We start from the raw sequence: 288,358 nt of genomic DNA on the forward strand, positions 1-288,358 counted from the left end.
ACATTTTATCACGAAAAAGTACACGGAACAGGCCGGAACGCCATCCTAATATATAAAACGGCAGCGAAACTCACCTGAAAATGATGCAAGCACACATGAAGAACATGTTGAAATGAGAAAGCTCCACCAATATGCTGTCATTAACCCATTACTGCCCAAAATCTACATTTTATCACGAAAAAGTACCCGGAACGGGCCGTAACGCTACCCTAACATATAAAATATCAGTAAAACTCACATGAAAATAATGCAAACACACATGAAGAACCTTTTGAAATGAGAAAGGTGCCCCAATATGCTGTCATTAACCCATTACTGCCCAAAATCTACATTTTAACACGAAATAGTTCCCGGAACGGGCTGGAACGCTACCTTAATATATAAAACGGCAGCGAAACTCGCCTGAGAATGATGTAAACACACATGAAGAACATGGTGAAATGAGAAAGGTCCACCAATATGCTGTCATTAACCCGTTACTGCCCAAAATCTACATTTTCACACGAACAAGTACCCGGAACGAGCCGGAACGGTACCCTAACATATAAAATGGCAGCACAAATCATCTGAAAATGATGCAAACACACATGAAGAACATTTTGAAATGAGAAAGGTGCACCAATAGGCTGTCATTAACCCATTACTGCCCAAAATCTACATTTTAACACGAAAAAGTACCCGGAACGGGCCGGAACGGTACCCTAACATATAAAAAGGCAGCAAAAATCACCTGAAAATGATGCAAACACACATGCAGAACATTTTGAAATGAGAAAGGGGCACCAATATGTTGTCATTAACCCATTACTGCTCAAAATCTACATTTTATCACAAAAAAGTACCCGGAACGGGCCGGAACACTACCCTAATATATAAAACGGCAGCGAAACTCACCTGAAAATGATGCAAACACCCATGAAGAACATTTTGAAATGAGAAAGGTGCACCAATATGCTGTCATTAACCCATTACTGCCCAAAATCTACATTTTATCACGAAAAAGTACCCATAACAGGCTGGAACGCTACCCTAATAAATAAAACGGCAGTGAAACTCACCTGAAAATGATGCAAGCACACATGAAGAACATGTTCAAATGAGAAAGTTCCACCGATATGCTGTCATTAACCCATTACTGCCCAAAATCTACATTTTAACACGAAAAAGTACCCAGAACGGGCCGGAACGGTACTCTAATATATAAAACGGCAGAAAAATGCACATGGAAATGATGCAAGCACACATGAAGAACATTTTGAAATGATAAAGGTGCACCAATAGGCTGTCATTAACCCATTACTGCCCAAAATCTACATTTTAACACGAAAAAGTACCCGGAACGGGCCGGAACGGTACCCTAACATATAAAAAGGCAGCAAAAATCACCTGAAAATGATGCAAACACACATGAAGAACATGTTGAAATGAGAAAGCTCGACCAATATGCTGTCATTAACCCATTACTGCCCAAAATCTACATTTTATCACAAAAAAGTACACGGAACGGGCCAGAACCCTACCCTAATATATAAAACGGCAGAAAACTCCCCTGAAAATGATGCAAGCACACATGAAGAACATGTTGAAATGGGAAAGCTCCACCAATATGCTGTCATTAACCCATTACTGCCCAAAATCTACATTTTATCACTAAAAAGTATCCGGAACTGGCCGGAACGGTACCCTAACATATAAAATATCAGCAAAACTCACCTGAAAATAATGCAAACACACATGAAGAACCTTTTGAAATGAGAAAGCTACACCAATATGCTATCATTAACCCATTACTGCCCAAAATCTACATTTTCACACGAAAAAGTACCCGGAATGGGTCGGAACGGTACCCTAACATATAAAATGGCAGCAAAAATCACCTGAAAATGATGCAAACACACATGAAGAACATTTTGAAATGAGAAAGGTGCACCAATATGCTGTCATTAACCCATTACTGCCCAAAATCTACATTTTAACACGAAAAAGTTCCCAGAACGGGCCGGAACGCTACCTTGATATATCAAACGGCAGCGAAACTCGCCTGAAAATGATGCAAACACACATGAAGAACATTTTGAAATGAGAAAGGTGCACCAATATGCTGTCATTAACCCATTACTGCCCAAAATCTACATTTTAACACGAAAAAGTTCCCGAAACGGGCCGGAACGCTACCTTGATATATCAAACGGCAGCGAAACATGCCTGAAAATGATGTAAACACACATGAAGAACATGTTGAAATGAGAAAGCTCCACCAATATGCTGTCATTAACCCGTTACTGCCCAAAATCTACATTTTAACACGAAAAAGTACCCGGAACGGGCCGGAACGGTACCCTAACATATAAAAAGGCAGCAAAAATCACCTGAAAATGATGCAAACACACATGAAGAACATGTTGAAATGAGAAAGCTCCACCAATATGATGTCATTAACCCATTACTGCCCAAAATCTACATTTTAACACGAAAAAGTACCCGGAATGGGCCGGAACGGTACCCTAAAATATAAAATGGCAGCAAAAATTACCTGAAAATGATGCAAACACACATGAAGAACATTTTGAAATGGGAAAGGTGCACCAATATGTTGTCATTAACCCATTACTGCCCAAAATCTACATTTTCACACGAAAAAGTACCCGGAACGAGCCGGAACGGTACCCTAACATATAAAATGGCAGCACAAATCACCTGAAAATGATGCAAACACACATGCAGAACATTTTGAAATGAGAAAAGTGCACCAATATGTTGTCATTAACCCATTACTGCCCAAAATCTACATTTTATCACGAAAAAGTACCCGGAACAGGCCGGAACGCTACCCTAATAAATAAAACGACAGTGAAATTCACCTGAAAATGATGCAAGCACACATGAAGAACATGTTGAAATGAGAAAGTTCCACCAATATGCTGTCATTAACCCATTACTGCCCAAAATCTACATTTTATCACTAAAAAGTACCCAGAACGGGCCGGAACGGTACCCTAATATATAAAACGGCAGCAAAACTCACATGGAAATGATGCAAGCACACATGAAGAACATTTTGAAATGAGAAAGGTGCACCAATAGGCTGTCATTAACCCATTACTGCCCAAAATCTACATTTTAAAATGAATAAGTACACGGAACGTGCCGGAACGGTACCCTAACTTATAAAAAGGCAGCAAAAATCACCTGAAAATGATGCAAACACACATGAAGAACATGTTGAAATGAGAAGGCTCCACCAATATGCTGTCATTAACCCATTACTGCCCAAAATCTACATTTTATCACAAAAAAGTACCCGGAACGGTCTGGAACGCTACCCTAACATATAAAATATCAGCAAAACTCACCTGAAAATAATGCAAACACACATGAAGAACATTTTGAAATGAGAAAGGTGAACCAATATGCTGTCATTAACCCATTACTGCGCAAAATCTACATTTTATCACGAAAAAGTACCCGTAACGGGCCGGAACGGTACCCTAATATATAAAACGGCAGCAAAACTCACATGAAAATGATGCAAGCACACATGAAGAACATGTTGAAATGAGAAAGCTCCACCAATATGCTGTCATTAACTCATTACTGCCCAAAATCTACATTTTATCACGAAAAAGTACCCGGAACAGGCCGGAACGGTACCCTCATATATAAAACGGCAGCGAAACTCACATGAAAATGATGCAAGCACACATGAAGAACATGTTGAAATGAGAAAGCTCCACCAATATGCTGTCATTAACCCATTACTGCCCAAAATCTACATTTTATCACGAAAAAGTACACGGAACAGGCCGGAACGCCATCCTAATATATAAAACGGCAGCGAAACTCACCTGAAAATGATGCAAGCACACATGAAGAACATGTTGAAATGAGAAAGCTCCACCAATATGCTGTCATTAACCCATTACTGCCCAAAATCTACATTTTATCACGAAAAAGTACCCGGAACGGGCCGTAACGCTACCCTAACATATAAAATATCAGTAAAACTCACATGAAAATAATGCAAACACACATGAAGAACCTTTTGAAATGAGAAAGGTGCCCCAATATGCTGTCATTAACCCATTACTGCCCAAAATCTACATTTTAACACGAAATAGTTCCCGGAACGGGCTGGAACGCTACCTTAATATATAAAACGGCAGCGAAACTCGCCTGAGAATGATGTAAACACACATGAAGAACATGTTGAAATGAGAAAGGTCCACCAATATGCTGTCATTAACCCGTTACTGCCCAAAATCTACATTTTCACACGAACAAGTACCCGGAACGAGCCGGAACGGTACCCTAACATATAAAATGGCAGCACAAATCATCTGAAAATGATGCAAACACACATGAAGAACATTTTGAAATGAGAAAGGTGCACCAATAGGCTGTCATTAACCCATTACTGCCCAAAATCTACATTTTAACACGAAAAAGTACCCGGAACGGGCCGGAACGGTACCCTAACATATAAAAAGGCAGCAAAAATCACCTGAAAATGATGCAAACACACATGCAGAACATTTTGAAATGAGAAAGGGGCACCAATATGTTGTCATTAACCCATTACTGCCCAAAATCTACATTTTATCACAAAAAAGTACCCGGAACGGGCCAGAACACTACCCTAATATATAAAACGGCAGCGAAACTCACCTGAAAATGATGCAAACACCCATGAAGAACATTTTGAAATGAGAAAGGTGCACCAATATGCTGTCATTAACCCATTACTGCCCAAAATCTACATTTTATCACGAAAAAGTACCCATAACAGGCTGGAACGCTACCCTAATAAATAAAACGGCAGTGAAACTCACCTGAAAATGATGCAAGCACACATGAAGAACATGTTCAAATGAGAAAGTTCCACCGATATGCTGTCATTAACCCATTACTGCCCAAAATCTACATTTTAACACGAAAAAGTACCCGGAACGGGCCGGAACGGTACTCTAATATATAAAACGGCAGAAAAATGCACATGGAAATGATGCAAGCACACATGAAGAACATTTTGAAATGATAAAGGTGCACCAATAGGCTGTCATTAACCCATTACTGCCCAAAATCTACATTTTAACACGAAAAAGTACCCGGAACGGGCCGGAACGGTACCCTAACATATAAAAAGGCAGCAAAAATCACCTGAAAATGATGCAAACACACATGAAGAACATGTTGAAATGAGAAAGCTCGACCAATATGCTGTCATTAACCCATTACTGCCCAAAATCTACATTTTATCACAAAAAAGTACACGGAACGGGCCGGAACCCTACCCTAATATATAAAACGGCAGCGAAACTCCCCTGAAAATGATGCAAGCACACATGAAGAACATGTTGAAATGGGAAAGCTCCACCAATATGCTGTCATTAACCCATTACTGCCCAAAATCTACATTTTATCACTAAAAAGTATCCGGAACTGGCCGGAACGGTACCCTAACATATAAAATATCAGCAAAACTCACCTGAAAATAATGCAAACACACATGAAGAACCTTTTGAAATGAGAAAGCTACACCAATATGCTATCATTAACCCATTACTGCCCAAAATCTACATTTTCACACGAAAAAGTACCCGGAATGGGTCGGAACGGTACCCTAACATATAAAATGGCAGCAAAAATCACCTGAAAATGATGCAAACACACATGAAGAACATTTTGAAATGAGAAAGGTGCACCAATATGCTGTCATTAACCCATTACTGCCCAAAATCTACATTTTAACACGAAAAAGTTCCCAGAACGGGCCGGAACGCTACCTTGATATATCAAACGGCAGCGAAACTCGCCTGAAAATGATGCAAACACACATGAAGAACATTTTGAAATGAGAAAGGTGCACCAATATGCTGTCATTAACCCATTACTGCCCAAAATCTACATTTTAACACGAAAAAGTTCCCGAAACGGGCCGGAACGCTACCTTGATATATCAAACGGCAGCGAAACATGCCTGAAAATGATGTAAACACACATGAAGAACATGTTGAAATGAGAAAGCTCCACCAATATGCTGTCATTAACCCGTTACTGCCCAAAATCTACATTTTAACACGAAAAAGTACCCGGAACGGGCCGGAACGGTACCCTAACATATAAAAAGGCAGCAAAAATCACCTGAAAATGATGCAAACACACATGAAGAACATGTTGAAATGAGAAAGCTCCACCAATATGATGTCATTAACCCATTACTGCCCAAAATCTACATTTTAACACGAAAAAGTACCCGGAATGGTACCCTAACATATAAAATATCAGCAAAACTCACCTGAAAATAATGCAAACACACATGAAGAACCTTTTGAAATGAGAAAGGTGCACCAATATGCTGTCATTAACCCATTACTGCCCAAAATCTACATTTTAACACGAAAAAGTACCCGGAATGGGCCGGAACGGTACCCTAAAATATAAAATGGCAGCAAAAATAACCTGAAAATGATGCAAACACACATGAAGAACATTTTGAAATGGGAAAGGTGCACCAATATGTTGTCATTAACCCATTACTGCCCAAAATCTACATTTTCACACGAAAAAGTACCCGGAACGAGCCGGAACGGTACCCTAACATATAAAATGGCAGCACAAATCACCTGAAAATGATGCAAACACACATGCAGAACATTTTGAAATGAGAAAAGTGCACCAATATGTTGTCATTAACCCATTACTGCCCAAAATCTACATTTTATCACGAAAAAGTACCCGGAACAGGCCGGAACGCTACCCTAATAAATAAAACGACAGTGAAATTCACCTGAAAATGATGCAAGCACACATGAAGAACATGTTGAAATGAGAAAGTTCCACCAATATGCTGTCATTAACCCATTACTGCCCAAAATCTACATTTTATCACTAAAAAGTACCCAGAACGGGCCGGAACGGTACCCTAATATATAAAACGGCAGCAAAACTCACATGGAAATGATGCAAGCACACATGAAGAACATTTTGAAATGAGAAAGGTGCACCAATAGGCTGTCATTAACCCATTACTGCCCAAAATCTACATTTTAAAATGAATAAGTACACGGAACGTGCCGGAACGGTACCCTAACTTATAAAAAGGCAGCAAAAATCACCTGAAAATGATGCAAACACACATGAAGAACATGTTGAAATGAGAAGGCTCCACCAATATGCTGTCATTAACCCATTACTGCCCAAAATCTACATTTTATCACAAAAAAGTACCCGGAACGGTCCGGAACGCTACCCTAACATATAAAATATCAGCAAAACTCACCTGAAAATAATGCAAACACACATGAAGAACATTTTGAAATGAGAAAGGTGCACCAATAGGCTGTCATTAACCCATTACTGCGCAAAATCTACATTTTAACACGCAAAAGTACCCGGAACGGTACCCTAACATATAAAATGGCAGCACAAATCACCTGAAAATGATGCAAACACACATGAAGAACATTTTGAAATGAGAAAGGTGCACCAATAGGCTGTCATTAACCCATTACTGCCCAAAATCTACATTTTAACACGAAAAAGTACCCAGAACTGGCCGGAACGGTACCCTAACATATAAAAAGGCAGGAAAAATCACCTGAAAATGATGCAAACACAGATGCAGAACATTTTGAAATGAGAAAGTTGCACCAATATGTTGTCATTTACCCATTACTGCCCAAAATCTACATTTTATCACGAAAAAGTACCCGGAACGGGCCGGAACACTACTCTAATATATAAAACGGCAGCGAAACTCACCTGAAAATGATGCAAACACCCATGAAGAACATTTTGAAATGAGAAAGGTGCACCAATATGCTGTCATTAACCCATTACTGCCCAAAATCTACATTTTAACACGAAAAAGTTCCCGGAACGGGCCGGAACGCTACCTTAATATATCAAACGGCAGCGAAACTTGCCTGAAAATGATGTAAACACACATGAAGAACATGTTGAAGTGAGAAAGCTCCACCAATATGCTGTCATTAACCCGTTACTGCCCAAAATCTACATTTTCACACAAAAAAGTACCCAGAACGAGCTGGAACGGTACCCTAACATATAAAATGGCAGCACAAATCACCTGAAAATGATGCAAACACACATGAAGAACATTTTGAAATGAGAAAGCTCCACCAATATGCTGTCATTAACCCGTTACTGCCCGAAATCTACATTTTCACACGAAAAAGTACCCGGAACGAGCCGGAACGGTACCCTAACATATAAAATGGCAGCACAAATCACCTGAAAATGATGCAAACACACATGAAGAACATTTTGAAATGAGAAAGGTGCACCAATAGGCTGTCATTAACCCATTACTGCCCACAATCTACATTTTAACACAAAAAAGTACCCGGAACGGTCAGGAACGGTACCCTAACATATAAAAAGGCAGCAAAAATCACCTGAAAATGATGCAAACACACATGCAGAACATTTTGAAATGAGAAAGGTGCACCAATATGTTGTCATTAACCCATTACTGCCCAAAATCTACATTTTAAAACGAAAAAGTACACGGAACGTGCCAGAACGGTACCCTAACATATAAAAACGCAGCAAAAATCACCTGAAAATGATGCAAACACACATGAACCACATGTTGAAATGAGAAAGCTTCACCAATATGCTGTCATTAACCCATTACTGCCCAAAATCTACATTTTATCACAAAAAAGTACCCGGAAAGGGCCGGAACGCTACCTTAACATATAAAATATTAGCAAAACTCACCTGAAAATAATGCAAACACACATGAAGAACCTTTTGAAATGAGAAAGGTGCACCAATATGCTGTCATTAACCCATTACTGCCCAAAATCTACATTTTCACACGAAAAAGTACCCGGAATGGGCTGGAATGGTACCCTAACATATAAAATGGCAGCAAAAATCACCTGAAAATGATTTAAACACACATGAAGAACATGTTGAAATGAGAAAGCTCCACCAATATGCTGTCATTAACCCATTACTGCCCAAAATCTGCATTTTCACACGAAAAAGTACCCGGAACGAGTCGGAACGGTACCCTAACATATAAAATGGCAGCACAAATCACCTGAAAATAATGCAAAGACACATGAAGAACATTTTGAAATGAGAAAGGTGCACCAATAGGCTGTCATTAACCCATTACTGCCCAAAATCTACATTTTAACACGCAAAAGTACCCGGAACGGTACCCTAACATATAAAATGGCAGCACAAATCACCTGAAAATGATGCAAACACACATGAAGAACATTTTGAAATGAGAAAGGTGCACCAATAGGCTGTCATTAACCCATTACTGCCCAAAATCTACATTTTATCACGAAAAAGTACCCGGAACGGGCCGGAACACTACCCTAATATATAAAACGGCAGCGAAACTCACCTGAAAATGATGCAAACACCCAGGAAGAACATTTCGAAATGAGAAAGGTGCTCCAATATGCTGTCATTAACCCATTACTGCCCAAAATCTACATTTTAACACGAAAAAGTACCCGGAACGTGCCGGAACGGTACCCTAACATATAAAATGGCAGCAAAAATCACCTGAAAATGATTTAAACACACATGAAGAACATGTTGAAATGAGAAAGCTCCACCAATATGCTGTCATTAACCCATTACTGCCCAAAATCTACATTTTCACACGAAAAAGTACCCGGAACGAGTCGGAACGGTACCCTAACATATAAAATGGCAGCACAAATCACCTGAAAATGATGCAAACACACACGAAGAACATTTTGAAATGAGAAAGGTGCACCAATAGGCTGTCATTAACCCATTACTGCCCAAAATCTATATTTTATCACGAAAAAGTACCCGGAACGGGCCGGAACACTACCCTAATATATAAAACGGCAGCGAAACTCACCTGAAAATGATGCAAACACCCAGGAAGAACATTTCGAAATGAGAAAGGTGCTCCAATATGCTGTCATTAACCCATTACTGCCCAAAATCTACATTTTAACACGAAAAAGTACCCGGAACGTGCCGGAACGGTACCCTAACATATAAAATGGCAGCAAAAATCACCTGAAAATGATTTAAACACACATGAAGAACATGTTGAAATGAGAAAGCTCCACCAATATGCTGTCATTAACCCATTACTGCCCAAAATCTACATTTTCACACGAAAAAGTACCCGGAACGAGTCGGAACGGTACCCTAACATATAAAATGGCAGCACAAATCACCTGAAAATGATGCAATCACACATGAAGAACATTTTGAAATGAGAAAGGTGCACCAATAGGCTGTCATTAACCCATTACTGCCCAAAATCTACATTTTATCACGAAAAAGTACCCAGAACGGGCCGGAACACTACCCTAATATATAAAACGGCAGCGAAACTCACCTGAATATGATGCAAACACCCATGAAGAACATTTTGAAATGAGAAAGGTGCTCCAATATGCTGTCATTAACCCATTACTGCCCAAAATCTACATTTTAACACGAAAAAGTACCCGGAACGTGCCGGAACGGTACCCTAACATATAAAACGGCAGCGAAACTCACATGAAAATGATTTAAACACACATGAAGAACATGTTGAAATGAGAAAGCTCCACCAATATGCTGTCATTAACCCATTACTGCCCAAAATCTACATTTTCACACGAAAAAGTACCCGGAACGAGTCGGAACGGTACCCTAACATATAAAATGGCAGCAGAAATCACCTGAAAATAATGCAAAGACACATGAAGAACATTTTGAAATGAGAAAGGTGCACCAATAGGCTGTCATTAACCCATTACTGCCCAAAATCTACATTTTAACACGCAAAAGTACCCGGAACGGTACCCTAACATATAAAATGGCAGCACAAATCACCTGAAAATGATGCAAACACACATGAAGAACATTTTGAAATGAGAAAGGTGCACCAATAGGCTGTCATTAACCCATTACTGCCCAAAATCTATATTTTATCACGAAAAAGTACCCGGAACGGGCCGGAACACTACCCTAATATATAAAACGGCAGCGAAACTCACCTGAAAATGATGCAAACACCCAGGAAGAACATTTCGAAATGAGAAAGGTGCTCCAATATGCTGTCATTAACCCATTACTGCCCAAAATCTACATTTTAACACGAAAAAGTACCTGGAACGTGCCGGAACGGTACCCTAACATATAAAATGGCAGCAAAAATCACCTGAAAATGATTTAAACACACATGAAGAACATGTTGAAATGAGAAAGCTCCACCAATATGCTGTCATTAACCCATTACTGCCCAAAATCTACATTTTCACACGAAAAAGTACCCGGAACGAGTCGGAACGGTACCCTATCATATAAAATGGCAGCACAAATCACCTGAAAATAATGCAAAGACACATGAAGAACATTTTGAAATGAGAAAGGTGCTCCAATAGGCTGTCATTAACCCATTACTGCCCAAAATCTACATTTTAACACGCAAAAGTACCCGGAACGGTACCCTAACATATAAAATGGCAGCACAAATCACCTGAAAATGATGCAAACACACATGAAGAACATTTTGAAATGAGAAAGGTGCACCAATAGGCTGTCATTAACCCATTACTGCCCAAAATCTACATTTTATCACGAAAAAGTACCCAGAACGGGCCGGAACACTACCCTAATATATAAAACGGCAGCGAAACTCACCTGAATATGATGCAAACACCCATGAAGAACATTTTGAAATGAGAAAGGTGCTCCAATATGCTGTCATTAACCCATTACTGCCCAAAATCTACATTTTAACACGAAAAAGTACCAGGAACGTGCCGGAACGATACCCTAACATATAAAAAGGCAGCAAAAATCACCTGAAAATGATGCAAGCACACATGAAGAACATGTTGAAATGAGAAAGTTCCACCGATATGCTGTCATTAACCCATTACTGCCCAAAATCGACATTTTATCACTAAAAAGTACCCGGAACGGGCCGGAACGGTACCCTAGTATATAAAACGGCAGCAAAACTATCTTGGAAATGATGCAAGGACACATGAAGAACATTTTGAAATTAGAAAGGTGCACCAATAGGCTGTCATTAACCCATTACTGCCCAAAATCTACATTTTAACACGAATAAGTACACGGAACGGGCCGGAACGGTACCCTAACATATAAAAAGGCAGCACAAATCACCTGAAAATGATGCAAACACACATGAAGAACATGTTGAAATGAGAAAGCTCCACCAATATGCTGTCATTAACCCATTACTGCCCAAAATCTACATTTTATCACAAAAAAGTACCCGGAATGGGCCGGAACGCTACCCTAATATATAAAACGGCAGCGAAACTCACCTGAAAATGATGCAAGCACACATGAAGAACATGTTGAAATGGGAAAGCTCCACCAATATGCTATCATTTACCCATTACTGCCCAAAATCTACATTTTCACACGAAAAAGTACCCGGAACGGGCCGGAACGGTACCCTAACATATAAAATATCAGCAAAACTCACCTGGAAATAATGCAAACACGCATGAAGAACCTTTTGAAATGAGAAAGGTGCACCAATATGCTGTCATTAACCCATTACTGCCCAAAATCTACATTTTCACACGAAAAAGTACCCGGAATGGGCTGGAATGGTACCCTAACATATAAAATGGCAGCAAAAATCACCTGAAAATGATTTAAACACACATGAAGAACATGTTGAAATGAGAAAGCTCCACCAATATGCTGTCATTAACCCATTACTGCCCAAAATCTGCATTTTCACACGAAAAAGTACCCGGAACGAGTCGGAACGGTACCCTAACATATAAAATGGCAGCACAAATCACCTGAAAATAATGCAAAGACACATGAAGAACATTTTGAAATGAGAAAGGTGCACCAATAGGCTGTCATTAACCCATTACTGCCCAAAATCTACATTTTAACACGCAAAAGTACCCGGAACGGTACCCTAACATATAAAATGGCAGCACAAATCACCTGAAAATGATGCAAACACACATGAAGAACATTTTGAAATGAGAAAGGTGCACCAATAGGCTGTCATTAACCCATTACTGCCCAAAATCTACATTTTATCACGAAAAAGTACCCGGAACGGGCCGGAACACTACCCTAATATATAAAACGGCAGCGAAACTCACCTGAAAATGATGCAAACAGCCATGAAGAACATTTTGAAATGAGAAAGGTGCTCCAATATGCTGTCATTAACCCATTACTGCCCAAAATCTACATTTTAACACGAAAAGGTACCCGGAACGTGCCGGAACGGTACCCTAACATATAAAATGGCAGCAAAAATCACCTGAAAATGATTTAAACACACATGAAGAACATGTTGAAATTAGAAAGCTCCACCAATATGCTGTCATTAACCCATTACTGCCCAAAATCTACATTTTCACACGAAAAAGTACCCGGAACGAGTCGGAACGGTACCCTAACATATAAAATGGCAGCAGAAATCACCTGAAAATAATGCAAAGACACATGAAGAACATTTTGAAATGAGAAAGGTGCACCAATAGGCTGTCATTAACCCATTACTGCCCAAAATCTACATTTTAACACGCAAAAGTACCCGGAACGGTACCCTAACATATAAAATGGCAGCACAAATCACCTGAAAATGATGCAAACACACATGAAGAACATTTTGAAATGAGAAAGGTGCACCAATAGGCTGTCATTAACCCATTACTGCCCAAAATCTATATTTTATCACGAAAAAGTACCCGGAACGGGCCGGAACACTACCCTAATATATAAAACGGCAGCGAAACTCACCTGAAAATGATGCAAACACCCAGGAAGAACATTTCGAAATGAGAAAGGTGCTCCAATATGCTGTCATTAACCCATTACTGCCCAAAATCTACATTTTAACACGAAAAAGTACCCGGAACGTGCCGGAACGGTACCCTAACATATAAAATGGCAGCAAAAATCACCTGAAAATGATTTAAACACACATGAAGAACATGTTGAAATGAGAAAGCTCCACCAATATGCTGTCATTAACCCATTACTGCCCAAAATCTACATTTTCACACGAAAAAGTACCCGGAACGAGTCGGAACGGTACCCTAACATATAAAATGGCAGCACAAATCACCTGAAAATAATGCAAAGACACATGAAGAACATTTTGAAATGAGAAAGGTGCTCCAATAGGCTGTCATTAACCCATTACTGCCCAAAATCTACATTTTAACACGCAAAAGTACCCGGAACGGTACCCTAACATATAACATGGCAGCACAAATCACCTGAAAATGATGCAAACACACATGAAGAACATTTTGAAATGAGAAAGGTGCACCAATAGGCTGTCATTAACCCATTACTGCCCAAAATCTACATTTTATCACGAAAAAGTATCCAGAACGGGCCGGAACACTACCCTAATATATAAAACGGCAGCGAAACTCACCTGAATATGATGCAAACACCCATGAAGAACATTTTGAAATGAGAAAGGTGCTCCAATATGGTGTCATTAACCCATTACTGCCCAAAATCTACATTTTAACACGAAAAAGTACCCGGAACGTGCCGGAACGGTACCCTAACATATAAAACGGCAGCGAAACTCAAATGAAAATGATTTAAACACACATGAAGAACATGTTGAAATGAGAAAGCTCCACCAATATGCTGTCATTAACCCATTACTGCCCAAAATCTACATTTTCACACGAAAAAGTACCCGGAACGAGTCGGAACGGTACCCTAACATATAAAATGGCAGCAGAAATCACCTGAAAATAATGCAAAGACACATGAAGAACATTTTGAAATGAGAAAGGTGCACCAATAGGCTGTCATTAACCCATTACTGCCCAAAATCTACATTTTAACACACAAAAGTACCCGGAACGGTACCCTAACATATAAAATGGCAGCACAAATCACCTGAAAATGATGCAAACACACATGAAGAACATTTTGAAATGAGAAAGGTGCACCAATAGGCTGTCATTAACCCATTACTGCCCAAAATCTATATTTTATCACGAAAAAGTACCCGGAACGGGCCGGAACACTACCCTAATATATAAAACGGCAGCGAAACTCACCTGAAAATGATGCAAACACCCAGGAAGAACATTTCGAAATGAGAAAGGTGCTCCAATATGCTGTCATTAACCCATTACTGCCCAAAATCTACATTTTAAAACGAAAAAGTACCCGGAACGTGCCGGAACGGTACCCTAACATATAAAATGGCAGCAAAAATCACCTGAAAATGATTTAAACACACATGAAGAACATGTTGAAATGAGAAAGCTCCACCAATATGCTGTCATTAACCCATTACTGCCCAAAATCTACATTTTCACACAAAAAAGTACCCGGAACGAGTCGGAACGGTACCCTAACATATAAAATGGCAGCACAAATCACCTGAAAATAATGCAAAGACACATGAAGAACATTTTGAAAAGAGAAAGGTGCTCCAATAGGCTGTCATTAACCCATTACTGCCCAAAATCTACATTTTAACACGCAAAAGTACCCGGAACGGTACCCTAACATATAAAATGGCAGCACAAATCACCTGAAAATGATGAAAACACACATGAAGAACATTTTGAAATGAGAAAGGTGCACCAATAGGCTGTCATTAACCCATTACTGCCCAAAATCTACATTTTATCACGAAAAAGTACCCAGAACGGGCCGGAACACTACCCTAATATATAAAACGGCAGCGAAACTAACCTGAATATGATGCAAACACCCATGAAGAACATTTTGAAATGAGAAAGGTGCTCCAATATGCTGTCATTAACCCATTACTGCCCAAAATCTACATTTTAACACGAAAAAGTACCCGGAACGTGCCGGAACGGTACCCTAACATATAAAAAGGCAGCAAAAATCACCTGAAAATGATGCAAGCACACATGAAGAACATGTTGAAATGAGAAAGTTCCACCGATATGCTGTCATTAACCCATTACTGCCCAAAATCGACATTTTATCACTAAAAAGTACCCGGAACGGGCCGGAACGGTACCCTAGTATATAAAACGGCAGCAAAACTCACTTGGAAATGATGCAAGCACACATGAAGAACATTTTGAAATGAGAAAGGTGCACCAATAGGCTGTCATTAACCCATTACTGCCCAAAATCTACATTTTAACACGAATAAGTACACGGAACGGGCCGGAACGGTACCCTAACATATAAAAAGGCAGCACAAATCACCTGAAAATGATGCAAACACACATGAAGAACATGTTGAAATGAGAAAGCTCCACCAATATGCTGTCATTAACCCATTACTGCCCAAAATCTACATTTTATCACAAAAAAGTACCCGGAATGGGCCGGAACGCTACCCTAATATATAAAACGGCAGCGAAACTCACCTGAAAATGATGCAAGCACACATGAAGAACATGTTGAAATGGGAAAGCTCCACCAATATGCTGTCATTAACCCATTACTGCCCAAAATCTACATTTTATCACTAAAAAGTATCCGGAACTGGCCGGAACGGTACCCTAACATATAAAATGGCAGCAAAAATCACCTGAAAATTATGCAAACACACATGAAGAACGTGTTAAAATGAGAAAGCTCCACCAATATGCTATCATTTACCCATTACTGCCCAAAATCTACATTTTCACACGAAAAAGTACCCGGAACGGGCCAGAACGGTACCCTAACATATAAAATATCTGCAAAACTCACCTGGAAATAATGCAAACACGCATGAAGAAACTTTTGAAATGAGAAAGGTGCACCAATATGCTGTCATTAACCCATTACTGCCCAAAATCTACATTTTCACATGAAAAAGTACGCGGAATGGGCCGGAACGGTACCCTAACATACAAAATGGCAGCAAAAATCACCTGAAAATGATGCAAACACACATGAAGAACATTTTGAAATGAGAAAGGTGCACCAATAGGCTGTCATTAACCCATTACTGCCCAAAATCTACATTTTAACATGAATAAGTACCCGGAACGGGCCGGAACGGTACCCTAACATATAAAAAGGCAGCAAAAATCACCTGAAAATGATGCAAACACATATGAAGAACATGTTGAAATGAGAAAGCTCCACCAATATGCTGTCATTAACCCATTACTGCCCAAAATCTACATTTTATCACAAAAAAGTACCCGGAACGGGCCGGAACGTTACCCTAATATATAAAACGGCAGCGAAACTCACCTGAAAATGATGCAAGCACACATGAAGAACATGTTAAAATGGGAAAGCTCCACCAATATGCTGTCATTAACCCATTACTGCCCAAAATCTACATTTTATCACTAAAAAGTATCCAAAACTGGCCGGAACGGTACCCTAACATATAAAATGGCAGCAAAAATCACCTGAAAATTATGCAAACACACATGAAGAACGTGTTGAAATGAGAAAGCTCCATCAATATGCTATCATTTACCCATTACTGCCCAAAATCTACATTTTCACACGAAAAAGTACCCGGAACGGGCCGGAACGGTACCCTAACATATAAAATATCAGCAAAACTCACCTGAAAATAATGCAAACACGCATGAAGAACCTTTTGAAATGAGAAAGGTGCACCAATATACTGTCATTAACCCATTACTGCCCAAAATCTACATTTTCACATGAAAAAGTACCCGGAATGGGCCGGAACGGTACCCTAACATATAAAATGGCAGCCAAAATAACCTGAAAATGATGCAAACACACATGAAGAACATTTTTAAATGAGAAAGGTGCACCAATATGCTGTCATTAACCCATTACTGCCCAAAATCTACATTTTATCACGAAAAAGTACCCGGAACAGGCCGGAACGGTACCCTCATATATAAAACGGCAGCGAAACTCACATGAAAATGATGCAAGCACACATGAAGAACATGTTGAAATGAGAAAGCTCCACCAATATGCTGTCATTAACCCATTACTGCTCAAAATCTACATTTTATCACGAAAAAGTACCCGGAACAGGCCGGAACGCTATCCTAATATATAAAACGGCAGCGAAACTCACCTGAAAATGATGCAAGCACACATGAAGAACATGTTGAAATGAGAAAGCTCCACCAATATGCTGTCATTAACCCATTACTGCCCAAAATCTACATTTTATCACGAAAAAGTACCCAGAACGGGCCGTAACGCTACCCTCACATATAAAATATCAGTAAAACTCACATGAAAATAATGCAAACACACATGAAGAACCTTTTGAAATGAGAAAGGTGCACCAATATGCTGTCATTAACCCATTACTACCCAAAATCTACATTTTAACACGAAAAAGTTCCCGGAACGGGCCGGAACGCTACCTTAATATATCAAACGGCAGCGAAACTCGCCTGAAAATGATGTAATGAAATGAGAAAGATCCACCAATATGCTGTCATTAACTCGTTACTGCCCAGAATCTACATTTTCACACGAAAAAGTACCCTGAACGAGCCGGAACGGTAGCCTAACATATAAAATGGCAGCACAAATCACCTGAAAATGATGCAAACACACGTGAAAAACATTTTGAAATGAGAAAGGTGCACCAATAGGCTGTCATTAACCCATTACTGCCCACAATCTACATTTTAACACGAAAAAGTACCTGGAACGGGCCGGAACGGTACCCTAACATATAAAAAGGCAGCAAAAATCACCTGAAAATGATGCAAACACACATGCAGAACATTTTGAAATGAGAAAGGTGCACCAATATGTTGTCATTAACCCATTACTGCCCAAAATCTACATTTTATCACGAAAAAGTACCCGGAACAGGCCGGAACGCTACCCTAATAAATAAAACGGGAGTGAAACTCACCTGAAAATGATGCAAGCACACATGAAGAACATGTTGAAATGAGAAAGTTCCACCAATATGCTGTCATTAACCCATTACTGCCCAAAATCTACATTTTATTACTAAAAAGTACCCGGAATGGGCCGGAACGGTACCCTAATGTATAAAACGGCAGCAAATCTCACATGGAAATGATGCAAGCACACATGAAGAACATTTTGAAATGAGAAAGGTGCACCAATAGGCTGTCATTAACCCATTACTGCCCAAAATCTACATTTTATCACGAGAAAGTACCCGGAACGGGCCGGAACGGTACCCTAACATATAAAAAGGCAGCAAAAATCACCTGAAAATGATGCAAACACACATGAAGAACATGTTGAAATGAGAAAGCTCCACCAATATGCTTTCATTAACCCATTACTGCCCAAAATCTACATTTTCGATCGAAAAAGTACTCGAAACGAGTCGGAACGGTACGCTAACATATAAAATGGCAGCACAAATCACCTGAAAATGATGCAAAGACACATGAAGAACATTTTGAAATGAGAAAGGTGCACCAATATGTTGTCATTAACCCATTACTGCCCAAAATCTACATTTTAACACGAAAAAGTACCCGGAACGGTACCCTAACATATAAAATATCAGCAAAACTCACCTGAAAATAATGAAAACACACATGAAGAACCTTTTGAAATGAGAAAGGTGCACAAATATGCTGTCATTAACCCATTACTTCCCAAAATCTACATTTTAACATGAAAAAGTTCCCGGAACGGGCCGGAACGCTACCCTAATATATAAAACGGCAGCAAAACTCACCTGAAAATGATGTAAACACACATGAAGAACATTTTGAAATGGCAAAGGATGAACAATGTGCTGTCATTAACCCATTACTGCCCAAAATCTACATTTTCACACGAAAAAGTACCCGGCACAGGCCGGAACGGTACCCTAACATATAAAATGGCAGCAAAAATCACCTGAAAATGGTGCAAACACACATGAAAAACATTTTGAAATGAGAAAGGTGCACCAATATGCTGTCATTAATCCATTACTGCCCAAAATCTACATTTTATCATGAAAAAGTACCCGGAACGGGCCGGAACGGCACCCTAATATATAAAATGGCAGCAAAACTCACTTGAAAATGATGCAAACACACATGAAGAACATTTTGGAAATGGGAAAGGATGAACAATGTGCTGTCATTAACACATTTCTGCCCAAAATCTACATTTTCACGAAAAAGTACGCAGAACGGGCCGGAGCGGTACCCTAATATATAAAACGGCAGCAAAACTCACCTGAAAATGATGCAAACACACATGAAGAACATTTTGAAATGGCAAAGGATGAACAATGTGCTGTCATTAACCCATTACTGCCCAAAATCTACATTTCATCACGAAAAAGTACACGGAACGGCCCGGAACGGTACCCTAATATATAAAACGGCAGCGAAACTCACATGAAAATGATGCAAGCACACATGAAGAACATGTTGAAATGAGAAAGCTCCACCAATATGCTGTCATTAACCCATTACTGCCCCAAATCTACATTTTATCACGAAAAAGTACCCGGTACAGGCCGGAACGCTACCCTAATATATAAAAAGGCAGCAAAACTCACATGGAAATGATGGAAGCACACATAAAGAACATTTTGAAATGAGAAAGGTGCACCAATAGGCTGTCATTAACCCATTACTGCCCAAAATCTACATTTTCACACGAAAAAGTACCCGGAATGGGCCGGAACGGTACCCTAAAATATAAAATGGCAGCAAAAATCACCTGAAAATGATGCAAACACACATGAAGAACATTTTGAAATGAGAAAGGTGCACCAATATGCTGTCATTAACCCATTACTGCCCAAAATCTACATTTTCACACAAAAAAGTACCCGGCACAGGCCGGAACGGTACGCTAACATATAAAATGGCAGCAAAAATCACCTGAAAATGATGGAAACGCACATGAAGAACATTTTGGAAATGGGAAAGGTTGAACAATGTGCTGTCATTAACCCATTACTGCCCAAAATCTACATTTTATCATGAAAAAGTACCCGGAACGGGCCGGAACGGTACCCTAAAATATAAAATGGCAGCAAAACTCACCTGAAAATGATGCAAACGCACATGAAGAACATTTTGGAAATGGGAAAGGTTGAACAATGTGCTGTCATTAACCCATTACTGCCCAAAATCTACATTTTCAGACGAAAAAGTACCCGAACGGGCCGGAACGGTACCCTAATATATAAAACGGCAGCAAAACTCACCTGAAAATGATGGAAACACACATGAAGAACATTTTGGAAATGGCAAAGGATGAACAATGTGCTGTCATTAACCCATTACTGCCCAAAATCTACATTTTCACGAAAAAGTACGCAGAACGGGCCGGAGCGCTACCCTAATATATAAAACGGCAGCAAAACTCACCTGAAAATGATGCAAACACACATGAAGAACATTTTGAAATGGCAAAGGATGAACAATGTGCTGTCATTAACCCATTACTGCCCAAAATCTACATTTTCACGAAAAAGTACGCAGAACGGGCCGGAGCGGTACCCTAATATATAAAACGGCAGCAAAACTCACCTGAAAATGATGCAAACACACATGAAGAACATTTTGAAATGGCAAAGGATGAACAATGTGCTGTCATTAACCCATTACTGCCCAAAATCTACATTTCATCACGAAAAAGTACACGGAACGGCCCGGAACGGTACCCTAATATATAAAACGGCAGCGAAACTCACATGAAAATGATGCAAGCACACATGAAGAACATGTTGAAATGAGAAAGCTCCACCAATATGCTGTCATTAACCCATTACTGCCCCAAATCTACATGTTATCACGAAAAAGTACACGGTACAGGCCGGAACGCTACCCTAATATATAAAACGGCAGCAAAACTCACATGGAAATGATGCAAGCACACATAAAGAACATTTTGAAATGAGAAAGGTGCACCAATAGGCTGTCATTAACCCATTACAGCCCAAAATCTACATTTTCACACGAAAAAGTATCCGGAATGGGCCGAACGGTACCCTAAAATATAAAATGGCAGCAAAAATCACCTGAAAATGATGCAAACACACATGAAGAACATTTTGAAATGAGAAAGGTGCACCAATATGCTGTCATTAACCCATTACTGCCCAAAATCTACATTTTAACACGAAAAAGTACCCGGAACGGGCCTGAACGCTACCCTAAAACATAAAACGGCAGCGAAACTCACCTGAAAATGATGCAAGCACACATGCAGAACATTTTAAAATGAGAAAGGTGCACCAATATGTTGTCATTAACACATTACTGCCCAAAATCTATATTTTAACACGAAAAAGTTCCCGGAACGCTACCCTAATATATAAAACGGCAGCGAAACTCACCTGAAAATGATGCATACACACATGAAGTACATTTCGAAATGAGAAAGGTGCACCAATATGCTGTCATTAACCCATTATTGCCCAAAATCTACATTTTCACACGAAAAAGTACCCGGAACGAGCCGGAACGGTACCCTAACATATAAAAAAGCAGCAAAAATCACCTGAAAATAATGCAAACACACATGAAGAACATGTTGAAATGAGAAAGCTCCCCCAATATGCTGTCATTAACCCATTACTGCCCGAAATCTACTTTTTATCACGAAAAAGTACCAAGAACGGGCCGGAACGCTACCCTAATATATAAAACGGCAGCGAAACTCACCTGAAAATGATGCAAGCACACATGAAGAACATGTTGAAATGGGAAAGCTCCACCAATATGCTGTCATTAACCCATTACTGCCCAAAATCTACATTTTATCACTAAAAAGTATCCGGAACTGGCCGGAACGGTACCCTAACATATAAAATGGCAGCAAAAATCACCTGAAAATTATGCAAACACACATGAAGAACGTGTTGAAATGAGAAAGCTCCACCAATATGCTATCATTTACCCATTACTGCCCAAAATCTACATTTTCACACGAAAAAGTACCCGGAACGGGCCGGAACAGTACCCTAACATATATAAAATATCAGCAAAACTCACCTGAAAATAATGCAAACATGCATGAAGAACCTTTTGAAATGAGAAAGGTGCACCAATATGCTGTCATTAACCCATTACTGCCCAAAATATACATTTTCACATGAAAAAGTTCCCGGAATGGGCCGGAACGCTACCTTAATATATCAAACGGCAGCGAAACTCGCCTGAAAATGATGTAAACACACATGAAGAACATGTTGAAATGAGAAAGCTCCACCAATATGCTGTCATTAACCCGTTACTGCCCAGAATCTACATTTTCACACGAAAAAGTACCCTGAACGAGCCGGAACGGTATCCTAACATATAAAATGGCAGCACAAATCACCTGGAAATGATGCAAACACACGTGAAGAACATTTTGAAATGAGAAAGGTGCACCAAAAGGCTATCATTAACCCATTACTGCCCACAATCTACATTTTAACACGAAAAAGTACCTGGAACGGGCCGGAACGGTACCCTAACATATAAAAAGGCAGCAAAAATCACCTGAAAATGATGCAAACACACATGCAGAACATTTTGAAATGAGAAAGGTGCACCAATATGTTGTCAGTAACCCATTACTGCCCAAAATCTACATTTTATCACGAAAAAGTACCCGGAACAGGCCGGAACGCTACCCTAATAAATAAAACGGCAGTGAAACTCACCTGAAAATGATGCAAGCACACATGAAGAACATGTTGAAATGAGAAAGTTCCACCAATATGCTGTCATTAACCCATTACTGCCCAAAATCTACATTTTATCACGAGAAAGTACCCGGAACGGGCCGAAACGGTACCCTAACATATAAAAAGGCAGCAAAAATCACCTGAAAATGATGCAAACACACATGAAGAACATGTTGAAATGAGAAAGCTCCACCAATATGCTTTCATTAACCCATTACTGCCCAAAATCTACATTTTCGATCGAAAAAGTACTCGAAACGAGTCGGAACGGTACGCTAACATATAAAATGGCAACACAAATCACCTGAAAATGATGCAAAGACACATGAAGAACATTTTGAAATGAGAAAGGTGCACCAATAGGCTGTCATTAACCCATTACTGCCCAAAATCTACATTTTAACACGAAAAAGTACCCGGAACGGTACCCTAACATATAAAATGGCAGCACAAATCACCTGCAAATGATGCAAACACACATGCAGAACATTTTGAAATGTGAAAGGTGCACCAATATGTTGTCATTAACCCATTACTGCCCAAAATCTACATTTTAACACAAAAAAGCTCCCGGAATGGGCCGGAACGCTACCCTAATATATAAAATGGCAGCGAAACTCCATGAAAATGATGCAAACACACATGAAGTACATTTTGAAATGAGAAAGGTGCACCAATATGCTGTCATTAACCCATTACTGCCCAAAATCTACATTTTCACACGAAAAAGTACCCGGAACGGTACCCTAACATATAAAATATCAGCAAAACTCACCTGAAAATAATGAAAACACACATGAAGAACCTTTTGAAATGAGAAAGGTGCACAAATATGCTGTCATTAACCCATTACTTCCCAAAATCTACATTTTAACATGAAAAAGTTCCCGGAACGGGCCGGAACGCTACCCTAATATATAAAACGGCAGCAAAACTCACCTGAAAATGATGTAAACACACATGAAGAACATTTTGAAATGGCAAAGGATGAACAATGTGCTGTCATTAACCCATTACTGCCCAAAATCTACATTTTCACACGAAAAAGTACCCGGCACAGGCCGGAACGGTACCCTAACATATAAAATGGCAGCAAAAATCACCTGAAAATGATGCAAACACACATGAAAAACATTTTGAAATGAGAAAGGTGCACCAATATGCTGTCATTAATCCATTACTGCCCAAAATCTACATTTTATCATGAAAAAGTACCCGGAACGGGCCGGAACGGTACCCTAATATATAAAATGGCAGCAAAACTCACCTGAAAATGATGCAAACACACATGAAGAACATTTTGGAAATGGGAAAGGATGAACAATGTGCTGTCATTAACACATTACTGCCCAAAATCTACATTTTCACGAAAAAGTACGCAGAACGGGCCGGAGCGGTACCCTAATATATAAAACGGCAGCAAAACTCACCTGAAAATGATGCAAACACACATGAAGAACATTTTGAAATGGCAAAGGATGAACAATGTGCTGTCATTAACCCATTACTGCCCAAAATCTACATTTCATCACGAAAAAGTACACGGAACGGCCCGGAACGGTACCCTAATATATAAAACGGCAGCGAAACTCACATGAAAATGATGCAAGCACACATGAAGAACATGTTGAAATGAGAAAGCTCCACCAATATGCTATCATTTACCCATTACTGCCCAAAATCTACATTTTCACACGAAAAAGTACCCGGAACGGGCCGGAACAGTACCCTAACATATATAAAATATCAGCAAAACTCACCTGAAAATAATGCAAACATGCATGAAGAACCTTTTGAAATGAGAAAGGTGCACCAATATGCTGTCATTAACCCATTACTGCCCAAAATATACATTTTCACATGAAAAAGTTCCCGGAATGGGCCGGAACGCTACCTTAATATATCAAACGGCAGCGAAACTCGCCTGAAAATGATGTAAACACACATGAAGAACATGTTGAAATGAGAAAGCTCCACCAATATGCTGTCATTAACCCGTTACTGCCCAGAATCTACATTTTCACACGAAAAAGTACCCTGAACGAGCCGGAACGGTATCCTAACATATAAAATGGCAGCACAAATCACCTGGAAATGATGCAAACACACGTGAAGAACATTTTGAAATGAGAAAGGTGCACCAAAAGGCTATCATTAACCCATTACTGCCCACAATCTACATTTTAACACGAAAAAGTACCTGGAACGGGCCGGAACGGTACCCTAACATATAAAAAGGCAGCAAAAATCACCTGAAAATGATGCAAACACACATGCAGAACATTTTGAAATGAGAAAGGTGCACCAATATGTTGTCAGTAACCCATTACTGCCCAAAATCTACATTTTATCACGAAAAAGTACCCGGAACAGGCCGGAACGCTACCCTAATAAATAAAACGGCAGTGAAACTCACCTGAAAATGATGCAAGCACACATGAAGAACATGTTGAAATGAGAAAGTTCCACCAATATGCTGTCATTAACCCATTACTGCCCAAAATCTACATTTTATTACTAAAAAGTACCCGGAACGGGCCGGAACGGTACCCTAATATATAAAACGGCAGCAAATCTCACATGGAAATGATGCAAGCACACATGAAGAACATTTTGAAATGAGAAAGGTGCACCAATAGGCTGTCATTAACCCATTACTGCCCAAAATCTACATTTTATCACGAGAAAGTACCCGGAACGGGCCGAAACGGTACCCTAACATATAAAAAGGCAGCAAAAATCACCTGAAAATGATGCAAACACACATGAAGAACATGTTGAAATGAGAAAGCTCCACCAATATGCTTTCATTAACCCATTACTGCCCAAAATCTACATTTTCGATCGAAAAAGTACTCGAAACGAGTCGGAACGGTACGCTAACATATAAAATGGCAACACAAATCACCTGAAAATGATGCAAAGACACATGAAGAACATTTTGAAATGAGAAAGGTGCACCAATAGGCTGTCATTAACCGATTACTGCCCAAAATCTACATTTTAACACGAAAAAGTACCCGGAACGGTACCCTAACATATAAAATGGCAGCACAAATCACCTGCAAATGATGCAAACACACATGCAGAACATTTTGAAATGTGAAAGGTGCACCAATATGTTGTCATTAACCCATTACTGCCCAAAATCTACATTTTAACACAAAAAAGCTCCCGGAATGGGCCGGAACGCTACCCTAATGTATTAAATGGCAGCGAAACTCCATGAAAATGATGCAAACACACATGAAGTACATTTTGAAATGAGAAAGGTGCACCAATATGCTGTCATTAACCCATTACTGCCCAAAATCTACATTTTCACACGAAAAAGTACCCGGAACGGTACCCTAACATATAAAATATCAGCAAAACTCACCTGAAAATAATGAAAACACACATGAAGAACCTTTTGAAATGAGAAAGGTGCACAAATATGCTGTCATTAACCCATTACTTCCCAAAATCTACATTTTAACATGAAAAAGTTCCCGGAACGGGCCGGAACGCTACCCTAATATATAAAACGGCAGCAAAACTCACCTGAAAATGATGTAAACACACATGAAGAACATTTTGAAATGGCAAAGGATGAACAATGTGCTGTCATTAACCCATTACTGCCCAAAATCTACATTTTCACACGAAAAAGTACCCGGCACAGGCCGGAACGGTACCCTAACATATAAAATGGCAGCAAAAATCACCTGAAAATGATGCAAACACACATGAAAAACATTTTGAAATGAGAAAGGTGCACCAATATGCTGTCATTAATCCATTACTGCCCAAAATCTACATTTTATCATGAAAAAGTACCCGGAACGGGCCGGAACGGTACCCTAATATATAAAATGGCAGCAAAACTCACCTGAAAATGATGCAAACACACATGAAGAACATTTTGGAAATGGGAAAGGATGAACAATGTGCTGTCATTAACACATTACTGCCCAAAATCTACATTTTCACGAAAAAGTACGCAGAACGGGCCGGAGCGGTACCCTAATATATAAAACGGCAGCAAAACTCACCTGAAAATGATGCAAACACACATGAAGAACATTTTGAAATGGCAAAGGATGAACAATGTGCTGTCATTAACCCATTACTGCCCAAAATCTACATTTCATCACGAAAAAGTACACGGAACGGCCCGGAACGGTACCCTAACATATAAAATGGCAGCGAAACTCACATGAAAATGATGCAAGCACACATGAAGAACATGTTGAAATGAGAAAGCTCCACCAATATGCTGTCATTAACCCATTACTGCCCCAAATCTACATTTTATCACGAAAATGTACCCGGTACAGGCCGGAACGGTACCCTAATATATAAAACGGCAGCGAAACTCACATGAAAATGATGCAAGCACACATGAAGAACATGTTGAAATGAGAAAGCTCCACCAATATGCTGTCATTAACCCATTACTGCCCCAAATCTACATTTTATCACGAAAATGTACCCGGTACAGGCCGGAACGCTACCCTAATATATAAAACGGCAGCAAAACTCACATGGAAATGATGCAAGCACACATAAAGAACATTTTGAAATGAGAAAGGTGCCCCAATAGGCTGTCATTAACCCATTACTGCCCAAAATCTACATTTTCACACGAAAAAGTACCCGGAATGGGCCGGAACGGTACCCTAAAATATAAAATGGCAGCAAAAATCACCTGAAAATGATGCAAACACACATGAAGAACATTTTGAAATGAGAAAGGTGCACCAATATGCTGTCATTAACCCATTACTGCCCAAAATCTACATTTTAACATGAAAAAGTTCCCGGAACGGGCCGGAACGCTACCCTAATATATAAAACGGCAGCAAAACTCACCTGAAAATGATGTAAACACACATGAAGAACATTTTGAAATGGCAAAGGATGAACAATGTGCTGTCATTAACCCATTACTGCCCAAAATCTACATTTTCACACGAAAAAGTACCCGGCACAGGCCGGAACGGTACCCTAACATATAAAATGGCAGCAAAAATCACCTGAAAATGATGCAAACACACATGAAAAACATTTTGAAATGAGAAAGGTGCACCAATATGCTGTCATTAATCCATTACTGCCCAAAATCTACATTTTATCATGAAAAAGTACCCGGAACGGGCCGGAACGGTACCCTAATATATAAAATGGCAGCAAAACTCACCTGAAAATGATGCAAACACACATGAAGAACATTTTGGAAATGGGAAAGGATGAACAATGTGCTGTCATTAACACATTACTGCCCAAAATCTACATTTTCACGAAAAAGTACGCAGAACGGGCCGGAGCGGTACCCTAATATATAAAACGGCAGCAAAACTCACCTGAAAATGATGCAAACACACATGAAGAACATTTTGAAATGGCAAAGGATGAACAATGTGCTGTCATTAACCCATTACTGCCCAAAATCTACATTTCATCACGAAAAAGTACACGGAACGGCCCGGAACGGTACCCTAATATATAAAACGGCAGCGAAACTCACATGAAAATGATGCAAGCACACATGAAGAACATGTTGAAATGAGAAAGCTCCACCAATATGCTGTCATTAACCCATTACTGCCCCAAATCTACATTTTATCACGAAAATGTACCCGGTACAGGCCGGAACGCTACCCTAATATATAAAAAGGCAGCAAAAATCACATGGAAATGATGCAAGCACACATAAAGAACATTTTGAAATGAGAAAGGTGCACCAATAGGCTGTCATTAACCCATTACTGCCCAAAATCTACATTTTCACACGAAAAAGTACCCGGAATGGGCCGGAACGGTACCCTAAAAGATAAAATGGCAGCAAAAATCACCTGAAAATGATGCAAACACACATGAAGAACATTTTGAAATGAGAAAGGTGCACCAATATGCTGTCATTAACCCATTACTGCCCAAAATCTACATTTTAACATGAAAAAGTTCCCGGAACGGGCCGGAACGCTACCCTAATATATAAAACGGCAGCAAAACTCACCTGAAAATGATGTAAACACACATGAAGAACATTTTGAAATGGCAAAGGATGAACAATGTGCTGTCATTAACCCATTACTGCCCAAAATCTACATTTTCACACGAAAAAGTACCCGGCACAGGCCGGAACGGTACGCTAACATATAAAATGGCAGCAAAAATCACCTGAAAATGATGCAAACACACATGAAAAACATTTTGAAATGAGAAAGGTGCACCAATATGCTGTCATTAATCCATTACTGCCCAAAATCTACATTTTATCATGAAAAAGTACCCGGAACGGGCCGGAACGGTACCCTAAAATATAAAATGGCAGCAAAACTCACCTGAAAATGATGCAAACACACATGAAGAACATTTTGGAAATGGGAAAGGTTGAACAATGTGCTGTCATTAACCCATTACTGCCCAAAATCTACATTTCATCACGAAAAAGTACACAGAACGGCCCGGAACGGTACCCTAATATATAAAACGGCAGCGAAACTCACATGAAAATGATGCAAGCACACATGAAGAACATGTTGAAATGAGAAAGCTCCACCAATATGCTGTCATTAACCCATTACTGCCCCAAATCTACATGTTATCACGAAAAAGTACCCGGTACAGGCCGGAACGCTACCCTAATATATAAAACGGCAGCAAAACTCACATGGAAATGATGCAAGCACACATAAAGAACATTTTGAAATGAGAAAGGTGCACCAATAGGCTGTCATTAACCCATTACAGCCCAAAATCTACATTTTCACACGAAAAAGTACCCGGAATGGGCCGAACGGTACCCTAAAATATAAAATGGCAGCAAAAATCACCTGAAAATGATGCAAACACACATGAAGAACATTTTGAAATGAGAAAGGTGCACCAATATGCTGTCATTAACCCATTACTGCCCAAAATCTACATTTTAACACGAAAAAGTACCCGGAACGGGCCTGAACGCTACCCTAAAACATAAAACGGCAGCGAAACTCACCTGAAAATGATGCAAGCACACATGCAGAACATTTTAAAATGAGAAAGGTGCACCAATATGTTGTCATTAACACATTACTGCCCAAAATCTATATTTTAACACGAAAAAGTTCCCGGAACGCTACCCTAATATATAAAACGGCAGCGAAACTCACCTGAAAATGATGCATACACACATGAAGTACATTTCGAAATGAGAAAGGTGCACCAATATGCTGTCATTAACCCATTATTGCCCAAAATCTACATTTTCACACGAAAAAGTACCCGGAACGAGCCGGAACGGTACCCTAACATATAAAAAAGCAGCAAAAATCACCTGAAAATAATGCAAACACACATGAAGAACATGTTGAAATGAGAAAGCTCCCCCAATATGCTGTCATTAACCCATTACTGCCCGAAATCTACTTTTTATCACGAAAAAGTACCAAGAACGGGCCGGAACGCTACCCTAATATATAAAACGGCAGCGAAACTCACCTGAAAATGATGCAAGCACACATGAAGAACATGTTGAAATGGGAAAGCTCCACCAATATGCTGTCATTAACCCATTACTGCCCAAAATCTACATTTTATCACTAAAAAGTATCCGGAACTGGCCGGAACGGTACCCTAACATATAAAATGGCAGCAAAAATCACCTGAAAATTATGCAAACACACATGAAGAACGTGTTGAAATGAGAAAGCTCCACCAATATGCTATCATTTACCCATTACTGCCCAAAATCTACATTTTCACACGAAAAAGTACCCGGAACGGGCCGGAACAGTACCCTAACATATATAAAATATCAGCAAAACTCACCTGAAAATAATGCAAACATGCATGAAGAACCTTTTGAAATGAGAAAGGTGCACCAATATGCTGTCATTAACCCATTACTGCCCAAAATATACATTTTCACATGAAAAAGTTCCCGGAATGGGCCGGAACGCTACCTTAATATATCAAACGGCAGCGAAACTCGCCTGAAAATGATGTAAACACACATGAAGAACATGTTGAAATGAGAAAGCTCCACCAATATGCTGTCATTAACCCGTTACTGCCCAGAATCTACATTTTCACACGAAAAAGTACCCTGAACGAGCCGGAACGGTATCCTAACATATAAAATGGCAGCACAAATCACCTGGAAATGATGCAAACACACGTGAAGAACATTTTGAAATGAGAAAGGTGCACCAAAAGGCTATCATTAACCCATTACTGCCCACAATCTACATTTTAACACGAAAAAGTACCTGGAACGGGCCGGAACGGTACCCTAACATATAAAAAGGCAGCAAAAATCACCTGAAAATGATGCAAACACACATGCAGAACATTTTGAAATGAGAAAGGTGCACCAATATGTTGTCAGTAACCCATTACTGCCCAAAATCTACATTTTATCACGAAAAAGTACCCGGAACAGGCCGGAACGCTACCCTAATAAATAAAACGGCAGTGAAACTCACCTGAAAATGATGCAAGCACACATGAAGAACATGTTGAAATGAGAAAGTTCCACCAATATGCTGTCATTAACCCATTACTGCCCAAAATCTACATTTTATTACTAAAAAGTACCCGGAACGGGCCGGAACGGTACCCTAATATATAAAACGGCAGCAAATCTCACATGGAAATGATGCAAGCACACATGAAGAACATTTTGAAATGAGAAAGGTGCACCAATAGGCTGTCATTAACCCATTACTGCCCAAAATCTACATTTTATCACGAGAAAGTACACGGAACGGGCCGAAACGGTACCCTAACATATAAAAAGGCAGCAAAAATCACCTGAAAATGATGCAAACACACATGAAGAACATGTTGAAATGAGAAAGCTCCACCAATATGCTTTCATTAACCCATTACTGCCCAAAATCTACATTTTCGATCGAAAAAGTACTCGAAACGAGTCGGAACGGTACGCTAACATATAAAATGGCAACACAAATCACCTGAAAATGATGCAAAGACACATGAAGAACATTTTGAAATGAGAAAGGTGCACCAATAGGCTGTCATTAACCCATTACTGCCCAAAATCTACATTTTAACACGAAAAAGTACCCGGAACGGTACCCTAACATATAAAATGGCAGCACAAATCACCTGCAAATGATGCAAACACACATGCAGAACATTTTGAAATGTGAAAGGTGCACCAATATGTTGTCATTAACCCATTACTGCCCAAAATCTACATTTTAACACAAAAAAGCTCCCGAAATGGGCCGGAACGCTACCCTAATATATAAAATGGCAGCGAAACTCCATGAAAATGATGCAAACACACATGAAGTACATTTTGAAATGAGAAAGGTGCACCAATATGCTGTCATTAACCCATTACTGCCCAAAATCTACATTTTCACACGAAAAAGTACCCGGAACGGTACCCTAACATATAAAATATCAGCAAAACTCACCTGAAAATAATGAAAACACACATGAAGAACCTTTTGAAATGAGAAAGGTGCACAAATATGCTGTCATTAACCCATTACTTCCCAAAATCTACATTTTAACATGAAAAAGTTCCCGGAACGGGCCGGAACGCTACCCTAATATATAAAACGGCAGCAAAACTCACCTGAAAATGATGTAAACACACATGAAGAACATTTTGAAATGGCAAAGGATGAACAATGTGCTGTCATTAACCCATTACTGCCCAAAATCTACATTTTCACACGAAAAAGTACCCGGCACAGGCCGGAACGGTACCCTAACATATAAAATGGCAGCAAAAATCACCTGAAAATGATGCAAACACACATGAAAAACATTTTGAAATGAGAAAGGTGCACCAATATGCTGTCATTAATCCATTACTGCCCAAAATCTACATTTTATCATGAAAAAGTACCCGGAACGGGCCGGAACGGTACCCTAATATATAAAATGGCAGCAAAACTCACCTGAAAATGATGCAAACACACATGAAGAACATTTGGAAATGGGAAAGGATGAACAATGTGCTGTCATTAACACATTACTGCCCAAAATCTACATTTTCACGAAAAAGTACGCAGAACGGGCCGGAGCGGTACCCTAATATATAAAACGGCAGCAAAACTCACCTGAAAATGATGCAAACACACATGAAGAACATTTTGAAATGGCAAAGGATGAACAATGTGCTGTCATTAACCCATTACTGCCCAAAATCTACATTTCATCACGAAAAAGTACACGGAACGGCCCGGAACGGTACCCTAATATATAAAACGGCAGCGAAACTCACATGAAAATGATGCAAGCACACATGAAGAACATGTTGAAATGAGAAAGCTCCACCAATATGCTATCATTTACCCATTACTGCCCAAAATCTACATTTTCACACGAAAAAGTACCCGGAACGGGCCGGAACAGTACCCTAACATATATAAAATATCAGCAAAACTCACCTGAAAATAATGCAAACATGCATGAAGAACCTTTTGAAATGAGAAAGGTGCACCAATATGCTGTCATTAACCCATTACTGCCCAAAATATACATTTTCACATGAAAAAGTTCCCGGAATGGGCTGGAACGCTACCTTAATATATCAAACGGCAGCGAAACTCGCCTGAAAATGATGTAAACACACATGAAGAACATGTTGAAATGAGAAAGCTCCACCAATATGCTTTCATTAACCCATTACTGCGCAAAATCTACATTTTCGAGCGAAAAAGTACTCGAAACGAGTCGGAACGGTACCCTAACATATAAAATGGCAGCACAAATCACCTGAAAATGATGCAAAGACACATGAAGAACATTTTGAAATGAGAAAGGTGCACCAATAGGCTGTCATTAACCCATTACTGCCCAAAATCTACATTTTAACACGAAAAAGTACCCGGAACGGTAGCCTAACATATAAAATGGCAGCACAAATCACCTGCAAATGATGCAAACACACATGCAGAACATTTTGAAATGAGAAAGGTGCACCAATATGTTGTCATTAACCCATTACTGCCCAAAATCTACATTTTAACACAAAAAAGTTCCCGGAATGGGCCGGAACGCTACCCTAATATATAAAAAGGCAGCAAAACTCACATGGAAATGATGCAAGCACACATAAAGAACATTTTGAAATGAGAAAGGTGCCCCAATAGGCTGTCATTAACCCATTACTGCCCAAAATCTACATTTTCACACGAAAAAGTACCCGGAATGGGCCGGAACGGTACCCTAAAATATAAAATGGCAGCAAAAATCACCTGAAAATGATGCAAACACACATGAAGAACATTTTGAAATGAGAAAGGTGCACCAATATGCTGTCATTAACCCATTACTGCCCAAAATCTACATTTTAACATGAAAAAGTTCCCGGAACGGGCCGGAACGCTACCCTAATATATAAAACGGCAGCAAAACTCACCTGAAAATGATGTAAACACACATGAAGAACATTTTGAAATGGCAAAGGATGAACAATGTGCTGTCATTAACCCATTACTGCCCAAAATCTACATTTTCACACGAAAAAGTACCCGGCACAGGCCGGAACGGTACCCTAACATATAAAATGGCAGCAAAAATCACCTGAAAATGATGCAAACACACATGAAAAACATTTTGAAATGAGAAAGGTGCACCAATATGCTGTCATTAATCCATTACTGCCCAAAATCTACATTTTATCATGAAAAAGTACCCGGAACGGGCCGGAACGGTACCCTAATATATAAAATGGCAGCAAAACTCACCTGAAAATGATGCAAACACACATGAAGAACATTTTGGAAATGGGAAAGGATGAACAATGTGCTGTCATTAACACATTACTGCCCAAAATCTACATTTTCACGAAAAAGTACGCAGAACGGGCCGGAGCGGTACCCTAATATATAAAACGGCAGCAAAACTCACCTGAAAATGATGCAAACACACATGAAGAACATTTTGAAATGGCAAAGGATGAACAATGTGCTGTCATTAACCCATTACTGCCCAAAATCTACATTTCATCACGAAAAAGTACACGGAACGGCCCGGAACGGTACCCTAATATATAAAACGGCAGCGAAACTCACATGAAAATGATGCAAGCACACATGAAGAACATGTTGAAATGAGAAAGCTCCACCAATATGCTGTCATTAACCCATTACTGCCCCAAATCTACATTTTATCACGAAAATGTACCCGGTACAGGCCGGAACGCTACCCTAATATATAAAAAGGCAGCAAAACTCACATGGAAATGATGCAAGCACACATAAAGAACATTTTGAAATGAGAAAGGTGCACCAATATGCTGTCATTAACCCATTACTGCCCAAAATCTACATTTTAACATGAAAAAGTTCCCGGAACGGGCCGGAACGCTACCCTAATATATAAAACGGCAGCAAAACTCACCTGAAAATGATGTAAACACACATGAAGAACATTTTGAAATGGCAAAGGATGAACAATGTGCTGTCATTAACCCATTACTGCCCAAAATCTACATTTTCACACGAAAAAGTACCCGGCACAGGCCGGAACGGTACGCTAACATATAAAATGGCAGTAAAAATCACCTGAAAATGATGCAAACACACATGAAGAACATTTTGAAATGAGAAAGGTGCACCAATATGCTGTCATTAACCCATTACTGCCCAAAATCTACATTTTAACATGAAAAAGTTCCCGGAACGGGCCGGAACGCTACCCTAATATATAAAACGGCAGCAAAACTCACCTGAAAATGATGTAAACACACATGAATAACATTTTGAAATGGCAAAGGATGAACAATGTGCTGTCATTAACCCATTACTGCCCAAAATCTACATTTTCACACGAAAAAGTACCCGGCACAGGCCGGAACGGTACGCTAACATATAAAATGGCAGCAAAAATCACCTGAAAATGATGCAAACACACATGAAAAACATTTTGAAATGAGAAAGGTGCACCAATATGCTGTCATTAATCCATTACTGCCCAAAATCTACATTTTATCATGAAAAAGTACCCGGAACGGGCCGGAACGGTACCCTAAAATATAAAATGGCAGCAAAACTCACCTGAAAATGATGCAAACACACATGAAGAACATTTTGGAAATGGGAAAGGTTGAACAATGTGCTGTCATTAACCCATTACTGCCCAAAATCTACATTTTCAGACGAAAAAGTACCCGAACGGGCCGGAACGGTACCCTAATATATAAAACGGCAGCAAAACTCACCTGAAAATGATGGAAACACACATGAAGAACATTTTGGAAATGGCAAAGGATGAACAATGTGCTGTCATTAACCCATTACTGCCCAAAATCTACATTTTCACGAAAAAGTATGCAGAACGGGCCGGAGCGCTACCCTAATATATAAAACGGCAGCAAAACTCACCTGAAAATGATGCAAACACACATGAAGAACATTTTGAAATGGCAAAGGATGAACAATGTGCTGTCATTAACCCATTACTGCCCAAAATCTACATTTTCACGAAAAAGTACGCAGAACGGGCCGGAGCGGTACCCTAATATATAAAACGGCAGCAAAACTCACCTGAAAATGATGCAAACACACATGAAGAACATTTTGAAATGGCAAAGGGTGAACAATGTGCTGTCATTAACCCATTACTGCCCAAAATCTACATTTCATCACGAAAAAGTACACGGAACGGCCCGGAACGGTACCCTAATATATAAAACGGCAGCGAAACTCACATGAAAATGATGCAAGCACACATGAAGAACATGTTGAAATGAGAAAGCTCCACCAATATGCTGTCATTAACCCATTACTGCCCCAAATCTACATTTTATCACGAAAAAGTACCCGGTACAGGCCGGAACGCTACCCTAATATATAAAACGGCAGAAAAACTCACATGGAAATGATGCAAGCACACATAAAGAACATTTTGAAATGAGAAAGGTGCACCAATAGGCTGTCATTAACCCATTACAGCCCAAAATCTACATTTTCACACGAAAAAGTACCCGGAATGGGCCGAACGGTACCCTAAAATATAAAATGGCAGCAAAAATCACCTGAAAATGATGCAAACACACATGAAGAACATTTTGAAATGAGAAAGGTGCACCAATATGCTGTCATTAACCCATTACTGCCCAAAATCTACATTTTAACACGAAAAAGTACCCGGAACGGGCCTGAACGCTACCCTAAAACATAAAACGGCAGCGAAACTCACCTGAAAATGATGCAAGCACACATGCAGAACATTTTAAAATGAGAAAGGTGCACCAATATGTTGTCATTAACACATTACTGCCCAAAATCTATATTTTAACACGAAAAAGTTCCCGGAACGCTACCCTAATATATAAAACGGCAGTGAAACTCACCTGAAAATGATGCATACACACATGAAGTACATTTCGAAATGAGAAAGGTGCACCAATATGCTGTCATTAACCCATTATTGCCCAAAATCTACATTTTCACACGAAAAAGTACCCGGAACGAGCCGGAACGGTACCCTAACATATAAAAAGGCAGCAAAAATCACCTGAAAATAATGCAAACACACATGAAGAACATGTTGAAATGAGAAAGCTCCCCCAATATGCTGTCATTAACCCATTACTGCCCGAAATCTACTTTTTATCACGAAAAAGTACCAAGAACGGGCCGGAACGCTACCCTAATATATAAAACGGCAGCGAAACTCACCTGAAAATGATGCAAGCACACATGAAGAACATGTTGAAATGGGAAAGCTCCACCAATATGCTGTCATTAACCCATTACTGCCCAAAATCTACATTTTATCACTAAAAAGTATCCGGAACTGGCCGGAACGGTACCCTAACATATAAAATGGCAGCAAAAATCACCTGAAAATTATGCAAACACACATGAAGAACGTGTTGAAATGAGAAAGCTCCACCAATATGCTATCATTTACCCATTACTGCCCAAAATCTACATTTTCACACGAAAAAGTACCCGGAACGGGCCGGAACGGTACCCTAACATATAAAATATCAGCAAAACTCACCTGAAAATAATGCAAACATGCATGAAGAACCTTTTGAAATGAGAAAGGTGCACCAATATGCTGTCATTAACCCATTACTGCCCAAAATCTACATTTTCACATGAAAAAGTACCCGGAATGGGCCGGAACGGTACCCTAAAATATAAAATGGCAGCAAAAATAACCTGAAAATGATGCAAACACACATGAAAAACATTTTGAAATGAGAAAGGTGCACCAATATGCTGTCATTAACCCATTACTGCCCAAAATCTACATTTTAACATGAAAAAGTTCCCGGAACGGGCCGGAACGCTACCTTAATATATCAAACGGCAGCAAAACTCGCCTGAAAATGATGTAAACATACATGAAGAACATGTTGAAATGAGAAAGCTCCACCAATATGCTGTCATTAACCCGTTACTGCCCAGAATCTACATTTTCACACGAAAAAGTACCCTGAACGAGCCGGAACGGTATCCTAACATATAAAATGGCAGCACAAATCACCTGGAAATGATGCAAACACACGTGAAGAACATTTTGAAATGAGAAAGGTGCACCAAAAGGCTATCATTAACCCATTACTGCCCACAATCTACATTTTAACACGAAAAAGTACCTGGAACGGGCCGGAACGGTACCCTAACATATAAAAAGGCAGCAAAAATCACCTGAAAATGATGCAAACACACATGCAGAACATTTTGAAATGAGATAGGTGCACCAATATGTTGTCATTAACCCATTACTGCCCAAACTCTACATTTTATCACGAAAAAGTACCCGGAACAGGCCGGAACGCTACCCTAATAAATAAAACGGCAGTGAAACTCACCTGAAAATGATGCAAGCACACATGAAGAACATGTTGAAATGAGAAAGTTCCACCAATATGCTGTCATTAACCCATTACTGCCCAAAATCTACATTTTATTACTAAAAAGTACCCGGAACGGGCCGGAACGGTACCCTAATATATAAAACGGCAGCAAAACTCACATGGAAATGATGCAAGCACACATGAAGAACATTTTGAAATGAGAAAGGTGCACCAATAGGCTGTCATTAACCCATTACTGCCCAAAATCTACATTTTATCACGAGAAAGTACCCGGAACGGGCCGGAACGGTACCTTAACATATAAAAAGGCAGCAAAAATCACCTGAAAATGATGCAAACACACATGAAGAACATGTTGAAATGAGAAAGCTCCACCAATATGCTTTCATTAACCCATTACTGCCCAAAATCTACATTTTCGAGCGAAAAAGTACTCGAAACGAGTCGGAACGGTACCCTAACATATAAAATGGCAGCACAAATCACCTGAAAATGATGCAAAGACACATGAAGAACATTTTGAAATGAGAAAGGTGCACCAATAGGCTGTCATTAACCCATTACTGCCCAAAATCTACATTTTAACACGAAAAAGTACCCGGAACGGTAGCCTAACATATAAAATGGCAGCACAAATCACCTGCAAATGATGCAAACACACATGCAGAACATTTTGAAATGAGAAAGGTGCACCAATATGTTGTCATTAACCCATTACTGCCCAAAATCTACATTTTAACACAAAAAAGTTCCCGGAATGGGCCGGAACGCTACCCTAATATATAAAATGGCAGCGAAACTCCATGAAAATGATGCAAACACACATGAAGTACATTTTGAAATGAGAAAGGTGCACCAATATACTGTCATTAATCCATTACTGCCCAAAATCTACATTTTATCATGAAAAAGTACCCGGCACACGCTGAAACGGTACCCTAACATATAAAATGGCAGCAAAAATCACCTGAAAATGATGCAAACACACATGAAAAACATTTTGAAATGAGAAAGGTGCACCAATATGCTGTCATTAATCCATTACTGCCCAAAATCTACATTTTATCATGAAAAAGTACCCGAACGGGCCGGAACGGTACCCTAATATATAAAATATCAGCAAAACTCACCTGAAAATAATGCAAACACACATGAAGAACCTTTTGAAATGAGAAAGGTGCACAAATATGCTGTCATTAACCCATTACTTCCCAAAATCTACATTTTAACATGAAAAAGTTCCCGGAACGGGCCGGAACGCTACCCTAATTTATAAAACGGCAGCAAAACTCACCTGAAAATGATGTAAACACACATGAAGAACATTTTGAAATGGCAAAGGATGAACAATGTGCTGTCATTAACCCATTACTGCCCAACATCTACATTTTCACACGAAAAAGTACCGGGCACAGGCCGGAACGGTACCCTAACATATAAAATGGCAGCAAAAATCACCTGAAAATGATGCAAACACACATGAAAAACATTTTGAAATGAGAAAGGTGCACCAATATGCTGTCATTAGTCCATTACTGCCCAAAATCTACATTTTATCATGAAAAAGTACCCGGAACGGGCCGGAACGCTACCCTAATATATAAAACGGCAGCAAAACTCACCTGAAAATGATGTAAACACACATGAAGAACATTTTGAAATGGCAAAGGATGAACAATGTGCTGTCATTAACCCATTACTGCCCAAAATCTACATTTTCACACAAAAAAGTACCCGGCACAGGCCGGAACGGTACCCTAACATATAAAATGGCAGCAAAAATCACCTGAAAATGATGCAAACACACATGAAAAACATTTTGAAATGAGAAAGGTGCACCAATATGCTGTCATTAATCCATTACTGCCCAAAATCTACATTTTATCATGAAAAAGTACCCGGAACGGGCCGGAACGGTACCCTAATATATAAAATGGCAGCAAAACTCACCTGAAAATGATGCAAACACACATGAAGAACATTTTGGAAATGGGAAAGGATGAACAATGTGCTGTCATTAACACATTACTGCCCAAAATCTACATTTTCACGAAAAAGTACGCAGAACGGGCCGGAGCGGTACCCTAATATATAAAACGGCAGCAAAACTCACCTGAAAATGATGCAAACACACATGAAGAACATTTTGAAATGGCAAAGGATGAACAATGTGCTGTCATTAACCCATTACTGCCCAAAATCTACATTTCATCACGAAAAAGTACACGGAACGGCCCGGAACGGTACCCTAATATATAAAACGGCAGCGAAACTCACATGAAAATGATGCAAGCACACATGAAGAACATGTTGAAATGAGAAAGCTCCACCAATATGCTGTCATTAACCCATTACTGCCCCAAATCTACATTTTATCACGAAAATGTACCCGGTACAGGCCGGAACGCTACCCTAATATATAAAAAGGCAGCAAAACTCACATGGAAATGATGCAAGCACACATAAAGAACATTTTGAAATGAGAAAGGTGCACCAATAGGCTGTCATTAACCCATTACTGCCCAAAATCTACATTTTCACACGAAAAAGTACCCGGAATGGGCCGGAACGGTACCCTAAAAGATAAAATGGCAGCAAAAATCACCTGAAAATGATGCAAACACACATGAAGAACATTTTGAAATGAGAAAGGTGCACCAATATGCTGTCATTAACCCATTACTGCCCAAAATCTACATTTTAACATGAAAAAGTTCCCGGAACGGGCCGGAACGCTACCCTAATATATAAAACGGCAGCAAAACTCACCTGAAAATGATGTAAACACACATGAAGAACATTTTGAAATGGCAAAGGATGAACAATGTGCTGTCATTAACCCATTACTGCCCAAAATCTACATTTTCACACGAAAAAGTACCCGGCACAGGCCGGAACGGTACGCTAACATATAAAATGGCAGTAAAAATCACCTGAAAATGATGCAAACACACATGAAGAACATTTTGAAATGAGAAAGGTGCACCAATATGCTGTCATTAACCCATTACTGCCCAAAATCTACATTTTAACATGAAAAAGTTCCCGGAACGGGCCGGAACGCTACCCTAATATATAAAACGGCAGCAAAACTCACCTGAAAATGATGTAAACACACATGAATAACATTTTGAAATGGCAAAGGATGAACAATGTGCTGTCATTAACCCATTACTGCCCAAAATCTACATTTTCACACGAAAAAGTACCCGGCACAGGCCGGAACGGTACGCTAACATATAAAATGGCAGCAAAAATCACCTGAAAATGATGCAAACACACATGAAAAACATTTTGAAATGAGAAAGGTGCACCAATATGCTGTCATTAATCCATTACTGCCCAAAATCTACATTTTATCATGAAAAAGTACCCGGAACGGGCCGGAACGGTACCCTAAAATATAAAATGGCAGCAAAACTCACCTGAAAATGATGCAAACACACATGAAGAACATTTTGGAAATGGGAAAGGTTGAACAATGTGCTGTCATTAACCCATTACTGCCCAAAATCTACATTTTCAGACGAAAAAGTACCCGAACGGGCCGGAACGGTACCCTAATATATAAAACGGCAGCAAAACTCACCTGAAAATGATGGAAACACACATGAAGAACATTTTGGAAATGGCAAAGGATGAACAATGTGCTGTCATTAACCCATTACTGCCCAAAATCTACATTTTCACGAAAAAGTATGCAGAACGGGCCGGAGCGCTACCCTAATATATAAAACGGCAGCAAAACTCACCTGAAAATGATGCAAACACACATGAAGAACATTTTGAAATGGCAAAGGATGAACAATGTGCTGTCATTAACCCATTACTGCCCAAAATCTACATTTTCACGAAAAAGTACGCAGAACGGGCCGGAGCGGTACCCTAATATATAAAACGGCAGCAAAACTCACCTGAAAATGATGCAAACACACATGAAGAACATTTTGAAATGGCAAAGGGTGAACAATGTGCTGTCATTAACCCATTACTGCCCAAAATCTACATTTCATCACGAAAAAGTACACGGAACGGCCCGGAACGGTACCCTAATATATAAAACGGCAGCGAAACTCACATGAAAATGATGCAAGCACACATGAAGAACATGTTGAAATGAGAAAGCTCCACCAATATGCTGTCATTAACCCATTACTGCCCCAAATCTACATTTTATCACGAAAAAGTACCCGGTACAGGCCGGAACGCTACCCTAATATATAAAACGGCAGAAAAACTCACATGGAAATGATGCAAGCACACATAAAGAACATTTTGAAATGAGAAAGGTGCACCAATAGGCTGTCATTAACCCATTACAGCCCAAAATCTACATTTTCACACGAAAAAGTACCCGGAATGGGCCGAACGGTACCCTAAAATATAAAATGGCAGCAAAAATCACCTGAAAATGATGCAAACACACATGAAGAACATTTTGAAATGAGAAAGGTGCACCAATATGCTGTCATTAACCCATTACTGCCCAAAATCTACATTTTAACACGAAAAAGTACCCGGAACGGGCCTGAACGCTACCCTAAAACATAAAACGGCAGCGAAACTCACCTGAAAATGATGCAAGCACACATGCAGAACATTTTAAAATGAGAAAGGTGCACCAATATGTTGTCATTAACACATTACTGCCCAAAATCTATATTTTAACACGAAAAAGTTCCCGGAACGCTACCCTAATATATAAAACGGCAGTGAAACTCACCTGAAAATGATGCATACACACATGAAGTACATTTCGAAATGAGAAAGGTGCACCAATATGCTGTCATTAACCCATTATTGCCCAAAATCTACATTTTCACACGAAAAAGTACCCGGAACGAGCCGGAACGGTACCCTAACATATAAAAAGGCAGCAAAAATCACCTGAAAATAATGCAAACACACATGAAGAACATGTTGAAATGAGAAAGCTCCCCCAATATGCTGTCATTAACCCATTACTGCCCGAAATCTACTTTTTATCACGAAAAAGTACCAAGAACGGGCCGGAACGCTACCCTAATATATAAAACGGCAGCGAAACTCACCTGAAAATGATGCAAGCACACATGAAGAACATGTTGAAATGGGAAAGCTCCACCAATATGCTGTCATTAACCCATTACTGCCCAAAATCTACATTTTATCACTAAAAAGTATCCGGAACTGGCCGGAACGGTACCCTAACATATAAAATGGCAGCAAAAATCACCTGAAAATTATGCAAACACACATGAAGAACGTGTTGAAATGAGAAAGCTCCACCAATATGCTATCATTTACCCATTACTGCCCAAAATCTACATTTTCACACGAAAAAGTACCCGGAACGGGCCGGAACGGTACCCTAACATATAAAATATCAGCAAAACTCACCTGAAAATAATGCAAACATGCATGAAGAACCTTTTGAAATGAGAAAGGTGCACCAATATGCTGTCATTAACCCATTACTGCCCAAAATCTACATTTTCACATGAAAAAGTACCCGGAATGGGCCGGAACGGTACCCTAAAATATAAAATGGCAGCAAAAATAACCTGAAAATGATGCAAACACACATGAAAAACATTTTGAAATGAGAAAGGTGCACCAATATGCTGTCATTAACCCATTACTGCCCAAAATCTACATTTTAACATGAAAAAGTTCCCGGAACGGGCCGGAACGCTACCTTAATATATCAAACGGCAGCAAAACTCGCCTGAAAATGATGTAAACATACATGAAGAACATGTTGAAATGAGAAAGCTCCACCAATATGCTGTCATTAACCCGTTACTGCCCAGAATCTACATTTTCACACGAAAAAGTACCCTGAACGAGCCGGAACGGTATCCTAACATATAAAATGGCAGCACAAATCACCTGGAAATGATGCAAACACACGTGAAGAACATTTTGAAATGAGAAAGGTGCACCAAAAGGCTATCATTAACCCATTACTGCCCACAATCTACATTTTAACACGAAAAAGTACCTGGAACGGGCCGGAACGGTACCCTAACATATAAAAAGGCAGCAAAAATCACCTGAAAATGATGCAAACACACATGCAGAACATTTTGAAATGAGATAGGTGCACCAATATGTTGTCATTAACCCATTACTGCCCAAACTCTACATTTTATCACGAAAAAGTACCCGGAACAGGCCGGAACGCTACCCTAATAAATAAAACGGCAGTGAAACTCACCTGAAAATGATGCAAGCACACATGAAGAACATGTTGAAATGAGAAAGTTCCACCAATATGCTGTCATTAACCCATTACTGCCCAAAATCTACATTTTATTACTAAAAAGTACCCGGAACGGGCCGGAACGGTACCCTAATATATAAAACGGCAGCAAAACTCACATGGAAATGATGCAAGCACACATGAAGAACATTTTGAAATGAGAAAGGTGCACCAATAGGCTGTCATTAACCCATTACTGCCCAAAATCTACATTTTATCACGAGAAAGTACCCGGAACGGGCCGGAACGGTACCTTAACATATAAAAAGGCAGCAAAAATCACCTGAAAATGATGCAAACACACATGAAGAACATGTTGAAATGAGAAAGCTCCACCAATATGCTTTCATTAACCCATTACTGCCCAAAATCTACATTTTCGAGCGAAAAAGTACTCGAAACGAGTCGGAACGGTACCCTAACATATAAAATGGCAGCACAAATCACCTGAAAATGATGCAAAGACACATGAAGAACATTTTGAAATGAGAAAGGTGCACCAATAGGCTGTCATTAACCCATTACTGCCCAAAATCTACATTTTAACACGAAAAAGTACCCGGAACGGTAGCCTAACATATAAAATGGCAGCACAAATCACCTGCAAATGATGCAAACACACATGCAGAACATTTTGAAATGAGAAAGGTGCACCAATATGTTGTCATTAACCCATTACTGCCCAAAATCTACATTTTAACACAAAAAAGTTCCCGGAATGGGCCGGAACGCTACCCTAATATATAAAATGGCAGCGAAACTCCATGAAAATGATGCAAACACACATGAAGTACATTTTGAAATGAGAAAGGTGCACCAATATACTGTCATTAATCCATTACTGCCCAAAATCTACATTTTATCATGAAAAAGTACCCGGCACACGCTGAAACGGTACCCTAACATATAAAATGGCAGCAAAAATCACCTGAAAATGATGCAAACACACATGAAAAACATTTTGAAATGAGAAAGGTGCACCAATATGCTGTCATTAATCCATTACTGCCCAAAATCTACATTTTATCATGAAAAAGTACCCGAACGGGCCGGAACGGTACCCTAATATATAAAATATCAGCAAAACTCACCTGAAAATAATGCAAACACACATGAAGAACCTTTTGAAATGAGAAAGGTGCACAAATATGCTGTCATTAACCCATTACTTCCCAAAATCTACATTTTAACATGAAAAAGTTCCCGGAACGGGCCGGAACGCTACCCTAATTTATAAAACGGCAGCAAAACTCACCTGAAAATGATGTAAACACACATGAAGAACATTTTGAAATGGCAAAGGATGAACAATGTGCTGTCATTAACCCATTACTGCCCAACATCTACATTTTCACACGAAAAAGTACCGGGCACAGGCCGGAACGGTACCCTAACATATAAAATGGCAGCAAAAATCACCTGAAAATGATGCAAACACACATGAAAAACATTTTGAAATGAGAAAGGTGCACCAATATGCTGTCATTAGTCCATTACTGCCCAAAATCTACATTTTATCATGAAAAAGTACCCGGAACGGGCCGGAACGCTACCCTAATATATAAAACGGCAGCAAAACTCACCTGAAAATGATGTAAACACACATGAAGAACATTTTGAAATGGCAAAGGATGAACAATGTGCTGTCATTAACCCATTACTGCCCAAAATCTACATTTTCACACAAAAAAGTACCCGGCACAGGCCGGAACGGTACCCTAACATATAAAATGGCAGCAAAAATCACCTGAAAATGATGCAAACACACATGAAAAACATTTTGAAATGAGAAAGGTGCACCAATATGCTGTCATTAATCCATTACTGCCCAAAATCTACATTTTATCATGAAAAAGTACCCGGAACGGGCCGGAACGGTACCCTAATATATAAAATGGCAGCAAAACTCACCTGAAAATGATGCAAACACACATGAAGAACATTTTGGAAATGGGAAAGGATGAACAATGTGCTGTCATTAACACATTACTGCCCAAAATCTACATTTTCACGAAAAAGTACGCAGAACGGGCCGGAGCGGTACCCTAATATATAAAACGGCAGCAAAACTCACCTGAAAATGATGCAAACACACATGAAGAACATTTTGAAATGGCAAAGGATGAACAATGTGCTGTCATTAACCCATTACTGCCCAAAATCTACATTTCATCACGAAAAAGTACACGGAACGGCCCGGAACGGTACCCTAATATATAAAACGGCAGCGAAACTCACATGAAAATGATGCAAGCACACATGAAGAACATGTTGAAATGAGAAAGCTCCACCAATATGCTGTCATTAACCCATTACTGCCCCAAATCTACATTTTATCACGAAAATGTACCCGGTACAGGCCGGAACGCTACCCTAATATATAAAAAGGCAGCAAAACTCACATGGAAATGATGCAAGCACACATAAAGAACATTTTGAAATGAGAAAGGTGCACCAATAGGCTGTCATTAACCCATTACTGCCCAAAATCTACATTTTCACACGAAAAAGTACCCGGAATGGGCCGGAACGGTACCCTAAAAGATAAAATGGCAGCAAAAATCACCTGAAAATGATGCAAACACACATGAAGAACATTTTGAAATGAGAAAGGTGCACCAATATGCTGTCATTAACCCATTACTGCCCAAAATCTACATTTTAACATGAAAAAGTTCCCGGAGCGGGCCGGAACGCTACCCTAATATATAAAACGGCAGAAAAACTCACCTGAAAATGATGTAAACACACATGAAGAACATTTTGAAATGGCAAAGGATGAACAATGTGCTGTCATTAACCCATTACTGCCCAAAATCTACATTTTCACACGAAAAAGTACCCGGCACAGGCCGGAACGGTACGCTAACATATAAAATGGCAGCAAAAATCACCTGAAAATGATGCAAACACACATGAAAAACATTTTGAAATGAGAAAGGTGCACCAATATGCTGTCATTAATCCATTACTGCCCAAAATCTACATTTTATCATGAAAAAGTACCCGGAACGGGCCGGAACGGTACCCTAAAATATAAAATGGCAGCAAAACTCACCTGAAAATGATGCAAACACACATGAAGAACATTTTGGAAATGGGAAAGGTTGAACAATGTGCTGTCATTAACCCATTACTGCCCAAAATCTACATTTTCAGACGAAAAAGTACCCGAACGGGCCGGAACGGTACCCTAATATATAAAACGGCAGCAAAACTCACCTGAAAATGATGGAAACACACATGAAGAACATTTTGGAAATGGCAAAGGATGAACAATGTGCTGTCATTAACCCATTACTGCCCAAAATCTACATTTTCACGAAAAAGTATGCAGAACGGGCCGGAGCGCTACCCTAATATATAAAACGGCAGCAAAACTCACCTGAAAATGATGCAAACACACATGAAGAACATTTTGAAATGGCAAAGGATGAACAATGTGCTGTCATTAACCCATTACTGCCCAAAATCTACATTTTCACGAAAAAGTACGCAGAACGGGCCGGAGCGGTACCCTAATATATAAAACGGCAGCAAAACTCACCTGAAAATGATGCAAACACACATGAAGAACATTTTGAAATGGCAAAGGGTGAACAATGTGCTGTCATTAACCCATTACTGCCCAAAATCTACATTTCATCACGAAAAAGTACACGGAACGGCCCGGAACGGTACCCTAATATATAAAACGGCAGCGAAACTCACATGAAAATGATGCAAGCACACATGAAGAACATGTTGAAATGAGAAAGCTCCACCAATATGCTGTCATTAACCCATTACTGCCCCAAATCTACATTTTATCACGAAAAAGTACCCGGTACAGGCCGGAACGCTACCCTAATATATAAAACGGCAGCAAAACTCACATGGAAATGATGCAAGCACACATAAAGAACATTTTGAAATGAGAAAGGTGCACCAATAGGCTGTCATTAACCCATTACAGCCCAAAATCTACATTTTCACACGAAAAAGTACCCGGAATGGGCCGAACGGTACCCTAAAATATAAAATGGCAGCAAAAATCACCTGAAAATGATGCAAACACACATGAAGAACATTTTGAAATGAGAAAGGTGCACCAATATGCTGTCATTAACCCATTACTGCCCAAAATCTACATTTTAACACGAAAAAGTACCCGGAACGGGCCTGAACGCTACCCTAAAACATAAAACGGCAGCGAAACTCACCTGAAAATGATGCAAGCACACATGCAGAACATTTTAAAATGAGAAAGGTGCACCAATATGTTGTCATTAACACATTACTGCCCAAAATCTATATTTTAACACGAAAAAGTTCCCGGAACGCTACCCTAATATATAAAACGGCAGCGAAACTCACCTGAAAATGATGCATACACACATGAAGTACATTTCGAAATGAGAAAGGTGCACCAATATGCTGTCATTAACCCATTATTGCCCAAAATCTACATTTTCACACGAAAAAGTACCCGGAACGAGCCGGAACGGTACCCTAACATATAAAAAGGCAGCAAAAATCACCTGAAAATAATGCAAACACACATGAAGAACATGTTGAAATGAGAAAGCTCCCCCAATATGCTGTCATTAACCCATTACTGCCCGAAATCTACTTTTTATCACGAAAAAGTACCAAGAACGGGCCGGAACGCTACCCTAATATATAAAACGGCAGCGAAACTCACCTGAAAATGATGCAAGCACACATGAAGAACATGTTGAAATGGGAAAGCTCCACCAATATGCTGTCATTAACCCATTACTGCCCAAAATCTACATTTTATCACTAAAAAGTATCCGGAACTGGCCGGAACGGTACCCTAACATATAAAATGGCAGCAAAAATCACCTGAAAATTATGCAAACACACATGAAGAACGTGTTGAAATGAGAAAGCTCCACCAATATGCTATCATTTACCCATTACTGCCCAAAATCTACATTTTCACACGGAAAAGTACCCGGAACGGGCCGGAACGGTACCCTAACATATAAAATATCAGCAAAACTCACCTGAAAATAATGCAAACATGCATGAAGAACCTTTTGAAATGAGAAAGGTGCACCAATATGCTGTCATTAACCCATTACTGCCCAAAATCTACATTTTCACATGAAAAAGTACCCGGAATGGGCCGGAACGGTACCCTAACATATAAAATGGCAGCAAAAATAACCTGAAAATGATGCAAACACACATGAAAAACATTTTGAAATGAGAAAGGTGCACCAATATGCTGTCATTAACCCATTACTGCCCAAAATCTACATTTTAACACGAAAAAGTTCCCGGAACGGGCCGGAACGCTACCTTAATATATCAAACGGCAGCGAAACTCGCCTGAAAATGATGTAAACACACATGAAGAACATGTTGAAATGAGAAAGCTCCACCAATATGCTGTCATTAACCCGTTACTGCCCAGAATCTACATTTTCACACGAAAAAGTACCCTGAACGAGCCGGAACGGTATCCTAACATATAAAATGGCAGCACAAATCACCTGGAAATGATGCAAACACACGTGAAGAACATTTTGAAATGAGAAAGGTGCACCAAAAGGCTATCATTAACCCATTACTGCCCACAATCTACATTTTAACACGAAAAAGTACCTGGAACGGTCCGGAACGGTACCCTAACATATAAAAAGGCAGCAAAAATCACCTGAAAATGATGCAAACACACATGCAGAACATTTTGAAATGAGATAGGTGCACCAATATGTTGTCATTAACCCATTACTGCCCAAACTCTACATTTTATCACGAAAAAGTACCCGGAACAGGCCGGAACGCTACCCTAATAAATAAAACGGCAGTGAAACTCACCTGAAAATGATGCAAGCACACATGAAGAACATGTTGAAATGAGAAAGTTCCACCAATATGCTGTCATTAACCCATTACTGCCCAAAATCTACATTTTATTACTAAAAAGTACCCGGAACGGGCCGGAACGGTACCCTAATATATAAAACGGCAGCAAAACTCACATGGAAATGATGCAAGCACACATGAAGAACATTTTGAAATGAGAAAGGTGCACCAATAGGCTGTCATTAACCCATTACTGCCCAAAATCTACATTTTATCACGAGAAAGTACCCGGAACGGGCCGGAACGGTACCTTAACATATAAAAAGGCAGCAAAAATCACCTGAAAATGATGCAAACACACATGAAGAACATGTTGAAATGAGAAAGCTCCACCAATATGCTTTCATTAACCCATTACTGCCCAAAATCTACATTTTCGAGCGAAAAAGTACTCGAAACGAGTCGGAACGGTACCCTAACATATAAAATGGCAGCACAAATCACCTGAAAATGATGCAAAGACACATGAAGAACATTTTGAAATGAGAAAGGTGCACCAATAGGCTGTCATTAACCCATTACTGCCCAAAATCTACATTTTAACACGAAAAAGTACCCGGAACGGTAGCCTAACATATAAAATGGCAGCACAAATCACCTGCAAATGATGCAAACACACATGCAGAACATTTTGAAATGAGAAAGGTGCACCAATATGTTGTCATTAACCCATTACTGCCCAAAATCTACATTTTAACACAAAAAAGTTCCCGGAATGGGCCGGAACGCTACCCTAATATATAAAATGGCAGCGAAACTCCATGAAAATGATGCAAACACACATGAAGTACATTTTGAAATGAGAAAGGTGCACCAATATACTGTCATTAATCCATTACTGCCCAAAATCTACATTTTATCATGAAAAAGTACCCGGCACACGCTGAAACGGTACCCTAACATATAAAATGGCAGCAAAAATCACCTGAAAATGATGCAAACACACATGAAAAACATTTTGAAATGAGAAAGGTGCACCAATATGCTGTCATTAATCCATTACTGCCCAAAATCTACATTTTATCATGAAAAAGTACCCGAACGGGCCGGAACGGTACCCTAATATATAAAATATCAGCAAAACTCACCTGAAAATAATGCAAACACACATGAAGAACCTTTTGAAATGAGAAAGGTGCACAAATATGCTGTCATTAACCCATTACTTCCCAAAATCTACATTTTAACATGAAAAAGTTCCCGGAACGGGCCGGAACGCTACCCTAATTTATAAAACGGCAGCAAAACTCACCTGAAAATGATGTAAACACACATGAAGAACATTTTGAAATGGCAAAGGATGAACAATGTGCTGTCATTAACCCATTACTGCCCAACATCTACATTTTCACACGAAAAAGTACCGGGCACAGGCAGGAACGGTACCCTAACATATAAAATGGCAGCAAAAATCACCTGAAAATGATGCAAACACACATGAAAAACATTTTGAAATGAGAAAGGTGCACCAATATGCTGTCATTAGTCCATTACTGCCCAAAATCTACATTTTATCATGAAAAAGTACCCGGAACGGGCCGGAACGCTACCCTAATATATAAAACGGCAGCAAAACTCACCTGAAAATGATGTAAACACACATGAAGAACATTTTGAAATGGCAAAGGATGAACAATGTGCTGTCATTAACCCATTACTGCCCAAAATCTACATTTTCACACAAAAAAGTACCCGGCACAGGCCGGAACGGTACCCTAACATATAAAATGGCAGCAAAAATCACCTGAAAATGATGCAAACACACATGAAAAACATTTTGAAATGAGAAAGGTGCACCAATATGCTGTCATTAATCCATTACTGCCCAAAATCTACATTTTATCATGAAAAAGTACCCGGAACGGGCCGGAACGGTACCCTAATATATAAAATGGCAGCAAAACTCACCTGAAAATGATGCAAACACACATGAAGAACATTTTGGAAATGGGAAAGGATGAACAATGTGCTGTCATTAACACATTACTGCCCAAAATCTACATTTTCACGAAAAAGTACGCAGAACGGGCCGGAGCGGTACCCTAATATATAAAACGGCAGCAAAACTCACCTGAAAATGATGCAAACACACATGAAGAACATTTTGAAATGGCAAAGGATGAACAATGTGCTGTCATTAACCCATTACTGCCCAAAATCTACATTTCATCACGAAAAAGTACACGGAACGGCCCGGAACGGTACCCTAATATATAAAACGGCAGCGAAACTCACATGAAAATGATGCAAGCACACATGAAGAACATGTTGAAATGAGAAAGCTCCACCAATATGCTGTCATTAACCCATTACTGCCCCAAATCTACATTTTATCACGAAAATGTACCCGGTACAGGCCGGAACGCTACCCTAATATATAAAAAGGCAGCAAAACTCACATGGAAATGATGCAAGCACACATAAAGAACATTTTGAAATGAGAAAGGTGCACCAATAGGCTGTCATTAACCCATTACTGCCCAAAATCTACATTTTCACACGAAAAAGTACCCGGAATGGGCCGGAACGGTACCCTAAAAGATAAAATGGCAGCAAAAATCACCTGAAAATGATGCAAACACACATGAAGAACATTTTGAAATGAGAAAGGTGCACCAATATGCTGTCATTAACCCATTACTGCCCAAAATCTACATTTTAACATGAAAAAGTTCCCGGAACGGGCCGGAACGCTACCCTAATATATAAAACGGCAGAAAAACTCACCTGAAAATGATGTAAACACACATGAAGAACATTTTGAAATGGCAAAGGATGAACAATGTGCTGTCATTAACCCATTACTGCCCAAAATCTACATTTTCACACGAAAAAGTACCCGGCACAGGCCGGAACGGTACGCTAACATATAAAATGGCAGCAAAAATCACCTGAAAATGATGCAAACACACATGAAAAACATTTTGAAATGAGAAAGGTGCACCAATATGCTGTCATTAATCCATTACTGCCCAAAATCTACATTTTATCATGAAAAAGTACCCGGAACGGGCCGGAACGGTACCCTAAAATATAAAATGGCAGCAAAACTCACCTGAAAATGATGCAAACACACATGAAGAACATTTTGGAAATGGGAAAGGTTGAACAATGTGCTGTCATTAACCCATTACTGCCCAAAATCTACATTTTCAGACGAAAAAGTACCCGAACGGGGCGGAACGGTACCCTAATATATAAAACGGCAGCAAAACTCACCTGAAAATGATGGAAACACACATGAAGAACATTTTGGAAATGGCAAAGGATGAACAATGTGCTGTCATTAACCCATTACTGCCCAAAATCTACATTTTCACGAAAAAGTATGCAGAACGGGCCGGAGCGCTACCCTAATATATAAAACGGCAGCAAAACTCACCTGAAAATGATGCAAACACACATGAAGAACATTTTGAAATGGCAAAGGATGAACAATGTGCTGTCATTAACCCATTACTGCCCAAAATCTACATTTTCACGAAAAAGTACGCAGAACGGGCCGGAGCGGTACCCTAATATATAAAACGGCAGCAAAACTCACCTGAAAATGATGCAAACACACATGAAGAACATTTTGAAATGGCAAAGGGTGAACAATGTGCTGTCATTAACCCATTACTGCCCAAAATCTACATTTCATCACGAAAAAGTACACGGAACGGCCCGGAACGGTACCCTAATATATAAAACGGCAGCGAAACTCACATGAAAATGATGCAAGCACACATGAAGAACATGTTGAAATGAGAAAGCTCCACCAATATGCTGTCATTAACCCATTACTGCCCCAAATCTACATTTTATCACGAAAAAGTACCCGGTACAGGCCGGAACGCTACCCTAATATATAAAACGGCAGCAAAACTCACATGGAAATGATGCAAGCACACATAAAGAACATTTTGAAATGAGAAAGGTGCACCAATAGGCTGTCATTAACCCATTACAGCCCAAAATCTACATTTTCACACGAAAAAGTACCCGGAATGGGCCGAACGGTACCCTAAAATATAAAATGGCAGCAAAAATCACCTGAAAATGATGCAAACACACATGAAGAACATTTTGAAATGAGAAAGGTGCACCAATATGCTGTCATTAACCCATTACTGCCCAAAATCTACATTTTAACACGAAAAAGTACCCGGAACGGGCCTGAACGCTACCCTAAAACATAAAACGGCAGCGAAACTCACCTGAAAATGATGCAAGCACACATGCAGAACATTTTAAAATGAGAAAGGTGCACCAATATGTTGTCATTAACACATTACTGCCCAAAATCTATATTTTAACACGAAAAAGTTCCCGGAACGCTACCCTAATATATAAAACGGCAGCGAAACTCACCTGAAAATGATGCATACACACATGAAGTACATTTCGAAATGAGAAAGGTGCACCAATATGCTGTCATTAACCCATTATTGCCCAAAATCTACATTTTCACACGAAAAAGTACCCGGAACGAGCCGGAACGGTACCCTAACATATAAAAAGGCAGCAAAAATCACCTGAAAATAATGCAAACACACATGAAGAACATGTTGAAATGAGAAAGCTCCCCCAATATGCTGTCATTAACCCATTACTGCCCGAAATCTACTTTTTATCACGAAAAAGTACCAAGAACGGGCCGGAACGCTACCCTAATATATAAAACGGCAGCGAAACTCACCTGAAAATGATGCAAGCACACATGAAGAACATGTTGAAATGGGAAAGCTCCACCAATATGCTGTCATTAACCCATTACTGCCCAAAATCTACATTTTATCACTAAAAAGTATCCGGAACTGGCCGGAACGGTACCCTAACATATAAAATGGCAGCAAAAATCACCTGAAAATTATGCAAAAACACATGAAGAACGTGTTGAAATGAGAAAGCTCCACCAATATGCTATCATTTACCCATTACTGCCCAAAATCTACATTTTCACACGAAAAAGTACCCGGAACGGGCCGGAACGGTACCCTAACATATAAAATATCAGCAAAACTCACCTGAAAATAATGCAAACATGCATGAAGAACCTTTTGAAATGAGAAAGGTGCACCAATATGCTGTCATTAACCCATTACTGCCCAAAATCTACATTTTCACATGAAAAAGTACACGGAATGGGCCGGAACGGTACCCTAACATATAAAATGGCAGCAAAAATAACCTGAAAATGATGCAAACACACATGAAAAACATTTTGAAATGAGAAAGGTGCACCAATATGCTGTCATTAACCCATTACTGCCCAAAATCTACATTTTAACATGAAAAAGTTCCCGGAACGGGCCGGAACGCTACCTTAATATATCAAACGGCAGCGAAACTCACCTGAAAATGATGTAAACACACATGAAGAACATGTTGAAATGAGAAAGCTCCACCAATATGCTGTCATTAACCCGTTACTGCCCAGAATCTACATTTTCACACGAAAAAGTACCCTGAACGAGCCGGAACGGTATCCTAACATATAAAATGGCAGCACAAATCACCTGGAAATGATGCAAACACACGTGAAGAACATTTTGAAATGAGAAAGGTGCACCAAAAGGCTATCATTAACCCATTACTGCCCACAATCTACATTTTAACACGAAAAAGTACCTGGAACGGGCCGGAACGGTACCCTAACATATAAAAAGGCAGCAAAAATCACCTGAAAATGATGCAAACACACATGCAGAACATTTTGAAATGAGATAGGTGCACCAATATGTTGTCATTAACCCATTACTGCCCAAACTCTACATTTTATCACGAAAAAGTACCCGGAACAGGCCGGAACGCTACCCTAATAAATAAAACGGCAGTGAAACTCACCTGAAAATGATGCAAGCACACATGAAGAACATGTTGAAATGAGAAAGTTCCACCAATATGCTGTCATTAACCCATTACTGCCCAAAATCTACATTTTATTACTAAAAAGTACCCGGAACGGGCCGGAACGGTACCCTAATATATAAAACGGCAGCAAAACTCACATGGAAATGATGCAAGCACACATGAAGAACATTTTGAAATGAGAAAGGTGCACCAATAGGCTGTCATTAACCCATTACTGCCCAAAATCTACATTTTATCACGAGAAAGTACCCGGAACGGGCCGGAACGGTACCTTAACATATAAAAAGGCAGCAAAAATCACCTGAAAATGATGCAAACACACATGAAGAACATGTTGAAATGAGAAAGCTCCACCAATATGCTTTCATTAACCCATTACTGCCCAAAATCTACATTTTCGAGCGAAAAAGTACTCGAAACGAGTCGGAACGGTACCCTAACATATAAAATGGCAGCACAAATCACCTGAAAATGATGCAAAGACACATGAAGAACATTTTGAAATGAGAAAGGTGCACCAATAGGCTGTCATTAACCCATTACTGCCCAAAATCTACATTTTAACACGAAAAAGTACCCGGAACGGTAGCCTAACATATAAAATGGCAGCACAAATCACCTGCAAATGATGCAAACACACATGCAGAACATTTTGAAATGAGAAAGGTGCACCAATATGTTGTCATTAACCCATTACTGCCCAAAATCTACATTTTAACACAAAAAAGTTCCCGGAATGGGCCGGAACGCTACCCTAATATATAAAATGGCAGCGAAACTCCATGAAAATGATGCAAACACACATGAAGTACATTTTGAAATGAGAAAGGTGCACCAATATGCTGTCATTAATCCATTACTGCCCAAAATCTACATTTTATCATGAAAAAGTACCCGGCACACGCTGAAACGGTACCCTAACATATAAAATGGCAGCAAAAATCACCTGAAAATGATGCAAACACACATGAAAAACATTTTGAAATGAGAAAGGTGCACCAATATGCTGTCATTAATCCATTACTGCCCAAAATCTACATTTTATCATGAAAAAGTACCCGAACGGGCCGGAACGGTACCCTAATATATAAAATATCAGCAAAACTCACCTGAAAATAATGCAAACACACATGAAGAACCTTTTGAAATGAGAAAGGTGCACAAATATGCTGTCATTAACCCATTACTTCCCAAAATCTACATTTTAACATGAAAAAGTTCCCGGAACGGGCCGGAACGCTACCCTAATTTATAAAACGGCAGCAAAACTCACCTGAAAATGATGTAAACACACATGAAGAACATTTTGAAATGGTAAAGGATGAACAATGTGCTGTCATTAACCCATTACTGCCCAAAATCTACATTTTCACACGAAAAAGTACCGGGCACAGGCCGGAACGGTACCCTAACATATAAAATGGCAGCAAAAATCACCTGAAAATGATGCAAACACACATGAAAAACATTTTGAAATGAGAAAGGTGCACCAATATGCTGTCATTAGTCCATTACTGCCCAAAATCTACATTTTATCATGAAAAAGTACCCGGAACGGGCCGGAACGGTACCCTAATATATAAAATGGCAGCAAAACTCACCTGAAAATGATGCAAATACACATGAAGAACATTTTGGAAATGGCAAAGGTTGAACAATGTGCTGTCATTAACCCATTACAGCTCCAAAATCTACATTTTCAGACGAAAAAGTACCCGAACGGGCCGGAACGGTACCCTAATATATAAAACGGCAGCAAAACTCACCTGAAAATGATGGAAACACACATGAAGAACATTTTGGAAATGGCAAAGGATGAACAATGTGCTGTCATTAACCCATTACTGCCCAAAATCTACATTTTCACGAAAAAGTATGCAGAACGGGCCGGAGCGGTACCCTAATATATAAAACGGCAGCAAAACTCACCTGAAAATGATGCAAACACACATGAAGAACATTTTGAAATGGCAAAGGATGAACAATGTGCTGTCATTAACCCATTACTGCCCAAAATCTACATTTCATCACGAAAAAGTACACAGAACGGCCCGGAACGGTACCCTAATATATAAAACGGCAGCGAAACTCACATGAAAATGATGCAAGCACACATGAAGAACATGTTGAAATGAGAAAGCTCCACCAATATGCTGTCATTAACCCATTACTGCCCCAAATCTACATTTTATCACGAAAATGTACCCGGTACAGGCCGGAACGCTACCCTAATATATAAAAAGGCAGCAAAACTCACATGGAAATGATGCAAGCACACATAAAGAACATTTTGAAATGAGAAAGGTGCACCAATAGGCTGTCATTAACCCATTACTGCCCAAAATCTACATTTTAACACGAAAAAGTACCCGGAATGGGCCGGAACGGTACCCTAAAATATAAAATGGCAGCAAAAATCACCTGAAAATGATGCAAACACACATGAAGAACATTTTGAAATGAGAAAGGTGCACCAATATGCTGTCATTAACCCATTACTGCCCAAAATCTACATTTTAACATGAAAAAGTTCCCGGAACGGGCCGGAACGCTACCCTAATATATAAAACGGCAGCAAAACTCACCTGAAAATGATGTAAACACACATGAAGAACATTTTGAAATGGCAAAGGATGAACAATGTGCTGTCATTAACCCATTACTGCCCAAAATCTACATTTTCACACGAAAAAGTAGCCGGCACAGGCCGGAACGGTACGCTAACATATAAAATGGCAGCAAAAATCACCTGAAAATGATGCAAACACACATGAAAAACATTTTGAAATGAAAAAGGTGCACCAATATGCTGTCATTAATCCATTACTGCCCAAAATCTACATTTTATCATGAAAAAGTACCCGGAACGGGCCGGAACGGTACCCTAAAATATAAAATGGCAGCAAAACTCACCTGAAAATGATGCAAACACACATGAAGAACATTTTGGAAATGGGAAAGGTTGAACAATGTGCTGTCATTAACCCATTACTGCCCAAAATCTACATTTTCAGACGAAAAAGTACCCGAACGGGCCGGAACGGTACCCTAATATATAAAACGGCAGCAAAACTCACCTGAAAATGATGGAAACACACATGAAGAACATTTTGGAAATGGCAAAGGATGAACAATGTGCTGTCATTAACCCATTACTGCCCAAAATCTACATTTTCACGAAAAAGTATGCAGAACGGGCCGGAGCGCTACCCTAATATATAAAACGGCAGCAAAACTCACCTGAAAATGATGCAAACACACATGAAGAACATTTTGAAATGGCAAAGGATGAACAATGTGCTGTCATTAACCCATTACTGCCCAAAATCTACATTTTCACGAAAAAGTACGCAGAACGGGCCGGAGCGGTACCCTAATATATAAAACGGCAGAAAAACTCACCTGGAAATGATGCAAACACACATGAAGAACATTTTGAAATGGCAAAGGATGAACAATGTGCTGTCATTAACCTATTACTGCCCAAAATCTACATTTCATCACGAAAAAGTACACGGAACGGCCCGGAACGGTACCCTAATATATAAAACGGCAGCGAAACTCACATGAAAATGATGCAAGCACACATGAAGAACATGTTGAAATGAGAAAGCTCCACCAATATGCTGTCATTAACCCATTACTGCCCCAAATCTACATTTTATCACGAAAAAGTACCCGGTACAGGCCGGAACGCTACCCTAATATATAAAACGGCAGCAAAACTCACATGGAAATGATGCAAGCACAAATAAAGAACATTTTGAAATGAGAAAGGTGCACCAATAGGCTGTCATTAACCCATTACAGCCCAAAATCTACATTTTCACACGAAAAAGTACCCGGAATGGGCCGAACGGTACCCTAAAATATAAAATGGCAGCAAAAATCACCTGAAAATGATGCAAACACACATGAAGAACATTTTGAAATGAGAAAGGCGCACCAATATGCTGTCATTAACCCATTACTGCCCAAAATCTACATTTTAACACGAAAAAGTACCCGGAACGGGCCTGAACGCTACCCTAAAACATAAAACGGCAGCGAAACTCACCTGAAAATGATGCAAGCACACATGCAGAACATTTTAAAATGAGAAAGGTGCACCAATATGTTGTCATTAACACATTACTGCCCAAAATCTATATTTTAACACGAAAAAGTTCCCGGAACGCTACCCTAATATATAAAACGGCAGCGAAACTCACCTGAAAATGATGCATACACACATGAAGTACATTTCGAAATGAGAAAGGTGCACCAATATGCTGTCATTAACCCATTATTGCCCAAAATCTACATTTTCACACGAAAAAGTACCCAGAACGAGCCGGAACGGTACCCTAACATATAAAAAGGCAGCAAAAATCACCTGAAAATAATGCAAACACACATGAAGAACATGTTGAAATGAGAAAGCTCCCCCAATATGCTGTCATTAACCCATTACTGCCCGAAATCTACTTTTTATCACGAAAAAGTACCAAGAACGGGCCGGAACGCTACCCTAATATATAAAACGGCAGCGAAACTCACCTGAAAATGATGCAAGCACACATGAAGAACATGTTGAAATGGGAAAGCTCCACCAATATGCTATCATTAACCCATTACTGCCCAAAATCTACATTTTATCACTAAAAAGTATCCGGAACTGGCCGGAACGGTACCCTAACATATAAAATGGCAGCAAAAATCACCTGAAAATTATGCAAACACACATGAAGAACGTGTTGAAATGAGAAAGCTCCACCAATATGCTATCATTTACCCATTACTGCCCAAAATCTACATTTTCACACGGAAAAGTACCCGGAACGGGCCGGAACGGTACCCTAACATATAAAATATCAGCAAAACTCACCTGAAAATAATGCAAACATGCATGAAGAACCTTTTGAAATGAGAAAGGTGCACCAATATGCTGTCATTAACCCATTACTGCCCAAAATCTACATTTTCACATGAAAAAGTACCCGGAATGGGCCGGAACGGTACCCTAACATATAAAATGGCAGCAAAAATAACCTGAAAATGATGCAAACACACATGAAAAACATTTTGAAATGAGAAAGGTGCACCAATATGCTGTCATTAACCCATTACTGCCCAAAATCTACATTTTAACACGAAAAAGTTCCCGGAACGGGCCGGAACGCTACCTTAATATATCAAACGGCAGCGAAACTCGCCTGAAAATGATGTAAACACACATGAAGAACATGTTGAAATGAGAAAGCTCCACCAATATGCTGTCATTAACCCGTTACTGCCCAGAATCTACATTTTCACACGAAAAAGTACCCTGAACGAGCCGGAACGGTATCCTAACATATAAAATGGCAGCACAAATCACCTGGAAATGATGCAAACACACGTGAAGAACATTTTGAAATGAGAAAGGTGCACCAAAAGGCTATCATTAACCCATTACTGCCCACAATCTACATTTTAACACGAAAAAGTACCTGGAACGGGCCGGAACGGTACCCTAACATATAAAAAGGCAGCAAAAATCACCTGAAAATGATGCAAACACACATGCAGAACATTTTGAAATGAGATAGGTGCACCAATATGTTGTCATTAACCCATTACTGCCCAAACTCTACATTTTATCACGAAAAAGTACCCGGAACAGGCCGGAACGCTACCCTAATAAATAAAACGGCAGTGAAACTCACCTGAAAATGATGCAAGCACACATGAAGAACATGTTGAAATGAGAAAGTTCCACCAATATGCTGTCATTAACCCATTACTGCCCAAAATCTACATTTTATTACTAAAAAGTACCCGGAACGGGCCGGAACGGTACCCTAATATATAAAACGGCAGCAAAACTCACATGGAAATGATGCAAGCACACATGAAGAACATTTTGAAATGAGAAAGGTGCACCAATAGGCTGTCATTAACCGATTAATGCCCAAAATCTACATTTTATCACGAGAAAGTACCCGGAACGGGCCGGAACGGTACCTTAACATATAAAAAGGCAGCAAAAATCACCTGAAAATGATGCAAACACACATGAAGAACATGTTGAAATGAGAAAGCTCCACCAATATGCTTTCATTAACCCATTACTGCCCAAAATCTACATTTTCGAGCGAAAAAGTACTCGAAACGAGTCGGAACGGTACCCTAACATATAAAATGGCAGCACAAATCACCTGAAAATGATGCAAAGACACATGAAGAACATTTTGAAATGAGAAAGGTGCACCAATAGGCTGTCATTAACCCATTACTGCCCAAAATCTACATTTTAACACGAAAAAGTACCCGGAACGGTAGCCTAACATATAAAATGGTAGCACAAATCACCTGCAAATGATGCAAACACACATGCAGAACATTTTGAAATGAGAAAGGTGCACCAATATGTTGTCATTAACCCATTACTGCCCAAAATCTACATTTTAACACAAAAAAGTTCCCGGAATGGGCCGGAACGCTACCCTAATATATAAAATGGCAGCGAAACTCCATGAAAATGATGCAAACACACATGAAGTACATTTTGAAATGAGAAAGGTGCACCAATATGCTGTCATTAATCCATTACTGCCCAAAATCTACATTTTATCATGAAAAAGTACCCGGCACACGGTGAAACGGTACCCTAACATATAAAATGGCAGCAAAAATCACCTGAAAATGATGCAAACACACAGGAAAAACATTTTGAAATGAGAAAGGTGCACCAATATGCTGTCATTAATCCATTACTGCCCAAAATCTACATTTTATCATGAAAAAGTACCCGAACGGGCCGGAACGGTACCCTAATATATAAAATATCAGCAAAACTCACCTGAAAATAATGCAAACACACATGAAGAACCTTTTGAAATGAGAAAGGTGCACAAATATGCTGTCATTAACCCATTACTTCCCAAAATCTACATTTTAACATGAAAAAGTTCCCGGAACGGGCCGGAACGCTACCCTAATATATAAAACGGCAGCAAAACTCACCTGAAAATGATGTAAACACACATGAAGAACATTTTGAAATGGCAAAGGATGAACAATGTGCTGTCATTAACCCATTACTGCCCAAAATCTACATTTTCACACGAAAAAGTACCGGGCACAGGCCGGAACGGTACCCTAATATATAAAATGGCAGCAAAACTCACCTGAAAATGATGCAAATACACATGAAAAACATTTTGAAATGAGAAAGGTGCACCAATATGCTGTCATTAGTCCATTACTGCCCAAAATCTACATTTTATCATGAAAAAGTACCCGGAACGGGCCGGAACAGTACCCTAATATATAAAATGGCAGCAAAACTCACCTGAAAATGATGCAAATACACATGAAGAACATTTTGGAAATGGCAAAGGTTGAACAATGTGCTGTCATTAACCCATTACAGCTCCAAAATCTACATTTTCAGACGAAAAAGTACCCGAACGGGCCGGAACGGTACCCTAATATATAAAACGGCAGCAAAACTCACCTGAAAATGATGGAAACACACATGAAGAACATTTTGGAAATGGCAAAGGATGAACAATGTGCTGTCATTAACCCATTACTGCCCAAAATCTACATTTTCACGAAAAAGTATGGAGAACGGGCCGGAGCGGTACCCTAATATATAAAACGGCAGCAAAACTCACCTGAAAATGATGCAAACACACATGAAGAACATTTTGAAATGGCAAAGGATGAACAATGTGCTGTCATTAACCCATTACTGCCCAAAATCTACATTTCATCACGAAAAAGTACACGGAACGGCCCGGAACGGTACCCTAATATATAAAACGGCAGCGAAACTCACATGAAAATGATGCAAGCACACATGAAGAACATGTTGAAATGAGAAAGCTCCACCAATATGCTGTCATTAACCCACTACTGCCCCAAATCTACATTTTATCACGAAAAAGTACCCGGTACAGGCCGGAACGCTACCCTAATATATAAAACGGCAGCAAAACTCACATGGAAATGATGCAAGCACACATAAAGAACATTGTGAAATGAGAAAGGTGCACCAATAGGCTGTCATTAACCCATTACTTCCCAAAATCTACATTTTCACACGAAAAAGTACCCGGAATGGGCCGGAACGGTACCCTAAAATATAAAATGGCAGCAAAAATCACCTGCAAATGATGCAAACACACATGAAGAACATTTTGAAATGAGAAAGGTGCACCAATATGCTGTCATTAACCCATTACTGCCCAAAATCTACATTTTAACACGAAAAAGTACCCGGAACGGGCCTGAACGCTACCCTAAAACATAAAACGGCAGCGAAACTCACCTGAAAATGATGCAAGCACACATGCAGAACATTTTAAAATGAGAAAGGTGCACCAATATGTTGTCATTAACCCATTACTGCCCAAAATCTACATTTTAACACGAAAAAGTTCCCGGAACGCTACCCTAATATATAAAACGGCAGCGAAACTCACCTGAAAATGATGCATACACACATGAAGTACATTTCGAAATGAGAAAGGTGCACCAATATGCTGTCATTAACCCATTATTGCCCAAAATCTACATTTTCACACGAAAAAGTACCCGGAACGAGCCGGAACGGTACCCTAACATATAAAATGGCAGCACAAATCACCTGAAAATGATGCAAACACACATGAAGAACATTTTGAAATGAGAAAGGTGCACCAATAGGCTGTCATTAACCCATTACTGCCCAAAATCTACATTTTAACACGAAAAAGTACCCGGAACGGGCCAGAACGGTACCCTAACATATATAAAGGCAGCAAAAATCACCTGAAAATGATGCAAACACACATGAAGAACATGTTGAAATGAGAAAGCTCCACCAATATGCTGTCATTAACCCATTACTGCCCGAAATCTACTTTTTATCACGAAAAAGTACCAAGAACGGCCCGGAACGCTACCTCAAAATATAAAACGGCAGCGAAACTCACCTGAAAATGATGCAAGCACACATGAAGAATATGTTGAAATGGCAAAGCTCCACCAATATGCTGTCATTAACCCATTACTGCCCAAATTCTACATTTTATCACTAAAAAGTATCCGGAACTGGCCGGAACGGTACCCTAACATATAAAATATCAGCAAAACTCACCTGAAAATAATGCAAACACACATGAAGAACCTTTTGAAATGAGAAAGGTGCACAAATATGCTGTCATTAATCCATTACTGCCCAAAATCTACATTTTGACACGAAAAAGTACCTGGAATGGGCCGGAACGGTACCCTAACATATAAAATGGCAGAACAAATCACCTGAAAATGATGCAAACACACATGAAGAACATTTTGAAATGAGAAAGCTCCACCAATATGCTGTCATTAACCCATTACTGCCCAAAATCTACATTTTCACACGAAAAAGTACCCGGAACGAGCCGGAACGGTACCTTAACATATAAAATGGCAGCACAAATCACCTGAAATGATGCAAACACACATGAAGAACATTTTGAAATGAGAAAGCTCCACCAATATGCTGTCATTAACCCATTACTGCCCAAAATCTACTTTTTATCACGAAAAAGTACCCAGAACGAGCCGGAACACTACCCTAAAATATAAAACGGCAGCAAAACTCACCTGAAAATGATGCAAGCACACATGAAGAACATGTTGAAATGGGAAAGCTCCACCAATATGCTGTCATTAACCCATTACTGCCCAAAATCTACATTTTATCACTAAAAAGTATCCAGAACTGGCCGGAATGGTTCCCTAACATATGAAATATCAGCAAAACTCACCTGAAAATAATGCAAACACACATGAAGAACCTTTTGAAATGAGAAAGGTGCACCAATATGCTGTCATTAACCCATTACTGCCCAAAATCTACATTTTCACACGAAAAAGTACCCCGAACGGTACCCTAACATATAAAATATCAGCAAAACTCACCTGAAAATAATGCAAACACACATGAAGAACCTTTTGAAATGAGAAAGGTGCACAAATATGCTGTCATTAACCCATTACTTCCCAAAATCTACATTTTAACATGAAAAAGTTCCCGGAACGGGCCGGAACGCTACCCTAATATATAAAACGGCAGCAAAACTCACCTGAAAATGATGTAAACACACATGAAGAACATTTTGAAATGGCAAAGGATGAACAATGTGCTGTCATTAACCCATTACTGCCCAAAATCTACATTTTCACACGAAAAAGTACCCGGCCCAGGCCGGAACGGTACCGTAACATATAAAATGGCAGCAGAAATCACCTGAAAATGATGCAAACACACATGAAAAACATTTTGAAATGAGAAAGGTGCACCAGTATGCTGTCATTAATTCATTACTGCCCAAAATCTACATTTTATCATGAAAAAGTACCCGGAACGGGCGGGAACGGTACCCTAATATATAAAATGGCAGCAAAACTCACCTGAAAATGATGCAAACACATATGAAGAACATTTTGGAAATGGGAAAGGTTGAACAATGTGCTGTCATTAACCGATTACTGCCCAAAATCTACATTTTCAGACGAAAAAGTACCTGAACGGGCTGGAACGGTACCCTAATATATAAAACGGCAGCAAAACTCACCTGAAAATGATGGAAACACACATGAAGAACATTTTGGAAATGGCAAAGGATGAACAATGTGCTGTCATTAACCCATTACTGCCCAAAATCTACATTTTCACGAAAAAGTACGCAGAACGGGCCAGAGCGATACCCTAATATATAAAACGGCAGCAAAACTCACCTGAAAATGATGCAAACACACATGAAGAACATTTTGAAATGGCAAAGGATGAACAATGTGCTGTCATTAACCCATTACTGCCCAAAATCTACATTTCATCACGAAAAAGTACCCGGAACGGGCCGGAACGGTACCCTAATATATAAAACGGCAGCACAACTCACCTGAAAATGATGCAAACACCCATGAAGAACATTTTGAAATGAGAAAGTTGCACCAATATGCTTTCATTAACCAATTTCTGCCCAAAATCTACATTTTATCACGCAAACGTACCCAGAACAGGCCGGAACGCTACCCTAATAAATAAAACGGCAGTGAAACTCACCTGAAAATGATGCAAGCACACATGAAGAACATGTTGAAATGAGAAAGTTCCACCGATATGCTGCCATTAACCCATTACTGCCCAAAATCTACATTTTATCACTAAAAAGTACCCGGAACGGGCCGGAACGGTACCCTAATATATAAAACGGCAGCAAAACTCACGTGGAAATGATGCAAGCACACATGAAGAACATTTTGAAATGAGAAAGGTGCACCAATAGGCTGTCATTAACCCATTACTGCCCAAAAGCTACATTTTAACACGAAAAAGTACCCGGAACGGGCCAGAACGGTACCCTAACATCTACAAAGGCAGCAAAAATCACCTGAAAATGATGCAAACACACATGCAGAATAATTTGAAATGAGAAAGGTGCACCACTATGTTGTCATTAACCCATTACTGCCCAAAATCTACATTTTATCACGTAAAAGTACCCGGAACGGGCCAGAACGCTACCCTAATATATAAAACGGCAGCGAAACTCACCTGAAAATGATGCAAACACCCATGAAGAAGATTTTGAAATGAGAAAGCTCCACCAATATGCTGTCATTAACCCATTACTGCCCAAAATCTACATTTTATCACGAAAAAGTACCCGGAACAGGCCGGAACGCTACCCTAATATATAAAAAAGCAGCGAAACTCACCTGAAAATGATCCAAGCACACATGAAGAACATGTTGAAATGATAAAGCTCCACCAATATGCTGTCATTAACCCATCACCGCTCAAAATCTACATTTTATCACTAAAACGTACCCGGAACGGGCCGGAACGGTACCCTAATATATAAAACGGCAGCAAAACTCACATGAAAATGATGCAAGCACACATGAAGAACATGTTGAAATGAGAAAGCTCCACCAATATGCTGTCATTAAAAATCTGGGCATTACTGCCCAAAATCTACATTTCACACGAAAAAGTACCCGGAACGGGCCGGAACGCTACCTTAATATATAAAACGGCAGCGAAACTTGCCTTAAAATGATGTGAACACACATGAAGAACATGTTGAAATGAGAAAGCTCCACCAATATGCTATCATTAACCCATTACTGCCCAAAATCTATATTTTCACACGAAAAAGTACCCAGAACGGGCCGGAACCGTACCCTAACATATAAACTGGCTGCAAAAATCACCTGACAATGATGCAAACACACATGAAGAACATTTTGAAATGATAAAGGTGCACCAATATGCTGTCATTAACCCATTACTGCCCAAAATCTACATTTTTGCACAAAAAAGTACCAAGAACTGGCCGGAACGCTACCCTAATTGTTAAAACGGCAGCAAAACTCACATGAAAATGATGCAACCACACATGAAGAACATTTTGGAAATGGGGAAGGTTGAACAATGTGCTGCCATTAACCCATTACTGCCCAAAATCTTAATTTTAATGCGAAAAAGTAGGACCACCCTTCCTTTTCACTACTTAGTTGGAAAGAGGTCTTCAAGTGGGCAGAGCCCATCCTCATATGTGACACAGCAAGGATCATAAAATGTCTCCAAGGTGGCTCAGCAGCTTATAAACACATTTCATGCAAACAAGGAAGCATGAATACCTAAGAAGGGGCCCTTAAAAATCAGACATATCATCTCTTATTTGGAGAAACCTAGATGTGCATCATGAAGAAAGCTGTTTCATTGTTTTCTTTGTGTAATGTGTTATTTCTTGCTTCCCCCCCTGTTCCTGTGTTGTGACCCTTGGTGCTGTGGAATGCTTGTAGAAAGCTTGCCTGTGGAATGTTGAGAGAGTGTTTGTGTGTGTGTGTGTGTTCCTTGGGGGTCAGTTGGAAGTGGGCTGCTGGATTGAGTGGGTACTGGTGAATGTCTCCTATGTCTTTCTGTACTTGAAGATCCTTTTGTACTTACCTGCTACCGTATATCCTGGAAACTTGTATGTAAGTAAAGAAGATACCTACCCCTGCCTGGCCTCCCTGTGTCATCACTGAAGTACCCAATTAACATAATGCAAAAGAAGTGAAACATTTCACCTCTTATATCAAATACTACTGTAACAGTGCAGAGGTAGTCTATGCATGTTGTGCCAAATCCCAAGCTATTTCCCATGAGGCCAGGGAGGTGAGGCCGCTACCTGATTGTCCCCCTGGGGGTGGTACTCAGTGGGTGGATTGCATGGAGAGGGAAACCCCTCATGGGGCCAGTGACGATCCACTTGGGAGAATGTAGTGTTCCCCTCCTTCACTTCTGTCCTCTACTTCCCTTCACCCAAGTCAGTCCCCACTTTCCTTATCTTCTATTCAGACCATTTGTCATGATGCCTACCCTTGGGCATCAGGATGAAGCCCATCAGCCCTGGGAGCAGGCATCCAGACATTTACAAAAACCCCAGCAGCCCCAGCTAGGGGCTGTCTGGGTTCAGTCCTGGCGCCGTAGGCACCAGGCTCATAATAAAAATCAGTCCTGGCGCCACAGGCGCCAGGCTCATAGACATTACTTACCTCATGCAGACCATGCTGCAAATAAATCCAAGCCAACGTGAGGCCTGGATGGGACTATTTTTTACTCGGGTGTGGTCTTGGGGAACTTCTTTCCTGGGACTACTTTGGAGGCTATTTAAACCACGCTCGAACAGCAGCACATGCTTTGTGTTATTCTGCATCCAGCAGCGTGACTCTCACCGTGCCTGCTGCCAGCATCCAGTCTTCTGCCATGCCCGCGTGCCTGCAGCCAGCATCCAGTCTTCTGCCACGCCCGCCTCGAATCCAGAGCTCCTAGAATAAAGAGGAAGAAAAGGACAAGGTTAGAAAACAAACTTATTTCAAATTCCTCACCTGATTCCGGATCCATTTCATCTCCTGACCTGGAAAGTACATCAGTCCTGCACGCGTAGCTTCACCAGCTCTAGCACGGCGCCATACACACCAGTTCTCACAGCATCTTTCGATCCGGCACTGTCTCCATCATTTCTTCGCTGTACTCCGGCACCTAGGGGCACAAGAATAACAAGGTGAGCCAAGGGAATCAACAAATACCTCTTACCACCATAGATTTACCTGATTTACCACCGGCGGTATTATTCTCCATATCTTCATATGCCGCATCTGTAAAGAGGGAGAAAAACAACACGTTAACGCATGCAATAGTTATCGGACAGCGTTGGGTAACACAGACTCTTACCTGAACGCCAGCAGCAGCTACGAGACCTTCTTCTCACGAACTCAGTTGCAACTTAAGGAAGGGGACAAGAGTGAACATCGGGCACATTGAACTCTTTGAACTTGATACTTACCAATCCCGCCTGGGACTTCAGAGTCAATGCTTACCAGAACTCTCCCAACGCCTTCAAACCAGTGAAGTAACTGGTATCTACGCGCCCCTGCAAGACACGCAGGATGGAGAGCTCATCTTTTACAAACATAAGGTGAGGTTACTAAGGGGATATCGGAGGTGATTAGTGGGGGAGAGCGAGAACAGTTGGGAGGCCATCACTAAAACCCCCAGGTGGCTAATCCCTGTCTCCACTTGCAGGAAAATACTTCTTCGGGTCCAGCAGACAAGACTAGGCGGGCCAGTCCAGACAGTCATCTCTGCACTGCGCATCACGTTGACGGAGACCGCAGCTGTCCGGGTCCGATCGACACCCCTGTGGGGTCCAGGTGAGCGTAACACCATTCTGGTCCCTCATACTTTTGTATGTTACAGTGGAGTGGAATGTATAATTCACACGAATGGGATGAGGAAGAGGGAGACTCACCCTAGCTTAATGCAAAGGATTACTGAGATGAAGGAGGCAAAATCCCACCGCGGAACCAACACACACGGTACAGTTGTCAAGAAGCAATCCCAATTATAAAAAGGGAAGAAGGACTAAATGGTCTGTGGAATCTGCCCTGGAGGAGCAAGAACAAGATGCTTGTTCTATGCCAGAGAATACAAAGGCTAAGAGCTGAGACGCAGAGGCGTGTAGCAAGGAGAGAGGCCCAAGCAAGGCCGACCTGGCCAGAGGCAGGGAGAAAGGAAGCCAAACCGCCAAAAGCAGACCGAGAACGAAGACACAGGCAGCCAGAGACACAAGTAAGAATCCAGAGCTGTGGAACCGCGGGAAAGAGAATGCCAAATGCCGATGCAGCAGACAAACTCCGCTCCACCACCTGATGAGACCGGAGACCACCCAGACGCTTCCCAAAGGTATGGAAAGGGTTAGGCTGGTGGCAAGGGCATTAAGAGAGCTAGAGCAGCTGAAACCCCATGCAGGCATATCCCAAAGAGCACACAGGGATGCACGTGGTACTATATTTGATACAAACTTTGTAAATCATGCAAAGATATTCTGAAGAGCAGAAGGGGATACCAGTGGCATTATACGTGATACAGATTTGATAAATCACGCAAATACATCCTGGAGTGTACAAAGGGGTGAAAGAACAATGAGAATGTAGTAAAGCAGGGAAGTCATCCTAAAGATTTCAAACGGGTAAAAGAGAGGATACTCAGACAAATGCCAACCTCAAGAAAATGCCTATTTGTGATCGTACCTGGCAGGAGAGTATACCAGGTCTGTCTGAGTGGTTGGTATGGTTTTTGGGTTTTTGGGCTCAGCTATATGGGTATTTGAGAGGGGTATGACAGTGGCCATCTAATGAAAGGAACAGGATAATAAAAGGGATAGGGAGGTGCAGTTTAGCGAAGTCAGTCCTTTAACAGTCTGGGGTACGAAGGGGTCTGTGGGAGCACAGGAAGGAATGGCAGAGCAGAGGATGGGAAGTGTGGAAAAATCTGAGCTAAAGAGGGATGGGAATGTGGGATAGTGGAGAGAACGTACTGAGAGGTGGTAGGGAAAGGAGGCTAGTGAGATGAGGGATGCTTAAGCCTTTTGCAGTGAGAGACGAAAGAATGAAGAGTGGTTGGGGGGAGAAGGGTAAAAACTGATGGTCATGGATAGTTTGTGACAATAAAAATGGAGAGAAGAGATGGGGTTGGTGTAGCAGTGTGATGTGGCAGAGTTCAGGATGTAACAGAGTATGGGGAGTGATTCCTTGTAGGAGACTAGAAGAACCTGGGAAAGGATTTTACAGCAGCAGCAGCGATGGATTGCATATAGTATGATGACTAAGTAGTGATTCCCCCAGAATCTTGGCCTGGGACCCTTCTCATGTGGTTGGGGGAAGGCAGCGGCTTCCTGATCCCAACCCTGGGGGTGGTGTTCTGCGGGAGGATGACATGGGGTGGGAACAGGCCAGGAGGAAGGAGCAACTCCCTTGCCAATTTCCCCCGAAACCCCAATCTTGGAATGGCTTATTGTAAGGTAGAAGACGTTAGGAAAACTAATTTGGTTGACAGGGACTTCAAGTCCCATAATTCCTTCAGTGCTGGGACAAGGAAGAGGGATGCCGAGGAATACTGCTGTGGGAGTAGTCAGCTAATTAGTGTAAACGATCTACACCTGAGGGACACTGAGAGGCAGGCTTAAAAAGCCCCTTCAGGTGCAGGAAGAGGGAGAGCATGAGCAGCAGGAGAAGAGAATGCAGTGCGGGCCTCAGAGGAAAGCGAAACTGGTGTGAGAGAAGACGCTGGGACCATTGTGCAGCCTAGAGCAGTGTCAAGTCCGGAGAGTGTCTTTGCCTCGAGCTATTACTGTTGCAGAGATTGCAGAGCGGGGAGCGTAAGAACGGGACGCTTGCCCATTGAAGGCTTGTTGTGCAGAGATTGCGCAGCAGGAAGCGGAATTAGCGAGGGAAGTGTACACTCGTTAAAGGCTTTAGGTGGCTGGGTTCCACATGAGCCTCCAACGATCGGAGGAAGCTCCAAATTTGAGTGGCATGAGCAGAGGTGGACCAGACGAGGCTGTTTGCCTGACTGAGAGGAGCCACAATGTCAGAAGACCTGCGAACACCAAACGGAGCTAGATCGAGCAATTTAACTGGTAAGTTCACAGCTTGCAAGTGACTCCGGAGCGCTCTGATGTTATCCACAGCAGGCAGTTTCACTCGCGTGTGAGTTAGAGAAGCAGTGATTACAATTCTGAATACCGAACTGTACGAAACCAACAAATGTTTTACTTATTAAACCAAAGTGACTGTACAAGCAAGCATGTGAGTTGGTGGAAGGCCCAAAAACCCTGTGGGGAAGCTTTAGTCCAGACAAAATCATACAAACAATACCAAGCCAAGAGTATTAAAAAACCCAGCAATACCAATACAACAAACATTGCTCAAGGTCTTGGGATGATAGCTCGGGGGCAATGTGCTCGCCTCGCAAGCAAGACGACACAGAGCACCACAGGTTCGATCCCCGGGTCCGCTTTTAGAAACCTCTGGGTATTAAGCATGTTATAAATAACCTATCATATCAAATAACCTATCAAGGCAAGAGGGGAATATTGGTAACCCCAAGAGTTGTAAGACTTTCTGTTTATGTGTTAGGTTATGAAATACAGATCACTAGATGATATAAACACACATTGCCAAAGCCAAGACGGTCACTATATGGTTGTTGGCGTAGAGGGGAAATAAAGGTGGCAACCAGGTTGCTCTTCTAAAGAAGATCATCCAGAGGAAGAGAAGCATAGTTACAGAGGAATCGCAAAGAGCACTAATGTGATTCCTTCTTTCACCGAAAATGGTTTAGAGTTTGATGCTAACTAAACCTTGTGAATTTGTTGTTCTTAGTTGGAAGTTACCACTGAAGCACACTTTGTTCTCTTGTGAAGTATTAGACGGGCAGGTGCGTAAACCGTGTGGAAAGTTGCTGAAGTAGAAGGCCTGGCATGAGTGAAAACCAGGTAGTAGTTGATGAGAGTGCTAAACTGTGGCTCTAACAAATAACTCTTTAAATCCGTTCTTACTCTGGGAGGAGTAGGAACACACTATTTCTTTTAAAATCAAAGGTATGGAATGGAATGGAATAGATGGAATGGAATAGATTTTGTTAAGCGCAACATTTGCCTAAGGGCATCTTGGTGCTCCCTACAGAGTAGTGAAGGAGATAGCCTAGAAAAGAAACATTTTCAGAGCTTTGCGAAAAGCCAGAGGAATCGGAGTAGTTCTGAGAGAAAGAGGTAGAGAATTCCAGAGAACAGCAATAGCCACTAAGAAAGCGCGGACACCAATTCAGCTATACCTGACCAATGGAACAGTCAGCAAGCAAGCGAAAGCTGACCGCAGAGCTTGGCTCATGATGTAGGGCACAAAGTTCGCCATGAGGTATTCCACCCCCTGGCCATAGAAAGCTTGGTGGACCAGGCAAAGGGCCTTGAATTGAATATGTTTGGCCACCAGCAGCCAATGGAGTTTGCGGAGAACAGGGGAGATGTGACAGCCACGAGGAGAAGTCACCAATCGCGCAGCAGCATTCTGGAGGACTTGCAGGCGATGAAGTATATAAGCAGGTTGGCCAAAGTACAGAGATTTGCAATAGTCCAGTGAGGATGTAACCAGAGCAGAAATGACAAAGACACAGAGATGCTCTTGGATATAAGGGATGACCCAACACAAGAGCCTCAGCTGAAAATGCCCCGCTGGCACACAGAGCTGACTTGTGACTCCATGGACAAGGATGCAGCGAGTTTAACCCCAAGGTCCTTGACCATTGAGACAGGCTGAGGAAAGGGGCCCAGGGAGGCAGGCCAGAAAGCTGGCATCCAATGAGTAGCAGCTGCAGGGGGGGGGCACCACCAAATCCTCGGTTTTATCACCGTTCAGCTTAACCCAGTTGGAATGCATCCATTCTCCCATGGCCTCCAGACAGGCAAGAAATCTGGCAGCTGACTCAGGGCTGGAGAGATCCAGATGAACCAGTATCTGCGTGTCGTCGGTGTAAGAATAACGGAGAAAGTAGTGAGAGAATATCAGTTTGGTCAAAGGCTGGACGTAGATGTTAAATATGACCGGGGAGATGGTGGACCATAGCCGCAGAAGAAAAGGAGGGAGTGATAGAATTTGACAACGGGCAGAGAGGAAGGAAGATAACCAATCAAGGACGGTGCCCGAGGGGCCGGTACCTTCCAAGCGGCCTAGCAGGACTAAATTATCAATGGTGTCAAATGCGGCTGATGGGTCTAATAGAACCAGAGCACTGATGCTGTCCCCGTCATGAGTCTGCGCCAAGTCGTCCGTGACAGAGACCAGGACATGCTCGGTACCACGTCCTGGGCAAAACCCCGATTGTGAGCGGTGAAAGGAAGAGGATTCCTCAAGAAAAGTGGAGAGTAGTGGTCAGACCAGGGATTCAAGAAGTTTCTTCAGGAAAGTTAAAAGAGAGATAGGATGGGGGTTAGAAGGGATCAGTGGATCCAACAAGGGTTTCTTTAACAGTGGGATCACAGTGGCCATTTTAAGGGAGGCCAGGATCACTCCCGCAGAGAGGGATGTATTAACTGTTTCTGTCAACAAATAAGTAATGTGAGGAAGGATATCCTTAACAAGATGAAGAGGAGTAGGATCAAGAGGGGATGATGACCTGAGCTTAGTAACAGCAGTGGTCACCTCCAGAACAGAGAAAGTAGGAAACACTGACCAAGAAGCGGCCGGTAGAGGCTCAGAAGGCCCAATATCATTTGCTGCTATTTTAAAGTTAGCTGTTTGTACCATTTGCTGCTCTTTCAAAGTTAGCTGTTTGTACGCTGCTATTTCAAAGTTAGCTGTTTGTAGCATTTGCTGCTATTTCAAAGTTAGCTGTTTGTACCATTTGCTGATATTTTTAAGTTAGCTAACAGTACCATTTGCTGCTACTCTGAAGTTAGCTGTTAGTACCATGTGCTGCTATTCTGAAGTTAGCTGTTAGTACAATCTGTTGCTACTTCAAAGTTAGCAGTTAGTACCATTTCCTGCTATTTTAAAGTTAGCTATTAGTACCATTTGCTGCTTTTTGTGACCTTGGCTGCGCCCAGTGACTACCCTGTGCTACCCCATACTGCATTTTAACCATCCTGTCTCCCCCTAGCCCCTCTTCACTACTCTCCCAGTTCTTCCCCCTCCTCCATGACACCTATGGCACTCTCTGTCTCTCCTAGTTTTTTCTAACGGTTTCTCCATGACTATCCTACCCTTCTCACTAAGTCTGGCAGGAAGAAGTTTAAAAGGGATATCTTGGCCTCTAACCCTGGTCTCCCTATTGCTGACACCTACTCCAGCGCTTCCTCCAGGCAGACCGTCACCGACATCCTCTTTGTTGTTCCTTCGCCAGACTTTTGGACTCCTCTTATGGTCTCTGTGCTCTCTCCCTTCTCTTCCTCACCCATTAATAGTGGCACCCGGTGGGAGGCACTCCTGGACCTCTAAGGTAATCATTAATGTCTACTTTAATGGCACCGTCATGGTCCAAGGCCCTCAGGCCAACCTGCTCCTCTTTGATAGATGCTTCCCACGCCTCATCAATTTCCTTTCTTCTCCTGCTGTCCCGTCCCTTCATGGGCTTCCTTGCCCCCCCTCCCTCTGCGTCCTCCTTGGCTACCTTGCCCTCTCCTCCTTCCTCTTCTGCCCCCCTCGGGCTCCTTCTACACCTCTGCAGGGCGTATCTCGGATTTGTACCCCTCCCCGGAATTCATTAATGGATGGCAACCTTCTCCATATTGCCACTCTAAACTCTTGCTCTGCTGTCAAACACTCCTCTGACATCTGCCGCCTCCTGGAAGAACTTGACCTAGATATCCACCGTCTCACCGAGACATGGTTCACGGCCAGCTCGGTTACAAGCTTTGACACTCTCCTCCCCGATGGCTGTAAGATCCTCTCCACGCCCAGATTCAACCATTCTGTAGGGGGTGTAGCCTTGATCTTCCTGGAGTGGATTCCTGTCTCTGACATTCCTATGCAGGCCTACTCAAATGCCTTGTCTGAGGCTTTTTCTCTCTCTTCTGGCCTCTCTCTTACCATGGCTACTATCTATCAGCCACCTGGTCAAATCACCTTCTTCCTCTCTGAGTGGGCAGACCTCACCTGGCCTCAACCACTTCACTCCTCCTTCTTCGAGAATTCAACATCAATCTGGATGCTTCCTGTCCCTCCTCCGGACTCTTTCGTGACCTCTGTGACTCTCTCTTTCTTTCTATTCTCCCCTCTGGCCCATCTCACTCTGCTGGGCACACTGTGGATGCTCTGATCTATTCAGACCTACCCCTCTCTATCCCTCTGACCACTCCTCTCTTCTGGAGTGATCACTCTCTCCTTTCCTCCCATCTCTCCCTCTCTACCCATCAGGTCAAGCCAACTCCAACACTGCCACGTACCTTCTCGGTCATCCGACCCATGAAGCGTGTGCCAGTTGAGACTTTCAATTCCACTTCCCTCCCCCCTCCTCCTCTGGCTGACTCACATCCTGACACAGCCCTTTCCATGCTTGACTCTTCTATCTCTGATATTCTTGATGTTATTGCCCCTGTCATGAAGATCCGCTTGAAGCCCAAAGCCAAGTGCAACTCTTGGTAGTTACCCTTAAACGCGAGTGTAGGGTGGATGAGAGGAAATGGTGGGCTTCTTGTGCATCCTCTGACATACTGGCCTGCACCTGCTTCAAAGGCAATACCACCTCCTTGTCCGCATTAAGAAGGGAGCCCATATCCAAGCCTGCGTCTTTGTGGCATCTAACAACTTGGCCGTACTCTTTAAAATCAGCAAGGAGCTGGCCAACCCTGCTGCAGTCCCTACCTCTCCTGACTCCTCCCAGGTCATCTGCATGGCCCTGGCCTTTCATTTCATCTAAAAAACCCAGGACATCCTTTCCACACTCTCGTCCTCTCCTCCTCTCCTCCTCCTCCCGCTTCTCTCTCCGTTACCTTTGGCGCCCCTGCAGCTGCCTCTCCTCCCTCTTTCTCATTTTTTCCTCTGTTCTCCCTTGACGAGATTTCCAGAAAGTCAAATCTATGAAAGTATCATCAAAACAGGTTATTTCATGTTCATCCAAAACCATCAAGGACCACATCAACGCCCTTGCTCCCGCTCTGGGCGACTTCTGCAACTACTCTTTCACCTCTGGAGCCTTCACCTCCCCTCTGAAGCACTCTCTTGTGCACCCTCTTCTCAAGAAACTCATAGCCGATCCCTCTTGCCCAGGTAACTATCACCCGATCTCTATCACTCCATTCCTGGGCAAACTCCTGGAAAAGCTGGACATCTCCCAGCTTAATCTTCACTCCGATTCTGTTGGGGTTGTCTCCATGACCATCATGTCACGACCCACTTCCTGGAACCCCCCCGGCAGGCCCATGGGCCAGGAGGGGTCTCGGCTCGGGCCCCCAACAATCTTAGGCATCCTTTGCCTAGGCCCTCTTGGGGCCAGTCCTGGCGCCTTTGGCGCCAGGTTCATACTTAATGGAGACTTGTGCTTGGGGACTACTTTATTTCAATGCCAGTCAACATGGAGGCACCCACATAGCTTGGCTCTTTGGAACCAAGCTATGCGGTATAGTGTTTTGGGTGTGGTAGCCTAGGGATTATTTTACCTGGAGTACTTTCTTGATGCTATTTAAACCACACCTGACTTGGAGAACACGCTTTGCGTTACTTTGCAATCCTGCAACGTGAGGCTCATCGTGTTCAGCAGCATCTGTGAACCTCAGAAGAACAGCACCTGAAAAAAACAAAGGGACATTGTTATTAGCAGCAGCTTACCTGTGATTCCACCCCTAGCTGCCCTCTGCTCCTGCCAATAGCATCCAAGGAACAGCAAGCCTCCTAGACCGTCGGATCTGCAAAAGGAGAGAAACAAGACATTAGACATTTACAATCGTGCCGGCAGCTTACCTCTCAAGTCGCCCATCGACCAGCACCGCCTTGGGACTTCTTCTTGCTCCGGGTGAGCACCACAACCTATGGGAACAAAAGACAACAGGTTAGCGACGGCAAGGCATCATAGCGCTGCGCATAGCGCCTACTTACCGCATCAAGGCACTCTCGAAACACCATCCACTGCCGGTGAGTCCAAATTCAGCCAACGTTCCTCAGCGAACTTCCACGAACCTAAGGAGAGAGAAAAGACATTATTGAATCCAAGAAAGGCTTACAGTATAACAGTAATAAGACCTACCTGAAAGACTCTAAAGGGCAGCATCAGTCAGGTAACTAGATCGCACTCGCCCACAAAGGACAACGCGCCCCTGCCAAGAAGGCAGGACGGAGAGCACGCCAAAACCCATAACAAGGTGAGGAAAGGTCCGGGGAGGGGCTGCGGGCATACAGGGTGTTGGGAGGCTCTTACCCCAGTTGCCTAGTCTTGAACATTGCCCACCTGTTTTCCAGGCAGAACTTCCCCGCTGATTATACCAGGGAGCGGCTGAGAAGGGCACCAGAGTCCCTGCAGCTGGGTGGCGTCCCTGTGGATACCAGGTGAGCGTAACACATCAGTCTGAGCTGCCAGAACACGGAAAGTGCTCTCCTGAACATCCGTGAAGACCTGCTCTCCAACCTTCCTTCTAACATCCCATCTATCCTCATCCTACTCAATCTTTCTTTTGCCTTTGACACGGTCAACCATGTCATCCTGCTCAATCGCCTCCGTGATAAACTTGGTATCACTTATCAGGCCCTGGCTTGGCTGACCCCCTTTCTCTCCAACCAACCCTCTTAGGTCCAACTTGGGTTCTTCCTTTCCTCCTTCCTTTCCTCTATCTCACTTTGTACCTGTGGTGTTCCCTAGGGGTCTAACCTCTCTCCTTGGCTTTTCAACCAATACCTGGCACCGCTCGCCCACTGTATTGCTGCTCTTTGCTCAAACCTTCAGTGCTACGCGGATGACACCCAACTTGTTTTCAGGCTCCCCTCTGCCACCTCTTCTCTGTCTCTCATCTCTGACTGTGTGTCTGCAATCCAGGTGTGGTGCGCCGCCAACTACCTCTGTCTTAATGTCAGTAAGACAGAGATCCTCCTCATCGGCACACCTGCACCTTCCTTTCCTGTCACTCTCTGGCCGGCCTCCCTTGGCCCTCTCCCTGCTCCCACTTGCGAGGCTAAGAACCCCTGGGTCATCTTCAACTCCACGCTTTCCTTTTCTCCACACATCTCTGACTTCTCAAAAAAGTCTAACTACCAACTGCACCTCCTCAGAGGTATACTTCCTTGCCTGTCCTTCCCCCGAGAAGCTCACTGTCTCCAGAGCTCTGGTTCTCTCTAGGCTGAACTAATGCAACAGTCTCTTTCTAAATCCACCTGCAACCACTCTCTGCCCTCTGCAGCTCATCCAGAACAGGACTGTGAGACTTGTTCTTGGCCTCAAGCCCTGCGATCGTATCTCTCCAGCCCTGAAATCTCTTCATTGGCTCCCAGTGTCTGCAAGGATTAAATTCAAGACCATTTGCATTGTCCACAAGGCTTTCTGGGGCCTGGTTCCACAATACCTTGAACTCCCCCTTCGTAAATACCTTCCTACTTGAGCTCTTCGCTCCTTCACCTCCATCTCCCTCAGGGTCAGTTGCTTCTCCAAGCAACGAATTGGGGGTAGATCCCTTTCCTCTGCTGGGGCATCCACCTGGAACAGCCTCCCTGCCTCTCTGAAACTTGAGGAGAACCATCTTCGGTTCCGGAAGCACCTCAAGACCTTCCTCTTTGCTTCTGCCTTCGTTCTTCCTCTCCCCTAATAAACTGTCTGCTTTGGCACTGAACACCTGGTTACCCTCTGATATCGGGCCCAGACCGCAGCCCTCCAAGCCACACACCCGCACTGCCTCCTGGAAACCCTTGCACTTGGGTCTGTATCTGCTACCCTACAGTCCCCTTCCAGCACTTATCATTCACCAGTTGTCTACACCTTGTTTTCGCACTTACCACCTGCTGGCCGCACTACCTGTGGTTGTTCAATCACATGTTCAGCACTATCCACTCCTCCCCTGCCCCTCGCATTTCCCCCTTGCCTCTCCCCTGCACTTGCACGTTCTCAATATCACTGGGCCTAGTAAGATTCTTGTTTTGTCCTCCCTTGTTTCCCCTCTCTTGCCTCGTTGCGCTCTGAAACACTTGTGTATGGGCGCAATACAAATAAAATATCATATCATATAAATATCAGTCTCAGAAGGAAGGTGAGTAACAGCAATATTCGATTGAATAGAAATGATTTCATCCATAAAACATGTGGATAAGGAATCACAAAGGGCCTGAGAGGAGGAACCGGTAAGCTAGTAGAGAGATTACAAACCACTTTGAACAACTCCCTGGGGTGATTCACAGAAGTTTCAATAATAGATGCAACATAGACGTGTTTGGCACATGAAATGGCAAGGTGATACTGGGAGGTGACCAGAGACAAGGCGCCTCCACTTTCGCTCCATCTGTCGGCGTTGTAGGCGAAGGGCACGCAGCTCGTCCATGAACCACTGCTGAGAGGGGCGTGAAGATAGCCTAGATGTCTTGAGCAGAGCAAGGCTGTCTGCATCTGCGGTCAGAGTACTAGTTAAAGAATTCATGCCACAGGGGACAGCCCTGAAAGTCGGGCAAGTATAAAAGAGGTCATATCAGTTTTAAATACTGAGCGCCATCCACGCTGCTGGACCAATTTGGCTGGTGGAGCAAATGGTGGGCCCGTAATGCCCCAGGTGAAGGAGACAAAGAAATGACCAGACCACGAGATTTGAAAGGCTGCAAAAAGAGTGATCGCAGAATCTGCTGAGAAAATCAGGTCCAAGGTGTTACCTAAGGAATGGGTCTGTTCATGAACCTGCTGGGGGAGGGAGAGTTCTTTCATAGAGGACCGAAAGCTTTGAATCTTAATGTTCTCCACCTCATTGACCTTTAGATCAAATTCACCCACAATTGTAATTGGTCATTTATAACATGCTTAATACCCAGAGGTTTCTAAGCGCGGACCCGGGCATCGATCCTGTGTTGCTCCGCGTCGTCTTGCTACCAAGGCGAGCACTTTGCCCCAGAGCTATCCTCCCGACACAATGGCATATCATCCTGACAAAGACAGTTCTTGGTTACTTGAAGGAGACGAATGTAAAACCTGTTCTTACTCCAGGAGTAGTTGGAACATATCACTTCTTTTGGTTCATTGTTGATGCAACTGAACTTTTTATTATCAAGTTATGAATCCGCAAGAACTGTGATGGAACTTTGAGGCAAAACAGAATTTCCTGATTTCTTTTGAACTGTGGAGTAAAACCTTGCTCAAACCTGGGGAAGGGGAATTAACCCAGGTTATGAGAAGAGGCAGTGGCCATATTGTGAATGTGGTTTTATGTTATATATTTGTTGGATTAAATTGCCATACATTTCCTTATTGATTTAATGAGTATACAAGTGTGAGGGACAGATATCCTTTTGTAAGAGTATTTTCTTTAGTTTATTCTAGGCAGGAACATCCTTGTCAGGGTAGGGATAGAGTGGCGTTTATCCTACCTTTTTATTTAATAAAATGGCTAAAGTTGAAAATTCTTTACATAGTTGTCCGCCTCACATTTTTTACCCCTCACAATAGGTTCTGAGATGCTGCATGGTTGGGGAAATCCAAGGTTCAGGACACAGGCAAGAGGGATAATGGTGTTCAACGAGAGCACTAGTGCTAGGTTAAAATCTGGGAAGGCCTTTTCACTGGAGTTGGTAACAGTTGGAAAGAGCACCTAAAGGAAGGGCCTGACTTTATTCAGATGCAGAGTTATTTAGTCCAGTGAGTTTCAGAAAAAATTGGGTCGACTGATTATGGAAAGGGGACCAGAAAATTGTGAGAGTGTGAGGAGTCAAGGTGAAGACAGTGGCCGTAGTCATGTTCGGCAGGTTGAATTGCCAGGAGTTCAGTGGCATAGATTTGATTAAGAGGTACAAGTCATTGGAAAAGAGAGATTGAAGACTCAAGGAGGCCAATAGATGATAATTATGCAAGAGGAGGTGGGGCAAGGAGCTGAATACAAATGTACTCAAAAGAAAATGAGATTAAGTCATTGGGGAGAGAGGTGGATGGTGTGAGCTCCAGGGCAGCCTTGCCTGAACAGCCATCGGCTAAGGACGAGAGGCAAAGGGAAGCGCACTTCAGAGCAGCTCCACTCCCTGTTTGCCCTTGTTAGCCCATGGACACCAGACGTAGACAACCTACAGTGACTGACAAGGTAAGAGTTGTGCTGGCGGGGAGTACAGCCATTACTGTACTCCAGTAAAACACCACCACTTTTTTTACCTAATATCATATATCTACCTGCATTCCGTTTTGCATTTAGCCTAAATGTGTAAGTTAGACATGTGTTTCTTCTAACTAACGGTACTAAAAACAATCAAATTCTACATACTCAACTGCAAACTCTGAACTGGACACAACCATACCTCTACCGCACCACAACCCAGATGCACTTCACAACACCCAACTCAGCATAAAATCAAACCACGCACAATCATACCTCAACACCACATGCCGGCTATCAACTGAAAATGCACCAATGCCCAGTGACAGGTTTCTCCGAACTGAAGCTGTCAACAGTACCTCAAAGCACTCTTGCTCTTTTCTCTCTCAATCCCACTAACAACCCCCGCCCCAACACTCCTTACATTGCAGATCAGCCAGTGTGCCAAGAGACTACACCAGAGGCAACAGTGTGCGGTACAAGATCTCATAACATTAACATCATTTGCCAGTGTTGGCATCAAATGCCCAGCTTCTTCCATCATATGATCAGGCACTTCTGTGATAAGACTGTGCTCTTCTACCATACAGCATACCCTCATACCTTTAACTGACAAGTCCTACTCCATATATTCAGGTACTGGCAGAGACATTACTATAGACCATGTTTGTGAGTAATGGGTTAATGACAGGCATCGTTTAACCTTTCTCATTTCCAAATGTTCTTCATGTGTGTTTGTATCATTTTCAGGTGATTTTTCTTGCTTTTTGTATGTTAGGGTACCGTTCCGGCCCGTTCCGGGTACTTTTTCGTGTGAAAATGTAGATTTTGTGTAGTAATGGGTTAATGACAGCATATTGGTGCACCTTTCTCATTTCAAAATGTTCTTCATGTGTGTTTGCATCATTTTCAGGTGAGTTTTGCTGCCATTTTATATGTTAGGGTACCGTTCCTGCCCGTTCTGGGTGCTTTTTCGTGATAAAATGTAGATTTTGGGCAGTAAAGGGTTAATGACAGCATATTGGTGCACCTTTCTCATTTCAAAATGTTTTTCATGTGTGTTTGCATCATTTTCAGGTGATTTTTGCTGCCATTTTATATGTTAGGGTACCATTCCGGCCCGTTCTGGGTACTTTTTCGTGATAAAATGTAGATTTTGGGCAGTAACGGGTTAATGAAAGCATATTGGTGGAGCTTTCTCATTTCAACATGTTCTTCATGTGTGTTTGCATCATTTTCAGGTGAGTTTCGCTGCCGTTTTATATATTAGGGTAGCGTTCCGGCCCGTTCCGGGTACTTTTTCGTGATAAAATGTAGATTTTGGGCAGTAATGGGTTAATGACAACATATTGGTGCACCTTTCTCATTTCAAAATGTTCTTCATGTGTGTTTGCATCATTTTCAGGTGATTTCTGCTGCCTTTTTATATGTTAGGGTACTGTTCCGTATACTTTTTCGTGTGAAAATGTAGATTTTGGGCAGTAATGGGTTAATGACAGCATATTGGTGCACCTTTCTCATTTCAAAATGTTCTTCATGTGTGTTTGCATCATTTTCAGGCTAGTTTCGCTGGCATTTTATATATTAGGGTACCGTTCTGGCCCGTTCCGGGTACTTTTTCGTGATAAAATGTAGATTTTGGGCAGTAAAGGGTTAATGACAGCATATTGGTGCACCTTTCTCATTTCAAAATGTTTTTCATGTGTGTTTGCATCATTTTCAGGTGATTTTTGCTGCCATTTTATATGTTAGGGTACCATTCCGGCCCGTTCTGGGTACTTTTTCGTGATAAAATGTAGATTTTGGGCAGTAACGGGTTAATGAAAGCATATTGGTGGAGCTTTCTCATTTCAACATGTTCTTCATGTGTGTTTGCATCATTTTCAGGTGAGTTTCGCTGCCGTTTTATATATTAGGGTAGCGTTCCGGCCCGTTCCGGGTACTTTTTCGTGATAAAATGTAGATTTTGGGCAGTAATGGGTTAATGACAACATATTGGTGCACCTTTCTCATTTCAAAATGTTCTTCATGTGTGTTTGCATCATTTTCAGGTGATTTCTGCTGCCTTTTTATATGTTAAGGTACTGTTCCGTATACTTTTTCGTGTGAAAATGTAGATTTTGGGCAGTAATGGGTTAATGACAGCATATTGGTGCACCTTTCTCATTTCAAAATGTTCTTCATGTGTGTTTGCATCATTTTCAGGCTAGTTTCGCTGGCATTTTATATATTAGGGTACCGTTCTGGCCCGTTCCGGGTACTTTTTCGTGTGAAAATGTAGATTTTGTGCAGTAATGGGTTAATGGCAGCAAATTGGTGCACCTTTCTCATTTCAAAATGTTCTTCATGTGTGTTTGCATCATTTTCAGGTGATTTTCGCTGCCATTTTATATGTTAGGGTACCGTTCCGGGTACTTTTTCGTGTGAAAATGTAGATTTTGTGTAGTAATGGGTTAATGACAGCATATTGGTGCACCTTTCTCATTTCAAAATGTTCTTCATGTGTGTTTGCATCATTTTCAGGTGATTTTTGCTGCCATTTTATATGTTAGGGTACCATTCCGGCCCGTTCTGGGTACTTTTTAGTGATAAAATGTAGATTTTGGGCAGTAACGGGTTAATGAAAGCAAATTGGTGCACCTTTCTCATTTCAAAATGTTCTTCATGTGTGTTTGCATCATTTTCAGGTGATTTTCGCTGCCATTTTATATGTTAGGGTACCGTTCCGGACCGTTCCGGGTACTTTTTTGTGTGAAAATGTAGATTTTGGGCAGTAATGGGTTAATGACAACATATTGGTGCACCTTTCTCATTTCAAAATGTTCTTCATGTGTGTTTGCATCATTTTCAGGTGATTTTTGCTGCCTTTTTATATGTTAGGGTACCGTTCCGGCCCGTTCCGGGTACTTTTTCGTGTGAAAATGTAGATTTTGGGCAGTAATGGGTTAATGAGAGCATATTGGTGCACCGTTCTCATTTCAAAATGTTCTTCATGTGTGTTTGCATCATTTTCAGGTGAGTTTCGCTGCCGTTTTATATGTTAGGGCAGCGTTCCGCCCCGTTCTGGGTACTTTTTCGTGATAAAATGTAGATTTCGGGCAGTAATGGGTTAATGACAGCATATTGCTGCACCTTTCTCATTTCAACATGTTCTTCATGTGTGTTAGCAACATTTTCAGGTGAGTTTCGCCGCCGTTTTATATATTAGGGTAGCGTTCCGGGGACTTTTTCGTGATAACATGTAGATTTTGGGCAGTAATGGGTTAATGACAGCATATTGGTGGAGTTTTCTCATTTCAAAATGTTCTTCATGTGTGTTTGCATTATTTTCAGCTGAGTTTTGCTGCCATTTTATAAGTTAGCGTACCGTTCCGGCCCGTTCCGGCCCGTTCCGGGTACTTTTTCGTGTGAAAATGTAGATTTTGGGCAGTAATGGGTTAATGACAGCATATTGGTGCACCTTTCTCATTTCAGAATGTTCTTCATGTGTGCTTGCATCATTTTCAGGTGAGTTTTGCTGCCATTTTATATGTTAGGGTACTGTTCCGGCCCGTTCCGGCGCGTTCCGGGTTTTACACACACCCGGGCACCAGTCAGAGCACCATCCGACCTCCCAAAGGCTGCACGCAGTCTGGGTAGATTCTGGATGGCAGCCTGCCTCGCCTCATTCACTGCTCAGGTAGAGCATGCTGGGTGTGATCTGGCCGCTGCATAGTCCTCTCGGTGGGGAGCGGCGGCCACAGTGGTTGGGTTCGGTCGTCCGCCAGGCTGGGCTATGTCGTTTGACCTGCACAGTAATATGGGCAGGGTCCTCTCGCGCCGGCAGGGGTTGCTGGCGGAGCCCTGTCAGGAGTCTCTCTTTCAGGGCTGTCTCACGGGGCACTGATTCTGTCATTCAGCAGGCCCAGTACATGCGACCCGGGATCGTGCGGGCACCCGTCAAGAGTTTGCAGCTTGCGGTGGAGCAGGATGTGCTCACCATGCTCCACGCGCCTTCCCGTCTCTGCCAGAGCAGCCGATTAGGCCCCTTCTCTCTGTGTCAGCACGGCTCCCAGTGCAGGCTGCAGAACTTCGCTCAGAGGGCTCCCCAGTGTTCGTTTCTCTGCCACAGTCTTCTTAGGTACGCAATCAGTTCTGGCACATGTTATTATCTTATTTTGTCACCAAAAATCGCCACCTTTCTCACAGTCTCATGCCGTGTTACGGAGCTTGTGGGTTAAGCAGCCATACTAGTTGGCTGCTCAACAGCACCCCCTGGTTATGCTTTGTTTGATGTGCCGGCTCTGTATAGCGTATTTTGAGACAAATACAATTTCTGGACTTGCTAATTTCTGTGTTTTCAGTAAGAGCTCTTTGCGATGCTTGTTGTTTGGTTTAACTAGTGCTTTATATAGGTCTTCTTCTGGGTATCCTCTGTGTCGTAGTTTTTGTTGCACTATGGCTACTTCTACACATTCTTCAGGATCACTGACTATCCGCTGTATCCTGAGCATTTGTCCATATGGTGGATTCCTTAAGATGTTCGGTGGATGGAAACTTAATCTGTGAAGTAAGTTGTTCCTGTCTGTGGGATTGGTGAATAGAGTAGTTGTTATTTTGGATTCTCTTATTTTGATTTGAACATCTAGGTAGTGAACATCTGGATTGCCCGTCACCATAGTGAACTGTATCTGGGCATCAACACGGTTCAGATATGTTAAAAATTCTTTAAGTTCATCTGTCCCTCCACTTCACGCTCCAAGGATATCATTGATGTATCAAACTCATTTGTTGATATGTTTCCTCCACTTTTGGTGTTCAAGAATGTGTGTCAATTCAAACTTAAACATGAAGGCATTAGCATAAACTGGTGCCATAGTGGCCCCATTGCAGTTCCAGAGGTTTGGAGGTAGAATGTTTGATTTTATTCGATGCAAGATTTAAGAGAGATGAAATTTAGAAAAATCATGATAAATTATTTGGATGCTCCTATGAAATCTTCTTGCAGTAGTATCCATTCCACTGCCTCTTGTCCTAAATTGTGTGGGATGCTGGACTATTCACATCAATTGTAAATAGCATATTGTTCTCTGTCAATTTGATCTTGTTCAGAATCTGCAAAAAATGGGTAGTGTCTTTTACATAAGTGGACGTCTTTTGTATAACTGGCTGCAGGAAAAAGTCAATGTAGGTACCGAGAGGTTGTAAGATTTCTCCTGTTGCTGTGACAATGGGTCTTCCTGGGGATTCTGTAGCCTTTCATGAATTTTCGGTAATATGTATAGATGTGGCATTTTGGGATGTGATGTTAGAAGGAAAGATTTGGTTTTGGGTGTTATCCATCCCATCTCCTCTGCTGTAGTCAAACTTCCTTCAAGGTCTTTCTTTATTTTCATCTTGGGATCGTTGTCCAGCTTGGCGTATGTATTACTATCTTTCAATTGTCGTACACATTCATTGTTGTAATCCTCTGTGTCCAGGATCACAATAGCGCCTCCTTTGTCTGCGGGTCTGATGCTAATTGATGTGTCTGAAAACAGTGTTCTTATTTGTGAAAGTTCACCTCTGTTCAAATTGTAGACCCTTGGGCGTCCAAATTGGAATTTCTTGATGTCTGCTACTACCAGCTCGTGAAATATTTCGATTGCTGGTTGTGAGGCAGAAACCTGTGCAGTTCCCTTAGGGACCACTGCAAAAGGCTTAAGACTACAGGTGTTGGCAGTAAACCCAATTGGTAGCAGTCTGTACCACCCAGATTTATCTGGTAGCTGTGGCTGAGCAGCCAGACTTCTCTCAAGAAGAGTTAGACAGTATATAGAGTATACAAGATAGGTACCAAAATACAGTAGCACAAGCAAACACTGACCAGAGTTTTGGTAACAAGTATATAATTATTTATTTAAAAACACACTTAGAAACACTCCAGCACTATTATTATAAGCAAGTTCAAAAACACAGTCACTATTAATATATATACATCCCTTATTCCTTATTAGACAAGTCTTAGTTAACACCACTTATTTCCAGACAGAGGTGAGCGCTTAACTAAAGATGGCACTCCAATAAGTTTAAGAAAAAGGGAGGGAAAAAGCAGAAATTAGGAACAGCACACAACACATTTTTTTTTTGTTTTATTGGTTAAGTATAGTTAAACCTTAAACATTACATCCTTATTCCTTTAGTAAAAATATTGTTCCTTTGTTAAAACTTCCTTAGTTCCAATTTTCTTCAGACAGTAATTACCAAATCATTGTCATAGTCTCTCCGTTATCTTATGATCCACTGCTCCATTAATTCAAGGTTTGGGCAATCAAGGTAACTCAATCATTAATTACCTAGGACTACTCTTAACTTTCTCTTACAGATCAGATCCTTACTCCTCCTGATTCAAGTTCAACATTTCAACAAATTTTAATGCATCAAGAGTTTTGCCAATTTTTCCCACAGTGAGGATTCTTTCCCAATAGTTTTCTTCCGTCTCTTCGGTGATATTCATTATATAACTTCCCATATATATCTCTCTTTTCCATTTTAAAGCTGGGCAAATTAACATAACATGTCTTATCGTTTCCAGCTGGTCCTTCCGTTTACAGAACCGACAATATGCAGCTGTTCTGTCAATTTGTCTTCTTTTCCATTTCACTTCTCTGCTATTCCAGATGTTGAGTCTGCAGCGCAGCAGCAGGTCCCGGTAATGCTCAGTTGGAAATTTCAACAGATATGGAGGTAAGATGTTCAAGCCTTTTTTTCCCAGATGATGTTATAACATAGATTTCTTTTCAATCTTTGTTCCTGGGTTTCCTCCCAATCTTTTTCCCGAATCACTCTTTTTGCTTTATCCGGGTTATTCTTTAGGGTATCCTCCTCGAGATTTACTTGCTCCAACTGAGCTTTACATCTGCTTTTCCAATCATTAAGCATATTGTCTTCATTCAGGATGTTCGTCTGGGCTAGAATTTCAAATGGTTTTGATGGTATATCCAGAATGCACTTTCTATACAATGATAGGGTTTTCCAAAGTACGACAGAGTTTACTGATTGGAGTCTGAGCTCAGTTCTAATGAGCTCCACTGGTAATGAGGTTGGTAGGCGCAAGATTTTATGCCAAAAATACGCTTCACAGAGATTCCAAACCTCCCATCTAAGGGCTAAGAGTGCTTCAGTGCCATAAGTGATGACCGCCACCACTTTTTGCTTGTAGAAGGTTACAATTGGAGTTAAAGAAAACTTCCCATATCTGCGATGTAAGCAAATCCCTTGGTTTGTCAGAGCCACTAGTTTTTCCCGGATCAGAGAGTAGTGCGCCTGTTCGTTGCAGTTTTTGTTTATCATTATCCCCAGGTAGAGTGTCATTTCTACTTCTTCCAAATTCTGGTTTTCTAATCACCACCTTATAGTTTTTCCGGACTGTTTCCTGCCCCGACTAGATTTCATAGTTAAGATCATTGATTTTTTGATATTCATCTTCATGCTATTTTCCTTTAGGTAGTTGATAAAAGTCTCAATCCGTCTTTGTAGGCCTATTGGTGTTTGATCGATGAATACCGCATCATCAGCGTACAGCATCCAAAGTATTTCTTTTCCATTTATTTTCGGCAGGAATGCACGAATCTTCTCCTGAGCTGTGTTCATATCGGCCATATATAGGACAAAGAGGAATGGGGCTACTGCACAGCCCTGCTTGATTCCTGTAAAGGTTCTAATCCTCCTCGAGAGTCCCTCATTACTTGTGATTTGGACTTTAATTGAGGTATCAGTGTATAATGTTTTAATAGCTTCAAGTAGATCCTTAGGGAATCCCCAATTTCTCATCTTTGACCACAAGAGCTCTCTATTGATTCCATCGAAGGCTTGTTCGAGGTCAATAATGCTAGATAAAGTTTTTTTTCCCGGCTAGTGTCTTTGCCTTCAACAAGTTGATCAAAAATAGATTCAAGGCGGTGCCAACTCCACTTACAAAGGCTGTCTGTCTTTCGTCTAGGATTTTCACCTCGGAGGCCCATTTATTTGGATCTCTCAATAGCAGTGATGCAAATAGCTTGCCAATTGAGTCTAGGAGCGCTATGGGCCTATAATTCCTAGGGTTTTCACGATCTCCCTTCTTATATATTGGTACTATATAAGCCTCTGTCCATGTAGCTGGTATTTGTTTGGCTTTCATGATTTGTTGAAATAGTATATATATTAGATCCGTCCAGGTCTCACAGTTTTCTTTTAGTAATTTGTTGGGAATGCCGTCTGGGCCAGCTGCTCTTGAGGTACTACGTTTTTTTTATCAGGATTCGGATATCATCCTTATCAAAGTTCAAGGCCCAGGGAGTTGTGTCCGAGATCTCTTTTATGGTTTTTCACCCACTTTCAACTTGATAAAGAGCAGTGTAGTGTTCAAACCATTTGTCTTCTGAGACTTGATTGATACCTACGGCAGATTGATTGTGCTCTGTGTCGTTAAGTAAGTCCCAAGTGCTTCTAACGTTATTTGTTGATATGGCTGCTATCATTTTTTCGGCATCTCTCTGCAGTCTTAGATATCGAGTTTGTCTCAGCCAGTTTTTATATGTTTTCTGACATTTTCTCTGGAGTTCGTATCTTTCTGGGCCGTTTTTCTTTTTTATGAGTCTCAATTCTGACCTATATTGTTTTCTTCTTAACACAAGTTTTCATCATACGCATGTTTTTTTTAATGTTCTTTTTTTTAGTTGGGTCATACTTAATCTCGTGGGCTTCCAGCAGCCATTTGTAGTCAACCAGCTCGTCATTGTTGTTTATCGCTTTTTTATATCCTAGTACTAGATTCGGGATTGCCTGATTTTTAATTCTCAAACGGTTTCTTCCCCCTGTAGCCTCAGTTTCCATTGTTCTTTCGGTTCCTCTATTAGTTCTTATTTCCCAGACGAGTTCAGTTGCTAACAGGCAGTGATCACTACTCGTTTGTTTTGCTATTGTAAAGGAAAGTATCCGCTCCAACGTGTTTCCTCCCAAAAAGCAATAATCTAAGTATTGGCCCCCTGGAGATCTCCCTTAGTCTGGCCATTTAACATCTTCATCTCACGGATTCTCATTTCTTGCATCCATACTTTTTCCTTTCCTAGCAGATGTTCAGTAGCTTTGATCTTGCCATCTTTATCCAGCAGTTTGATATTTAGATCGCCATTTAATAATATTATCAGCTGGCCATTCCCCTCCATCATGGACTGATCAATTACCTCCATGATTGACGTTATAAAGTTCATCTGACCCTGCATATTCTCACTACAGTAGACATTAATCAGGACCATTTGTTTCGGGCTTTTTGGGCATTCCACTTCAGATGTTACTTTCAGGATTTGCATGTAGGGGTTTGGTGTCAGATGTTCCATTACTTTTAGTGGACATTCCAGTTTCTTAAGTATCATGAGGCCTCCAAACGGTCTTCCCTTGGGCCCCTTCCTAGCCGGGTTTGTGTAGACCTCATAGCCCTCGCATATAGGGGGTTTACGTAGCCATGATTCTTGTATTGAGATAAAATCATATTGGGTCAGGAAATCGCATTTACTTGAGAGCAGATGTTTGAAACCTCTTGTGTTCCACGATGCACAAAGGATCCGGTTCTGCTCATTCTCCGTACTCTATTGTTTCTTCTTGGAATTCAAAGCATTTGCCATCCAGGCCCATTCCTTTCCCTGATTATCTGCTTTAGTGGGTTTGTTCTTATCCCTCCTTAAGTTATCCACTGTGAACCTCAGGGTTTTCAATATCTCCTTACTCTTTTTAGTTGTTAAAGACTCTTCCTCCTGAGACTCTTTCTCTTCTTTGCTTTTTCCATAGTTTTTCTTCAAATTTCCCCCTGGAATTATTGATCTAGTTTTTACTGAGATTTCCTTCTTTGTCTCCTTTCTTTGTTCTGTTTGGGCTTTTTCTTTTAATTGTCTAGATTCCTCGCCCAAGTCCTCCAGCAGGAACCCTCTTTTTCTTAAAGTGTCTGACACTTCCAAGAGTTTCTGCTTTGTATTTTTCGATGACAAGTGCAAGATAACTTGGTCTAGCCTCTGTTCCTTTGGGAATTCCACTATTTTTATATCTTCCGTTGATATCGTCCTTGTTGACAGGACTCGCTTGCAGAGCTCCACCACGTATCTTCTATTTAAGATCACCCTTCTTGGTCCATTTGCAGCTCTTTCTAATTTTAGATAACATCCTTTGAGTAAAATGGATTTCTTCGGGGGTGATCTTAGCGGTAGCTCTTTCCTTTTCTTGACTTCAGTGTCCTCTTTTTCTTTCCTCTTATCAAGGGTTGTCCTGAATTTTTTTTTCTATCCTCCCTTTATTCACCATTTCTTTTCTTTTTTGTTCCAGTGTCTTAAATCTAATAGATTCCTGGTCAGAATCCAATTCAATTTCATTTGTGCCTGGTCTTCTTTCTTTTTCCCTGATGTTTTCTTGGGCATTTTTCTTATGGGGCTTTGGGTTCAGATCTTCCTTAGATTTTTGGGTTAGGTCTACTGTTTCCCAATTGTCTAAAGTTTGCCAGTCCGAGATACTTATGCTATCCCAGTCTTCCTTCTCACTATTGGATTTCATCAACTCAATAAGATCACTCAAATTTGCTTGCTGTTCTGGATCCTCCCTGCTTTCTTCCCTTGACACCTTTTCTTGATCTTTTAGTCCCTAGGTCTCTATAAATCCACTCATATTCAGCTCTCTTCTAGATTTCTTAGCACACTGTGTGTTATCTCTTCTTGGTGGAGTTCTTTGATTTCTCAAAAAGGCTCTTGAACCATTTACTTTACGTTTGAGGGATTCATTTTTGTTTTTTTCCCTTTTTCATTCAATGCACTTGTAATCTCCTTACCATTTCAATGGGTCGGATCCTTCGGCGTCGCCCCTGCAAATATTGCAAAAGAAGATTGTTCTAAATTTGCAGAGGTCAGCTTGTTAGTCTCCTTTATCCCGGACGGGATCAAGATCACCTCCTCTTGATGTTGCTCCTTTTGATTCGGGAGGTTAGTTGCATCCTTTTTCAATTTCATTGGTCCCTTGCCTGCTTTAAGTTTTGTATCAGTACAATCCTCCGTATTCCTCTGGCTGTTGTGTTTGTGGGTGCTTCTCATCCATTTACAGTCTTCTAGGACCGCTTCCATTAATACAGATTTGTCAGTCGCATCTCGCCTAGCTAAATCACTAAGGCGAGATTGCCAAATTTGAGTTAGTTCAGCTTCTTTGTTTGTTATTTCATTTAAGCTCTGCAGGACTGTTATGGTAATACATGCACAGGTCTCCTTAAAACCTTGTGCATGTAGATTCCATTTGAGAGTGCCTCGCCAGTTGATGCTTCCACTGCAGCTACCTGGGGGCCTCAAATAAAGCTCTTCTCTTCTCCCATACTTTGTGCCTCTTTATTTCATATGGCGACGAGGCACTGTACCCCGAGGCCCCCAGGAGCGTATTAGGTCACTGTAATAAAGTCTCTTATTAGTCACAAGGGACACACAGACCAGCTGTGGAGACTGATGTTGATCCAGGTATGCTTTATTGGTACAATATGTACAGTTCCAGTTACTCTCAGGTATTTACAGTGGTCTGGATGACAGGACAAGGACAGGGATAGGTAGTACAGTACACATGAAGGAGAAGACCCACCGGCCATCCACTCACTCCAGCTCAGGCCCCCAACTGACTCACTCAGAACATTCATACACTGATGCACTCAACATTCTCCTGGCTGCATCATACATCACATTCTATTGGCAATCACTCCAGGCCAGTGACAAAGTACAAGACTATATATAACATCTCCCTTTCTTACCAGATTCAACCACAACATAACATCTCCCTTTCATACCGGAAGTACCCACACGTGACATCTCCCTTTCATATCAGGTTCATACACACAAACATCATCCTTTCATTCGGGGTGGAGGGAGGTCAGCCAAATACACATCACTCGCCCACTCATAAATCTAAACACAACCAGAATCTCACACAGATGAACTACATGTAACAGATGAGGTGCTCCTGGCAGCACCGGAGCTCTTAATCTTAAAACTATTACTAAAGGAACAATGGTGAATGCTTAACAGTAACTAATGCAAAAGTGTGCACTATATATATACAGAATGTACATTTGCCGGCAATAAACATTTTTTTCTTTTTTTTAGGCACAACCCTTGTTCAGTCAGTTGGCCAAACTCTTTATGGTGCAACCCTTATTCAGTCAGCTGCCCAAACTCTTTCATGACGCAACCCTTATGCAGTCGGTTGGCCACTTAAGCATCTCACATTAGAGCGTACGCATATAACATATACCTCAAAAAGGAGTATACATACCGCCACATTTTTCTTTGTGGCTCTGGTGGAAATTTAAAATTCTCACCTGGCTTCAAATATCTCCAACACTATTTGATTAGTACACATTAACAGGAATACCCTGCACCGCGACCATGAACTACAACACGTGTGTCATGGCCGGGATGGAACACATAACAGTGGGCCACAACATCACACAAACTGAGCAAGACAATGGCCCAAAGTCAATTGCAGGGTATCCAATGTAACTAATGTTTTGTTCAACAACTCTCCAAAGGGTAAATCAGACCCTTAACACCATAACCATAACATACATTATTCAGTATATAAACATTTCTTGATGATGGTGGACATTTGAGAAAATAAAAAAAAATATTATTATTACTTTGTGCTTAAAAAAAAAATTTAATTCGTTTTTTCATTTATATTGATAAGTGTTGCATAAGTCCATGGTGGCTTTTCCAGATTCATTAAGAAAAAAAAAATCAAAATAAAAAAAAAATTGTAAATTGTCACGTTTGCATTATTGCCAAACATAATTCAATCCAAAATATTGATGCCAAGGGAAGGGGTTTCTCGTAGCTTATTTCACAAGTATGCTGTATGCTGCTTGCTCAAGTTGTGCCTTTAGTTCCATTGATGTATATAATAATAAAGAAAATGTCTTGCAAAATGTTCCTTTCAGTGCCCCAACTAAAGCTTCCTTAAAGTACAAGACTATATATAACAGTCACCTGATTGGGCACAGCCCCCCCCTTTTTTCGCTGCCGCCGACTTCTGCTGCCAGCGCCTGCAGCGGCCTGCCTGTCAGCTGTGGACAGCCAAGAGGAACAGCCAAGAGAGGCCTCGACATCACCTTTCAGTTCTCCACTCTAAAGGGTGCCGCTCCTCCCCGCTGGGAGTTTAGAGCGGCGCACATTGCACTCCTGCCCTACTCCAAAAGTGCTTCAGACAGCAGGAGCTGTCCATCTATCAGGTCAGAGGAGGGGGGAGGACGAAGTGAAACTTACACTTTCCTTTCATTTGGCATTTTATGTGTAAAACGGACAAAATGAAACGTACGCTTTCCTTTTATTGGCAATTTTTTTGTGTAAAACCCTCACTGCTGCCCTGAGCAGAACCCTGCATCATTTTCAAAAGCTGCTAGCTGTTGCCCAGCAACACACACACAGCATTAGCAGTCTTCATTCTCTCAATGGCTACTCTGACTTTCCGGGACTAATCACTCACTATCTTGGTCCATTGTGACATCACAACTGAACATTCCATCAGGGCTTCCCTGAACCAGCCAACCTGTGCTCCCAGCCCATTGTGAGGTCACAATCTGCACTAAGGACCATCCATACACTGAAGCCTAAAGACTCTGCAGTACAGATACACCTGGGCATTCTCTGAATCGGGTCCCACCCTGCCATGCAAGCAATTCTATAAAGACTGTATCTCAGCGCCTCCTTTCTAACTGCCAACTGTACTGAAAACCTCTTCCTACACTACAGCAACTGGTGCCACTCAACGCCATTCCTCACCACTTACAACCTAGAATCAGGCACACCACCATGCAGGGCGTTCCGCCTCCCACCAAGTTTCTTCCATGCCCTGGGAGCCCAACCTGTCCATGGGAACAATGGATCGATGGATTCCACGTCTACCTCAGACCCATTAGGGGCAGCAAATTCAATGATGACCTCAAGGAGGCGACCCTCTTGAACTGTATAGGGGCAGAAGCACTGAGACTTTTCAGGACCCTTCCCGAACCCGGCAACATAGGAGGAGATGGCAACCGCAAGTTTGACATAGCATTGGCCAAACTCACCAGTCATTTTGGCAACAAGACCAACGTAGTACTGGAAAGATACAGGTTCTTTTCCAGAAAGCAGCTCAAAGGCGAGTCTATTGATTCATACATAGCGTCCCTCAGGGCGCTTATGTCAACCTGCAGTTTCACAGGTGTCTCTGATGAGTATTTGAGAGACCAATTGGTGCTGAATGTGGCTGATCCACGCATCCAACAAAAATTGTGGCAAACCAGAAATCCCACCCTGGACCAAGCCACAGAGATAGCAAGGAGCATGGAATTGGGAGATCGATGCATGAGGGAAAGACGTGACCACACGACCAGTGTGGAAATCAAATGTGTCAGCCCTGAATCCGAGCCTTACGAGCCTCTAGTAGCAGCAGTAAGAAAGGCTCCGCCATCAAGGGGTTCGAAATTTGGCTCAAGGAGAGCGAGGCCATACAACTCCCAGAATCCAACGCGCTGCCAGAAGTGCGGATGGTACAAGCATGCAAATCCTGACAAAGAATGCCCCGCCATCGCTGTGGAGTGTTATAAGTGCAGCCAGATTGGACACTTTGCCAAAGTCTGCAAGAACACACGGGGAAAGACAACCAGATATAGCAATCTCACCAGGCGACCTTTCATCAGACCGTCCTCTGTGAGAGTAATCGAAAGCAACCAAGAGCACAATGACAGGTTATCTATCAGTCCAATGCAACAAAAGGTACAAATACTCACTGTAACATCCCAACAACAGAGCAACGGTCCCTGGGTCAAAATGCAAATCAACGGCATATCATTATCTGTAATGGTAGACACTGGCTCCCCCTACACCATCGTGGATCTCAAGACCTTTTTGAGTGTACTCTCTGGCAAGATACATGACCTGCGAAGCACTTGTGTAAGAGCTACCGGTTATGGAAAAACGCCCATCGAGATAATGGGATATGTGTGGGTGAACCTCAAGTTCCATGACAGAGAAACATATTGCAAACTCTTTGTAGCCAAAGATGGCTCCTCCGTTGTGGGATGGGAAGAACAAGCCGCTCTTCGAGTAAGAATACACCCTGGAGAAGAAATCCCCGTGCTGAGTGTGCTCAATAATGATATGGACATCAAATCTAATTTAGCAAAACAATACCCCAAGGTGTTCTGCGACAAGATTGGACTCCTAAAAGGTTTCCAACACAGAATAATCCTCAAAAGAGGTGCTGTCCCAGTGGCCCACCGAGTCCGCAGTATTCCCTTTGGAACAAAAGAGGCGTTGAAGAAAGAACTTAAGCGCCTCTGTGATGAAAATATCATACAGCCCATCGAAAGTTCAGAATGGCTTGCCCCAATTGTCTTAGTAAAAAAAACGGACGATTCCATAAGAATGTGCGTCGACTTGAGAGACCTAAACAAAAACATATGGGTTGACAGACACCCACTTCCCAATATATCTGAACTCCTATCGACCATGAAACCTGCAAAATACTTTACAACTCTGGACCTCTCCTCAGCCTATCACCAGATTGCTTTGGAAGAGAGCTCAAAGAACCTAACATCTTTTGTCACACCTCTCGGTGCATTCATGTTTAACAGAATGCCATTCGGACTCGCTTCAGCCGCAGCAGTCTTCCAGAGACTCATGTCACATCTATTTGGAGGACTTGATGGCACACACTGCTTCCAAGATGATATCCTCATATCAGCCAGTACAGAAGAAGAGCACAACGCAAAACTTGTGGGTGTCCTACAGGTCATACAAAAAAGTGGGCTCACACTCAAATTAGAGAAATGCAACATAAAGTGCGACCGAGTTTCATACCTGGGCCATTCCATTGACGCCAACGGCATCAGCCCCAAGAGGAAACTCATGGACACCATAATGAATATCGCCGAGCCTCAAAATAAAGACCAATTAAGGAGTTTCCTCGGGATGACAGAATACTACTCCAAGTTTATAAGCAACTATGCTGATAAGACCAAAAACATGAGAAACATCTTGAAGAAGGCAACCAAATTCATATGGTCTACTGAATGCAAGAACGAATTCGAAGAAATCAAATTTAAAATTAACCAAGCCCCAGCCTTAGGAATGTTCGATTGTACAGCTAAAACCATCATATCCGTAGATGCAAGTAAAACCGGACTGGGTGGTGTCCTAGAACAGCAACAAGATAAGGACATCGTGACGATCGCATTCGCATTGAGAGTACTGAGGGGAGCCGAACTAAACTATTCCACCATTGAGAGAGAAGCTCTGGGTCTGAGGTGGATTCTTCAGCATTTCAGGAACCTAATTTGGGGCTTACCCGTCATACTGAAAACAGACCATAAACCTCTAGTAAATGTCCTTCAGTCCAAAACTCCTCACCTTATATCACCGAGAATAAGACGTTGGTTCCTCGACATCATGCAATACAACCTCCAACTATGCTATATTCCTGGTCCACAAAACCAAGTAACAGATTGTCTTTCCATATTATCGACCAACATCGACACTGAGATTGCATCTCCAGATGAGGACATCATAGCTGTCATAAACCCTGCCATCTCGAGAGATGAATGGAAAATTAATGCCAATACTGATCCGGAACAGCGAGAAATCAGGGAAGCGATAGCTAATGACTGGGTGGAAACGGGAGAGGCTTTAACAACCTTCATTCCCTTCAAGGAAGAATTATCGATGGACGATGAGCATATCTTCAGAGGCGATCGAGTATTCCCACCCACCCAACTCAGAAAAAAAGTACTCCAACTGGCACACGAAGGTCACCTAGGAAGAAGCTTGACGAAAAACAAGTTGAGAAACAACTATCGGTGGCCAGGAATGTGGAAAGAAGCAGAAGAACTGGTCAAAAATTGCTCCACGTGTGCCATGAGTGACAAGTGTAAGATCTTAAGAAAGACCCCCTTACAGCCTATTGAACCTCCCAAACATGTGTGGTCTAAACTGGCAATCGACATCATGGGTCCATTCGAGAACCTCAAAACAGTCAAAGTATATATCTAGTACTTGTCGATTACACCTCTAAATGGACAGAATGGGGAATAGCTGAGGACAATGTGACCTCAAAGAAAGTCATAGATTTCCTGACAGAGATCTTCAGCAGGGAGGGAGACCCCAAGGAATTGGTTTCGGACAACGGGTCTCAGTTCATATATATGGAATTTGCTGATTTCCTCAAGAAAAGGTCCATCAGCCACATAACAACATCCTTGTACCATCCAATTTCCAACGGACTTGTGGAACGCATGAACAGGCTCGTGAAGAGCGTAGTCCAACTGGCCACGGCCAACAACCTCCCGTGGAGAGAAACCCTCAAAGAAGCTTTGCATGCATATAGAACTACCCCACACACCACCACGAACATAGAGCCCTTCACCCTCATGCGAGGTAGGGTTGCAACTAACTGATTTAGACCGGCGTGGATGTTCTTATACACGGGAGAAGCAAGGGTGAACATGGATCTACTTCAAAAGACAGTAAGAGAAAAACAAGCAAAATACAAAAGACAATACGACTCCAGACATGGAGTAAAAGAGATGATGGTTCGTGAAGGAGACTGGGTATGTGTCAAAGAACCGAAGAAAACTCTCAAGGGTGAATCCATCTTCAGACCTCCACAGAGAGTTGTGAGTTGTCATGGGAAGTCTGTCATCCTCGATGATGGAAAGAGATGGTCTGGAGATTATCTCATAAAAGTAACAAAAGACATCCAAGAGACCAGCATATCTAAGGACAACAGTCCTGACAAACCATCACAACACACCTCACATTCCCCAAGAGAATCCCTCTGTGAACATGTGGACAATGACAGACCTCACTCCATGCATCAAGGAGTCCCCACTGGAAGAATGTCCAGAAGGAACCACAAAATCATCCAAAACTTCAACAATGACTATGTTTATTACTAATGTACCCCAGTTTACCCATCTTCCCTCTGTCTCTCCCACTTGACACCCTTTTTTTTCCCTTTCACTTTCCCGCTTTTCCCCCACCTGTTTTTCCTTCTTCTTTTGCCTCACGTGGGGGAGATGTTATGGTAATACATGCACAGGTCTCCTTAGAACCTTGTGCATGTAGATTCCATTTGAGAGTGCCTCGCCAGTTGATGCTTCCACTGCAGCTACCTGGGGGCCTCAAATAAAGCTCTTCTCTTCTCCCATACTTTGTGCCTCTTTATTTCAAGGACTGAGGTCATATTAACATGATTCTCTTTTATTTGAGTGTTGCTGATGGGTACCTCTTGAACAGAATCTTTAATTGCCTCATAGAGCTTAAGAAAAGGGGCCAATGTTATAGTTAGTGAGGACATAACCACTTTTTCAATATGGTTCAAGTCTTTTTCTCTTTCAGTTTTACAGGCCTCAGTTATTATCCTTAGAATTTGTTTATTACATATGTCTCCTGTAGGCCTGTTTTCCTCTTCCAAGGTTAAGAGGCTGGCTAGATTGCTTCCCGTGTGGTCCTTCCTTACTTCTGCATTTTCCATACCTTCATCCACCCTAACCACTGGCAAAGTTTTATTTCTCTCGTCCCAAAGTGGCAAATGAGCTCCTTTCAGGGCAGTCATATTTTCCCGATGGCCAAAAGGAGTTGTGGCGGTATTCTCAATCTGTTATTTATCCAAGGCAGCCATTTTTTCATTAATCAAGCAGAAACTCCTTATTTTTTCTCTTCCTATTTTATCCGTCAGTATAGTGATGTCTTGTATGATTTTATCTGCAAGTCATAGATTACTCAAGCTTGCCGGTACAGTGTCTACCGCTCTGTTGTTATTCAATCTTTCTAATGGCCTCCGCCCTCCCAGGCGGGAATTAATAGATTCTGCGTCATAGTCATCTGTATGAACTCCTTTATTTACTTCATTTGGGGGATTTGCAGATCAATTCCCCTTCCCCTTTGTGGGGTTAGCTGCTATGGGGCATTTCTTCAATGTGGGACTAATCCTCTCTTCCCTATATGGTTGAAAAATGTCTATAGGGTCTTGCACTATCATTGAATGGCTTCTGAGGTCAGTATTTTCATTCTGATTGATCGAGTCCTGTAGAGCGTCTTCGATATGTCCCAATTCCAACACGTCCCATTTGTCGCCTTGATCCCATGATGTTTCTACTGTTTGCTGGCTATTTACAATACTAGTCACACCAGAGCTAAACTGTACCGCTGGTGGCCTTGTAGGGTTTCCTAGACTCATGTCCAGTCTTTCTTGAGTTATTGATTCACTGAGGTCCACCCCTATCCCATCTTTAGGTACTGTTCCGATGACCTCATCCTCTGTTTGTAGCATCTTCTGATTACCTACAATGTCTTCAAATGGATTAGTTGACAATAGTTTTGACTTTGTTGTCTCCTTTTCCTGTGTGGAGATAGAGTCCTTAACTGCTGGCACTTCATCAGGTGGAGCTACTTTCTCCTTGCAAATATCCTCAATTGTTATTTCAACTACTTCATTGGATTCTAGAAAGCTTTGTCCAGCTACTTTCCCCTCGCAAGTCGCCTCAAATACCGCCTCTACCTGGCCTGCAAATGTTGATGGGGAAAGCATTTTTATGATTTCTCTTTCCGTGGGGATGGTACATGCCATGGGTAGTTCTGGGGAATTAGGTGCCAACCACAGTTTATCACCTTTTTCCGCCAGCTGTGAGAGTGGTTTTTCCATATTTAATTGATTGTCTCCCACTGATAAGCTTTTCCTTTTATCAGTACAAAATGGTAATCGGCTTTGTTTTAGCATCGTAGTTCTCAAGGTTTGCTCCGGGCTCCCATTTACTTCTAGGAGTGAAGCGAATCTCTCTCTTACCTGCAGGCGTGTTGTTAATCCTGTTCCTTGCGTACCCTTTGAGACCAGGATTGACTTCATTCTCTCAAAGGGGTCTTTGTTATCTCTCGCCTCAGTAGCTTCCCGCAGTCAGGCAGTACCTGTACCGCCACCGCAAGCAGCCAAACAGCCTAACAGCTCCTTCAATCCACAACATACGATGCCCTTTGCGCGCTGCAAGGGTGTCACGGCCCTCTCCTCGCAGGCAGGCACCCCAAATCCTCCAACGGCTGTCAGAGGGCAGGTGAGGGAGGCCAGGGGGGTCGCAGCCACAGCCTAACAGCTCTTTCAATCCACAACAAACAATGCCCTTTGCGCGCCGGGCATAACAGCACAATCCTTTAGAAGCACTCAGCAAGGCAGGAAAGTCAAAGTCTACTTGTGAGCAAAAAGTTCAGAGGCCAGGCTCCCTCTTGGAGAGAGTAGAACACCAATGCGCCCAAGATCACACAGTTTAAAAGGCTTGGAGAGTCTTGCAGAGAGTTCAGAAAGGAATCAGTTCAGTTTAGAAAAGTTCAGTTAGCAAGCCTGGGGCCAACCCAAGTGGTAAGTTGAGGCTTTAAGAGTCACCCCACACAGACCGTTGCGAGGGAGGCCAGGCGGACACAGTACCTTTAAAGTGGAGAGGATCTTCCAGCGGGGGCAGTTGTTCCTGGCAGCCGGTGCAAGTCACGGCGTCGTCCAGAGGAAGAGATGATCTCGACATGGAGGAAGGCTGAAGGTTGTTGCACTGCCAGGGAAGAAACCAGCCGCAGAGTTCTCTGGTTAAAAGGTACTACCCTTTTATTCGCGGTAGTGGAGAAAACGTGGTATCCCGGTTGCCGGGGTGCTTGGCACAGGCAAGGCGGCACCAAGATGATCCGGGAAGGCGAAAGGGCAGGCAAACTGGTTATCCCCACCAGTTAAAGGAAGAAGACTCTTCGGAATGAAGATCTCCTCTGTTGTTGGGAAAAGTGGCGAGACGGTTCAGCAGGGCTCCACCGGTGGTGTCGTCGTTGCAGGTCGGCTCAGCTTCTCCCTCTTCGGATTCTTTGGTCCTGTGGCGACGTCTGAAGTCCCAGTCCCCAAAGCCCTGCTTTTATGCAGAAAACCCCCATTCATCAGTCCTAGCTGTCACTCAAACAAATCACATGAGAGTGCGACTTGAGTTGCTGAGGCAACTCAGTCCAGGGTGCCTAAAGCCCCTCCCACACCCACTGTGGTACCCAGACAGAGTGGCACCACTTTTGGAGGCTTCTGTGGAGAAGCCCGCCAAAAAGTGGAACAAAGGGCTCGACTTGGGTTGGAGTCACAGAAGCGAACACAAACGCCATTTTGGAACTGAGTTTTGGCAAAATATACCAACCAGTGAATTTATATTAATTTAATAAACCGGCGGTATGTTCGAGGCTATATTAAAAAGTGGTAGCCTCAAACAATGGGAAAATCCCATAGGAATATATTCGAGGTCGAATACAAAAAGTAGTATCCACTGCCACCAGCCAAAACTCGGTCAGGGGGGACTGGACAGTGCCCCCTCGAACAACAGACCCCGGGGCAATCGAATTGCCCCGACCAGTACGTCCACAATATGATGGTTTGTACTGGTTCTGTTCACAATTTAAGACTAGTAAAGCCAATGGTGACTTTACATGCCCTGGGAGACAGTAGTCAGTCCCAGGGTATGGAGTCTATGTTTGGGGGTCGCTACGACACCCCTGGGTTACTGCACGGAGGGTGCTGTGTAACCCTCATACCAAAAACATATGAAGCCCTATGGGGTAAAGGACCCCATAGCCCATAAAACACATACAAAGTCAAAGGAACACCTCAAATCATGTCTAAGAGAGGGAGAAAAAGAGTCTCACTCTTAGCAGGAGAAACAAAAAGAAACCCCAAAAATCCAGCAAAGCTGCTGGGGGACTCACAAATTAGCCTTAACAGAGAATTCTCCCTAACACTGGTACACTAATTGGAGCAGAGAATGTACTTTTGGATTTGAATTCAATATATTCTTTGTCTGGTTCGTTAGGTTCCACTGGTGATGGTAATTCTGAAAAGAATACTTTGAGTTTCAGGTTCTGTATTAGTTTGTGTATTTCTACTTTTGTGTTGAACATGTTGGTAATGAAAGTTGGTACGAATTTCAAGCCTTTCTCTAAAGTTCTTGTTTCATGCTGGGATAGAATTCCTTTGGATACACTCACAACTAGGTCTGTTGAGTTTGGAACCGTGTTAGCATTCATTGGCTTCTTCCTTTTCCCCCTCCTCGTTCTTTTCCTCTTTGGCCTAGTTCTAAAAAAGTGTGACTTTTGGTTGAATTAGTAGAGGTTGTTTGTTGGTTCCCTGTGGCTGAAGTCCAAGCTGTGTGATTGTTTCTTGATAATTTATCAGATTCTGTTGTCTCTGACTCTGAACTGCTATTGTCAGTTGATGTTTTGTTAGGTCTTGGGCCTTGCAACTGGTATTTATCAGCCCAGGTGAAGACTTTGTTGTTAGGCAGTCATAAGTATCGTGTTTGAATGTGCTCACTTTCCGAGCCTCTAGATCAGGTTTGGAACCTTCTAATCTGGTGTTAATGTCTTATAAAATTTCGGCGAAGAATTCTGCGTCCGGTATATCAGTAATTTCTTTGGACAAGGTATTCATTTCTTTTTCTAATTGTTCGATATTTCCTGATAGTTCTTTAATTGTCAATAAGATTAGGTCGAGGGAGCACTTATTAAGAATTTGTTTCCATTTTGTAACACAATCTTTGCTTTCTTTACATAATGTAGTTCGAAGTGGTTCTCTCAGGCCTCTAGGGATCCTTTGTGCTTTGTAATATCTACTTAGAGTAACTGCATGTAGCTTTCTGTTGATTGCCTTTCTGATAGTATATTCAACTTATTTGATTTTGTTTTGCAGTTCTGTATTGGTGGTGGATTGTGTTGTTTTATTGATTTGATCTAAGATGGCGTCTGTTTCTTTGGATAGAACAACCGAGTGTAGTAGCTCTGTTATTTGTCAGGTGGTCGATTTCTTCATAGGACATTGTTAGCGTGCTGACACTCAAATCGTACACGCATGTGAAATCAGCAAAGTTGAGAGCAGTGAGTGTGCACAGCTGTTGTATTTATGTTCTTATACTTCTAATTAGAGAAAGACTTCAATCTCTGAGTGGGGTGCAAACCCAATTGGAGGTGCCTCTGTGAAGACCACTCCGAAATGAGACGAAAAAGGACCTTAGCTGTTCAGCCAGCTGTGTGGGCTGCACACCCTAATGTCCACTTAGTGGTTTCAAATATTTATAATTGTAAAAGATGGTAATGCAACTTGTTAAGGTAAGTATCAATATTCGTTTCAGACTCGCAGCTAATGTACAAGTGAAGTCTTCGGGGAAACTGTCAGTTTCACTTTTCCTAAAGCACGGCGGCTTGCTCCGCACACGCTGCGACTTACTATTGATTTCGATTAAGGAATTCAGCCTCAGCCTCCATGGTAAGAGATATGCAGTGTTGAGCGCCACATTAATTACGGCCAGTTAACTGTGAGCATTGTTGCAGACTTAGTAATGATTTTCTTTATTTCGAATTGCAGAGCGCTTCGTTTACATTACTGAACGTGTCTTTTTGACTACATCGCCAGGTCAGCACACTTTCACATTTTCACTCTCTGGATTTTCAGTTAATTTTCACAAGTTGACAGACACCATGAAGCTAATACCATATTTGTATTTTTCTTTATTATTTTCCTTTCTTCTCTTTCCACTCTCCATGGAACGGTATGTGAATTTCTTGCACGCTTGCCCAGCGCTGGTGACCAGTAACATATGGTACCCACACATATATTCATAACGTGTTTTGACTTTTTTGTTGTACTATACTGTTGTGATGTACTATATTGGATGTATTTATGTGATTACTTTGAACTACCTAAGATGACCATACAGGCCCTGACGAAGGACTTCTACTGTCAGAAATGCATAGGCCCAATGTATATCTCCTTCTAAATTACTATGAGGCTTTCGACTAAGATCATCTCTTCTAGCAGATAAACTAATATTGATACTTACCTTTACAAGTTGCATTACCATCTTTTACAATTATAAATATTTGAAACCACTAAGTGCATATTAGTGTGTGCAACCCACACCACTGGCCGAATAGCCAAGGTTCTTTTTCAACGTATTCTTCACTGCCTCACCCACCTTCCCGAACAAGAGTACCAACAGCAACACCAGACACATGTTTCGGCCTAGTCGGGCCTCATCATTGAAGTGGAGCTGTGCCTCTCTAAGAACAGTGAGCAAGGGGTCCACGACTGGATTTCCCTGTTAACTTAGGGTGAAACCCAAAGCTACTTAATATGCAAAACAAAGAGTCCCTCTCCCAGACGTTAGTCCCGGCTACAAGAGACTTACACAGATTCTTTAGCTCACTATCTTAGACAGTCCAGCACCGAAGTGCTAGGCAATTCTCCTCTGAACAATGCAAATGGTTATTTCCCACCTGTGAAAGGTACAGTGAGCAAAAAGCAATGGCTGCAAACTCTCAAAGTGGGAAAAAAACCACAGAACAGGTTACCATGCCATGTTCTTTCTGGAGAGGGGCACCTCCTACCTTTTTGCTTTTTGAAAAAATTTGCAAGGAACTTGGGATTGGTCACCATGAGTTACCTGAGGGAACACAGGCATGGACTCGCTACTCACTGTGCTCAGAGAGGCACAGCTCCACCTCACTGATGAGGCCCAATAGGCTGAAACATGTGCATGGGGTTGCTGTTGGTACTCTTGTTCAGAAGGAAATTGCCATAGCATTTTGGTGCTGGACTGCCCATGTGGGCAGGACAAAGACTAATATGCAGTGAGCAAAAAGTGATGGCTGCAAACTCTCAAAGTGGGGAAAAAAAACCCAGAACAGGTTACCATGCCATGTTCTTTCTGGAGATGGGCGCCTGCTACCTTTTTGAAAAAACATTAACAAGAAGTCTGGAATTAGAAGAAGCATATCTTCCTTTAATAAAACCGGATTGATTGATTTAAATTGACAAGTTTAGGCATAATCCCATCTAATCTGTTGGCAATAACATTTGCCAATATTTTCGATTCAGAATTTATTAGGGAGAGGGGGCGATAGTTTTCAACATATGAGGAGTCTTTATCTGGTTTAGGGATTTTTTAACATATGAGGAGTATTTATCTGGTTTAGGGAATGGAATTAAAATAGCTTATCCAAATGTCCCAAAGCAGTGAACCTTTGAAACAAAAGAATTAAATAAAGAGTTTGGGAGAGAGTATGTTTGAAAATGACCTATAGAAATCAATGGAATAACCATCAGGCCCAGGAGCCTTACCAGTCTTAGGATCAAGATTAGCTTTTTGAATTTCTTGTATTCTTGTAGCTTAAAAGGAGGTTCTAAAAAGGACATGTCTATTGGGTTATGAGTTATTTTTCTACTATTACATAAGAAACTAAGAATATTGCTATTCAGTATAGTATGATCAGATGAATAAAGCTATTAGTACAAATTGGAAAATGCACCATTAATTTATGGAGAACTAGTAACTCTAATGCCTTGTTGATTAACAATAAAAGTAATCATTTTTTCTTTTCTTTTTGGAGATATGAAGCTAATAACTACAAGATTTATTAGAGCTTTCATAAAATGTAGCTTTTGTTCTTAATAAAGAGGAACAAGCTTTATTCATATTTAAGTTGTTAAAGTCAATGCATTTAGACATTATGGATTTAAATGTAGCATCTGTGGGATGATTAAAGTAAGAGGATTCAACTAGCTTAATAAACTAGAGTAGATCTTCGGAAAACTTATTATTTTGTTTCTTCTTAAATGCAGTATATTGTATAGTAAAACCTCACAAAGTAGCCTTGATTTTATCCCATTTATTATGCAGAGAAGTATCAAGCAGATTATTATTGATGAAAAATTCACCAAGAAGTCAGTTATTTGTTGAATAAAAGTGAGAACATTTAATAAAAAGTAATTAAACCGCTATTGAGAAAAGAAATTAAGTTGAGGTTCCCATTCAGGGACAGTAAGGACTGAGGCAGGATCAGATACAATGATAGGGCCAATTTCTGAATGAAGAATATTAGAAGCAAGTGGTGAATTGATAAAAATAAACGGGGAATTATATGGGGGAGAGAAAAGTGTGAATTCTTTCAAATCAGGGTGACAAAAGAAAGCACCAGGTATCAGTAAGTGAGATCTTCTTTGAAGTTAAATTGTTTATATGATTTGGAATGAATTAATTTAGTGTCAGATTTCTGATTAAGAGTGAAGTCAAAGATTTGGTTACGGACACCACACACATAATCTTTCCAAAAAAGAATTTGTTTCAAATTAAGCCAAACAGATGGATCAGGGGCATTAGGACCATAAACATTGAAAATTGTAACTTGTAATTTAATAAAAATTGCTTCAATAATCGACCAGCATGCTAAGAGATTATGATGGTCACTAATTAGTTAAAAAGAGGTATTTTGGGGGAGGAGTACACTAAGTCTGCCTTTTTTCCCTATGGTTGGTGCAAAAAAAAGCATGTCTTACCCATAATCTAATCAATTTGTTATTTTCTTCAGTCAAATCTAAGTGGGTTTATTGAACACAGACAATGTCAGCATTACTCCTCCCAAGATGGCTCAAGATTATTTAGCTTTTTACAGGATTATTTAGCGCTTTCCCATTCCATGCAATTACTTCAATGCTCATTATAACACAAGTCTGGTATATTGATACTCAAACAAACACTCAGAATTGTAAACAAGTATAAGTATGCTATATAATAGCGAGATGATTTGAGGCGCAAATTATGCATGAAAAAATAAATCGCAACAAAAGGAAATTTAATAGAAAGTAACGTTAAAATGAAAGGAGAGTGAAAAACACAAGCGAAGGTAACATACAAGAAAAAGTGGTATAGGAAGCAAACATTAATGCAGATGCCATAGATGAAGAAGTAAATTGAGATCTAACAAGAGAGAGAATTAAATACAGACCATGAAAATACCAGAGAAAATATTGATAAAAGCACAGATTTAACTGCTTCAGGATCAATTTGCTTTATAGGGGATGTGGATCTGCCCCTATTTTTATTTGGGGGTTGAAAAGAGTTTGGTGGAGGATCATGGTCGGGTTTATTCCCGAAGGGATGAGATTTCCTGGACTTGAACTTATTACGATTAGATAAATTAAAGCTATGAAGTTACTGCTGGCCATTGGAACAAATTGTAGATGAAGAAGTGGAACTGGGAAAAGTGTCCATATCTGGAGATTGAATAGACTCAATAAGAGCGTGCAATTCATCAGGGTCTGTAGGTTCTTTAGTAATGCCATCAGGTGGGATGATTAGTATTCTTGCACGTTCCAATAATCCATACTTAATGTCAAGACTCTTTAAAGCTGGTCTGAGATCTTAAAATCGTTTCCTTTTGTCTTAGAAAATTAGAGGGGTTCATTTTTTTTGCTGCTAGCAGAATTTGTCAGCCTTGTTGACTGACCAAGCAGGAGATCTGCTGCTACCAACAAAACAAGGTTTCATTCTGTGTGCCCTTTGAAATTCGAGATGATGATTGAAAGAAATGTTGAAGACCTTGGGAATCCAATCAGTTAAACATCTAATGGGATCATTCTGTTCTGAATTTTCTAGCACACCATACATTCTAATGTTTTCTATTCCTATGATTCAAATTTGAAATTTCCAGTTCTAGCTGTAGGAATGTATGCTCAAATGCTACATACCTTCCATTCCATCTTCATTAGATGACAAACGTTCCTCCATTTCATTGGTCTTGAATTAATTAATTTGATATAATTTTTGAAAGAACAAAAATCATCTTGCGTAGTTAATGTTCTGGAGTCTAACATCGATATTGAGGATTGAGTAGAAGAAAGTTTGCTTAGAATTTTCTCCATGCCCTTATTAATAGAGGACAGTTCCATGGAGGAGTTAGAGGGACTTTGAGCAGCCGTTGATAGTGTCGTAAATGCAATGAAACAGTTTAAAAGGAAGCGAGTATTGCAAATATATGACTTAGATTAAAGAAAAAAAGCAGGCAGTAACATAAAGAAGCTCAAGATATCAGTTGAGAATAGGCCACACTATATAGATGCAGCCACGCTCTTTCATATGACGTGACATCATGATGTCACTTCAGGGAACTGAAAGCTCGAGCGGACCGTTGTGAAGAAGCATCTAAAACTGAAGAGGTGGTGTACTTGTAACTCACCGATTTGAATGTCAGAAAAGCCTGCTGAGGAGGAGCAAGCTTCCTCAGAGTAGCATACGCTGTCGCCCCCCCCGCAAGTGCAGTCATTAAAATTGCTACAGACTTGCGTTGGTCAGATAAGGCTTTCAAAACCATACAGAACAAAATGCACTGCGTCGGAAGGCACTTTGCTGCTATTTATACATATAAAGCCCAGGTATGAGCGAGTATAAATCCATTTCTGTCAGGTAAAACAAAATGTTTGGCTCCCTCAGGCGGACTTCGGGGCTCACACGTCCCCCTTGCTTGGGCGTTGGCCATGCCCCCCGAGTGACTTATTCATAATTGGATAGAATTTGAATTCATTCATTGGATGCACAAACTGAACATGAGACCAGATATTTCATCTCAGATGTGAATTGTGAGTACAGGTGACGGCTCAACAGTGTGACAATGCATTTGTTACCTTCAGTGTTGTAAATTTGGTTGTCCCTATGGTTCACCTAGCACGAATCAAGTCCACATTTAAATTTCGGTGTGAAACGACTGCCATAGTTTCCCTTGTTAGGTCTTGGAGCACATTTGATTGAACTTTGTGTTTTCGGTCACCATGCTACGCATAATATAAAAATATGCTTTTGCAACAGGTTTTCCAAGTCTGAGAGTTGCGCAGGTCTCTTTCTTGGCTCTTTGTTGTAGACTTCAGAGCTTCATCAGGATAACCAAATTCAATCAGCAATGTGTACTACCCATTTTCCATATATTACCTGTTCTGGGTTTAGCTGCAGGGTCATGTTTTTACCTGTAGAGAACAATACAAATTATTAAAGTATATACTGTATTTATGCATGTGTCCTTTGCCTTAGAAGGTAAACATGATGTAACATACAGTACTTGTCTACATGTTCTTAATGTGCTTCCATTCCTTCTTTGCATTCTGAAAGGAGAATAAGGATTTGAAATGGTTACAAAGAAGACTACAAGTGGTTGTTTGGCTGATACCTGCACAAGTACTGCAACCCTTTCTTTTTCAGTTTTGCCAATGTTTAATATATCCCAAATTCTCCCATTTTGCTTCTTGGTTTTCTCAGTTTCTAAAGGAGAATTCAAAAATGAGCTTTCTTTGGGATTGTTTAGTGGAATAGGCCTTTTTAATGAGGCAACCTGGCAAAAGTCTAAAAACTTTTTTTGTAGAGACAGGTGCCTGAAATGGAGCTATAGTTACCATCTTGTTAGAGGCTCTTGAGGATAATTTAGAGCACCTTCCAGTCTATCTTTTTCACTATTGTATGTCTTATAAAAGAAATAGTTTGGTTATTAAAGAAAACTATTGGCAATGAAGGAGGATTGTATTAAGTGGAGGCATGTATTAATGGGAGTCTGTATTCCCTTTGAGATCTGCTTTAATCACATACATTTGAGGATACGCCAACAATGGCATTCGTAAGGGTGCAGAAATAAGGCTCAGACACAAAGGAGGCATTGTTTTGGCTGTAAACATTTCTTAACCAAAAAAGAGTTGGGAAATATGGCCTCTGTCCCCATAACTAAGAGAGGTTTCACTGCCTCAAAGAAAACGTGTGAAAGTATCAGGATGTCAAATAAAAAACTCCAGTCACTATTGTATCCCAAAGACCTACTTCTGACCCTAACACTAATAACACTAATAACCTAAACTAAATGTGCAAGGATGCTCCATTCCAAATTAAAGTGGCAATGACAGTTCTTGCCAACAGAAAAGTTCCCAGTGTATCTGGTGATCAAAACAACAAAACAAATGTTCCGCAATGTGTAACTCCAATGATTTGGGGTTGCTCCTTTCCCCTAGATTCCTTCTGGTCTACTTTTCTTTTATCTCTTTGGGTCCCAAACCGTGTATCTTCTTGGATGCACTTCACTGTACTCTTATAATTTCCTGTCGGTGCGAGTCCCAGACTTGCAGTTCTGTATTGTCCCAGACCCTTTATTCCCAAATTCCCATGTGGGGGTGGATCAGATTCACAATGTAATGTGTGCTCGCAATAGCTTGGTTTACTCTCCTGTCAAGCATATGCCTTCTTGTAGACTAGCTCTGTTTCTCTCAGGGTCCCAGACCCTCTTATTCTTTGGCACTCATATGGGTGCCGGTCCCAGACTTGCAGTGCTCTGTTGCAATAGCTTTGTTTACTCTCCTGCCTAACATATGCTACCATCTGTACTGTCTCTGCTTCTCTTGGGGTCTGTTTGTGCCCTCCCTGTCTTTGACTTGCAAAAGAATAAAACAAACACACCCCTGACAGGGAATAAGGCAAAGTGAGCAGGCTGCGAGAGTTCAAGAAAATGTTCTATCTGATGAATAATATTCAAGAGATATCTGAGAGCTCTCCGTACAAGTTATCATTACATTACGTTTTATAGGGTAAATGATGCAACTAACATAGGATACTACGTTGGTCCCAGATTGGTCAGTTCACTCGATGTCTCAGGTGGGGTGGCATCTCTTCATCCGGGTTGGTCGCTTGGTTGGCGGGAGGATTGACATCAGTCATCTGTGCTCCGCATGGGTGAAGGTCAGGTCGCTGGGAGGCAGGATGGTCACTATCTAAGCTAACATCATATATTCTCAAAAAATGCATGCACTAAATAATGATTGTTCAAACGAGCTTCAGTAGTTTATCATGGCTCTATAAAAGTCACACATATATCTATACTATAAATAACATAGGATTATACAAGTCTTAGGTTAAGGGTCTTGACCGCTATAATACACTGGTTGAAGTTAAGGTCCGTACACATAAGAATCTCTGGTATGTGACATTTGTTAGTGGTAGGCAACGATATATTGCAGCAGGAGTCTAATGTTAGTTGGGGATCTGCTGGGTGGGCATCATGGTATGGTCAGTGGTCTGGCACATGAAAGGAATATCTTGCAGGGACACAGGGTCACAATGGCAGTAAGTTTCCACTGGCGAGGGTGCAGGAGGGGCAACGAGCCGTTTGTGGAGATGGACAAGCTATGTGCTTAGCTCATGCTGGTTCACATGCAGGACAGTGATCTCAGAGGAAGAGCGATGTGTTACATTTATTATTGTGTTGCAAGCATCTCCGGCTTCACCGTGAAAATGGACCCGTGAAGTTTTCCAGTCAGAGTGAGAATGGGGGTGGGGGCCCTGTGCCCTCCGCGCCTGGCCGGGCTGCTGTGAGAAAAGGGAAGAGAAGCGTTTTTGTACTATCAAAGTGAGGCCTAGTCACCAAGATGGAGTCGAAAGGGGGTACAAAAATGGAGGCCCTGTGTCCTGCTCAGTGGTCCCATCTACGTGAGCCAACCAAGGTTAACATTGCATAAGGGCAAGGGGCGAACCCACTACTGGATGCACTTGGTCCGAGTTTTGTACTGAGAAGTAGAGGACGTGAGGGGCCTGATGGCCCCTCGCTCCCACCCATTCCCCCCTTTCGTTACATCTAAAGTAATGAATTATGACACTTTATTCATTTCATTCTCCCTTCGGTAGTACTCAGCTTCAGCGACTGCTTCTTCCCAGGCTGGGGTACCCTTTATTGGCATCCATGCTCTGCATACACTTCTCAAGCTATTCCCTCTTCTTGCATATTCATCTGGAGTGCATGTTAAGTATATTCCACCATCCCCGTCCAAGTCTACCCATACCTCGCTATACCATTGTAATTCTGTTGGTTCCATGATTGTGGTCTGGTATAAATTATCGACCCAGTCCCCATATTGCCTGTAGATGGCAGCCATCCTGTACTTTGGAGGGTTATGTTTCCCTGTTTGTATGTGCTACCGTTGTCTGTCGGCCCATTGTTACCATCATCATAGTCGAGGTAGGCATACTTTTTGCACAACACCAAGAGTCCCAGTTGGCACACGCAGAAGAATATTAACACAAAGACGATGATAGTAACTAATATTTTCATCATCACATTTACCCATGATGGTATCCAGCTGAACAAGTTGTCAAACCATGTACTTTCTTCCGCCCCACCCTCTGTTCTCATCTTCTCTCCTAGATTGTGGACTGCTGTTATCACATGTGAGAGTGTCCCGTTATCTGCATCTTCGGATGGCACGAATGTGCAACACGACCCCACGATTTTTCAGTAAACTCCACCGTCCATCGCCGTGAGGAGATTTAGAACATCTGTTTTGCATTGTCATTAGGCGTAGGGCGCAGAGCTCTATTTTTATAACGTTGAATCCTTCTTCACTGTCGTTGGCCAGTTGGATGAGCTCCCAGCGTACTATTTGCAGCCATTTGCCGTTTGCTTGCGCTTAGAGCCCTGGTGTTAGGAGCGATGCAAAAAATGTCTCTGCAGATGAGAACAGTTTGTATTTTTGCGGGATCTCAGCAAGGAGTTTTGATGATTCGGACGAAATGTAGTTGGATGATCTTTTGCTTCGTGACAACTTTGTTTTCAGCTCGTATTCTGACAATAGTTCATAAGTTGGAAGTTCTGTGTTTTCTCGTTGGGGCGCTGCCGATGGACCAGCCGATTGCCCTGCTGCCGATTTGTCAGCCAAATCTCCTGCTGCCGATCTGCCAGCCGAATCCTCTGCTGCCCCTTGGATATGGCTTTCTGATATTACCATCAGTGCTGTATGGAGAGTGGCTAAGGCGCAAGTACCCTTCCAGGATGTGGGTAGATGCAGGTATGCTTGCTTGCCGCAAACCCAGTGCATGGCCATGAGGGCTGCGGTGCCTTTTTTCATGTCTGGTATTATTACTGTCTTGTTGCATTTTCTTGCTTCCCCCCATGTTCACCTTTCCTTCTCCACGGAAGCATAGTTAGTGCAGTATTTCTTGTTGTGTTTTATGGGCTTTTTCAGCGCTTTTTCAGCGCTGTAATCCATGTTAGTTTAGCAACATGCTGTGACCAGATAGGCGTGCACACTCCCTTTATCCATTGGAATGCGTCTTCGGCCAGCCCCCGGAGTAGGGGCACTGCACTCAATAGTTTAATTGTGCCATTTGTTCTCAGCATACCTCGTCCCCTTTATGACAAGAAATGGCTCTTTGAGGCATATCACTCCTTTACGCCGACTCGTGCATGTTCTCTCACTCTCCATTCTTTCTAGGCTGACGGTGTGTGCCTGGAAGGTGCTTTTTATCCTACACAGAACCAAATGAATTAAACACTGAGCCTCCGACAAGGGCACTTCCTGCGGTATCAACATTTTTGGTGTCCCTGATGCATGAGGAATGAGTGAGCAGACATAGCAGCTTTCATTTGTTGCTTGATTTGCCGTAGCTCTCATGTCCGAGTACCATTTGTTAGATTGGTCAGGGTGGCGGGGTCTTCTATTTCATCTAACCCCAGGTCATGATAAATGTTGTATCTTTTCCCTCCCGCCCCCCTTTTCCTTCTCCTTCCATCCTTGTGGCTTCTCACTCTTTGGTAATGTATTAGAAACATTCCATCCCAGGTTGTGTCATTGCTGTTAAACATGGCATGTGTATATTCACTAGTGGTAGCAGCGTAATATGAGGTAGGTTCTATATATGCACTTGTATTAGCTAAGTCTTTCGGCCAATAATAGTCGCCATCATATTCATTTGATTCATAATCATTACTCATATTTATGCCAGGATGTAACAATGAGACAATTGTTGGACCTGCAATGGCGTGTTCTGAAGGTTGCGTTACATTTGTACCGTTAATACCAATGTTATAAGTTTCTCCCCATATTGTCTTTACAGTCCATATTAGGGTGGAACCTTCTCGTATCATATTAGCCCCGCTCCCCCCTTTGTGCAAATCATTAACCAGAGATAACAGAGTATAGTACCAGGCCAAGAAAAACAGCATCACTGAAAACAAAATTGCAGCACATTTCAAAACACATTCAACATTACTAAACATTTTTGCCCTGATGGCATCCCTATCACTATCTAACATAATTGCATTCACCGCAATTGTACTTTGTTGGGCCATTTGTCACCTGGAGGGGCGATACAAAGTTGTAAAGTCACCATAATATGTACATTTATTTATATATTTACATTTTATATTCACTCATTATTTCTGTTTTGTGATTTCATTTTTATATACATTTCTTAGCCCTGTGTTTCAATTACGTCCTCTGTTGTAGGCATTTCTATCGACAGAGAGAGAGAGAGAGAGAGAGATAAAGGGCAGTGAAAGGAAATTGATACGAACATATGGCAGAGCAAACCAGAGGGCATAACATCCTTTCATGTTCCTTCTTCATTAAATCACATTGTCATTGTTTCTCGACATCGTTTGTAGTACCAGTTGCACATTCCTGTTCGATCTGAGGGAGTGTACTATCGCGTGCCCTCCACACATCTGAGAGGTGCACCCAATATTTCAGTCCCTTAACTTTCACTGCAGTGGGTGTACTATATATGACCTCATAGGGGCCATGAAACCTGGGTGAATTCAATCTCCTCACAAAGCTTCGGACGTACACCTGTGACCCTGGCATCAGTGGCCCGCTGGGGCTGTCTGTAGCTGGTGTGGTAGTATCAGTTGCCACATTCTCAGTGAATGGTGGTGCTATTTGGCGCGCTATGCTGCAAACTGCACGCATCAGCTAAGTTAAATATTCCCTAAATTTTTCCCCCAGCACTGTGGCAGCCCTGTGTGCGCCTGACGCTCTCCTAATTGGGGAGAGTGGTGTGTGTATTCGCCGCCCAGTCACAATTTCATGGGGGCTCAGATGGTGGTCCTTGCATGGTTGCATTCTGAGTTGGAACAGTGTTAGGGGCAGGCAATATACCCAGTTCTTTTTTAGTGTGTTGCAAAACTTTGATAATTTGCTCTTGAGCAGGCCGTTGATTTTCTCCACCATTCCATAGGCCATCGGATGATAAATGGAACACAGTTTGTGCTTCACCCCCAAAAGTGTTGTCACTTCCTTGAAGAGGTCATTCACAAAGTGTGTGCCATTGTCTGACCATATCACATCACATATTCCCCACCGGGAAAACACTTCTCGTACTAGAAACTTCGCCGCACACTTTGCGTCTGGGTGGAGACATGGACCCGCCTCCACCCACCTTGAGAAGGGACACACCACCACAATTAGATATCTTGCTCCATTACATCTCTTTCCCATGTCGGCGTAGTCAATATGGAGTTCTCTAAATGGCCCTACTGGCAAAATACCTTGCAATGTCCTCAGTTCCATCCCTGAATTGTATGTTTGACATGTCGTACACTCTATGACAAACTTTGACAAATGCTCCTGTAAATTAGGGACAAACCAATGTTCCTGAATGTCTGCTGCGATGTGTTGTTTTGCCACATGGGCTGGGAAGTGCAGCTGTTGGAATGCTACTTCTAGTAATTCTACCGGCATCACTACTTTTCCGGTTGTCTCCTGTCTCCATATGAGGTCTGTGGCTGATTGTTTGCACCCCCGCTTGCTCCACAACTCTTGCTCCTCCGGTGGTGCTCTCCTTTGTAGCTCTATTAGCTGTGCTATGGGTGTGCTACTATAAGCTCCTTCTAGTGGTTCTGTAGTAGCTGCTTTTACAATGCATTCTGTTGCTGGTGTTGTATTAAAATACGAGGCCTCCTTCGCTGCTGCGTCGGCTGCCGCGTTCCCCAATGAGATCGCATCTGTGTTGTTGGTATGGGCCTGGAATTTCACCACTGCCACTACCAATGGCTCTGCTAATGCATCTATCAATTAATTCAATAGTGCAGCATGCTGTACTGGCGAGCCATCTGCTCATCTGAACCCCCTCCTACGCCAGCGCGATAGTCCTGAATGAACAGTGGTAGTTGCATATGCTGAATCTGAATATATCGTCACTGTGCATCCTTTGGCTGTGCGTAATGCTTCAATTAATGCAGTTAGTTCCGCTGCTTTTGCGGAGTAATGGGATGGGAGGCGCTTTTGGACGATTGTTTCATAGCTATCTTCTTCCATTCGTACTACTGCCATCCCTACATGTTTTTCTCCTGTTTCCGGATTTAGTGATGCTGAGCCATCAATGAAGTATACTTCTCTTTCCTTCAGGGCGTTTTCACTTGCTTTGGGAATATCATCACCCTCCCCCTCATACGTTGCACAGTCATGTTCCTGCATGTCCTCCATTGTGCATGGCTCTGTTATGAATGTTGCTGGGTTTACCGTTTTACACCTAACTACATGTACATTGGGGCTAGAAATTATTATTACATATGCTGTTGCTCTTTGTGTTGTCAGTGTCGACTTTGACCGCTCGAGAATTGTAAATAATGAATGCTCGGCATATAGTGTTACTGAACATCCCATCACAATTGTGGCACTCTTTTCAATGGCGAAGGCCGCAGCTGCGAGGGCCTGTTCGCACGCGAAGTGACCTTGCATCACTGCATCTAGTGTTCCACTCTAATAGGCCAATGGTTTGTGGCCTAATGATGTTTTTTGTGTCAGTACCGCTGTCATCAGTGTTCCATTGCAGTGTGAGAACAGGAAAAATTCCCTCTCATAATCTGGGTTCGCAAGGACTGGAGCATCTGCAATGAGGTCTTTTAGCCTAAAGTACTGATGCATCATGTACATTTTATTGGGGCTCTATTCCTCTGCGCTTCTTTTAGTGCTTGCAGTAATGGACGTGTCTATGCTGCGTAATCAAGGATCCATGCTCGGCAATAGTTACTAATGCCAAGACATTTGTGCATGTCCTTCACTGTTTTTGGTATGATTATGTTACGTATAGCAGCTGCTCTGTCTGGGAGTATTAGTTTCCTGTCTTTCGATATGAACTGTCCGAGGTACACAACTTCGGCAAGGCAGTATTGTAATTTCCCTTTATCCACCTTGTGCCCCTTTGTAGCTAACACGTTTAGTAGTGTTATGGAGTCTTCCCTGCACTTTTCCTCTGTTTTGTTGTAGACGAGTAGATTGTCTACGTATTATATAATGGTGCTCTCCACATTTATGTTCCCAATATCGTCACGTAGTACCCTGTTAAAAATGCTGGGGCTTTCGCAGTACCCCTGTGGGAGTCTGCGATGCTCATATCTGTTGTTTCCAAGTGTGATTGCTGTGAGGTATAGAGAAGAAAGCATTCTTCAAGTCAACAACAGTAAAACATGTAGATTCTTTGGGTACACTGCACAGTATTGATGCCGGGTTAGGCACTAACAGGAATTCTTTTTGGACGACGTCATTGAGTGGGCGGAGATATTGGATCATCCTCCACGCCCCTCCTTTTGCTTTTTTGATTGGGAAGATTGCCGTATTACACGGGGAGTTTGATGGCACTATGATACCTTGGCTCAGGAGTGCTTTTATTGTTTCCCTAATTCCTTCTTATGCTTCTCTGGATATTGGGTATTGTTTCACTCTCGGCATTATGGCACCTGGTTTGAGTTTTATCTTTATGGGTGTCACTTCATGCAGTAACCCTACATCACGGGGGCCTGTAGTCCAAATTTCTGGTGCCACCTTTGCCATGTCTTTCTCAAATATTGTTGGTGGGGCACTAACACCGGCCAGAAGCGGGTTGTGTACCTCTCTGTACTGGATCATAATGTCACATGGTATGCTTATTTCCATTATTATCTCTCCATCGTCTTCGTTATCAGTGAATAATTCTTCATCAGTTATGTCTCTGAGCATTATGTTGGGATCTATACATAGCACAGTTCTTCACTCGCACCCATGCGTGTCCAAGCCTATGACCACAATACGTTTACTCGATACCTGAACTGCCTCAATGTCTATGGACATTATCGTGCCTGGCACGACATCCACACTTGTGATTGGGCAAAATATAAAGTCTGATGGTGTCTTCCACTCTTTTCTTGTTATTTCAGGCACTAATCAGGCTAACACCTTGATGCCATAAACATGTCTATATCAATGGGTATCCCTCGCACTGCAACCTCATTCATTATTGTACTAATCATCAACATTGCTCGTACTGGGCACACTCCTGGGGTGGAACACACTATCCCCCGCTCTGTAAATTAAATGGTCATATTCAATTTGCTTAGCAAATCTCTTCCCAGCAAGTTAATTGGTGTAACGCTCACCTGATTCCCGTAGAGGCGCCGGTCTTGACTGGGCGTATACCGTATCTTCAAAGGTGATGTGTAACACACGGCTGGCTCTTTGGGCTGGACCTCTGTGCACTGTATGTTTGACTCTAAGGGTAAGATGTCTGCAGATAGAAAATATGGGATTAAGGAACTGGGTTATTGAATGTCTCTCTCTTCTTCCCTTTCTCTTCTCCTGTAGAACCCCAAAGGTTAACGCTCTCACCTTAGGTAAGTGAACGCCGTGCTCTCCATCTGCCTCGGGGCAGGGTGCTGTAACCAGTTTCTTCACTGGATAAGGGGAGCAGGCCTCTTGACTTCAGAGGACTGCTGTCCGTCGTTTACTGCACGAACTGTAAGTTTCGAGTAATTCTAATGTCTTTAAAGTCTTTAGTAATGATGTTTCTTGTTTTGCAGGGTTCCGGCGATGGCGGATGACGGGCTGAAGTGAGTTGAAGATGGAGCCCGTGTGATGAATAGAAGCGCCTGGAAGCACGTAAGTAAGCGCTAGTTGCCTGCTTCACGATGCGCTCTAACTGTCTTTTTATTTTGCAGGTATAAGTTCGGAGCGGCTGCAGGGTGCCGGAATACCCACTGGGTTAGATGTGGAAAGGAGTAATGGCACGTGAGTATTAAAGTTCCCCAATGTCTTTAAACGCACCTTGTTTTGTCTTTCAGATGTGGGATGCAGCGCCGAAGGCCTCCGGAGCGTGCGAAGAGTTGGTAAGCTTTTGTCTTTCAGATGCCGGAATGCAGTGTGAAGACCTCCGGAGCGCACGAAGAGTAGGTAAGCCTTTGTCTTTCAGATGCCGGAATGCAGCGCGAGGCGTTGGTGACAGCCGATGGACCAGGTAAGTGAAGAGCTGTCACTGAAGACCGTAATGCTAACCTGTTCTTTCTTGTCTTTATAGGTGTTGCTGAAGACTGGATTCAGGATGGTAAGCCTTTTTCCTTAGGCCCAGGATCAGATGCAGAAGACACGATGAGCGTTCTGCTGCAGAGGATGCAGGATAACGCAAAGCAAGATTCATCCATCGGGTGTGGTTTAAATAGCCTCCTGTAGTGCTTAGGTGTCTCCTTCCACAGCCACGCCTAGGTAAGAAAAGAGTTCCTGCTTTCCAGAAGAGTTCCAGTGTTCTGAATCTAGGGAGTGGCTCCTGCCCCACCCAACAGGAAAAGTAGTTCCAAACAGAAGAGGATCAGAGGCTCAACTGGCAGGCAAGTAAGCAGCATGGTCTGCTGCAGGTAAGTCCACCCAAGCATTATGAGCCCGGCGCTTCCAGCGCTGGGACTGGGTATATTTATGAGCCTGGTGCCACAGGCGCCAGGACTGGGTCCAAAAGGTCCCAATTGGGACTGGTTGGCACTCGGAACCTGGGTTATGGATCTGCTTCCAAGGGAGTTGGGAAAACCCTGACCTTTTGGAAGCAGAGATCATGACAGTACCCCCCCTCAAGGCCCCTCCCAAACCGGGCTTCTCCGGGGGTTTTGGCTTGTCAGGAAATGTTCGGTGAAATGTTTTGATTAGGCGAGGAGCGTAGACATATTCAGCAGGTTCCCAGGATCTCTCTTGGGGGCCGTAGCCTTTCCAGTCAATTAGGTAAAATAGTTTAGATTTGGAGATCTTGGAGTCCAGAATGCTTTTGACTTCAAACTCGAGTTCTCCATCAACTAGGATAGGTTTTGGAGATTTAGTTAGTCGGGTTTGAGGTTGCACGGGTTTTAATAGAGAGACGTGGAAGACCGGATGTATCTTCATGTGCGGGGGCAAGTCCAACTTGACCGCTACTGGGTTTACTATGGTAGTGATGGAATAGGGACCAAGGTACCTTGGGTTGAATGTGCGTGGCCCTTTTAGAGGTAGATATTTGGTGTATAACCAGACTTGATCCCCTACTTGATATTGAGGGGCTTCCTTCCGATGTTGATCTGCTCCTTTCTTGTATTGTTCTTTAGCCCTTTGAAGGTGAGAAACAGCTTCCTTAAAGGCTTGGGTGATTGTAGAATGCAGGTAGTCTACTGCTGGTGTTTCAAGATCTTGGAGGGGATCCAACTCCGAGGTTCGAGGGTGACTGCCGTATAAAAGAAAAAACGGGGTTTTCCCAGTTCCCAAATGGACAGAGTTATTGTAGGCATATTCGGCTATCCAAAGGATGTCTTTCCAAGTTTTTTCAGTTTGTTGCAGCATGCAGCGTAAATACTGTTCCAGAGTTTGATTGGTCCTCTCGGTTTGTCCGTCGGTCTGAGGGTGGTGACTGGTCGATAGTCTCACATCAATTTGAGCCGACCGACAGCAACTTCGCCAAAAATGAGAAATAAATTGACTACCTCGATCCGAAATTAGAACCGAAGGAAAACCGTGCAGTCGGACGATGTTTTCGAGAAATTCTCGGGCCAGAGTTGCTGCTGTTGGCAAGCCTTTGAGCGGAATGAAATGCGCCATCTTGGAGAATAAGTCCACGATTACTAGAATCGTATTGTATCCGGAGCATGGAGGTAGATCGGTGATGAAGTCCATAGAAAGCGTATGCCAAGGGCGAGGTGGGATGTCAATAGGGCGTAAGAGGCCTGCTGGTCTTTCCTTTTGACTCTTGTTTTGGGCGCATACTCCACAGGACATTATAAAGTCTCTGATATCTTTTTTCCAAGACGGCCACCAGAAGTAGCGCTTGATCTTTTCTGAGGTCTTGGCCATACCGGGATGTCCTTCCATTAAAGAATCGTGATAACAAGAGATTACTTTTTTCTGTAAATCTGTGCTGGGTAGGTATAATCGTTCTTGGAAATACAATAAGTTGTCCTTTACTGCAAAGTCGTTTCCCTGCAGATGCCAATTCTGTATGTCTGCTGGAGTTACAAGTTGCCTGGCTTTTTCCTTAACTTCCTCTATGGATTCTGTGGCGATTACACCCAGAATTCTTTGTTCGGGAATGATTGGTACAGGTGTAGGGTTGATCAAGTGTTCTTCCACTCCCATCCGAGAAAGGGCATCAGCTTTACCGTTCTTTGTACCAGGTCGATAGGTAATTATGAAGTCAAACTCGGCAAAGAATAATGCCCAACGGAGTTGTCTAGAGGATTGGGCTTTTGCGGTTTTCAAATATTGCAGGTTTCGGTGATCCGTAATCACAGTAACGGTGTGTCGGGCCCCCAGCAGATAATGCCGCCAAGCCTTAAAGGCAGACTTGATAGCCAGAAGTTCCTTGTCAGTAATCGTGTAATTGATTTCAGGAGGCGAGAATTTGCGGGACCAAAATGCCACGGGATGAAACTGATTGGTTACTGGGTCCTTTTGTGATAGAACTGCCCCCATGGCAAGGCTTGAAGCATCAGTTTCCACGATGTAGGGGAGTTCGGGGCGAGGGTGTTTTAAGATTGGTGCAGAGATAAATTTAGTCTTCAAATCCTGGAAAGCCTGTTCCGCCTCGGTCGACCATTCAAAACGTTTGTTTTTCTTTAACAAGGCAGTGATGGGCTGGACTATTCGAGAGAATTCGGGGATAAACCTGCGGTAAAAGTTAGCGAAGCCTAACATGCTTTGCACACCTTTTACGGAGGATGGTGATGGCCATTTGAGAACTGCATCGACCTTCTTTGAATCCATACGCACTCCGCCAGGTGATAATATGAATCCCAAGAATTCAACTTCAGTCACGTTGAAAACACATTTTTCCAACTTAGCGAAAAGTTTGTGTTGACGCAATCTTTCGAGGACCATTTTCACATGTTTCCGATGTTCAGATTCCGATGAAGAATAAACGAGGATGTCGTCAATGTAAACAACAACACACACATCTATGAGCTCTCTGAGGACATCGTTCATAAAATATTGAAAGGCGGCCGGGGCATTGCAAAGTCTGAAGGGCATGACCTGATATTCAAATAGCCCATACTTGGTGCGGAAGGCCGTCTTCCATTCATCGCCCTCTTTTACTCGTACCAAGTGGTAAGCTCCTCTAAGATCCAGCTTTGTATATATGCATGCTTTTCTGACTTGGTCCAGGAGTTCAGGGATCAAAGGTAACGGATATCTATTCTTAACGGTGATCTGGTTCAGGGAGCGATAATCTATACAAGTTCTAAGGTCTCCTTCCTTTTTTGGAACGAAGAACAAAGCTAAAGAAGCAGGGGACTTGGAAGGTCGAATAAACCCATGTGCCAGGTATTGATCCAGGTATTGTCGAAGGTGAAGGTTCTCAGGCTCGGTGAGGGCATAAATTCTACTACAAGGAGGAGTAGATCCAGGTATCAGGTCTAGCTGGCAGTCATAAGACCTATGAGGAGGTAGAGAGTTAGCCTGATCCTTCCGGAAAACATCTTGGTATTCTAGGTATTCGGGAGGTAACTGGGGAGTCTCTGAAGAAATTGCTGCCAGTGCAACACCAGGTGGAGGGTGACAAGTAGAGACACATTCTGGAAACTGGACCGTTCTTGCTCGCCAATCGATCAGAGGCTAGCTGGTCGGTATCCGAGGTTTCCATAGCGCCTGGGCGGGAGTTTTGTGGTAGGCTTTGCGTTCTGTAACGCTCACCTGATTCCCGTAGAGGCGCCGGACTTGACTGGGCGTATACCGTATCTTCAAAGGTGATGTGTAACACACGGCTGGCTCTTTGGGCTGGACCTCTGTGCACTGTATGTTTGACTCGAAGGGTAAGATGTCTGCAGATAGAAAATATGGGATTAAGGAACTGGGTTATTGAATGTCTCTCTCTTCTTCCCTTTCTCTTCTCCTGTAGAACCCCAAAGGTTAACGCTCTCACCTTAGGTAAGTGAACGCCGTGCTCTCCATCTGCCTCGGGGCAGGGTGCTGTAACCAGTTTCTTCACTGGATAAGGGGAGCAGGCCTCTTGACTTCAGAGGACTGCTGTCCGTCGTTTACTGCACGAACGGTAAGTTTCGAGTAATTCTAATGTCTTTAAAGTCTTTAGTAATGATGTTTCTTGTTTTGCAGGGTTCCGGCGATGGCGGATGACGGGCTGAAGTGAGTTGAAGATGGAGCCCGTGTGATGAATAGAAGCGCCTGGAAGCACGTAAGTAAGCGCTAGTTGCCTGCTTCACGATGCGCTCTAACTGTCTTTTTATTTTGCAGGTATAAGTTCGGAGCGGCTGCAGGGTGCCGGAATACCCACTGGGTTAGATGTGGAAAGGAGTAATGGCACGTGAGTATTAAAGTTCCCCAATGTCTTTAAACGCACCTTGTTTTGTCTTTCAGATGTGGGATGCAGCGCCGAAGGCCTCCGGAGCGTGCGAAGAGTTGGTAAGCTTTTGTCTTTCAGATGCCGGAATGCAGTGTGAAGACCTCCGGAGCGCACGAAGAGTAGGTAAGCCTTTGTCTTTCAGATGCCGGAATGCAGCGCGAGGCGTTGGTGACAGCCGATGGACCAGGTAAGTGAAGAGCTGTCACTGAAGACCGTAATGCTAACCTGTTCTTTCTTGTCTTTATAGGTGTTGCTGAAGACTGGATTCAGGATGGTAAGCCTTTTTCCTTAGGCCCAGGATCAGATGCAGAAGACACGATGAGCGTTCTGCTGCAGAGGATGCAGAATAACGCAAAGCAAGATTCATCCATCGGGTGTGGTTTAAATAGCCTCCTGTAGTGCTTAGGTATCTCCTTCCACAGCCACGCCTAGGTAAGAAAAGAGTTCCTGCTTTCCAGAAGAGTTCCAGTGTTCTGAATCTAGGGAGTGGCTCCTGCCCCACCCAACAGGAAAAGTAGTTCCAAACAGAAGAGGAGCAGAGGCTCAACTGGCAGGCAAGTAAGCAGCATGGTCTGCTGCAGGTAAGTCCACCCAAGCATTATGAGCCCGGCGCTTCCAGCGCTGGGACTGGGCATGTTTATGAGCCTGGTGCCACTGGCGCCAGGACTGGGTCCAAAAGGTCCCAATTGGGACTGGTTGGCACTCGGAACCTGGGTTATGGATCTGCTTCCAAGGGAGTTGGGAAAACCCTGACCTTTTGGAAGCAGAGATCATGACAATTGGTGCGTCTTTGTGGTACAGTAAGGGTGCGCGCACTGTTTTTCCCCCCAGCATTATATCAAGATCTTTCGTGTAAGGAACTTTTAAAATAGCCCCAGAGAACCCCTGCGTTTCCAAATTCCTGCCTGAGAGCGGAAACCGCCCTTCCATAAGACATGATTTTTCTGCTTCTGAGTTTACCATAAAGATAAACTGCTTATTTCCTATCCCTGCCCCCACTAGTAGTCCCTCTTCTGCACGTAGGGTGGTAGATAGGACTGGACACGCAAGTGCTCCCTGTGGGCTGTCCTAATCTGCGTACCTTTCTTGTCCTGGCACTGAAAAGACATTGGGCCTCATTACAGGTCGGGCGGTCCGGAATTAACAGTGGCGGTAAACCCGCCGCCACTGTTAATTCCGGACCGCCCGATCCCGAGTCCTGCAGGCGGGAGGTGATCTTCCCGTCAGGTGTGACCTGGCGGGTTGAACACCTCCCACCTGCAGGCGGACGTGGAAACACCAGCACCATCACGTGATGGTGCCGGTGTTTCCACTTCCCCATTGCCATTGAGTCCTATCAGACTCAATGGGAATGGGGATTAAAACCATTCCGCCTCTGTGACTCCCGGGACACCAGGGCTGTAATGCCCTGGTAATTCCGCGAGTCACGGAGGCGGAATGGTAATACGAGTCCGGCGGTAACCAGGCGGTTTTACTGCCGTGGTTACAGCCGGACTCGTAATGAGGCCAACCATCTTCAACTACTGTTACACCACGGAATTGTGCAGGTGTACTGTTTGCAGCCATTGAAAAACTGTTATTGCTGGCGTTCCCTGCAGTATTTTGTCATGCCATGGGCTGGGATGCACTGTGATGTGGCTGTGGGGGTGGCTGTCTTTGTTGCATTTGGGGTTCATTATAACACTGGTCCTGTGGTCTTCCACTCCCCATTGGTAGTCCATAAGGGCTACCTGGGTGTGGGCAACCCCATACCTGTTAATTGTCCATGGGTGGTTGTCCTTGAAAGTACCATGTTGGCCGCATTCTGAAATCTCTTGAATAGTGTCCCCATCTTTCACAATTCCAACATAACCCTTGCTATCCCCCTCTCATCCCTTGCCCACCAAAACCTCTGTTTCCCATACCTCGGTACCCACCTCTTCCTCGGCTTGGTCTTTCTTGCCACTGTGGTCCTCTCTGTGGTTCTTCTCCGTTCCACTGTCCTTGTTCTCCTGCGGCCCACAGCGCTGCTATTCCAACTGGTCTATTTCCCACACTTTCGTCCCCCTCGTTCTCTCTATCAGCAGTTACGCTGGAGTTTATGACGGTGACCTTCACCAATTTGATCTGCACTAGTTTTGCTTCGTCTGCCAACCTTTTTTGTGCTATCTCCTTTTCCCTCTCTTTGATCCTCCTACAGTGGTGTACAATTATACTCTGAATTTCTGGCCAATCCTTGGCTTCTATCCCAGCTATTTTATCCAAGGCCTTCTGTACCTCCTTCGGGAGCCCTTTTTTGATAATAAAGTAGAACAGGGCAGTGGATTGATTCCACGCCGTGGCAGTTTCGCTTCTCCACAAATCCTGCACTCGCAGTATGAATTGTGTAGGATCCTCATTCTCCTCCATTGTACATTGCATCACTAAATGTAAATTTGGAATATCTGGAAACGTGCGCCGCAATGCGTCCCATACTTGCGCTCGAACATTATTGAAGGGTGATCCATCATGGCGGTCACAGCTCATTGTCACTCCTGGGAACCCTGCTTTTTCCTACACAGCGTCTGCCTGATCACCGATAGCGGACACTAGCAAACTCTTTACATCACCTATCGCTAATGGTACTCCTGCCGTGTTGTGCATGTATCCATTTCCCTGACCCTCCTGCAAGTGGGGGGAGTAGCTTCAACAGGTTGTTTTTATCCATTTGGGCCCACGAAATGTAGTGTGGCCTACCTGCTCCTTTATGTATCAGCGGCATCTGCAACTTAATGTTTCTTTCCTGCCTTACTTACTGTCCCTTTCTTTATCTTACTTACCAACATGTTCCCTACTCGCTGCCTTAATCTACCCTGCCATCGTGGGGGTGATCGTGGAACCATGCCATCGAACTGATGTGGCAGTGGGGATCCTACAGCTGCCACTCCTTCCTCGTATTCGTCTAGGTCGGTCCACACCTCCTCTACTTCCTCTTCTTGCTCACCATCCTCCTCTTGTCCTTCTCCGCGCTGGATTTCTGGGGTGGCTGGGTGTATAATTCTCACTGGTTTATCATTCAGATGGAACAGGAACTCTCCTGATCGCCATTCTTTTTCTCGCCCTTGTGATGTGGGTGTTCCCTGGGACAATACCGACTGCGCTGGTTCTGGTGTGGTTGGGGCTAACTCCCCTGTTGCACTTAGCAGGGGTGTGAGATCTGCCATAGTCAAGGGTGGTACTTCCCCTCCTCCCGGTAGCATTTGGCCCCTATCACACAATGCTCTCAGCCGTGTTATTTCCATCTGTGCATGCACTAGCTGGCGGTCTAGATCTCCAGTTAATCGCGCTAAATTTACAGGGGCCATACAGGCCTCCTTTGTCATATGGCGGTGGTGCGGTGGCTATTGCTCCGTTAGAGGGAGTGGGGGTGGGGCATGGCGGTATGTACAGAGGCTCGCTATATCCTACTGCTGGCCTTGTCATTAAGGGGTATATTTTGGTTGTGTCATTCTCAGCTGTGGTCGTTGTGCACTCACCCTTCGGTGTACCGCTTATCTCTTCCTGCGTTTTCTCCTTTTCAATTGCCTTCCCTGTACTTACCTCTACTGTGGGGGCTATTTCCTCAAACATTCGCCACAGACCTGTTTGTCGAACGACCCGCCCCTCTGGCCAAATTGGTGTCACGCTGTCCCCTTTTATCTCTGTCACCCATTGATCGTGGTATTTTTGTATTCTATCACTATATAGCTGGAGGTGTTGGCAAATATGAGCTAGTGGTGTTATTCCTCCCATCATGACAATATTTCTCCCTTCACTTGTATGCGCACTTGCACCTGAGTCTCCCTTCTACTCACCTCCCCCAACCACTTGTCCCCTTATACAGATCTGCAATATGTCAAGTGTTTCTCAATTATTGGCAATTATTGTGTTCCAATATTCAATGTTACCTTTGTCCCTATTGCACTTCTGACTTCAATAGTTCATTTTAGCATGTATGACTTTTTACCAACAAATCACTTACAATATTTCAGCATATGCGACACAAAATGGACAAAAGGGCAAAACATATAACACATAACATGCACATGCACTACCTGCGCGCTTTTATTTCTCCTTTGTTCCCGTTACTGAACACCTCTCCCCTTTCCCCGTTTTACCTACTCTTCTCATGCACTCCCCACCTCTTACACCCTCTTACTTGTTCCCAAAGAGATCTTGCTTACACAGAAAAAGAATATTCTAAATAACTAGTCCGAGTCTACTCAATATACGAGACCCCTACTATTTTCTCTTTATCTTCACTTATTTATCTGCACTGGATGAGACAATGCTATGCGGCGCCACTTTCTACCCCATTCGGGCTAGGATACCTCTTCTCCTCTTTTTCTCACTGTTTAACAAAACCTAATGGCCATATAAAGGACAGATTAGGAAAGCCTCAACCTCACTCACACAGTCCCTACTCTCGGTTTTAACCCACTATCACCTGTTCCCTTGTTCCCGTACTTTCCCCCTTACCTTTCCTTGGAAACCTTTGCAACCGGCACTCACGTGTTCGGTCAGGTAATCCGAGGGTCACCGTTCTCGGTCTGACCCCAGTCAGGTCCGCAACCCAACCAAGCTGTGGCCCGCTCGGCGAGCAGTTATTCAGTCGGGTATTCGTCAACCGGGAACCCTTGACCCTTTCTTGTAGTGCGCACAGGCTGGTCGGCCGCGGAGGCGATGGTTTTGCTAAGGGGCGTCCCGGATCTCACCTCACGGTGTGGTCCTCGAGGCACCTTTCCAGATCACGTCGCAGGGGGTCACCAAATGTTTGTGCCCTCCCCGTCTTTGACATGCAAAAGAATAAAACAAACACACCCCTGACGGTGAATAAGGCAAAGAAAGCAGGCTGCGAGAGTTCAAGAAAAGGTTTTATCTGATGAATAATATTCAAGAGATATCTGAGAGAGCTCCGTACAAGTTATAATTACATTACGTTTTATAGGGTAAATGACGCAACTAACATAGGATACTACCTTGGTCCCGAATTGATCAGTTCACTCGATGTCTCAGGTGGGGTGGCATCTCTTCATCTGGGTTGGTCGCTTGGTTGGCGGGAGGATTGTCGTCAGTCATCTGTGCTCCGCATGGGTGAAGGTCACGTCGCTGGGAGGCAGGATGGTCACTATCTAAGCTAACATAATATATTCTCCAAAAATGCATGCACTAAATAATGATTGTTCAAAAGACCTTCAGTAGTTTATCATGTCTCTATAAAAGTCACACATATATCTATACTATCAATAACATAGGATTATACAAGTCTTAGGTTAAGGGTCTTGACCGCTATAATACACTGGTTGAAGTTAAGGTCCGTACACATAAGAATCTCTGGTATGTGGCATTTGTTAGTGGTAGGCAACAATATATTGCAGCAGGGGTCTAATGTTAGTTGGGGATCTGCTGGGTGGGCATCATGGCATGGTCAGTGGCCTGGCACATGAAAGGAATATCTTGCAGGGACACAGGGTCACAATGGCAGTAAGTTTCCACTGGCAGGGTGCGGGAGGGGCAACAACACGTTTGTGGAGATGGATGAGCTATGTGCTTAGCTCATGCTGGTTCACATGCTGGACAGTTATCTCAGAGGAAGAGCGATGTGTTACATTTATGATTGTGTTGCAAGCATCTCCGGCTTCAGCGTGAGAATGGACCTGTGAAGTTTTCCAGTCAGAGTGAGAACGGGGGTGGGGGCTCTGTGCCCTGTGCACCTGGCCGGGCTGCTGTGAGAAAAGGGAAGAGAAGCGTTTTTGTACTATCGCAGTGAGGCCTAGTCACCAAGATGGAGTCGAAAGGGGGTACAAAAATGGATGCCCCGTGTCCTGCTCAGTGGTCCCATCTACGTGAAAGTCAACAAAGGTTAACATCGCATAAGGGCAAGGGGCGAACCCACTACTGGAGGCACTTGGTCCGAGTTTTGTACTGAGAAGTAAAGGACCCGAGGGGCCTGATGGCCCCTCCTCCAACACAGGTCCCAGACCATCTTGTTCTCTCTCTCATATGGGTGTGGGTCCCAGACTCAGAATGCTCAGTTGTGATTGCTTAGTTTTCTCTCCTGCCACACATATGCTCCCTTCTGTATTTCTCTGCTTCTTTCAGGGTCAAAGCCCCTCTTGTTATCTGGCTCTCATATAGGTGTTGGTCCCAGACCCTCTTATCTTGTGTTCTGCAGCCTTTCCCCACTTTCTCCCGGACCTCCAGAACCTCTAGGTCTGGCGGCGTGGCTTATGCTGTGGTTCGCGTCCTCCAAGCAGCAGTGCTTCCATTTGAGGCTCCAGCAGTGTTCAGGCTTTCTATGCGATCGTCAGCATCCTCGCAGGTCAGCTTGCATTTGGTTCTCTACTCAGTGGCGCTTGCTCTGCCCGTCTCGTCTCCCTTCTCAGGATGGGGCTTTGCTTTCTCGCAGCTTACTGGATTGTAGGGCACCCGAAGGTTTGTCAAGTCGCTCCTGTTGCTTGCACTACTTCTGCTCTTCCGTTCGCCTCTATGCACAGCGTCTCCTGCTGCAGTCCCCTGTTCACCAGGTCAGCATCTCCTGGGCTTCCTCTTTGGAGGATGGCTCTCTCCATGTTTCTTTCCCTCTAGAGATTTGTATTTCCCTTGACCAATCAAGTGCACCATCCTATGGGGGACTATTGTACTCTGGGTGCACTGCCCTGCCCCCAAACGAAAGGTCTCTCCCTAGGGGAGAAGGGACTGCATCCTCAGATTTGTCACATAGCTTCCCCTTATGCTGCTGGTTTCTTCATCTTCTAATGGAAAATGTGACAAAGCCCACTTCTAGAGATTAGCATGTGTCGCATCTAGATAGAATTTTGGAGATGAGCATGCGTCACATCTAGATAGAACTGTGAAGATAATCTTGCGTCATATCTAGATAGAATTGTGCAGATAACCTTGCATCAACATCTAGATAGAATTGTGGAGCTAATGTTGCATCACATCTAGATAGAATTGTGAAGATTAGCATGACTTGCACATAGATAGAATTCTGGAGATTTGCATGCATAACACCTAGATGGAACTGTGAAGATAATATTGCATCACATCTAAATAGAATTGTGCAGTTTAGCACGACCTGCATCTAGATAGAACTTTGGAGACTAGCAGGCATCAAATCTAGATAGAATTGTGGAGATTAGCATGCATCACATCTAGATAGAATTGTGAAGATAACTTGGCGTCACATCTAGATAGAAATGTGGAGATTAGCATGCATCACAGCTAGATAAAATTCTGGAGATTAGCATGTGTCACATCTACATAGAATTGTGGAGATTAGCATGACTCACATCTAGATAGAATTTTGGAAATAAGCATGCATCACACCTAGATAGAACTGTGAAGATCAGCATGAATCAACATCTAGATAGAATTGTGGAGATAATGTTGCATCACATCTAGATAGAATTGTGAAGATTAGCATGACTTGCACATAGATAGAATTCTGGAGATTTGCATGCATCACACCTAGATGGAACTGTGAAGATAATCTTGCATCACATCTAAATAGAATTGTGAAGGTTAGCACGAACCGATTCTAGATAGAATTTTGGAGACTAGCAGGCATCAAATCTAGATAGAATTGTGGAGATTAGCATGCATCACATCTAGATAGAACTGTGAATATAATCTTGCATCACATCTACATAGAATTGTGAAGATAACTTGGCGTCACATCTAGATAGAAATGTGGAGATTAGCATGCATCACATCTAGATAGAATTGTGGAGATTAGCGTGATTCACATCTAGATAGAATTTCGGAAATAAGCATGCATCACACCTAGATAGAACTGTGAAGATCAGCATGAATCACATCTAGATAAAAATGTGAAGATCAGCATGCGTCACATCTAGAGAGAATTCTGGAGATTAGCATGCGTCATACCTAGATAGAACTGTGAAGATAATCTTCCGTCACATCAAGATAGAATTGTGAAGATTACCATGACTCGCATCTAGATATCATTTTGGAGATTAGCATGTGTCACATCTGGATAGAATTGTGACGATAACCTTGTTTCACATCCAGATAGAACTGTGAAGATCAGCAGGCATCACATCTAGATAAAATTGTGGAGGTTAGCATGCATCACATCTAGATAGAATTTTGGAAATGTGCATGCATCACACATAGAACTGTGAAGATAATCTTGCATCATAGCTAGATCCAAGTGTGAAGATTAGCACAACTTGCATGTAGATAGACGTTTGGAGATTAACATGTGTCACACCTAGATAAAACTGTGAAGACAATCTTGCGTCATATCTAGATAGACTTGTGGAGATTAGCATGACTCACATCTAGATCAAATTTTGGAGATTAGCATTAACCACTTCTAGATAGAATTTTAGAGATTAGCATGTGTCGCATCTAGATAGAATTTTGGAGATGAGCATGCGTCACATCTAGATAGAACTGTGAAGATAATCTTGCGTCATATCTAGATAGAATTGTGCAGATAACCTTGCATCAACATCTAGATAGAATTGTGGAGCTAATGTTGCATCACATCTAGATAGAATTGTGAAGATTAGCATGACTTGCACATAGATAGAATTCTGGAGATTTGCATGCATCACACCTAGATGGAACTGTGAAGATAATCTTGCATCACATCTAAATAGAATTGTGAAGTTTAGCACAACCCGCATCTAGATAGAATTTTGGAGACTAGCAGGCATCAAATCTAGATAGAATTGTGGAGATTAGCATGCATCACATCTAGATAGAACTGTGAATATAATCTTGCATCACATCTAGATAGAATTGTGAAGATAACTTGGCGTCACATCTAGATAGAAATGTGGAGATTAGCATGCATCACATCTAGATAAAATTCTGGAGATTAGCATGTGTCACATCTACATAGAATTGTGGAGATTAGCATGACTCACATCTAGATAGAATTTTGGAAATAAGCATGCATCACACCTAGATAGAACTGTGAAGATCAGCATGAATCACATCTAGATAAAAATGTGAAGATCAGCATGCGTCACATCTAGAGAGAATTCTGGAGATTAGCATGCGTCATACCTAGATAGAACTGTGAAGATAATATTCCGTCACATCAAGATAGAATTGTGAAGATTACCATGACTCGCATCTAGATATCATTTTGGACATTAGCATGTGTCACATCTGGATAGAATTGTGAAGATAACCTTGTGTCACATCTAGATAGAACTGTGAAGATCAGCAGGCATCACATCTAGATAGAATTGTGGAGGTTAGCATGCATCACATCTAGATAGAATTTTGGAAATGTGCTTGCGTCACACATAGAACTGTGAAGATAATCTTGCATCATAGCTAGATCCAAGTGTGAAGATTAGCACGACTTGCATGTAGATAGAAGTTTGGAGATTAACATGCGTCACACCTAAATAAAACTGTGAAGACAATCTTGCGTCATATCTAGATAGAATTGTGAAGATTTGCATGATCGCAACTAGATCAAATTTTGGAGATTAGCATGTCACATCAAGATAGAATTGTGAAGATTAGCATGCGTCACACCCAGATAGATTTCTGGAGATTAGCATGCGTCATACCTAGATAGAACTCTGAAGATAATCTGGCGTCACATCAAGATAGAATTGTGAAGATTAGCATGACTCGCATCTAGATATAATTTTGGAGATTAGCATGTGTCACAGCTAGATAGAACTGTGAAGATAATCTTGCGTCACAACTAGATAGAATTGTGAAGATAACCTTGTGTCACATCTAGATAGAACTGTGAAGATCAGCAGGCATCACATCTAGATAGAATTGTGGAGATTAGCATGCATCACATCGAGATAGAATTGCGGAGATTACAATGACTTCCATCTAAATAGAATATTGAAGATTAGCATGCATCACATCTAGATAGATTTGGGAGCGTAGCATGACTCACATCTAGATAGAATTCTGGAGATTAGCATGCATCACATCCAGATAGAATTTTTGGAGATTAGCATGCGTCACATCTAGATAGAACTGTGAAGATAACCCTGCGTCATATCTAGATAGACATGTGAAGATCAGCATGCGTCACATCTAGATAGAATTGTGGAGATTAGCATGCGTCACATCTAGATAGAACTGTGAAGATAATCTTGCGCCATTGTTATAAATAGCGTCTCGAGAACGCTGCGTACCTGTTCGTCCGGCTGGATTCCTTGATGATGAGGCCAGGCTGTCAGATGATCCGCAGAGACGTGAATGATGGCGCGGGGAACCAGCCCAACACCAGCCCGAATAGAACCGGTTTGGAGATGAACCAGCTCCCAACGCCACGAGTTGGCTCACCCCTGATTAGCGTGGCGTCAGGACAGTGCAAGCACTGGCAGGGGGAGCCACCGAGTAGAAGTTCAAGGTCCACAGGAGGCAGGTAGATCCCGACTGTAACTGATGAAGAGCTGGAGACCAGAAGGAACACAGAACCTCCAGGAGCAGTGACTAGGCAGCAAGTGGAGCAGGCTGATGGAACGGGATAAGAATAGGAACTGACAAAGCAAAGGGAACTTAGGGCCAGATGGAAACGGGAAGGACTGAGCCGGGCAGGCAGGAAGGAAAGACAGGGACCTGAACAAGGAGGGCCAGTGGGAATGTAGAACCTGGAAGGCAACAGGATGGAGGGAGCGGAAGGAATATTACAGGAGACAGGGGAGCCCCAGGCAGAACAAGGATAGGAGGAAGGTAACAGGAAACCAGAAGGCAACACAAGGGTGATCCGTTGAGACGCGGTGTGGAAAGGATCAGGGCCCCTTAAGTAGGCCCACCAGCACCTGAGAGGCTTGCAACGCAAGCTGTGCCGTCTCCCTGGCATTGGATAACCCATAACGAGGCTTGAGCCGCAGATCTCCCCGCATCGAGCATCCTACGCACTGCGCATGCGCGGAGAGTGGACGCCCGCGCATGCGCGAATCAGTGCGCACAGGAGACCCGGAAGCGCCCGAGACCCAGGACAGCCCCGTACCTCGAAGCCGAAAGCGGGGGTACAACCTCCAGGACGGGGAACGCCGTAGCGGGTAAGGAGACCCCAGGACAGGCGGCGTGACACTATGCCCCCTCCCAGAAAGACCCGGGGCCCCAGGTTTCCAGGGAAAACGAAGAAAGAATTCACGGACAAGCCGGGGAGCGTGCACATGACAGTGCGGCTCCCAGGTGCGATCACAAGCAGGATAACCCTTCCATGCAATCAAGTACTGGAGAACACCCCACAGACCTCCTGAACCTCAAACTCAGGAACCCCCTGTACCAGAACAGAGGAGGGTCGTGGGCCAGAGCGCCTAAAGACATCCTTCACATAGGGCTTCAAAAGGGAGACATGAAATACAGGGTGTATTTTCCATGTGAGGGGCAGCACTAAACGAAAAGCCACTGAAGACAAACGTTTGGCAATCTTGAAAGGCCCATAGAACCGGGGTGCCAACTTAGTGGGTAAATTGCGGACAGGCAGGTTCTTGGAAGACAACCAAACCAGATCGCCCACCTGGAAATCGGGCTCTGGGGTACGGCCCTTATCAGCCTGCTCCTTCATGCGCTCTCGTGTCTCTGTAAGGATGTTCCGGGCCCGGTCATGTTGTCTCTGAATATTGGAGACCAATTGATCCGCAGACGGAACAGTGCTGGGCACTATAGGTGTGAAGGGAACCAGTTTGGGATGTTGTCCGGCTGAACAAAAAAAAGGACTGATGCCGGTGGCAGCATGAGCCGCGTTATTATAGGAAACTTCCGCCAGATCCAGGTGCTTTAGCCAGTTCGACTGAGTGGCATTGGCATAGCAACGTAAATATTGCTCCAGGGTTTGATTCGTCCTTTCGGTCTGACCATTGGTGTGCGGGTGATAGCCTGAGCTCAGGGCTCTATGGATACCCAGATGTTTACATAGTTGATGCCAGAAGGAGGATAGATATTGTGAACCACGATCAGAGATGATCTTCTCTGGAAGTCCATGTAAACAATAAATGTTGTGTAGAAATGCCAAGGCCATCTGGGAGGAAGTTGGGATCTTCACGAAAGGAATGAAGTGTGCGTATTTGGTAAAACAATCCACAACCACCATGATACAAGTGTGACCCTCAGAGGGTGGAAGCTCTACAATGAAGTCAGTGGCGATAGTATGCCAAGGGTAGGGTGGTGTTTCGGTAGGCTTAAGTAGCCCCAAAGGCTTTCTTCTGGGCGTCTTCGTCTGAGCACAGGTTGGACAACTTTCCACGTACGTTCTTACTTCTTTGGCCCATCCAGGCCACCAGAATTGTCTGGAGATCAACTCCTGGGTAGCCTTGATACCACGATGACCAGCTACTTGGGATTCGTGAAAGCCATGTAGGATGTCCAAGCGAAGGGCAGTCGATGGTATGTACAACCGGTTCAGAAAGAACAAAAAACCGTCGCGTTCACTGATCTGGGGTTTCTTCAGCAGATCGTCACGTTCCGGATCTCCCAAGGTTTCTTGACTGATCTTCCGGAGTTGTGGAGCTAAGGTCGATAGAAAGTGTTTGGGAGTTATCATAGGCGTGTTCAAACCGGCTCCCGCTTCTTCCTTGTCCAGGGATCGAGACAAGGCATCAGCCTTCTGGTTCCGGGAGCTAGGAATGTATGTGATATTGAAATCATAGTGAGAGAAGAAGAAGGCCCATCGGGCTTGCCGAGCAGTGCGACACTGCAATGACCGTAGGAACTGCAGGTTGCAATGGTCGGTACGCACTTCCACCGGGAAACGACCACCAAGTAAGTGATGCCTCCACTCTTCGGACGCCGTCTTGATGGCCAAAAGTTCCTTTTCGATGACTGCGTAGTTCAGCTCACTGCAGGTGAGTTTCCGTGAGTAATAGGCCACAGGGTGTTCTTCGCCGGACGTAGGATGCTTTTGTAAGAGGACCGCTCCAACAGCAAAGTTTGAGGCATCTGCTTCAATGATATATGGCATCTCGTCGTTAGGGTGACGCAAAACAGGAGCCGTACTAAAGGCTGTCTTTAAACACTCAAAAGCGGTTGATGTCTCTTGGTCCCAAAGGAAAGGTCTCTTAACACTGGTCAGACGTGTCAATGGGGCCGTGACCTGTGAAAACTGTGGAATAAAACGCCGATAAAAGTTGGCGAATCCCAAAAAACGCTGAAGGGATTTCAAATCATGCGGTTGTTTCCAATTCTGAATAGCCTTCACTTTGCCCGAATCCATGTGTATACCTGCATTACTGATTATGTATCCCAGGAACTCCATGTTATTCCGATGAAACGAACACTTCTCGGCTTTGGCGTACAGGTGATTACGTGACAATCGCAGAAGTACTTCACGGACATGTGAGACATGTTCCTGCAGATTATCCGAGAAGATCAGAATGTCGTCCAGGTAAACCCAGACCGAGATGCCAACCAAATCGCCAAAGACGTTGTCCATAAACCGTTGTAAGACGGCTGGGGCATTACACAACCCGAAGGGCATTACCCTGTATTCGTAGTGACCAAAGGGTGTCTTAAAAGCCATCTTCCACTCATCGCCCTCTCTGATCCTAACCAGATGGTAGGCTCCCCGGAGGTCCAACTTAGTGAAGATATTGGCAGAACGTAAGGACTCCATGATGTTCCGAATCAAAGGTAATGGGTACCTGTCCTTGAGCGTTATGTCATTCAATTGACGGTAATCGATACAGGGTCGCAGGGTCCCCTCCTTCTTCTTGACAAAGAATAGCGGAAAACCGGCGGAGGATTTGGAAGGTACGATGTAACCCTTCTTGGAACAATCATCCAGATATTCCCGGAGTACCTGTTTTTCAGACTGAGTTAGAGAGTATAACTTCCCATGAGGAATCACAGCACCAGGAATCAGGTCTATGGAACAGTCAAAAGTCCTGTGAGGAGGAAGAGGTATTTCTCCGGGCTCAGAAAACACTGTACAAAGGTTGGCATAAACATCCGGTATCTGGGACAGGGAACATAAGGCGGAAGAGCCCCCTTCCGGGACTAGAGGGATCGAGGTGGTAGACTTCAAGGATGTGTTGTGGCAGCAACATTCACGGAGGCAAAAGGTAGAAACAAACCTCAACGTGCGGGACTCCCAATTGATAGTAGGATTGTGTCGCAAAAGCCAAGGCAGTCCCAACACCACTGGATAAGAAGGTGACTTGATGACGTCGAGGGCTATCCTTTCTTCATGTCCCTTGATCTGTAACAGCATGGCGACTGTATGCAACCGGATGGGACCGGAAGCCAAAGGTGTACCATCGATGACCTCCACAGGTATAGCGGTTCTTTTAATAAGTAATGGCATACCGATCTTGTTGGCGAATGCCTCATCAATGTAGTTTCCGGAGGCCCCGCAATCTAACAGACCATGGACATCAACCGTTTTATCAAGCCACTTCAAGGTGATCTTTAGACTCATCAAGACGGCAGGCTGCATAGGGGGTAGATGAACCCTAGGGCTGGAAAGGTCTGAAAGCAAGAAAGGACCCGTCGTAGCCTTTCCCTTAAACGACAGGTCTTCTAGTTTCCCCCTTTCTTGATAGGACGCAGGGGACAGGTACCCAGAAAATGGCCAGCACCTCCGCAGTACAAACACAGTCGCTGGCTTCTCCTGCGCTTCTTCTCCTCTTCCGATAAAGGACCCCTTACAGCTCCCAGTTGCATCGGTTCCTGGGTAGAATCCGAAGGTGCTGACATCCCGGTAGGTAGAGTCATTGGTCTGGAATTGGCCTTCTCAAACCGTCGTCTCTCTCCCTTTCTCTCGGCCAATCTCTGATCTATCCTCAAAACCTGATCGATAAGTTTCTGTAGGTCGTCAGGTTCGGAAATGTGTAACAATTCATCCTTGTATTCTTCTCTTAATCCCCTGCGAAACAAGGTCTTTTGCGTTACCTCTGGCCATAAGGAGTCAGTTGCTAATTGACGGAAACGGCTGATGTAGGAAATGATGTCAGCATTGCCTTGTTGTAAGTCCATCAATTGGTTCTGTGCTGCAGAAGCCAGATTGGGGGATTGAAACACATCCAGAAACGCCTTCTCGAAGGCTAAGAAATCACTCAAGATCGGGTTATTGGTAACGACAAAAGGAGTTGCCCAAGCAAGCGCATTGCCTGACAAGTTGCCCAATATGTATCCGATCTTGGCCTTGTCATTGGTAAAGTGAGAAGAACGGAAGAGAAAGTGTATGCGACAATGGTTACAGAATTCACCCACACGGCGGGGATCTCCATCGAACTTGATGGGAGCAGTGTGAGCCATAGGACCTTCAGGCTGTGGAACGGCACCAGCATTCTGTGTAACCATTTGGCGTAGGGTTACGTTCTCCTGACGGAGTGCCGCCATTTCGGCACGAAGCGCTTGAAGCTCATTACGAAGACCCGGATCCTCTTCCATCGCAGAGTCCGGAATGTCAGAAGAAAGGCGTCTCAATCTGTTATAAATAGCGTCTCGAGAACGCTGCGTACCTGTTCGTCCGGCTGGATTCCTTGATGATGAGGCCAGGCTGTCAGATGATCCGCAGAGACGTGAATGATGGCGCGGGGAACCAGCCCAACACCAGCCCGAATAGAACCGGATTGGAGATGAACCAGCTCCCAACGCCACGAGTTGGCTCACCCCTGATTAGCGTGGCGTCAGGACAGTGCAAGCACTGGCAGGGGGAGCCACCGAGTAGAAGTTCAAGGTCCACAGGAGGCAGGTAGATCCCGACTGTAACTGATGAAGAGCTGGAGACCAGAAGGAACACAGAACCTCCAGGAGCAGTGACTAGGCAGCAAGTGGAGCAAGGATAGGAACTGACAAAGCAAAGGGAACTTAGGGCCAGATGGAAACGGGAAGGACTGAGCCGGGCAGGCAGGAAGGAAAGACAGGGACCTGAACAAGGAGGGCCAGTGGGAATGTAGAACCTGGAAGGCAACAGGATGGAGGGAGCGGAAGGAATATTACAGGAGACAGGGGAGCCCCAGGCAGAACAAGGATAGGAGGAAGGTAACAGGAAACCAGAAGGCAACACAAGGGTAGCGAAAACACGATCCGTACAAACCGCGTTGAGACGCGGTGTGGAAAGGATCAGGGCCCCTTAAGTAGGCCCACCAGCACCTGAGAGGCTTGCAACGCAAGCTGTGCCGTCTCCCTGGCATTGGATAACCCATAACGAGGCTTGAGCCGCAGATCTCCCCGCATCGAGCATCCTACGCACTGCGCATGCGCGGAGAGTGGACGCCCGCGCATGCGCGAATCAGTGCGCACAGGAGACCCGGAAGCGCCCGAGACCCAGGACAGCCCCGTACCTCGAAGCCGAAAGCGGGGATACAACCTCCAGGACGGGGAACGCCGTAGCGGGTAAGGAGACCCCAGGACAGGCGGCGTGACAGCCATATCTAGATAGAATTGTGCGGATAACCTTGCATCAACATCTAAATAGAATTGTGGAGATAATGTTGCATCACATCTAGATAGAATTGTGAAGATTAGCATGACTTGCACATAGATAGAATTCTGGAGATTTGCATGCATCACACCTAGATGGAACTGTGAAGATAATCTTGCATCACATCTAAATAGAATTGTGAAGGTTAGCACGACCCGATTCTAGATAGAATTTTGGAGACTAGCAGGCATCAAATCTAGATAGAATTGTGGAGAGTAGCATGCATCACATCTAGATAGAACTGTGAATATAATCTTGCATCACATCTACATGGAATTGTGAAGATAACTTGGCGCCACATCTGGATAGAAATGTGGAGATTAGCATGCATCACATCTAGATAGAATTGTGGAGATTAGCGTGACTCACATCTAGATAGAATTTCGGAAATAAGCATGCATCACACCTAGATAGAACTGTGAAGATCAGCATGAATCACATCTAGATAAAAATGTGAAGATCAGCATGCATCACATCTAGAGAGAATTCTGGAGATTAGCATGCGTCATACCTAGATAGAACTGTGAAGATAATCTTCCGTCACATCAAGATAGAATTGTGAAGATTAGCATGACTCGCATCTAGATATCATTTTGGAGATTAGCATGTGTCACATCTGGATAGAATTGTGACGATAACCTTGTGTCACATCCAGATAGAACTGTGAAGATCAGCAGGCATCACATCTAGATAAAATTGTGGAGGTTAGCATGCATCACATCTAGATAGAATTTTGGAAATGTGCATGCATCACACATAGAACTGTGAAGATAATCTTGCATCATAGCTAGATCCAAGTGTGAAAATTAGCACAACTTGCATGTAGATAGACGTTTGGAGATTAACATGTGTCACACCTAGATAAAACTGTGAAGACAATCTTGCGTCATATCTAGATAGAATTGTGAAGATTCACATGACTCGCATCTAGATCAAATTTTGGAGATTAGCATGTGTCACATCAAGGTAGAATTCTGAAGATTAGCATGCGTCTCACCCAGATAGATTTCTGGAGATTAGCATGCGTCATACCAAGATAGAACTCTGAAGATAATCTGGCGTCACATCAAGATAGAATTGTGAAGATTAGCATGACTCGCATCTAGATATAATTTTGGAGATTAGCATGTGTCACATCTAGATAGAACTGTGAAGATAATCTTGCGTCACAACTAGATAGAATTGTGAAGATAACCTTGTGTCACATCTAGATAGAACTGTGAAGATCAGCAGGCATCACATCTAGATAGAATTGTGGAGATTAGCATGCATCACATCTAGATAGAATTGTGGAGATTACAATGGCTTGCATCTAAATAGAATATTGAAGATTAGCATGCATCACATCTAGATAGATTTGGGAGCGTAGCATGACTCACATCTAGATAGAATTCTGGAGATTAGCATGCATCACATCCAGATAGAATTTTGGAGATTAGCATGCGTCACATATAGATAGAATTTTGGTGGTTAGCATGTGTCACATCTAGATAGAACTGTGAAGATAACCCTGCGTCATATCTAGATAGACATGTGAAGATCAGCATGCGTCACATCTAGATAGAATTGTGGAGATTAGCATGCGTTGCATCTAGATATAATTTTGGAAATTTGCATGCGTCACACATAGATAGAACTGTGAAGATAATCTTGCATCATATCTAGATAGAATTGTGAAGATTAGCATGACTCGCATCCTGAGAGAATTTTTGAGATTAGCATGCATCACTTCTAGATAGGATTTTGGAGATGATCATGCGTCACATCTAGATAGAATTTTGGATATTAGCACGTGTCATATCTAGCTAGAACTGTGAAGATAATCTTGCGTCACATCTAAATAGAATTGCGAAGATAACCTTGCGTCACATCTATATAAAACTGTGAAGATCAGCATGCATCACATCTAGATAGAATTGTGGAAATTAGCATGTGTCACACCTAGATAGAACTGTGAAGATAATCTTGAGTCCCATCTAGATAGAATTGTGAAGATTAGCATGACTCGAATCTAGATAGAATTCTGGAGATTAGCATGCATCACACCTAGATAGAACTGTGAAGATAATATTGCATCATATCTAGATAGACTTGTGAAGATTAAAATGACTCACATCTAGATCAAAATTCGTATGCATCACATCTAGATAGAATTTGATAGATTAGCATGTGTCACATCTAGATAGAATTTTGGAGATCAGCATGCGTCACATCTAGATAGAACTGTGAAGATAATCTTGCATCACATCTTGATACTATTGTGCAGATAACCTTGCACCACATCTAGATAGAAATGTGAAGATCAGCATGCATACCATCTAAATAAAATTGTGGATATTAGCATGACTAGCATCTAGATAAAACTTTGGAAATTAGCATGCGTCACACCTAGATAGAACTGTGAAGATAATGTTGCATCACATCTAGATAGAATTGTGAAGATTAGCATGACTCGCATATGGATAGAATTCTGGAGATTAGCATGCATCACATCTAGATGGAACTGTGAAGATAATCTTGCATCACATCTAAATAGAATTGTGAAGGTTAGCACGACCCGATTCTAGATAGAATTTTGGAGACTAGCAGGCATCAAATCTAGATAGAATTGTGGAGATTAGCATGCATCACATCTAGATAGAACTGTGAATATAATCTTGCATCACATCTACATGGAATTGTGAAGATAACTTGGCGTCACATCTAGATAGAAATGTGGAGATTAGCATGCATCACATCTAGATAGAATTGTGGAGATTAGCGTGACTCACATCTAGATAGAATTTCGGAAATAAGCATGCATCACACCTAGATAGAACTGTGAAGATCAGCATGAATCACATCTAGATAAAAATGTGAAGATCAGCATGCATCACATCTAGAAAGAATTCTGGAGATTAGCATGCGTCATACCTAGATAGAACTGTGAAGATAATCTTCCGTCACATCAAGATAGAATTGTGAAGATTACCATGACTCGCATCTAGATATCATTTTGGAGATTAGCATGTGTCACATCTGGATAGAATTGTGACGATAACCTTGTGTCACATCCAGATAGAACTGTGAAGATCAGCAGGCATCACATCTAGATAAAATTGTGGAGGTTAGCATGCATCACATCTAGATAGAATTTTGGAAATGTGCATGCATCACACATAGAACTGTGAAGATAATCTTGCATCATAGCTAGATCCAAGTGTGAAAATTAGCACAACTTGCATGTAGATAGACGTTTGGAGATTAACATGTGTCACACCTAGATAAAACTGTGAAGACAATCTTGCGTCATATCTAGATAGAATTGTGAAGATTCACATGACTCGCATCTAGATCAAATTTTGGAGATTAGCATGTGTCACATCAAGGTAGAATTCTGAAGATTAGCATGCGTCTCACCCAGATAGATTTCTGGAGATTAGCATGCGTCATACCAAGATAGAACTCTGAAGATAATCTGGCGTCACATCAAGATAGAATTGTGAAGATTAGCATGACTCGCATCTAGATATAATTTTGGAGATTAGCATGTGTCACATCTAGATAGAACTGTGAAGATAATCTTGCGTCACAACTAGATAGAATTGTGAAGATAACCTTGTGTCACATCTAGATAGAACTGTGAAGATCAGCAGGCATCACATCTAGATAGAATTGTGGAGATTAGCATGCATCACATCTAGATAGAATTGTGGAGATTACAATGGCTTGCATCTAAATAGAATATTGAAGATTAGCATGCATCACATCTAGATAGATTTGGGAGCGTAGCATGACTCACATCTAGATAGAATTCTGGAGATTAGCATGCATCACATCCAGATAGAATTTTGGAGATTAGCATGCGTCACATATAGATAGAATTTTGGTGGTTAGCATGTGTCACATCTAGATAGAACTGTGAAGATAACCCTGCGTCATATCTAGATAGACATGTGAAGATCAGCATGCGTCACATCTAGATAGAATTGTGGAGATTAGCATGCGTTGCATCTAGATATAATTTTGGAAATTTGCATGCGTCACACATAGATAGAACTGTGAAGATAATCTTGCATCATATCTAGATAGAATTGTGAAGATTAGCATGACTCGCATCCTGAGAGAATTTTTGAGATTAGCATGCATCACTTCTAGATAGGATTTTGGAGATGATCATGCGTCACATCTAGATAGAATTTTGGATATTAGCACGTGTCATATCTAGCTAGAACTGTGAAGATAATCTTGCGTCACATCTAAATAGAATTGCGAAGATAACCTTGCGTCACATCTATATAAAACTGTGAAGATCAGCATGCATCACATCTAGATAGAATTGTGGAAATTAGCATGTGTCACACCTAGATAGAACTGTGAAGATAATCTTGAGTCCCATCTAGATAGAATTGTGAAGATTAGCATGACTCGAATCTAGATAGAATTCTGGAGATTAGCATGCATCACACCTAGATAGAACTGTGAAGATAATATTGCATCATATCTAGATAGACTTGTGAAGATTAAAATGACTCACATCTAGATCAAAATTAGCATGCATCACATCTAGATAGAATTTGATAGATTAGCATGTGTCACATCTCGATAGAATTTTGGAGATCAGCATGCGTCACATCTAGATAGAACTGTGAAGATAATCTTGCATCACATCTTGATACTATTGTGCAGATAACCTTGCACCACATCTAGATAGAAATGTGAAGATCAGCATGCATACCATCTAAATAAAATTGTGGATATTAGCATGACTAGCATCTAGATAAAACTTTGGAAATTAGCATGCGTCACACCTAGATAGAACTGTGAAGATAATGTTGCATCACATCTAGATAGAATTGTGAAGATTAGCATGACTCGCATATGGATAGAATTCTGGAGATTAGCATGCATCACATCTAGATAGAACTGTGAAGATAATCTTGCATCGCAACTAGATAAATTTGGGAAGATAACCTAGTGTCACATCTAGATAAAACTGTGAAGATCAGCATGCGTCACATCTAGATAGAATTGTGGAGATTAGCATGACTTGCATCTAGATAGAAATGTGAAGATCAACATGCGTTACATCTAGATAGAATTGTGGAGATTAGCATGACTCACATCTAAGTAGAATTTTGGAAATAAGCATCAGTCACACCTAGATAGAACTGTGAAGATAACCTTGCATCACATCTAGATAGAAATGTGAAGATCAACATGCGTCACATCTAGGTAGAATTGTGGAGATTAGCATGACTCACATCTAAGTAGAATTTTGGAAATAAGCATCAGTCACACCTAGATAGAACTGTGAAGGTAATCTTGCATCACAGCTAAATAGAATTCTGAAAATAACCTTGTGTCACATCTAGATAGAACTGTGAAGATCAGCATGCATCACATCTAGATAGAATTGTGGATATTAGCATGCGTCACATCTAGATAGAATTGTGGAGATTCGCTCGACTTGCATCTAGGTAGAATATTGGAGATTAGCATGAATCACATCTAGATAGAATTTGAGAGATTACCATGCCTCGCATCTAGATAGAATTTTGGAGATTAGCATGCGTCACATCTAGATAGAATTGTGGAGATTCGCTCGACTTGCATCTAGGTAGAATATTGGAGATTAGCATGAATCACATCTAGATAGAATTTGAGAGATTACCATGCCTCGCATTTAGATAGAATTTTGGAGATTGGCATGCGTCACATCTAGATAGAACTGTGAAGATAACCTTGCATCACATCTTGATAGAAATGTGAAGATCAGCATGCATCACATCTAGATGGAATTGTGTAGATTAGCATGACTTGCATTTAGATAGAATTTTGGAGATTAGCATGCATCACATCTAGATAGAACTGTGAATATTAGCATGAGTCGCATCTTGATCGAATTAGGATGTTTTGCATATGCCACATCTAGATAGTGATGCCATTAACCAACCCTATTAAAAATCTTACGCCTCAGGAGGGCGTGGCTATCAGCGCTGCAATGCAGATGTGAGCTTCCTCTGCTCCTGTGGCCGCTGCTTACATCCTGCTTCTCCAACCTGATATGTGACTCCTGTGGGCACCAAAAGACTGCACCTGGCTGTGTATATCCTGTGGTACCAGCGAGTGAAAAATAGAAGAAAGTGTGCCTGCAAAACGAAGTTAGAGACGTGTGTAAATCAGCAATGATCTCAAATGTGTACATCAAGATGGCCGTGCCTAGAAGCTGATGACTGTGCCCCTAAGATCCCAGATGCTGGGTAAAGCGAATGTCAGATACTTGATTGCTGCTGAAATGAAAGTGACGGAGGGAACCCAGGGTGCACGGATTTCAGCCGTGAGAAACCTTGTGCAACACTGTGAGCAGAGAGCTCCCGTCCCGGGAATGCCTTTGGGATGGCCTGAACTCCGACACTGTGTCCCCTTCGTGTGATGGGAAGTAACCCTGATGCCAGAACAGCGCACACAGGGGACTCGGCATCGCTCTGCGGCCTCTGGGGCCGGTCCAGACACTGCCGGTGGGGCGCGCGGCGGAAGGGTGACACCACCGACACAGCCACAGTGAGCAGCTGATGAAGCCGGGAGCCGCCGCCTAGGGAATGCTGTGACACACATCCAGAAAGCTGCATCACCGATCATTGCCCCGCTGGGTGGTGAGACATTAAGAGATGCTATATAAATAATTAGGCAAGGGGCTACCCCCTGGAGTCCCATCATCACTAATCAGAACCCACTCACCCTGGTGTGGAGGAGGTGATCACTGAGCAGGCAAGCCCGAGCTGTAAATAGAACAGCGGGTGGCCATCAGACCACAGATAAACTGCTATTCTGGGTCAATCGTCGGCGTAAACGAAAGGTGCGAACTGCTTTAAAAAGAACTTTGTGTAAAGCAAAAAACCCACACGCACTGAAGAGGCGCGCCATCAGTGTGTGGATAGGTGATACTTGTCTACGCACCAAAAGACACTGAGGGTTGCACAGCACTAGACACAACCCGAATAGCCTGCAGTGAGTAGTGTTACTATTTCAAAACCTGTGTCGCTTGGCATACCTGCTGCCCCAAGACCTACTGCCGGCAGCAGAATATTGGTTTTGTTGCGCGGCGGTGCAGGAAAAAATGTCAAGGAAATGCTGAGTGAAACAGGTGAAACCACTACCATAGCCGACAAGCCTCCCAAACAAGTGAGTGCCCTAGCTAAGGAGACAATTGGTTGTCGATTCCGTGCTGCTGCGCCCGCAGGTAACAACGACAGGGAAATCCAAAAGAGTTATACCGAAACAACAAACTGTGCTGCTTATTCCCAGTGCGCTGTCATAGCCCTGCACTTGGCCTGCCGAAGCACCGAATCACTTGATGAGAAAGCCGGAGCCTGCTGCCTATGTGATACTACCTCCATTGGCGTGATCTCTAATAACAACTCTGAGGCAGGGAGTGCGGTTATAAAGGTGTGTACAGACAAGTCTTCATCAGAATCATGGCAGTCAGTGCTGGTTGGTGGAGCGAAAAAGGGGTTGACGACGTTGGAGAGAACCAGAGGGGGCAAAGCTACGTATTAACACAAAGGCCCAGGAGGCCAGGGTGTGGCAGATGTCCGCACGTGAATCAGAAAGCGTGTAACCACTGCCCAACAAGCAGCGAGGGACGCATCAATAAGCAAAAAGAAACAACAGTAGCTACCTGGACAGAGCCTCACCGATGCAGGCACCTGAACCAGTTGCGCTCTTTGGCTTCTGAGAGGGGGAAGTCATACCGCTCCACTGAGTGCCTGGGAGCCCTCCGGCGGGTGAACGATCGCAGAGGCGGCGATTCCACACACTGAGTGGATTGGGATTGGTGCATCATAATCAGCTGTTGGTGTTACCAATATACACGTCTACTCCCGCCGTGCCTGACCGACCCAGCCCACCGTTTGTGAGAAACTGGTGATAGACATGGGCAAAGACAAAGTGAAGAAACAAACTACACAAAACAGAATTGACTAATACACAACATCTACAATGCAGGCGCACGACAACCATGGTCTATCTGGCGCAACTGTTGAGGCTGAACACATGCTGTCCTTGAGGGATTTTATGGCTGCCTTTGCGGCCTCCCGCTCCTCTATGGAACAAAAAATGGATGGTATAAGTATGGGTGTATCCCTCCTCTGTCATGAACTGCAGAAGTTGACCTCGCGCACAGGGGATGTGGAACAACGCATTTCCAGCACAGAAAATGGAATACGCAACCTGCAACAGCAATTGAGTAGTGTTAAGACCAGGCTAAAGATGATGGAGGAGAGATTGGATGAGGGAGAGGGAAGATCGAGGCGCAATAAAATTTGGATACTCGGCCTGCCAGAAAAGGCAGACGGCCCCACCATGGAACTTTTTCTGGAACAATGGCTAATGGATCTGTTTGAACCGGATTCGTTCTCCAAATTTTTCTCAATAGAAAGAGCACATTGCATGCCAACGGGCAGGCCAGTGCCTGCCGCCCCTCCATGCACTGTAATAGCTAAGCTCTTGAATTACAAGGACCGCGATGCACTACTCCAGAGAGCACGCGCCAAAAGCACAATAAAATTCAATGGCTCCAGCATAGCCTTTTTCCCAGACTACACGAGGGAGGTGCAGAAGGCGAGACAGTCATTTGATCAGCTCAAGAAGCAACTGCAAACATTAAACGTCAAATATGGTTTGCTCTTTCCTGACCAACTCATATATCACAAGGGCACAATGGTCCACTTCAATGACCCCAAAGGAGCATAGCGATAAGCCGATCAACACATAGAAGGGCACTGTAAAGCACTCCGGAACAACAGTAGCAGGTATCCCCGAGTCCCTCCGGATCAGAGATTACCACCACCACAACCACCAGCACAGGATCTACCAGGAGAAGAAGAGGAATGAAAGTCAGTGGGGACTGCCCATTTAACTTTGCCGTTGCTGGAGGAGAGAGACAAGGCAAGACCACAAAAGATTTGCTTGGTCAATCAGAAATCTAGACAAATCTAAACATCTCATTAATGAGCAGCCACACGGAATACAGATCCCCCCCCCCAAAGGAGAATACGACATCTTAGACTGCTTGATCTGGGAAACATCAGGTTACTAGGGTTATTATTACTAGTCAGTGTTTCATTGCATGCAAGTTGTCAGTTTTGACAGCTACCTTTTGTTGTTCGGGCGATAGATGCTTCAGGTTGGGTGGAGTATAGGGTGGGGGGAACGAAGTTTTATTATTTTTGTTAATAACGGGTCTAACAAACATGGCACACTCTCCTTTTTGATAGCAAAACACACAGCAACAGCACGAAGACACAGTCTTCTCACAGGATACATCTTGCGCAACCACGGCACATACTCCTTCATGTCAGTACAGAATATCGCAATGTCACGAAGGCACGGGCGTCCCACAGCATAAACTTTGGTGCACGCCACTCCCACTTCAAGTCGTGATGGCCACACGTAGCAATGATCTCAGAACTCTTCGGTGTGTGACATGGAAAGTTAATGGGCTGGGCAGTGGAATTAAAAGGCACCTAGTCATGGAGTTTTTAAATCGGCACATGCCGGACGCAGTGTTCCTAACCAAAACACACTTATCAGGCACAGTCTGTAACTTATTCAAACGCACCAACTATTGTATAGCAGTACGTGCTGGATTCACCATGGGCTCGCGCGGAGTACTCGTATTAATACATAAAAAACTGCCCTTTAATCTATCCAGCGTCATTCAGGATACGGGAGGCAGATTTACATACATAACAGGGACACTATGGGAGCACACCATCGCAGTTGGCGGTCTATGCACCACAGGCACTGTTGGCCACGCTAATTACCGATATCACACCCATAATCACTGGGGACACGTCGGATGTTCTGATCGTAGGAAGAGACTTTAATGAAGCTATGAATATAGAATTGGATCGAACGCATCTACGTGGCAGAAATCCCAACACACACACACTAAGCTTGCCGCATTCGCCGATGCTCTGGGACTGCTCAATGTATGGCGCGATTTACACCCCAACAAAAGAGAATATTCATCACCCTGGAGCACATGCCTCGCTTTCGAGGCTAGATTACTTCTTCCTTCCATCCGTAGATATACATAAGGCACACGAGGCATACCTGCTCCCCAGGGGAGTCTCAGATCACTTCCCCCTGATGCTAGAGCTAAGAACCACCAGACTGGCGCCCCCTCCCCTATGGCAGCTAAATGGATTCCCAGACCTAGTGGAACAGATCTAAAACATCACGAAAACATACTTTGAACTAAATGCAAGGTATGTTGATAACCCGGGGGTGCTGTGGGAAGCATATAAAACATCACTGAGAGGCGAAATCATCTCTTGGACTACAGCTCACAAAAAGAAACACCAAACCACACCACGTGAGGCCGAAAGGCAGGTGAAACATGCGGAAGAAACTCACCTAGCTCAGGAAGAAACTCACCTAGCTCAGGACCAACCTGAAACACATTGTGCACTACTGTTAGCGCAGAAACGTCTACAAAATATACCTCTGGGCAGCACCAGACAATCGCAAAGAGCGATGCATGCTAGGGTATGTGAAACTGGGGACAAGACTGGTAAAATGTTAGCATGGCTAGAGCCGAGGGGCATAGTCAGGTCAGACGGCTCAATCCAGAAGACACAGACCCACTAGTGACAGATCAGGACATAGCAGAGGGCTTTGCCACTTACTATGCCAAACTATATAGGGCACCTACCTCCCCCATTGACACGTCGATCTTGGCAGAAGTCACCCTCCCCACTCTAAATGTTGACCAGCAAAACCACCTGGAAAAGGATATTACAGAGGAAGAGGTGATAGCAGCTATGTCGGAACTCCAATCCGGGAAAACACCAGTTCCAAATGGCTTCCTGATAGCACTGTGGAGGAAAATAGGGGCAAATGAGACCGCCCTGCATATATTACGCATGTAGCAAAATGCACGGTATCAGGGTTCCCTACCCCCAGAACTCAGGAAAGCCACCATAATAGTAATACCTAAAACAGGTAAACCTCCTTACAAATGCAGCTCCTACAGGCCTATCTCCCTCATAAATAGCGAAACCAAACTATTTGCGAAAGTGTTAGCTAACTGATTACAGCAGGTCATTCCTTCCTTTCTCCACCCAGACCAATGCAGCTTCATGCCAATGAGATCTACCCGCATGAACATACACCGATTATACTCAGCACTGGAAAAAGCCAACGCCCTCCAAAGTCTCTTAGTCCTGCTCACTATAGACTTCGAAAAAGCCTTTGATTCAGTATATTGGGAGGCGATCTGGGAAATAATGCACCGCATGGGTTTCGGTCCTCAGTTCATGAGCTGGGTAAAGATTCTTTACAGATTCCCAGAGGCAGTAACAAGAGTAAACTGCTGGCCATCAAGTCCCTTTGAATTAGGGAAAGGGACAAGGTAGGGTTGTCCCATATCGGCCATGATCTTTGCACTAGCAATCGAACCCCTTGCTGAGTTACTAAGAAACAGAAACGTCTACAAAATATACCTCTGGGCAGCACCAGACAATCGCAAAGAGCGATGCATGCTAGGGTATGTGAAACTGGGGACAAGACTGGTAAAATGTTAGCATGGCTAGAGCCGAGGGGCATAGTCAGGTCAGACGGCTCAATCCAGAAGACACAGAACCACTAGTGACAGATCAGGACATAGCAGAGGGCTTTGCCACTTACTATGCCAAACTATATAGGGCACCTACCTCCCCCATTGACACGTCGATCTTGGCAGAAGTCACCCTCCCCACTCTAAATGTTGACCAGCAAAACCACCTGGAAAAGGATATTACAGAGGAAGAGGTGATAGCAGCTATGTCGGAACTCCAATCCGGGAAAACACCAGTTCCAAATGGCTTCCTGATAGCACTGTGGAGGAAAATAGGGGCAAATGAGACCGCCCTGCATATATTACGCATGTAGCAAAATGCACGGTATCAGGGTTCCCTACCCCCAGAACTCAGGAAAGCCACCATAATAGTAATACCTAAAACAGGTAAACCTCCTTACAAATGCAGCTCCTACAGGCCTATCTCCCTCATAAATAGCGAAACCAAACTATTTGCGAAAGTGTTAGCTAACCGATTACAGCAGGTCATTCCTTCCTTTCTCCACCCAGACCAATGCAGCTTCATGCCAATGAGATCTACCCGCATGAACATACACCGATTATACTCAGCACTGGAAAAAGCCAACGCCCTCCAAAGTCTCTTAGTCCTGCTCACTATAGACTTCGAAAAAGCCTTTGATTCAGTATATTGGGAGGCGATCTGGGAAATAATGCACCGCATGGGTTTCGGTCCTCAGTTCATGAGCTGGGTAAAGATTCTTTACAGATTCCCAGAGGCAGTAACAAGAGTAAACTGCTGGCCATCAAGTCCCTTTGAATTAGGGAAAGGGACAAGGTAGGGTTGTCCCATATCGGCCATGATCTTTGCACTAGCAATCGAACCCCTTGCTGAGTTACTAAGAAACAATGGTTTTCATTGGTCAGACAATTGGGAAGACAAAGTCTCATTATATGCAGATGATTTGTTGATATACTTGAAGGACCCGATTAACTCCTGTTCCATTGTAACACACCTGCTAGAGAGGTAAGGTGTCTTTAGCGGCCTACGTGTTAACTGGTCTAAATACATATTATTTCCAATAGGAGATGTGGGAGACACAGTGCCAACAGACTGTCCTTATTGTGTAGAGACAAGACAATTTGGATAGATTGGCATACAAATTATGAAAGATCTCAAAGACTATCTACCTGTGAATCTATATTCAGTCGTAACAAGATTCTCCGAAGATGTTTGTCACTGGGTCTCCCTGCCACTAACTCTGCTAGGCAGAGCAGGGCTTTTCAAAATGATGGCCCTTCCCCGATTTTTGTATATATTGCAAAACACCCCATTACACGTTCCACAGTGCGAATTTCATAAAATTGATTGTATCCTCAGGAAACTGCTGTGGTGTGGAGATCACCCACTCATAGCACTTACCACTCTCCAGATATCTATATGGGAGGGTGGAATCGGACTTCCCCGACTACAAACATATTATTGGGCCAGCCAGACGGCAGTTGTGAACAACATGTTGCATGGGGATACGTCACTGCCACACATCAGAGCAACAAACTTTAATGATCCTGGAAAACACCCCCTGGAACACCTATACTGCGAGGTAGGCCACACGGCCCCCCATCCATGCTAACACATATGTCACAAATATGGGTTGAAACGCACAAATATATGGGATGGGAGAAAAAACGGACCCCCATACAACCTTTGTGGAGTAATAGGAACCTCCCAGAAGTAAACAAACTGCCTAGATGGCCCAACTGGACGACACAAGGGATATCAAAAATTGGGGATGTTGTGAAGGAGGACGGAATAGTCCCATTTGAAGCTCTGGCATCCCGTTTCTCTCTTCCACTCATTGAACAGCACCACTACACTCAGATGAAGCATGCACTGCAAGCTCACCTCCCGGCCCTGACCAACATGCCCGAATACACCCCCCAACAGTCGCAGAACAAATCAAACATAAGATCACCTCAGTCATGTACAATGCCATAACCTCCTTTGCCACAACTGAGTTGGCGAGTCTGAAGGCCAAATGGGAAAGAGATGTGGGGACGATCAACCAGATGACTGGATCTCATCTTTGATGTTCCCCTCGGGAGATAGCCATCTCATCCAGGCTCATCCAGTTTAAAATATTACACCGGACATACTATCCGAGAGTGGCACTCTTCTGTTGGGGAAAATCCATTGGATCAACACTGCCTGCGCTGCAAGAGCGAAGAAGGCACTTTCTTTCACATCCTATGGGAGCGTGATCGAATCCAACAGTACTGGCAGGCATGTTGTGATGAGCTATCGCGGATCATGGGCAGAACGATCCCCAGGGAGCTGAAACTGTAGCTGTTAGGGGTAGAGGATGATGGTGCACTGTCGTGGTATGAGAAACTGTTTTTGTCAACCACCACAGCAGTGATTAAGAGAAACATAGCGCAGTTATGGGGTTCAGATGCGACACCCAGTTTTGAACAGTGGGCCACGGATATAGACATATGTATTGCAATGGAGGCTGCCCCGGCAAAGCACAGCAAATTTGGCAAAGATGGGAAGACGCCTATTAACCTGTTTACTGGTCCGACAGGTCTGCCCGACTTCTGGAAATGTATTGTAACCGTGTGTAGAATATTGTGGCAACATTTAACAATGCTGTTTGCTTTTGATACCCCTTTTTAGTGTTTGATTTTGGGAGTTGGACTCGAAGGGCTTCACTGGAAGCCTTCTTGGTTGATGCAATGTTTATTTGTATGCATAAAATCAATAAAATGTTTTATGAAAAAAAAAGAATCTCACGCCTCTGCATACACCTCTCATACTCAAACCAAACACTAGCATTTCTTCAAGCACAACAAACCGCACACACTTCACTATACTGTAAAAACAAAACAAACCACACATTGTCTCACACAACAGCACATGACAGCAACCAACCGAAAAGCACACTTGTGCTCAGCGAACAGTGTTAACCGAACTGATGCTGCCAATAGCACATCACAGCTCTCTTGCTCATATCCCACTCATTCCTACTAACCCACCTCACACTCTTTCCCTTTCAGATCCACCAGAGGGCGAAGGGACCACTCCGGTGGTGATAGTGCGCGGTAAAAATATCATTTAACATAACATAATATCTCTCACACTATAACTGAAGGAAAAACTAACAGAAAGTTTTGTCTTCAGGAAAATGGCTCCCTTCTCCTGTGGCCTGGATAGCATCCAAAAGAATGTTCTCTGGCAATGAGAATGCCAGGAGGAATGCCTCCCTTCCCCGCTTGCGGGATTCACCAAGCCCTTATACAAGGTTTGCCTCCATGAGAATGACTCCCTTCTCCTGGTGTAGCTCTATACAGTTTCCAAGACAGCCAGGGGGAATTATTCCCTCCCCCTGGTGTCTCCAGCACAACTCCCTGTTTGGGGCCAGGAGAATGCCTCCAATCTCCTGGTATTGCTTGGATTGCTTGGCGCAGTTCACAACAAGGCCAGGGGAAATGACTCCTTTCCCCTGGTATCTTTAATACAACTCCTGGTTCAGTACCAGGAGAATTACTCCCTTCTCCTGGTATTACTTGGTACAGTTCACAAGGCCATGGGTAATGACTCCCTTGCCCTGGCGTCTTTATCACTACTCCTAGTTCCGTACCAGGAGAATCACTCCCTTTTCCTGGTATTGTTTGGCACAGTTCTTTCACACTGCTTTCAGCTTGATGTACATGCTGCCACTCTGGATCGTTGTTTGCAAAGTTCCAAATCTTTTTGGGGTCCCAGACCTTTCTATGGTGGTCAGTGGTTCTCTCTTTGCCACTGTAATGAGGAAGATTTCCTCTAATACTCTCAGTGCACGGGTAGTATAGCTCAGTGGCAACGTGCTCGCTTTGGAAGCAAGACGACGCAGAGCCACACAGGTTAGAATACTGGGTTCACACTCAAAAACCTCTTAGGTATTAAGCGCGTTATAAAAAAAAACAATTATAAAGTATAAGCTTCCGGTTCCTTCTCTGGTGGTCAGTGGTTCTCTCTTTCCCACTGTGACAAGGAAGATTTCCTCTAATGCTCTCAGTATCCACTTTTGTGTCCCAGACCCTTCTCTGGTTGTCAGTGGTTTTCTCTTTCCCACTGTGATGAGGAAGATTTCCAGACCATTCTCTGGTTATACCAAGTAGCAGGCCTCCCACTAGTGAGGCGAGAGAGAGCTTTGTAAACCAGCCTACCTTCTAACTTTGCATCCCCTCCGTGCCTTATGTACCTCCCGTAACCTTGGGGGGTTTCATGGTATGTCACAGGGACTTCTTGGGACCCCAGGTCTTCTCTCTGGCTCTGCTGGTTCTCTGCCGTTGCTCCCTCGGCTGCGCACTGGTACTTGTATCTGTTCTGTGGCTCTGCTCTCTTGCTTGGTCTGCTGCCCAGGTTCATGCCAGCAGAACCTGTGGACGACTCCACCAGCACTTCACTTGCTTTCCTCTTCCCTCTGGTCATTCAGCAGTGCTTGGATCTCTCGCGCTGGTTCACCTCCACACCTGCTGCCAGACCGTGGGGTTTTACACGGCTGCGCTTGAAACGGCTGCAATTGACAAATTTAGTAGTCCTTTGTTCCTTTTTATGCATTGCATCAAGTTCCACCCACGCAGACTGTAAAAGTCCTTTGTCTCTGTTAATAACAGACTCCTTATGCCTGTTCTGGGACACCTTGTACCAGAACAAGCACATTTAATGACCTTCATGTCTCCTGTGTTCTTCTTCATCCTAGTACTTTTGGCTTTAGGTTTGTCTCCGGTAAGGCAACAGTACATGGGTTGACTTTCAATAAAGTGGTTCTGAACAATGAGGAGGGCTAGGGAATGTTGAAGAGTGACAACATTCAATGGGCTGTTCCCCAGGTGATCGTTCTTCTCCCCAGAGGTGGGAGTCACTCCCCATGAGGTCTTCCCACATTAAACCACACCTGGGGGAACTACTGGGTAGTGGCCGCACTGCCCTAGCCTCATGGGCAAGGGCTTCCCGTTGGTGAGAAGTGACAACACCTTGTGAATTGTCACACTACCCAGACACCACCAGTACCAGGAACGTTTTCCCCTTGTTATTTTCGACCTTTCAAATTCAAACAATGAATCACCCCTAGGGCCTGTAAGCTGAGTCTTTCCGATTCATTGAACACGATCCATCTGTTATTCCATGTCTCTTTACTGAAACCATTTGTACCTCGGGACGCAGAATGGACAGTTCTTTCATCTGCCCCTTCAACATAAAGTACAACTAGACAAGTTTAAAGTCCAAGATATATGTGTATCCAGGTATTACCGTGGATCCTTGAAGTACCTTATTCTTTGAAAAGGATACCCTGCCAGTGAACAATTATGGGAACACGCTGTAGACGCCGCACATCAACTCAAATGTTTTCATAACAGACATTGTTGGAAACTCGGTGGGACAAGGTTTGGAAGGGGGCATAATGTTAGCACCTACCGGGTCCTGCAGCGTACTCCGTGGCAACGCTGGCTTCGGCTCCCTTAATCGAGATACAGAAGTTCAGGGATCGAGATGTGGGACAAGTGGCAGCGATCTAGACTTCCCTAAAGATGGCAACCATGTCATATACCTACGGCACGCGAGACGTAATCTAACATTGCCGCCGGCACTCCGGTAAACAAGGCATTATAAAAGGACTACGTACCTGGTAAGCTGTGCGTTGCAACATTTGTGTTGCCTTACGCTCTGTATCTTTTGTCCTGAGTTCTCATCGGTTTTGCTTACTCTCCCTCCCTTCTCTGTGTTCCTCTCCTTGACCCTCCTTTAGCCCTGGTCTTGTTTTTACCAATCCAACTCAGTGTCTTCTACTTTCTCTGGGCTGCCAACTTTTGCCGCTCCATCTAACAGGGTATCTGTAAAAAAGGCACAATGTAAGAGGCTTTCTCCCTTTCTGGGAGTTTTTCCCATGGGTCTTGGATCCTATGTGGAACTGCCGATTGACACTTGCACTCACACATTCAGTAGTGGCTGCATGAGGCAATCTACTTTATCTCTTCTTCCAAAAGCCGTTCTACAGAGAAGGTTAGGCAGTTTGCTGAGACTTACTGCCTAATAGCTGGCTACGACTACTGATGGTTCCCTAATATATCGGCTACCTAATCTCCCTAAGTCTTCCAAACTCTCCCTACACTAGTCCCACTCAGTGTTCTACAGGGCGTTTGGTATAGTGCCTTGCCTTTACTCTGTTGTGCACTCTCACCTTGTCCCTCTTTCCTCTCTTAAACTTCTCCCTCCAAACCTCTGTCCCTTCTGGTTTCCCACCTTCTGTCCTTTGCCTCCAGCCTTTGATGTCACATCTCCCACTCTACTACTGCCACTTCCCCCTCCTACTACTGCCACTTCCTCCTCCCACTTGTACACACCTCCTAACTCTCAATCACCCTTTCATTCGGTACCAATCATCTCCCATTCACCACTTCACTTTATCACACCCAGGCACACTCCCACTTGCATACCATTAACACTCCTTAATCAATACTTCACATGCTCCAACAATCACCTCTACACACCGCCGCTCCATCCTTCCTCCTGCGGGTCTCACTGTCACCTTCCACATACACCTCTGACCTCAACCGGTACCCACACTTTCCTGTTTCCTGTCTTTCCTTGAATCTCCTTCTTCCTGATTGGTGTTCTTTCCCTATCCAATCTGAGTAGACTTCCCTATCCTGAGAAGTGTATGTGCATTCTTTGAAAAGGGGCTTAAACTCTGCCCACTGGATTTGTGACCACTCACGGTTTAATCGTGGAAAACCGAATTCAATGCGATTGTTCATGGTCTTGGAATCTGTCTCACTGATGGTTTTGGTAATCCTCTGAAACTACCCAAGGTGGTTTAGTGGCTTTGTCCACAAGCAAGGCATCCCGCAGTTGCTCTCCGGTGGGACTGTGTCAACTTTGGGGCTGCTACCTTGTGATAAATTATTACGAGCCAGGTAAATGGGGGAAAGAGCTTTATTGTATGGCCCCCGGAGGCTAGGAGGGCGGTTGGGTCAAATGAACGTTCGTAAGGAACGTCGGGGAACCCGCGTTCCTAGCTCCGGTGGGCAACTGAGCTATTACATCACAACATCTCCTTATCTATGGGAAAGAGGGGAACGGAGAGGGGGGGGAGAAAACAGGGTAGAAGGGTGGGAACGAACGTTCATTTGACCAAACCGCCCTCCTAGCCTCCGGGGGCCATACAATAAAGCTCTTTCCCCCATTTACCTGGCTCGTAATAATTTATCACATTGGCGACGAGGATGGGATGGCTCTTCTTTTCAATATGATTTTGTGTTGGAAACCCTTGAGTAGGCCGATATTTTTACAAAACACTTTGGGGAATTGCTGAGCCAATTCGGACTTGATGTCAGTTTTGCCTTTGAGCACACTCATTATGGGAACATCTTCCCCTGGGTGAATCTTCACTTGGAGAGCCGCTTGTTCTTCCCATCCTACTACTGAGGAGCCGTTCTTGGCCACAAACAACTTACAGTACGTTTGTCTTTCGTGAAACTTGAGTTTGACCCATGTGTACCCGATGATGTCGATGGGGGTTTTCCCGTACCCTGTGGCTCTTACAGAGGAGTTCCGTAGATCATGGACTTTGCCGGAGAGCACTTTTACAAAGGTCTCAAGGTCCACCATGGTATAAGGGGACCCTGTGTCTACCATAACCTTCAAGGGTACATCATTGACATACATGCTAACCCATGGACCGCTCGATTTTTGGAGGGAGGTCACTGTGAGGATTTGTACTTGTGGGCGTGTCTGGTTGATAGACAACATGCTCTCCGACACTTGGTCGTAGTCCACTGTTTTCACAGACCCATGTTTGTTGAAAGGTCGTCTGTTGGGGTTATCGGATCTTCCTGGTCTCCCTCGGATGTTGCGGCAGACTTTGGCGAAATGACCCATTAAACCACATTTGTAGCATTCGACACCGTTGGCAGGGCACATCTTTCCCACGTCGTGGCGCTTATACCACCCACACTTATGACAGCGCGTGGGGTTTTGATTGTCATATGCCGAAACTCTCCCTCTTCTGGAGTTACTTCTGTTTCTTTGAGGTATACTCCTCACGGGCGCTACTAAGGCCCCATCATGTTCAGATTCTGAGAAACTCTCTAAACCATCTATGGACTTTACTTCAACGCTCTCTTTTATGACCAGTCTCTCCTTCATGCATCGGTCCCCGAATTCCATGCTTCTCACTATTTCGGTGGCTTGATCCAGTGAAGGATTCTTTGTTTGCCACAGTTTTTGTTGTATGCGGGGGTCTGCTACATTCAGTACCAGCTGGTCTCTCAAATATTCGTCTCCAACACCAGTGAAATCACATGTAGACATGAGCACTCTGAGAGAGGCAATGTAAGCGTCGACTGGTTCACCCTTTGTCTGCTTCTGGGAAAAGAACTTATCCCTCTCCAAAACCACGTTTGTTTTGCTGCCAAAATGTTTAGTGAGTTTTACCAAGGCTGTGTCAAATTTCCGGTTGCCGTCACCCTCTGCATGATCTGGCTCGGGAAGTGCCCTAAATATTCTTAGACCTTCGGCCCCTATGCAGTTCAAGAGGGTCGCTTCTTTGAGATCATCAATGAATTTACCGCCACCAATGGCTCTTAGGTATATTTGGAAGCTGTCTAGCCATTGCTCCCAGGGGCATGTTGGAGTACCGGGGCAGGGAAGGAACTTGGTAGGGTGTGGCACGTTCTGCATAGTTGGTTGCGAGGAGGATGTTGGGTATAGTCACTCTCCTCTTCAGTATCTCCCCTTTGTGGTGCCAAATGTGTTTGGGTGCAGTATTTGTTAATAAGTCTGTTATTTGCACTATTAGTTCTGTGCACAGAGCTTTTAGAGAAAGATGGAATTGTTCTTCTGTGTTTAGTGTTTCTTTCTGTGCTCTGCTCACTGTTTCTTATCTGGTTGTGGTGTGGGGCTATATGTATTTGGGGCCACTGGGATGGTGGTTATGGCGTTTCATTATGCCCCTCGTGAATATCTGGTGCTACTTTACCACGAACTGGGGTGAGAGCCTTTTCCTTAGCACGTAAGCGTGACCCCTTGGATCCTGGCAGTTCCTCTGTACTGTCCTCTCCCTCACTGGCTGCGTCCCTTTTATTGCGCTGAGGGATGGTTGCCTTGCCAGGGACAGGTGTGTCTGTATTAGTCTTCGTCAGGTTTTTTTTTTTTTTGAATGCCCCCTGCAGGCGGTGGGGGGCTGTGGTGAGCGGCTTTTTTTTTTTTTTGTTGACCGATCAGCTGATCAACAGCTGCGGATCCGCGGCGCCGTTGCCGTGGAACATAATATGGGCAAAATGGTGGCACGTAGAGCACGTTGTAAGGTGCTTTACTCACATGGCCGTTGGCTAAGACTCATAAAATGCGCGTAGAGCGCTGTGGCTATTACGGCCGAAAAAGTAAGAAAACTTTATACTTGCTGTGCCTTTCTGTGACTCGCTCCGTGGGTGGCCCCACTCCCCTCTCTGCGGGGCTGGGGAGGGGAGGGCAGCGGGAGCGGCAGCGCAGGGAGCCGCAGGGAGGTCGCAGGGCCCGCCTTTGATGCTGGATGCGGCAGGGCCCGCCTCTGATGCTGGCAGCTGGGCGATCAAGGAAGCTCCGGGGGCCGGTTGCACGGGGCGTGAATCACCGGGGATTTCCTCGTCGCCAATGTGATAAATTATTACGAGCCAGGTAAATGGGGGAAAGAGCTTTATTGTATGGCCCCCGGAGGCTAGGAGGGCGGTTGGATCAAATGAACGTTCATAAGGAACGTCGGGGAACCTGCGTTCCTAGCTCCGGTGGGCAACTGAGCTATTACATCACAACATACCTTCTCTTGTGTTTCTCTCACTCTCTCTTCTGTGCTCTGGTCAGCACTGCGCTTTCCGGACGCTAGGTTTGCTTGGCTGCTCTGGAGGTTTTTAGATGTAGGTGATGAATGTACTGTTTTTTCTTCGGTTCTCTTGGACTGGGCACTTTCTATTTCTTGATATATGGAAGAAGAAGAAAGATACTGGCAAGCATTTTTGTCAAGAGGCATGGCAGGAGATAAGGTTCTGCATTCAAGCATTCTGGCACAATGGGGATAAATAGGAATTTGGGCCCTCTCAGCTGGCACCACAGTTATACTTCCCACTCCCCATTGTGACAAGGTCAGGTCCTTGGCTTTGTCATAATATCCAGCTATGTTATTGGCTCTAAGATTGATCACCACAGTTCTCTTTATTATGGAGCAATCAATATTATTTCGACTTTTAAGGACTCCAAAAATATTGTGCATACTATAATTAATGCCTCTTCTTAAAGTGAGGTTACACCTGAACTGTCCAAATGGCATTGGGTCCCAGTACCGTCATGTATCATATTTATGGTAGTCAGAAGCCTCCATGGGAAATTGTTAGGCAGAATTATATGCAGTACCCTTTGGGAACACCACACACAATTAAGACTACAAGTGACAGTACAATTTCACCTTTGGTACAAGCCTCTACTACACAGTTAAAGTGGTAGCAATAGCAGAGCAGCCAGACTTATCTCAAGAGTAAGTGAGCAGTATCATATAGTTACACAAAGGACAGCAATTACTAGGATTCAGGCAAACACTGACTCAAGGTTTTCAAGTAAAAGAATATACATTTATTTCACTCTTCAGTTGTATAACAGTACACTATTATGAGCAGTCTAAAAATCACACTCTTAATACACCACACCACTTCCCTTAAATTTCAGACAAGTTAAGCTCACAAAATGAAGTGGGAGCAAAATGGCACTCCAGCTATTTAAAAGGGAGGGAAAGACAAAGTTAATAGAAATTAAATCACACCAATTGGTAAGTACTCAGGGCAATTGAACAAGAGGAACTACAGAGATAGAATCAGGTAGAAAAACGCTTAGGGCCAAAGTCAATGGGTCAAAGGTCTTTTGCGCAACATCACACTGTTCAGGGTAGTTCGGGGTAAAGTTTGTGGCACGGTTTCCGGACGAGGTTTGTTGATACAAAAGTTAGTTCAAAGAGAAGAGAAGGACAAGCCCTCGGATTGGAGAAAGATTCCAAAGACTTTCACTGCGATTGAACGAAACGGACAACCAGATTTGCACAGTACCTTAAAACGAAGAGGGAGCTGTAGCTGAGGCGGACGTTCCTGGTAGTTCCCGCAGGCTCACGGTTCCTGAAGCGACTGTCAGACTGACAAGAAGTAGGAAGACTGGAGGGTCCTGCACTACCCAGGGAAGAAACCAGAAGCAGAGCAAAGCAACAAATAAAAGATATGCTCCTTAAAACCCAAGCAGGGTCCGACCTTCCTGGCTATCCAGCCCACTGTAGCTCTGTACAGCGAATTCGACCAGAGGAGCGGTCCTGGCTTGCGGTTTGGGCGAACTGGTTGGTCCCACCAGCTCAAGGGACGAAGTTTCCTGGAGGATCTTCCCTGTCGTCGGATTCTGAAGATTCGGACCTGCGGCAGGGCTTCACCTGGTGGTTCAGTCATTGTAGGGGTCCTCTTCTGCCAGTTCTTCGTTGGTTCTTTCATTCCAGTGGCGACTCTGCCTGTCCAGTCCAAGAGACCTGTTTTTTATGCAGCTTTCCCCCATTCATACAGCCTGGCTGTCAATCACACAGCAGGGTGGCTGTCCTGGCAAGGACAGTCCCCTCAGCCAATCAAACAGGAGTGCGACTTGGGTTACCAAGGGGACCCATGGTAGGGGTCCAACGATCCCTCCCTCACAACCTGCCTACCTTGACTTTCAGGTGCCTTAAGGAGGGCTTCTGTGCAGAAGCCTGCGAAAAGACAGCGAACAAAGGAGTCATCCCCAGTTTGGTGCACAGAGAAAAACACGAGAAAGACTTTAACAAAAAGAAATGGAGAATAAACCCAGCCGGATTCAAAATAAAATGTATTTGGTCAAGCGGGTTTATGTTCGAATGTTCGAGACTAATATAATAGCCTAAAACATGACCACGTTTATATAAAATAATCGCGGTAGAAAAGTTAGGGTAGATACCACTGCCACCAGCCAAGTCTTAATGTAAAGGGAGTGAAACAATGCTCCAAGAGGCACAGACAAAAAGGGATAAGAGTTAACCCTTTCCAATACTCCATGTAAGATGGGGTGTACTGGGTCTGTGGTTTCAAGTCACTAAAGTAAAGGGTAATGGCAACTTTACCCTTTTCTGGTGGACAGTAGTCAGCCCCAGAAAATGGAGTCGGTAGGAAGTCTCAAAGACAACCCTGTGTCAATGCACTGAAGGTGTGTGAAACACACATGAAAATATGAGGCCATGGAGTAGGTGAGGCTCCAGTGCCCAAGATCACACAAAAAGTGAAAACACACACAGCAAAACACATGTAAGAGTGGGAAAAAGGCTCACACTCTTACCAGGTGAGAAAAATAAATCCTAGAAATCCAGCAAAGCTGCTGAGGAACTCATTAGGTAAGGGAAATCAGCCATTTATGAGAATTCTCCCTAACACTCGGCCCCCACCCCCAGACTAACGGACAGGAGGATTTAATCCACTCCTGGATGAATCTCTACCTCTAGTCGGTTATAAACATCCTAGTGAGACCATCAGCATTTTGGTGGTGACATCCTGCTCTGTGCTCAATGGTAAAATCAAACCCTTGCAGGCAGATTGACCATCTTAGAAGTTTTGGGTTCTACCCTTTCATTTGCATTAACCATCTCAAGGGTTGGTGTGTCTGAATCACAAAGGTAGATCCATACAAGTATGGTCTAAACCTCTTCAGAGACCACACAATGGCAAAACATTCACGCTCTATCGTTGCCCACCTTGTTTCTGGTTCCTTCAGCTTCCTGCTGATGAAGCAAATGGGGTGCTCCCTACCTTTCTCATCAAGTTGACTAAGTACTGCACCTATACCTGTATTTGAAGCATCTGTCTGCACAATGAAGGTTTGGTTATAGTCAGGAGCTCTTAGGACTGGAGCTTGACAAAGGGCTTTCTTTAGGCCTTCAAATGCTTGAGTGCACTCCTCATTCCACCTGACCTTTTTTGGGAATTTGGGAGAGGAGATCACATTCAAGGGAGAAGCTATGGACCCATAGTTCTCAATGAAGTTCCTATAGTACCCAGTGAGGCCTAGGAAGGCTCTCACTTGGGTTGGAGTAGTAGGGGTGGCCTCGTTTTGTACAGCTTGTACTTTGCTAGGCAGTGGCCTGATTTCACCACCTCCTACCTCATGTCCAAGGTAGACAACTTTACTCTGACCAATTTGACATTTACTAGCCTTTATGGTCAGATGGGCCTGCTCAAGAGCCTGCAAAACACATCCTAAGTGGTCAACATGTTCTTTCCAAGTAGGCTGAACACTGCAATGTCATCCAAGTATGCCATGCAGAAGTCCTCCATCCCATTCAGAACCTGATTAACCATCCTTTGGAATGTAGCAGGTGCATTCTTTAATCCAAAAGGCATTACCCTAAATTGGTATAGGCCTGCTGGGTTTGAAAATGCAGTTTCTCTCCTTGGCATTATCTGTCAGTGCTATTTGCCAATAGCCTGAAGTTAGATCAAATGTACAGAGGTACTTGGCTGAGCCAAGTTTATCAACCAGTACATCTGTCCTTGGTAAAGGGTGGGCATCAGTCTTGGTGACTGCATTAAGAGCTCTATAGTCCACACAGAATCTCAACTCCTTGGATCCTGCCTTTGGTACTAGAACAACTGGACTAGACCATGGACTGGTAGAGGGCTCTATTACCCCGAGATCAATCATCTTGTTGACCTCCTCCTATATGTGGGATCTTACATGATCTGCCATCCTGTAACCTCTGCTTTTAACAGGTAAACAGTCACCAGTTTGAATATCATGCTGGCCCCATGGGGTCAAGCCTGTTGATAGTGAAAACAGGGAGGCAAATTGATTTAACAGAAACTTGCACTCCTCCTGTTGTTCAGGTGTCAAATTTGAAGATGGATTAACTCCTTCTATTTTCTCATCTAAAGGCTGGCCTCTGAGTAGGTCAGGTAGAGGTTCACTCTCCTCCTTCTCTTGGGCTGAAGCTAGAAGCAAGACTCCCACTTCTGGTCTTCAGACATAAGCTTTTAGACGGTTGGTGTGGAAGACTCTGGGAGCCTCCTTAGGATTGCCTAAATCCACCAGATAGTTGACCTCTCCAAGTTTACCCACAACTTTCAAGGGTCCTATCCACTTGTCCTGTAAGGCCCTCTGCCTTGTAGGTACCATAACTACAACTAGCTGGTCTTGACAAAACTCAACCATGTTGGCCTTCTGGTCGTGCCAGTGCTTCACCAGAGCCTGACCTGCTTTCAGGTTATCTGATGCTTCTTCCATCATGTGTGACATTCTCCTACGGAGACCTATCATATAGTCATTGACTCTCACTGGCTTTGGGGAAGGAGCACTCTCTAACCCCTCCTTAATTAGGGCCAAGGGGACTCTAACTGGGTGGCCATAAAGAAGTTCAAATGGACTAAACCCTACTCCCTCTTGAGGGACTTCTCTATATGCAAATAGAAGGCATGGCAGTGGAAGGTCCCACTTTCTTCTAAGGGGTTCCTCTAAAGCACCTATCATGTTCTTCATTGTACGGTTGAACCTCTCTACCAATCCATTTGTCTGAGGATGGTAGGCAGTTGAGAACTTGTAAGTTACTCCACAGTTTTTCCACATGGTCTGCATGTAGTGGGACATAAAATTGGATCCCCTGTCAGAGATAACTTCCTTAGGAAAACCTACTCTGGTAAAAATACCAAGTAGGGTCTTTGCCAAAGCCTGAGCTGTAACAGTTCTCATAGGTATGGCTTCAGGATACCTAGTAGCATGGTCCACTACAACCAGGATAAACCTGTTTCCTGAAGATGTTGGAGGGTCTAAGGGACCACAAATGTTGATTTCTACCCTCTCAAAAGGGACTCCCACCACTGGGAGAGGCACCAAGGGTGCCACGTTCTTGGCTCCATTCTTGCCAGAGGTTTGGCAAGTGTGACAGCTCCTACAGAACTTATCTACATCAGACCCCAATTTAGGCCAGTAGACATATAAAGAGAGGCTTTCCTTGGTCTTCTTAAAACTTAAGTGACCAGGCAAAGGTATCTCATAGGCTAACTGTAGGAACTGGAGTTTGCTTTCAAGAGGCACTACAAGTCTTCTGCAGTCCCCTGGGATAGACTCAGTCGGTTCACTGTAGAAAAGGCCATCTTCCCAGTACAACCTATGCTTCCCAGGCTCTTGCCCATCCAGATGGGAAGCTGCATGTTGGCGAAGACCTTCAAGAGTAGGACTCTCTCTTTGACCTCTGCTGAAGTCTTCCCTACAGGGTCCACCTTCTGCCAGTAAAGACTGCAGCTCAGAATGGTCTGTAGGATCCATATCTCCAACAGGAGCAAGGTCCTCTTCCAGCTCTGATTCCTCAGCAGCTGATTCAAACAAACAAGGTTGTTCCACACACTCAGCCTCAGTTGTTGGAGGGATCACAGGTGTGATCTTGTACAGTCCTCTCGGGGATGTCCTTGTTGGTAGCACAGGAGTGCTGGATGGTTTCTTCCTGGAGGTGGCAGGTTTCCCCTTCTCCTCCTTCTTTTTTGAAATTGCAGTCAGTAAATCCTATGGACTGAAAGTTATATTCTCTTCTATAATCTCCTCTTGAGAGCCCCTTAAGCTACTCCCTCTGGCCGTCCTAGTCTGCTCCTGTTTCCTATTGCTGGGAGACTTTGAGGTATTTGATACAACTCCAAGAGTTTTTAAGTCATTCCCCATAGGACTCTCCCAGGTACTTCACTCTGGACACTTACAGGTTTCTTGACAGTCATGTCATTGCACTGGATGAGAGCTGGTAACTGTGGAAGCATTTGGACATGGCCTTCAGCGAGCTTAGTTAGGAATTTGGGTGCCTTAGCAACATCCTCAACCTTGAAAAATGATTCATCAATACAGTTATGCTGGCCCCAGTGTCTCTGATGGCAGGGGTCTCCTGACCATTCACAAGAACATTGTCTTTGTAATACTCTTTAGTATTGTCTGGAATAGAGTTGTACACATTTAAGTTCTGCTGTTCTCACAGACCAATGGATACTTAAGAAACACTGGCTGAGAATTTAATGGGTTCCTCAGCCAGTAAGTGAAAGTTTCCACTTGCCATTGGTACTTCATCCACTGGGGAGAAGGCTAAGGAGACATTGTGGACCCCTGAAGGTCTACCCTTATATCTGGGATCCCCTTTTACATGGTCAGTTGACCCACAAGTATAACATTTACAAAATGTCTTTATGAATGGGGGTTTGTTCTGACCTCCTTCTGGTTTGCCACCAGGAGGTATATTAGCCTGATTCGGTTTCCCTTGGGGCTTACCCTTGTTATGTTCGTGGCCCTCTTTTGGAGTGGAAGTATTAGAATTCTCTTTGTTTTCTTTGTTGTGCTGCTTTCCCTCATCCTTCTTCTGAGTTGCCCCAGAATCCTTGTGAGTAGCCCTGTTGGCAACCAACAAGTCATCAGCCCTTGCTAACTTCTTTGGATTAATTTCCTTAGAGTCAGCCAAGTGCTGCCTCAGCTCAGGAGAGCAGGCATCATAAATAGATTCCAACATAACCAGATTTCTCATACCTTCATAAGTGTTAACTCTATATCCCTTAACCGATCCATCTAAGGTTTTCAAACATTCAGTCACCCAGGTATCCGAAGGGGTACCATCATGCTTTCTGAGGGTTCTAAACCTCTTAAGATACTTAGAAGGGGTCTTCCCAAATCTAGCTATCAAAGCTAGCTTCACAGTTTCATACTTCTTTGTGTCTATGTCCCCCAACTCCATTATCCCATCAGTTGCAACAGTGGGTAGCCTAGAAAAAAGCAGAGGAATCAATTGATTCCCTGTAATTTCTTGATTTCCATGGTTATATTCACAAGCAGCCAACCAATCCAAAATATCAAGCTTAAACTCATACATACTTACTGCATCTTTGGGCATGCAAGGCCTATTAGGACTGGAAGACCTAGAGGGCTCTGGGAGAGAACCAGTTTCAATAGACTTTTTCATTTCTAGTGCATGATTCAATTCCATTTCTCTTAGTCTAAGCTCTTCAAGTTTGCTTTCAGTTTGAGCTTGGATTCTTATAAATTCTAACTCCAGTCGAATTTTTTCAAGTGAAACAAATTCAGGACATAGGTTTGGACCTGATGGGGTCCCTGTGGTCAAAGGTTGAGGCCTATGAGCAGATAGAGGTAAGACAGGGCCTACATTCTGAGACTCTTCTGCCTCATCTAACTCATCCACAATATTAGAGCTGGGCTCTGCTGACATATTATCATCCTAATCAACACTTTCCACATTTGTTGCAGCAGTGGGGGTTTCAGACCCACTCCTCAGACTTTGGTATTCTAACAACGTTTCTATCAATTCAACCTTGTTGCCTTTTACAGTGAGATTCATAGCTTTACACATATCTCTCAATTGATCAACAGTTAAAGTCACTAGGGTCTCCTGTCTGTAGCTTTCCATATCGGCCTCGATAAAACAATTGCTTTACTAGTGTTGCTTAGCCTTGGGAGAATTATTTGAACAAAGGTAAAAGTAGCACTCTGAATGTAACAAGTATACTTTATCCCACTGCTGTACACAAGTGTTAGGCAGAATCACCTGCAGTACCCTTTGGGAAAACTACAGGAAATTAAGACTACAAGTGTAAATACAATTTCATCTTTGGTACAAGCCTGTACTACACAGTAAAGTGGTAGCGATGGCTGAGTAGCCAGATTTATCTCAAGAGTTTAAGTGAGCAGTAGAACAAGTTATACAAAGGACCAACTAATACAGTGATTCAAAAGAACACTTACTCAAGGTTTCTTGGTAAAAGAATATACATTTATTTATTCAGTCAGTTAGAAAACATTACACTAGCATAAGCAGCTCAATATCACACACTAATAAACCACAATAATCCAACCAGTAAGTAAATGAGCAAGTTTAGCTCAGATGAAGTGGGAGCAAAATGGCACTTCAAATACTTATTAAAGGGGTAAAAAGATAAGGTTATATGAATAGACATCCCAAATACATTCATAGGCAGGGCAAAGGGTTTCAGTTAAATACAACGAGCAATTTTTGTCATAGGCCTGGACCAAAGTCAATGGTTCAGAGTCTTTGAAAAGGATAGCACAGTTCTGGTAGATAACGGGTAACTCTTTGCCACGGAGTTTGGAAGCATTTGGCTAGGCAAAAAGATTGACAAATGTTTAGGGAAGGACAAGCCTTCGAAGTTGAGGAAAGTTTCATGCACTTTCTCGATGCCCGAGAATAGTTCCGGACCACGTTTGCACAGTACTTTGTTAATGAATAAAGCTGTAGCTGAAGCAGTTGTTCCTGGCAGTTCGAGCAGATCTCGCTGTTCCTGAGCTTCAGTCGTGGAGACAAGGAGGACGACGTCGGGAGGTTCCTGCACTGCCCAGGAATGAGGCCAAAAGCTGTAGCAAGACGTCGGTTTAAGGTGTGAGTGCCTTAAAGTCCATGAGCTGGTTTCCTTCCCTCTGGCTATCCAGTTTTCAACAGCACTCTGATGAAAATTCGACCAGATGGGGACGGTCTCCAGGTGGCTTACGAGTTGGTTGTTCCCACCAAACTCAAGGGAACTAGTTAACCTTGAAGGGCTTCTCTGTCGATTGGCATTTCAGGCAATTCGGACCTGCAGCAGGGCTTCACCGGTCATCCAAGCGTTGCAGCAGTCCTCTTCCTTCAGCTCGTCGTCAGTTCTTTCGTTCCAGTGGTCGACTCTGCTTTCCAAGTCCCAGAGACCTGATTTTAAACAGTTTTCCCCCCATTGATTCCAGCCTGGCTGTCACTCACACAGCAGGGTGGCTGTCCTTGCCAGACAGCCAGCCAGCCAATCACGCCAGAGTGCATTCTGGTCTCCTATGAGACTAAGCACAGGGAGTTTCGGGCACCTCCCTCACATCCTGTCCATCTCAGACACTCAGGCGCCAGAGGATGGCTTCAGCACTGAAGCCCGCCAAAAGCCAACGAACAAAGGGTCCACACCTGGCAGAGACAAACACAAGAAGGATTTTTCCTAAACGAAATGGCGAAAAAAGATGACCGGAGTCTGTTTTTACAGATAGGTCTGGGGCGCCATATTGAAAAACATGGCTGACCCGATTTTTAGCTACAGTTGTTAGCGCTCGGGAAAAATCACGGTAGTTGATCTAAACGACTGCCACCAGCCATTTAAAGTAGGAAAAGGTAACATTTTACTGTTACATGAGTGTTTTGGGTCAGGGGAATCTACACAACCCCTCCAGCACTCTATTGGAAGATAGTGTGTGCTGGGTCAGTAAATTTAAAAAAGCAATTTAACTTTACATACTCTGGGAGACGGTAGTGAAAGACACCCCTGTGACATTGCACTGAAGGTGCTGTGTGACACACAGAAAAAGATGATGCATATGGAGTTGTTTTAAAACTCCATAATCAAAGAACAAAAAAGTAAAACACACACAAAATACATGGAAGAGTGGGGAAAAAAAGACTCATACTCTTCCCACGTAAAAAATAAAATCCTAGAAATCCAATAAAGTTGCTGGGGGTCTCAAAAGGTAAGGGAAATGAGCACATATTGAGAATTTTCCCTAACAATGAATGGCTGGTTCCCTCGCACTAGGTGTTAATTTTTCTTGTAAATAAATCAGATTGCACTTAATATGTTTTAAATAGTCAGATATCCCAGCTTGCATCATCTTTGAATTTGTTCTGTTAACTTTTGAGCAACATATTTGTAGGCATAGGGACACATTACAACAGTTGTTCTTTCAAGAAAACTGAGTAAGGGGGTGTATTGCTCGCCAATAGTGCACGGACAGTAATTTATCACCAGTACAGCCGCAGAGCCAATACTTTGAACGCAGGTAGACAACGCAATGACTTACAACCACACGCACGCTTAGAGAGTAAGTAGCACTTATACGGCTATTTATTCATAGTTAGGCATATATACAATACAAGCATAGATCAGATAAATCATAGGAAAGACAATAAATTAGCAAGAATACATCACCATGGGCGTAACCTGACGAAACCTCATCTTGCCAGAAGCGGCTGAAAGACCCCGATAACAGCCAGGCCAAGAGCACAACAGCCCACAGGTATATCGGCCCAGGGCGTCCCCCCTCCGACTGAGGTCTTTGTGCTTATCCCGTCTGACCATTGAGGGTTTCTGCATATATGCCCTCCTCAACAAGGGGTGGCAACTTCTCGAACCTTCTGGCAATGAATCTGTAGAACAATGCGCATCCACATGATACACCGTGACTTCACTTTGTGATAACATTTCCGCAATATCTTGCCACAATTCTTTTCCCCGCAACTCTTTTGAATGAATCTTCCACCCATTCTTTTGCCAGGTTGGCAGCCACACCGCCAAGCCATTCGCCACTGACCATGAATCTGTGTACAAATGACATCGACCAGGGGTCTCTTGTTTCAATGCTTCGTAAACTGCGTAAAGCTCTGCAAACTGACTGCTCTTCCCTTTCCCTGACGTCGTCAAAATCTTTTTTGTCTTGGGATTATATGACACCGCTTTCCAGTATCGCTCTGTTGCCACATATCGGGCTGAGCCATCAGTAAACCAGGCATGCTCTGTCTGCTCTACGGTCAAATCGCCATATGGTACTTCCCATTTCACGGCAGACTCGCGTTTCTCAGACACTTCCGGTGGTATGTAATCTGAGGGCGGTATGTTGGCTACTTGCTCATATAACTTTGCAACCCCATCCTTTCCTGATTTGGCTCTGTCTTGAATGTACCATTTCCATTTAATTATGCTGGCTTCCTGGGCATGTCCTATTCTGTGTGTTTTAGGAGAACTCAACACCCATTGACTAATCGGTATTTCTGGCCTCATCAATACATCATGGCCCACCGTCATTTGCTCAGTATCAACCAGGGCCCAGTAACATGCCAGCAACTGCTTTTCAAATGGAGTGAATGAGTTACCAGCATCGGGCAACTTATGACTCCAAAACACCAATGGCACATGTTTCCTTTCTTGCTTCTGCCACACACTCCAATTAGCATAATTGTCTTGTACAGACACATTCAATTCCACTTCCTTCCTTTAATGGCCATAGATCGAGCACCTGCTGCACGGTGTCTTTCGCCAACTCAAATGCTTTCTGCTGCTCTTCCTCCCACTGAAACTCATATTTCTTTCGTGTCACTTTGTAAAGGGGGGCCAGTATCTGCCCTAAATGGGGAATGTGCTGTCTCCAGAACCCAAACAGCCCTATGAACTGCTGAGCTTGCTTTTTGTTCATTGGCGTGGTAAACTCAAGTATTTTCTGTCGGGCCTTCGGCACCATTTCTCGATGCCCATTATGCCACTGAATTCCTAGAAATATCACTGTCTCAGCTGGGCCTTGAATTTTGTTCGGGTTAATCTCCCACCCTTCCTTCTTCAATCCCTCAATAATGACTTCTAACTGGTTTTGCACACTGCGCTCATCCTTGCCCTGAATCAAAATATCATCAATGTAGTGAGAGATTTGTATGTCAGGTCTACACGGTATCTTGTCTAAGTGCTCTGCCACCAGCCGGTGACAGATAGTCGGGCTATGTATGTACCCCATAGGTAACCTTGTGAAGGTATACTGACGCCCGCTCCAAGAAAATGCAAACTGCTCTTGACACTCTTCAGCAATTGGCACAGAGAAAAATGCATTGGCTAAATCTACCACTGCATACGAAGTCCCCTCAAACTTTTGGATATTTTCAATCAAGGTAATGGCATCTGGGACTGCGGGCACCAAGGGAGGAGTGTGTTTATTTAACTCGCGGTAATCCACCGTCATCCTCCAAGACCCATCCCCTTTTTTGACAGGCCAGAGGGGGTTGTTCCATGCGGTAGTGATAGGTCGTAACACACCCGCCTCTACATACTCTTTGATGGTGTCTGAAATTTCCTTGTGCCCCCCAGGAATGCGGTATTGCTTCATTGCTACCCGCTTGGTCGCCACAGGCACCTGTACTGGGGGCATCTTCAATTTGCCTACGGTAATGGGTGTGCAGGTCAATGCACTCACCCCAAACTGGTATGTTTTACCCCCAAGTCCCAAAGTCAACCCTTCCAGAATGTCAAAGCCAATTATGTACTCGGGTATCGGGACAATCAACACTTGGTATTTCTGCCTAGCCAAACTGGCTATTTTCATTTCCACTCCAGTTTGTACTGCGGGGGTCTCCTTCCCCCCTAGACCTGTAATAGTAAAGTGTCTGCCTTTGAATCGTGTCGGATTTCCGTGAATCAGAGAGGCCTCCGCCCCGGTGTCTATCAATGCTCGCACCCCTTGCGTATTTCCTGGTCCCCAAAAAATCTTAACATACACATGGGGCCGCCTATCCACTTTTATGCGAGCAGACGCTGGCGGAGCTTGGCCATAACCCTAGTCAAATTTTGAATGAGTGTAACCTGACTCTGCCTCTAGCATCGCACTCACCACCTTCCTCAAATCAGCATATGTCGGTTGGTACGGGGAAGGTGTCCCCATAAACCCCTCTTCCTGTTCTTCCTCAGGAGGGGCAGAAGGTGTGGTGTCCCTCTGTGGTTTAGTCACCACCTGTTTCTTAACCTGTTTGTAGCGCTCCTTGCCTGCAAGCCCTCTCTTTTTGTATAGTTCGTACATGACCCTGGTTTCAATGCCATCAATTTCTTCCTGTGGCACACCATCTTTTAACAGGGCCAAAAACATGTATTTTCTGGACACTCGGGAGTCTCTACTATCTTGCCTCCTGCCTTCAGTTCTTCTCTCACTACGCCCCTCTCTCTCCCGTGGCTTGTTATCACTCTTATCCCACTCCCCTAAATCTGCCAGTTGCCGAATGGCATCCACTACTTCATATGTGGGTTTGCCCGTCATACCTACGAGCAAAGTCATAATGACACTTTTGTATGTGGGCGGTGCAGTTCTGATCACCATGTTTCTAGTTGAAACTGAGAGTGACACGGCCCCCATGTGTCCTGGAGCATCTATATGAATTGCCTCTTTCATAGCATGCTCTCTGACTTTTGAATCGCCTCTTTCAAAGTATACCACTTTGTTTCCTCACTAGGCCAATCTGTGGTAATGGGGTACTTGCGGTTACATGCTTGGGCTGCTAAATTCAACAAAGACATTTGTGAAAGTTGGCCATTCTCATCAGGGGGCGGCCCTGCCCTTAAGACCTCCTGCACATTAGTGTCATTGGACAAAGGCAAAAAGCGCGGTGAGTCTGCAGCATCTACGAACAACCCTGCAGCTCCCCCGTCTAGCAATCTCACCATCCATGTCAATAAAGGTTCCCCTGACTTTTGCCTCAAACGAGTAATGATTTCTCCAACCTCCTGCTGAGTGTAATCTTCCAGCGTGGTTAAATCCACAACCCCGCCTTCAGGGTCCTGCGGGTGGGGCCCAGCACGGCGTCTTCTGACCGGCTTGGCTGCCACTGCCTTTTGATTAATTTCTGCTTTGGAATCTGACTCATTTGCCGAGCTACTCTCTGGGCTTGTTGAGTCAAAGATGTCTCCATCCCATTTATCGGGATCCCAATTTACATCTGCGGTAGCGATTACCGCTGCCACTTTTCTTTGGTTGACCCCTCCCCGTCTTTTTCTATACTTATATCGGGCTACTCTGACTGCTGCCCTTTCAGCCACAGCCTGATATTTGTCAGCTTTATCTTTGAAAAGTTTAATCTGCACGAATCTGCAAGAATCTGTTTCTCAGCAGCTAACTCTTTTTCCAGTCGCAAAATATTATCCTTCATTTCCACATTTTTCTGATGTATCTTTCGGTAGGCATGCAGGAGAACCCAACCCCGCCTGCCTAGCGCGGCGCATTCCTTTCCCCTCTCTACTGAAATCTGTTGTAAACAAGACATTACTTCTGACGGATCAGCGTCTCCCACTTCATCATCCCATGTTTCACACAGCCCCGCACCGCATGCCCATAACTGAGCCAACTTATCATATGGGCTTTTCACCCACCCTGGAATCATCACCTCTGGACATTCACCGCCAGCGAGAACTCTCTTTTTCTTGAACAAACTATTCATCACTGCAGTAATGTACAAAGCCTCTGTATATATATATATAAATATTTCTTCCTACACCGCAGTCACTTGCGCAGACACGCACACACACACAGAACAGATTAACACAGTCCAGCACTCTCTGCCAAATGAAAACAACCTTTCGCTCGCAATGTAAGCAAAACCTATCTGCGTTCAAACGGATTCTTTAATATTTGGAACAATTCATCACAAATATCCCATCCTCGTCGCCAAAAATGTATTGCTCACCAATAGTGCACGGACAGTAATTTATCACCAGTACAGCCGCAGAGCCAATACTTTGAACGCAGGTAGACAAAGCAATGACTTACAACCACACGCACGCTTAGAGAGTAAGTAGCACTTTTGCGGCTATTTATTCATAGTTAGGCATATATACAATACAAGCATAGATCAGATAAATCATAGAAAAGACAATAAAATAGCAAGAATACATCACCATTGGCGTAACTTGACGAAACCTCATCTCGCCAGAAGCGGCTGAAAGACCCCGATAACAGCCAGGCCAAGAGCACAACAGCCCACAGGTATATCGGACCAGGGCGTCCCCCCTCCGACTGAGGTCTTTGTGCTTATCCCGTCTGACCGTTGAGGGTTTCCGCATATATGCCCTCCTCAACAAGGGGTGGCAACTTCTCGAACCTTCTGGCAATGCGCTTGCGCATTGATGGGTGACCGTTGGTTGCCAGCTGGGTCAACCGACAGTAACCTCAAGGAGCAAAGCGCTTCCCTCTCCTAAACGCCCTAGAAAACAATTCCATAACTCATCTCAGAACCTTGGCGCAAGCATAGCAAACCAAAACAAACCTCGTTATCAGGTACCAGCCGGCACCTGCGAATCTTAGCTTTCCCAGCGCCGTGTCCTTGGCTGAGAAGGCCTGCATTCCATACCCATCAGCGAATAACGTTGAAAACATGTTGTTTCGCAAAGCAAGTGCAGCTTTCCACTGAGGCATGGATAAATATCCATTATGGCTCCGAGTTCCCCCAGAATACACTGCGCACCAGCGCCATGTTTTTTAGCTCGAACACCACAGGGGGCGCTTTCGAGCAGCGTGAGGATGAGGACTTAAACCTCTGTTGCTGTGTGGGCCATACACATCCTGATGGAAATGTCCTGAATACGGCCGTTATTCGCTGAAACTTCGATGGAATACAACATGGGACTGTGTCCTCCATGGAATGTGCAACCCGGGAAGTAGCAGAAGGAACCAGATTGAGGGTGAGCTGATCAGGAACGGAATACGATCAGCACCGAGCACCATCTTGGCAAAGACTAGAATGCAGTGACAGAATGTGCTCCCTTTCGCACTAAGGAAACACCCACACATACCAGCGCCAGTGCAACGCAGGACATTTAGAGACTGCAGCCCCTGTCCCAACAACTGAGGATCTGCAATATTACCCTGAAACGACCTGCGGTGTAGGAAGGCACGCACACCCAGGCGGACACGGGAGACGGACACAGGAGATGTAGTGCACAGCGGGCACCCTGCTTCACAAACAATTCCTCACTGCATCAGGGATAATCAAGGTAGGACCCTACAACGTGGGATCTTTCAAACAATAACTCACACCAGCTGGAGGCCAGCGCAGGCAAGATCAGAAGATTCCCTAAGGGAAAGTGAGTTATACGTGCGGCCGGACCAGAGGGAGAACCACGGCTGAAGAAAGAGGTGGCCTGACACACAGGCCGCCGTGACCATAATACATTAGCACGGGACCCCGGGAGCGCGGGCGAAGTAAAAGGGCCCAATAAGAACACAGTGGGGGGGGGCAATCCCACATCATTAAGAGGAACATTTTCAAAATGAACATTAACCGGGCCGTTGCACATACTTGAGACTACGTGAGCTGTGCGATCCACATAACAGAGGGGAACTTTTAAATTTAACATTAAACGGGCCGGTGCACATACTTGAGACTAAGTGAGCCGTGCAATCCACATTACGGCCTCATTGAGAACCACGACCAGTGAGGACTGGGAATCACTATATGAGTAAGCACTCATTGAGCAACACAGCAGACGGAACCATCTAGAGATGGTATCGTTGGGAGACCCCCGTGACACACATAGGGAACAGTTGTTCTGCATGCGGGGAAAGCCGGAAACACCAGAAACTGCTCAATATCGGGACACAGCAAGAGGAATACCCCTCAGGACTCCAGGTGGGAGAGGGGGGCACATGGTATACCGATACTAGCAGATTGCCCACAGCAGTAGAGTCGGACTGCAAGCAAACAGGCCGGAACAGACCCTGTGATGTATATTACGGTCTGCACAGGAAGACCTAGTGAAGGAGATTGAGAGAACAGAGGATCAGAATTCGGATAAGTAATCTGCAAGCCCTACCAGGAATTTGCCAGGCAGTCAGTAAGGAGACGACAACGGCGCTCCCCTCCCTTGAGTTCCAAGCAACCTCCTGCAAAATGGTGAAGGGCCAACAAAGAATGAAGTCATATGTGGGAGCCAAACCTAAAACAGTCAAACAGTCCCATGAACAGCAAGAAGGGGATCCAAGTCCACCGGCAGAGACAGGTGGGGTCACCCGAGAGAATCTTATGACAGCAACACAGGAGACGAGGAAGGCACTGGAAACCAGTAGACAAGAAGTGGGTACAGATGTGTCTTTGGTATGGGCAGCACAGAGAAGATGAATGATAAAGTGGCATCCGAGGAACTAGACCTGGAAGAATTATGGAGGGGCTCACATGGAGATGATAGGGAATATTCATTTTACTCACCAGTGCATGGGACAAACTCTCGCCTAGACTACTTATTTACGGGAACAGAGACCGCACATAGATTTTTCCAGACAGAATACTTAGGAAAGGTGCTCTCCGACCATGACCCCCTGGTTACATCGCCCCAGATAGGATGGCGCCGCCAAGCAATACCAACATGGAAGCTAGGAACAGAATAACTGAAGGATAGGGCATTCAATGTAACACTAAGGGAGGAGATTATCTCGTTTCTGGGGAACAATGAGAGTTCAGTAGATAAAATGAGTGTCATATGGGAAGTCCTCAATGTGACAGTGAGAGTGGTGTGCATATCTAAAACGGTGGGAATCAGGAAAACCCTTACCCAAAAACTAAAAGATTCAGAGAGGATAATTAGGGGTTTAGAAAATGATCTGGGGATGGGAAAAGAGGTGGGTCATGATCTGGCAAACGCAATTACAACTCAACATTCACACCAGGAAGCTCTGGCAAAGTTTGATAGGATCCGGTACACTAAAAGAATACATGGCGAGGGGGACAAAGCAGGTCAGCTGCTAGCATGGCTGATCCGGAAAGAACATCCGAGGGGGGCAATTACACAAATTTGCGACAGTAAGGGATCTAGAGTAACCACACAACGACAGATCAATATGGTCTTCCAAGAATATTATATGTCACTGCACTTGAGTGAGAGAACAGACTATTAGAAATAGGGCATATGCCCAGCCTGATGGCACCCCAGAGGGAGATGTTAGAGGCACCCATAGAGGTTGATGAAATCGAGTGGGCGTTAAAGTCAATGCAGAAAGGGAAATCTCACCGGAACAGATGGGCTCTCGGCAGAATATTACTTGGAATATGCTGATATATTACTCCCAGTATTAAAAAAAGTCTATGAGGAGGCCTTCACTCAAGGTGTTCTCCCCTTGTTGATTAGAGAAGCATTGATCAAAGATATCCTGAAACCTAGAAAGGACCCCACCCACTCTGGATCATACAGACCAATATCGCTATTAAATGTTGATACGAAAATATTAGGGAAAATAATAGCATTACGGTTGGAGAAAGGGGCCTTTCATTGTATATACCCGGAGCAATGTGGAGTGCCCTGTCGAGTGCTGACAGCTCTCCTGCTGGTCCTGCTGCTCATCGCACCTCAGATTCTCATCCGACCTGTGGACCTTTCATCTTCATTGGAATTATACATACACCTTGGAATACCTACAGGGTACTTTGAATACCCATCCAGAACTTTTATGGACTTTTATGGACTCTTTATTTTCGCTCAATACACTAATCTTTGCTTTATTTCACCACTTTATGCAGCCACGCCCATCCATCACGTGACGTCTTTAAATTGAGGAGTGCCCTGTAGAGTGCTGTCAGCTGAAAGCAGGTCAGCTGTGCTGTGTGCCCTCCTATCCCCTTCCTTGACATCTCTGTACATCATCCAGTCCCTCCACGTTTCCTCAATCCGTCTCTTGAGCCCCATCTGTCCACCATCTCCTATGGCAATCTATCGCCTCACTACCGGCATGCCTCAGCCAGCAGCGGCTCTGATGAATAAACAGCCTAGACCTGTGCCGCAAGCTGCAGCTCAAACCCCTAACCCGCACGCTCAAGTATACCAGCGAGACCATGCCGGTAACACTGATATGAGAGATTTTCTACGGTCCAAGGACGTATTGGCGCTGCCTTTAAGTATGAATCCTGCTATTACTGCGGGTCGTGGCTCGTCTGCAGTCACTTTTGCCCCAAACTCCCGGCTCACTCACCCCGCTAATGCCTCTTCCACTTTATCAGATTCCATATGGAAACATGCACGACACCGGTCACATTAGACCAGGATATTGAATTCTATCAGATCCAGGGGAAATCCCCCTGGATCTGCAACAAATTGAGCACCCGCCCCAACGCAGCAGAAATCAAGATGGCTGTGGATATCTGAAGCCACTTAGGCTGCCTCTAAATCAACTTCATACTAGCATAATACCACACACCACTTCCATTCATGCTCACTAGCAGTATGGAGTACGAGAGGCTTCTCTCGTCTCCTCTAATCTAAAGCTGATTTTCTAAACCTTTACGACATTGTTATGCTTGAAGAAACCTGGCTTACCTCTGAACCGATATGGCCAGATCATTATGTGGCTTGGGTGCCAGCGATCAAAGCACCTAGAGGGCGCCCAGCCGCAGGCTTTCTTATTGCAGTTAAAATCCATTCGCAAATCCAGCTTGAGAAATGGCAGTCTCCTCACCCCGTTAATCAATTAGCGAAAATAACATCCTCAAACCCTCAGAATCCTCTGTACCTTAAAACTGCAGTTTTGAATATCCACAAGAATTCCCTACCCACTGACGAAACTCAGTTTCTTAATAAAGTAGAATCAATGCTCGATCTGGTTCTTTTAGACCCCCAGATTCACACTACTATCATAGCTGGGGATTTTCATATTAACTGCCTTACAACAAACATTATGCAATGCAAATCATGAGCTGCCAAATGGATCTTGCTCATGAAAATCTGAGATTTCACCATGTTGAATGGTTCGACTAGTGAAGACACTCCACCAGCACCCACCTGGTCGAGAGGCACATGCTCCTCCATGCTTGACTATGTCTTAATATCTTCAAACGCGAACAAGCAGATTGTAACCATTAAAATAACTGCAAACTCAGCTAGCAATCATCAGATCCTAGAGGTACATTGGATTCCTCACGTCATTTGGCCTGCGCACCATTACAAACAACCAATAACACTCAACCACAGAAGAAATCGCCTGCTGTGGCGAAAATCCCTATTGGCATCACTAACACAGCAACTGACTCAAGCCCTTACAAATAAAGAAGCAATCATGGGGACCAACTACACCGACTATTTAAAAGTAGTTACACAGAAAACTCATGACTCGAGTCGTCCACCATTCAAGCTTAAATACATCTATCTCCCAAATATTCAAGATCTCAAAATAATTGCGCCAACCCTTGAGATCTCTTTCACCCCTCCGGCATGCAGACCTTAGAGCCAAACTGAAAACCAAATATAGGAATCAAATTAAACAAATTATAGCGAACAGGGAGCAAATAGATGCAGAAAAAATGCTAAAAGCAATAATGATGAATTCTGCTGCAGAGATCTGGAATCTAATAAATGATTCTGCTTCAAATGTCAGTCAATCCTTAGCATTAAATACTATAGATGAACAACGGTGGATCACGCATTTTAATGGACTGCTTAGCAACCCTAGACCAGAATCACCAAAACCAACTACCTATTCCCCTGATCTTACAAAAATGATGTTCGACACATTAGACATCATTCTCCTAATTAAGAAGTTGAGCTCATCAAGAGCCCCAGGGCTTGACAATCTGGCTAATGTGACGCTAAAGGCTCATCCTTCTGAATGGGCAGCTCTTTTAGTGATCATTTTCAATGGAAGTTATACAATCAGGTCGGGTTCCCCCATCCTGTCAAGAATCTATCATAATCCCCATCTTTAAAAAAGGGTATAGAAGCAATCCTAGTAACTACAGGCCCATAACCCTCCTTGATGTACCGGGCAAGATCTTTGCCAGACTCATCCTACGGGAACTCACAAAATGGCTAGATGCTAACAATCTTCTAGATAGACATCAATCAGGGTTTGTGAAAGGAGTAGGAACTGTTTTAAACTTGATGATCCTCTCAGCAATTAAAAAGCAAGCTATTGCCAGCAAACAACCAGTCTTTTTAGCCCTGATTGATTTTAAACAAGCTTTTGATTCAATATCTCATGAACTGTAATGGACAAAACTTTTAAAAACCGAATGCCCTCCACATATTATTTATTTAATTTGCCAATTTTATTCTCACACGTTTGTTAAAGTCAAGCTCACCACTGATGGTCTCTTGTCAAAAGCCATTCAGACCTGCGTAGGATTAAAACAAGGCTGTATGCTCACCACTATCCTATTTAATTTTTACATTAACTACATAAATACTGCCTTTGAGTCAGTCCGCTCCTTTTCTCTCGAAACTGGGGACAGCAGAGATAGCATGGCTTCTATATACTGACGATTTAGTTATCCTAGACAGAACACCAATAGGCCTCCAAAGAAAATTAGCAGGCTCTAGGTAACTATGCAGACGCCAATCAGCTAACCATCAATACTTTCAAATCCAAAATTGTGGTCTTCCATTACCATTTGCCCAAATCTGGCTACAATTTCAATTGGACACTTTCCGAAGCCTCAGTGACTCAAATCTCTCATTATAGATAGCTTGGTGTAAACCTCAATACCCATCCCTCTGACCAACCGTACAAAACTGAACTCAAAACTAGAATGAAACTCCTCACTATTTAAGGTAAAGGGCTGCAGTGGAAATATGGTAAATTTTCATATAAGCCAGAGATAACCTTTTATAAGCATAAAGTGGTTCCAATAATCACTTATGGAGCTCAATCCAAACCTCTGGCCAATTCACCTAGATGGGACATCCTAGAAGGAGCATGTTGGAAGAACATCTTATCCCTTCCTCTGAGCACTCCAATCCCCATTATCAGATATGAATTAGGACTCATCTCACTAGCAGCAATTGTGTCCTGGCAAATTTTTGCGGTGTATAGGAAATGTCGCATATCGTCATTTACTACCCACAATCTTTTTTCAATATTAAAATCAGTACTCTCGTCTACATCACCCGGCCCCCTACAAAAATGGAAAGCATGTTGCCAATCACTTCTCGAAGATGCTGACATTACACCTGAGTTATTACTAGAGTCTCCCGACAAAGCTAAATTAAAGCTCTGGTTGCGGGACTGTCGGCTCACATGGGAAGCATGCAATATGTATGCGATTAGTAGGGCTGGAGCCTTCTTTCCTTAACCAATGCACCATCTACCAGTATATCTCATCAAGTTTCCAGAACTGGCATATGCTAGTGCGATCCTCCATCTTTGTTTGAATTTGTGGCCGACTAAAATCTGACTATGGGCCTCATTACAACCGGTAGCCATGCCGGTAAAAGCAGCAGGCTGCTTCCAGAGTTGTGTTTTTTTCCAGCCCCTGGCTTTAGGGAATCACTGGGGCATTACAGCCTCGTCGGTCCGTGAAGCCAGGCGCTGGAAAATGTTATTCCCCATTCCCTTTTGAGTGCCATAGGACTCAATGGGAATGGGGAGGACAGACGCACCGGCACTGTGAGCTACAGTGCCGGTGCGTCTGTCAAAGTCTGCTGGCGGGTACCCTTCCGCTGGCCAGGGTCAAGCCTGGTGGGCGAAACGGCACCCACCAGCAGACTCATAGTTTGCCTTCCGGAAACAACGGTGCCGGTAAGCTTACCGGCATTCCGGTAAACTTACCGGCATTGTTGTTTCCGGACCGGCAAACTTGTAATGAGGCCCTATCAATCTATAAAAAAAATATAACCATGGACACCACATGCAGATTCTGTAAAATGACAGAGCATCAGCAATCGCTCCAGTACTTAATAACAGAATGCTCCTCCCTTACAGAATTAAGAAACCTATCCTTCTCGAAACATCTGAAAGAATTTAAACTGTTAACCAAAGAACAAATATAGGTTCATATATTCAATGCAACCAATGTCTCCTTGAATATTGCTACAGTCCAATTCCTTCTAGCCTTAAACCTATTAGAAGACCACGATATCTTTGTTTCTTGCAGAAGTTTTAAAATCAGTGTACTGGTCTTATTGAAATTTACATGCCAATAATCAATTTCCCTCCCTCCGGTTATATTGTGTTTTCTTAATTGTATTGACTTTAAAGGATATAAGGCATCGTTCTTATCATTACTATATACTCTTTTATATAGAACCTGACTTTATGTGAACTTCTGACTGTTATCAGGTTTTATGCATTTTAACAGCTTTTATCACTATGGTCTAATGTCTTTAATTATAATGGAATGTGTAAATACAGTATATTTGTTACTCACAGATCTATCTCTGAAGCTATGCACAAACTCACTGAAAAATAAATGTGATGCATATGCCTACGGCTGTCAACTTACATAGTTATCTGACTTGTTCATTGTTACTTAAATGCTATCGTAACCTTTTATCAATGTACTGTAGCAATCTATTGAAGAAGTTGAAATTTTTCAAGTAAAACTATTTCTAATAAAAAATAGAAACAAATATACACAGTACCAAAGGAAATGTGGACACAGACATCAGGGAAATTACAAAATCCCCAACCATATGACCCAGACTTACTGTTGGATTTCGACCCAGTGCTACAAGGGAATATTGACCAATTTGTATTGAGACAGATTACGACGTAAAGGGTGCACAAAATTGGGGATCTCTATGAAGAGGGGACACTTCTGCCATTCCAAGAATGGCACCAATGGTATGATATGCACGAAGGGGAATTTTTGAGTCATGCTCGAATTGTGAGAAGAATAGCTGCCCTGTGGGAAGAGCCTTCGGAGGAACCAGAACATAGTTCCCTAATGCACCAGATACTGCCGCTAAACACAGTAAAGGACTGATCTCACGTCTGTACCAGCAGATGGGTGCTCAATAGAAAGTCCCGTAATTAGCAATCAAGGCAAAATGGGAAAGAGATGTTGGTAAAGAGATACCTGAGGATCAGTGGGCCGGCGGTAAGAGTGCAAATTTTCCTCATTGAGCCCAATGGGGAATGGGGCATTCCTGAATGGGCTCAATGGGGAATGAGTAATTACATTACCGCCGACCTCGTGATCCGGCGCTATTAGCGCCGGGGAGTTCAGCGGTAGGGCTAATACAGCCGGCGGTAATACCGCCGGCAATACCGCCAAAGTCGTGATCAGGCCCACTGTAAGGTTAATTCATGCTATTTCTGTGCCTAAAAAAAGAGATTGTGCACCATTCTGTCTACAAATCCCCATTTCTTAAACAGAGATTTACAGGCAGAATGACACACAATTTCATATTTTTCGACACACAAATTACCGAACTCAGCCGCTAGAATTTTGATATTATAGAACAGACAACTATTTTAATTGTATGCCATTAGATTTACTATGTCTACTTCTCCCCACCACCAGCTTACTTTCTGCTGTCATCTGAACCCCAGTTTAGTAGCACATAATTTCAAGAATACCCCTCCCAACTAATTGTAGTTGCCCAATGCACAATCACACACCACTGCATACATCTTTATCATCTTACTCAGACACTCATGCACACAGCACACATACATTAAGAACACCCCAACCCATACCTTCTTTATTTTTTTCAACAGACCCTAAAGAATGCCTACCAAAAATCAAGTCCGTAGAAAGCAACGGAGAAGCAGAGCAATTGAAAATAGAAGTGTCCAAAACAAGCATCCATCTCTAGCAGAATTTGTAAAAAAAGTTAAAACAAAACAGCTAATACAGTCATTTAGATAAACAAAACAAGCTTCAACTACAGAAACTTTGCCTCCTCTATCAAAATGTAAAACGAACCACAAAACAATTAATAAAAAATCAGCTACCATTACAGATAAAACTGATCCTATAAATCTTGATATAGTGCAAAGTAAGCATACCAAAAAAAGTATTTTAGCAAAAATGTTCCATCACAGAGTCCTTCAAAATCTTCTAAAAACAGGAGAGAAATCAGGCTCAACCCTAAAAACCTATCGTAGGAAATTAATTTTAGAAGCGTTGATAGACAGTGTAATCCTTCTCAAAAGAAAGTTATTTATTTTAGTGTTAAACAAAATGAAACCACTAATAAAACTAATGACTAAATTACAAAAAAGACTTCTCAATAAAGGAAATGTCAACAGAAATAACTTCTTAAGTATCTGTGGCGGTGAATGGAGTCACACTATGAGCATAGAACCATACTTTAATGAAGAAGCATACAAACAAAAGCAAACAAATACAATTGCCATACATAGCGGTGGACGAGGTTATGAAAAAGTTAATAATACCATAATGGAACAAGAAATACTGCTTACAAAAATATCCCCAGAAAACTTAGAATTACCTCTGCATTCAACTGAATCAGAACATCGAGTATACAAATGTTCATGCATGCCAATGTATAACATTCCCAAAAAATCTTTCATGTCTTTACGCCAATTCCTCAATCAATATGTGAAAGGCAGAGACAAAATCAAAATTAAACTACTGCAAAATATGGATACCTGTCCAGTGCGCAGGTACACAGGACTACAAGGATATTCGTTAGCCTGCATTTCAGGACCTACTTGCAAAACCACCTTCCATTATATCAAAATGATATCAACACATCATTCAACTATAAGAAATCTAGTCTGTAAACTGTACTATGCTAAAAGTCCTGCTTTAGCACTAGCCAATTTAAATAACATTCTTCTACATGGTACAGCAAAAAGACCTACTTGAAGAAATCGACTATATCCAGAAAAAATCCTATGCATGGCAACCTTCTACTACACACATACAAAAAAGAAATACTGAAATTTAAAAGTACTTCTGCTGAAATACCAAACCATGTGTGTGTATGTTGCCGTAGAACTTTTTTATAAATGTAACACAAAAACTGTAGACCTAACATACAAAATAGAAGACAATGAAGATTCTAAATGGTTTGAATTAGCTCTCTACCTTATAGCAGAAAACAAATACGAAATAACTGACCCCTTAATACTTTGCAGTTACTGCACTACAAAACTTGACAACAACCAAACTCCTTCACGTGCTATAATTTGGAATTATTTCCACGACCAAAACCCCTACAACAACTCAATTTATATGAGAGCATCATAATTCAAACAGTGCACCCATTTCAAGCAATAATACGCCTTCAACCAAAAACAGCAAAATGACCTCCCTCTGAATTAGTGAAAGGTATTCGGGGGAAAAATAGTGTATTTACCATTAGATCTAAAAGAAAATGTGCACACTCTAGGAGTGCAAAATCCAATGGAGAAATCTTTAATTATCTTAGTAAATGGTGTACCTATAAAAGACAAAAAAAATTGGCAACAACTGGTAGATTTACATAAAGTTAGACAAGCCTTGCAATATCTAAAAGACAATAATGAATACTGCAAAGAAATTAATATTGAAGAAAACTTGAAGGATACCACTGAAATAATTCAAGAGACACAAGAAGCTGGTCAATTTGAGCTCCTAGATCCTGCTACAATATCCAATACTTTAGACCATTATACAATTCACCCATTGCACTCTAATGACACCGTAGAAGATGCACTAGAAACGTACCAGATGCATCAACCAAAAGGATCACCAATCAGCATATGGGAAAAAAAAGTATAGAAGCACGTGCTTTTCCTCTACTCTTTCCTACTGGCAAAGGAGGAAGGTACGATGATAAACCTATTCAAATAACAGCATTAGAATACCGCTCATTTTGTTGTATTCTGAAGATCCCAGATTTAGAGAAAATGTGGAATACATATTCCACCTACTCTTTGAAAGTGAACTAGCAACTTTATGTTACGGAGTTGCACACACATTAAAATCAGGATCCCACTTTCAAAATATGTCAGCTACACAAATATTACAAAAAGTGCAACAAAAAGATGAGGTTTTACAATCAAATATTACAAATCTATTAGCAAATATGCGTGGTACTAAAGAGTACTGGTTTCGACTTCATGGAGATGTACGTTGTATGATAAAAAAACTTGGCCCACCCACTTGTTTTCTTACATTAAGTTGTGCAGAATATGCATGGGAAGATTTACATGATTTCCTACGGATATCAAACAAAAACAAAACAAACATAGTAAACTAACACCTAGAGAACTTTGTTCTCTAGATCCTGTTAATGTTTCAAGATATTTTCACCATTGCTTCATTGCTAGGCTACACTTTATTTGTAATAAAACTGCTCCTCTCCTCGGAGAAGTGCAACACTTCTTTTGGAGAAAAGAATACCAAGCCAGAGGAGCACCACATATCCACATGCTTTTATGGATTAAAGATGCTCCTAAATTTGGTCAAGACAGTGATGCCACTGTTTTACAGTTTATTGGAAAATATGTCACTTGTGAAATTCCATCAGAAGCAACAAATAGTGATCTTCATGCACACATTTTACAATTTCAAAGACACAAATGTGGCAAATATTGTCGTCGCAAATACAAAAACAAATGGAAATACTACACCAAATGCCGGTTTGGTTTCCCTAGACCGGTTACAAAAACAGGTCAAGTGAACAACTTCATGTCTTCAGTTAGACATAGTGTTAAAGGGAAATCACCTAAAAATATATATTACATAAAAAGAACAGAAGAAGAATAATATATCAATGATTACAATGCAATAATTGCCCACTTATGGAATGCAAACATAGATGTGCAGTACATTGCAGACAATTCCACTGCAGTTGCATGATATGTTACAGCATACTTAACAAAAGCAAAAAAAACAGAGCTCCAAGACCTCTGGAATGACCTGTCATCAGACAAAACATTGTCTCAGAAATTATAAAGCTTGGGCATAGAAATGCTCTGCCATAGAGAATGTGGCTCCTATGAAGCGGCAGATCGTTTAACTAGTACTGCTTTGTATGGAAAATCTGAAAATATAGTATGTCTAAGTCTTGGTCCTGCTAAATCTAGAAAAAGAGTTCTAAAATCATACAAAGATATAGAAACAATAGCCAAACATGATCCCAACAGCCAAGAAATTTTAAAAAAACTATTTACTGGACACATACTACCCAAACAGAAGTAACACTTTGGAAACCATGTGTCTATACCACATAGCCCAAAACCTCATATACAAAAATAATATAAAACCAGATGAAAAAAAAGGTAAATACAGAGTGCCAAATTGTGAAGGCAGCTCAGTAAAACTCACCAAACAAAATTTAATTAATCATATCAAATTGTCATTAAAGACTCCTCAACATAAATAACTATATTACATGTCCCTGCTACAACTCTTTAAACCATGGAGAAAAGAAGAAGAAATACTAGATAACTATGACTCATATGAAGACGCTTTCAAAGCAAATGAAAGCACTATAACTGATGTAAACTTTACACAGTACAAAACAATGTTGCACAATGAACAGCAACACAAATAAGAACTCCAGGCCTAACTAGATAAGGACACTCCTGACAGTAGTCAACCTTCTGTAACGGGAAGCCAAGAACTACTGGGGGAGCCACTAATAACAAATGAGGCAGAATTAGCTATGACAGAAGTAGAAAACACCATGTGTCAGTATGAAGATAAAGAAGACTTAACTATACTACAATCAAAATTAAACAACGAGCAACGTAGCATTTTTCAAGAAGTAACAAAAGAAATTGCACACGGTGTACAACATGAAAACAAAGAATGCACCTGTCAAAATTACAAACCTATACTACTGTATGTCAGTGGTGAAGCTGGTTCTGGCAAAACATTCTTAATCAAAATCATCAGTAAGTTCCTTCAACAATTGACAAACAACAAACTGTCAGCTGTTGTCACTGCCCCCACAGGTTTAGCTGCCTACAACATAGGCGGTGCCACTTTACACCGATTACTACTCCTGCCAGTAGAACACCAAAACAAATTAGACTATTACAAACTTTCTACAGAAGCCGCAATGGAACTACGCAGAGTATTAAAACAAATGAAAATGCTACTAATAGATGAAGTGAGCATGTTCTCCAACCTAATTGTGGCTTTGATTCACCTCAGATTACAAGAAGTACTCAAAACAAACTACCAAGAGCTCTTTGCATGAAAACACATTATTGTTTTCGGAGATCTTCTTCAATTCACACCAGTGAAAGGTGAGCCTATTTTTAAAACCTTAGGACACAAACTCTGCCGTAAAACTGTTGGCAGCATAGGAAATGTCAACCTTTGGCAACATTTCCAATACAGAGAATTAACAGAAAACTTGCGGCAATCTGCAGATCTTACTTATGCCTTTGTGTACAAAAAGTGGGGGTGTCCTGACTGGAGAAGTCTAAGCCGACTGCCGCTTATTGATTGCAGTCTAGGTTTAGAGACAATTCGATATCCTTGGGTGTCACTATTTGTGTATTTACCAAGGATAGCAGTACATGAAAGAACCATAATAATCCACTTGTGCTAGATCATTAGTCTGTAAGAGAACAGCTTTTATTAAGTGGCTGTCCTTGTTCTTTTACATATTGTTTGTAAAGAAATTGTAAGTACAAAATATATGGGTGTACATTTTTTCGCCAAAGTCACACATAGAAAATGTAAACAAATATGTAACAAATATGTAAACAAATATGAAAAATGTGAAAAAAGACATGTAGCAAAAAGATAAGACAAAGTCATACATGTGCATGCTGACAGAAGTATAACGACATTCTGTTGCTGTTAATACATTTCGTTTTTCTAATTGTAAAAAGTTATCCTTGAAAGTAAAAGTCCTTGGATAGGTCTAACTAAGCCAGGCTAAAGGGTGACCAAAAAGTAGTTGATCGACGTCACTGAAGTAAATCTCTACTTGGATTTGAGGGGACCCCGCCACACCGCTAGGGTAAAGGAGTCCCAGGACGTTTCAGCTTTAGTGGGTCACAGCCTTCTTCATGGAGCCAAGGAAAAGGGTCCCCTTTAGATCGTGTTGTGAAGCAATCACATAGAATTCTGTGGCTACTATGCAGTGCGAGGGCTAAAAAAGGAATGGCGTGCTGGACGCTGCACCTGGAGCTGAAAAGAGCAGCAAGCGTCTGCCTTACATACGGGAGCCAGTCAACAGTACGGAGCTCCGACTGCCTGTGTCAGTTCGGAAAGGAGCTGTGCGGCATTGCAGCTTACTTATGCCAACATCTTTAAAAGTATTAGAGTTGATATACTATCTCAAGAAGCACAATCAATATTGAAAACCCGGCACATTCGTGCACTTTATGGCTATAATGCATGTGCTACAAATGTTATGGAACAATTAGCCCACAAAAATGTCAATTGTATGGCCCTAATGCCAACTCTTGCAAGCTGTTTCAAATTCAATGAAACAATGTTAAAAAAAGAAATGCAACCAATATTGGAAATTAGCGCCACAGACATACATGGTATGACACTACCCATGTGGGAACAAGCCACAACAAGAGTAAATAGTTTAGAAAATTCAATCTCCAACACAGCTGAATTGGAAGAAATATTAAAATTATCCTTAAGTTGCAGAGTAATGCTTAAACGTAACTTTGACGTGGACCAAGGACTAGTTACTGGAGCACTGGGTACAGTTGTTGGCTTTCAAACATACCAACGTGACAACAACATTCACTTGTCAATATTCTCTTTGACAAACTTTCAGAAGTAAAAAGGATAGGACGCTCAACAGCTCGATTCCTTCTCTTCAAAGACATGTATGTACGCAGAGAACAATTTTCTCTAACTCTTGCATACGCAGTCACCATTCATAAATCACAAGGTCTTACCCTAGACAAAGCATTGATAGACATTGGTAACACAGTCTTTAAAGAAGGCATGAGCTACGTAGCACTATCATGCTTACGTACACTTGACGGTCTATTTCTAATCAACTTTGATGCAAGTAAACGCTGATATTCCTTGCATTTTGGAATACAATAGACTTCGTTCACTATACACCCCCATCTAAAAACATATCCTGTTCCACAAAAAGTAAAACGTTGTAAAAGAAAACTAAATCAAACAGAAATACAATAGGATATCACTGCAAATCCTCCACAGAGAGTATAAGAAACTAATACTTCATCAAGTACCACAAGCAAAACAGAACCAATCAGGGAAAGTAAACCAGGTACTTCGTCAAAGAAGGAAGACAAACTCAAAATAAATCACTCAGATACAGAGTTACTTGGTCCATTTAAACTCTCAAATACAATTGGTGTAAGTTGCTACGCAAATGTAGCAATGAATATTCTATTTCAATTACCACCAATTGGTGACAACATATACTTACACAGTACAGACAAATTGTGTTTGCAAATGTTAGTACTTCATAGAAATGCAACAAACAATCCTAATAACACATATAGTGTTTATGGAATAAGACACAAATTGGACTACTGTGCTGGAATGGTGAAATTCACTATAAACTCACAGGAAGATCCACAAGAATTTCTAATGTACTTACTACAAGAACTGGAAAACAAAAACGTACCTATAAATGAAATCTTCCAGATTTCATACATGTGGAAACATACATGCACTCTCTGCAACAATGTGACACAAGAACAGATCCCCAATGAACGCTTCGTATATATAGCAATACCTAATTGTGAATCCATTCCATTTCAGCAACTTGTACAAAATGCAAACCATGGTAGATTATGTTCTACCTGCAATTCAGATAATCGATCCACCTTACTAATACAAACACATGGTAAATACGTAATACTAATGCTTTTACGTTACAATGCAGATGGTACCAAAAACAACTGCAAGCTGACTGGATTCACACATGGTCAATTATCACTTGGTAAGAAAACCTTCACAACAATAGGTATAATCTACCACGCAGGAGCCACAACCAATTCAGGTCACTACACTGAATATATAAAAAAGAATTGTGGATGTTTCGAATGTAATGATAGTAACATTACTCTAAAGCAGAGATTACCAGCAAATCTTACAAACGCTTATTTAATCTTCTTAAAACCAACATTTATTAACTAAACTATACTTAAACCTTAACTGAACTTCTATTAAAAAACTATAAACTGTTAGAATACGCCAACTGGTATCTAACTGCCCCAAGATTTTACAATAACCAAACAGATAAATCAATACCACTTCATTATAAAAAAAAACTATAAACAGTTAGAATATGCCAAAAGGTATCTAACTGCCCCAAGAGTATACAACAATTAAACAGATAAATAAACAGTTAGAATATGCCAAAAGGTATCTAACTGCCCTAAGAGTATACAACAATTAAACAGATAAATTAATACCACTAAATTCTATAAAAAAAATAGACAGTTAGAATACGCCAACTGGTATCTAACTGCCCAAAATTATACAATATCCAAACAGATATCCAAACAGATAAATCAATACCACTTCATTATAACAAGAAATAGACAGTTACAATATGTCAACAGGTAGCTGACTGCTCCAAAAATCTGCAACAAGCCAATACTTAGAGCATTAGCCAGAAGCAACAAGTGAACACTGAAATCAAACAAACAAATAGATTGTAGCATAACAAAAAAAGTGTTTTTTTAATCCAACATGGATTGTTTTTTCTCCCACAGTCCCATTGATTTTAGCAACAAACACAGACACTGAGCAAATTGCACAGTACACTGGTTTGTAATCTACTAAATATGAGGGTAAAAAAAAAGAAATGTTGATTATTCAATGTTATAAGTCATTACAAAATACCAATACTAACATGATCTTTTCTTTTATCACAGAAATGAGCAAGAAATACATGTACTCTAGTTACTAAACCAATCAGTAAGTATATTATAATAAGTACAACCATTGCAGCAAATCACACTGATATTGACTTATAACTTCGGTGCTTATAAATTTGGTCTTGTCCATGCACCCAAGACTATAGGCCCTGCCCACAACCACCACAGCATATCACACCCATAGTGGCTTACAACTTTGTTGCTTATAAATTTGTTCTTGGATCCCAAAGTTATAGGTCACTATGGGAGAAATATGCTGCGTTGGTTGTGGCCAGGGCATAAAGTCTTGGGTGCATGGCCATATGGCCATGCTCCCAAGACTCTATGCCCTGGCCACAACCACCGCAGCATATCACACCCATAGAGTCAAACATTTTGACTATGCCATATGGGCACTTTTAATGACTGCGGACATGATGAGTGTTCTTAGAACAGATTCAACTTGCCAGCGAACAATACGCACAGCATCCTCAGGACACTCCCATTTCGTTTATTTACGAACATTTCAGGACACCGCGAGTGTTCTTAGGACAGTTTCAGCTTCATTGCAAACAATACGGACAGATGTACCGTCCCAGAACACTCCCATTTTGTTTATTGACGAACATACCAGGACACTTCATGTGTTCTTAGAACAGTTTCAACTTGCTTGCGAACATCCCAGGACACTTCATGTGTTCTTAGAACAGTTTCAACTTGCTTGCGAACAGTACGAACAGTCATACCGTCCTCAGGACACCCCATTTTGTTTATTGAGGAACATCCACCGTCCTCAGGACACCCCCATTTTGTTTATTGAAGACCATTCCAGGACACATGATGTATTCTTAGAACAGTTTCAACTTGCCTGCAAACGAAACGAACAGACATACCGTCCTAAGAACACCCCCATTTTATTTATTTACGAACATCCTAGGACACATCATCTGTTATTAGAACAATTTCAACTTGCCAGCGAACAATACGGACCGCATCCTCAGGACACTCCCATTTCCTTTATTTACGAACATTTCAGTACACCGCAAGGGTTCTTAGAACAGTTTCAGCTTGCTTGCGAACAATACGGACAGATGTAGCGTCCTCAGAACACTCCCATTTTGTTTATTGACGAACATCCCAGGACACTTCATGTGTTCTTAGAACAGCTTCAACTTGATTGCGAACAGTACGAACAGTCATACCGTCCTCAGGACACCCCCATTTTGTTTATTGACGAACATCAACCGTCCTCAGGACACGCCCATTTTGTTTATTGACGAACATCCCAGGACACATGATGTATTCTTAGAACAGTTTCAACTTGCCTGCGAACAAAATGAAGAGACATACCATCCTAAGGATACCCCCATTTTATTTATTTACGAACATCCTAGGACACATCATCTGTTATTAGAACAATTTCAACTTGCCAGCGAACCGAACAGACATACCGTCCTCAGAACACTCCCATTTTGTTTAATGACGAACATCCCAGGACACTTCATGTGTTCTTAGAACAGTTTCAACTTGCTTGGAACAGTACGGACAGACATACCGTCCTAAAGACACACCCATTTCAATTATTTTCGAACATATCAGTACACCGCGTGTGTTCTTAGAACAGTTTCAACTTGCCTACGAACCATACGTACGGACGTACTGTCCTCAGAACACCCCCATTTCATTTATTTAGAACATTTCAGAACATCTGTGTTGTCCACGGACAAATCAAACACAACAAGGAGATCTACCATCTAAATAAATACAACATTTAACCCATGTCTTACTCCCCAGCCCTCCCCAAACAGTCTTAGACATCAACACACCCTACTAAATAGCATTTTTCCACCAAGTTTCACCGCGCTGTCCGCGGACGTCCGCAAATTCAAGATGTCAGGCCTTCCCAAAAATCTGACGTGCTTCATGCTCTTCGCCTTCCAATCAGCGAACACGTTGAATGTCCGCGGACATGATGCAAGCCGGTCGGCCAATCAGGACACTGTCCGCGGAGCGAACAGGGAAGTGTGTCCGCGGACCAAACATAGATATCACTAATTATTTTTTACCTATTTTTTGCTCATTTTATAAAAAACTACTGGACGGATTTTCAGTCTACGGGAAAAAAAGATCTATAATCTTTTTGCAAACCTTTGTGTAGATCTGTCAAATGGCACCACATTTATAAGCCTGTACAATATTTTGGAACCCCCCCTCTAATTTTGCTCCCTCTTGACAGAATCCCACCAAACTTTGCAAAAACATTTATATCTAGATCTATAATCAGTTTCCCAAATTAAGTGAAGATTTGTCAAAAGGCACCTCATTTATAAGCCATTACATTATTTTGGGACCCTCCTCTGATTTTGCCCCCTCATGCCAGAATCCCAGCAAACTTTTAAACTCATTCGGAATCAGGTCAGAAATATACATGCAAAATTCTCATGCAGTTCTATTAAGAGGCGCCAAAGTTATAAGCCATTCAAGAACTGCATTTCACCAACCCTGTAATGCTGAGGTGTCCGCAAACTTTTCAGGACTGTTGGCGAACATCCGAACTGTGTAGTTATGGTTAAGTTGCTGTTTCCATAGGAAGAGCACTTTTTGGGCGGCTTATAACTTCGCTCCCCCTGGACGAATCCACACCAAACTTTGCAAAAAAAAATGTATATGGCCCACTCAGAATTTTTTTGCAAAGTTTGGTGAGGCTTGGTTCAGGGGGGAAAAAGTTATAGGGGGGCCCCCAAAACTTGTTTTTCCCCATAGACTGAATGGGGGAAAAACTTTACGCACGCCTCCAGCCCAAACCGCTGGATGGATTTTCAACAAATTTGTGGAAGGAGCAGGGGCTTGGTCCCGAAAGCGTGCTTTTGTAAATTTGCTGAAAATCCGTCCAGTAGTTTTATTTAAAACAACAAAAAAGTAGGGCTAAAAAAATTAGTGATATCTATGTCCGCTCCGCGGAGACACTTCCCTGTTTGTTCCGCGGGCAGGACACCGATTGGCTAATGGTCTCGCGTCATGTCCGCGGATATGCAACGTGTCCGCCGATTGGCTGGAGTGAGGCGTGATGTGCGTCAGATTGTTCCGATGAGGCCGCCATCTTGGATCCGCCAACTGCGCGGCTGCGAGCAGAGGCGAAATGCAGTTTTGGGGAGTGTTTTGGTGTGCAAGAGTACTTGGGGAGGTTTAGGGAGGTAGAGATGGGTGAAATACTGCATTTGTTTAGGTGGGAGGTGCTACTGATGTATTAGCTATGCCCGCGCTGTCCGGGATGTTCGTAATTACTGAAAATGAGGGGTGCCCTAAGGATAGTATTCCCGTCCGTGCTGTGGGCAGGCAAGTTGAAACTGCTGTAAGGACACGCGTGGTGTCAGCGGACTTTAAAATTGAGCATATGCCGCAGTTAAAATATTTCTATGGGTGTGATACTGAGTTATAAGCCACCATGGTTGTGATATGCTCCGGTGGTTGTGGCCAGGGCCTAGAGTCTTTGGTGCATGGCCGTAGGCCATATACCCAAGACTCTATGCTCTGGCCACAACCACTGCAGCATATCACACGCATAGATACACCCATAGAATCAAATTTTTATCTGGTGGTTGTGGGCAGGGCCTAACCAAAGTTATAAGTACTAAAGTTATAAGGCAACATGGGTTTCATATAGTGCAGTGGTTGTGGATAGGACCTTGAGTCTTGGGTGCATGGTCGAAGGCCATGCACACAAGACTGAAGTTCTAAGCATTTAAGTTATAAGCCACAATGGGTGTCATATGCTGCTGTGGTTGTGGGCAGGACCTAGAGTCTTGGGTGCATGGCTCAAGGCCGTCGGCTGTGGGCTATACACCAAAGACTCTAGGCCCTGGCCACAACCACTGCACCATATTACAGACATAGATAAGACCGATAGATTCAAATGTCTATCAAATGTTTGAAATTATACTTATTGTTTGATTTGTTCAGATTCGATATATTTTTTGCATGAGTTTGGTACTTGGAGGAAATATTCTTTTTCAATTTCTGTGATAAAAGAAAAGAGCATGTTAGTGTATGTATTTTACAAAGACTTATTACATTACATAATAGACATTTCAGCTTTTTTTTGGACCCTCATATTTGGTTTACAAACCAGTGTACTGTGCATTTGTTGTTTGTTTTTCAAATAATTGGGTCTGTGGGAAAAGAAAATCCTTGTTGAATTAAAAAAAAAGCTTCCTTTGTTATGCTACAGTCTATTTGTTTGTCTCCTTTCAGTGTTCACTTGTTGTTTCTGGTTAATGGTCTATCTGTTGGCTTGTTGCAGATTTCTGAAGCAGTTAGATAACTGTTGGCGTATTCTAGCTGTCTATTTTTTGTTACAATTTAGTGGTATTCATTTATCTGTTTGGTTGTTATAGAATTTTGGGCCAGTTAGATACATGTTGGCGTATTCTAACTGTTTATAGTTTTTTAATTGAATTTTTGTTAATGTTGAATTACAGATTATTTATTAAATTTTGGTTTTAAGAAGATTAAATACGCGTTTGTAAGATTTGCTGGTGATCTCTGCTTTAGAGTAATCATTACATTCGAACCGTCCACTTTTTTTAAAAATATATGCAGTGTAGTTACCTGCATTGGTTGTGGCTCCTGCGTGGTAGATTATACCTATTGTGAAAGTTTTCTTACCAAGTGATACTTGACTGTGTGTGAATCCAGTCAGCTTGCAGTTGTTTTTGGTACCATCTGCATTGCAACGTAGAAGCATTAGTATTATGTAGTTACTATGTGTTTGTAAAAGTAAGGTGGAGCGATTATCTGAATTGCAGGTAGTACATAATCTGCCATGGTTTTCATTTTGAACAAGTTGCTGAAATGGAATGGATTCACAATTAGGTATGGATACATACCTGAAGCGCTCATTAGGGATTTCTTCCTGTGTCATATTGTGTCAGAGAGTGCATGTATGTTTCCACATGTATGAAATCTGGAAGATTTCATTTATAGATATGTTTTGTTTTCCAGTACTTGTAGTAAGTACATTAGAATTTCTTGTGGATCTTTTTGTGAGTCTATAGTGAATTTCACCATTCCAGCACAGTAGTCCAATTCCTGTCTAAATCCGTGAACACTATACGTGTTGTCAGGATTGTTTGTTGCGTTGCTATGAAGGACTAACATTTGCAAACACAATTGGTCTGTACTGTGTAAGTAAATGTTGTCAACAATTGGTGACAATTGAAATAGAATATTGATTGCTACATTTGCGTAGCAACTTACACCAATTACATTTGAAAATTTGAATGGACTAGATAGTTCTGTGTCCAAGTCATTTTTTCGGAGTTTGTGTGCTTCTTTGAAGAAGTACTTGAGATACTTTGAGTAATAGGTTCTTCTTTGGTTGTGGTAATTGATGAAGTATTAGCTTCTTTTACTCTCTTTAGAGGATTTGCAGTCAGATCCTGTTGCATTTCACTTTGAATTACTTTTCTTTTGCAATGATTTCCTTTTTGTGGACAGGATATGATATTAAATGAGGGGTGTATAGTGAACGTAGTCTATTGTATTCTAAAATGCAAGGAATATCAGCGTTTACTTTACTTGCATCAAAGTTCATTAGAAATAGACCTTCAACTGTACGTAAGCGTGATAGTGCTACGTAGCTCATGCCTTCTTTAAAGACTGTATTACCAATATCTATCAATGCTTTGTCTAGGGTAAGACCTTGGGATTTATGAATGGTGACTGCATATGCAAGAGTTAGAGAAAATTGTTCTCTGCGTACATACATGTCTTTGAAGAGAAGGAATCGAGCTGTTGAGCGCCCTATCCTTTTTACTTCTGAAAGTTTGTCAAAGAGAATATTGACAAACTAAATGTTGTTGTCATGTGGGTATGTTTGAAAGCCAACACTGTACCCAGTGCTCCATTTACTAGTCCTTGCTCCACAGCAAGGTCACGTTTAAGCATTACTTTACAGTTTATGGATAATTTTAATATTTTCTTCAACCCAGCTGTGTTAGAGATAGAATTTTCTAAGGTATTTAGACTTGTTGTGGCTTGTTGACACATTGGCAGTGCCCTACCATGTATGTCCAGTTTGTCTGTGGAGCAAATCTCTATTATTGGTTGCATTTCTTTTTTCAACATTGTTTCATTGAATTTGGAACAGCTTGCAAGAGTTGGCATTAAGGCCATACAATTGACATTTTTGTGCGCTAATTGTTCCATAACATCAGTAGCACATGAGTTATCGCCATAAACTCCATGGAGGTGCCGGGTTTTTGATATTGCTTGTGCTTCTTGAGATAGTACACCAACTCTAATCCTTTTTAAAATGTTGGCGTAAATGAGGTCTGCAGATTGGCGCATGTTTTCTGTTAATTCTCTGTATTGGAAATGTTGCCAAAGGTTGACATTTCCTATGCTGCCAACAGTTTTACGGCAGAGTTTGTGTCCTAAGGTTTTAAAAATAGGTTCACCTTTCACTGGTGTCAATTGAAGAAGATCTCTGAAAAAAATAATGTGTTTTCCTCCAAAGAGTTCCTCGTAGTTTGTTTTAAGTACTTCTTGCAATCTGAGGTGAATCAAAGCCAACATTAGGTTGGAGACCATGCTCGCTTCATCTATTAGTAGCATTTCCATTTGTTTTAATACTCTGAGTAGTTCCATTGCAGCTTCTGTAGAAAGTTTGTTATAGTCTAATTTGTTTTGGTGTTCTACTGGAAGGAGTAGTAATCGGTGTAAAGTGACACAGCCTATGCTGTATGCAGCTAAAGCTGTGGGGGCAGTTACAACAGCTGACAGTTTGTTGTTTGTCAATTGTTGAAGGAACTTTCTGATTAAGAATGTTTTGCCTGAACCAGCTTCACCACTGGCGTACAGCAGTATAGGTTTGTAATTTTGGCAGGTATATTCCTTATTTTTGTGTTGTACACCATATGCAATTTCTTTTGTTAATTCTTCAAAAATGGTGCGCTGGTCTTTGTTAAGTTTTGCTTGTAGTACTGTTAAGTCTTCTGTACCTTCTTCATAGTGACACATGGTGTTTTCTACTTCTGTTATAGCTACTTCTACCTAATTTGCTATTAGTGGCTGTCCCAGTGGTTCTTGGCTTCCTGTTACAGAAGGTTGACTACTGACGGAAGTGTCCTTATCTAGTTGGGCCTGGAGTTCTTCTTCGTGTTGCTGTTCATTGTGCAACATTGTTTTGTACTGCGTAAAGTTTACATCAGTGATAGTGCTTTCATTTGCTTTGAAAGCGTCTTCATAGCAGTCATAGTTATCTAGTATCTTTCTTCTTTTCTCCACGGTTTAAAAAGTTGTAGCAGGGACATGCAATATAGTTCTTTCTGTTGAGGAGTTTTTAATGACAATTTGATATGATTAATTAAGCTTTGTTTGGCAAGTTTCACTAAGTTGCCTTCACAATCTGTCACTCTATATCTACCTTTGTTTTCATCTGATTTTATTTTATTTTTGTATGCAAAGGTTTGGACTATGTGGTATAGACACATGGTTTCCAAAGTGGTACTTCTGTTCGGGTAGTATGTGTCTAGTAAATAGTTTTTCAAAATGTCTTGGCTGTTGGGATCCTTTTTGGCTATTGTTTCTATGTCCTCATATGATTTGAGAACTCTTTTTCTAGAATAAGCAGGACCAAGACTTAGCCATATTATATTTTCAGATGTTCCATACAAAGCAGTACCGGTTAAACAATCTGCAGCTTCATAGGCACCACATTCTCTATGAGAGAGCATTTTTATGCCTAAGCTGTACACTTTCTGAGATAGTGTTTTGTCTGATGAGAGGTCATTCCAGAGGTCTTGAAGCTCTGTTTTTTCTGCTTTTGTTAAGTAGGCTATAACATATCTTGCAACTGCTGTGGAGTTGTCTGCAACTTACTGCACATCTATGTTTGCATTCCATAAGAGGGCAATAATTGCATTGTAATCATTGATATATTTTGATTCTTCTGTTCTTTTTATGTGATACGTGTTCTTAGGTGTTTTACCTTTAACACTATGTCTAACTGAAGACATGAAGTTGTTCACTTGACCTGTTTCTGTAACTGGTCTAGGGAAACCAAAGCGGCATTTGGGTTAGTATGTCCCTTTGTTTTTGTATTTACGACGACAATATTTGCCACATTTGTGTCTTTGAAATTGCACAATTTGTGCATGAAGGTCACTATGTATCATTTGTGAAGGGATTTTACAAGTGACATATTTTTGAATGAATTGCAAAACAGTGCCATCACTGTCCTGACCAAATTTAGGAGCATCTTTAATCCATAAAAGCATGTGGATGTGTGCTGCTCCTCTGGCTTGGTATTCTTTTCTCCAAAAGAAGTGTTGCACTTCTCCGAGGGGAGGAACAGTTTTATTACAAATAAAGTGTAGCATAGCAGTGAAACGATGGTGGAAATATTTTGAAACATTAACAGGATCTAGAGAGCAAAGTTCTCCAGGTGTTAGTATATCTATGTTTGTTTTGTTTTTGTTTGGTATACGTAGGAAATCATGTAAATCTTCCCATGCATATTCTGCACAACTTAATGTAACAAACCAAGTGGGTGGTCCAAGGTTTCTGATCATACAACGTACATCTCTGTGACCTCGGAACCAGTATTCTTTCATACCGCGCATGTTTGCAAACAGAATTGTTATGCTTGGTTGTAAAACCTCATCTTTTTCTTGCGCTTTTTGTAATAATTGCGTAGCTGACATATTTTGAAAGTGGGTTCCCGATTTCAATATGTGTGCAACTCCGTAACATAGAGTTGCTAGTTCACTTTCAAAGTGTAGGTGGAATATGTATTCCACATTTTGTCTAAATCTGGGATTTTCAGAATACATTCGTAATGAGCGGTATTCTGATGCTGTTATCTGAGTGGGTCTATCATCGTACCTTCCTCCTTTGCCAGTAGGAAATAGTACAGGAAAAGCACGTGTTTCTATACTTTTTTCCCATGTGCTCATTGGTGAACCTTTGGTTTGTCGCATTTGGTACGTTTCTAGTGCATCATCTATGCTGTCATTAGAGTGTAATGGATGAATTGTATAATGGTCTAAAATATTGGATACTGCAGCAGGATCCAGAAGTTCAAATTGACCAGTTTCTGGTGACTCTTGAATTATTTCAGTTGTTTCCCTTAAGTTTTTTTCAATATTTATTTCTTTGTAGTATTCATTATTGTCTTTCAGATATTGCAAGGTTTGTCTAACTTTATGTAAGTCCACGAGTTGTTGCCAAATTTATTTTGTCTTTTGTTGGTACACCATTTACTAAGACAATTAAAGATTGCTCTATTGGAAGTTGTACTCCTAGAGTGTGCACATTTTCTGTCAGAGCTAATAGTAAATAAACTACTTTGCCACGAATGCCTTTCATCAATTCAGAGGGAGGTAATGTTTCTGTTTTTGGTTGAAGGCATATTATTGCTTGTGTTGGGGAGAATTCTCTCTTTAGGCTGAATTTCCTAACCTAGTGAGTCCCCCAGCAGCTTTGCTGGATTTCTGGAGTTTGTTTTTTTCTCCTGCCAAGAGTGAGACTCTTTTTCTCCCACTCTTGGACATGATTTATGGTGTTCCTTTGACTGTTAATGTGTTTTATGGGCTATGGGGTCCTTTACTCCATAGGGTATCATGTGTTTTTACCATGTGTGTTACACAGCACCCTCCGTGCAGTAACACAGGGGTGTCATAGTGACACTCCACCATAGACTTCATACCCTGGGAATGACTACTGTCTCCCAGGGCATGTAAAGTCACCATTGGCTTTACTAGTCCCAAATTATGAACAGAAACCAGTACAAACCATCATATTGTGGACGTACTGGTTGGGGCAATTCGATTTCCCCGGGGTCTGTTAGTCGAGGGGGCACGTCTCCGTCCCCCCTGATTGAGTTTTGGCTGGTGGCAGTGGAAACTACTTTTTATATTCGACGGCGAATATATCCCTATGGGATTTTCCCATTGTGCGAGGCTACCAACTTTAATTATTTAATTCTCATAGCCTCGAACATACCGCCGGTTTATTTATTTAATATTAATTCACCGGTTGGTATTTTTTGCCAGGACTCAATTCAAACATGGCGTTTGTGTTCTCTTCTGTGACACCAACCCAAGTCAAGCCCTTTGTTCCACTTTTTGGCGGGCTTCTCCACAGAAGCCTCAAAGTGGTGCCACTCTGTCTGGGTACCACAGGGTGTGTGGGAGGGGGTTTAAGCACCCTGGACTGAGTTACCTTGGTAACTCAAGTCGCACTCTTGTGTGATTGGCCCAAGTGGTGAGCCGGCCGGCTCACCACTTAGCATGTTTGATTGACAGCTAGGCTGAGTGAATGGGGGTGTGCTGCATAAAAGCAGGGCTTTGGGGACTGGAACTTCAGAAGTCGCCACAGGACCTGAGAATCCAACGAGGGAGAAGCTGAGCCGACCTACCACGACGACACCACCGGTGGTGCCCTGCAGAACGGACTCACCACATCCTAACAGCTTGAAATGGGTGTTCTGTTTGAATTATGATGCTCTCATACAAATTGAGTTGTTGCAGGGGTTTGGTAGTGGGAATAATTCGAAGTTATTTGTGATAGCACGTGAAGGAGTTTCGTTGTTGTCAAGTTTTGTAGTGCAGTAACTGCAAACTATTGAGGGGTCACTTATTTCGTATTTGTTCTCTGCTAAAAGGTAGAGAGCTAATTCAAACCATTTGGAATCTTCATTGTCTTCTATTTTGTATGTTATGTCTATAGTTTTTGTGTTACTTTTGTAAAAAGTTCTACGGCAACACACACACATGTTTTGGTATTTCAGCGGATGTACTTTCAAATTTTAGTATTTCTTTTTTGTATGTGTGTAGTAGAAGGTTGTCATGTGCAGATCTGTTGCTACTCTGTTCTAAAGCTATTGTATTTTGTAAGTGGCTTTCACTTCCAAAATATTTTCTCTGGATACGGTCGATTTCTTCTTGTAGGTATTTGGGTGTACCATGTAGAAGAGTGTTATTTAAATTGACTAGTTCTAAAGCAGGACTTTTAGCATAGTACAGTTTATACACTAGATTTCTTACATTTGAATGATGTGTTGATATCATTTTGATATCATGCAAGGTGCTTTTGCAAATAGGTCCTGAAATGCAGGCTAATGAATGTCCTTGTAGTCCTGTGTATTTGCGCACTGGACAGGTATCCATATTTTGCAGCACTTTCATTTTGATTTTGTCTTTACCTTTCACATACTGATTGAGGAACTGGCGTAAAGATTTGAAAGATTTGTTGGGAATGTTACACATTGACGTGCACGGCCATTTGTATACTGGACGTTCTGGTTCAGTTGAATGTAGAGGTAATTCTGAGTTTTCTGGGGATATTTTTGTAAGCAGTGTTTCTTGTTCCATGATGGTATTATTCATTTTTTCATAACCTCGTCCACTGCTATGGATGGCAATTGTGTTTGTTTGGTTTTGTTTGTATGCTTCTTCATTAAAATATGGTTCTGTGGTCGTGGTGTGACTCCATTCACCTCCACAGATTTTTAAGAAGTTATTTTTGTTGACATTTCGTTTATTCGGAAGTTTTTTTTGTAGTTTAGTACTTAGTTTTGTTAGTGGTTTCATCCTGTTTAAAACTAAAATAAATAACTTCCTTTTGAGAAGGATTGCACTGTCTATGAGAGCTTCTAGGATTAATTTTCTACGGTAGGCTTTAAGAGTTGTGCATGATTTCGCTCCTGTTTTTATAAGATTCTGAAGGACTCTGTGGCGGAATCTTTTTGCTAAAATACTTTTTTTAGTATGGTTACTTGCTAGTATATGAAGATTTAGAGGAGCAGCTTTAGCAGTAGTGGTAGCCAAATTCTTGTTAAGCATTTTCTGTTTGTTTTACATTTTGATAGAGCAGCCAAAGTTTCTGTAATAGAAGCTTCTTTTGTTTCGCTAAATGACTGTATTAGCTGTTTTGTTTGAACGTTTTGTACAAACTCTGGTAGAGATGGATGCTTATTTTGGATACTTTTATTTTCATTTGCTCTATTTCTGCATTGTTTTCTACGGATTTGCTTTTTGGTAGGCATTCTTTGGGGTCTGTTGAAAAAAAAAGAAGGTATGGGTTGGTCTGTTTTGCAATGTATGTGTGCTGTGTGCATGTGTGTATGTGTTTGATGGGGAAGATGTATGTGGTGGTGTGTGAATGTGCATTAGGCAGTTACAATGAGTTGGGAAGGCTAATCTTCTGTTTGTATGTTACTACACTGCAGTTCAGATGAGAGTAGAAAGTGAGCTGGTGGTGAGGAGAAGCATTAATAATAAACATAATGGTATACAATTGAAACAGTTCTTTGTTTTGTAGTACTAAAATTCTAAGGGTTGAGTATGTTATTTGTGTTCCAAAAAAACAGGGATTTGTGTGCCATTCTGCCTGCTAATCTCTGTTTAATAAATGGGGATTTGTTGACAGAATGGTTCAGAAATCAATGTTTTTTTTGGTGCGCAAATTACATGAATGAAACACACAGGGGCTGATTCATGGAACAAATGTGCGCCGAAAATTGTGGCATAAGCTGGCGCAAGCGTGAAAAAGCAAGCGCATGCGCACGTGTGTGATTCATGGAAGGCTCTGCACGTGTTGTCCCCGGGATGTGTGCCAAATCCTTGCGTGGCACACACGGCGCACACGGGCGCACACGTCATTGCAACATCCAGAAAGCCATGCGCGACGCGCACAGCGAAAGCACACAAAGTCAGCGCACACACCAAAAAGGGGGCGGAACATGGGGCGGAACACGCGGAAGGGGGAACAATGCGTGAAAAAGAAGGCGTAACTGGGGAAGTACTGCACGGAAATACACGGAACACCCACACGCATGCAAACTACACGTATTCATGGAATCGAATAGGGGAAACCCGCACACGGCCAAAGACACGCACAGGCCTAAACACGTCCACCACACAAAGGCAGGTGGTAGCATCCCTGCGCATTACAAAAGTGCGCACAAAAAAAAAACATATACAGCCATGATGAATGTCCCATTCTGTGGCCCCTAGGAGAAATGATGTGTCACGCATCCCGAAAAAGCACATAAAATAGATACATGACCCCTGTAGCCCACGTGCATGTAAAAAAACACACACAGTACGCTGTGGCAGCCAGGAACACAAAAAATGCGTACTTGATCAACACGCAGGCTAGTATGCCTGGTAAAAAGGGGTACGCGACCAACCGGGACACCGGAGAAGTATGCACTGTATCCGCTGTGAAGTAATCGCATGTGAACCCCAACGTCTGGTAAACACACGCACTGCTTCCCACGAAAAGCACGTACAGAGCGATGGAAACCCACGTGGGACCTTCAACCCGTGCCAGGGAAACACCCGCATGCACGTTACGTCACCTATGCGCTTACGCGCCAAGGGCCTTTCCTCGAATTACATGCTGACGTGCTGTTTTTTTTTTTTAAAAATATTTATTTTAAACAGGCAGGATTAGGCAATACAAAGTGATCAATCACGACAAATGGCATAAAGAAAGCACAGTAGATTACTCTCCCTTTCCCTCCCCCGTGTCTTAACATTCTTCTTCTTCCAGTCGCCGCTGGGAGTTATCGTCCCGTAAAGTCCTCCTGGCTAGTTGGGGCTTGTATGTCAGGGCTGGATAATTCCGATCAAAGTCTAGGATTGGGCCCCAAATGTTTTCGAAGCGATGTAGGCGGCCTGCCCCGGCAGCCGTCACCTTCTCTGCGATTAAGATGTCCCAGATTTTTACCCACCAAAAGGGCATTAACGGTCCTTCTGCTGTTTTCCAAGTGCGAGCTATTACGTTTCTGCCCGCCAATAGGCATTGAGATAACAGTTTGGCCATAGGGCCAGATCTGGGGTAGATTCCGGTGACTGGGGCTCCCAGAAGGATGGGCTCGGGCTCCAGGGGAAGTCGCACCTGAGTGATGTCTGTGATTGTTGCTAGGCATTGTTCCCAAAAAGCCTGGGCCCTCGGGCATGACCACCACATATGGAAGAGAGTCCCTACTTGGCCGCATTGCCTCCAGCAGTTCGGGTTGAGCGTGGGGTTCATGTGGTGTAGTCTTAGGGGAGAATAATACCATCGGAGGAGGATTTTATAGGCGCCTTCCCTGTTCGTAATGCAAGATGAAGAAGTATGAGCCCGCGACCAAATGTCAACCCACAGCTGGTCCTCGACTGGGCGGCCCAGGTCTGCCTCCCATTGGGCCATATACCGGGTTTTAGAGATTAGGAAGTCAGGTTGGAGGCGTTTGTATAAGGTGGAGATGCTCCCCCTAGTTGGGAGATCATTTAGAGTCAGTTCAATGGCCGTGGGGGGGCGGGTGGCAGCTTGGCGGGTCTGTGGGTGGGAGCACCAGTGGCGCAGCTGAATATACGTGAATCTGTCCTGCTCCTGAAGTTGGAAGAGTTCTTTACATCGCCTAAAGGTGCAGGGCTGTCCTCCTTCGAAAAGTTGCCCCAGGGTCACCAGGCCTCCCGCTATCCAGGATCTGAAGTTCCGGGTGGCCCAGCCAGGTGTAAAGGCCGGGTTCAGGAACACCGGTGAGGAGGGGCTGAGTCCCACTGGGATTTTCTTTTGTTTCAGTGCTTTGTCCCAGGTAGCCACAGTGTGTTTGGTGGACCTCAGGAGGTTCTGCCACTGGCGGCGCTCGGAGAGATTGATATGTGGGAGAAAACGTAGCGGGAGTGGCAGTTGCGCCTGTTCAAGGTCCACCCATCTCGGGCGGTTGGTAAGTATCTGCCATGTTCGGATACAGGCGAGTTGGGCCGCCATCTGATATTTTTGTAGGTCTGGAACTCCGAGGCCACCCAGTCTAGCATTGCCCAGCATCGTGGTCCTAGGGATTCTGGGCTTTCTCCCTTTCCAAATGAACCGTGACATTTCCTTTTGCAGATTTTGAAGGGCCGGTGCCGGGATCGGTACTGGGAGCGAAGAGCAAGCATATAGGAATCTCGGAAGCAAGTTCATTTTACAGGCCGTGATACGGCCCATCAGTGAGATTTCTTGCGCCGTCCACCGTTTTAAGTCCGCCACGAGTTCCGTGAACAGTGGGGGAAAGTTTGCTCGGTAAACTTCCCCCGGGTCAGCTGGGATCTGGACCCCCAGATAGCTGATGCTCTTAATTGACCATTTTATCGGGCATAGCGGGGCCAGAGCCTCTCGAATCTCTCGGGAAAGGGCCACCCCCATGGCAGCTGATTTCCGGAAGTTGATGGCAAAGCCGGTGACCCTTCCATAGCTCTCTATCTCAGCTAGGGCCTGAGGGAAGGAAGTGCGAGGTTCTGTGATGGTCAGTAAGACGTCGTCTGCATATAGGGCCAGTTTATGGTGTGTTGTGTCCGATTGGAAGCCCTTGATTTCCGGGTTTCGCCTGATCCGTTGGGCGAATGGTTCCATGATTAACGCAAAAAGCAGTGGCGATAACGGGCAGCCCTGTCTGGTTCCGCAGGCCAGGCCAATAGGGGGAGAAAGGATGCCATTGACTCTGAGAAGGGTTTTGGGCGCAGAATAGTTAGCCAAAGCCATTGCGCAGAACTCTGGACCAAAGCCAAAGGCCTCGAGAGTAAGCCTCATGAAGTTCCAGTCCACTTTGTCAAAGGCCTTAACTGCGTCCAGGGCCAGAAGCACCAGCTCTCGGGAGTCTCGGGAGGCAAGTTCCACCAGGTTCAAAGCTCTGCGAATATTATCAGCTGTAGAACGGTGTGTGATGAAGCCACTCTGGTCGGCGTCAATTATCTCTGGTAGGGTCCGGGACAGGCGGGTTGCCAGAATTTTGGAGTATATGTTGGCGTCTATATTGAGCAGAGCAATCGGTCTGTAGGACGCAGGATTCTTTGGGTCGCCACCAGGTTTAGGCAGCAAGACGGTGATTGATTCTTGCATTGACGGGGTTATAGTGCCCGTGGTTCTGAATGAATTAAACAGCTGTACCAGAGGTGGGAGGAGTTGGGGTTTGAAAATTTTATAAAATTTCGTTGTGTAGCCATCCGGGCCAGGGGCTCGAGACTTGAGGGATTTTATCGCCTCATCGACTTCCTCGCCGGTGATTGGGGCTTCCAATGAGTCCCGGGCTGCATCCTCTAGTCGGGGGAGCGCCGCGCTTTGCAGGTATTCCCTCTGTTCTTCGACCTTCCGAGGCGGGGCGGCCATTACCTGGGTCAGGTGGGCAGATGCAATTCGAAGCTTGTCGTGATCTGAGTATTGCGTCTTGCCCTGCTGGTCCCGTAGGCCCACGATTGTGTTGTTTCTTCTTATCTTAGCCAGTTTAGCCACCAGTAGTTTGTTTGCTTTATTATTTTTGGCATAATAGAACTGTTTGGCTTTCGTCATTTGATGGGCGGTATGTTCCGCATAGTGGGCTTCAATTTTCTTTTTTGCTATTCGGAGAGCTCGCTGCGTTTTAGGGGTCCAGCCCTTCTCCTTATGGGTCTTTTCTGCCTTCTCCAGTTCTTCTTCAAGGCCCTGACGAATTTGTTGTTTGTGTCTATGATAGGCTGCCCCTTTGGCAATCAGTTCTCCCCGCACCACTGCCTTCATTGCATCCCAGGTGTTAGCTAGGGAGGTATCTTCGCTAGGGTTTTCCTTGAAGAAATTGACGATCGTGGTTGCGATAGCGTCTCTGAGTGGCATCTCATTAAGGATGGGGTCGTATAGTGTCCATCTGCGTCGCTGGGGATCAGGGGGACCCTGAACTCGGAGTTCCAAGGTGACCGGGGCGTGATCGGATAGGATTCTGGAGCCTATGGTCACCTCTTCAGTGAAGGCGAAGATTTGCGGGGATATTAGAAGGAGATCTATCCTGGAGAATGTCCGGTGAACATAAGAGTAGAAGGAGAAGTCTTTTTCAGATGGGTGGAGCACTCTCCATGAGTCCACCACTCCCAGGGTCCTGAACAAGCGCAGGAGGGCTAAGGCCGTGGTGAAGTCTCCAGGGGAGGGTGGGTGCGATTTGTCTTTTATGGGGTCCGGGACCCCATTAAAGTCCCCACCGATCACTATCTGGCCCTCCAGAAAGGGCGAAAGAGTTGTGGTGAGCGAATCATAGAAGGGTGCTTGGCCCAGGTTCGGCGCGTATACGGAGACCAGGGAGACCAGTTGTCCCGCTAGTAGGCATTTCACTGCTATGTAGCGTCCTTCCGGGCAGCTTATGGTGTCCAGAATCTGGGGATTCAGCCCCCTCCGGAACAGGATTGCAGTGCCACCTCGCTTGGAGTTGCCGGATGCGAAGAGTTGTTTTGGAAAGTCACGAGAGTGTAGGCGGCTGAAGTCTGCCGGTAGCAGGTGAGTTTCCTGTAGCATGGCCACGGCGGCGGCCTCATTCTGGAGTTTTTGTAGAATTGATTTGCGTTTAGCCGGTGAGTTCAGGCCCTTGACGTTTAGAGAGACGAACTTCCAGGTTTGCTGTTCCGGAGCGGGACCTGGGGTCGCTGATGAAGCTTGTGGGAGGGGGGGAGCTACTGAGGAATCAGCCATTATGTCGTGGGAGATGAGACCATCTGTTATCCTGCTTCAGGGGTTTTTGCTCGGACCGCCAACGGGAAGTCCAAGTTTTAACTGGGGATAGAGGACCCATTATGGGGTTAGGCCCTCCCCTGGCCAACGGGGCCGTGAACCAAAGAATAGCCAACATGGCTGAAAATGTGAGTGGTTTGCTCCAAGGACTCATAGGTGGAATGTACCTTGAAGCTGGGCATGAGCCGTGGGGGGGGGTCGGCTGCATCGGGGATGAAATCCATCCATGTTTACAAGAGTGGCGGTTGGTTCCGCTGCGCCAGTGTCGCTGAGTTGGGTCATAGGGGGTCGGAAGGGTCCCCTGCAAGGTCGTTCCAAGTTATCTTCTCCTCCTAAATCTCGGAACCCTCGACCATGTATTTTGTTTGGACCTAGGGGAGGCTATGAGGTCCGAGTCAGTTGCCGCTTCAGTGGCCTGTGAGGGCGAGGAGTTAGCGGGGACCGGCTGCAATATACTTCCAGCGTCGTCTAGATGATTGATCCTGCTTATGGTACCCTTATAGGAGAATTGCAAGGCTGTAGGAAAGAGCCATTTATAGCGAACCTTTTGGGCTTGAAGGAAGGTGGTTAGCGGGCGAAGGGCTCGCCTTTTCTGGAGGGTCAACGGAGATAGGTCTTGGTAGATCTGAAGAGGGATCCCTTGGAAGGTGATTTCGTTCTCAGAGCGACTTATTGCTGATATGGCTTCCTTTGTTGTAAAGAAATGCACCCTGGTGATCACATCAGGAGGGCCGTCTGACTCAACTCCACGGCGGGGGTTTAGTCTGTGGGTGCGATCCAGTAGCAGCAGTGAATCCTCCATGTCTGGGAGGAGAGACTGAAAGAAGAGGCCCACGTATCCGGCAAGCTCTTGGTCTGGGACTGACATAGGAACCCCTCGGATGCGGAGGTTGTTGCGCCGGGCTCTGTTCTCCAAGTTTTCCTGCTTATACTCCAGGATTTCGCATTTGTCCTGCAAAAGCCCCACGGAGCGCTGAATCTCAGACAGGGAGGAGGCGTGGTCCTGGGCTCGATCCTCAATCTCCCCCACTCTCTGTTCTATCTCCGAGACCCTTTTATCGGTAGTCTCCAACTTGGCCGTAAGCTCCGACATACATGATCGAAATTCGGTTTTAATGTCAGCCATGAAATCACGAATGTCCTCCTTAGTTGCTAACGGTCCCCTGTTGTCCAGAGATTCTCGTGAGGCGGGGGGAAGAGTGTCCAGTTTCTTTGCTTTGTCGGACGACATTAGCATTGTTGCTATGTCTGAGGACTTGGCGGATTTCGGTTGCCTAGACATGGTGTGGCCTGGCAAGCGTGGGTCAGGGCCACAGGCAGTTCATACGCAAAAGTGGCGATGGCTTGAGGGTAGCCTGAAACCCTTCGGGGGCTGGAATGAGTGTTCCGATGTCCTGGTTGCACGCAGGGGCTTCTAGTGCGAAGGGAAGGAGGATTAAGGTGTCGTCCCGGTCTCACTGGTACCAAGCTGGGCGGGGGGGATGGCGGGCGTGGGCTGGGGCGCCCCAGGAAGCAAACAAGGGGACGAGCGGGAGCAGCTCAGGTGCCGGGGCACGCCAGTTCAGGCTGGGCTCTCAGAGAGGAGGGCGCGGGTCCAGATCGCCACGGGTGCCCGCCGGATTCCTGGTGGTAATGGTGGCAGTAGAGGGTTTATGTCACCGTTAGGAGGGCAGTAGAGCGTGGCGCCGTTATCCGGAACTATGGGCCAGGAGGTCTGTTCCTGCAGGGATGCAAAGTCTGATGGAGGTGGAGTTGGTCCGAGGCTCGCCCTCGAGAACTCTATGGCCCCGGCCCCCTCCTCCAAAGTGGCGGCGGGGCGTAGCGGAGGGCGAGAGCCGAGGGACCGCAGCTGCGTGGTGTGGTGCGCCCCCGGTGTATCTGGGGCGGCTGCAAGGTCTTCTTCTCCTGGGGGCGTCCGGGACAGAGGGGGAAGCAAAGGGGGGCCCGAAGCTCCTACCTCGTCTCCCGCCGCCTGGGATGTCAGCTGGATCGCCGGAGTGCTCAGGGGTCCATAGGAGGAGCTCCGATGGCGAGGCCGCGTCTCGGCCGTCGTCGCTGGGTCCCGTCCGCCATCTTGGATTACGCGGCGGAGGGGCCGCGAAATGCAGGCGGCCCGATCATCTTTGTCTCGGCGAATCCGGGTCCCAGCAGCTCAGCGGCGGGGCTCCGGACCTTCTCACATCCCCTCACCGAGTTGGGTCCGAAAACGCTGCCTGGGAACCTTCACAAGCTGGGATGCAGCGGGCTTCCCACGGAGGCCATCAAGGAGGCGACTGCATAGTCCGCGCTCCAGGCCACGCCCCCTGACGTGCTGTTTTTTCACGTGCCAAATCACTCTGTATCAAGCTGGCCACGCGACAACACATGGAAGACCACGCTCCTGCCCAGAAGGCCGAATTACTACCCCCAGAGCCGTGAGCAGCCTCGCACGAGCCATCTGATGCTGCCTGCCTGCCTGTTGCCACCGTGCCCTGTCATTTGGTGCCTGCACATCTGCCATCTGCAGGGGTCCAGTTGCAGTGACCACCCCTGCTGGAACAGAAGACTCCCGACTGGTGTTCCATCACTCCACAGCCCAGCCCCAGGACCCAGTTGCCCACCCACACCTGCCTCGGGGGTTGCCATGTCCGACACAACACCATCTGGCACCAGTGGCAACCCCCCAGCTGAGAGGCAGGCAGAGGGCTGCCAGCTTCACTTCCAATGAAGCTGGCATCCTGGTGGAGCAAGTCCTGGGGCATTATGATGCCCTCTTCACACCATCACGCGCCAACAAGGAAGGACAGAGGAGGATCTGGACGGACATAGTGGGTGCCATCAACGTGGAGGGGGTGGCACCCCGCGACATCAAACAGGTCCAGAAGCGCTGGGAGGACTACAAGTCCATGACCCTCAAGAAGGCCCGGCGCCTCTTAGACGCAGCAGGTGCAGTTGGGCGCCGGGGCCAGCTTACCAACCAGCAGATGAGGGTCCTGGAGCGCATTCGCCCAATGCTTCACCGCCAGATCCTCAGGATGCAGGCCCGTCTGGAGTTGAGTGGTAAGTGGACATGCATTGCTGTGTGAAACTGGGCATGTTGCAGTGTGCTGCTAGTTAGCTACTTGCCTGTATGTGTGACATGGGCCATGTATGGATGTGTGTGTGCAGGGACATGATGGTGCTGCATGACAGACCAGTCATGCGTGAACCACATGGATGGTGTATGTGTTACAATGCAACATGCGGAGCACCATGCGGAATGCACACATGAATGCATGCCTGTCTCTGTTCTTGGACATGGTTGGGGTGTGAGAGATGGGTGCTGCTGTCATGGACATGTATGGTGTGAATGTCTGTGTGTCGGAGTAGCATGTGTGTGACTTGTAAACGCCATGGATGCATGACACATGTCCGTGACGATGTGTTGATTCACTGATGCAGCCTAGTCATAATTGTATTCACTGTGTCTTGGGTGTACGAGGCCAGAAGCATGAAACTACGGTGATGTGTGTGCATGTGATCAGTATGACCCATGATGCATGTGAATGTCAACCCACCATTGTATGTTTCAACAGTTCCTTGGACATGGATGCAAATGTTCATTGCATGCGCCATGCCTGTTTCTGCATTTGTGTGTTGCCTGCACTGACCCATGTGTTGTGGAGGGACATGACGGAAGTGACGTTTGACAGTGCCACTCATGTGCTATTGCTTCCTGTCTAGGGGACTATTGTAAAGTACCCTGATGCTTGTCTTCTATGTCTCCCTCTACACAGCAGCAAGTGAAGAAGAGGGCGGAGCAAAGCAGAGACAAGCGGCGGTGATGCCTCCACCGGCCGGCGACGCAATGCCCAGTCACCCTCCCAGGAATTACCATCATCTGGGATTGAGGGGACTGGTGCCTCGTCTGCCACTACGGCTGCAGCGGAATGGGAGGGTGTGCCCCCTGAGGGGCTTGCGACATGAAAGACCGTGTGGAGCCATTCAGGTTGGTGGTGTGCACAGAGGAGGAGGAGGCCGCTACTGAGCCAAACATGGGGCCTGGTGGGGGTGGTACCACTGGTGCAAGTGGTGCAGTCCAGGGGCAGGGGCAGGAGGCAGCACAGGTCGCCGTGGAGGGGCCTGTGCATGTCACTGTCCCTGACACTGTGACTGCACCACCATGCACCAGCAGGGATGCCCCATCCCAGGCCCGTCTGCAGGTAGGGGGGAGGTCCATGTCATCTGGCACTCCTCTACCTCCGGACGAGGGGACCCGTGACCGTATGGAGTCCGTCCTGATTGGTGTCGCGTTGCTCACGTGTGACATTCGTGATGACGTGCGTGCTTCCTGGGGGGACCACGCACGTCATCACGAAGAGCTGTGTGCCAAGGTGGTCCAGTTGGGAGGGGCCATGGTCGGGGGTTTCCTACATGTGTCGGGCACTCTGGCGGCCCTCTCCTCCTCTGTACAGACTATGCGCCAGTCGTTCTCCATGCCATCTTCCGGCCCAGATGTCACCAGGGCCCCCTGTGGACCTGCCCTGACCAACGCAGCCAGCTCGGTGGAGATCCCATCACTGCCACAGTCGGGGGTCGAAGGTACAGCAGGGGTGGACACCCCAGCAGATGGAGGATGAGCCGGCATCATCGGGCAGGGCACGTTCACGACGGCGCAGGTGGAGTCCATCAGCCCGGATGCCGTCATGCTGGCAGAGGCAGTTGCGTCGGAGGCAGCGGCAGGCTCAGCATGGAAGGCATCATGGCTCGGGGCCATCAACATCAGAGGGGCAGGCATTGGCCGGAGGGCAGGAGGACCCTGGAATGGGAGTGTCTTCCGTGTGGCAGCAGTTGGGCCAGCGGATAGATGCGGAGCGGCGGTGGGCGGAGGATGCGTGGCTCACTATGGTCAGGGCGGAGAACTCCATGCACAGGGCATTGAGGTGGGCTGAGTGCCTCGAGGCAACTCGCAGGGAGTTGGAACAGGCCATGACTGCATCCCTGCAAGACCTCGAGGTCAGGGAAGAGGCCCGCCTCCGGGACATCGATGTGGAGTTCGATGATGCCCTGGCCCAGAACATCACAGAGTGAGCCGCCATTGTTTATAGTTCATTAGTCTTAGGTTTCCTTTGGTTTTCTTTTATTTTGGAGTTAATGGACATTGCTCCACTTCGTGTATATAGTTTTTTCTTCATAGGACTTTTTTGTAGGTTTCCTTTTGTTTGTGGATCATGGACCATTTGGACTTCCATTGTATATAGTTGCAGACTTGTACATACTTTCTTTTTCTATATTCCCATGGATCAATGTTTTTTTTGAAAAAATTGGATTATGTTTTTATTATGGACATTGGCAATGGACCACTTTTTTTTTTTATTGTACATGATTTTTTTTTTTTTGACTTCATTGGATTTACATTTTTTTTTCCAAAATCTGTCATTGCACATTGATTTTCATTTTGCAATTCTTCAAAGTCAGTTAATTAAGTTTTTAATACATTTTTTCTAACTTCTAAATTGGTGTTGTGCTCTGTCATTGGTTTTGTGCATGTCTCATTGAACATTTCCTCAGTCATGTGTTGCCACTGTGTGGCTCCATTGTGCATTCCTGCATGGGCATGGTGGTTTATTTAGACTATCATGGCATGGGTAATTTGGGAGTGGGTTCTGTGGATGGTTGCATGCTTGGACTGTGGGGCATGGAGGATTAGGGTTGGCTTTAGGGACATGGGTCTGTTTTGTTAGGACATGTTGTTTGTTGGGACATGAGTCGGGGCCTGCTGGCAGGTGCCCGTCACTGCTGGGTGGGTGGGGGTGCAGGGGGACATGAGTCGGGGCCTGCTGGCAGTTGCCCGTCACTGCTGGGTGGGTGGGGGTGCAGGGGGACTTGAGTCGGGACCTGCTGGCAGGTGCCCGTCACTGCTGGGTGGGTGGGGGTGCAGGGGGACATGAGTCGGGGCCTGCTGGCAGGTGGCCATCAATGGTGGGTGGGACATGTGGTGGGGCTCTCAAGTGCATGGTGCCATGTGGGCTGTCTGCAGGGCATGCCCAGGGTGGATGTGCTGCCTGCAGGGCATGGCCAGGGGTGTACGGTGGTCCCCTGTGGTGTGGACTGTCTGCAGGGCCTGGTTTGGGGGGAGGGGCACACCCGGGAGGACCCACACTGCCATATCACGTGTAATACTCCAAGCGCACCCCCGGAATACACATACCCCTCTTGAGCTAGCGAAAACACATGTAAAACTCCCTGCACACCCCTCAGAATACACGTACCCCGCTCGCGCCAGCGAAATCGCATGTAAAACTCCCTGCGCACCCCTCAGAATACACATACCCACTCACAATAGCCAAAACGCGTGTAAAACTCCCGGCGTACCCCTCAGGATACACGCATGCAGCCCATCCACCCTCCCCATGCCCCACAGGCAGCCCATCACCCCAGTGCATGCCCCACAGGCATCCCACACCATAGGGGGGACTTTTCCCATGCGTTTTTGCTAGCGCGAGAGGGGTACGTGTATTCTGAGGGGTGCGCAGGGAGTTTTACATGTGATTTCGCTGGCGGGAGAGGGGTATGTGTATTCTGAGGGGTGCGCAGGGAGTTTTACACACGATTTCGCTGGCGCGAGAAGGGTACGTGTATTCTGAGGGGTGCATGGGGAGTTTTACATGCGATTTTGCTAGCGCGAGAGGGTTATGTGTATTCTGAGGGGTGTGCTGGGAGTTTTACACGCATTTTCACTAGCGCGAGAGGGGTACGTGTATTCTGAGGGGTACATGGGGCGTCTTACACGCATTTTCATGGTTGGGGGCTGTATGCTGGTCCACTGGCCTTTGCACCATGTGCTGGATTTGTGCGATGTTCATGGCGCATGGGGTTGGCGGCGTAACTGGCGCTGCTGCAAGATCGCTGCACCACTCTGCGCCACGGCTGGTTCTGGATGTTGAAATCCATGAAAACGCTGTGTGCTGAAATGGGTTTTGGTGCACGCGGCTGGCGCAGACTGTCGCACGCGCACACTGTGCACCAGCCGCGTGCGCCACTGTGCACTGATTTCTATGAATTACCCCCACAGTGTCTTTGAGGAACAGTAAGAATATAAAGGTTGTATTGTACTTACTTTTTTTTGTGGAAAGAGCAGGTTTATTCGGATATGTTGTTTGTAGTTTAGATGCTGCTGATTTTCAGGAGAGTGGTCTTCACTGCAATTGTAAAAGGAAGAAGTTAGTAATTTTGTGTGTTTATAGCACTGATGTTAATGTACACGTTCATTTTTATGTTTTTGTGGTAGTATTCTTGTTTGATAGCTAAACAGTATTTGCATTCATTTCATTTGACTATGTGCAGCCTTTATATGTTATTTACAGAATGATAGTTCAACATGCTTCGCAAATGAGTAGAATTTTAAGGTCATGAAATTCACTTCTTTTTTTACAGCTGTGTTGTAGATAGCAGAGAGGTTTGGAAGTGATAGTTCATTATAGTTGATAGGAAAAATTTGAATAATTTCATATTGTAACTAGACATGCGAACAATCGGGAGCACCACAGCAATCGGGAACATTTATTTTTCGCTTACAATTGCATTCGGATTAGCATTATTTTAGGCAGGAGACAGTAAAAAATGGTGACATTTTTCAATGAAAAATCGAGTCTTGCGCGTAAATCGGGAGGGTTGGCATGTATGTATTGGTTATGTGGGAGACAGTAAAAAATAGTGCGATTTTTCAATGAAAAATCGGGAGTGTTGCGCTTAAATCGGGTGCGTTGACATGTGTGTATTGGCTATGCAGATTTAGTGCCATTACTCTGTTTATATGGAATCATAAGAGTTGTACATGTACTATGAATAAAATATGCATACCTCTACTTTAATCATGCATGTGGATATGCATGCAGCTGTAAGTAGAAATCTTCGAGACTTGTACAGTAGTTTTTGTAGTAGGTGCTTTCCAATGATATGAGACTTGCATTCAGAGTAATCAACAGTACATTTGAAGTGTGAAACCCTGATGATGGAGTTAGATGTAGAGGTCTTGGATGTGATTGGTGGATGGTTGTGTGACTGCTTAGCTGTATCCAATGAGGGAATGGCACCGGGAGTGATGTGGAAAGGGTAGAAGGGCTGGCTAAGAGTTACGTGCCGCACGGACACTGCGGCTGTCCGCGGGTAGGGCGTGCCATGCACATACAGGGTTTTCTAGCAAATCTACCATGCAAAGGGGACTGTAGGCATCAGCCAATCAGATGCAGAGGTTGTTGATTTGTGTAGATAGAGAGCGAGTGTAGTGAAGATGGCAGAGGTGGAGAAAGTCAGGGTGTTGGTGCTCGGAGATATGTTTGTCCATGGTTTACAGCAGTTTTCTCAATGCAGGCATTTGGCAAACAATTTCAATGTTAGAGGAGTGGAGGTGGTGTGGAGCGCTGTGATTGACTGCAATGTAGAGGCAATTCTCCAAGTTTGTAGAGATATGCGTAGGATAAACAGTCCCTGTGTGGTAGTTTTGCACTATGGTGCTTTCCATTTGGGCTACGTAAGTTCCTCTACTTTGTTGGCAGATTTGGAACAGTTGGTTCAAGCAGTAATCAACATCCTTCCAAATGCGAAAGTAATTTTTTCTGCATTACTACCTAGAGCAATATGGGACAACAGTTCTGTTTTTGTGTCCTCACCAAACATTGCTAGGTGTGCAATCAATTGAGGCATGCGTGCTTTCATGCTAAGAGCTGGTATGTTTTTCTGTAACAACGAGAATATTGTTTCGAGTAATGTGGCGTATTTTGAAGCATATGGTGTTTCTTTATCTTTTTGGGAAATGCCATGTTCTTTTGGAATGTAAGGGTTGCTTTGGAACAGGTTATGTGAAGATTTTAGTTATAAAATAAGAAGAAAAAACCCCCCAAAAAATACAAAATAACAGGTGTCTGTCAGGCATCTGCAAAAACCCCCAAAAAAACGGCTCTTTTCAGAGCCCACCTTAAAGGGGAAATGGGGAACACTATTTAAATGTACATCCGCCACGCTCAGATGTTCCTCATGTCCGCGGACATTGCGGTAGTCTGCGGACAGCGCGTATTACATACAGGGATTCTGGAGTGGAGGGGCATGCAAATGAGAATGAGCGGAGATAGGGATTGGACAGTAAAGTTTAGTGGGTGTGTTGTGCACGGAGAGATTTAGTGAGGACGTCTTTTTCCTGAGAGAAGAACAGATAGCTTTGGCTGTGTGTTCTCGAAAACAGATTATCTGGATTTTGGGAGACTCATGGATACATTGGTTGGAGGTGCATGCAGAACGTAGTGGTGTATCTGCAGATCTTGGATTCCCCCATGTGGAAGTGTACTGGCATGGAGTGCGTGGAATGAAGTGGCTGGACTTGATTCCTTTCTGTGCTACTTTACAGACAGAGCGTCATCCTGACATAAATATAATTCATTGGGGAGGGAACAGTTTAGGACATGTTTCTGGAATTTCTTTGCAATTTGCAATGAAAGAAGGACTTGAGAAGGTCATGGACATGTTTCCAAATTCCCAAGTAATTTTTTCTCCTATTGCGCAAAGACAAATGTTGCTGCGTTCTTCTTCATTTGGTCCACAAATGGAGAAAGCAAGGCGCAATGTCAATAAGGCTGTTTGTGCCTTTCTAAGAGATGTTGGCATGTCCTCTTTCTACAATGATAATATTATGTTTCGTAGCACATTCATTTTTCGCAGAGATGTAGTCCATCTTACATATGCTGGCAATCAGATTTTTCTTCGAAATGTACAAAATGCATTGCAACCTTTTTTGGAATTATAGTCAGATATTTTGCATTACATGTTGATGAATCCAAGTTTTTCAAACACACAAAACACCACCAAAAGGCTCTTTTCAGAGCCTCCACTTACTACCAGAGAAAAGTGCATTGGTTTTGCTACGGTTGGACCCCAAAGTTTTGTCTGTCCTAGGACTGCCTGCTGACTTTTAAAAAAATGTGCAGGTGCCTACACCGTTTACTTGCTAGTTGTATTTTTAAACTGAGAAAGGCAGCTCTGAAAAGAGCCTTTTATTATTTTTTTTTTGTTATTTTATATTTTTGGGGATTTTTTTATACACAACACACTAGGAGAGGAGGGGGATAAGAAAGGGCAGGTGGAGAGAGAAAGATGTAGGGTGGGCCTTATTTAGGTAGGTAGCAGGTCTTCTGGTGGTCCGTGGCCGTAGTCTCGAAAGCACTTTGAAGACTCTCCCCACTGCAGAGTACTGCATCGCAGTACATACACAATATTGTGATCCTCGAAAGGTAAGGGTCAACAAGATTGCGAATGGCCTGTGAAGCAGCTGGAGGGATGCGCTCTCCCACAGGAGTGTCTCTTGTGGTGAGAGGATCGGAAACGGAGGATGCTGTGGAGGAACTCAACCTACTACGTTCTTTACAAGGTACAACCTTGCGAATGTCCGCACCGTGGAACGAAGTTAGGTGTCATTTCATGGATATCGTACCAAAGCTGTACGAGCCACGTCTCCCACGACTCAGCACCAATTGGCACTGGTTACAGGTGACCTTGTTCGCACGTGCATTCGGTACGTTACCATGAATGGTAAACAACTGCCACACCCAAGACTCCCGCCGAGTGCTGGTAGTAGGGAGTTCCTCCACCTCATTCTCTTCACGTCTTCATCCTCATTCTCTACATCCTCACGTGTATTCCCCTCTGCAGGCCCTAGGGGAGGTGGTGGTGGTGGAGGGTTTGGGGGTGGTGCTGAGGCTGATGTAGCAACAGCAGCCATGGATGCCATTACGGTTGGTGAGGTAATCTCAGCTAGAGCACTAAAGGCAGCAAACGTCAATCTGCAATAGCCAAAAGTACAATTAAGATCAGCTCTGTGGTGTGGCTTTTTATAGGGGTGGGGGAGAGCGCCTCGAGGACATGTTGAGCACTCAAAAGTGTTCAAAAAGTTACAAAAAATATGTGGAAAGCCAGGGCCTTTGTCTGGGACATGTGAAATGGTGATTTTATAGTGTAAAATAATTTGGATTGTCTGAATAAGTTCTTTTAAAATTTGGGCATCCGGACAGAGTCCGCAAATTACGACACAAGCTCAGCATGGGTGCGGTCACATGATGACGTCGGGAACACGTCCGTGAAGGGAACGGGTGTCTGCAGGTTAGCAAATGTGCAGGAGCGGTCGTGCGCATGCGCGCTGGTGTTCTACGGACAGTGTTCGGGTCCTGAAACTAATTAAAAGTACGATACAAGTGAGACAGACAGTTACAGACAAGCGCGATGTTCGCAGGATTTATGGGTATGGTGCGCATGTGCGTAGATGTTCTGCAGACTGTACGGTCAGGTATAGTGTCCTTAGGACACCTCCATTTTGTTTGACTACGGACAACTCGGACACCGCGCCTGTTCTACCGACAGTTCCATCTTGGTTGCGAACGGTACAGACAGGTATAGTGTCCTTAGGACACCTGCATTTTGTTGATTTGCGGACATCCCGGACAGCTGGTGTGTTCTAAGAACAGTTCCATCTTGGTTGCGCATGGTACGGAGAGGTATAGTGTCCTTAGGACATCCATATTTTGTTAATTACGGACATGCCGGACAGGCGCGCTGTCCGCCCACATTTTAATTGATTTAAAAAAAAAAAATAAGATAGAAAGAATTTCATTACAAGAAACATAACATTTTTTTTATTTATTTACATATACACAAATTATGAAAGAGAGAGGGAAGCAGAAACTGATACAAAAATAGGGGAATTAGGGGTTTGGAGAGGATGGATGGGAGGGGATCAAGGGTTGGAAATCTCTTCAAAATGTTTATTTTGTTGTTCACGGTTTGGGGATAGTTCACTGGGACATGTAGAGGGGGCACAGGGACAGGTGGGACAATGGTACTTAATGTTTTCTTTGATGTGGTCCTCCACTGTTTTAAACTATTGAATTTTTCCTTAAGATTGTCTACTTTCTGTTCAATGCGTTCATCGTCTTTTCCATTGTGTCCTTTGGAGTCACATTTTCAATCTGTGTATGGTCTGTAAAAAATAAACATATATATGTTAAGTACACATTAGGTAATGATTATTAATTTCCTTGTATATACAAGTGTCTACCATTATTATCACTGTCTTCACACATTTCCTCATGTGGAAAATGTTCTTCGAGCCACTCCAAAGTACTGCACATTTCTGTGTGAAAAACAAAAATATATTACTTATACTGTACCTCACACAAAAAAAGTAGAGCAATATATACAGAAATTGAAGTTTACTTACTAGTTTCTGGTAAGTTGTATTCGTTGTGTTGTGTAGGTCTACTGTTGCTTCTAGCTCTGCCGTTTCTGTGAGGTAATTATGTTGGAGGTATATCTTTTTTGTTATGGTATAATCCATTTTATTACATATCGTATTTTAATGGCTGGTTGATTTGTATATAGGTTCCACTGATTATTTATTATTATTATAATGTGTTTATGTGCTGTTTTTTGAACTTGTGCAGTGTTTATATGGTATTATAGAACAATTTTACATACCCCCGAGTGTTTGGGTAGTGTTGATGTTGTCCGTGACCGTCCGAGGACATCAAAATCATTAGCAGGGTGTTCAGTATGTTCTATGTTGCATGTATATAAAGTAAGGGAATCGTAGTAAACATCTATCAAATTCACACTACGAAAATGTATATTCAGTAAAAAAAACATTGTTAAAGGGACGTTATGGTTAAGTTGCGCTACTAAAAACCTATGAAATTCAGTAAAAACAAACTTTGTTAAAGGGACATTATGGTTAAGTTGTGCTACTAAAAAACTATGAAATTCAGTAAAAAAGGGACGTTATGGTTCAAAGTAAAACCGAAAACCCCTGAAACTCGCTAGCTATGGTAAGCTAAGCAACCATAACTCGCGCCACCACCGTGCATTGCTAAGACTAACACCCAGGATATCAAAGATGACATGACAAATCTCATTGATGACATCACTGATGACATCACATGTTAATTTACTTTTCATGAAAGTCTGTACAAGGGATTCATATTATAATATTGACAAAAAAGGGTCAAGGATTATTGGAATAAATATCATGATGCATTAAGCAATGTATTGATATAAATAGCATTATATCATCAAGTTCTTTACAGTACAGTGAGCTACTCATGTATAATCATAAGCATTGTGGCAGCATACATGGTGGAAGTGCAATATTCCTAATCTTCCCATGTTGAATAGTGAAATGATAAATGCTTTCTTATTATATTAGAGTTTTGTGTACTGTGCAACATGTAATAAGTATCTAATAAAACCCACTTACTACATAATTTAATTATTACATATAAAACCCAATGACGGAACAATATTGGATACTCAATATATGCAAAGAGGGGTGTGAGGAGCCCTCTGCTCCCTCCGCCCCAGTTGAAATAGAAGATGAGAATAAAAAAGACGATAGGCTATACCCACCAAGGGAGCTTAAGGCAGCAACAGGTTATAGCAACCCAGCATATGAGTCGTCTACACAAAGCAGTGACGAGGGTACAGAGAAAAATACTGAGAGAGATGTAATCTCTAAGGTCCCGAGGTACAAGGAGAGACGCGATAAAGAGAGAAGTGATCGAGCAAGCACATCTCTATATATAGGAAGAGAAATAAAGAGATGGAAGGGAAAAAGAGTTAAAACTGATGAGTTAGCGCTCTTACAAAATGAATGGATGGGTGGTCAGATTTTGCTTAAACTCGATGGTAAAGGCATCGAGGATGTAAGGCAAAGGGAAGATCAAGATGAGCAAGATAAAAAGGATAAAGAAAAAGAGTAACAATTGAAAGACGAAGAAGCAAAAAGGAAGGATAGACAAAGACGGGAGCAGTTATATCAAGACAAGCAGTTGAGGAAACAAGAGAGAGCAGAGGAGCACAGAAAACATGATAACAGACAAAGAGCAATTGATGAGCAGGAAAGGCTAGAAAGAAAAAGAATAGAAGAGGAGGAACAGAAGTTAAGGGAAAAGAGACTATAGAGACGAAAGGATAAGGAGATACGAAAGGCAAACGAGAGAAGGGATATGAAGAAAAAAGAAGAAGACAGGGTCATAGAGGAAGCAAGGAAACAAAGAGAATTTGACGATGATATGGAATGTAAAAGAAGGCAGAGAGCACGCGATATTGATCACTTGGAAAAGGAATTAAGGAATGTGAATCCAGAAGTAGCATGGGAGGATATAGAGGAATTCTTCCCAGAATACAAGTCATTGCCAGGCCCGTCTAGAATAAATATAGAAGATGCTTTTGACTCTAGGAGCATTGGGGAAGCAATAGATAAAGCATATCATAAAATGAAAGCCCAGAAAGAATTCAAGGGGGAGGGACAAAACGATCGACTTGAGAGCACTCAGTTGTACGACATAGAGGGAGCATCATGTAGTACGAAGCATAGAGAGCTGTCTTTAGATAGACACTGAATAGAGATGACGAGGAAAGAAGTTGCATGAGTTGGGCACAAGAAATGTCAGACAAAGACAGAGACACCTTCCGTGGGGAAGAGAGGGGGGATGCATGTGGTCCTGAGGGATGTTTTTCAATGGATAAGGAAGTAAGATGGTCAGACTTAAACACACCTATACCTAGGGTGTCAGAACCATTGACACAGTCAGACTGACCTAAAGGGCAACTTCATGTTGAGAGTGGGGAGTCGCCACCATATGTGAGCAGATTAAGATTGCTGCCAGGAAGAAGGCGGTGCGGGATTATTGTGCCTGCGATGGACAGACACATGATGAGAAATGAGAAGGAGTTTGGGGCTTCCCAGTTTCCCTTACTAGAGAAAGGGGGGGCCAGACCACAGCATATACCGTGGCCCCAGATGGACAAGGAAAATTTAAGGTGTAACTTCCGGCGCTGGGGAATGGATACATGAGTTAGAAAAGATGATGGGAGGAAATATATTGGCTATAGGGGACATTAAGGGTCTCCTGATCACCTTACTTGGTGAGAGAGCTGATGACGTTTGGTCAAGGGCAGGATATGCTGGTGTTACTACAGTTAACACTGCTCATGATGGCGCACCGTTCAATAACTGCAGAGTGGCAGTCTAGAAAGCGCTTAGAGTACTGTATGGAGACACGTCTGATATGGGAGCTATAATGACAAAAAAGATGCAAGAAGGGGATGATCTGCTTGTTTACATTAAACATTTCCAAGAGCAGTGGAGCTTGGGTACACGCAAAGCTTGGGGAAAATGTATACCTGTGTTCTATCATATATTGTGCCAAGGGCTGCCAGAACCTGTACAGAATCAGCTCAAGAAGTTAAAAGGGATGGAAGCAAAACGGTGGTCAGAAATTCAGCTGACCATCGCGCATTATTGCAGAATCCTGTAGGAAAAGAAAGATGATGTAAGGAAAGGTGAAGAGGCAAAGTTGGTACTGAAAAAATTGCCCAAGTATGCCATAGAATGGGCAATGTGGACTAGTGTAGACGGATCGAATTCATAGCAAATGGCGAATATGCCTCTAATGCTCACCTGGTGTCCACAGGGACGTCACTCAGCTTGTTCTGACCTCTTACGACCTCAAACCCTTCCTTGGAGGCTACTCAACTGGAGACTGGGACTGAAACACAGGATTGGTAGAGTTTAACTCCCTATTGTCTCTGTGTGCTTGAACCCCTTCTTCCCCGGGGTCCAACCCTTCCCTTTGACCCACAGCTCACCTTGTTTTCTTGGATAGTGTGCTCTCCATCCTCCTTTCAGCACAGGGGCGCGTTGATTGATGCGGGCTCGTTGCTGCCTAGTTACTTCACTGGCAAGAGTCTGACAGGTAAGTATAATGAGTCTTTTGAACAGTTCTCTAACTTCGTTCCTTTCCTTCCCTAGATGATGGTCGGAGTCCAGGGATGGCGGCATGCTGCTGAGATGGGTAGCGCTGAAGGTGAGTGAGAGCACGATGCGCGATGCACTCCTTTCGTATTTGTATTGAACTGAGTTCTTTTTCTGTGTCTTTTAGGTTCCGCGACGTTTTCAGCGTGGATGCCGGTTATGAAGAACAAATGCAGTGAGTAAGCGCGGTATGCAGTGCCTTTAGATGTTTCCACGCTAACCTGGAGTGTCTTTTCCCTTTGAGAAGTTCCGGAGACAGAGTTCTCCCATAGCGGCTGGGATTCAGGTAAGCGTTTGAAGCTCGTACAGTCTTTAAAAATAAGCTAAGATCTGCAGAATGCTTACTAATGCCTTTTTTTCTGTTCTTTTCCCTTTTCCTTAGGAAGCGGCGTGCCGGGATGGGAATGACACCACCGAAGATGCCCGCAGAACAGAAGGAGCGATGAATGATGGGCAGAAGTGCCGCAAGGTAAGGCTGTTCCTAACGTTGTTCTTGCAGGAGCTGAGCGCAGAAGAAAGATGCAGGCCTACTGGAGACCGATCTGAACACGGTGAGTGTCACGCTGCAGGTGCAGAAAACTCAAAGCATGTTTCTCAGCCTGGGCGTGGCTTAAATAGTCTCTGGGTATCCCAGGTGTCTCTGGGCTAAACCACACCCAAAATACTAGACTGCACATGCAGTTCTGGGAACCGAAATATGTGGGGGCATCCATCTTGTCCCCATCAATGCACTACAAATCCAATCCCCAATGTTATCCTATGGGAGTGAGTGAGTCTGGTGACCCAAACGCCAAGTCTGACTCCAAGTGGGTCTTTGGAGGGATGGAGAGGCCCTTGAGGGCCATGTAGTTGATCGTGGCCTGGCTCCAGCCTGACATCTTGGAGGGCTGGGGACATGAGGGGCAGGAATCATGACAATGCCACAGATGAATAACCAAAGGCATTTTGAGCAGGGCAATAATGGATTTGCTCCACAAGGAAGGGGAGGATTTCGAGGAAGAGGCTTTCAGAGTAATCAAGGGAATTGGCAAAATAATCAGGGAAACTTTCAGAATAATCAGGGTGGGTTTCAGAATATGCAGAATGATAATCAAAACATGCAGAATGGGCAGATTAGGAGACTTCCTACATGTTGGACATGTGGGATGAAATGGCACTTTGCTCGCATGTGTAGAAGTCAAGGGTTCGTACAAAATGGCCAATTTTTAAGAGGGGGGACTTCAAACCCACCTGCATATTCGCAGCAGAGTGGAGACAGGTTTGTTCAGAATCAATCGATGCAACAGACACCAATGCCGAGAGTGCAGCAAGACTTGCAAACACAGCAGGTAGCAATCAATCCACCACAAGGGCAGTCACAACAGTCACCTATGCAGATTCAGCATAGCATGAGCACAGAACAACTAATGACTCCTAGAATAAGGGATGTTACTATTGACAGAGGGAATCCGTTCATAGGTAACGGATTGAGGCTGTACCCAAAATAGGAAAGCTCACTGGGAGATTTGATGTGTTCAGTACTATCCGTGATGCCGAATCCTCACAATCAAAAGAGGGTAGATGTCAGTATAGGAGGCAAATGTTTTTCGTTTTTAGTAGACAAAGGTGCAACGCGCTCATGTATACGAGAGGGGACATTTTCGATATCTGGCAATGCCATGAATACTCAAGGTTTCACAGGAGCTACAAGTAGAGTTCCTTTCACTAAAGAATTACCAGTCTCTATAGGAGAGTGTGACATGTTGCTGCCATTGCTATATTCAAGGCAGAGACCTGTCAACATCTTCGGTTGAGATTTAATGACAAAGTTGAACATGACAATCTCGTTTACTGATGAAGACATAGTGTGTTCAACACCAGGAATGCATTATTTAAATGTGAGTGAATTTAGCCATGCGAGCAACACCTTTAGAACCAGAGGTTTTTCATTATGGAGTACACATTCTGTTGACATGGCTACCAAGCCTAGTAGGCAGATCTATGAGAATACTTGATGAATTTTTATTTACACCAAAAATACCTATTCTTGAAAAAGACGGACTAGAAAAAGGCAAGCAGCCATAGTGTGAGGCTTTGCTTGATGGAAATGATGATGAGGGTAGACGATGGTTTGCAGAAATTGCCATAGGGGAAGGTTACAGATTGACTGACGTCACTGATGAGGATCTATTTGGAGAACATCCATCTGATGACAAAGTAATATTTGACATGACCATTACTTATTGGGTGAGAGCAATCAAACGAGAAGTTCCTCAGAAAATGATGTTGGCACAAAAACGTCCCTAGTATTTTGACAAAGACATGGCAAAAGTGCCAACTTCATTATGGACTACAGGCCCGTATGACGTAGGTCTGTTGAAGGGGGTTGGAGAAGTAAAGATTACATTGAAACCAGGAGCAATATTACCTCAAGCACGACAGTATCTCATGTCTCGAGAGGCAGATGAAGGTATTTTTAAGCCAATTTCCACCATGATTGATCAAGGTATCTTAGTGACGTCAGAGTCACCCTGTAATACTGTGAAAAAGGGGAAAGGGGGTTTGTGGAGGGTAATTCATGATTTGAGGCCGATAAACCAGATTATAGAGATCGAGTTCCCTTTAGTTCCTAATCATGCTGCAATCTTATGTAATATACCTGTTGAAGCATGATATTTCACTGTGTTTGATTTGAAAAATGTGCTTTTCTCCATCCCATTGCATAAAGACTTGCAGGATCTGATGTCATTTACGTTCAGACAAACTAATTGAAAAAGCAAGAGATTACTTCAAGGGTATTGTGAGTCTCCATCGATTTTCTATAGAGTCGTCCAGATGGACTTAAGCAACATTGATTTAGAAAGTATTGTGTTGCAACACGTAGATGACATTTTAGTTTGCAGCACTTCAGAGGAAGAGTGCAGACGCGATTCTGTTCAGCTGATGATTACACTTGCTGATGAAGGATATAAAGTTGACAAAGAAAAGTTAAAATATTGCCAACAAGAAGTGTTATACATATGTTACGCTCACCTGGCCCCCACAGAGGCGTCGATCTGAACTGGACAGCTGCGGTCTCCACTAATGTGACGCGTAGGGCTGAGATGACGGACTGGACTGGCCCACCTAGTTTCGTTTGCTTGGCCCTTAGGAATATTCTTCTGCAAATGGAGAAAGGGAATTAACCACTCATGGAGTTGAGCGTAAATCCCCCCAACCCGCTGTTCTCCCCACAGATCACCTTTGATGTCCCCTCTTATAGTCTCACCTGATGGTTTGAAAAGATGAGCTCTCCATCCTGCATTGAGCGCAGGGGCGCGTTGATAACCAGTTGCTTCACTGGCTCGAAGGAATTGGTGAGTTCCAGAACAATATTGACTCCAAAAAGTACGTAGTTGGTAAGAGTTCACATGTCTGACTTTCACTCTTGTCCGATTCCTTGCAGTTTGCAGCTTGACCCCAGCGAAGAGCTCCTCGTGGTAGCTGACGAAGTTCAGGTAAGGATTTGGCTTATCCTACAAAGTTCAATAAAATAAGGCCAGCATGTAACCTGTTGCTTGCTCCCTTATTCAGGTGTGGAGAGAAAATATGAAGTTCGGGGAAGAATGCCTCCGGCGGTAAAATTAGGTAAGCCTATTGCGGTGAGAAGAGTTCCCCTTGTTTGTCCCTTTGTCTCACCTTGTTGTCCTTTTGTTCCCCTTAGGGGCTGAGGTATGGCGAGGATGCAATGGAGACTGTGCCGACCCGTGAAGAGGAATAGTACCCCCGGCGGTAATTAGGTAATTCTATGGGGGGTTTACTATTGCCTCTGTTTATTCCCTTGGCTCACCTTTGCTGTTCTTGTGTTCCCCTTAGGTACCAGAGTGCGGCGGGAACATGCAGAAGGATGCGGTGGATTGTGAGAGTGCTGCGAAGGCCGGTGAGTTCAGCGCGGCGCTGCAGCAGGCGAGGCGGCGCACGTAAAATGCTTCTTTCTTCCAGCTCGAAGGCGTGGTGGATCCAGAATTCAGGCAAGGATCGAAGGTTTTGCTCTTATTCTAACCTTTTCTCCTTCTGTTCCTCCCTTTTTCTAGGAGCGCCAGACTCGAGGCGGGCGTGGCAGAAGACTGAATGCAGGCTTGCAGACACGGTGAGCGTTACGCTGCTGGATGCAGAATAACGTGAAGCGTGTGCTGCTTTTCGGCCGTGGTTTAAATAGCCCCCAAAGTAGTCCCAGGTAAGTATTCCTCCCCAGCCCCACCCAAGTAAAAAATAGTCCCTAGGTAAAATAGTCCCTTCCAAGCCTCATTTGGCTTGGAGCTCTGCAGCATGGTCTGCATCAGGTAAGCTTGCAGCATGGGCTGCATCAGGTAAGTTCCACTCTATGAGCCTGGCGCCTATGGCGCCAGGACTGACTCTCCATATGAGCCTGGTGCCATAGGTGCCAGGACCGCACCCAAACAGCCCCTAGCAAGGGTTTTTGGGCTTGCTCAAAATAATGTGATTCCTGCTACCGGGGTTGCTGGACCTGGTCTGGTTCCCCGGGGGTAGGCATCATGACAACATAGGCCAATTGATTTCACATGAAGGAAAGAAGGTTACTCCTGAAAGAGCTGAGGCTATTTTGAAAACCACAAAGCCACACACGATAAAACACATGCAGAGATTTTTTGGATTATGTAACTATGTGAGAGCATGGGTCTTTCACTACAGCTCATATATAAGGCCTTTATTACAGGCTTTAAAGAAAGCAGAGGCAACGCAGGAAATAATTGTGTGGACTGAGGAAATGAAAGAATGATTTGAGGAATTGAAAAGGCAATTTGCACAACTCCAGTTTTAAGAATTCCTAATTATGCTGAGGAATTATTTTTATTCTGGCATACGGATGGCACTGTTATGACAGCAGTCCTTACGCAGAGAACTTCATTGGGGTACAAGACCCTCTCATACTACAGTGGGATATTAGACCCAGTAATGAGGGGTCATTTTCTGTGCAAACAATCTTTGGCAGCCGCCGCATTCGCCATAGAGAAGGCTGCAAGCATAGTGATGGGATTTGTTGAATATGCACTGTTTGCCATTTTAGAGAAACCAAAAGGCACATTGACTTCTCAAAGGGCTTCTGCCTATGAAGTAGTCATATCGAATTCAGTGATCAAAATAGTTTGATGCAGAATAGTGAATCTTGCCGTGTTTGTAGCGGAACCACTGGCAGAAGATTAGCATGCGCATGACTGTTTGAACTATGAAGAGTTCTATGATGAAATCCCTTGGATAATAGAAAATGCATTGACAGGTGGAGAAATTGTTTTTATTGATAGTTCTTCAAGGATCGATCAAAATGATGGGCAGAGACCTGTGTGCTGGTGTGGTAAAACACATGGCCAATGGGGAGTTTCAGAAGTTGGTTAGTGCTCGACTACCATCTCATTATTCAGCAGAGGCTGCAGAGTCAGCGGCTCTGATAGTCGCGCTCGAGAATCATGCAGACCAGGAAGTAACAGTGTACAGCGACTCCGTCTATGTGATGTCAACGGTGTACGCAGGGTTAGCACATTGGAAAAGGAGGGGCTACCTCTGAGCGGATGGCACTCCAGTGCAGCACACCACCTTATTGGACAGGCTTATTAAGGCACTGCAACTCCCAGTAGCCATCGCAGTCGTTAAATGCGCAGCACATACTAAAAGGGCAGACTTTATCTCATGTGGAAACTAAGCAGCAGACGATGAAGCCAAACTTGCTACATGTTCAGAAAATATGCTGTAATTTGATACGCCTGATGTAAATGAAAAAATGGTTGTAATGATGAACGTGTCTGAAGGATATAGTAATTTGTCAAAGACACAATTACTAGAGGTCCAGGGGAAGCACCTCAAGATGAGAAGAATTTGTGGACACAAAGAGGGTGTTCTTTACACCCCTCTGAAGCATTGTGGTGACAAGACAGCACTGGTAAACCGGTGATGCCTGTAGCCTTATTAAGGGTGGCGCTGGAACAGCTACACTACCCTGTGCACACAAATAGAAAGAACCTTGCTGCAACTATTGCAGACGATTGGTTCGTACCAGATTTTTTAGAACATGTTGCTTTCTATGTAGTGAACTGCATTGTGTGTCAAAATTCATGGCTGGGCATACACTGCGCACAGTTAGGGGAGTTATTCTGAGACCCAATGTCGACATGTTGCAAGTATGTAATGGATATAGATACATGATTGTAGTAGTTTGTCCCTTTTCACAATGGATTGAGGCGGGTCAGTGTACACAACCAGAGACTCTACCTGTGCAACAAAATTCTTAGTGCAGGAAGTGTTTCATAGATGGGCAATATGTGAAGTAATGAGGTCAGACAATGGCCCACATTTTGTGAATCAGACATTTGAGAAAATTAGCTTGTTGCTTGATATAAAGCGCCCGTTTTCTTCTGCTTATCATCCACAAGGAAATGGGATTTGTGAACGGCTCAATGGCTTGCTTAAAGAAAGGAAGCCAAGTTGAACCTTACCTTGAAGAAAGGGTGGTTGCATTGCCTACCACTGGCATTATATGCATTGAGGAACCAACCAGGTTCGGACCACCATCTCACCCCCCATGAGATAGTGACAGGGAGGTGAATGCGGACACCCCTCACACTTCCATCCAGAGTTAGAAGTGATGCTCAGCCTACATCTGAATTGTTAGGAATGGAGCTACGTGACTACCTTACGTGTATGACTTAAAGTATCTCTGTCATTTCAGGTCAGCTACGGCGAAAAGGGTGTGGGGCAGCACAGAACACAGAAGGAGATGCTTCAACAAGTAGAGTTCAAGAATTATGTCTTCCCAAATTATTCCACGTAGATGCAGTCCTAATCCGCAATTTTACAAGGAAATGGCACAAGCCCAGATTTAACAGCCCCTTCATTGTGGAAAACCTCACGCTGTCTGCAGTCAGAGTGAAAGGCAGACATGCTTGGACTTTTTTAGGTGATGTAAAAATCTATGCTGAAAAGACCCCTTGACCCCCCACACTCTTCGGAAGCAAGCATCGGGGAAGAACCTCAGCAAATACAGACAAGGTCTATGACGAGGAAGAAGGACGCAGAGGCTAAGTGAAAGATAAAGTTTTCATTGGACTGTGGCTTGGTTCGGGACATTCTTTTAGCCATTTATAAAAGAGTTAAGGGAAGCTGATTCAAACGCTCTGTGGAGTCATTTCAGGGTTAAGGGAAGATCCTTTGTTCTTAAAGCCACAAGAGTTTGTTGACTTTGGACTGAGGCATGCTTAAGCCTTGATAAGAAGAAAAACATGCTAAATTCTGAGTTCATTTTCGATAATTAGAAGAGGGTACAGTATCCTGATTCATTTCTCACTGAGTTCCTGTTTGGAGGCGTCCATGGTGGTACCCAATGACAATATTTCACGGATCATATTCAAAGTTTTTCTCTTTATATTGCGCACATATCCTGCAATTGTGGGGCGAACTACTAGCATTCACATTTTCCTGCAAGATCCTAAGAATGATCCAATTGTAAAGAGATTGCTCGTAGCGATTATTGAGCAAATTCTGCAGCTTCCTGAATACAGTGGGGAAAGGCCAAATGCCCCTATCAGCTGATAACGCACATATACTGGTCATTTTGGTCTTCTATTACCTGGTTGAAGAGTGTCCACCGCTTGTTGGAAGTCACACTGATGTGCATACATTCCTAAGGGATCCGAGAAATAATGCTGCATTAAAACGAGATCTTGAGAGACATCATATTCCAAGTGAATGCTTATTCTGAGTGAACTCTGGGGTCTGAGTGAAACTTTGATTGGAGGGACAGATTGAGATATTGCTGGTCAGATCGAACTTTTATTTCATGCTGAAAGAAATTCATCATGTCATCTGGTTTAAGACAGATTCGAGGAATAGATTGGGAAGTGGTATATGTCGTTGAGCATATTTAGACTTACTGAAGTAGATTAAAAGCATTCTAGAAGAAACTTTCTGGAGAAAAGACATCTAGAGTACGTTCATTGAAGTCGTTTTTCTTCTTGCTGGAGAGACATCTACATTTCGTCTGATGAAAAACTGATTCGAGGAGATCATTGAAGGGTCTTGCTCTTGCTATCCAGTAAGCAGACAGCTGATTGAGGACAAGTTGCCAAGTCAAGACAGCAGCTTCCAGAAGCAGTACATAATGCTACTGTATTAAAGTTATTTTTTCCTTCCTTAGGCACTAAAGATGGGAAGTATTAATAGCAATATTATCATGCCAGATGCAGAGAGACGTCCAAGTTGTCCACAAAGTCGATGCTGTAAAATCTCATATCTCTGTATTATTTATGCTTGCATCCTGTACATAATCATACTGCTTTCTCTCACAGTACACTCAATGCAGTATATTGATGTACGTGGAACTAAGACTCCTGTGAATCTTCCTCAGCAAAAGGAAGGTATAATTGTGGCAACTGCTAGGTAGCAGAGACCCTTTGTATTCATTCCTGTTCTAAAGATAAATGTCACTAACAGTCATTTACATGCAAAAAGTGTTTTAGAGACTCTTTTTGGACACCAGAGACAGGCTTTGCAAGAGAGGCAAAAGAAATGGTTGATGTTGATAGAAGGTGAGCCCACACAGATAATGCACAAACACACTTGAACGTGTGATACATGACCCAAAGGTAAATTCTAAAAGGAAGTCACATATGGAGATTCTGTGAGACATTTTTATTCTTAAGAGGTATGCTGAGAGGATGAAACTTTCTGAACTTTCTCCTACTCAGGCAGCACCAGCACATATCAGTGTACCTAGTCCACTGATAAGTCTACCTATGATTAACCCAGTTAGAAGGAGTTATGCTGACACACTTCATGAAATGATTATAGAAGGTCACTTGAGAAGAATGAGGCCTAAAAGAAGAACCAAGGAGGATGATTTCGAACTAAATGATTAGCTGAACAGTACAGCTCACCTGAGAAATAACATATGGTATCAATAAATGAAGGAAGTGGGAAGAGAAACTTCAAAGGAGGAATGCTTCGTATGTGCACTCCTGCCTTATAGTATGAGGAAATCTAAAATCTTCACAGCTATTGAAATAGATGTCCAGACAGCTCATTGTCTTTCGCACATAGCACTTTGCAGAACCAGAGGCCAGTTCATGGGTCGAGATGCTTATCTGAAATGGGCAACTGAATGGACAGATCCAGATGAAGATGACTATATCCAAGATACAAAGACAAGAAACAGAGCCCATACTAAGAATCATGTGATCAGATATGAGAAGCCTGGAGTGAAAGGAGCTGGAATCAGATGGGAAGTAAATAAAAAAACTGCAGAGTCCAGGAAAATCTGCAGAAGAAATTTGTAGATGGAACAACAGAGGTCAAATGCAGATCTGGGGATCAGTGTTATCACCAGACAGATGGGAAGAAGGAGTGGTGATCTGCAGAACCTGGGTGGTCATTGGTTGTTATAAACCTCCCATTGACATCGTACAGAATGGCTGCAAGCCATTGTGGCCAAGACGTGCTAAGCTACTGACTTGGGTCGAAGACAGGGAGGACCCTTGCAGAGAGTGCCCTTGGAGAGTGCAAAACTATGCTTCAGAAATAATGGTAAAAGAAAAGTTGGAGAGAATCAGAACTATGGTCGAATCTTTGATGTACCAGGAATGATACATGCAACAGCAGTAATCATGCATCACTACTGGGCTTGTGGCTCCAGGGCATACATGAAGCTACCCACGGATTGGGGAGAATGATGCTCACTAGTGAATGTCCATGTTCCAGCATTAGTGATTCTAAAAAGTGATCTGAATCTTGACAGTTTTCCAAAAGCAGATGCTCACCTGAGGAAGAAGAGATCTGTGGAGCTGATGAAGAGGATGAAGAGAGAGACCTATTTTTCAGTAAAATCCATAGAAGCTTTTGATGCTATTCTATATTTGCACAGGCTGTTCAGTCAGACCTCATCAGTGTTCACCTTAATTTTCATGCCGAGTCTCCAGGTTGGAGCAAATACAATGTGGCTGCAGATCACAAGATGGAAATTGTTTTACGCTCACCTGGTATCCACAGGGACGCAGCCCAGCCATGGTTGGATGATTTGCACTCTCGAACCCTCTCCCGGTCCCTTGGTAAGGTCTCTGGTTAAAGATGGGTCTGCAATATAGGAGAGCTGGATTCAATACCAGATTGTCTTTATGTTTTCCCATCTCCCTTGGCCTCAACTCCTTCCTCCCCCTTGGGCCTTCTCGTCACCTTAATATTGTAAAAGGTGGATTCTCCATCCTGCTCCTCGTGGCAGGGGCGCGTAGATGTGGGGGGTGAGCAGAGACCAAGTTACTTCACTGGTGCAAGCCCCCCTGTGGGAATCCAGGCCTGCTGCGACTCTGTAGGTTTGCTGCTTTACAGTCTTTATATGCAGTTCTCATGTTCCTCTTAGTTCAAATAATAATGTCTTGCTTCTTTCCTTTTAGGTATAGAAAGATATGTTGGTGTTGTCATGCAGTTTGAAGAGGAGCATGGGCCGGTAGGTGAAAGCGCGGTGTGCACGATGCTGTCCGGTGAGTAATGCGCGATGCGCAGCACTGTTTTGCCTTTTATATTGCTAACCTTTGTATTTTCTCTCCTTGCAGGTTGCGATGTTCCTCGCCGAGCGCCGTAATGTTCCAGCAATGATACTGACCAGGAGATGACTACCCAGGTAAGAATTGTGTGACTTTCTTCATTCGGTAGCAAACATGAGTAAATGCTTACCAATGCTGTCTTTCTTTCTCCTCTTTCCAGGTTATGGTATTCCAGGATGCATGCAGTGCCGGATGATGGAGTTCGTACCTTCAGGTGAGTGGAACTGAAGTCAGCGATGGATTGAAGACAGGATACTGTTCCAGGTAAGTTTTGTAGTGTTCTTTCTCTCTCTGCAGGTCCTTGGTTTCAGGTAAGCTGACATCAAAGATCTGGACACGGTGAGCGTTACGCTGCCCACAGCAGAATAACGCAAAGCATGTTCTGCTGTTTGGGTGTGGTTTAAATAGTCTCAGGTAAAGTAGTCCAGATAAAATAGTCCCAGGCCTGCCACACCCAAAGTAGTCCAGGTAAAGTAGTCCCAGGCCTGCCACACCCAAAAAACTAGACCGCATAGCTCAGTTCCTTGTAACTGAGCTATGTGTGTGCCTCCATGTTGGCTGAACCCCCCCAAGTTAAATAGTCCCAAGTAAATAGTCCCATTCTAATGTTTGTCTTCATGATGGTTATGAGCCTGGCGCCAAAGGTGCCAGGACTGACTCCAAGATAGTGTTGGATGAGGTTTTAAGGCCTTTGACCTGGCCCTAACTGGAAGGCTGACTTGCCAGTGAGGGCCAGGGGCAAGGGTCATGACAGTTAACAGCTGACTCCTTATGCCTCCTCTGGGCCACCTTATACCACAACAAGCACAGTTAATGACCTTCATGTCTCCTGTGTTCTTCTTCATCCTAGTACGTTTGACTTTAGGTTTGTCTCCGGTAAGGCAGCAGTACAAGGGTTGACTTTCAATAAAGTGGTTCTGAACAATGGGAAGGGATAGGGAATGTTGGGGAGTGATAACATTCAATTGTCCCCCAGGTGATCGTTCTTCTCCCCAGAGGGGGGAGTCCGTTCCCATGAGGTCCTCCTGCATTAGACCACCCCTAGGGGAACTATTTGCTAGCGGCTGCACCTCCCTAGCCTCATGGGCAAGGGCTCCCTCTCGGGGGGTAGAGACAATGTTAGGCAGAATCCTCTGCAGTACCCTTAGGGAACACTACAGACAATTAAGTCTACAAGTGGTAGTACAGTTTCACCTTTGGTACAAGCCTGTACTACAGTTATAGTGGTAGCAGTAGCGGAGCAGCCAGACTTATCTCAAGAGAAAATGAGCAGTAATAGGGATTACACAAAGGACTACAATTACTGTGACTCAAACAAACACTGACTCAAAGTTTCGGTTAAAAAAATATAAGTACATTTATTTTTAAACCATCTATTCACAACACACTTCACTTCTATTAAACAAACCCACACTCTAAATATACCACACACAACCAATTCCTTTGGTTCAGGTCAATTCAAGGTAAGTGCATTGAGATTTGACAGACCGGTGTTGTGAAACAAAAGACGTTACCGGGGGTTAAGCAGTTCTCACTTTTTGACAGTACCGACAGTTCGGTCTTACGAAAGAAAAGCGTACCCGCGAGAAGAATTATAACCGTAGTCAAAACACATTTAGCACATTGAATAAAAACCAAGGAATAGGGGATAAAAATCATAGGCAATACTTTTGTCAAGGCACTCGAATCAGAGGACGTGTTATAAGAGACAGATAAAGTCAATAGAGCTGCGCCAGTGTCAAATGGAGCAGGGCTCTGTTGTCGAGGATCACACGATTAGAACAGTTTGAGATTAACGTTGCCAGGAACACTTGGATATTGTCAAAGGGAGGTAAAATTTATAAGACGGAAGGAAGAAAGGACAAGCCTTCAGGTAGGAAAAGGGTTCACCCCGATTCCTCAAAGTCGGACGGAGAGAACGACCAAATGGACACAGTACCTTATTCGAATGAAGAAAGCTGGCGCCACGGCAGTTGTTCCTGGTAGTTCCTGCAGACTCACGGTTCCTGAAGCTTCAGTCATGGGGACAAGAAGGGGGACGTCTGGAGCGATCTGCACTACCCAGGGATGAGGCCAGCAGCAGCAAAGCAACAGTGAATAAAAGGTGTGCTCCTTTAAAACACGAGAGGGCTCTTCTGATGGCTATCCGGACCACTACAGCTTCGTGCAGCGATTTTGACCCAGGAGAGGATTCTCTGGCTGTAGAAAGGTGAGCTGGTTGATCCCACCAGGCTCAAGGGAAGAAGACTCCAGACTGGATCTTCTCTGTCGTTGAAGGGTAGATAGCTCAGGACTGCAGCAGGGCTTCACCGGGACTCGGGAGTTGCAGCAGCCGTCTTCTTCTCTGCCTCTCTTCGGTTCTTGTAGTTCCAGTGGCAACTCTGACTTCCAGCCCAAGAGTCCTGCCTTTTATGCCAAAATCCCCCATTCACACAGCCTGGCTGTCAATCACACAGCAGGGGGTTGTCCAGCCCGGACAACCACCTCAGCCAATGGACACAAAGTGCGACTTGGGTCTCCAAGGAGACCATGTGCAGAGGGTTACTAAACCCCTCCCTCACATTCAGCCCACCTAGACACCCAGACGCCAAAGGAGGGTTTCTTCGCAGAAGCCCGTCAAAGGACAGCGAACAAAGAAGGCAAACCTGGTTTGCCGCGCAAAGTAAAACACAAGAAGAATATTAACACAAAGAAATTGCGACTAAACCCGACCAGAGCCAAAATAAAATATATTTGGTCAAGCGGGTTTATGTGTAGGCTAACACAATAGCCTAAAACAGTTTCACGTTTATATACTATAATCACGGTAGAAAAAGTCAGGGTAGATACCACTGCCACCAGCCAAGTCTTAGTGTTAAGGGAGCGAAACAAGGCTCCAGGAGGTACAGACAAAAAGGGATCAGAGTTAACCCTTTCCAATACTCCATGTAAGATGGGTTGTACTGGGTCTGTAGGTTAAATGACTACATAAAGTAAATGGCAACTTTTTCAAAAAAGGTAGCAGGTGCTCCTCTCCAGAAAGAACATGGCATGCTAACCTGTTCTGAGATGAGAGTTTGCAGCACACGCTTTTTGCTCACTGTACCTTTCACAGATGAGAAATAACCATTTGCCTATCAGTCTTTGTCCCGCCCACACGGCAGTCCAGCACCAAAATGCTATGGGAATTCCTCTCTGAACAAGAGTACCAACAGCAACCCCATACACATGTTTCAGCCTTGTTGGGCCTTATCAGTGAGGTGAAGCTGTGCCTCTCTGAGCACAGTGAGCAGGGAGTCCAAGTCTGGTTGCCCCCAGGTAACTCAGGGTGACCAGCCCCAAGTTCCTTGCAAATATTTCAAAAAAGGTAGCAGGCGCTTCTCTCCAGAACAGACTGATATGCAAATGAATATTTCCCATCTGTGAAAGGTACAGTGAGCAAAAAGCAGATGGCTGCGAACTATCATAGTGGTTAAAAACCACTGAACAGGTTATCATGCCTTGCTCTTTTGAGAGAGGGGTGCCTGCTACCTTTTTTGTACTTTTGGAAGGAACTTGGGGTTGGTCACCCTAAGTTACCTGGGGGCAACCAGACGCGGACTCCCTGCTCACTATGCTTAGAGAGGCACAGCTTCCCCTCACTGATGAGGCCCAACAAGGCTGAAACACGTGTATGGGGTTGCTGTTGGTACTCTTGTTCAGAAGGGAATTGCCATAGCATTTCAGTGCTGAACTGCCCAGGTGGGCGGGGCAAAGACTAATATGCAAATGGTTATTTCCCATCTGTGAAAGGTATAGTGAGCAAAAAGCAGATGGCTGCAAACTCTCAAAGTGGTTGAAAACCACTGAACAGGTTATCATGCTGTGTTCTTTCGAGAGAGGGGCGCCTGCTACTTTTTTCGTACTAAATGGCATATTTACCTGTTTCTGGGGGACAGTAGTCAGTCCCAGAAAAATGGAGTCAGTGGGAAGTCTTAGTGACAACCATGTGTCACTGCACTGAAGGTGCTGTGTAACACACACAAACAGTTGGGCTCATGGAGTGGTGTGGCTCCAGAGCCCAAGATCACACAAAAAGTAGAAATATACATGGCAAAACACATGTAAGAGTGGGAAAAAATTTCACAATCTTACCAGGTGGAAAACATAAACCCCAGAAATCCAGCAACGCTGCTGAGGGATTCACTAGGTAAGGGACATTAGCCATAAAGGAGAATTCTACCTAACACTCGCACCCCATCCCCCAGACTAAGGGACAGGAGGATTTAATCCACTCCTGGATGGATCTCATACCTCTAGTCAGTTATAAACATCCTAGAGAGACCATCAGCATTTTGGTGGTGACTTCCTGCTCTGTGCTCAATGGTAAAATCAAACCCTTGCAGGCAGATTTACCATCTTAGTAGTTTAGGGTTTTCCCCTTTCATTTGTATCAGCCATCTAAAGGTTTGGTGGTAAGTCTGAATAATGAAAGTAGATCCATACAAGTATGGTCTAAACTTCTTCAGTGCCCACACAATAGCAAAACATTAGCATTCTATTGTTGCCCACTTGTCTCAGGATCCTTTAACTGCCTGCTGATGAAACTAATAGGATGTTCCCTACCTTTCTCATCCAGTTGACTAAGGACTGCACCTATACCTGCATTTGAAGCATCACTTTGTACAATGAAGGGTTGGTGGTAGCCAGGAGCTCTTAGGACTGGAGCTTGACAAAGGGCTTTCTTCAGGCCATCAAAGGCTTGAGTGCACTCCTCATTCCATCTGACCATTTTAGGAATTTTGGGAGAGGAGATAACATTCAATGGAGAAGCTATGGACCCATAGTTCTCTATGAAGTTCCTGTAGTACCCAGTGAGACCTAGGAAGGCTCTCACTTGGGTTATAGTAGAAGGGGTGGCCCAGTTTTATACAGCCTATACTTTGCTAGGCAATGGCCTTATATCACCTCCTCCTACCTCATGTCCAAGGTAGACGACTTTGTTCTGACCAATTTGACATTTACTTGCCTTTATGGTCAGATGGTTCTGCTCAAGAGCCTGCAAAGCATACCCTAGGTGATCAATATGTTCTTTTCATGTAGGGCTGAACACTGCAATATCATCCAAGTATGCCATGCATAAGTCCTCCATCCCATTCAGAACTTGATTGATCAACCTCTGAAATGTAGCATGTGCATTCATTAGTCCAAAAGGCATTACCTTAAATTGGTAGAGGCCTGCTGGGGTGGAGAATGCAGTTTTATCCTTGGCATGGTCTGTCAGAGCTATTTGCCGATAGCCTGAGGTTAGGTCAAATGTGCTGAGGTACTTGGCTGCACCAAGTTTATCCACCAGTTCATCTGTCCTAGATAAAGGATGGGCATCAGTCTTTGTGACTGCATTTAGAGCTCTATAGTCCAAGCAGAATCTCAACTCCTTGGATCCTGCCTTTGGTACAAGCACCACTGGGCTAGACCATGGACTAGTAGAGGGTTCTATAACCCCGAGATCAAGCATATTGTTGACCTCATTCCTTATGTGGGTTCTGACATTGTCTGACATTCTGTACCCCCTGCTTTTCACAGGCAAACAGTCACCAGTGAGTAACTCATGCTGGCCCAAAGGGGTCAAGCCTGGTGAAAGTGAGAACACGGAGGCAAACTGATTCAACAGTAATTTGCACTCATCCTGCTAGTCAGATGTTAGACTGGAAGAGAGATTAACTCCTTCCACTTTCTCATCTAAAGGTAAGCCTCTGCGGAGGTCAGGCAGAGGTTCACTCTCCTCCTCCTCCTGAGCTGAAGCTAGGAGTAAAGCTCCTATTTCAGGTCTAGAGACATCAGCCTTTAAACAGTTGGTGTGAAAGACTCTGGGAGCCTCCTTAGGATTGCCTAAATCCACCAGATAGTTCACCTTTCCAGGTTTACCCACAAACTTGTAAGGGTCCTATCCACTTGTCCGGCAAGGCCCTCTGCCTTGTAGGCACCATAACAAGAACAAGCTGGTCTTGAGTATATTCAACCATGTTAGCCTTCTGGTCATGCCAATGCTTGACCAGAGCTTGACCAGCTTTCAAGTTATCACTTGCCTCTGCCATCATGTGTGACATTCTCCTCCGGAGACCTATCACATAGTCAGTCATTCTGACTGGCTTGGGGGAAGAAGCACTCTCCAACCCCTCCTTAATCAGGGCAAATGGACCTCTGAATTGATGGCCATAGAGAAGTTCAAAGGGACTGTAACCTACTCCCGCCTGAGAGGCTTCTCTATGTGCAAAGGGAAAGCATGGCAGTAGAAGGTCCCACTTTCTTTTAAGGGGTTCTTCTAAAGCACCTATCATGCTCTTCATAGTTCTGTTAAACCTCTCCACCAGTCTATTTGTTTGTGGCTGGCAGGCAGTAGAGAACGTGTTTTCCACATGGCTTGCATGTAATGGGACTCAAATTGGATCCCCTGTCAGAAATCACTTCCTTAGGAAAACCTACTCTGGTAAAAATACCAAGTATGGCCTTAGCCACAGCCTGAGCCGTAACAGTCCTCATAGGTATTGCTTCAGGATATCTAGTATCATGGTCTACTACCACCAGGATAAACCTGTTATCTGAAGATGTGGGAAGATCAGGAGGACCAACAATGTCAATTCCAACCCTCTCAAAAGGAACTCCCACCACTGGGAGAGGCACTAAGGGTGCCACATTCTTGGCTCCACTCTTGCCAGATGTTTGGCAAGTGTGACAGCTCCTACAGAATGTGTCTACTTCTGAACCCATCTTAGGCCAGTAGAAGTAAAGTGAGAGCCTTTCCTTGGTCTTCTTAAAACTTAAGTGACCAGCCAAAGGTATCTCGTGGGCTAACTGTAGGAACTGGAGTCGGTTCACTAGAGGTACTACAAGTCTTTTGCAGTCTCCAGAGGCTGACTCAGTCAGTTCACTGTAGAATAGGCCATCTTCCCAGTGTAACCTATACTTCCCAGGCTCTTTCCCATCGAGCTGAGAAGCTGCCTGTAGGCGAAGAACTTCAAGAGTAGGACACTCTTTGTCCTCTGCTGAAGTCTGCCCTGTTGGTGCCACCTTCTGCCAGTAAAGACTGCAGCTCAGGATGTTCAACAGGGTCACGATCTCCAACTAGAGTAAGATCTTCTTCCAGATCTGATTCCTCAGTTTCTGGTTTAACCTTACAGGGTTGGACCTCACACTCAGCCTCAGCTGGTGGAGGAGTCACAGGTGTGACTTTGGACAGTCTCGGTAATGTCCTTGTGGGCACAGGGGTGCTTGCTGTTTTCTTGCTGGCAGACCTGGGTTTCCCCTTTGTCTATTTTTGTCTTGCAATAGCAGTAAGTAAGTCCTGTGGACTTGGGGTGATAGTTCCTTCTATCAAGTCCCCAGGAGAGCCTCTCAAGGTTCTCTCCCTTGCAGGCCTGGTGAGCTCCTGCTTCCTCTTACTGGGAGGTCTGGGGGTACTAGACACTACTCAAAGAGTTTTCAGGTCATTACCCAGCAGAACTCTCCCAGGTACTTCACGCTGCACACTAACAGGTATTCTGACAGTTATGTCATTGCACTGGATGTGAGCTGTGAACTGGGGAACCATTTGCACAGGGCCTCCAGCTAACTTGGTTAGGTATTTGGGTGCCTTAGCAACATCCTCTACCTTGAAAAAACATTCATCAACCACAGTTATGCTGGATACAGTGTCTCTGATGGCAGGGGTCTCCTGACCATTCACAAGTACACTATCTTTATAATACTCTTTAGTATTTTCTGGGATTGAGTTATAGACATCTACGCTCTGTTGTTCCCAAAGACCCAAAGACACTAAAGAAACACTAGCTGAGACACTCATGGGTTCATCAGCCAGTAACTGAATGTTTCCACTTGTCATAGGTACTTCTTCCACCTGGGAACGGCTAAGGAGACAGTTTGGACGCCTGAAGGTTTACCCTTATATCTGGGATCCCCTTTCACATGGTCAGTAGCTTCTCAAACAAAACATTTACCAAATGTCCTATTGAATGGAGGCTTACTCTGACCTCTACCTGGTTTAGCACCAGATGGTACACTAGCCTGATTCGGTTTCCCTTGTGGCTTACCCTGGTTCTGGTTAGGGCCCTCTTTTGAATTGGAATTATTGGAATTCTCCTTGTTATCTTTCTTTGGCTGCTTTCCCTCATCCTTCTTCTGAGTTGCCCCAGAATCCTTGTGAGTAGCCCTGTTGGCAACCCACAAGTCAGCAGCCTTAGCTAACCTCTTAGGATCTATCTCCTTTGAATCAGCCAAGTGCTGTCTAAGCTCAGGAGAGCAGGCATCATAAATTGACTCCAACATAACCAGATTCTGCAAACATTCATAAGTGTTCACTTTGTAACCCTTAACCCAACCATCTAAGTTTTTCAAACAGTCACACACCCAGGTAGCCCAAAGGGTACCATCATGCTTTTTGGAGGTCCTAAACCTCTTAAGGTACTGGGAAGGGGTCTTCCCAAATCTAGTTATCAAAGCTAGCTTCACACACTCATAATCCTGTTTATCCACCTCCCCCAACTCCATTACAGCATTACTTGCAACAGGGGGCAGCCTAGAGAAAAGCCAAGGAATCAAATGATTCCCTGAGATACCCTGAATCCCATGATTGTATTCAAACATTGCTAACTAATCCAAAACATCAAGTTTAGTCTCATACATACCAATCATTTCCTTTGGCATACGGGGTCTCTTAGGACTGGAAGACCTAGAAGACCCTGTGGGAGAAGCATTTTCTACAGACGATTTCTTCATCGCTAAAGCATGAACCATCTCCATTTCTCTGAGCCTTAATTCTTGATGTTTCATGGCAGTGTGTGCATCAATATGTTTCACTTCCAACTCAAGTATCATGTTCTCATGTGCAATAAAATCAGGAGTGAGTGTAGGACCTGATGGGGTCCCTGTGGACAGAGGTTGTGGTTTCTGAGCAGGTAAGGGAGTTGTAGGGCCTCCTAACAAAGACTAATCTACTTCTTCTAATCCAACACTCTCAGAATCTGAAACATCATTATCCACACTTGCTGGAGGGGTAAGACCTTCTGACCCACTCTCCAGACTTTCTTTTCCCAATAATTTAGCAACCAGTTCAGATTTGTTTCCTTAACCAGAGAGACTCTGTTCTCTACACATGGTTCTTAAAACCTCAGCAGTGTAGTTTAAGAGGTTCTCTTCACTCTAGTTTTCCATATTTGACATGATTTTTCAGTTAATAGATTTCTGTGGTGTTTAGACTTGTGGTTAGTTGACCCAACGTAATAGCAGCACTCTAAGTGTAATCTCTATACTTAAAAATCCCACCGCTGTACACCAGTGTTAGGCAGAATCCTCTGCAGTACCCTTAGGGAACACTACAGACAATTAAGTCTACAAGTGGTAGTACAATTTCACCTTTGGTACGAGCCTGTACTACACAGTTATAGTGGTAGCAGTAGTGGAGCAGCCAGACTTATTTCAAGAGCAAATGAGCAGTAATAGAGATTATACGAAGGACTTCAATTACTGTGACTTAAACAAACACTGACTCAATGTTTCTGGTTAAAAAAATATTAGTACATTTATTTTTAAACCATCTATTCACAAAACACTTCACTTCTATTAAACAAAACCACACTCTAAATATACCACACACAACCAATTCCTTTGGTTCAGGTCAATTCAAGGTAAGTGCATTGGGATTTGACAGACCGGTGCTGTGAAACAAAAGACGTTACCAGGGGTTAAGCAGCGCTCACTTTATGACAGTAATGACAGTTCGGTTTTACGAAAGAAAAGCTTACCCCCGGGAAGAATTGTAACCGTAGTCAAAACACATTTAGCACATTGAATAAAAACCAAGCAATAGGGGATAAAAATCATAGGCAATACTTTTGTCAAGGCACTTGAATCAGAGGACGTGTTCTAAGAGACAGATAAAATCAGTAGGCCTGCCCCAGTGTCAAATGGAGCAGGGCTCTGTTGTCGAGGATCACACGATTAGAAGAGTTTGAGATTAACGTTGCCAGGAGTACTTGGATATTGTCAAAGGTAGATACCACTGCCACCAGCCAAGTCTTAGGCCCTGATTCATGGATAATTTGCGCAAATAAACATGGGATTTGTGCGCCATTCTGCCCGCAAATCCCTGTTTAACAAATGGGGATTTGCAGGCAGAATGGCGCACAAAACCGTTTTTTCAGCGCAAATAATCCATGAATCAGGGCCCTAGTGTTAGGGAGCGAAACAAGGCTCCAGGAGGTATGGACAATCAGAGTTAACCCTTTCCAATACTCCATGTAAGATGGGGTGTACTGGGTCTGTAGGTTAAGTGACTACATAAAGTAAATGGCAACTTTACCTGTTTCTGGGGGACAGTAGTCAGCCCTCGAAAAATTGAGTCAGTGGGAAGTCTTAGAGACAACCCTGTGTCACTGCACTGAAGGTGCTGTGTAACACACACAAAAAGTTTGGCTCATGGAGTGGTGTGGCGCCAGAGCCCAAGATCACACAAAAAGTAGAAATACACAGGGCAAAACACATGTAAGAGTGGGAAAAAGGTTCACACTCTTACCAGGTGGAAAAAATAAACCCCGAAAATCCAGTAAAGCTGCTGAGGGACTCACTAGGTAAGGTAAATTAGCCATAAAGGGGAATTCTACCTAACAGACAATACCTTGTGAATTGTCACACTACCCATACACCTACTACCAGGAAAGTTTGCACCTCATTAATTTGGACCCTTCAAAATCAAACAATGAATCAACCCAGTGGCCTGTAAGTAGAGTCTTCCCGATTCATTGAACAGGATCCATCCGTTATTCCATGTCTCTTTACTGAAACCTTTTTCACCTCAGGACACGGAACGGACAGTTCTACCTCATCTGTGCGGGGTACATTTACCAGCCCAACAGAAATCCCTGCATCACAAAACTGCATTTTTAGCAGTTACAGAAGTAATGGCTGCACTGTCTCTGCTGAGCACATATGGGGCGAGATGGAGCATAGACACCCCAAGAATGGCTGCATTTTGTTTCTTCATGTCAATCCAAAGAAAATAAATTAAATGTAGAATGGCTCTGTGCTGCTGTGCTGTCATCTTGAAAACTCAAGGCTGCACCCAGAAAGGACCTGCATTTAAAATGACATCGCACTGGTACTATTGGCACCTTTAAACATTACATAGTTTGGTTCCAGTAAAACACAGCCATGCCCATCTATATTCAGGATGAACATCATCAAAAGAGGGCCATTCCTCCCTGAACTGCATTGTTGTGTCAAGTAAAATCTGTGAAGAGCAGAGAAATTCATTTCAGTCCGCACGGCCAGCGTTCACTTTTGCAACAAATTAACACACACACAGCTCTTCAAAAGAAGCTCTTTCTTCCCTTTGCCTGGTGTCAGTTTTAAAGAACCCATTTCTTGAACATATCCCTGTGTGTAGAAATTGACCAGAGTTATGAAAACTTTCAGAAAGCAAAATGCGAGGAAAACCACATCTTGTTAAATGGACATAAAAATAGAATGAACCTGTGTTACTTTGCCTTGCAGAGAAATTAAATGACATTATGTTCGCGGAGTTCGAATGCAGAGTTTAGTCTGCAGCAGAAGGTGATTGAGAGAGGAGCTACTGCGACTGTTTGGCGACTTGAATTTTTGGATTTTGTTACTGTGGACTACTTCTTTAACTCTGTGAGCTACACCTCTTTAAAAACTCCAGGCATGTGTGGCGCACACGCGGAGTTCAAGCACAGAGTTCAGTCTGCAGCAGAAAGCAAGTGAGAGAGGAGCTGCTGCGACTGTTTGGCGACTTGAATTCTTGGATTTTGTTACTGTGGACTGCCTCTTTAGCGGTGTGAGCACTACCTCTTTAAAAACTCCAGGCACGCGCAGAGCATGCACGTAGTTCGGGCACAGAGTTCAGTCTGCAGCAGGAGGCGAGTGAGAGAGGAGGTGCTGCGACTGTTTGGTGACTTGAATTCTTGGATTTTGTTACTGTTGACTGCCTCTTTAACTCTGTGAGCTCCACCTCTTTAAAAACTCCAGGCACGCGCAGAGCGCACTTAGTTTGAGCACAGAGTTCATTCTGTAGCAGGAGGCGAGTGAGAGAGGAGCTGCTGCGACTGTTTGGCGACTTGAATTCTTGGATTTTGTTACCGTGGACTGCCTCTTTAGCGGTGCGAGCACTACCTCTTTAAAAACTTCAGGCACGTGCAGAGCGCGCACGGAGTTCGAGCGCAGAGTTCAGTCTGCAGCAGTCCACAGGAGTTTGCCTGAGTAAGCGGATAAGCGGGAAGCGGCGATGGCCGGTAACGGGCCTTTAACACGATTAAAATCAAAGCAATCACGGGCTTTGAGACGGATGAATTATTTAAAGCCGCACAGTACACCCAATACTAATACTGCATAACGGAATTGACGCGGATGCCGCTGTTGGTGCACCACGGGCAGCGACGCAGGTCGCTGAACACGGGGGGGCCAACACGGGTGAAAATGCTGCACAAAGCAAAAACTCTGACACAAGCTCTGCCGATTGTGCGGCTATGATTGACGCATTTCAATCACTGTTCGATGTAACTGACATCGAGCTCTTGGAAATGGAAGTTCCTCGTATAACTACAGATGCAAATTTGTTTAAATCTACCTTCCCACTTGGTGAAAGCAACAGAACAAAGACCAGTTGTGATCATGCAACGCCTCCATCAAAGAGAATCCAAGTAGTACAGACTGTCGACACTACGAGTCATGGCTCTCAGATTATAGAAAACGAGCGACCTTCTGTGCAAAATGAAGCTCAAACACATAAGTCAGGCAAATTCACAACAATTTTAATAGCGGATCCGAAAATGACAATGGAACGGAGAACATGTGATCTTTCATTAAGCGAAGCTAACAACCTATATAAAGGGTTCGGTCTGGCAGGTCGTGAGGCCAGATTAACAGAGCGCCTGAAAGCCGACTTCGAGATAATGAAGGATAAACTGACAGATAGCTTATTAAACATAAATAAAATGAATGACAGACTGTCTGGCTTGCGTTTGGAGACAATGCAACAACAGTTACAAGCAGCACATAAAAAAATGCAAACTGATTGAACCAGTACTCCCGTACAAGGATGCTTTAATGATCATTCAAAATTGAAGGAAGTCCCAAATTATAATACACCTAATGTTTTACAAAAAACTAGCGAAAAGGAACAATCGACGCCTGAAACCATTGGATACCACGCCCAAAGTGGCCATGAGTATATAAACTGGGGAAATGATAACCAACAAGGCTACATGTAACAGGATTGCACAAATAAATCTAACCTGTCGGTTGCTGCTGCAATCCAAATTCACAACAATGTTTTAGCTGCAACATCTTTGGCACTAATCCCCTTTGTAAAACTGTATGAATCTTTAAATGAAGCCGTCAGTAACAATGGCACAAGTCTAGGGTTAATAAATGAAAAAATCACAAAAATGGAAACCCTAAACACAGCGCTTAGAACGCGATTGGATAATGAAGCAGAAAAAAACACTTCTTGGCAAAACAGGCTGAGTGACCTGGCAATGAGAGTTAACAACAATAAAACCATCCTAATGGAAGCAGTTTTAGGATGTCTGAAAGAAAGTACATCAAGTGCACATGATATGCATTCCCAGGCAAAGAGACAGGATGGCCAAGGAGCGACTTCCCGACATGATGAATATATTGAAAGTCGGACAAACAGTGCGATACAAACCACTTTTGATACTTTAATTTCAGAGCAACCCGTCGAAAAAGCAATGGGAAAAAAGACTGCCAGTCCTATTATGATACAGCACGATACTCCATCGGAACCACGCAACATGCAAGCTGAATTGAACCTGCGTAGCCAAGACAAAGAAACAATAAATGTCAAGCTAGCAGCGTGTGAAAAAGTAAAATCAACCACAGAAGACGCAGCTTCTGGCAAAATAACTACAGTGATGGTAGCTGATGACACAGCTCAAATCTGTAAGGAAAAAAATCCACAGTCTATTTCAAAGACGTCATTTGGGATATTCAGCAGAGCAGCTAAAACCATTCCTAAAGTCACAAACACAATAAACAAGCAAAGGGATGTGAAATGTATGAATAAAAAAGTTGAAAAACAAACACTTGACCCTAAGAAACAGACAAACAGGTCTAGAAAATGTATAAGGAATTTATCTACTCCAACAAAACCATGTGTATGCTCACGTGAGAAGCACAAAGTACCGCAACAATCGGTACACATTGGAAGTAAAAAGAAAACAGCAGATGTAATTAATGAGACTAATGAGACTAATGTGAAAATCCAATTCTGAGATTAGAAAACAAACAATGTCTCGACTTATTCTCGACTTATTCAACTGCTTCTTCTGTGGATTTATGTAATTTGTCAACCTACTCAGTAGACTCAGATGGTGGTAGCAGTCTGGATAGTCATGAGGCTGTGTCTGAAAGCCTTGTAAACACAGAGGCATTAAGTCATGCTGCAGTGAATACACTAAAAAAAGCAAAAAACCAAGATATTCAAAAAGAAATTAAGAGCCAAGTGAAACCAGAGTCTTTGATTATACAAGGAAGGTTATCTGAACAGGCAACCAATAATGTGACCGCACAAAAGGTAGCTACTATAAACAAGTTGCAAGCAAACTTCAATCCAAAACTAACTTCAGCTCAGAGACAGAAAAAAGTCGACCACTCAATACAACTAAATATGGTTGAGTCAAAAGCTTTGTCCTGGAAACTTCGAATTGAAAATGTATTCGATGATGACAACGAAGTTGATCTGAATAGAGGGAACGTAATGCGCTTACTGCACATGGTGCCACCAGCTCTTCATACTGTGACCACACATGATTTATGCACAGTTAAATATGTAACAGAAGAACGGGTCGACAGGGTCCTTTTACATATAAAATCACAGGCAGTATGAAAAACTTTACTGGCAGCGAAGGATGAATTGCTCTCTCTTGGTTTGGAATATCAGAAGATGAACAAAAAGTAAATCTAAATCAAACCACTGAAATTGACAATTCATGCGAAGCCTTAATGAACAAACAGAAAAGAGATTATCTGAGGAAAAATAAATCAGATAAAAGTCAGTCGGCCAATACCACTCAAAAGTAGGGGTACAAAGGAATTAGCTAGTGGAAGATTGAAAATAAGTCCTTTCTACATTGGTATCATGGAATACGAGGGGCTTCCAACACTTGTTTAATGAATTCCCAGTGGAGTTGACTGACAATTTTGCAATCTATCTTCAAGAAACTTGGCTGCGCACCCCACCAGCGAAAGATGGCTATCTAACATTACTAAACCTGGCTGAGAAAAATTCACAAGGACCGCCTTTTTCTGGCCTAATAACGATGATAAAAAAATGGTACAAGTTGGGAGGTGATTAAAAACAAAAATCCAAATAGCTTTGTCCAAAGCACTCTTATGCAGCGTCCTTCCAGAGAAATGCAATATCTGCTTTTGATCAATGTATACTGGAATCCAGCAAAGATTTCAACCTCAGTAATGTCCATAATCGATAAACATCAAAATAGCTACAATGACCTATTAATCATTGTTTGTGGGAACATGAATCTCGCATGGTTTAATTTAAAGAGCGATGTTCAAACATCACGAAACCCACAAAATAACTTCCAGACGAACGAGATGGGACATTGCAATCAAATCACGTGATTGTGAAATGGTTAATGGGCATGTAAATGGTGATATACCACCAAAACCCACATGGCACAATATGAGCACTTACAAGACCCTAGATTACATATGGACTTCCAGAAATATGTGGCACAAAATTGAAAAACTTACGATAACTCCGACTGCCAACAGTGACCATGATGTTTTAGTACTGCACTGGCACTTATATCAGAAAACTGCCTCATTTATCTCTAATCAAATAATGGAGTCAAATTATGGGAGGAACAGACTCAGGATAAATGCGAAACAGATAAACCAACTAACCACAACTTTACAATCGACGGAAATCCCAGCTGAGAAACTGAATAACTATTCACCACTACCACTCCATCAAAAAACTGGTTCAACACAGGTGAAACAAATTCCACAAGAACACACCCATGATTGGAGCATGACTGTGATTAAGGAAAGGAACCAACTGCATAAAGATATTAACGAACTAAAGAACAAACTCGGTGACTTGGCCTCAAGTCCAATCAAAAAATGGAAACAAAAATATTGAAATTGGTTAAAAGCATACCCTTATCTGCGAGAACAAGAGCGCGGAGAGCTGATGTTGTCTTTAATTAAAGCAAGCAATTGGAGAGACATTTGGTGCATTTTGAACAAAGGTTATGGAAATCAAAATGCAATAATGGCAAACAGTGTCCAAGAGGGTGCCTGGATCAATCATTTTACAGAGGTATTTTTTGGGACAGCTAACAAAACTCTGACCACATTATGGCAAGATTTAACGACTTGGGACATATGAGTGAAGAAGACATAATCCATGTAATTTCAAAGCTAAAAAACTTGTGAGCAGCTGGACCGCATTACCAATGTTATGTTTAAGGCAAACAAACAGGAATGGTCCAAACTTATTGCAATACTCTTTTCAAGAATTGCGGACCAAAAATGCATTCCAACTTCTTGGGTCTCTGCGATAATGCACCAATCTCAAGAGGGGAAACCGGGCTGATCCGTCCAACTATCGCCCAATTGCCCTTCTAGACACAATTGGTAAAATACTAGCAACTTTCTTACAGAAAAAACTAACAGGCTGGGCAAACAAAGTCGGCGTAACAGATTGCTGTCAGACAGGGTTCACCAAGGGAGTCGGAACCGAGATTAACCTAGCTATTTTAAATCTGCTAAAACCTGAAGCGCAGAAAAAAAGGTCAAATCTCTTTTTAGCATTTGTAGATATGCAACAAGCATTTGGTACAATAGATCATGAGATGCTATGGCGAAAATTACAAAAATGGGACTGCCCGGAAAAGATACTACAGCCAATAAAGGCATTCAATTTAAATACATCGATTTGAGTCCGGTTAAATGACAAAGGTAACCTATCTGAGGCTATTGCCACCAACAAAGGAGTTAAAAAGGGCTGTCCCCTCGCCGCGTCCTTATTCAAACTGTTCACTGCTGATGTTCTAAATGCCCTAATAATGTGAGATGTTTTCCACCAAAAATAAATGGTCATCATATTAGCTGCGCAATATATATTCCTTGTAATGAGGCCCAATGTATGTAGATACTGCCTCGCCAAGATAGAATTAATGAAACATCTAATAATTGAATGTCCAGTACTTAAAGATCAAAGGTCACTACATTTTGGAAAATGTGCACCAATAAACTGTTACGCTCACCTGACTCCCACGGAGGCGCTGGCATGGTTCGCGCTGCTGACCTCTTCTAAGGTGATGCGCAGGGTTCGGAAGACGGACTGGACCGGGCCCCCAAATCTGGCTTGTCTGGCTCGCAGAAGTATCCTTCTGTAGGTGAAAATAGGGGATTAACTGTCTGCGGGGTAATGCAATCGGCCTCCCACTTTCCCCTCTCACCCTCCTCGAAACCCTTCTGTGATTCCTCGTAGCGTCTCACCTTAGGGTCTGCAAGGACGAGCTCTCCATCCTGCTTCTGATGCAGGTGCGCGTTTGTATCCAGTTACTTCACTGGATTTTTGGATTGGTGAGAACCAAACTTGCTTGGCTTCCAGGTAAGTTTTTTGATAAGAGGTTCCCCTGTGTCCATGCATTAATGTACTAATGCTAGTGTCTTTTTCCCCATAGGGGCCGGGGTACGGAATGCCGGGGAACAGGCACCGGCCCGAGATGAGAGGTGAAATCCTTGTAGAAATCAGGAAAGTCTTAACATGGAGATTTAGCTTTCCTTATTCCCTTCTCTCTCTCACCTTTTGTTCTGGTCTTTTTCTACCTAGGCGCTGGGGCGTGACTGCGAATCCGGATGATCGCTGCTGAACATGGAGGCTCCCTGTAAAGGTGAGTGGAATGTGGCGCTGCAGCGATCGACATGATGAGCTTTTAAATAAAAGTTTTCCTTTTCAGGATTGTCGGCGAGATGTCTCCGGGATGCGGATTTAGCAGGTAAGGACTTTTCCTTCTTCTGTTCTCTTCTTCTCTTCCTTTGCAGGTGATCAGGGATGCTGGCAAGCGTGGCAGAAGTCAGGATGCAGGAGCAGACACGGTGAGCGTCCAGCTGCTAGATGCAGAACAACGCGAAACACGTGTGGCTGTTCGGGTGGGTTTTAAATAGCCTTGGAAGAAGTTCCAGGTATGTATCCTTCCTCCAATCAGGTATGTATCCTTCCCCGACCACGCCCGGATGGTAAATTAGTCCCACAGGTAAAGTAGTTCCTTTCAGGCCTCAAGGAGGCCGGGATCCTGCAGCATGGTCTGCATCAGGTAAGTGCACCCAAGCACTCCCATAATGAGCCTGGCGACTATGGCGCCAGGACTGATGTCTTTTATGAGCCTGGCGCCATAGGCGCCAGGACACTGTCCAAAGGGCCCCTATATGGGGTTGCTGGGTCCTTCCTTGGGGACTGGATGTCCGCTTTCGGGGACGCAGGGCTTGAACCGGCTCCCCGGGAGCGGGCATCATGACATAAACGATAACATGGACGATTGGTGGTTCCACATGTTGAGTGGCACTTCTGTGCATTTAACATGTGCGTTATAAATTACCTCGACAAAATAATGGGCTGAAATTGAAATAAGATTTTCTAAATAATCAAAGAAATAACTTATATGCCAAGTAGCGCTGTTTTTTATATTTTTTATAGATGAATGACATGTAAAGCAAAGAAATTGTAATGCTGTTAGAGTAAAGTTGAAAATAAGAAGTGAGAAAAAAATGTGTAATAAAAGGTTGTAATAAACTATATGTTACAATAAAAATAAAATATGAAAGCTGAATAGGAAAGAATACTGTCAAATGCCCAGAAACACAACTGTACACCACCCTGTGATTGATGCTGCCAGAGCAGGGACCGTGTTCTTTGGGTTGACAGGTGTTATAATTACAGGGTCCCTCAGACTGCATGGCAGAGATACTCCCAAGAACAAAGGAGGGTTCCAACCCATGTGTTTGCCTCAGAAGTGTGAAATCTGCTGCATTCAAACTGAAGGACTTCAAATGAGAAACCATGGCAACCTCGGTCCAAAGCTGGCCAGGGAAAGACATTTGGCTGGGTGGTTGGAAAGACTGCCCACCTTTGGGAGCAAAGACAGCCCATTTGATTTAAAAGACTTTTTACATTAAGACATTTAGTTCAAGAATCTGACTAAGCAGTATTGTGAAAATATGATGGGTTTTAATGTAATTTTTATATCAGCAAGATGAGACTATTTGGGTCTTCCTAGCATGTGCGGGACGCAAATGGCATTAAAGAGGCATTTTTGAGGAAAGCGTACATGACACAGATGTGAACTTTAATGGAAATATGCCCGACACTGTTAGGCTTATGTGTAGCCATTTGTAGAATTTTAGGTGAAATGTTTTCCATAGAAATGGCGAAAGATTGCCAGAATGACAAAACAGCATCGCCCAGACTTGGGGTTTGGAATGGCATATTCCTTGTAAAATATGGGGTCTGTCGATCTAATTTTCAGGAGGATAACAATTGCAAATATAAGGGTTTTGTTTCATAGCTGATTTTGGCAAAAGTAACTGTGGTATAACAAAGCACATCATAAAACATCCACATTAAAACTGATGTCACTTCCCTTTGTCCAATCTGTTTACAGGGAGGCGGCGGCATCCACAGCTTGACCTATCCCATCTTAGAGGTATGTCCAGGTTATTTCCGCCCACATAGCAAAAATCCTCTGATGTCATCCTGCTTATAAAAGGAGGAAGCTTAGAGAGAGTCAGGAGATTCAAAATCTGAAATTCCAAATTCAGGACATTCAACATCCAGATATCCAGACATTCCACATTCACCCTGCAAGACTGCAGACTCCAGAACCAGGCCAGAGGTAGCTGATCCATATCCAGGCAGAACCTCCTATCTAGGCAGAGCCACTATCCGGAACTAAACCCTACAAAACTCCCAATAATTCAGGGAAAAAAGGGAAAGGCTGCTGACCCTTTTGGGAGAATCCAGTGACCAGATCTGTCCTTGCCTGCTGATGCACCCTGCTGTCCACTGTGACTAGACCCCCGTTGCCCCACCATTCCCTTAAAGGAGAGCCCAGCCGTTGCTCAGTGACCAGATCCTTGGCTCGCTGTACAGAGACCTGGTTAGCTTGTCCAAACTACCCTATTGTAAGTATTACCCTCTCCAGTAACCAAAAAGCTGCATATATCGCTCTGTTACCTTGCATTCTGTCCAACCCCATAAAAATCCTATAAATACCCTAGTAAATTCTTAAATTGTCAGAATCCTCTGTGCATCCTGTTCTTAGAAGAATCAGTGTTAGTCTCCATGTGTTAGCGCAATTCTTTCCACATAATTTCAGTCCGTTGTGTAAGTCCTTAATACTAATTAATTTCCCATAGAAATGAACACGGCGAGAATAGGTTAACCTTGAAAATTAACCTCCTTGCGTACCGTGTCTTTCTTTAAATACATAGCCACTAAAATATAGTTGCAATAGAATCAATCATATTGCTAACAAAACCGCGTTTGCATGTGAAAGTGTTTCCCTTTTAAAATCTGATTTTCTTTCCCTATAAAGAATCCCATACTGTCACCCATCACGAGTCACTCTTTCACTTTAGTATCATACCTGTTATGTGCCTTTGAACCTCATCAGTAAACCTGATTTTTGATTCTGTCTGTTTAGCTCATTTCTGAAGCTGTTTGCTTGTTTTAAACCTGTGAAAATTAAGAAATTCCAATTTTGCCACGTTTGATTCTTCCTGCACTGTTTTTCCTTTCCAAAGTCGATTTTCTAACCTGTATGCATCTTGTTTAGTTATATTGCCTTGTAGCTTGTACGTTTTCTTGCTTCTTTAGTACAGCCACACAAATTCCTGTCTCATTCATTCAACCGCACATGTAAAATAACTATTCAGTTAATTCAGAGTGCTATTTTGCTAATTTTCAAGGGTTTTCAATCCGATTTTGGCCTCCCATTCAGGGGTGGTAGGTCGGATTTCAAATCTGATTTTTGCCTCTTAAATATGACTACTTGCTACTCCTCTCCACCCAAAACTGGGTTTGAGGGAGTGTTGCAGGGGGAAAGCATAACAGTCGTCCCATTTAAAAGTATTACCAAAAAGTAATCTTGCTTTCATTCATTTTTTGCATTGATGTGTCTGATGTTAGAAAGTTAAATTAAGGGTATTCTATCATTTTGCTGTGTAATTATCACCACACTGGTGATTGCTGCCTATATTGAATCTGTTTGATTTTCATTTGAATTTTAAAATAAATAAATATTTCATTATTACACCCCGGCCTGGTTCATGGTCAATTACGTCAAGGGGGGTGTGAGACGGGTTGGCTGCCTTCTCAAACAGAATCTGACATGAATAAACTTGAAAGCATTTTTATTTTGCGCCACATCCCTAGCCAGTGCAAAGAGTCCTGGTCTGGAGTGTGCCGTGCCCCTTCAGCAGAAAGTGCAACCAGACAAGTTTAAATTCCAAGATATATATGATTCCAGGTATTACTGTGGATCCTTGAAGTACCTTGTAGATTGAAAAGGGTACCTTGCCAGTGAACAATTGTGGGAACACGCTGTACACGCCTCACATCACCTCAAATGTTTTCATAACAGACATCCTTGGAAACCCAGTGGGACGAGGTTTGGGAGAGGGCATAATGTTAGCACCTACCAGGTCCTGCAGTGCACTTAGTGGCAACGCTGGCCTTGGCTCCCGTAATCGAGATATGGAAGTTCAGGGATCGAGATGTCGGACAAGCAGCAGCGGTCTAGACTTCCCTCAAGATAACAACTGCATCATGTATCTAGGGCAAATGAGACATAATCCAAGATTGCTGGTTGGCAGTCTAGGAACAAGGCATTATAAAAGGACTACGCACCTGCTAAACTGTGCGTTGCAACTTTCGTGCTGTCTTACACTCCATATCTTTGTCCTGAGTTCTCGTCTGTTCTGCTTACTCTCCTTCCCTTCTCTGTGTTCCTCTCCTTGACCCTCCTTTAGCCCCGGCATCTTGTTTTTACCAATCCAGCTCGGTGTCATCTACTTTCTTTGGGCTGCCAACTTCTGCTGCTCCATCTAACTGGGTAACTATAAAGAATCCTCAGAAGAGCTTCCTCGTCCCTTCAGACCCAAGGCACAACGTTAGAGTCTTTCTACCGTTCTGGGAATTTTTCCCATGGGGCTTGGACTCTATGTGGAGCCGCCGATTGACACCTGTACTCACACATTCAGTCGTGGCTGCACGGTGCGTTGAGCTTTATCTCTTCTCCACAAAATTTGTTCTACAGAGAAGGTAAGGCAGTTTGTTGAGAGCTCCTGCCTAATAGCTGGCTTTGACTACTGATGGTTCCCTAATAAGTCAGCTACCTAATCTCCCTAAATCTTCCAAACTCTCCCTACACTAGCTCCACTCAGTGTTCTACAGGGCGTTTGGTATAGTGCCTTGCCTTCACTCTGTTGCATCCTCCATAGGCCAGTCATGTGCACTCTCAACTCGTCCCTCCTTCCTCTCTCAAACATCTCCCTCCAAACCTCTGTCCTTTCTGGTTTCCAGCCTTCTGTCTTTTGCCTCCAGCCGTTGATGCTACCTCTCCCACTCTACTACTGCCACTTCCTCCTCCCACTACTGTCACTTCCTCCTCCCACTAGTACCACTACTCCTTACTCTCAATCACCCTCCTTTCACTCTGTACCAATCTTCTCACATTCACCACTTCACTTTATCACACCCAGACACACTCAAACTTACATACCACTAACACTCCTTAACCAATAGTTCACATGCTCCAACAACCACCTCTACACAGCCCCACTCCATCCTTCCTCCTGATGGTCTCATTGTCACTTTCCACATACACGTGTGAACTCACCAGGTACCCACACCTTCCTGTTTCTCGTCTTTCCTTCAATCTCCTTCTTCCTCATTGGTGTTCTTTCCCTATCCAATCTGAGTTGTCTTCCCCATCCTGAGAAGTGTATGTGCATGTGGAGCTTTGAAAAGGGGCTTAATCTCTGCCCACTGGATTTGTGACCACTCACTGTTTCATGTTGGAAGACCGAGTTCAATGCGATTGTTCATGGTCTTGGAATCTGTCTCTCTGATGGTGTTGGTAAGTCTGACTTCCCATGGTGGTTTGCGGGGCTTCCCGCCTGGTTTTTCCGGGCGGAGAAATCCATGGCGCTACGGGACCTTGTTGTTAATTACGCCACCGTATTTTACGGTGGCGTAATTAACGCCTTCCCCACTCCCATTATACCCTATGGGGCAAAAATGGGAATGGGGAAGGGTAAAATGGGGATTGGGGATTTACCGCCCCGCCAAGGTCGGAATGGGGCGGAAAATCTGCCAACCCCCATGGCGCTATCGGCAGCTTTCCGCCGTGCTCCATGGTGCATCTTGCACCGCGATTTCCGCCAGGGTCGTAATGAGGGCCAAGGTCAGTTCCTTGGCCTTGGCATTTTAGCTAGGTATGTTATTGACTCTAAGATTGATGACTGCAATTCTCTTTATTATGGAGCAATCAATATTATCTCTACTTTTAAGGACTCCAGAAAATATTGTGCATACTATAATGAATGCCTCTTCTCATACCTGTGTTGCTCTGCATGTTAGCGCGTTGCCACTGAGCTATAATACCCGTGAGCTAAACCTCTATTTGATGAGCCCAATAGGCCCCTGTGTGCCTAAGCGGCTCTTTCCTCATATAGTGGGGGTCATTCCGAGTATGGCGGTAGGGGCTTAATGGCACCGTTAAGGATGCCGGTGCCTTTAAGCCTCTACTGCTGCATTCCGATGTCGATTGGCGGGTCCCACTAGGGTCGGCTGGTTTTACCAGCCGCCCTTAGCGGGATCCGTTAAGGGACCATGGAGCTAATAACGGGCCCGCTATTTGCGGGCCCGTTATTAGCTCCTTCCCCATTCCCATTGAGCCCTATGGGGGCTCAAATGGGAATGGGGAGTGGTTTTCGAAATGGGGAATTACCGGGTCCGCATAGGTCGGAATGTCCCGGTAAGTCCCCATTCCGACACCACAGACCCGGACACGGGTTTGGAGGCAGCCATGGTGCTATTTTTATTTTTGTATATCTTTAATGGCATTTATAAGTGGTACAAGGGCAGTATGGGAATGATTACCAACTGCAGCATAGTTATTAGTGCTTGCAAGCCAAACCATCAATAAACAATATCGAATACAACTTAAAGTTTTAACAAAAACAACAACAAGAGTCTCCAAGTGATCATATAAGTTCAATTTGAGAGGGGGCTCCAGAGAAGAGAGGAGGAGTGTCGAGAGGGGGGGTGTCAGTACCTCATGACGGTGGTGCATACAGGAGTTGCTTGATGGTTGAATCAGTAAACAAACAGTACAATAGGGGGGAGATGTTCAAGGAGGCTTGTCGTCATTGGGGGAATGGAACAGAGCCCATGTGAGGGACTTCCAGGCTTCAAATGCTTGACTCGCATTGTCAGGCGATCTGGCTATGCCTTCTTCCCAGGCCAAGGTCTCTGCACCGACTCAGCATTCCAGCTCGTTGCGCCATGCCTGAAAACCTGGGCCATCTGGCGATAGTCCTTTTGGTGAGGATGCAAGCCAGGTCCATTAGCTTCGTCGTATGCTTGACTTTAGCAAGCCTGGGGTAAGTTCCCAGGAGGCATTCTTTGGGGGTCCAATCATATCTAGACATGCCCGCATTCCTCCAGGTTCTCTCAACTTTGGCCCAAAGGTGACAGGTCTTGATGCACTCCCAGAACATGTGCATTAAGTCTGCATTGTCTCTGGTACACCATGGGCAATTGTGCTGGGGTTGTTCATAGATCTTGGCAATTCTATGTAGGGCGAGGTATGTACGATATAGAATATTAAGTTGGATCAGTCTAAATCTGGAGTTCCGGAAACTTCTTTAGGGAACGCCAGTGCTCTCTCCCATTCCGCATCAGTCATTTCATGTCCCAAGTCTCATTCCCATTTGAGTTTTAGTTCAGGACTGCGGGGATTGAGTCTATCCATGAGAAGGCTGTATATTTGAGACACTGGTCTCCATCCCCCAGGCTGTATATAAGTGTTATGAAGGGGTTGGTCTCGGGTTCCTCGGGCCAAACGCTGCATTTGGCTTCTACCATTTTCCGGATCCTCAGATACCAAAGGAATCGACCAATGGGTATACCATCTTCAAGTTGCAAGGAGGTGAAGTCTCGGAAGGAGCCTTTTTTGTGTAGGTCCCCTCAGGTGTACACTCCCAGTCGTTCCCAGAGTCGAATGGTCGCTAGATCTGCGCTGTTCTGGCATAAGTCTGAAAGGAGCTGAATGACAGGGGCATATGCATGTTTCAAGCGGAGGAACGACTTTGTTCTGTGCCATATTTGTTTCCCTAGGGTAGCCAAAAAGGGGATCTCGCCTGCAAGATGATGGGGGGCCCACATTAGTTCTTTCAGCCGGATTGGGGCAATTGAGTGTTGTAGTAGCGCTGTTTCAGGAGTGATATCATCAGCCAGCCACTTGGCTACGAAGCTGAGCTGGGCCGCCAAGTAGTACTTCTCAAGATCGGGAAGTTGAATGCCACCTTGGTGGTACGGGAGGGTTTAGCGTGGAAAGCACCAATTTGTGTCTGCCCTTCCCCCATAGGAAGTCCCTAAGAAGTGCCTCTAGTAGTCGGAAAAAGGGAGCCTTAATATAATTAAACACATTTTGGAATCCATAGAGAAATCTGGGGAGAACAATCATTTTGACAATGGATGCCCTTCCCATCATAGATAGTGGAAGTCGAGACCAGAACCCAATTGACTTGCGCAGAGAGGGCAGTGCTGCCGCTGTTTTGTGTTCATGCATGAGATCAGGTGTGTGACATATATTGACTCCCAAGTAGCGGAATGTAGAGGGGTGCCAATTCACTTCCAACAGAGGCAGGTCATCCGGATGTACTCTTCTGAGGCCTCCCAAGGGAAAGAGCAGGATTTGCTACTATTAAATTGTATGCCCTATACCCTGGCAAAGTTACCCAGGACATCCAGCATCATCGGGACATTCAGGTGCGGGTCCCTTATGTAGAGGAGAACATCATCCGTGTACAGAGATATTATGTGGTCAGAGCCGTCCAGCCAAATGCCGGCATCAAAGAATTGCTTTCTAAAATAGATGGCAATGGGTTAAAGTCCAAGAATGTAAAGCATGGGGGAGAGAGGACAGCCCTGCCTTGTGCCCCTTTGTATGTCCCATGCTGCGGATATAAGCCTACCAGATTTCACTCACGCCCTTGGTTTGGTGTACAGGACTTTGACCCATCTGATGAATTTTTCCCCAAAGCCAAATTTGCAAAGCGACGCCATCAGCCATTCCCAATAGATAGAATCGAACGCTTTGATGGCGTCCAAGGAGAGCAGGGTGTAGGGGCAAGTGCCTCGATTGGTCTGGGACAAAACATGCAGGAGCCTGCAGAGGTTGGCAGTGGTGTTGCGGCCCTGTACAAAGCCGTTTTGATCAGGATGCACTACCTCACCTATTACCCTGGAGAGCCGCTTAGCTAGGATCATTGTCAGAATTTTAACGTCATAGTTGAGCATTGCGAGTGGGCGGTAAGAGTTACATTCATCAGCAGGCTTATTGGGCTTAAGCATTGGAATCACCAATGTTTCCCGCATGCTCTCAGGGAGGATCCCGCATTCGTAGGCTTCCTGGAAGACCTCATGCAGCAGTGGAGTTAACTCAGGTTCATAAGTCTTATAAAATTCGGTGGGCAGTCCATCGCTGCCAAGGGCCTTGCTCGTGGCCAGGGAATTTATCGCCTCAGTTACGTCTTCTTTGGTGATGTCTGCATCCAGGGCTTCCCTGTGTGCTTGCGGCCGTTTAGGCAAACCTATTTCATCCAGGGTATCTGAGATCTCACTTGGAGGCACCTGGGTATTGTGGGAGTACAGGTTGGCATAGAATTGGTTGAATGTGTTGTTGATGCCCTGTTGGGTCTGGAGTAAAGTGCCGTCTGCACCTTTCAAGGATGTGGTTGGGTGTCTGGGATGCTCTCTTCTGCATAGCCAGGCCAGTAGTCTACCAGGTTTGTCCGCCTGGGTGTGCGCCCTGTTGGTCCTAGTGGTATAATCAAACTTGGCCAACCTGTCCCAAGCTTTCTTGCATTCGGTTCTAGATTGCTTGAATCCTCCCTCTAAATTCTGTGAGGCGCGAGTTCCTGCTTCTAGCAGTTCGATATCAGTTTCCCGCTGCTCAAGTTCAGCTCTAAGATTTTTCCTGATTCCCCCAGCCTTTGCTATGATTTCTCCTCCCAAACTGTGCCAAGGTGTTCTACGCTGTCCTTGCTCTCCAATATGTTGTTCACGAGAGACTCCCTGAGTTCTTCCCTGAAAGCTGGGTCTTTTAACGCTTCGGTGGGCTTCCTCCATGTGGGTATAGGAGATCTGGGCCCTGCAGTGCACAATTCTATTAATAAGGGGGAGTGATCAGAGAGGGTCCGGCCCAAGTATTTCGCTGTGTTGTTCTGGAAGAGACTTTCTCTACGAGTGAAAATATAGTCAATCCTGGTGTGGAGGTTGTGCGGAGAGGAAAAGAAAGAGTAGCCTCGGGCGCTTGGATGTTGCCCTCGCCAGATGTCCACCAAGTCTAGGCAGTTTAGCATGTCATTCAGCGCTGCAGTGGATGCCGGTGGGCCCCCGGGGAGAGGGGTGGATCTGTCGAATTCGGGGCTGCAAACACAGTTAAAGTCACCCCCCCAAATAAAGAGTCCATTCCTGTACTGTGTGATCTTGGCATACATCTGGTCCAAGTATGCTGGTATGTTATTTTTGGGTAGGTACAAATTGACAATGCATGTCTCCCTTTGCTCGATATGGCCCCAAAATATTACATACCTTCCCTCCGGGTCTATGTCGGCTCTGTGGAGTTGAAAAGGAATTTGGGGGCTTATCCATGTGAACACTCCCCTGGCATATCTGGAGTACGAGGATCCGAACCCCTGTCCTCCCCAATGGGTTTGAAGCATTGTGATGGACTCACCAGTTAGGTGGGTCTCCTGAAAGAGGGCCAGGCCCACCCTTTTCCTGCAAAGGTAGGATTAAATCCTGTTATGGCGAAGGTAGGTTCCTAGCCCCCTCACGTTCCAGGTGACAACCTTAATGTTTGTGGCCATGATATTAGGAGGCAAAGTTCGAACACCCGGTCCATGCTGACCCAATTCCCTTCCCCGACGGATTTATATTTAGGACGCTGCCCCTCATGGTTGGTTAAGGTCGGAGCGTATTCCAATTCTTCTCGTATATCTGGTAACTGAGTTGCTGTAGAACAAGGAGACTTATCAACAGTTTCAACTTCCACTCGAAACGGTGGGTGAACAACATTGAACAATTGTAAACTGTCCTCAGCAGTTGCTGTAAAAGGGCAACGCTGGAGGGCTTCCAATTCTCTTTGGCCTGTCCAGATCATAAGATGCAGAGTTAGTACTGGCAACAGGCCGGCACTGGGTGCGGCAGTATGGGTTGTGACAGTGCCCATGCGTGGCCGTCTGGGCTCCCGTCTGTTGAAACACAATTCTATATGCGTAGTGGAGGAGGATCTTCCAGGTGTGGCGATCCGGGCTTGCAGCTTGGCGAGGATTCATTGTAGGATTAGTGATTCATGCCTGGGCCCTCCGGTTCGGATGTGTGTTCATCACCCTCGGCTAGGTTGTTATGTTCCAACCACATGTGGCTGCGGTCGGGGATTCTAGAAAGACTGCTCTCTTTCTGTACAGTATCTTGAGGCGAGAAGGGTACAGGAGCATATATTTGAGGTTGAGTTTGCGTAGCCGCGCTTTGATAGGTGTAAATGAATTTCTGGCTCATTGTACATTGGGAGTGTAATCAGGATACATAACGATCTTGGAGTCATTTCTTTTGATCTCGCCACCCTCTCTTGAGAATTTAAGTATCATCTCCCGGTCACGGAAATTTAAGATCTTTGTGATCATTGGGTGTGGGAGAGATCCAGGCGGGGGTCTTTTTTGAAGCGATCGTTGAGCTCTCTCGACTGAGAATCCCTGCGTGAGCTTGCCAGGCCCAATCTCTTGGAGTAGCATGGACATATTCTGTGGGGTTGGTCCCTTCCGAGTCTTACGGAATTCCAAGAATATGAATATTATTACGGCGAGCCCTACCTTCCGCCTCTTCGGATCTTGCCTCCAGTCGCGCCACCTGCCTTTCCAGTTCGTTCAATTTGGCTTTCAAGTCTGTGGCTACCTCAGAGGTGTCCTGCAAGTTTACCTCCACATTATTCACTCTCTCGATGAGATTGCGTTTCAGCCTTGAATTCGCCTATTTTAGTTTCAATGAATGTTTGAAGCGCCGCAATAGCCTGCAGTACCTGAGTGTTGTGAGGGTCGACCTCAAGTGGGGGTGACTCTGTTTGCGTGGTGATTTCATGTTGGAGTTGACGCTTGGGCTTTGTCCCAGAAAAGGAGACCATGATTGAGGCAGATTTGTTCTTATGCCTTGAGGTGGACAGCTTGTGGTATGTTGCTTAGACTGTGTCAGCAAGTTCAGCACATTATGTACCGAGGCAGTCTTAAACGTGTCGTGGTATGCCTCAGTTTACTCCTGGATATGTGTCAATCGGTTCTTCTGGACGCGCCTCGGGCACCGCACTCCTGCAGGGTTTAGTGCCAAATCACCATATAGTTTCAGCAGGGGGGTGGGCTGGTTCTCTCCAGAAAAATTCCCCGGGTCTGATAGTGCCCCAGGAGTCCCCCGGCTCAGAAAGCAGGGGGGGGGGTTTCTTCCCCTTTTTTATGGTGGGGAGCAGTGCCACAGAATAGGGCCCAATCAGCATAGCTGCAGCACACCTCAGCGCTCGAGGGCTCCGCTAGTGATAGCAGTCTGGATCTTGCGGTTATATTCCGCGTGGTATGCGCAGCAGTGGAGCGTCACTTCTCCTCCCAGCGTGGGAGTGAATCAGAGGCAGGGTGGTGCACCAGTTGTCCCCTCTGTGCTGCAGCCTCCCCACCAGCCTGGCCCCTTTATGATGCGGCAGCTGTGAGGGCGCCAAGGAGGACCATTCACCGGCGGATCCTCTGCCTCTGTAATTGCTGCGCAGGCAGCGGGGGAGGGTCACGGCCAGCCCGGGCAGCGGCGCCTGAAGTATGCAAGCCCACCGAGGGTCGTGATATCTTCTCCGGTCCCCTGGCGCCGGCGATCTTTCAGTCGGGGTCCTGGCAGTTGTTCCTGCCTTCCCCGTCACAGCGTTCTGCCGGCCAACCTCGCCCGGGCAGGCTCCTCCCCTGTCTGAGTCAGGAGTTTTCGTCAGGCCGCCACTGCAGCGGGACCTCTGGGGCTCACCAGCAAGTCACATTACGAGGAAAGGAAGCTCCGATTTTCCTCGGGTTTTCTCCGCTTCAGCTCAAAAGTGCCTTCCACAGCTGGTGAGGTGATTGTAGATGAGAAATAGAAGGTTTGATAGTATTAACAGGATCATTACAAAAAACAGGAGAGGAGCTCAGAGAGTATGCTGCCTCACTCCATGAGCTCCGGCCACGCCCCAAGCCATGGTGCCGTGTAATCACCAATGTCGGTACGCGTGTCTTAAAGACATTAAAACCCTGGCATGTTGCACAGGTGCTAATAGCATGTCCCTCCTTCCCTGCAAAAAAACCAAGAAACCTTTTACTTCGACAAAGGGCCAGGTGCGGTCGTGCGACCTGTATTACCACTTGCGAGACTCGGCATGGCCAAGTTCTCATGACACTTGAAGCGAGAAGCGCGGCAAAGCGGTAGCCATGAAACAGAGGGGCCTGAACAATGGAGCAGCAGCACCTCCCGGCGGTGCATATGGATCTACATACTACTGCATTACTCAAAGACTGCTGTAAAACCTCTTAGACCTGAACTTTATGAGATAGTGATTCAAACTGTGCCCTAGGGTATTATGTATATATGTTGCCACTGCTGTGCACAATAAAAAGCCAAGCTACAATACTGCAAGAGGCCTGATCATTATACAACATAATTGACGAGGAGGAGTGATGAAGACCCAGCGAATCACCATGCAAAGTGCCATGGCACCCCCGCCATTTCTGCAAACTCCAGGTAGGCCTACGATTCCATGGCCCCAATGGGAACCCCTGTTTACGACATATGTGGACACGCTGGGAGGGGCAGACGACACGGCTGCTAGGTGCAGAGCGATGCTCCTGAATGCATTGGGAGAAGAGAGACAGAGTGTGTTTGCCAATCTGATGCTTGAAGTAGTAGGGGGGAGAATGACGATGTGTACATGGAAGCTGTGAGGAAAGTTTGTAAGAAGATTTGCGAGCAAGGGGTCGCAAACAAGAGCCATCTGAACCAGTTGATGACTATGTCACAAAGCTACGTGAGTTGGCAGCCCTTTGGAATTTTGGAAATAACGCTGAGAGTATGATTTGCGGCATAGTTAGTGTACACACAAATAGCAGGAAAGTGCAGGACAAGTTGATCATGGAGAAAGAACTCCAGTTGGATAAAGCCATTGAGATAGCAAGTGCTGTCGAAGAAACTGCCGGTAGACGCAAGGAATTTGCCAGTGGCTGAAGTACAGCAGAAGTCCAGGCCGTTATGTTTAAGGGGAAAAAGGAGAAGCAACAATTGGAACCCAAAGAAGAAAGGTGGGGGAGAAAGGAACCCCTCAGATACCACAGATGCGCCAGTACACAGCCTTTGGCCAATGATAGAGAATGTCCTGTGAGGGACATAATGTGCTCTGTCTGCAAAAGGATTGGGTACTTTGCAATAGCATGCAAGTGGCGCAACAAAAAAGTAAGCATTGTACATGCGGAAGAAGGTGAGGAAGGTGACACTTCGCCTGAAGAGGAAGGAAGATCCACCGTCATAATGGTCAACAGTTCGAGAGCCAGGAGGGAAAAGCCCCATTGTGTCATCAGAGAGGACGGGATGGAAACAAGAGTGATGGCTGACTCAGACTCAGTTCTAACAATAATACCCATCCACACGTACAAAGAGATGGTGGGAAGCGACAAAGTGGAAGTACTCGGCACCAAACACAAGCCCACCGTATTTGGGGGCGCCTTAGTAAGTTTGTTGGGATACATCAACGTCAACGGTGTTGTAGAGTTTAAAGGAAGGGAAACCAGAGTCTATTTGGCCTAGGAAGGTCCAGTGGTCCTGGGGTGGTACGATCAAGCCAGACTGAAGATTAAACTGGATCCCAGCATGGAGGATCAAGTATTGGCAGTCAATGGGGGAGGTGTGCCAGTGTCAAAAGATTTCCTCAAATTGTTTTCTGAAGGGCCGAGAAGAATCAAGAATTACGTGCACAAGATCATGCTTAAATCCAGTGCAGTTCCCAAAGCACAAAGTGTGCCTCGTGCCAGCGACGGCCAGAAACAGGCTGAAGTTGGAACTCGATAGAATGGTGAAAGAAGGCACAATCGAGGAGGTGAAGCATCAGAGTGGTTAAGGCCAGTGGTGCTAATAAAAAAAATAGAATTCAGAGGACCTGAGAGTATGCATAGACTTCTGCAGCCTAAATTTGGAGGTCATTAAGGACAGCTATCCCCTCCCAAGCATAAACAAACGGATACTATTGATGTAGGAGGCCAAAGTATTTTCCAAGCTGGACATGATATTATATAATATTTTATTTGTATCATGCTCATACACAAGTGTTTCAGAGCGCGACAAGGCAAGGGAGGGGAACAGGGGAGAACACAACAACGATCTTACTAGGCCCAGTGACATTGAGAACACGCAAGTGCATGGGAAAGGGAAAGGGTAAAAGTGCATGGAAGGGGGAGAGTGGAGAGTGCGGAGCAGAGAACAGATAAATAATAATAAATAAAAATAAATAGATAATAGAGGCAATAAACAGTGGTAGTGCAGCCTGCAAGTGCGAAGTGCTGCGTTTACAGCAGCAGAAGCAGAGTGGGTAAATCTGATAAGTACAGAAAAAGAAGAAAATGGGGGGGTTGTGGGGGACTGTATGGGTACAGATACAGTCCCCAGAGCAAGGGGTGGCGAGGAGGCAGTGCAGGAGGGTGGCAGGGTGAGCGGGTACCTGGGCCCAGGGGACAGAGGGTGGCCAGGTGCACAGTGCCAAGAGAGAGCAGATCAGCAGGGGAGAGGGGGAGCGAAGGCAGAACCAAAGAGGAAGGTCTTGAGGTGCTTCCAGAACCAGAGATGGTTCTCCTCAAGTTTTAGAGGGCAGGAAGGCTATTCCAGAGGGAGGCCCCAGCCGAAGACAGAGGTCTACCCCCAGCTTGTTTCTTTGAAAGACGACTGACCCTGAGGGAGTTAAAGGTAGAGGAGCGAAGAGCGAGAGAGAGGAGGTATTTGTGCAGGGATAGTTGAAGGTATTTTGGACCCAGGCCCCAGAAAGCCTTGTGGACTATGCAGAGGGTTTTGAATTTAATTTTTGCATCCACTGGGAGCCAATGGAGGGATTTCAGAGCTGGAGAGATACGATCCCAGGGCTTGAGGCCAACGACAAGTCTTGCAGTCCTGTTCTGGATTAGTTGCAGAGGGTAGAGAGTAGAGGCAGGTAGATTTCTAAAGAGGCTGTTACAATAGTCCAATCCAGGGAGAACCATAGCTTGGGGGAAGGAGAGGAAAGGCAGAGTACCTCTGAGGAGGTGCAGTAGGAAGTTTGACTTTTTAGAGACCTCAGAGATGTGGGAGGAGAAGGAAAGTGTGGAGTCAAAGATGAGCTTGAGGTTCTTAGCATCGCAGGTGGGGGTAGGAGGAGGGCCAAGGGAGGCCGGCCAGATAGTGAGGGAAAAGTATGGTGAAGGGTTTATGGACTTTGCATCAAATTTTTTACAACTAATGACATTTCCATCTAATTTTTTACATCGAAAAAATATGCATCAAATGCATTTTCTTTTCTTTTCTTTTGGGGGTTTCCCCCCCAACCATCCGTTTTTAACCCTTTAAAACCCACCACAATAAAAATTAACCCTGTACCACCAAAAAACATGCATTTGATGCATATCTTTTCGATGCAAATCCCTCGATGGAAATGCATTCGATGTAATGGTATTAGATGCAAAGTCCAGATACCATGGTAAAGGTCTGCCGATGAGGAGGATCTCTGTCTGATCATTGGCGGCACACCAATCTTGAATGGCAGTTAGGAAATCAGAGATGAAAGAGGGAGAGGAGGTGGCAGAGGGCAGCCTGAAAATGAGTTGTGTCATCATCAGCGTAGCACTGGAAATTTGAGCAGAAAATGGCAATGCAGTGGGCGAGTGTTGCCAGGCATCGGTTGAAAAGCCAGGGTGAGAGGTTAGACCCCTGGGGAACACCACAGGTAGAGAGGAAGATAGATAATAATAATAATATTAATAATAATAATAATAATAATAATAATAGATGATAGGAAGGAACCAAGTTGGACCTGGGAGGGTCAATCAGAGAGGAAAGAAGTCAGCAAGCCAGAGCCTGATATCCAGGTTATCATAGAGACAGTTGAGCAGGATGGTAGGATTGACTGTGTCGAAGGCAGAAGAGAGATCGAGTAGGATGAGGACAGAGGGAATGTTAGAGTCAAGGTTGCCGAGCACATCTTCACGGATGTTCAGGAGAGCAGTTTCCGTGCTTATGGCAGCTCTGAAGCCAGACTGATGGTCATGGAGACAGCCAACAGAATCGGAATGAAGGTTAAGCTGAGAGATGGCCAGCTTTTCCAGGAGTTTGCCCAGAAAGCGAGTAATGGAAATTGGGCGATAGTTAGCCGGAAAGGAAGGATCAGCTGTGGGTTTCTTGAGAAGAGGATGCACAAGGGAGTGCTTTAAAGGGAGGGGAAGGATCCTGAGACAAAGGAGTGGTTGAAAAAATTGGCAAGGGTTGGAGCGAGGCTGTCAATGTGGTCCTTGATGGTTTTAGAGGAACTGGGATGAACCTGTTTTGACGAGACTTTCATAGATCGGACTTGTCTAGCGACCTCATCAGGGGAGAAAAGAGGAAAGGATGAGAAGGAGGGTGGGGGGTGGTTGAAGGGGGGGTCAGCAAGCACAGACTCAGAGGGAATAGGAGGGGGAGGAGAGGGTGGACACGATGTCTTGGGTTTTTGAGATAAAGTGAGAGGCAAGGGCATTGCAGAGAGCCTGGGAGCCAAGAGGAGGGGTAGAGACTGCAGCAGGGTTGACAAGCTCCTTGCAGATTTTTAAGTGTTCGGCCGAGTTGTTAGATGCTGCAGAGAAGAGACACAGGCTTGAATGTGGACTCTCTGCTTGGTGCAGACAGAGAGTCAGTATTACCTTTGGAGCAGGCGACAGGGCAGTTTGTCAGAGGATGAGCAAGAAGCCCTCCATTTCCTCTCAGTCACCCTACACTTACGTTTAAGTGTAGCTAGGTCGGAGTCATACCAGGAATTGCACTTGGCTTTGGACTTCAAACGGATCCTCATGACAGGGGCAAGAGCATCAAGTACTCAGAGTCCAATCAATCTCATGAGAAATGGATACATTCATGAAAAAGAACAATATACGACAGATAAAAGCAGCACTGTACCACCCCCAATTCAATGGTCTGGTGGAAAGAGTGAGCCATAGAGCTGGCCACTGCATCGGAATGGATCCCCTGAAAAAGGTCAAAGAAGCCATAGCAGCTCACCGGTTGACCCCCAACGGTGTCACCCAAGCATCACCCTTCTGCATGCTGAGAGGGAGGACAGCAGTGTCCAAGCTGGTACCTCCATGTTTGGATAACGTAAGGGAAGATGAAGAGGTGAATACGGTACATGTAGTATGGAGGATAAAGAACAGCAAGGCCCTGATGAAGAAATGGTGCGATAAGCGGAGAACGACCTAAAGTCAAGAGGCAGTGGGCAGACAATGGCACCATACCTCTGTGAAGCCAGCAGCTCCCTGAAAACGATGACGTTCACTGCCTTTTCAAGCCCCACACTGGAGGGAGATGATTGACTGGCTCCCTCACACTAGGTGTTAATGTTTCTTGTAAATAAATTAGATCACACTTAACATGTTTTAAATAGTAAGATATCACAGCCTGCATCCTCTTTGTAGGTATAGGGACATATTCAAACAGTTCTTCTTTCAAGAAAAACGAGTAGTAAGTGTTGTATATCCAACTTAATATGATAAAAGATATTACGGGAACATTTTGCATCAGATGGGCTCCCATCACCCACTTATGTAATTTCACCTAATTTATAAGACCTGTGAGACTGCTCTCATTCACCAAGGGAGGAGCTCGTTAAGAATACAGCTCATGACTCTACTTGCCCAGGAGATGTTTTACAAAATAGATCCACGCATTGTGGATTACAGCAAATGTTTTCAAATGTGTTGGCCAAAAGGCCTGAGCTTTAATAGATTGTCGGAAGAGGATCTTACGAAATATTCCAACACTTCAGGGTCTGCTACTCTTTACAGGAGCATTTACCCTCTACAACTATGCCCAGTGGAATCGTTTGTCAGGTGAAATAGCATATATTTTGAATACTGCACCAGGAAAGGGAATTGTCAGTGTTGTGAGGATTCAAGAAAACAAATACCACCAGAATTACTATTGTGCTGTCCCTATCCTTCCCCCGTCTAGAATGCTCTTGCCTCAGCCATCACCTGCTCTGGATGTTTCTACTATTTGTAACGTTTCATTATGAACCCATTTGACAATGGTGCATGTGGTAGGCTAGTTGAAGGGGTTCAGGCAGAGACGTTGCCTGGGAGGTGTTGTAGGGGGGCTATAGCCCTGGGTCTTTTGGTTGTAGCCCTGGATAAAAGATCTGCGGCTACAACTAAAAGGCTAGCTATCCCCGACAGTCCCAACATTAGTGTAGCTCCGGATCTTTTCCAGACCTAGCAACACCCCTGGGTTCAGGAGTCTCTGTTGGGCAGGGCTTGCTGCCCTCTCTGCAATGCAGACCCAGGAAGCAGTATACAGGAGATTACCCAGAGCCTCCTTCCCCAGAGCCTCTTTCCCTACCCATGTCTACTTTACAGGGTTAAACCCACAGAGGGAAAATCACAGACACGATGAAGTAACACTAGAAAGTTTACCGGAAATGGACCTTTGACCATGAAGGAATTACTGTGAGAAGGGATTGCTAGAACTCGCGGTGTGCAAAATAACTCCTTGACCCACTCACACACTTGCCTGAAGGGAGGGACCTGCAAAAAGGCCAACCAACAGGCTCAGGCTCGCCCACAATCTGTGCATGAGAATGGGAAGGATAAGGATGGAAACACATAGGTAAGGGAGAACAAGGCCTGGGTCAGGCAACTTCTATCTTGGAACTGCCTGATCACAAGATGTTGTTGATCCCATTTAAGCTTGGGGCCAATGGAGCTCTGGCCCAGGTCAACTAACATTGAGTGAGAGGAGACGCATGGAACGTCTGAGGACACTAGCAAAACACTTGGGAAAGAGTAAAGTAGTCTACACCCACTACTCATAAAGGTGGCCTCACGCTTTGCACTAATCCCCAGATAGAGAGCCTCTAATGATTCTGGCACATTCTATGTAGTGGCAGAGCCAAGCAGGTAGCATCTGAGTGAAGAGAGAGGTGAGATAGAGAGAGAACATGGGAAAGATTTGAGGAGGTGGCGGTCCAATGGAAGGTGGAGGATAGTTACTTCAAGAGGAGGATAAAGTTAGAAAGCAAAAGAAGGGTACAGGTGGAGAGGGAGGAGGGAAAGAGAGGAGGAAAACATGAGGACAAGGGCGTAGAAGAGAATGGAGAAGAAGGGAGAGCAAGGATGCTGCACCACCTGAAGAAGGTACTTCCATCTTGGGTCCTGCAAATGAAGGATCTTGCCCACTGCCAGTTGGGTGCCTTAGCCCAAACCCTGGTTTAAGCCAGAGCATGTTATAAAAAGCAAGCCCACTAGGCGGGTCCAAATGCCAGACCACAGACGAGAGGTCAACCCCTGGATATTGCGAGATGTAGTGGACTCTTGTACTGCATCAACCTTCGCTAGGGGAGCAGGGGTGGGAGAAAGGATGAGTGAAGCCTAAAAATCCAATCAAAACGGGGAAAAACAAAAAGGCAAACACACACTTTCTTCTGTTGATGATTTGCACTTTGTGACACTCCTCGCACATCAGTTGCTGTTATTTAATACATATAATTTCCCCTTTCTGCCTGTTTGTCTCCCTTCTCCACTGAGTTTCCTGCTCTCTCTATCCTGCTATGGCTGCCGCTCCCTTTTACTGAGCCATTCCTGTTACATGCTTGTCAGTTGTTCCCCCTTCTGCAAGCGGTTTACCTTTTCTCGAAGGAGAATTCATCGAATTTCTTTTTTTTTTTGTTGACAGGTTGATTTTGACGCATATATATGCAGAGGGAGACCTCCGCAGGCCCCTCCCTTAAACCTCCTACATTAATTATTTCCCTAAACCCACACCCCACATATATGTGCGTCAAAATCCGTTGTAAAAACGCAATGAATTTTCCTTCGACGAAATGTACTGCGGCAAAACCTACCATTCCCTTTCAGTTCTCTCCTAAGCATACCAATTGACATGTCTTTACTACATGCATTTTCCATCTGCCCTCCTCCCTGGCTGCCAGTGCTTTTATTGTAACATCAGTACTTCCTCTCGCCCGGGCTTTTTTTGAATGGGAACATGGGACAGTGTTACCTGCTTGTGCCTTAAGGCCTGTGTGTGGGGGCGGCTCACTGTGAATAATCAGAAGACTTCACCTGTCTGTGTTCTGTCTTCGTGAACCTGTCATTGTTGTTGCCTCCAAGTTTCATCTTGATGTACACATGTTCCTGCCTGCCATTTCCAGTCCTTCCTCCTTCCAGTGTGGTTACCTACCAGCCATCCAACCTCAGTAAGAGTAGGGATCCTGGGGGAGCCTAAGCACCCGGGAGGGGAAGGATTCCGGGAAAGCAAGACATGTTTCTCTTCCCCACCCAAGTGCTGTTTCACTGCACAGCTGCCCCGCCTCTTCTCGCCTCAATGCTGGGCACCCATGGGAAGATGTCTGCTCCTGCACCATCCAGAGAATCCTGGGGGGTGCTTGAAAAATGGAGGGGGCATCAGTTCCTGTGAGGTCTTTGTGAGTCAAGGCTTCCACTTGCGGCATGGATACCCATGGCGGTATGTAGAAGATACCCTAGACCACACCGGTGGCATTGAGCTGGCGGCCACCACATGCCTCATGCTGCTGCTGCTCCTTTAAGAGCTGTGACACAGGGTTCTACGTTATTTCGCCGCAGTATTTTTCATCGCAGGTTTTTTCATCGCCGTTTTTTTTCTTCGAAAAACTCATGTTATTTTTTTTATTCCCTTACACCCACAACCATATATTTAATTTTTTAACCCCCCCACAAAAAAAAAACGATGAGCTTTTTTTCCAAATAAACACGGCGATGAAAAAACACGCAATGAAAAATACCACGGTGAAATGCCTGTATACCGTGACACAGAGAATTATCGCGAAATCTGCAAGCCCTGTATCTCTGTACCTGCAGTCTCTGGCCCACTGTGATAAGAGACAGGCTGGCTATTGCTGTGGAAATCGGTGTCCCACATAGCAGACGGCGGATCCTCTTTCAGAGCAGATTCACTCCACTAGCAGGACCCGGCATGTGCTTTCTGGCACTTATGTCTTACTCTGGCAGCTCCAAAATGGTGGACTGTCTTTTTAGAGCCTCAGTCTGCACTGGGAGGCAAGACGCTCCTAGCAAATTAGACACACCCAAGCGCTTGGAACCCTGGTGGTTGAGCCAGTCCCTTAAGAGGGAATCTTATCACACTCAGCTGCAAGCACTTACTGAAAGCCCTCCCGAAGGAGAGGGAATCATATGCTATAAAAACCCACGGCACACACAGAGAATAGCAGGGAGAATAGTGTGGTAGGGGTTTTGAGTAATAAAGTAGTGAGTGGAGTAGTGGAAGCATTGGAGGCAGGCCCGGCTCCAGGAATTTTCATCTGGGTGGGCTAGGGTTGTTAGCAGGGGGCCCACATTCCATTGGGTATGGGTCTAGGAGTAGCCTAAACAAAGTGCTGGCATTGATCCAGATTCCCTAAATCTGTGATCCAGCAAACAATGTCTTCACAGTTATGCAAAAATACATTTGCACCCTTCTATGAAAAACAGTACATGGCAAAAGAGAAGCAAGGGAAATAGTGTTGCAACATCAATCTACCTTTCTTCCCTTCCCATCTGCTCTCCTCTTGCTGTTATATCTGATCCTCCTTCACCTTTCACCGTCCAGTCACCTTCCTTCAGCTGCCCTAACCACCGTTCCCATTTACTTCCCCTCCCACCTATGCACACCAGCACACAGCATGCCTTTCCTGGCATGGCTTGGGAGACTTGGGGTTGATGCCTCCTCCTCTAAGAGGACTGAGTAGGAAGGCCCCAGTCTTTGTACCATCTCAGATGGAGTGCGCCCAACAATACCTTCCTGAGTACTTTGGCTACTCCCAGCAGTCCCCGGAGGAGACTTTTGTGCTCCCTCCATCTTGTGAAAGATATATCATATACCCCGACTCCAGAATACTGAAGCAAGGAATTGGAGATGTTGTTGCCTACAAAATTACATTTGTTTCAAACTTCTTTTAATTTCAAGAACAGAACATACCATGTCCAATCAATACAGGTGGTCTTGTTGATCTTAACAATATTTCAAGCACAACAACATATACTCCAAGAACATACACATGCATACAATCCCCCCTTCATGCACCCATTCCACAACCCCCCTCCTTTCCAATTGAACCCCCACAGTAGTCCCATTCTTAATGTCTCCCATCAATGGTTCATGTCCAAAATGACATTTTAAACACAAAAAGTTATTTTTTGTTGTTGAATTTTTGCAGCACATTTTAATTGAGTTGAGAGTGCTAGGGCTGTAAGGGCTGCATCGTGAGGAAGACGGTATTAGTTGAGTGGTTTCTGGCCTCCTGGTATTGCTCCTGGTGGGGCGTGCCCCTGTATATCATTGTCTGGTACATACTGTTTACATACTGGTTATAATATGCAATTGTCCATGATGACTATTTGTTTCATATGTTTACTTTGATTTGCTATTGAATGACACAATTTTCTTCAATAAATGTGGCCCGGATATTTTCAAAATTAGATGTGTGTGTCCTACTGCCTGTGCTGCCCAGCTATCAAACGATGAGTGAGGCTGTTTGGAATAGCTTATAATGCAAAATTAATCACTTCTTGGGGCTCCTAATTTTAACAGGTAAAACATAGTGAAATTAAAAAATATGCCCTGGATCACACACTTTGGTCAAGTGGTAAAGCCATAATTTGAGCCTAGCCTGAAATCTAGATACTTGACCACACATCTTCCAAGCTCAAGTTGGTACACATATGTGCTGAAGTTTGGCTTTGACTACCTAAAATAATACTACATTTTTAAAATTGCACAAGTCACATGATTATTTTTTTATTTTTTGTTTTAGTTGAAATTAATCAACCTTTCAACATTTATGTTTTACAGATATTAAACAACAAAATCATACAAAAATAAACATTCTTTCCATTAACTTAACTTCAACACAGCATATTTAACATTCATTAAAACACAGCTAATTTTACAGCATTTTTTTTTGCAGTTCATGTTACACTTAATCACAATACAATTCATTTGCTAAAGCTGTAATATAAAAGGAAAAAAGAAAAAAAATCCTACAGGACCTATTACTCTTATAGCAAACTAGCGTTGTAAATATCAACTTCTTCATTGCACAAAACCCTTCTTGCACCTAACAGCAGTCCTTTAACAGCATAGGATATTCGATTGGCGGCAATGTAAAGGCCCTGGTGATAAATATTAGCTGCTAAATTGCATGCAAGTATCATTCGGAGGTGCCTTTATTTGAAGCTATCTAATAGTAATTTAATAGTCTCTGGTCCGCGTCTTCCGAGTCCCGGCACCAATAAAGGAAAAGCCACGCAGTGGTAGCTTTTGTTTACTACAGCTGGCTGGCTTTTACTTCATTCGTGCCGCAAAAGCAAAAACCAGCACAGGCAGGCATCCATTTCACAAAATGGATGCGCCCATGTGCTTGCTTTTGCAAATTTTGAGCTTGAATTGCTCAAAATTTTACATAGGGACTTGGAAAAAAAAAGCCAATCATTTTTTTTTTAATATTGTCTATCTATTTTTGAAATACATTTTTTTGGGTGAACCATCCCTTTAAGTACCAATTTAGTAAAGATTTTTCCAGGCGCATCTAACAGCGCAATTGGCCTGTAGTTCTGTGGAGACATGCGATCTCCCTTATTAAATGCTGGTATAATCAAGGAGGTCTTCCAAGTCTTTGGCACTTGTTGTGTTTTGGATGTGGCTTGAAAGATGTTGTATAGAATCTGCGCCCATTCAACTGGATTAGCCTTGAACATATGGTTGGTAGGTCCATCTAGACCAGCAGCTCTGGATGAACTGGCATGTATAATTAATTCTTCAATGTCTGACACCGAAAAATTCAATTGCCATTCTGAATTATTGTGAGGGGTGAATAATGATAAGATGGAATTTGGATCGTTATAAAGAGAAGTATAATGTTCAATCCACTTAGCTTCACTGATCATATTCAGTTGTGCATCTACTTGCTTATCTGAGGTTTGACCATTTAGAAGCTGCCACATCCCGGCAGAGTTTTTATTTGCCATCGCCAGTTCCTTGTGCTCCCCATCACGTTGTATCATTAAGTGTTTGTGTGATTTAAGCCAGTTATTATATATACTCTTAGCATTCTTCAATGCCTGTTGGCAAAACGGGAAGCCCATGGCTCTGAAGGGTCTTCTCTGTCTCCTGTATGCTGCTCATCTAATTGCAATCTCTGAGTCCAATGTGTGCTTGTGTTTTAGATGACCATTCTTCAGTTAGGGTATTGGTGTAGAAGGCTAACAACTCTGCATAAGGAACAGGATCAGATAAGGTTGTATTTCTTTCCAGTTTTTGCATAAATGGTGTGAGTTTGGGGGCAGTCCATCTTATCCTATTCTTTGCCATGTTCATTACTAATCCTGGGGTGGTATATAATCCCTTGGCGGAAATAAATTACTTGTCACGCTCAAAGACAAAAGTTTATGATCACTATATGGTAAAGTGATAACCTCCAGATGCTGTAGTTTTTGGAATAGCGATTGATCGACATAAATGTAGTCAATTGTACTTTCCAAGTTACTACGAAACCAAGTTGTTTTTGCAGTAATGTTACCCTGAATGGCCCCGTTTACCATAATATACTATCTTTCTTCCATGAATGAGGACCAGATCTGTACTTGCTGGTGGTGGCGTTTGGTGTTCCAGCATTCAAGATTAATGTCTCCTAAAATTATGGTATATGTAATATCATTAGCGATGTATATAAGCTGTAACATACGTTTTAGCCCTGCATAAAAGGCCTCATCATTTAAGGATGCTGGGTTCTGGTACAAATTTATTAAGGCAAATTTTTGTTCGTCACCTCAAATTTTTACTAATAAGGTGTGATCACTTTCAGCACCCTACTCCTCAATGGATAACCCCGATTTTAAGTTCACCGCCACCAACAGTCCAGACGCAGGTCTTCCTCCAGTTGGCCGAGCAGGTAGTAGCACTACATCATAGCCATGCCATACTGGTGGAGATGTTAACCATGTTTCCTGTAAGGCTATTATTTGAAACACATGTGGAAAGGATAGGATGGAAGCTTTTAAATGAGAATTAACCCTTGAATTCGAGCAAGCAATGAATAATTCTTTAGATGGCGACCTCAATAATGGTTATTGGTATGTAGCCATTTGAGCATTCATGTTTCTCATTTCACTTTCCTCAGTATGTTGGTAGATGTTTGTTTTAGGTGTGCTTGTAAGAGAGTTATCACTGGCCCTTGCTCGATCTTTGGCCAATAGAAAACCCAATTCAAACAGCTGCATTTTAGCTTGCCATATTAAATTGGCAACCACCCCTGAGGGTATCCATAAACAAACTATTGATTGATTTTTATCAGCGATGAATTCTATTTGATCAATGTCATGGGAAGTAATGCCTTGCAAAGTGTGTACATCATTGAGATGTTCAAGACACTCTGTCTGTTTAAATCGTACGAGTGAAAGCCACCCTCTCTACATTTAAATATAAATGAATGGGTGTTGCTGTCTCTCGACTGGGTTGCTTTCTTTGAGTTTAATGCCAAACAGGCAGAGTTGCCATCCACATTCCGGGAAATCCAGTTTTATTGTGGTGAGTGATTTTTTGGGATCTCGCGTCTTGCTGCATCAGAGCCATGCACAGAATATGCTGGTAAGGCAGCAGCACTTGACTTTGGTTGGCTGGAATTGAAAGAGCCTATACTTGCCATATCTGTTCCATGGATCATTGCACGTTCTAGCAGATAGTTCTCTATCATGTTCTTGATAGCTGCAGTTGTCTCAGAAGTTTGTCCTTTATGCCCCACTATTGGCTCTTTCTGTGAAAGATTAAAGGAAACTGATTTTTTTTTTGGTGCCTTGAGCACTCAAGCCCATTGTTTGTGGGTGTTCAAGGTTCTGCACATCACTCACCACCACCAAAGTGCTATTTTGTGATTCTGCATGTTTAATAGAATCTATCAATTGATTCAGGGGGGAGTGAGGTAGAGGAGCTAACAGCACACTCACTTCCGCTGTTGGCACAGTTCCAGAAGTTATTGCTTGCGTTGGACATGCTGGGATTACTTCTTGGATGTTATTAGATATTTTAGAGTTTGCAGATTTCTTAAGTTTAGCTGAAGATGGAACAGTTCCACCAATTGCCTGAAAAAACGCATTTAACGTGTGTTTGGGCCCTTCAATATTTTCCATAATTTTAGATTTGTTTCCTATGGCACAAGGGCCATTAATCAGGCTTTTGGTAGGTTTTTTTGTGTGTAATAAGTTACCTACTAAACATCGATCAATATCAAGGGTGGGCGCAACCACCTCCACCATACCCAAGTCACCCAGATCAACCGAAAGATTAGTGTAAGAGGATGTTACGCTCACCTGGTTCCCACGGGGGCGTCGACCGGAACTGGGCCGCTGTTATTTCCACCAGCGTGACGTGTAACGCCGAGATGACTGACTGGACTGGCCCGCTCAGCCTAGTTTGTCTGGCTCGCAAGAATATTCTTCTGCAAAGGAGAAGAGGAATTAACCACCCGTGGAATTGAGTGTCAACCCACCTTCCCCTCTCCCGTTGTCTTCCCACTGATCACTCTTGATGTCCCCTCCTAGTCTCACCTGATGGTTTGGAAGGATGAGCTCTCCATCCTGCGTCGACCGCAGGGGCGCGTTGATGACCAGTTACTTCACTGGCGTAGAGGAATTGGTGAGTTCCAGTATTGACTCTAAAGTCCAATTGTTCATAAGAGTTCAAATGTCTGCTCTTCACTCTGTCCGATTCCTTGCAGGTTGCCGATTAATCCACTCGAAGATTTCCAAATGGCACTCGGTAAGATTCAGGTAAGTCTATTGTGATTTTCCCCTTAGGGGCCGGGGTACGGCGATGAAGCAGAGTTGACTGTGCCGACCCGAAATGAGGTGAGTACCTCCCGTGGTAAATCAGGTAAATCCTTGGGGGTAGCTTGTATGGCTTTAGAGAGTCCCCTTGCTCACCTTGCTGTCTTTGTCTCCTTAGGAGTCGGAGGGCGGCCGCGAGATGGAGAGAGCGTGATGGAATGCTGAAGAACCGCCAAGCAGGTGAGTTCAGCGCGGCGCCGTAGGAATGCGAAGCGATGCTTCAAAGACTTCTGTCTTTCAGTTCTGTGGCGAAATGAATCAGGATTCAGGTAAGGATTAAAGTTAAAACTCCTGTTCTAACCTTTATCCTTTTTGTCTTCTTGTTTCAGGAGTCCCAGGACTGAAGCGGGCGTGGCTGAAGACTGGAGCTGCTGAAAACACGGTGAGCGTTACGCTGCAGCAAGCAGAATAACGCAAAGCACGTGTGGCTGTCCGGGCGTGGTTTAAATAGCCTTGGAAGAAGATCCAGGTAAGTACAGTCCCACCCAAGTAACAAAATAGTCCCTTCAGTAAAATAGTCCCTCCTAAGCCTCATTTGGCTTGAGTCTTCATGCAGCATGGTCTGTCTCAGGTGAGTATGCAGCATGGTCTGCTTCAGGTAAGTTATCAATAATGAGCCTGGCGCCCATGGCACCAGGACTGACTTTATATTTATGAGCCTGGCGCCATAGGCGCCAGGACTGTACCCAAACAGCCCCTAACTGGGGCTTTTGGGCATGCTCCAAGTGGCATGATGCCTGCTTCCGGGGCTGCTGGGCCTGGTCTGGTCTTCCGGGGGCCGGCATCATGACAGAGGAGTCTTTCTCAATGGTTATGACATCAAGCACTGAAGGTTCATCAATCGTGCAAATAACATCTTCAAACACGGGAAGAGCAGGGACATGAGTGAGTCGTCTATTGCCTACACATTTCAACATATGCTCAGTGAGCAAAACCTGGTTGTCATTAATTTTAGAGGCCATGTTTGTCAAGGTCACTGCCTGAGATGCCAGCCTATGATCCAAAACCTTGAATAGTTTTACCAGTGTTACCACCGAGGTGTTGATAGCTGTTAAGGCTAATTCAACACTGCGGGGGTAATTAGAGCACGTAGGCTGAAGGGAACATATCTCTTGGTTTGTTTTGTTAGGCGCACGTGGTGTGGGCAGAACAAAAGAAGGTAAACTGGAAGCAGATGAGGAGAACAGGCTACCTGATTTGTTAAAGTTTTTACTGCAGCCAGTACTTCCATTATGGATATGGGTGACTCACACTGACTGGCATAGATGGAAATCCC

Source organism: Ambystoma mexicanum, chromosome 12, assembly GCF_040938575.1.
Source record: "Ambystoma mexicanum isolate Mex_15411 chromosome 12, UKY_AmexF1_1, whole genome shotgun sequence".
Taxonomy (NCBI): Eukaryota; Metazoa; Chordata; class Amphibia; order Caudata; family Ambystomatidae; genus Ambystoma; species Ambystoma mexicanum.